Source organism: Callospermophilus lateralis, chromosome 3, assembly GCF_048772815.1.
Source record: "Callospermophilus lateralis isolate mCalLat2 chromosome 3, mCalLat2.hap1, whole genome shotgun sequence".
NCBI lineage: Eukaryota > Metazoa > Chordata > Mammalia > Rodentia > Sciuridae > Callospermophilus > Callospermophilus lateralis.
This window is the reverse complement of record NC_135307.1, coordinates 169,742,663-169,976,581: the sequence shown is the minus strand read 5'-3', so window position 1 is coordinate 169,976,581 and position 233,919 is coordinate 169,742,663. Positions and strand designations below refer to the sequence as shown.

The window sequence follows — 233,919 nt, the reverse complement described above, 5'->3', positions numbered from 1 at the left end:
AGGTTGCTGAGATTGTCCTTGAACTTGTGATCTTCCTGCCTCAGCCTTCCAAATCACTGGGATTACAGGCCTGGGCAACTACACCTGGTTGATTTATCTCTTTCTTTCTCTCTCACTCTCTCTTTCTTTCCTCCCTCTCCTTTTTCTTTCCTTCTTCTCTTTTTGTGATGTCAGGGATTGAACATAAGGTTTGTGCGTGTTAGGCAAATGCTCTTCCCAGTGATGGTTTGTGTGTGGTATGTAACTGGGGAGAGAACTCTGGGGTGTTCTACCATATCCTTTGAAGGTCATGAAGAATAAATTCCAGGGTGTTAGATATGAAAAATGACAACCCCCATAATACTGTGGCCTGGGAAGAGGGCATGAGGAAGAAGGCAACACATTGATAACATTGATCCTTTCCCAATACATTCTTTCCCAGTGACAAGACAAGCCCTGGGGAGGAGATATCCATCAAGCCTAGAATGACAGTCTCTAATAAATCCTTTCTAGATACTGATCGCTGTTCCCCGACCCTCCGTCTTGCCCAGTAAAAACAGATCTCAAATTCCTGGGTGCCCAAATCAAGTCACTTCTCAGTGTAACCTATAACAGACTCCCCCTTTGGCCAGTGACTTATTTTCCATTAGGAAAGTGGGTCTATCATAGACACGACTTTATTGCTGAAAAAAGGCTGTGCTGATCCATGAAGTTTGCACTCAGCTTGTTCCTTTTGGAGCTAACATTTTGGTTCCCTGATCAGGAAATGGGAGAAAGGTAATATTTTGTTCTTCCCCGTATCCCCAAAACCCATTCCCTCCCCCCACAAAGTTAACCATCTAATGAGGCCTTGAAAGTGACCACTGAACATCTGGCACTTCCATGGCTTTCTGAAAGTCAGGGGGACCTCCAAGCCATGGCTCATAGGAGCTACAGCTGAATCCCCAAACTGACTGTGTCCCCCCAACTCTGTAGAATGTAGGCCCTTCACGCCCTTTGTAGTCCACTTTAGCTAAGCAACTGCCAGCTTTTGTGCGGGAGAAATTTGGTGCTTGGGACAGAGGAGGGCTTAAGGCAGCTGGCCAGGGCCACTCTCTGGTGCTACACGAAGGTCTTATGTCTCAAATCTGGTCCTGACAGCCCTTAGGGGTACCAAATATCGACCACCTGCTAGATTTTTGTGGCTTTATGCCACAAGAACAATGCATGATTTGTATCAAATCCTTTATTGGCATTGAAGGTGTCCTGTTTCTACCTCCTCCCCTCCTCAATCTTCCCTTCCCTTACACACCCAGCAAACCTCAGGCATCAGAGATCTCTTTGCCATTTTGTTCCAGCATCCAACACCAGCTTTTAAATTCTCCAGAGAGGTAAGACTCAGTCCAGCTGGTCTCCAGCAGATAGGTACCCGCCCTTTAGCTAGCTAGGACCCGGGGGGTCCCCTACCAGTGAGATTGGTGTAAACATGTTTCCCCAGTCCCCAATGAGAGAAGTCCAGTCTGGTGACTGGCACACCTCTGACATAAGAGTTCAGAGGACACTTTGCTTTCAGTCGTCACTTCTGTCCAGCCTCTCCAAATATGGGAGTTATTCAGTCAGTTCCCAGAGACAACCTCTTGAGCTGTCTCTTTATCAATTTTATGACCCTCTACTCCCAAACTGACCTCAAAATTGAACACCTCATTAGACTCAGCACTCAGATTTGGCCACAGTACAAATTAGATTGCCGCAGTTTGGCTGGGCACAAATCACGAGCCACTGAAGCAGGAACAAACTTTATTTTTGAACTGCAAGAAAAAACCTCACACGCTACTGGGGAATTCTCCCGAATGCCACAAGGCTCGTCCAGGAACCCCCAGCCGGAAATATCTCTCCCGGAAATCCCTCCTCCTGCACTTCCCCAACCAATGAGAACTCTCAGGGAATCCCCGGAAATCCCCACGAGAACTCCAAAATAGTGCGAGAACTCAAAAGTAGTGGCAGAGGCGGATAGTAATGCCTCGCCTGTCAATCAGTACTGTTGGCAAAATGCCAGGGGCCATACAGACTCAGCCGTGGCTCTCAGCATCTCCCCCCTTCTGTTTAATTAAACAACAAGCAATGTGGCTTAGGGACCGTGACTGTTAGGTAGTCCAATTCAACATATGGTTCTTACCCGTCATCAGATGAACTGACCTCTAGGCGTCAGCCTCCTGTCTTAGGTTGGTACCACTGCAATTGGATCATACCCGTCACTGACTACCGGTCCAGCATACAGCCATACTTGTGGATAGGCCTTTGCACCAGTGGGGGGGTGAGGTTCTTTGCCTCACCTCTGTTGGCCCCCAAATTTGGCCTTGGTGCCAGTGGGGGGGTGAGGTTCTTTGCCTCACCTCTGTTGGCCCCCAAATTTTAGACCATCACTAGTAGAAGGGAGGAGGATGCAAAATGCCATGACACTAAGCCAATTGAGGGCTCCTTTGAAAAATTGTACCACCGGTGACACCATCAGCAAAAATACTCCAGCACTACCACAATTCGCTGCACCAACAGATAGTTCACAATGCATACAAGTGATACATAGTCCAGGCAAGTTCTGCAAGCAGTTCAAAGCAGAGGAATCTGTCAATATGTCCATTTCCTCCCAAAGTAAATCGACTCCTTGATTTAGCATTACTTGTTGAGTTATTATTCATTGATGCATCAGTTTATACAGTTTGTTGTGATAACTATCGAAGAAGCTGTAGTTTGGTTTTATCTTTGTCTTCACCGGCAAGGATGAAGATAGGAATTCTGGCAATGATGCTAAGAAAAAAATTATGTAACATTCCAACAGGCACTAAGAAAACAATTTTTTAAACAATTTACATTATCCTGAACAGAATTATTAAATATAATGAAAAGGAAAGGTGAAAGTAAACAAACAGATCTGTTAACCTCCTTATTTGTTCACATATTAAAACAATTTTCAACAGCTGTTTACCCAATCTAAATTAAACCATTAAAATCACGTGAATAAAAAAAATTTGGATCCATTTATTCATGAGTGCTCCTCATATATGATATATGGACATACCTACATACAGACATACAACACAAAACAGAAGTGTGCACACATAACATACAACACATAAGACAATAGTAAAGGCCTTGTAGCTTTACCTAGGTGAAATCTTCATTGCAATGTTTAAAAACTCCACAGTCAAAAAATAAAACTGATGAGAAAAACATTAACCTAGGTCTGTATGAGCTCAGAAATAAAATAGAACTTTATGATGTGGGAAAAGGCAAATAATAAAATAAATATTGAAAAAAGCATCCTGGTTAATCACTGTCACAGATGTAAGAATAGCCAAACTGGAGCTCTGGATATTAGCTGTTATGGATTTGAGTCAAATCACCTTTCTTTTTTTTTTTTTGGTCCGTATAATTCGCTTTGGTTAGTTTCTCTGGAATCCAAATCGGCTGTTGTTCTCCCTATGGAAACACACAAACAGAACCCCGACTCCAGACAATCACTGGGTCAGGACCTTAGTTAATCTCTCTGGAATCCAAATTGGCTGCTGTTCTCCCTGTGGAAATACACAAACAGACCTTCGATTCCAGACAATCACTTGGTCAGGACCTTTCCATTGTCCTGTTAGAATATCCTTCCAAAGTACCTTAGGCTTATGTACATTTTTTGGACACATATGCCTTTCCGCAGCACTAAGCCCTGATGAATCCAAATTTAAAAAGTTTAGAGTAAAAAGAGTTATTTTAAGTTTATCTTTGGGGATATATACCCCTTTCCAATTCCCTCTTTTTGCTTTAATAAGTATATTTTAATAGTTTGATGAGCTCTTTCAACTATGCCTTATACCTGAGGATTGTATGGGATTCCTGTTATATGAGTAATGCCAAATGATGAGCAAAATTGTTTAAAGGAGGTAGAAGTATAACCAGGACCATTATCTGTTTTAACTGTTTTGGAATGCCCACAGTGGCAAAATTTTGTAAGCAATGAGCTCTAACATTTTAGTTTTTTCTCCGGCATGAAGGGAGCCCATCAAAAATCCGGAAGAAGTATAAACTGTAACATGCAAATATTTTAATTTTCCAAATTCTGGCAAGTGTGTGACGTCCATCTGCCAAATATGGTTAGGTATCAGTCCTCTAGGATTGACTCCAAGATTAACTTGTGATAAAAAGGTCACACAATTTTGACATTGTTTTATTATTTGTCTAGCTTGTTCCTTAGTTATTTTAAAATGCTTTTGTGAAGTATTAGCATTGACATGGAACCTTTTATGAAAATGTGTAGCTTCTTCTAGTGTAGAGAAAATATGTATGTCAGGTGTAGTTTTATCTGCTAAATCACTGCCCAAACTAAGGGCTCCAGGCAATCCTGTATGTGCTCTGATATGTCCTATAAAGAATGGATATTTTCTGTCCCAGATTAGACTTTGTATAGCTGAAAACAAAGAGAAAACAGTAGAGGAAGGGGAAATCCTACCAGCATCTTCAAGGGATACTATAGCATTAACTATATACTGACTATCAGAAAATAAATTAAATACAGAATCTTTAAACATCACAAAAGCTTGTAAAACTGCATTAAGCTCTACCTTTTGAGCTGATTGTTTGGGTACTAAAAATGTTTGATCAGGGGTAACTACTGCTGCTGTACCATTATTTGACCCATCAATGAATATATTTGGAGCATTCATGATAGGGGTTTTTCTTGTCATTTTTGGAAAAACTACAGGATGCTTAGACCAAAAAGACAACAAAGGATTAGATGGTAAGTGATTATCAAATGAAACATTAGATTTACACATGATTATTGCCCAAGTATTTAACTCATTAGCTAACTCATCAATTTGATCCATAGTATATGGAGTAATAATTTTATTGGGAGAAATTTCAAACACTCCCTTTGCTGCTTTTATTCCTTTGAGTATTAATTGTCCTACAGCCTCAGGATACCTAGTAAGAATAGTGTTAGGAGAATAAGATAAATGTATCCATAATAATGGATCTTCTTGCCAAAATACTCCTGTAGGAATATTTTTTGTTGGTAGTACAATAAATAATAAAGGCAAACTTATATCAATTCTATCCAAATGCATATTATCCATATATGTTTCAATAATTTTTAATGCCTTTCTTGCTTCAGGCGTTAACATGCGGCATGAACTTGGATCTGATGGACCTTTTAGGATATCAAATAAAGGTCCCAACTCTCCTGTTGGTATGCCCAGATAAGGCCTTATCCAATTTATGTCTCCTAATAACTTTTGAAAGTCATTAAGTGATTTGAGTTGATCTACTCGTATTTGAATTTTTGGTGGATGGACCATGGTTGAGGATAATAGAACTCCTAAATAATTAATTGGAAAATTTAATTGTACTTTATCTATTGCTATCTCTAGATTATAATTTTTTAATAAATTTGTAAGTGTGGCATAACATTCTAGCAATGTGTTTTTATCTTTGTATGCTAACAATACATCATCCATATAGTGAAATATTTGTAGTTCAGGATTTTGATTTCTAAGTGGCTGGATTGCTTTGTTAACATAAATTTGACACATAGTTGGGCTGTTAGCCATCCCTTGAGGGAGTACTTTCCATTCATATCTCTGATCAGGACCTTCATGATTCAGTGCAGGGATAGTAAATGCAAAACGTGGACTATCCTCAGGATGAATTGGAATTGAAAAAAAAAACTATCTTTAATACCTATAACTAAAATGTACCAGGTTTTTGGCAAAGCAGACAATTGAGGAATCCCCAATTGAGCAGGTCCCATAATAACCATCTCATTATTAATGGCTCTTAAATCTTGCAATAATCTCCATTTACCAGATTTCTTTTTAATGACAAAAATGGGAGTATTATAGGGAGATATGGAAGGTTGTATATGTCCCTCTGCTAATTGTTGTTTGACCAGGTCATGGGCTGCTTGTATCTTTTCTTTAGTCAGGGGCCACTGAGGAACCCATACTGGTCTTTCTGATTTCCAAGTAATTTTTATTGCCTCAGTGACCCCTTCTGAAAACCCAGTCCGTGTCTATTTATTCCTTGATCTATATGAATTAGTGCTGCTATACCTTGTTCTCCTAATCGTTTTTCTTTCCTGAAACCTTGTCTAGCCCTAATAGTGGATGCACTTGGATTGATGTTATTTGTTAATGTCAAACCTAATTGATCTAGGACATCTCGTCCCCATAAATTTATAGGAAGATGATCCAATACATATGGCTGTATAGTTCCTTCACATCCTTCAGGATCTTTCCAATCTAATACCATTGCACTTCTATGGGGATTAGTTGCCACTCCTAGGCCTCGAAGTGTTTGAGTGGCTTGTTGTAATGGCCAATGTTTTGGCCTTTCTTGACAAGATATGATGCTAAGGTCTGCACCTGTATACAGTAGCCCATTAAATTCATGTCCTTGAATATTTAGTTTTAGCATTGGGCGAGAATCTAAATTCAAAGACAGCATAGCCCAATCTACACCTGTGGAGCCTAATCCCCTTGAACCTCTTTCTATACTACTACTGGAAAATTTAGCATGTAGGCTGGGTATTATTAGTAACTGTGCTATTCTATCTCCTGGTGAAATTACTGATATACCCTTTGGAGAACTAGCTATAATTTTTATTTCACCTTCATAATCGGGATCAATTACCCCGGGACTTATCATAAGTCCTTTTAGCGTAGAAGAACTGCGTCCTAACAATAAGCCTACTGTTCCTTGGGGAAGAGGTCCTTTTACTCCTGTGGGAATGATTTGAACTCCCATCTCTGGAGTTAGTACTGCTCTGGCAGAGGCGCAGATGTCCAACCCTGCGCTCCCTCTGGTTCATCTGATGAGAGATCTGATGGATAATGTGTCCTGGGCACTACCCTGATGGTGTTGCTGGGTTCCTCCATGGTGTTTCTGGGTTCCTCCAGTGCCCCGTACATTTGTGGTCGTGGGCCCCGGAGCATTGGGCCCCCCTGTCTGTTTTTTGGCAATGGAGCCCAATGCCTTTCTCCATGATATTGTGGGTAAACACCTGGTCCTTGTCCATTTTTTGATAACGGAGTACCCTCTATGGTGGTTAGAGAACGGCATTCATTAGCCCAATGTCTCCTGCTATGGCATCATGGGCAAATACCCGGTATTCTATTCCTTTGATACCTAGCTTTGTTAAACCCTCCTCCTATGGGGCAACTCCTTTTAAAATGTCCTGTTTGTTCACAATTGTAGCATGTTTTTGGCCTGGCATCTAAAGCCTGTTGTACTGCTGCCAAGACTTGTCCTTGTTCATTAATGTCTCTACATAATTTAACATATGTGTTTAAATCTTCATGTCTCCATGGTCTAATGACCTCTCTGCAGCAACGATTTGCTTGGACATAAGCCAGTTGTTTTATAAATGGCATTGCTTGTTCTGTATCCCCCAAAATTCTGGAAGCTGCTTGAATAAGCCTATCTACAAATTCAGCGTAAGGTTCATTAGTTCCTTGTATTACCTTTTTGATAATTGACCTTGTAAATCACCATGCCCCTGTAAAGTTTTCCATGCCCTAACCGCATCTACAGCAATTTGTGCGTATATACCAGGATCATATTCAATTTGTTGCCGTTGACCCTCATAAGGTTCTTTTCCTAACAACATATCTAGATTTCTTTGAGGGTAACCGGCTGCTGCATTTCGCCTAGCTGTCTCCCTGCAAAATTCCTCATTGGCAACCTTCCATAACAAATATTGTCCTCCATTTAGCACAGATTTACACATACTAGCCCAATCTGCTGGCGTCATGTCCAAGTTGGTAATGGATTAGACCATGCTTACAGTGAAGGGTGCTTGAGGACCATAGGTTGTTACAGCCTCCTTTAACTGCTTCACTGTTTTGAAATCTAAAGCACGGTGAATTCACTGCCTCCTGCCTGCTCAAGTACAGGGCATGCTAATCTTTGAGGTCCTGTCTCAGAATCCCATCTATCAACTATGGGGGTTGAGGGCCACTCAGCTATCTCCATAGGTGGAGCTGTTGGTTGAATTACGCCCTCTGGTGATAGAACAGTGTTAGTAGCAGCCTCCTGTTGTAGCTTTTTCCCTAATAGCTGTTTCTCCTCGAAGTTTTCTTCCTTTAAATTTTCTTCCTCTGTCTGACTAGCTTGAGAGACCTTCTCTTTTGCTTGATCTAAGATGTCTTTCTCCATGGTCTGAACCTCTAATAATTTACTTAACACTCTTTCAGTTTGTTTTTTACTAATTTCTAATCTGTTATAAAGATAACGCAACCCAATAAGATACCACAAAACAAAACCGAAACAGAATGAAACAAAAACGGAACAAAAAATCGTCGTATCAATTTTCCTATTTTCTTGACATGTGCATTTGTGGTCTATTTCTATCTCTTCCTCAGGGGCGAACAACTTCAAACCTTGAGCCAACCATTTTTCCCAGTCTGCCTGAGAAAATTCTAGGGATAGGCAGCTTGAAACAAACACAAAACAAATCAAAACAAGAACACATTGTTTTTAAAAATGGTCACCCATTCTCTCACCTTCCCTTAGGGGCAAGCAATTTCACTTACCCCGAAGCTTCAGACATTCCCCGTACGGGCTACCAAATGCCGCAGTCTGGCTGGGCATAAATCACGAGCCACTGAAGCAGGAACAAACTTTATTTTTGAACTGCAAGAAAAAAACTCACACAAGCTACTGTGATTTAAGCTAGCTGCCTGCAGAACTTAACTTGACTATGATTTACTTGGACTGTGAGTTAATCTATTGAGACACTGCTTTACCTGGACTGAGACAACAAACTGTAATCTACAACAAATTGTAACTCGGTATTTTTGCTAACGATGTCATTGCTGGTATAATTTTTCCAAGGGCTTCTTGCATGGAGCCATCAAGTGGCTTGGTATTGTGGCATTTTGTATCCTCCCCTTCTGCTTGTAGCAGATTGTTTATGGTGTTTGTGTAAAAACCACTATGGTCGTTATTTAAATTAAACAAAAGGGGGAAATGTTAGAGTCTGTAAACAAGTCTGGATGGCCCCTGGCAAAATGCCAGGGGCCATACAGACTCGGCCGTGGCTCTCAGCATCAGATAACCAGTGCCCATGGCTCAAGTACAAAACTCTTGATAAAGAAATTCTCCGGGCTTTGCAAAAATATTTAATACAGATTGGCAGGTGGTTTGAGGTTCCATACCTTCAACCTTTCTTTTTCCTTCACTCAGTTACCAAATATACCACCCTAGACTTTCATACTGCTGCTGATACTCTCTTTCTCCCTATGCAATTTATCAGTGGGTCTGCACCTGATACCCATAAAAAAACAGAGAAGGGTGCCAAGGCTTCCCAGAATCAATTTCTAGATCCTGCTTTTAAGACCTTTAACAATAGGGAAGATGAGGCCAAACAGGAGAAAGAAAACCATCTTAAAACTAAACATCAGCTCCTAGCCTCAGCCATCCATCGCCCTAAAAAAGTCATTGCTGCTCGCGGCCCCACCAGACCCTCTAATATACCTTTGGGCCCCATTTCTGATGTGGGTGGACTGGACCTTGAACAAAAATTTGTCGTAACCCAAGGCTCCTCACCAAGCCATGTCCCAAATGTGGGGCAATGGGGACACTGGAAGGTGGACTGTCCCCAGGAAAAAACACCTCTCCCCTCAGTGCAGCCAGCTTCCCAAGTCCCCTAATAATACATCTGAGGAGCCCTAGGTTATAGGGATTGGTGAATGGCCAAACAGCAGGAAAATATTCCCCTTCTGAAGAGATTTTAAGGGCTCAACTAGCTGGTAAATTTCTTCCTTAAATTAAAATAATTATCAAAATGTTAATTAGTATTCTCCATTCTGAGTGAGGTCCTAACATGACGTTATGTAAAAAGGAGGCTTATTTCAAGCCCCTACCCTCAGCTTACCTATGGAGCAAAAATTTAACCTGTTTGTCACTGAGAGAGAAAAATAACCTAACCAGCCCAACAGTGAGTGGCGTGTCTCAGTGGTGTGACCTAGCAGCCTCATCCTCAAAGGTATGGGAGATAGTGTTTCATAGTTTTCTGCATCCAAGCTGGCCTGATTACCAACCAGGGAAAAAAGGGTTAAAGAGCCCTGGCACTTGCACTGGAACATAAAAGGCAGGCTTCTTAGGAGGTAGGAGACCAATCGAGATTGAAGGGAAAAAATGTCATTTTAACTTCTCCCTGGCTGCGGCATAGGGAGAAAAATGATTTCAGGGTGCTCTCTCTCTCTCTCTTTCTCACTCTCTTTCTATCCCTCCCTCTCTCTCCCTCTCTCTCTCTTCTCGCTCTTTCATGATGCTTCTGAAACAATTAACAGCCTTGTCATTTTTCCCCCTAGGATTCTTGTTTTTTTTTTTTTTTTTAAATTCTCTATTTTTTTTTAGCCCATGATTTTGATCCAGCGCACCTAGGTTTATGTGTTTTTCTGACGGACCTATTTTATCCAACTATAAAGGTTTTATACACTCTGCTCTGTTCAGAGTTCAATTTGCAAAGGTTAGCTCTTGACCTAATAGGTTTTAAAAAGCTAAAGACCTTTGTTTCTTTGTTATGTTTCTACATGCACCTGTTTATTGGCCTGTCTACATGTGTTTGTGTATCAAAATAGTCATATAGATGAATGAGCTCATAAATTAAAGTTTCAAAAGTATGGATCCAAATACCTTTAATTCATGTGATTTAGAAGGTTCAATTTAAATTGGGTAAACAAATGAAAATAAAGGATATACTTAAAGTTATTAACTCACAGGTTTTTCTAGGTGATCAGACAACTAATAAAATATTAATATATAAATCCATTGTTTCTAGGATTTTTCTTCAACAACAAAGAGGTGAATGCTGTTTAATACATTCGTCTGACACCTTGGTTCTTAGAGTTAACAAATGAATTAGATTTGACGTATGTGGGATTAATCGTAAATGTATTTGTTAGAGACAGCTGATTAATTTGCAAAGTTAAGATGCTGTTAGGGGTTGGGGATATAGCTCAGTTGGTAGAGTGCTTACCTTGCATGCCCATGGCCCTGGGTTCAATCCCCAGCACACACACACACACACACACACACACACACACACACACAAAAGCGCTGTTAAATATAACATCAAGTACTCTTAACTTCTTGAATTTCATGGGTGATATACTTGAACATTGTTTGTGTTTTCATGAATTGTTAAACAAACAGATGTGATTCTATGTACAAAGGGTCCAAAAGTTTCAACTGTGTTTCAATTAGTGTCTGTAAATAATAATGTATTTGTTCTTATTAATATGGAGTAATTTGTCTAAATTCAGAAATTTTATAAGGGTTATTTCAGAATAAACAAAAATAGGGGTCAACAGATAGGAAAGAGAAATTCGAAGGTTCTAGGGATGGAAATATATTTAGTAGAAGGAAAAAAATGTTTCTGGATAAGAAAGTCTTTATGAAATAAGCAAATAAACAGAGTATCTAAGTAAATGATAAGAAGGTCTGTGTGAATAAAAGGCAAATTTCAACAAGTTTGTGTGTAACTAAGTTGGTTATATGTATGGAGAACAATCAATTAAAGCTCTTCAAGTATCTTCCCTAAGGTCAAATACTAATTTGCTGATATAAAACCAAGTGTAATCTACATGTTAAACTTACAGGATTTCTTAAAACATTAATTTACTCATAACATTGTGTCTGTTAAGTTTTATTCTTTAAAGCAACTAGTCTTAAAGGAATTAGGATCTATACAATACTGGTTACACAGGAACAACCATTATTTTTTAGTATTATAGTACATTACAGAGTCTCAATTTTCCTTTAAAAGCTAAACTTGGTTAATATAAAAACATCAATGCCGGGGCGGTAGTGCATGCCTGTGATCCCAGTGGCTCAGGAGGCTGAGGCAGAAGGATAAGCAGCTCAGTGAGACCCTGTCTCTAAATAAAAATATAAAAAGGGCTGGGGATGTGGCTCAGTGGTTGAGTGCCCTTGGGCTCAATCCCCAGTACAATAAATAAATAACTAAATAAAATAATAATAATAATAATAATAATAATAATAAAATGTCAGTTCAAGATTAAAAAAAACAAAACAAAACACCCACATCAGTATAGCATACTAAATGTGTTCATATCTTCAAGGTATACAAGTCTTTAAAGCAGGAGATTTAAAAGAACATTTTTATGAAGCTGCTGTTCTCCAAACTAAAGTTGTCTGCAATGGTAATTTTAGACTTAGAAGAATAGCAAATTTTATTGGGGATTTATTTATATCATTTAATGTTCTATAACTGAACCTAAATTTTATGTAATTTTTTTACACTGGGGTAGAAATGTGTGATTCTAACAGATAATGAGGACCTGATCAGTTTAAAGGTTAATATTGTAAAACAGGAAAGAATTTTGCCAATTTTCCACATAAAAGGAAAGTTAAAAGTTCTGTCAGCCTTTCTTTGATTCATGTTTTAAATGTTATGTTATATTATGTTAACTAACATTCATATAGACTGAGGAAACAATATATGCAAACTTTGTAAAATGATATTTAAGAAAGAATACAACAGATTCAGAACTAGAACACTTTACCTAAGATTTGTCAAAAGTCCCACCTTACCTGAGAAAAGGCTCTGCCTCTTACCTCACTACTTGTTAAAATGGTTAGACTTCAGCTCATTTAAAGTTATGTTCAAAGATTGATGTTTGCTATAAAGATTATTGTAATCTCAAACAGAGGATATAATGTATAACTCGGCCAAAATTCAAGATAGCTATTACACAAACTAAATATGTTTTTCCTCTTGTTAATTTTATTTTTTATTTTTCTTTTAAACTCTATAGCTGTTGCCTGTTAATGTTTTGCAGAGGTACTGCTGCAAGAATACACAACCTGGGTTAATTTGAGATAATAAGCCAACACCTACAGGACAGATAGGATATAAAGCTAACTTCCAGTACTAATAAGAACCCCAATTAAATAAAAGGGGTAAATGACTGTAAGGTTATAGACATTGAAATTAAAGCCCAGTACTCTTACTCTAAGACTGGTGAGATTGGCTTGCTGGATATTTATGACCAAGGCTAAAAGATTAAGGATGTCACGAGGGGACAAAATTGTATGCAGTCGAGGGGAGAAATAAACAATGTCCATGCGCTTCTGCCCCTTTCAATGCTTTATTCACTCAAATTACCCAACACAATTTAACTCTATAGGTTCTTAATCAAGAAAACAACAATCCTTAATGCTAGGCACTGCAATAGAAATTATCAGTTCACAGTAAATAATTCTAGATTAATTCTAAGCACTGCAAAACACACTTAATCCTGACAGGCTAACGACAGACATTCCCTCTGCATCCTAAGTTCAAAGTCTCAAGCCTTAGGCTTCACGTCCAGCAGATGCACACTCACTCAGACTGCGGTGATGAGGTCGGGAACCAAGGCAGGCTTCTCCTGGCAGGGAGTGGACGACCGGTTGAGGAGGGGGTCGTAGGGAGGAGTTGCTGCTCTCACCGAGGTCCAGAAGAGGCCATAGAGTTTGAGAGCGGTGAGGAACATGCAGAGGCTCAGGAAGGATGACAAGAGAAGGGATGTCAGGTCCTCCTCAGGCTCTCCAGCTCCAGCTCGAGTGCATCCTTGTTTCGGCTGCTGAATCCCTGTTCATTTGCTCTATCATTTATACTAAAATTTGGGGCTTTTGACCCCCCTTTCAATCCTTAACAGCTACCACTGGATTTCTCAGTGACATTTACCCTGGGGTCAGAAACATCTGGTCTGGGGGTCTCCATCCTTATCTTCTCGCCTTTCCCTCTTATCAGGTGAGGACAGCCTGCCAGGGGCTTCACTCTGTTTATCAGGGTGAGGGGAAGTGACTTGTTTGAGGCCATACTGGAGGGCTCTGTTGGATGTGCCTGGTGAGACTGCAGGTTTCAAACTGGAATTTTAAAAATGGAGTTGCTTAGGCTCAGGCCTAAGGCCATCCTAACAAAGGATAAAACTAAAGATCCAAGAAAACCAATATTTGGCTCTTGCCCTGAGTCAGCCTGAATCCTGGGAATGAGAGAGAACTTCTATAAGGGTTTTGCAACTCTGGTCCACATGACCTCCTGATCAGGGAGATTAATGAGCCCACTAGAGAATGGAAAGCCAATCAGTGCACATGCTGCAAAGAGGAGGATCATTGGTGACAGTATAATGCCAGATTTGTGGGACGCCAATAGATCTCCAGGAGCCGAATCCGATGCAATCACACAAGGATCTTTATTGCAAGCTCGAGCCTGGACTCACAACTGTTTCCGACGCAGCAGTCCCAGGGAGTGAGTCCTGGTCCTTTGTTCAGTGAGATTTTATAGGTTTTGGGGGGATACTCTATGCGTCCACAACATCACACAGCAAATCATTCCACACTGTGGAAAAGTCAAACAACAACTCTTAACATTGATTAGCACATTCACTGGCGGGAACAAGTTGGGTAGGGGTGATTGGTTAGTACAAGAGGGGGATTCGTTTGAACTGATTGGTTTAAGCCACGAGGGGTGTATGTGCTAAACTACATGGTTTCCCAACATATTATCAACCACCATAAACTACTGGGGGGGTCATCTGGCATCCCAGGGATTTTCCCTGTCTCATGCTGATTGGTGGTTGCTAGGGGGTTGCTATGGGTCCTCACCTAGCCTAACTGAGTCAGGGACACCTGGTGCCGCAGATCTCTCCTGTTATTTGTAGACAAACAACTCAGCAGGGTGGGTATGGGCTTAGGAGTGCTCTGTGGGTTTTTCCAGGGACAAGGGTCATGCCCCCTTCCTTGGACAGGCTTTGCTCTGAGGTAGAGGCTGGTTTCTCAAAAACGGAGTCACATCAGTCTCTCAAAGGGAAGCCATCTCATCAAGGAGACCCTAATCCATCCTAGCAAGCAGATGACACTAAAAGACTAAGAAGCTGCTCTCAAGTTCCCCAAGAGTGACCCCTGAGGGAACTTAGCTGACTCTTAACAACACATAGAACGAGGTCAATTTGACCAGCTTGATCTTAAACACCTAGCAAAAACGGTTATAACCAAAGTATAGCTATACTTGGGCATTTAAAAGAAAAACAATAGTTCTTTTGAGCAGAACTTTAAGATGTACACTTGTGTCAGTTCCACAGCCCTGATGCCCCCCAAATTCTGAGTTTTTCCTTTGCCAGCCTCATACTTATCCCTACCTACCAAAATTAAATTGGCCTCTGTACCTTGATTTTCCTTACTCTTCAAACTAACATTTTATCCTACGACCAAAGCCTACTTATTCCAATAACAGCACACACCAGACATAGGAAAGCCCCCAAATTATTTCCTTACTCATAGAGCAAAAACACCCACCAGGATTGGCACAGGAGCAGAGGGATTAGGAACCTCTATTCACTATAAAAATAGTTAGCATAGATTATTGCAGATATCCAACAGGTCACCAATTTGGTACTGACTTTAAAAAATCAGTTGGACTCCCTGGCACCTGTTGTTCTGCAAAACCAGTCAGGAAAGAATGCTACTTCTATGTAAACTAGTAAGGAATAGTAAGAGACAAGGTTAAATGGCTCCAGGACCACCTGGAATATGACAAATAAGTCTGACTCAGCAGCCTTTTCGAATCTGGGATGGTGATTCTCAATATAATAAGATTAAAAATGTTACCCATCTTAATATTTCCTTTCATAAGGAATTCTATCTCACAGCATGTATATTAAATCTCTGTTTTATTATTTGGGCCCATTCAAATACAATATAATGCCTCACACACAATACATATATATATATTTAAATGTAAAAACTATATGTTGCAGCATAGTGTCAATCGAATCATATGGCAGAGCCCAAAACAAACTGTTATGATTCTCAAAAGGCTGGTAGAGGCTGGGCAAGGTGGCTCACATCTGTAATCCCCACAGCTCCAAAGGCTGAGGCAGGAGGATAGTGAATTCAAAGCCAGCCTCAGCAAAAGTAAGGCACTAAGCAACTCAGTGAGATGCTGTCTCTCTATAAAATACAAATAGGGCTGGAGATGTGGCTTAGTGGCCGAGTGCCCTGATTTCAATCCCCAGTACAAAAAAAAAAAAAAAAAGTCATTATAATATTACCCATTTTTGGGTTACTAGAATTCCATATAATGACACTGAGATTCAATCAAAGTGTATATGCATTACCTAATGGGACTTGATCCTTCTCATAATGCTTCTTTGGGTGTGTTAAAACTACAATCTCAGGTTCTGGCCAAGGTTAATGCTAAAACACCTTCTTTTGATAATGAAGAGATCTGGGGCAGTTTAGCTAAAGGAATTTCTTCCCTTAACCCTTTTAAACACTTTTGTACACATATAGCTGGGTTACTAGCTATAACTATATTGTTAATTGTATCTCTGTTTTTATTTTGCATAATCTGTCAAGAAGAATGGAGACTAGATTAAACCATCAGGAAAATATGGCTCGAAAGTTCTCATGCTTACTATGCTCCAAAGGAACCAGATCCCTGAAATCATGGGAAGAGCCTAAATCTGATTGAGTGTTAATTAAGAATAATAGGGTCCCCAGCTATATTACACGCCAAAATCATTTTCATAACACTAACAAATTAGTTAATCTTAACTTTTCTCACTAAAATTATTCTCCTAAAGCTAGTAAGCTGGTCTTTATTTTATATGCTACAATTGTTTCCCTAACCTAGCAAACCAGTTAATCTCCACGTACAGTTATAATATCTTTTCTACTCGCTATTTTTAGTTTTACAGTTTCTTAATAAAGTTACCAACTCAGCCACAACTGCCAGGAAACCTCTCCAAGCATCTCTTCTCCCACTGCTCATGCTTGATCTTCTGAGGCCACATAAAGAGAATTGACATCTCTCACGACAGCATCAAAACTTCTCCCACATATGCCCCTCTGTATCTCCCCAACATTCACTTTTAGGGCTCTGAAAGGAAGCCCCCCACCACTACATCATCCCCTCTCAGCAAGAATTAGCCAAAGATCAATCTCTCCATTCCAATTCATTTTTCCCTTTCAGAGTCTGGAATGTTAGACATGGAAAAGGACAAATCCCCAAATAGTGTGGCCTGGGAAGAGGGCATGAGGAAGAAGGCAACACATTGATAACATTGATTCTTTCCCAATATAGTCTTTCTCAGTGATAAGACAAGCCCTGGGGAGGAGATATCCATCAAGCCTAGAATGACAGTTTCTAATAAATCCTTTCTAGATACTGAATGCTGACCCCAGGCCCTCCATCTTGCCCAGTAAAAACATATCTCAAGTTTCCGGGTGCCCAAATTGACACGCTCATTAATCAAGTCACCTCTCAGTGTAACCTATATAAACAGACTCCCCTTTTGGCCAGTGGCTCATTTTCCATCAGGAAAGTGGGTCCATCATAGGCATGACTTCATTGCTGAATAAAGGCTGTGCTGATCCGTGAAGTTTGCACCTGGCTCGTTCCTTTTGTGCTAACACAGGACACTTTCCCTATGTACAGCTGTTCCCCCACCCACCTTCCTGCTACGTGTGTGTATAGAGATATCTTTGGCAAATTTAGAAGCCCAGGACTGAGCTGGAAGGAAGACAGGAATAGAAAATGGGGAGAACACAAAAAGAACTCACACCTGACCCCCACTTGGCTGAACTGGGTGTCCCCAGTACAATAGGCTCCAGGGAACTTCCCTACCTGGCCTCCTCTCCACCCTAAATGAGCGCACCAAAAGAAACTGACTAACCCATCCTGCTTATGCTAAACCCTATATGACTCAGATTATTATTGTAGCCCATCCCCATTTTTCTCTTCTGAAAATATGCCCCTTTGCTGCTTAATAAAAAGCATCGCTGATCTGTTGAGGTCTGTCCCTATTTCAGTTATTTTTGCTTTCCAGCAACATCCTCAGCCCTTATTTATTTATATTTTCATTTCATTTAGAGATAGGGTCTCACTAAATTGCCCAGGCTAGCCTTGAACTTTCTATCCTTCTGCCTCAGCCTCCTGGGTTATTAGGATTACAGGCATGCATGACAGTGCCTGGCAGTGATGTTTTTATTAAAAAACAAAACACTTGCAGAACCTGGTAGTGCACACCTGTAATCCTAATGGCTGAGGCTGAGGCAGAGGCAGGAGGATCACAAGTTTGAAGCCAGCCTCAGCAACTTAGGGAGGCCCCAATCAACTTAGCAAGACCCTGTCTCAAAATAAAAAATAAAAAAGGGCTGGCAATGTAGCTCAGTGGTTAGGTGCCCCTGGGTTCAATCTCTGGGGCTCCAAGAAAACCAAACAACAAAACACTCCACAACAGAGACCGAAAGGAGCGGGAGAGGTGAGAGTAAAGTGAGGACAGAAAAGTTGAGGTAGGGGAGGGAAAGTGAAGAATGGGGAAACCCTGAGTTTTAGTCCTACATGGGCAGCCAGCCCCCTCATCCCTCATCCTCTGGGATGGGCAACCCATGAGACTGGACCAGGTGATGATGTCAAATCCTTCCTCCTCCAGAGTTTAACCATCAGACCTTGGGTGTCCTTGACTAGAGGTGAAAACAAGCTGTAACAGCTCCCTCAGACCATCTCCGTCTTTCTCATCCCCAGGTGCCATTACCACACTATCTGAATGGCTGATTTCCTAAGCAATCAGATGCAGCTTCTACTTAATCAGTACGATTGTATTCAGCATAAGAAAAAAGAAAAATCCTTTCATTACCATGTGCAGCTGGAAATTGCCTTCTTGCAGGAGGTCTATCCAAAGGAATTGAGGAACAGAGAAACTGGAAATTGCTGAAAGAATTACTTAATTTTCCCCCCCTGCCTGCTGTCTTCATGATGTCTTCAGAATTGTGAGCCCAAGGACAATTCCTGTGCAGTAATTCTGCTGGTGTTACCTCTAGAACTTAGAATGCTTTAGCTCTTTCTTCATGAACCCAGTTGTGAGGGTCTATACTAACCAACTGCCTGCGTATAATGAGGCTGCTGCAATAAATGAAAACACAACTTCCAACCTAGGGGGCTGTTGGGACCTCTTCCAAGTTTCCCTCTGCCTTCCTTCTGGGGTGGGGGTGGGGCCATCTACCCAGAGAAGTTCTCAGCTCTCAGAAGGTGTGGCAGGCTGTCACCTTCTGGGCTGTCTCAGCGGATTCCTTCCTTGCTACTTAGCCCAGGGGGTTTGGTTTTCCCATCCCTTCAAATTTTCACCTTGTAATTGAGTTTCTTTTAAAACAATTGGTTTTAATCACACAGGCAATTCATACATGTAAAAAAAAAAAAATTTGAACGGTAGAGACATAGGCCAGAGTTTGTACCTAAACAACATTCTCTGGGGATGTTGTTAAAATAGAAGTTCTGATTCACTGAGTTTAGGGTGGAGCCTGATTTCTAAGAGACTTTTCTTGGGAGGGTACCGGAGATTGAACTCAGAGCACTCAACCACTAAGCCACATCCCCAGCCCTTTTTTAAAAAAACATTTATTCTCAAGTTTTAGGTGGATACAGCATCTTTATTTTACATTTATGTGGTGCTGAGGATCGAACCCAGTGCCTTGTGCGTGCTAGGTGAGCGCTCTACCACTGAGTCACAATCCCAGGCCCCGCCAGCCCTTTTCAATATTTTATTTAGAGACAGGGTCTCACTGAGTTGCTTAGCACCTCGCTGTTGCTGAGGCTGGCTTTGAACGCTGTGACCCTCCTACCTCAGCCTTCTGAGCTGCTGAGATTATAGGTGTGCACCACCATACCCGGCTCTGAGGGATCTTTTCTAAGGATAAAGAACAGTGATTGAAAACACTCTTCACTTGCTTATAAGCCTGTTTTCTTTTTCTTTCTTTCTTTCTTTTTATAACCTTTTATTTTATTTTTTTTATATGGTGTTGAGGATTGAACCTAGAGCCTCACGTATGCCAGGTGAGCGCTTTACCATTGAGCCACAACCCCAGCCCCAAGCCTGTTTTCTTTTTGATGGACACCATTCCTTGCCTTTCTTCAGATACTTCTGTGCCATTTTATGGCCCTGACCTAACCTCATCCTTGGCTTAGGGATAGAGGCTCTGTCATAGTGGGATTCAAGGCCTCTAGCCTCCTGGGATAGCTGCTTGTAGCATTCCATAAAGTACTGTTGCCCCGCTGAACAGGTCTTTGTTGAACTGAATTTAGTTTATATAACAACCTGAATGATTTGGTCACTCTTTCAGGTGGTTGAGGACTTTTTGGTTGTGAATTTTTTTCACCATGTGCAGGATGACCCTGTTGAAATGGTGAAGAGGGCAAAGTTAGAGCTAGAATGCCACAAGATGCTATTTAAAACTACTGGTCAACTGACTTCATCAGTTGGCATTATATGAATTGATTGATCAGCACCTTCTCACGGTCTTATGACAACATACATAACAGCCTGTATGAAGGTCGTATTTGTCAGCTTTCTGTCATTAAAATGAACTATCTTAGGCAATTAATTTAAAAAGAAAAATGGTTTATTTTGGCTCATGGTTCTGTAGGTTCCACCAAGGTTGAGTGGCTCCCATTACTTTGGGTCTCTGATAAGGCAGCCATCATGGCAGGAACCAAACTACAGATGTTCAGACAAAACCACTCACTCATGAAGCAGAAAGCAAAGACAGAAAGAGATGGGGGTTCCAAAACTCTCTTCAGGGGCAAACGTCCAAGGACCTATATATAGAACTCCTATGAGGCTCCATCTCCTAAAGGTTCACAGCACCTCCCAACAGTGCCAGTCTGGGGAACAAGCCTTTAACACATGGGCCTTTGGGAAATGGTCAACCAAACCACAGCAGAGGTATAATCTGTTAACCATATGCTGTATGAGAAATTATGTCAAAATTTAATAGCTTTAAAAATATACACTAGCCATTTGTGGTGGCACACACTTGTAATCTCAGAGACTTGGGAGGCTGAGAGGCAGGGGGATCTCAAATTCAATACAGCCTCAGCCTTAGTGAGCCCGTCTTAAAACAAAACAACAACAAAAAGATCTGGAATATACCACAGAGGTAAAGTGCCCCTAGGTTCCATCACCAGTACTGCAAAAACAAAAGCAAAACCCCACATTTTGTTTCTCACAGTTTCTGTGGGTTAAGATTCCAGGTGTTGCCAGGCGTTGTGGTGTATGCTTGGAATCCCAGCAGCTTGGGAAGCTGAGGTAGGAGGATCACAAGTTCAAAGTTAGCTTCAGCAACTTAGTGAGGTCCTAAGCAACTTGGTGAGATCCTGTCTCAAAATAAAAAGGGCTGAGGATGTGACTCAGTGGTTAAGTGCCCTTAGTTTTAATCCCTGGTACAAAAAAAAAAAAAAAAAAAAAAGAAAGAAAGAAAGAAAAAGAAAAAAAAATCTAGGTATAGGTTAGCTGTCCTGTAGCCTAGCTCAGGGTTTCTCTAGCTCTCCTTGACTCATCACCTTACACCAGATGGTACCACATGGATGGGAGCCTGTCAGAGAGGAAGAGATCACATGGCAAGACAGGAATTTGGGGTGGGGGACAATGTTGCTACCTCCCACTTGGCCCATCTGTTAAAAGTCGCAGTACCACCACCTTGGGGAAGCTTCTAACACATGAATCCTCTGGGAAGAACCACATTCAAACCATAGCAGTTACCTTTAGAAAAAGAAGGAGAGAGGAAATAGTGGAAGTTTCCAGGACGGAAGCCAGACTTCTCTGAACAAATCTTATTTATATAGAGAGTTTACATTGGAACCATATAACTATTTTACATAATTATGTAACTAAATTAAAATTTAAAATCCCCCCAAAATTGAATCAAAATGGAAAACAAAAAAGACTAATTATATATTGAGTTGATGACTGACCTACATAAAGAGGAATTATTTCAAATGACTTTAAAACAGGACGATTTTGGTTTCTCATTCCTACTGCAATATTTTCTAAGTACAAAAAGAACTGCAAAGAACTTGGTGAGATCTTATCTCAAAATAAAATGAAAAAGGGCTGGGGCTGTAGCTCAGTGGTAGAGCATTTGCCTAGCATGTATGAGGCCCTAGGTTCAAACTCCAAAATTGCAAAAAACAAAAGTATCTTCTAGTTCTAGCTTCCAAAAGAACCAGAAACAATTAATGACCCGATAGCAATATGCACTCCTAAGTGTCCAAATTGTAACCTTTAAATGCCATTTCCCACTGAGAGGGACCATTACACTTTGAAGAAATGGCTGATTCAAGGTCTAGGTGGACTGGGTGAGATGACTCATGCCTGTAATTCCAGCAGCTTGGGAGGCTGAGGCAGATGGATCACAAGTTCAAAGCCAGCTTCAGCAACAGCAAGGTCCTAAGCAACTCAGTGAGACTCTGTCTCTAAATATAATACAAAATAGGGCTGGAGATGTGGCTCAATGGTTGAGTGCCCCTGAGTTCCGTTCCTGGTACAAAAAAAAAAAAAAAAAAAGATCTGGGTAGGGAATTTTCCTCTTTCTTTTTTTCTTTCTTTTTTATTTTTTTGTACTGGGGATTGAACCCATGGGTGCTTTATCATTGAGCTACATCTCTATCCCTTTTTAGTTTTTTTTTTTTTTTTTTTTTTTGCACTGTGGACTGATTCCAGGAATATACAACCACTGAGCCACATCCTTTTTTTTTTTTTTTTTTTTCAATTGTTAGACAGGGTCTTGCTAGATTGCTTAGGGCCTAAATTTCTTTGGCTAACCTTGTATGTGCAATCCTTCTGCCTCAGCCTCCTGAGTTTCTGGGATTACAGATTTATGTCACTGTGCCTAGTTGGATGGGGAATTGACAGAGTTGTCATATTAGAAAACAAAGAGGCTATTGAAGATGCAATAGTCGTGATTACCTGACTCAGATATTAATCTTCTGGTTTTTTTTTTTTTTTTAGAGAGAGAGAGAGAATTTTTTTTAATATTTATTTTTTTAGTTTTCGGTGGACACAACATCTTTATTTGTATGTGGTGCTAAGGACCACAGGCCGAACGCATGCCAGGCGAGCGCACTACCACTTGAGCCACATCCCCAGCCCCCAGAAATTAATCTAAAGGGCTTCTATTGACCGAACATGGGACAATTTGAACATAAAATATATTAGTTAGGTGTTGTGGTGTGTACCTATAAGTTCCTTGGGAGGCTGAGGAAGGATGGTTTGAGGCCGGTGGTTAAGCACCCCTGGGTTCCATCTCCAGTACCAAAAAAAAAAACAGAATAAAGGCAGGATGGGCACAGTGACATATGCCTATAATTCTAGATACTCTGGGGCTGAGGCAGGAGGATTGCAAAGTTGAGGCCAGCCTGGGCAGATTAGTGAGACCCTGTCACAAAAGATCAAAGTGGGTGGGGATGTGGCTCAGTGGCAGAGTGCTTGCCTAGTATGTGCCAGGCCCAGCGTTCAATTCCTAGGACTGCCAAAAATTAAAAATAAAATTAAAAAGTAGACTCGTACACATACTTTATACCATCTTTATTTTATTCATGGTATCTATTTACTGGAAACAAACCAAATATCTACCAGGTGCTGAATGAATAAAGGAAATAAGATATTTCCATATAATGTAGTATTATCCATCAAGAAAAAAAATACTGATATAGTAACAACATGGATGAACTCAAAAGCATTATGCTGAAAAAGACAGACACCAAGAGTACATGCTGATTGACTGCATTTACATTAGTCCTCAGAAAAGACAGATAAAAGCAGTAGAGATAGAGATTGAATCAGTGGTTGTCTGGGAGTAGGAGTGGGGAATAACTAGGAAGGGACATAAGTGAAACTTGGGGCGTGCTGAAAAAGTTTTTGATTGTGGTTTTATTTATTTAAATTCATCCACTGTGCATTTAAATGGATGCATTTTATTACATGTTAAATTATACCTCTCTAAAATTAATTAAAATGTAATTGGAAGGCTAAGGATGTAAGTTTGTGTTATGTGTGAGGCCCTGGGATCAAAGAGAGACAAAAGTGCAATTGGAATAGAGGGAAAGGAAATTATAAATAAATAAATAAATGGCCAGCGCTATCATGGTAGCACATGCCTATAATCCCAGTGAGTTGGGAGGCCAAGGCAGGAGGATCATAAATTAGAGGCCAGACCCAGCAATTTAGCAAGCCCTAAGGAACTCAGCAAGATCCTGTTTCAAAATAAAAACTAAAATGGGTTCCGTCCGGATGTGGCTCAGGTTTTAGCACTCCTGGGTTCAATTCCCGGTACAAAAATAAAATAAAATAAATGGAGGGTGGCTGGGGTGGGTAAGTGGCACTAAGGGAGGTGGTGAGGGGATCTTCTGAGGGAGAAGCAGAGTTCTAGCCAAGATAAGGGCCAAAAAAGAGGAGGGTGAAGATGCATCAGCTGGAGTGGGAGTGGGGAAGGAGTTCTCCAGGCTGGAGGGAGAGCAGATATGAAGGCTTCAAGGCAGCAAAGAGCCAAGGAAAATTGCTTTTGCTGTGATAATTATTTGAATGAAGACTAAACTAGAGATGTTTGGCCTACTTAACATAACAAAACATCTTTGAAGAATTTGAGTAGCATTCTTCAAAACTTAATGACTTATAATGAAGCAACCTCATCTACACAGGTCCCATGATGTCCTCCTGATGACACTTTGAAAGTCAGTGTACAAGGGTACGAGAGTAATATAAACAATATTTCATAAGTATGATTAATTTATCACTGTCATTAATGGAGATTGAGATTCTTTCACTGACTCTGACCAGGGAAAAGGTTCTGAGAGGGCAGCATCATAGAGAAACTTCTGTAGTGGGTCCATCTGCTCAAATAACATAGACAATTCTTCTTTTGTGAGTTTTAGCCTCTTTAGCTGCCTCACATTTGAGGATCCTTGAGCTCTGAGCCCTTATGGTAGAAAAACTATAATTCAGGTTTTTGGATCATGGAAAAAGGACAGGATAAGTGGCCTTGATAATGAAGGCTTGTCCTCCATCATGATTATTTTAAGAGTTGGTTCCAAGTAACGGAAGGCAGTGTAAGCTAAATTAAGAAAAGGGGGAAGACTTAAGAAATTTATTTTAACATTACAGGGAAGACCCACGGAACCTGATGTGAATGTATTCAGGCCAGGGAAGATAGAAACGGGTGGAATGGGGAAAGCTGGCCAAGGAGTCTACTTCTGTGTTTTGTTCTCCATCTGTTCATTTTTGAGTTTCCCTGCAGACCAGATCTCTTGGCTTCTTTGCTTGCATGGGGGATGTGGCATCATGCTTTGAGGGGTGATCTCTGCTCCAAGGTGATGGCAGGATAAGGTACAAAGATGGCTGCTGGGGTCCAATCTGTGATGTGTAGAGGTGGAGGATTTCTTGGAGAATAGAGAATAGCTGGTAGCTGGGCAGATATGGAAGACTGTCCACCACAATGTTGGGTTGTTAGGGGATCGTGAAGCTGCTATTGTCACTGCAATCATTAGCTACCATATTCTCTGTGTGCATGTGTGCATTCATACATGGGCACACACTTAAGTGTGTGGGTGAATCTGTGCTTACTCTGTGAAAGTCCCTTTTGGGGATGTGAAAATGCAAATTCATATTCTAATAGCTTTCATAATCTAGTTGAGTCTATAAAAAGTACACTAAGACTTTTAAGTCAAGGAAGTACGTGAGAAATGCCATAAAGGGTGACATAATATAGGCTTTGGAGTGTAGATTAGTGGTAGAGTGCTTGCCTAGCAGGCATGAAACCCTGGGTTTTATCCCCAGCACTGGGGAAAAACAAATAAGGCTGACCTAATATAAAAGGTCATAGCAAATGTGGGTAACTGGTGAAGATTTTAAGGAAGAGGTATCACTTTGTTGTGCCGTGGAAGCTGGGCTGGATTTTGATAAGTAGAAGGAATTTGGTAAGTGGAAAGGAATTTCATGTAGAGACAAAGGATGATCTGGTTTAGAGTTGGGTCAGAGTAGAGCTTATCTGGAGAACCTGAGACTTGTTTTGTTAGAACATGTTATGCAAGCATCCGGGAAGTAATAGGGAAAAGTGGGAAGATGTCAAAAGTGGGGTTCTTTGGATGTTAAGTTGTTTGAACTTTACTTTGTAGAAGAACCATCAAAATATTTTCAACAAAAATAGGATTATAAGCAGAACAATCTTTAATCACACAAATTTGGGAGTTTGGGGAGGAGAGAAAAGGCAACCTTTTAGGAGGCAAAGAAAATAAATTACTGATTAGAGCCTTTTCTCTAGGATGGCCACTATACATATGTGACTATTAAACACTTGTAATATGACCAATGCCACATGTTGAACTAATATTTTGGATATGCCCAATTAAGTAAAATATAATATTAAAAATAATTTGTGGGCTGGGGATGTGGCTCAAGCGGTAGCGCGCTCGCCTGGCATGCGTGCGGCCTGGGTTCGATCCTCAGCACCACATACAAACAAAGATGTTGTGTCTGCCGAAAACTAAAAAATAAATATTAAAAAATTCTCTAAAAAAAAATTTGTTCCTTCTTGCCTTTTTAAGCATGGCACAGAAATGTTTTAAGTTACACATATGGTTTACATTATATTTCCTCTTGAACAGTGCTGGATTCAAGCGAATGAGAGGAAGAATCAAGTTACAGCAATGGAAAGAAAGGGCAGTACCTTTAAGAGAAGTACAGAAGCTTAGAAAGTGGGGAAGTAGAGCAGTTTAAGAAAAATCAAGACAAACTTGTTTTCAAGGGACAGATGCTTCTATGAATAGGTTTATTTGGGAGTGAAAATAATCCCAGTTATCGAGTTTTTCACAATAGAAAGAAGCATTGCCTTTAATATAACTGGCAAGTGATATTATTCTCAGAGAGGAATGGCTTAAAGTGTGTTCTGAGGAATCAGAAGTTCTGTGAAAAATAGTTCTGTAGTTAATTACTTTTGGGAATCACCCACATGACCTCCACACCCCAGCCTCTTCTTAAAGATTTATCATGCTTTCATTCAGCATGTTAAAAACATTAAGAGGTTGCACTTAAATTTTCTTGTATTTTGCAAACTTACTTGAACACAGATTCCTTCTCTAAGTACTATTAAAGGATGAGACCATTACAGTTGTCAAAGAGTTAATAGTATCCCATCAGGAATATTTATCAAACATAAGATAGGCCTCGAATGTGAAAAACAATGAAAAATAGTCAACCCTTTTCTTCTTTTTTTTCCCTGGGTGCCAAGGATGGAATCCAGGGCCTCATGCATGCCAGGCAAGTGCTGCTCTGTCACTGAATTGTGTCTTCAGTTCCTGTTCAATCCTTTTAATATTTGGAAAGGGATTGGATCTTCCATATCTAGAAAATTCAAGTTGTTCTAAAATTGTATTTCATCTTGAATTTTCTTTCTCTATTTGCTTGAGACTGGTTTTGCGAAAGCAGTCAATGCTTTTACATTGCTTGTGATGAGCTGAGGTGGGACCACCAAAATGCCACGTTCTAGTTAGTGTATGTGTGTGTTTGATGGATAGTGCACATCTGTCCTAGTGACTTGGGAAGCTGAGGCAATAGAATCATAAGTCTGAGGCCAGACTGGCCAATTTAGCAAGACCCTAACTTGGAATTAAAAATAAAAAGGCCTGGGGGTATAGTCAGTGATAAAGTGCCCCTGGGCTCAATCCATAGTACTACCAAAAAAACAACCTGCCCCGCATCTCTATTCTCTTTGATAGAGGAATCTGGGCCAGCATCCAAGTCTTGGAATAGCATCTAGGGGCTTAAGAACTTCAGGTTTTTCATTTCTTTGAATGGGTGAGAGAGGGAGATGCACGCATACTTTTACGCTGTAGAATAAAGAACCTGGGATTAAAAGAGATCTGATCTACACTATGTCCCTAGCATCACTAAAAAAAAAAGTAAAAAAAAAAAAAAAAACTTGGTCTAGAAACCTCTGTGGCCTCTTGCAATGATATCTTAATTTTTATTCTCCAGTGATGCTCTACTTTAGCTGAAATGCCAACTCAGGGTCTATCTCCTGGCTCTTAGAGAGTAGAAATAAAGAGATGAGGATGCCAATCACTGGGTGCTACAAGACTGTGGAGTCCAAGATGTTGCCCTGGGTCCTCTCCCTTGTGATATTCACATCCTTGTAATACTAACCCATAGTGATTAGAACTTATCTGTGTGATAGGATAAACAATGGAGTCTGAGTTCCCAGCTAGGTCATAAAAGACACTGCAACTTCTATCTTGTTTTCTCATGGATCACTAGGTCTGGGAGAAGCCAGTTGCTACACTGTGAGTATACTCAAGCAACCCTTTGGAGACTCAACTGGTGAGCTGAGACTTCCTGCCAACGGCCAGTACCACTTTATCAGCAGGATGACAACTAGGCAGGATCCTCCAGTCCATTACATCTTCAAATGACTGCAACCGCTTAGAAGCTCCTGAGCCAGACCTCCCAGTTAAGACAGTCCTGATTTCCTCTCAGAAACTGAGATAATACATAAATATTTATTACTGCCTCAGTTGAAGTTTGGGGGTTATTTTTACCCAGCAATAGGCAACTACGACAGATGAATGATTTGTACGATGTTTCATTATAGAAATGGTTCTAGATTTGCAAGGCCTTCCTTTAGCATAAGGTGAGTTCCTCTGAAGTACTATGCTTACCATGTCCATTTGCTGTTTACTCTGCAGTATACACCAGAAAAATGGCTTCTCCTGGACTTAGAAGAGTGATAAAGAACTTAATAATGCTATCTAAAAAATTTTAAAAACCTATTATAATAACCATGGAAAAGTGAAACTTCTTAATTGATATTTTCATTGTGAAGTAAAGTTGAAAAAATAGAATAAATAAAAAGGAGACAAAAGGAAGGACAAGAAAATATAATTTTAATGTGAAGTTCTGCAGAACTTTCCACGCCTGTCACTTCCCACATTAGTTCCTCCAGGCTTATTACTCTCAAATTTCTGGGAAATCTATAAATCTTTGGAGTTACTTTAAATTCATCCAGTTATGAAAATTACTTGTGCACTGTTAATTACACCATGTAATAAACAGATTAAGCAAAGAAGTAGGGTATTTTAGGAAATTTATAATCTAGGGTACTTTCCAATGTTATCTACTGACCAAATAATGAAGACCACGTCAGCCTAAGGATCCTGAGATTGACAAGAGTACCATAAACCTTTAAAAGCAGAGCCTGAGAACCCCCCAAAATGTCTCTCAGTCTCAAAATGGTCTGCATTTTTCCTTAAATGTGCATTTCTTGTTCTCCAAAATAAACTTCTGTGCCTTTAACTGACACATCCTTAAATTAATTTCTGCTATCTTTGTCAAGAAGCTCACTTGTCCTGAGTTGAGATTCCCTTCTCCCAGGAATCCTTGGATCTCCTTCTGTGATGATTTCACTTTTTTGGGGGGTGGTGGTGGTAGTGTACTGGAAATCAAAACCAGGAGCACTTTACCACTGAGTTATACCCCCAATCACTTTTGTTTCTTTTCTTTTCAATTTTTTTAAAAAAATTTTTAGTTGTTGATGGACCTTTATTTTATTCATTTATTTATATGTGGTGCTGAGAATCGAATCCAGTGCCTCACACTTGTGAGGCAAGCGCTCTATCAGTGAGCCACAATCCCAGACCTTTAAAATTTTTTGAGATAGTCTTGTTAAGTTGCCCACTCTGGCCTCAAACTTGCAATCTTCCTGCCTCAGCCTCCTGAGTAGCTGGGACTACATGCATGCACCACTGTGCCTGGCAACAATTTCTTTTTTCTTTTTTGTGGTACCAGGGATTAAACTCGGGGGGAACTTAACCACTGAGCCACATCCCCAGCCCTTTTTATTTTTAAATTTTGAGACAAGGTCTCACTAAGTTGCTTAGGAACTTGCACTTGCAATCTTCCTGCTTACAGCTTCCCAAATTGCTGGTATTACAGGTGGGCACCATCATACTTGGCCAACAATTTCACTTTTCAAAAATAAAAATCTAAGCTTACTCATGGAGTTGTTTACCTTACTTTGCTCCAAGGCAAATATTCAATTACTCTTTTCAAAAATAAATAATTTAAGTATAACATGTATACAGAAAAGTGCACAAATCATAAGTTAACATCTTGATGAAATATTACAAAGTGAACACACTTATGTAACCACCAGCCATCAAGGAAACATCATCACCAGCCTCCTGGTCCCTTTCATTACTTCGTTCCTTCTTTCCCTAAAGTAACCATCATCCTCACCTCTCACATCCTCTACTAATTTTGAACTTAATTAATTTATTGTAGTGCTGGGGATCCAATCCAGAGCCTTGAGCACTTGAACATGCTTAGCAGGTGCTCTAACACTAAGCTATATGTATCCCCAGCATCTGAACTTAATATCTGAACCATACAGCAGTGTGTGTGTGTGTGTGTGTGTGTGTGTGTGTGTGTGTGTGTACAAAATATACATATTTTATTTTTTGATACTGGGGACTGAACCCAGAGGTGCTTTACCACTGAGCTACATCTCCAGCCCTTTTTATTTTTTATTTGGAGATAGGGTCTCACTAAATTGCTTAGGGCCTAAGTTGCTGAGGCAGGCCTTGCACTTTTGATTCTTCTGCCTCAGTCTTGAGTTGTTGGGATTACAGGCATACACTACCTCGGTTGACTCAGTATGTATTATTTAGTTTTGGTTTATTTTGCTCAATTTATTTGCATTTCTGATTTAGGATTAGAAACAAGCTATCTTGTTGCTATTGGTATATGCTTCATCTTTTTAGATAAATTTTAATAATTGCCAGATTGTCAGCAAGTTCACAAATACACTACAATAGGTGAAGACTAATACACATATTTAAGAGGAGAAAAAGTCAGTATTTATTGGAATTTCACTGAATCTGTTCCTTCTATTGGTATGCAAAAGGCAGACAGTAGCTGAACTTCTCAGGAGTCTAGGGTATCATTTTTTTCCCTCCCTGTGCTGGGGATGGAACCAAAGGGCTTCCTCTCTGCCAGGCAAGCACTGTACCACTGAGTTACATCCCCAGACCTCTGTCATTTTGAAAGCTGTGTATTTTAGATAATATGCCTCATCATTCACATCTTTCTGTTGGAATAAAGTGAGATGTGAAGGCACTTGGTGACTGCAAAAACACTACACAGATTCCTGGCACTGTTTTGATGTTGGATTGCCTCTTGGTAGCCAAGAGATGATGAAGATGATTCTTTGGTTCTTCAGGATGATCTATGAGAATTCACAAACTTAGATGGAAGTTCCCTCAAGTCAAGGAAGACCATATTTTGGGGGCAGGGGTAGGAGGCAGAGAGAGATGCGATGTTGGGCACTAATATGTAGAAGAATAGCTACAGGTGTTTTTGATTCTAGGAGGTTCATCTGGAGTGGGTTCTGAAGGAGCTGGAATTTCAAATTAGGAAACAGGGTTTCCAATCATTCCAATGGGGAGAGGTGCTCTGGAATGATCATGGGAATTCTATTACAGGAAACTTAATCTTCTTGTTCAGCCTGCTACTACCAGTCATGATAGGAGACGTGAAAAAAGAAAGGCTATGGCCCTTCAGTAGATGAATGGATACAAAAAATGTGCCATACATACGCAATGGAATAATACTTAATAATAAAAAATAATAAAATTATGGCATTTGCAGGTAAATGGAGTTGGAGAAGATAATGCTAGATGAAGTTAGCCAATCCCAAAGAAACAAATGCCGAATGTTTTCTTTGATATAAGGAGGCTGATTCATAGTGGGGTAGGGAGGGGAGCACGGGAGGAATAGACAAACTCTAAATAGGGCAGAGGGGTGGGAGGGGAAGGGAGGGGGCATGGGGATAGAAATGATGGTGGAATGTGTTGGACATCATTATCCAAAGTACATGTATGAAGACACAAATGGTGTGAATATACTTTGTATACATCTAGAGATAGGAAAATCTTGCGCTGTATATGTGTAATATGAATTGGTGTTTTTAAAAATATATATTTATTTTAGTTGTAAATTGATCTTTACTTTATATGTGCGTTGAGACTCAAACCCAGGGCCTCACACATGCTAGGCAAGTGCTCTACCACTGAGCCACCACCCCAACCCCTGTAATATGAATTGTAATGCATTCCGCTGTCATAATTTTTTAAAAAAATAATAATAATAAAAAGAAGGACTATGGCCCAAGGGTCATTATAGAGTCTTCGGGTAGGCACTTATTGGATAATTAGCAAGCAATATAAGATCACAGACCACTTAAACTTGACGGGGTTGAGGAAGTACCTTGGGGATATAGGGCTTAGGCAGCCTTAGGTGGAAGGAATGCCTGGAAGGGCTTTTGGTATACAAAAGATACTGGGGTCTCTGGGCTGTAACCATTTTTGCTCTTTAACAGAAAAATGAAGACGACTAAAGTGGGGGAAAAATCCAAGTTCCAAGGCGGCCGCCAAATCCTTCTATGTCCCCCATTACACCACAGCGAAGTGGCTCTGGGTCTCCTTCAAAAAGCCAACCCAACTTCCTGGCTCCCACACACCCTCCTTCACCACAGGAGGATGGTGAAGGATTTATATCCCTCCTCCTTCCTCCAGTTGCCATGGAGACCAACCCCAGTCCTTTCATTCCTTCTGGTACCCGGAACATCTCTCCAGCATAGACGGAATAGGAGAGGGGCTTAGATGATACAAGCTAGGGGAGGGAGTCTAAGTGCAAAATAATGCGGAGGGGCTGGAGGCCTCGAGGGTAGCTGCGGAACCAGACCCAGGGACAAAGGCTTATGTCCGTCGCGGTTCAAGCCCTTGCATCTGCCAACGACTGGAGGCCAGTCGCTGAGGGGGCTCTACTGGGCTGGAGGATGGCAGGACGGCACGAGACAGGAGGGAGCACAAGGAGCAGCGAGACGGGACACGAGGGCGTCCCGGGAGAGTTCCGGAGGCCGGGGCACCGATCTGCCCCGGGGTGGGGGAGACTGGGTAGGGAGGAAGGAGTTCGGCCCCTCCACCCACGCGCCCATTGGGCAGCGCCGCCATCACTCCCCTCTCCGCGACACCGCCTCCTCTTCCGCGGAGCCCAGATACTCCTCTCCTCCGCCACCTTTTGCCCCGCCCCGTCCTGGGAGACTCTCATTGGACGGGGGCGCGGTCGATCCGACTTGAGTCAGAGATTCGATTGGACAAGAGGCCCTTGGGCCGCCCCTAGCCTACTTGGATTGGCTTGATGTGCCTTGGCGCAACGGAAGAGGCGGCCGGCCCAGGGTGCGCCTCTGCTCAGGCTGGACTGCCGCGGAGGAGGCAGGAGGATTCCGGCGCTGGGGGGCTGGCTCGGGCGGCAGCGGTGGCTGCTGCGGATGGGAGCGGGCCGGCTCGGCGCGCCCATGGAGCGCCACGGCAGGGCCGCCGCCACCTCAGCCTCATCGGCTGGGGAGCCGGCGCCCGGGGGCCCCGAAGGGCGGCGGCGGGAACCACTGCGGCGCCGGGCGAGCAGCGCGTCGGCGCCTGCTGTCGGCGCCTCGGCGGACGGTGTGAGGCGGGATCGGCCCAACTCCTACAGCGACCCTGCCTCGGTCCCCCGCCCGCGCATCGAAAGCCTCCGGAAAAAGCGGCCGCGTAAGTGCCCCACGGGGCGCCCTGCGGCTCGCCCAGCCCCCTTCGTTCCCGGCTGCCGTTTTTCCCGCGCGTGGACAGTGCCCCCGCACGGTGGTCCCACGTTGGTGCGTGGCCTGATGCTGGGCTAGAGGGCTCGAGTTTCCCTATCGCGGAGCCTTCAGAATTGGGGCCCCCGTCGGGCCCTCGCGGCCATTGGTCTGCGCTTCCCCCTTGTTGCAGTGCCAGGACCCTTCCTCCCTCTCCTTAGCTCCTCGGGCGTTCTTTTCCAGAGAGTCACATGATTTGGTCCTCTAGAAGGCTTCTTTTGATTTGATTCATTTTCATCGCCTTTCTCCCCTCCCCCAAAATCTTTTGACTCCTCGGTGTCTGTCTTCCGTGGATTTCCAGAGAGCTGCTTTCCGAGACGTTGAATCCTTTTTATCTTGCCATTTCGAGCTTAGCGGAAAATGATTAACCGCCCCTGAGTCGCTCCCAGCCTAAAAGTGGATTCCCTGTTTCTTGCACCTTTAAGGTTTGGCTGCTTTTCTTCCCTTGAGAATTCAGGTCATCTCACACCCAGATATCTCTTGTTTTCCTTCCATCTATTTGCAGGTAGTCACGATTCAGGGCTGTAGCATTTTGGGCCTTACAGGTTTTAGTTTTGAAGGGAAGACTACATCTTCCTGAATTTTGCCTTGGGAGTTGCATTTGCTTTTTCCAGAGAACGTGTTTCTCCGTTTTATAACCAGGTTTCTTTTTCTGCATTTTCTTTTCATTCCTCCCTTTACAGGTCTTCATTTCAAGACTGCTGTCTCACAGCCATTGCTACTGTTGAAAGTATCAGTTGCCCTGATACTGTAATATGAGCTTTACATTGTAGTGGGGTAGATTTGCTGATGGTGGTGGTTGCTAAATTCCTATTTGAGGAAATCGACTTGCTTAAATGCAGATTGTGAGAATGAGGTTAAGTGGCAGGAAGTGGGTGAACTCTGTGTTAATCTCAACCACTCAGTTTGCTTTTTCTTTTATCATTTGTGATTTGGGTGATTAAATGTAGCTCTGTTTTGCTATAGAAGGTTTGGGAATTTTCAGTTCTTTCGTCCTTTCCCGTCTTCTTGCAAAAGATTTGGAAAAAAGTCTCAACTGATTCCGGTATCAGAGTTAGTTATCTAGTTTTTGTTTTGTTTGAGAAGCACCTGATTTTAAATAGTGCAAACCATTAGTTCCTTCATGTGTTTTTCTTCTACATTTCTTTTCTTTTCTTCTTCTTCTTTTTTTCTTTTGGGTACCGGGGATTGAACTCAGGGGCACTCAACCACTGAGCCACATCCCCAGCCCTATTTTGTATTTTATTTAGAGACAGAGTCTCAGAGTTGCTTAGTGCCTAGTGCTTGCTGAGGCTGGCTTTGAATTCTCCATCCTCCTGCCTCAGCCTGCCAAGCTGCTGGGATTACAGGCATGTGCCACCATGCCCAGGTTCCTTCATGATTTTGTATTATATGGTTGAAGATGTGTGTGTAAATTTCAGAGATTCAGCAAGTAAGAAACACAGCTATATAGAGAGCCGTTTGTGATCATTAACCACAAGGATCATAAGTGTTGTATTTTGGATGTTTGCATGGGTCAGTACTTTTCTAAGGTCTTTAATAACTCATTAGTCCTCAAAGCTCTGAGGTAAGTAGGTAGTATTCCATTCATTTTACAGATGAGAAAATGGTCATGTTTGCCCCAAGTTGATTGGTTAGTGTGTGGTGGGATAGAACTGTAAACTCAGGCCCAGAGTGTTGGTGCATACTAGTAATCCCATCTACTCTGAGGCTAAAGCAGGAGGATCCAAAATTCAAGGCCAATCTAGGCAACTTAGTGAGACCTACTCTCAAAATAAAACTTTAAAAAAGGGTTGAACATGTTGCTCAGTGTTAGAATGCTTGTTTAGCATGCTCAAGGCCCTGGTTTCAATCCTCAGAACTGGGAGTGTGAAAAGGAAAAGAAAACAAAGGAAATGTAAACTCAGGAATTCTAGCTTCATTGCTTCTGCTTCTAACCACTGTGTTTTACTGAATTGTTGATGTTCATTTAGTTGTATCTTGATTGCTCTAAGACCAAACACAAGCGTGATCTTTTGAGCTCAAGGCTCTTACTTGTACTATGGAAGTACTTTCAAGTATTGAGCATAAAAATAACCAGAGTTAAGAATGCACATTTCCTGGGCTCAATTCTTTATCTTTAGAATCAGAATCTGGGGAGAGGGATTGGAAAAACTGCTATTCAAGTCCAGGCCACTCTAAGATTCCTCTGGAAAACTGGTTTAGGCAGGGGGCAGCAGGGGGCAGCAGGGGCTGGGGGGGGTGGGCATTTTAAAGTGGCTTTGAAACTTAAAGAACTAAGAAGATAAATAGTCATGTTATAGGATTTATGTTTTGATTTGGTGTCCGATATTCATTGTGTTCACCTTCATTGCTTTCTCTGACAAATTATGAAGTCATCTTTCAGATAATGAGACTTGAAAAAGAGATAAACAATATATTATTTTTCCTTTGATTTGCACTTCTTATATTATCCTGGGGTTCACCTGTTAGATGGAGAGGCAGTTCATTGCTGCTGAATCCTTCAAGAATGTACTTTAGTTTTAAATTTGAAAATTCCATGAAGATGAAATCTTTTGTCTTTATTGGTACATTTGGCTGTGGAAAGGTGCCACCTTTTGGTTGGGGTTGGAAAATCTTGTTCTGATGTTCTTATGTTACTTGTCTAAGAGCACAGAGTCTAGTTATTATTTGAAATTAGAAGGAAACTAGTTTGTCTTAGAATTTTCATGGCCCTAGTTAGTCAAGTTCTGCTACCACATGTCCCTAGAGCAGTATGGTTCCCAGATTACTGGTCCTTCTTTTAGACTTTCTGCATCAGAATAATTAGGGATGAGGCTAGGCATGTGTCTATGTTCTTGAAAAGTTTTGCGTTTATTGGGGTGTATGTCTTAGGACTGAGAAAAATATCTAATGAAGATGGATTAAAAATAATGGAAACATGGGCTGGGAATGTGGCTCATTTGGTATAACACTGACTTAGCATTCATGAGGTGCTGGGTTTAATTCCCAGCACTGCAAAACGAAACAAGCCAACAACAACAACAAAAAACCATGGAAATAAGATAATAGTGATCATTATAGCTACCATTTTCCAGGTGCTTGTTTTGATATTTTATAAACATCTCACTTTGGTCTTATATACCCTGTGAGGTAGGGTTTTTTTTTTTTTTTTTTTTTTTTAATTCTAGATTAATTTTTTTTTTTTTTTTAATTCTAGATGAGGAAAAGGCTCAGTGAAATTGTCCCTTTGTCTAAGGCCAGGCCTTATTGAGTTATTGATGAAGGTTTTTTTTTCAGTGTTCGGGATGGAACTCAGGGCCATGAACTTACTATATAACTGCTCTACTACTGAGCATTGTACCAGCCTAGGGCTGGTTTTGATTCTAGGTGTCTGATTTTAGACCAAGAATGTTCTTGATCCCCATTTTGGGACTGGGGGAAAGAATATATGATGTAATCCAGAGCTGTGGTTGTAAGATGTTTTAAAAATTGTCTCCAACCCACCCCAATCCCCATTTCATGCAGAAGGGTCTAAAATAATTTAAAAAAATTTATCATACATACAATAAAATGCAATCTTGATAAACATGAAAACATACATTTTTATCAAGGGCCTCAGATGTGCAGCAGATGGGCAGTAGGTGTGGGAATCCTGGGATCATAGTACTCCAAAGCAGCGTTGGGGACTAGCCAGTTCTTTGATGTTAACTCCAAAGTATGCTATAGTGAACCAGGGAGATCTTTGGGACTTGCTGATTTTGGAATCATGCCAATCATGAGAAATCCTTAACCCTTATTAGTCTAGAAGGTAAGGTATACAGTTTTTGTTTGTAGCTTGATAATACTAACCTGCAAAAAGGGTTATTTTCCCTGTCTTTTTTTTTTAATATTTATTTTTTGGTGTAGATGGACACAACACAATGCATTTTATTTTTATGTGGTGTTGAGGATCGAACCCGGGTCCCGCCTGTGCTAGGTGAGTGCTCTACCGCTGAGCCACAATCCCAGCCCTATTTTCCTTGTCTCTTGAGGGAGCATAAGTGTTGGCAGAATAGAGCTGCTCTTGAGTCCATTGAGACCCTCCCCAAACCCCCTTTATCAAGCTCACCATTTCACCTGCAGTGAATTCACCTAAGGAATTAGGACGGGCTGCCCACTAGGAGCTCAGGAACAAAATGGTTGATTTCCTATAGCTTTGTATCCCGTTATTGAGAAACAGAATGGGAGAGGATGTTTTTTAACTTAATGTTTTATCACTTTTTTTTTTTTTTTTTTCCATTGCTTGGAGTGGAAGCCAAGGCTTGCTCATGCTAGGAAAGCACTTTACCACTGAACTACATCCTCAACCCCTGTTTTAAGCATCACCTTTAAATCAGAATGAAACCCCCAAAGTAAATATGGCCCCTCACCTTGGATGTATAACATATATATAAAGTATTAAGCAAGGCCTAAAAAATAATCCAGTTATGCAGCTGTGTAAAATGGCACAGTGTGTTATTTTAGGGGTTATAGGTATGAAACATGTTTTTGAATAATATGGTTATTCAGTGTTGCTATCCCTGCCTCTATTTTTCTGGGAACATTAAGGCAAGAAGAGATAGATGCTATTAAAAATATTTTACTTAAATACTTTTTCCAAAGGAGAGAGGGAACACAGATAATTCACTATATGTTGTTGGAGAGAACTTTATCAGGTAGTGAAAAGAACGGCTATTTCTATTGGTCACTTAAAAGAGCAATGAGGTTTGTTAGACTTAAGTTAGAATAAACTGAGTACTTTGCAGGTTCAGAACTTGGAGTACCTTTGTCTTTAGGAACTGTTGTTTCTCAGTTTATTTCAATAAAACATATCCATAATATGAAAAGTCCCTTTTTAAAATTATGGCTTAAAGTTTGCTTTCTAAAAGTGAAAACCACTCTCAGTTTTTCAGTAGTCTTTTTTTTTAGTTGTAGATGGACAAAATACTTTTATTTTATTTTTTTTGTGCTGGGGATTGAACTCAGGGGGCCTTGTGCATGCAAGGCAAGCACTCTGCCAACTGAGCTATATCTCCAGCCCTTATTTAATATATTTTTTTATGTGGTGCTTAGGATTGAACCCAGTGCCTCATATGTGCAAGGCAAGTGTTCCACCACTGAGTTACAACCCCAACCCTTTCAATGGTCTTAGTTAATATTTGTGTGTTTACATTTCCTGAATGTAGAATTTATGATTGGGCATACTGATTTTAATGATGTAGTGTTTTGTAGGCATCCAGTCTTTGAGTTTAAAGCTATTTTGGGAAAAGAATAATAATTATTAAAGTGTTTTTTAATATTAGGCCAAAATCTTTTTTTAATATTGATTTTATTTTTTAAAAACATGACAGTGGAATGCATTACAATTCTTTTTTTTAAAAAATATTTATTTTTTAAGTGTAGATGGACAGAACACAATGCCTTTATTTTTATGTGGTGCTGAGGATCGAACCTGGGTCCCGCCCATACTAGGCGAGCACTCTACCATTGAGCCACAATCCCAGCCCACATTACAATTCTTATTACACATAGAGCACAATTTTTCATATCTCTGTTTGTATATAAAGTATGTTCATAACAATTCATGTCTTCATACATGTACTTTGGATAGTGATATCTATCACATTCCACCATCATTGCTAACCCCCTGCCCGCTCCCTTCCCCTCCCACGCCAGGCCAAGATTTTAACTGACTAGACTAGCCTACGGATTTGAGATTGCAGTGTCTTAACCACATATGGTAAAGGTGTAATTCCTAATGTTAGAAAATTGAGCACTCCCTTGCTCCACCTGGTACTGGGGATTCACACATGCTAGGAAGGCAATCTACTAACTCAACTGTATTGTATCCCCAACCCTTTTTTAAAATTTTTTATTTTGAGAAGAGGTCTTGCTAAGTTACCCAGGCTGACCTTGAACTTGGGATCATCCTGTCTCAGCTTCCTTAGTAGCTGGAATTACAGGTGTGTGCCTGGCCAGTATACCATTTAAATAGTGATAATATACTTCTAGTGTTAGATTTATTTATTAATATTTTATATTTTTTTGCTATGCTATTGTGTATTTACTTTTTTCATGTCATTTTGTTTTGCTTATGTATAATAGCAAAATGAAAAGCTATTGGTGTTTGTATCTGAATACCTTTAAACATTTTTGTTGTTGTTCTATTGGTTTTAATTAGTTTTCTTAGATTTATACTTTCGGAATATTGAGATAATCATGTTTTTTTTTTCCTTCAACTTATTAATACAGAAAGCCTCAGTAATTGGACTTTCTAATGTGAAAACCATCCTTTCATTCCTGAGAAGATTCTTTGCTGATCATGATGGTCTTATTCTTTATTTTACAGCTGGATTCCATTTAATAATTTAGTGTTTTTATATTTGGGTTCCCAGATGCCTTTGTTTTTTTGGTACCAGGAATTGAATCCAGGGGCTCTTAACCACTGAGCCACATTCCAACCCTTTTTATTTTTTGTTTTGAGATAAGGTCTCACTAATTTGCTTAGGGCCTCGCTAAATTGCTGAGGCTGGCTTTGAAGTTGTATTCCTCCTGTCTTAGCTTCCTCAGCTGCTAGGATTATAGATGCGCCAGACACTGGCCTCTCCTATAGTTTCAGTGTGAGATTATGCTGGAATGATAGAGAAACTTTGTCTGGAAACCAGTAGGGTCTGAAATTTTTATTCCCCTGGTGATAGATCTTTGACATCGTTAGAAACGTTTTTTAGTGCGTTTGATTGCCATGTTTTTAAGTCTTATTCTGAACTATTTGATGTTTTTTTCTTCCCACCAACTGATCCATGTTAGTGTACACTTTAAACTAACTGATTGCTATTGGCCTAAGATTTCTGAGCATGTACTTTTTCTTTTCTTTTTTAAAGAAAAGCCATATCTTCTTTTTCTTGGGTGTAGTTACCAGACTCTTGTCTGTTAGTGATGTTTTCAAAGCTTTGTTTTATTTTATTTTCAGTATGGGGATTGAACCCAGAAGCACTGTAACGCTGCCTTACATCTCCATCCCCCTTTTTTTTAATATATATATTTTTTAGTTGTAGGTGGACAAGTACCTTTATTTTGTTTATTGATTTTTATGTGATGCTGAGGATCAAACCCAGGGCTCCACAGGTGCTTCGCGAGCGCTCTACCGCTGAGCCACAACCTCAGCCCTCAAAGCTTTATTTTATTGATCAGCAGTACTGTAACTGTACACAATGATGTTTTTTTGTTTTTATTTACATAGTTTATCTTTAACATCTGCTCTTTTTTTAAAGTAGCTTTCAAATTGTGCATGTTTCCTTTAAACTGATACATAAAAATTGTACAGACTCATGTGGTTCTCTGTGATGTTTCCATACATGTATATACTGTATAATGTTCAAATCAAGGTAAATATCTTTCTCTTCAGATTATTTTTATTTCTTTATGGTGAAAACATTCAAGATCCTTTAGGGCTGGGGGAGTAGTAGCTTGGTGGTAAAATGCGTTGGGTTCAACCACCAGCATTTCCCATCCCCACCAAATACAGCACACTATTATTATTTACATCTAGTTGGAAAAGTTATGTCCCTTTTTTCTTCTTCTGGCATTACCTCTACATTTTTAGATTTTGAAGGGGGGTACTGGGGATTGAACTCAGGCCACTGAACCACATCCCCAGCCCTGTTTTGTTTTTATTTAGTTGCTTGGTGCTTAAAAATTGCTGAGGCTGGGTTTGAACTCTCGGTCCTCCTATCTCATCCTCCCTAGCTGCTGGAAATACAGGCCTGTGCCACTGTGCCCGGCTATTATACAATTTTTTAAAAAATATTTATTTTTTTTAGTTATAGGTGGACATAATATTTTATATTTATGTGGTGCTGAGGATTGAACCCAGTATCTCACGCATGCGAGGCGAGCGCTCTACTTCTGAGCCACAACCCCAGCCCCTACCTATATGTTTTTAACACATTTAAAGTTACTTCTCTTTCTTGTCTAGAATTAATCAGAATCTTTATGTTTTCTTCCTTTTTCCAACAAGGCAGAAATGCTGCTTGCTTTCACTTCCTACTCCTTTTTCTTCCTCTTTGACTTCCTATGTTGAAACCATGTAAGTATTTTAGTTCCAGATTGCTTGTTTTTCTAAAAGTCAGCTTGTGCTGGTTTCTCTGCTTATAGCCCATGGATGAAAAGTTTCTTAGAGCTCTTGGATGTTTTAAAATTACGTTGATATGCATATACTAATTATTGCAGAGGAAATCTTGGAGCAGTAAAAGTTGAGCTCTTTTGTGTGTGAAGATTTCTTTGCATTCCACTTGAAAGCTGGTTTAGCTAGATAAAAAGTTTCCAAATCCTTTTCCTAATAATTTTGAAGCAGGTACTCCATTGTCTTCCACTAGTGCTCCATTGTCTTCTAGATCTGTGTTGCTGTTGAAAAGTCTGTTTACTTTTATGAAATTTATGTATCTTTGCAGGGATTCAGTTTTTTCCTTAGGATTTCCTGAAATTTCAGTAGGATGTGTCTAGGTCTTCCTTTTTCACTAGTTATATATAACACTTGGTGTTTTGACCTGATGATTCATGTCCTCTCTTTTCCCTAGAAAATTTCTGGAACTTGTATAATAGAGGTATTGAACTTTATGGTTCTATATTCTGTGTATCTACTTTACCTTCATACCTGAGAGGCAGTCTAGAAGAATTTGTTTTGTTTTCCATTTTTTTCCTGCCCATTTTGTTGGTGAGAATGTCTATTAAGCTTTATTTTGGCAATAGTTTCTTTTATAAAAATGTGTTTTTTTAAGTATAATTTACATAGAGTAAGCTGCAGCCATTTAAAGTATACAGTTTCACCCATTTTGACACAAATATTTACCTAGGTCTTGCTAGGCATAGTGGCACATGCCTGTAATCTCAGTGCCTTGGGAGACTGAGGCAGGAGAATCTCAAGTTCAAAGTCAGCCTCAACAACTTAGCAAGACTCTGTCTCTTAATAAATAACAAAGGGTGGGGGGTGCTGGGGATGTGGCATAATGCCTCTGGGTTCAATCCCTGGTGTACAAGAAAAACCAAATTACCTAGGTATATAGACATACAACCTCCATACTCCCAACAATCACAATTTGGGTTGCCATGGAAAGTGTTTTTCTGCTTTTGTGCAATTTAGTTCCTTCTGTCTAGCCTGTGATCTGCTTTTTCTCAGATGCAGAAGTGATTGGTTTGCATTTTCATATAAGTAGAATTATAAAGTAGGTAGCCTTTTGTGCAAGACTGCTTTCACTCAACCTGTTTTTGAGATTCATGAATGTTAAGTGTGTAATAGTTTATTTTTTTGCGGGGGGGCATTTGAAATCATTTTCCTTTATAACTTGGAAATTAACATGGGTATACTTTATTTAAATTTCGCCAATTTTACTCAAGTTCTTTTGTGTATTTAGTTTTATATAATTTTTTTTAAATACCAGTGTTACAAGTTTTATCTTTTTTTTAATATTTATTTTTTAGCTGGACACAATATCTTTATTTTATTTTTATGTGATGCTGAGGATCGAACCCAGGGCCTTGCACGTGCTAGGTGAGCGCTCTACACCGAGCCACAACCCCAGCCCATAGTTTTATATAATTTTTATAATATGTTAATGCTTGCAACTACACTAATTAGCAGTCATTTTTAAATTTTTCATTTTTCTTTGGTAGCTTATTCTTCATGGATGAGATCTCATTTTATGCCTGAGGACATTTAAGATTCTCCTGATTGTTCTTGCAGTTCTTCAGATACCAAGTTTATCATATTTGTGGCATTTATTTCCCTTTGGTGACTCTAGCTTGTACAGTGGTCATCCCTGGTTTGAGTTTTGTTCTTCTGTCAGTGGATGCGGTTTCTATTTACGGATCTGTCAGGGTGGACTATAGAGGAGAGATGGATGTATGTGTGGCCAGATGTGGGGACTCCCCATTATTTGTGGCTAACAGTAGCTACCCAGATGTTATCTTGATTATGGGACTACAGTGCCACTGAAGAGTTTGTCTATGCAGGGGTGGAGTGGGGAGTATTGAAAGCGGGGAAGTGGGCCTGTCTATTTGCATGAAATGTATTTCCCTATATCGCTTGATCCTGCTTCCATTCCATGGCAGCAATCCTTGTTGGCAGCCTCAGTGGATCTTCCACCCTTGTATCCTCTCCCATCTTTGTAGCTGCTCTCAGTTTTAATAGCATTCCTCTTGGGAGGGTTGTGGACTGATATTACCTAGTTCTAGTAATATCACTTTTTTCTTTTTCTTTTTTTGGTACCAGGGATTGAACCAGGGGTACTTGACCACTAAGCTACATCCCCAGCCCTTTTTATTTCTTATTTTGAGACAGGGTCTCACTAAATTGCTGAGTCTGGCTTTGAACTCACTATCTTCCTGCCTCAGTCTTCTTGGCTGCTGGGATTACAGGCGTGCACCACCACGCCCAGTGTAATATCACTTCTTGGATTCCAGAATTATTTTAGAAAAGGATATATCAGTAAATTGATATTTTAGCCATTTCTAGGAATTAGGGTGGGAGAGGAAGGCATGTATATCTGCAGTACATTTTGATCCAACTTCCTGAAGTCTTTTTTTTTCTTTTCTTTTTGTTGGAGAGGATTTTGAGGAGACTGATGTTAACTTAAAGTCTATTGAAATCTTTTATTTTTAGGACATCATATTTTGAGAGAAATTAATCGTTGGAGCTTATTTGTTAGGTAGGGTAGGGAATTTCCTGTATCTTTAGTTTTAGTACTAAACCAGAGTTTTGAGTTCTCAATATTTCTTGTTTAAGCCAGTTGGAGGCATGAAGATTTTCATTCTCCATCTTTGTTTTTCAGATATGAGCTTATTGTAGTCATTTTTTGGTGGGGGAGCATTGGGGATTGAACCCAGGGGCACTTAACCCTGAGTCACAGCCCCAGACTTTTTTATTTTTTATTTTGAGATAGAATCTTGTAAGTTGATTAGGACCTCCCTAAGTAGCTGAGGCTGGCCTTGAACTTGTGACCCTCCTGCCTCAGCCTCCTGAGTCACTGGGATTACAGGTGTGTACCAGCACACTTGTTTTTTTTTTTTTTTTTGGTACCAGGTATTGAATTCAGGGGCACTCGACCACTTGGTCACATTCCCAGCCCTGTTTTATATTTTATTTAGAGACAGGGTCTCACTGAATTGCTTAGCACCTCATAGTTGCTGAGGCTGGCTTTGAACTTGCGATCCTCCTGCCTTAGCCTCCTAAGTCGCTGGGATTACAGCCACTTGGCTTATTTTTAAAAAAATATTTTATAGTACAGTTTGGACTTGTCTGTATAGGAAGGTTAGGTTGGCTCAATACTTTGATATTTTTCTTTTTGATCTTTGTCCTAGCTTTTTCCAAATCAGAGGCAGTCACATTTCTTTACCCCCTTTTGTATAGATTAATATCCCTTGGGGACCAGAGGGTGTGAAATAAGTTGCCAGCTGTAAACTCAGGTTTTTAGAAAAGCTGTTCTGACTTTTTTTTTCTTCCCTAGTTTTTCCATGGTTTGGCTTGGATATTGGTGGAACCCTGGTCAAGCTGGTTTATTTTGAACCCAAAGACATCACTGCTGAAGAAGAAGAGGAAGAAGTGGAGAGTCTTAAAAGCATTCGGAAGTATTTGACCTCCAATGTGGCTTATGGGTCCACTGGTATTAGGGACGTGCACCTGGAGCTGAAGGACCTGACTCTGTGTGGACGCAAAGGCAATCTGCACTTTATACGCTTTCCCACTCATGACATGCCTGCTTTTATTCAAATGGGCAGAGATAAAAACTTCTCGAGTCTCCACACTGTCTTTTGTGCCACTGGAGGTGGAGCATACAAATTTGAGCAGGATTTTCTCACAGTATGCATTTTTTAGCTTATATACAATTTATGGTAATTTGATTGTTAAAAATAATGCCAATTGCAAGTGGTAAAATTATTTCCATTTCTAATGGAACTTGAATTTTCTTTAGTGCAATGAAGAATAAATATAAATTAGTAATAGGAGTTAGCTATCTAGAGATAGCTGTGTTGATGAGAATCAGGACCTCTAAAAGCATTGCATTTTGTCATTCCTCTCCATGAATACTTATTGAGTCTGGGATAAACAGAAGAACAGTGAGCTTGAATAATAAGACTTAAAAAACCCTGTCATAAAATTGTTTCCAGACTCATCTATCACATGATTCTTCTGCCTTTCTATGTGCTCTGTGTTCACTGAGTCTGTCCACCACATCTGTCCCTGAGGGCAAAGGTCACCCAACACTTGATTTTGCCTTTTTTCTGTGAACAGCGAGCAAGGCCTTGAGCCTAGGTCTTTTGAGGATGGATGTCAGGATAGGTGTAAGAATTTACTAGTGAATGGCTAAGACCCTAACCTTCAGGGTTCAATACAGATTTAAAATGTCTCTAGTGACCATGTTTTTCATGCCACCTAATGAGAATATTAAACCAAAGGAGATTCTGCCTTTGTTTTATTCTACACATCTTTCTTTTTCCCTTGTATATCATTATTATATGGTTTGTGACCTTGTCCTCTTTCTTTGTTCTCTGTGTCCTGACTTTTTCCCTGTAACTGGCCGGAGTCGTCATAGTATGAAATTGACTTGAATTATTTAACAGGGTTTTATATTCTTTGTTTGGATTTTTCTTGGTTGCTGTTTTTCAGTGGTTTCTTTTTCCTCCTGTGAGTACAGGAGAGGTAGCCATAGAGAGGCTTATGTCCTTTGTGGAGGTCTTCTAGTGGGCTTTGGACTATAAACGAGAGGAGAAAACCTCTCTGTTTCTAGGATTCAACAGAGTTCTTTGCAACATACTTGAAAACTATTCAGGCTGTTAGAGGATCATGTTGCGTGATTATCCAAGGAGAGGATTCAAAGTGGATTTTATGCCTTAGGAATTGGCTCTTGGGAATTCTCTTTTGTATGCACCAGTGCTGTACTTTAAAACTATATGAAACAAATGCCTGTTAAATTGTGTATTAGGAGTGATTAATATTATAAAGAGAGAATTTTTTAAAATCTGAGTTTCTTTTTTAATGTGAATCATATTTTCTTATTTTATATTTAGTTTGCTTCTTGGCACTAAATTCATATTCTGAATAACTTGGAATAGTTAAATTACCTGTGAATTCAGTCATTGAATATGTCACTTGGGCTGAGATTCATTAGAAGTAATATCACAGCAGGATATCTAAGGATAAAATGAGAAATTGATTTGACATACACTATCAGAAAACGACTTGGGTTCTAATAGGCCACTGGTGTCAGATGATTTGGTTTAGGAGTGAAAATACTGGCACTTAGAGATGCAGGGAAGTCAACTTTGAATTCATCTTGACATGGGGGAGTGACTAGATGAAATGACAGTGATGAACACTTAAAGGGTTTTGGATTTGGTCCCAGGAGTAGCTTAATATTCTTAATTAATTAAATTAAGGATTCATCCAATGCTGTCCATTAACTCTTTTCATAACCCACAGTGGCTGTGAATAAATTGAATGTAAATGTAATCAAATGGGATTTGGATTAAAGAGGGAGAATTTGATGGGCTAAACTTGGTTATAAACAGAATCAGGTACTTCAGGGAGTTAAGCCTTGTAAACATCCAGGTGGTTCAGAAGTTCATAGACATGGCAGTCTGTATCAGCTCTCTTAAGTACTGTGAAAAGTTTATATATCTTAAATTTTTCTGTGCATAACTGTGTATGACACATGTGCGTGTAAACATGGTTTTAAAAAAAAAAAGTCAAATTGGGCTATATTTTATAAAATGGTTTCCAATTTGCTTTTTGACTGACAGCATGTCTTGTGATTCTTTCCATTTTAATACATATAGATCTTTATTCTTAATTGATATGCCAATTCCATAATGTTGAATACTTTCTTTATTAATTACTTACAAGGAATTAAGTTAAAAAAATGATTTCAATTTTGATATGGCTAACCCGACCTTCCCTAGAGCTATAATCAGTTTAAATAGGGAGTAATTTTCTAATTGGATACTTGAAGCCCTTTGGCTTTAGGTTAAATAGTAAGGTATGGCTTCTTTTGATACTGCTCCATAGACTTGAATCTGGTCTTTTGGAAAGCTGATGTCAGAGTCTTTATGGCTCCTGCAGTTGTCACCAGGTACTCTCTAATAGAGCTGTGGCTTAATTTGTGCACCTGCCTCATTGTCCCTGTGAATATAGATCTTGTTTTCTCCTTGACAAGTTGATGAGCATTCACTTAAGATTTTTGGCGCACTTCTTCAGCTGCTGCAGTAGTTTGTATGTAGAGTATATTTGGGTCTATGGGAGCAGGCGTCTATCTTGGCAGGCCATCCCTGTGTGTTGTCCCTAAATCTGTTCTGTAATGCTCTATATCAAATAATACATATCTGTGGGTGTATTTTTATGGTGTGTCTAACGTAGAGGGGATGTCTTTTTAAACAGAAGTTTTTATTTCTATTGGTTTGTTAAAAAGTCTGAATACAGTCTTATTTTATTACAGATAAGTGATCTTCAGCTTTGCAAACTGGATGAACTAGACTGCTTAATCAAAGGAATTTTATATATTGACTCAGTTGGTTTCAATGGACGGTCACAATGCTATTACTTTGAAAATCCTGCTGATTCTGAAAAATGTCAGAAGTTACCATTTGAGTTGAAAAACCCATATCCTCTGCTTCTGGTGAACATTGGCTCAGGGGTTAGCATTTTAGCAGTGTATTCCAAAGATAATTACAAGAGGGTCACAGGAACAAGGTAAGTCTTTTATAGAGAAGTCATTGTTTATTCTTAGTATCATATTAGGTTAACTGAGTTTTCAGGTATTATATGTAACTGTACCTGCAAGAACTGGTTAAAATTATGTACCTTTAATGTCTTGCTGAGGATTTTATTACTACAGTTTAATAAAATGTTGCATCAATAGACTCATTGATCAAGTTCATGGTCCTGGCCCTCAGTTGGTTTATGATGCACTTATACAAAGTAGATAAAATTACTAGGTAGCATTTTAGAAGGGAAAGTCCTGTAGATTTTGTGTGATAATTTAAAAAAATATATACATATTTATTAGTTGTAGATGGACACAATACCTGTATTTTATTTATTTTTATGTGGTGCTCAGTATGGAATCTAGTGTCTCACACATGCCAGGCAAGCACTGTACCACTGAGCAACAGCTCCAGTCTGAAATCTGTAGATTTTATTTTATTTTTTTTTTTTGAAATCTGTAGATTTTATACATCTGTACAAATACACATATTTACACATTCATGCACACATGTGATCAGAAGAAGGTAGTCTGAAAAGGGAGGAATAGGTGGAAGAAAAGAGTGAATATGTTTTGGTTTAAGAATCAGGTCACTTGAAAAACAAGGATCTGGGATTAGGATAATTTTGCGGGGGGTAACTGAGGATTGAATCCAGAGGCACTTTACCACTGAGCCACAATTTTTATTTTGAGACAGGGTCTTGCTAAGTTGCTTAGGGCCTCATTGAGTTTCTGAGGCTGACTTTGGTTTTGGGATTCTCCTGCCTTAGACTCTGGGATTAGAGTCACTAATAGGCATGTACTACCATGCCCAGCTAAATAAACATTTTTTTTTTTTTTTTAAACAAGAGTGAGCAAAATAATGAGAGGAGGCTGTGTGTGGTGGCACACATACCTGTAATCCCAGTGGGTTAGGAGGCTGAGGCAGGAGGATCATGGGTTCAAAGACAGCCTCAGAAATTTAGTGAGGCCTTAAGCAACTTGGAGAGACCCTGTCTCTAAATAAAATATTAAAAAGGGCTGAGTATGTGGCTCACATCTAGGGTTCAATCCCAGGTACAAAAACAAACAAACAAAAAATGTTGGAGAAAACAGATTAGTGGAGTCTGATGGGGTGCCAATGAGCCAGGGTGATTAAAGTGCTTGAATGAGAATAACTTCAGTGAATATGGGAAGAGGGAAAGTGAGACAGTGCCAGTGTGACTGGTCCCAGGTATGGGGCTAAACTGTAACTGAGGCTCTTTATACCTACTAGCACCCTGACTGCTCTCAGAACTTGGGAAGTGGGAGGGGCTGGAATTGTGGCTCAGTGACTGAGCGCTTGCCTCGTACATGTGACGCCCTGGATTTGAACCTCAGTACCACATGAAAATAAAATTAGAAAAAAAAAAAAGCCCTCATTAAAAAAAAAAAAGAGAACTTGGGAAGGGAGGCGGGCCCTATGTTTTACTGCTTGATTGTCTGATGAATGTGTCCATCCAAGGTGTCTATGAAGCAGACTTTTTCATATCACAGGCTTGTTTCTTACTGATGGCATCTGCAGGATTGTATTGGGGCAAGAGTGAATTGACGTGAATAGACGTGAACACTTTTAGGGGTCATAATTTTTACTCATCTATTCCTATTTTTTAAAAATATTGTACTTTATTGCTTGTTTTTAATTACAGTCTTGGAGGAGGAACTTTTTTTGGTCTCTGCTGTCTTCTTACTGGCTGTACCACTTTTGAAGAAGCTCTTGAAATGGCATCTCGTGGAGATAGCACCAAAGTGGATAAACTAGTGCGAGACATTTATGGAGGAGATTATGAGAGGTTTGGATTGCCAGGCTGGGCTGTAGCTTCGAGGTAAGGGAGCCTGTGTATTTTAAGTAGTATAGGAATATGATATTAAGTACCTGACATATGTTTTCTTTTAAGCAGCTTTATTGAAATATAATTTATATACTGTGAAATTACCTGGTTAAAGTGTGTAACTTAGTGGTTTCTAGTATATTTCCAGAACTGTGCAGCCATCACCATGATCCAATTTTGGAACATTTTCATCTCCTGGAAAAAAGGCTTATATTTATTGGCTGCCACTCCCTGTTTCCCCACCTCCAGCCCTGCCTAATTAATCTACTTTTTTTTTTTAACATTTATTTTTTAGTTATAGGTGGACACAAGATCTTTATTTTATTTTTATATGGTACTGAAGATCAAACCCAGTGCCTCACACATGCTAAGCATGTATTGTACCTCTTGAGCCACAACCCCAGCCTTTAATCTACTTTTTGACTCTGGATTTGGCCTCTCCTGCATAGTTCCTATTATATCATACATGTGCTGTTTTATGACAGCTTCTTTCACTGAGCATAATGTTTTCAAAGTTCATTTTTACTTTATCATGAATGTTTATTCCTTTTTGTTGCTGAATAATATTCCATTATATGCATATACCACATTTTACTCATTTATCAGTTGATAAACATTTGGGTTGTTTTCCACCTTTTGGCTGTTTTTTTTTTTCTTAATATTTATTTTTTAGTTGTAGTTGGGACACAATACCTTTATTTTATTTATTTTTATGTGGTGCTGAGGATTGAACCCAGCGCCTTGTACATGCTAGGTGAGCACTCTACCGCTGAGTCACAACCCCACCCCTTTTTGGCTATTTTTATGAATGATGCTGAATTTGGTGTACTTGTCTTTGTGTGGATACTTTTTAATTCTCTTAGGTGCATCTTTTTAATTAGGTGCATATCTAGGAGTGGAGCTTCTAGGCCACGTGGTAACTATGTTTAATCTTTTGAAGAAGTACTAGACTGTTTTCTAAAGTGTCTGCATTGTCTTACAACCTGAGTTTTTAAAGAGTGTTAAGTTTTTTCATGTCCTTCAGCCTGTTTATCTCTTTGGTCTTAGCTGTCTTAATAGGCATGAAGTGATTTTTTTTTTTTTTTCTTTTTAAACTGGGAATTCAGCACTTTACTGCTGAGCTACATCCCCAGTCCTTTTTATTTTTTATTTTGAGACAGGTCTCATTGACTTTGCTTAGGGCCTCACTGAGTTACTGAGGCTGGCCTTGAACTTAAACTTGTCCTGCCTTGAATTTACAGTTGTCCTGCCTCAGCCTCCTGTATCACTGGGATTACAGGTGTGCATTACTGTGACCACACGAAGTGATAGTTCATTGTGGGTTTTATTTGCATTTCCCTAATGGCTAGTGATGAACAGTTTCACATGTGCTTATTGGCCCTATGTCTGTTATCTTAACACCTATGTCTGTGTTCAAATCGTACCAATTTTTTCTTGTGGGGTACAGTTGCACAAGTCTGTAATTCCAGCAGCTCAAAAGGCTGAGGCAGGAGGATCACAAGTTCAAAACCAGCCTCAGCAAAAGTAAGGTGCTAAGCAACTCAGTGAGACCCTGTCTGTAAATAAAATACAAAATAGCGCTGCAGATGTGTTCAATTCCTGGTACCAAAAAAAAAAATTTTTTTTCTATTGTTTTTATCTTAATATTGAATTACAAGAATTGTTTATATGTTGAATACAAGCTCCTTATTAGAGATTCAGTTTGCAAATATTTTCTCTCCTTTTATTTTATCTTTTCATTTCTTTGATGGTGTTCTTTGCAGTATAGTTTCAAATTTTGGCAAAGTCCATCTTTGTTTTCTCTCTCATCTCTTGTGCTTTTAGTGTCATAGATAAGAATTCATTGTCTAAGATCGTGAAGGTTTACTTCTCTATTTTCAGTTCATATATTTAGGTCTGTTACCAACTTTGAATTAATTTTTATATATGGTGAGAAGTAAAGGTCCAAATGCCTTTTCTTCTTTATTGTGTTGCTATCTCGTTGTCCCAGCACCTTTTGTTGTAAAGAGTGTTCTTTCCCTATTGAATGTCTTTGGTCCCTTTGTCCAAAATCAATTAACCAGTAATTACATTGTAAAGGATTCCTGATCCAGTCCCAAAAGGAAAAAAAAAAAAAAAAGTGAGAGAGAAAAAAAAGAAAATCAATTGACCATAGATGTTTAGGTTTATTTCTGGACTCTTAGTTCTTTGTCACTAATCTGTCTGTCCTTAAGCCAGTATCACACTGCCTTGGTTACTGTAGCTTTGTATTAAGTTTTGAAATTAGGAAATCCAAGTCTTCTAACTTGTTCTTTTTTGGATATTTTAGGTTTCTTGAATTTCTATATGAATTTTAGGATCAATTAGGCAATATCTGCAAAGAAGAAAACTGAGATTTTGATAAGGATTGAGTTGAATGTATTGACTAGTTTACAGAGAATTACCATCTTAACACTGTAAGGTCTTCTGGTCCAAAAAGATGGAATATTGTTCCATTTATTTAGGTCTTTGCTTTTTGTTTCAACAGTGTTTTATAGATTTCAGTGTAAAAGCATTTACTTTTTTTTTTTTTTTTTGGTACCAGGGATTGAACCCTAGGGCGCTTAACCACTGAGCTGCACCCCCACCCCTTTTTTATATTTTGTTTTAAGAGTCAGGATCTTGCTGAATTGCATAAGGCCTTGCTAAGTTGATGAATCTGGCCTTGAATCTGCAGTTCTCCTTTCTCAGCCTCCCAAGCTTCTGGGATTACAGGCGTGTGCCACCGCGTCTGGCTACCATTATACTTTCCTTAAATGTTCCCTGAGTGCTTTATTCTCTTTGTTATTATATATGGAATTGTTTTGAGATTGTGTAGCAATTCAATTGTATATTTAGGCACATGGATTTTAATAGAAGAAACACTCATTTATACATGTTGTTCACTAATTTTAGGCACTTAGTGCCATAGATTTTGTTTTGTTTGCAGCATTTGCTCATTGGTCCTGACTTTCTTTTTCTGATTGCCTAGGTTTTTGTTATGGTCAAGCAGCAATTCTTATGGTCAAGAAATTAACTTGACACTCTTAAGTAGCTCACTTTAGACTCAGCTGACCCCCTGCACTTTGCTTTGCTCTGATAAAGTAGTTTACTAAATGTAAATGTGAGCATCTGAGTAGAACAGCTATGTGTTTGGGATGGATTGCTGATAGAACTGTCTGTGATGGCAGAAAGGGTGCTGCCTTCCGTGGGACTATCTGGGTATCAAAGCTGGGTGTTGGTAGACACCACAGGGAAAGCTGCCTATTTATTTAGAATGCTTGTGGGCTCTATTGAAGCTGAGTTCTCTGAGCAGATGCTTAGGTGCTTCATCATTTGTGAGATAAGAAGTTGGAAGACGTGAACAGTATTGCCCTAAAGAACCGTTTTATCTTAGTAAAGTAAAATTGAAGTTCCATTGGGCTGTGTTGCCTTTGGTTTAGCAATGGGATATTTTTTTCCCATCACAGCTTTGGAAACATGATGAGCAAGGAGAAGCGAGAGGCTGTCAGTAAGGAGGACCTCGCCAGAGCAACTTTGATCACCATCACCAACAACATTGGCTCCATAGCAAGAATGTGTGCCCTTAATGAAGTAAGGGGACATGGGTTTTTTATGTTGCTCTAAGGAAAATACTGAACTTCCTAAGTGGCCCCACCTTGACGTTAAGCTTTTTTCTTCTTAGAACATTGCCTACATATAGTTGTGGTGGACTTTTGTTTCAGTGCACAGTTAAGATTTCTTCTAATACAGGTTAATCTTCACTGATTTATTTTTTCTTCGTACTGAAGATAACACTGCTACTGTCTAGGTAAAATGACCTCTTTTGAGGAGAAAGTAGAGGGAATTAGGAAGATAGCTAGTGTTGAGATGATGGGGAGTGGGGAGGTGTGCAGTGATGGGTAATGATGCTGAATCAAGACTCCATGCTCATTGGGAGCAGTAGAGGCTCAGGACAGGAATCCACAGAAGTCACTGAAGCTGGGAGAAGACTGAGCAGGCAGAGGAATGTCACCCTGGCTCCCCTCTACTTCAGCAGAGCTGTGTCTTTGTGCTTTCAGCTTCTTTACAGTGCTGCCTTGTAGCATTCAGGTCAAGCAGCATTGTACAGGGCTATGAAAGAACCAAGAATGGGCTGCCCTTGGGGAAAGAGAACTTAGGATCTAGTTGGTGCAGCTTGATGTCCCTATTTATACATTTTGTGTAAAGTTATTCTTTAGATAATACAGTCATGCAGCTTAAAAGGAAACCTCAGAAGACAGAAGGATTTTTCTCATTTTTAAATAAAAAAAAATTTGGATGGGATCAAATAATTAAATTTCTTCATTTTAATATAACACTTTTTTCTTTATTGCATGTTCCCTTTCCTGTGCTTATGTATTTTAAGGTAGCTAGCATACATACCATTTCATACATTTTACTTAAGTATTATACATTTCTTGGTTGCATATTTGATTGGGTTCATCTGTGTCATGGATTATTCACATAACTTTGGCATTTCACATGCTGGATATTTGGTTGCTTGCCAGTGATAACTCTTCAGTAAGCAGTTTTAAGTGTGAAACTACTCTTTGGCTCAGTTTTATTCTTGATATGGGACTTACTCAGGAGTGAGACTTCAGGTCTTAAGAGTATGACCATCTTATGAATCTTGGTGCATATTGCTGTGATACTTTACACACACTGTGCCTCTTTAGATCATCTTTAGCAATGAATTAATGGATCCATTATACTGCAGTTTTACTAATGTTGGGGGTAGAATTTCAGGTAGTTTTTTTTTTGTTAATAGTTCTATAATTTTGCTTTCTTTGATCATTAGTGAAGATGAATTTTTCCAACTTGCATATCTTGTGTGATCTGCCTATTTGTGTCGCTTTGCTCTTTTTGAATTGGGTTATAGTTTTTAATTGTGTAACAAATTTACTTAAAATTAGTTGTCATTTGTCATATTTAATACGAATGTCTTTCCTAATCTGATTTCTTCTTCTGTGACATTTTTGGGTATGCTTTTGCAGTGGGTCCAGAGTTGTTTGGGAATCAAAATTTCAGAAGTCTTGGACCAAATGGAATAAATTTGATCATCAGTCAAGTTGCTGCATGATCCTCTGTTGGGGTAACTTTTATGAGAAAACAGAAATTAAGATGCAAACTAATTGTCTTTTTTTGATGTGCTCAGAACATTAACCAGGTGGTATTTGTTGGAAATTTCTTGAGAATTAATACGATCGCCATGCGGCTTTTGGCATATGCTTTGGATTATTGGTCCAAGGGACAGTTGAAAGCACTTTTTTCAGAACATGAGGTAAGTAGATTTGTTTCTGGTGAGGTGTCGTATATACAAAAGTGCACAGTTGTAGTGGAACTTGAAGAATAGGTGAACTGGGTTGCAGTATTTCTTTCTTTCTTTCTTTTTTTTTTTTTGTAATTGTATGAGGTGGAGTTTAACTTTGTAATGTTTGAAAGCTTTTTTAAAAAATCTGATATATAGTACAAAGTAGATTTTTGGCTATTTTAATTGTAAGTTTAAGCAATTTTAAAGAAAATAATTTTTTTGTTGTTGTTGTCATGGTGCTGGGGATCAAACTCAGAGCCTGCACATGCTAGGCAAGTGCTGAGCTATCCTGTATTCTTTTTAAAACAATCTTTATTTTTTTCTCATTGCACTGACTCTGAAAACGCAGTTCTGGGTTTTTACTTTTTTCATTTTTTTGATGTCAGTTATTATGTATTGATATAAAATTCATGTACTATTTAACATGTATATTCTAAAAATGAATGGATCAGTGAAAAAACATTCTAGACTAGAACCACATTATTGTAAGAACAGGCTAGAAATGACAAAGTGGAGAGGAATCATTAAATTGTTCAACCTGATATCCTATGTTGGAAAGTGCCCTTTTTTACTGTTTTGGAAAAAATGGGACCAAAGCTGTAGAAGGGTTTCTCTCTTTTCTCTGTTTGGTTGTTGGGCAGTTGAACTATTAAGTGTTGTTGGAGTTCAGGTAGTACTACCATGAACATTTTTCAGAATTGTATGTGGGTATTTATTTTAAGTGTTTACATGGATTGACAGAAATCAAAGTAGGATTTGAGATGCTGTAAGTAAAGGTTATTTTTTTCCTTTAAAGTTGTTCCAAGTTTTTCTTTTTAAATTGTTCAAGTTCATAGTTAAAATCCCAACTACACAGAGTCCCCATATCAAAAAGCATTATCAAAGCCCAAAGTCATCTGATTTTTTTATATTAGTAAATCAATACAGAATTTGGCCATAAGTCTCATATAGTTCATAAGTTTTGTGCATTTTGCTTTTATTATCCTTGACCTGTTTTGTTTTATTTTGTTAGAATAAAAATAAACTTTATTTATGTTACATAATAGTATAAATTTCCTCCTGTATTATTTTTACATCTTTTTGAAATTTTCCTAGGTAGAACTTAAGAGATTAGTTTCTTAGCCTTTTTTAAACTTACACCCTCATATCATAATAATAGTTGAGTATCTCTAGTTATGAAATTTGAAATCTGAAACTGTTTTTGCACAGGGGATTTGAACCCAGAGGTGCTGTATTACTGAACTGCATCTCCACCCCATATATATATATAGCCAATGGATCTTTATTTTATTTATTTATATATGGTGCTGAAAATCGAACCAAATGCCTCACATGTGCTCTACCACTGAGCTACAACCTCAGCCCATCTCTGCTTCTTTTTTATTTTGAGATAGGGTCTTGCTAAATTGCCCAGGCTGGTCTCAAACTTCAGTTCTCCTACCTCAGCTTCCCAAGTAGCTGGAATTACAGGTGTGTGCCATCACACCTGGCTGAAATAAGAAACTTTTTGAATGCCGATGAGCATTTTTGGATTTTAGATTTTTGAATTAAGCATGCTCCAACTGGTAAAGTCTGTGAATATTTTAGACCACTTCTAGGCCCAAGCATTTTGAGTAGGGGATGTGTAACCTGTAATTATAAATCTTTTTTTTTTTTTTGTATCAGGGATTGAACCAAGGGCACTTAACCCACTGAGCCACATCCTCAGACTCCCCGTTTAGAGATAGGGTTTCCTTAAGTTGCTGAGGCTGGCTTTGAACTTGCGATTCTCCTACCTCAGTCTCCTGAGGTGCTGGGATTATAGGCATGTGCCACTGCACCCAGCTGTAGTTAGAAATCTTTTTAAACCCTCATGTGTCTACAGTTTGTCATCTTTCCTGCCTGCTGACATCATTTTTCCCTCTGGTTAGCATTATTGCAGTGTTTGTCCCCGTGTTCTCCATTTGTGGTCAGGACTCTTACTCTAGTATTGATCACTACCCTTGTGGAATTTTGATCTTGAAGTGTTCTCCTGCCCCACCACAACAGAGCAGTTGGTTTAACAGTTTTAAAGCTGTGTGTGCATTCTTCTCAAGCCTTCCTTCTCTCATCCTTTACCATTGTCATCCCAGCACTTCTTGGTCTACAACAGCCTGTCTTTACTTTATAGTAGCTTCTGGGTCTTCTGTGGTTAACTCTTATTTTTTTTTTAATTGTAAAATAAAGCACAGACACTGGAAGCTACATACAGCAACATGTGCTGTTGGTATGAGATGACACCTGTGTCTGTTCTCTGGCAGGGTTCCCAAGCATTGCTGTCTCTTGGCTGTGTCACCTTTATAATTCTGGCCTTCTAGTAACACAAATGGATGTGACTGCCTTTTTGAAAAACTAAGAAATAGAGTGATAGGGCAGGCTTCAGCCTTGCTGCTGTTTCATCACATTTCTTGAGCTAGCTCGTGTGTGTGTGTGTGTGTGTGTGTGTGTGTGTGTGTGTGTGTTTTAATTTTTTTATTTGTTCTTTTTAGATGTATATGTGAGCTAGTTTTTCTTGAAAGACTAAACCTCACTATTAAAGATATTTTAGACATTTTTAATATCTTTGAAATTCACAGTCACATTGTTCAGGATCTTCCCACATTCCTTTTTCAGTTATTTCTTTTTTAAAGTTCTTCAATACTTGATCTCATGCTCTTAGAGACCTTGATGGATTCTGTAACATTGTGGGTTTCCTGTCTGATTCCTGCTGGCATTCTTGTCAGTGTGGATTTTGTACCACTTTCTTTAATGTTTTATATCCTTTATGTTTGGATTTAGGGTTCTTTTTCAGCTGCTGCTTCTCAGTCCTCCCTCATTGCTGTCTACTCCTGTGCTTCCTGCTCTGGTCTAATGGATCCAGTGACTGCTGGGCACAGCTGCTCCTTTGGCATCCTGTAGGAAACCTACCTGCCTTGTTCTCCACATCTCATGCTCCTGTGTTCCCATTCTCAGGGTTGGTGTTCTCAGACTTTCCCTGCTGCCCTCATCCCCTCCTTTAGACGCACCTTGAATTTGTTCTACTTCCTCCTCATCCTTCCACCTCCAGCCAGGCAGGCCCTCAGCTGTGACACATCCTATCATCTTCATTCATTACTTGTCTGAAAATGTGCCAGGCCTCAGCTGGTTCTCACCTCTTTTTTCAGGACAATCCAGGTATCATCTTTTACCAGAATAACTGAGCTGCTGTTGGCCCCACCACTGCTCCTGGAATACCCACCGTGGGTTTGATTTTTCTTTTTTTGGGGTGGTGGTGTTAGTGGTGATGTTTAGGGATTCAACTCAGAGGTGCGTTACCATTCTACATCCCCAGCCCTTTTTATTTTTTGTTTTGAGACAGGGTCTCTATGTTGCTGAGGCTGGTCTCGAACTTGCGATCCTCTTGCCTCAACCTCCTGAGTCACTAGGATTACCACTGCTCCTGGCTGGGCTGGTGTTGTTACACAGTAGTCTGACGTGTGTGGGGTGTCTTGTACCTCCACCCCCTCCCTGGCTAGGGAGCTCCTCAGGCCTTTCCTGTTCCCAGGCTGGCCTTGGGCCTGCTGCTAGTGCTCAGGAGTTTAGGGTGATGTTGATTTTAATACTAATAATCGTATTTGCGGTAGTTGAAATAAATCAAAGGAAAATTGCTCTTATTTTTGCTGTATTGTTTTTCAGGGTTATTTTGGAGCTGTTGGAGCACTCCTGGAGCTGTTGAAGATTCCCTGATTGTTACCTGGGAGGGCGTCCTGGAAATTTCGACAATGGGATCTGTGGACTTTTGTATTTTAAAAGACTTACTCAGTTTTATGATCGTGTACTACCCGAATCAAAGCGAGAAATGATGTGTATTTTTCTAAGTCATCAAGATAAATCCTTAAAAAATTCAGTGTAAACTAGCAACCAGTAAGGAAAAAAGCATTAAAAAACAAGTGGACCATGTTCAGGCAGTGTGAGGATTGCTGTGTTTAAGTTGCCTTTCAGGGTAGCGCTGTTACACCTGTGGTGTTTTTGTAAATCTCAGCATAACTCACTGCAGACGCCTTGGAAGAGCTGTCCTGCGTTGAGCTGGCTGTGATTGTGCATCCTGTTTTGACTTGCTATATGCAAGACAGGCTGCTGTGTGTGATAATCTAATCACTGTTTTCTCAGTATGGCTTTAGAGATCACCGGTGCATTACTCTGGTTTGCATTTAGCCTGTGTGTGTACATATTGAAAAATAGTTTAAGCTTCTAAAAACTTAAATGGGTGGGTTAATTCTGTTCCTGAAACTGAAAAAGCAACTTTTAGAAGGGCAACTCTGTGTTACTTCTCTAAATCATGGGAAGATCTGTATGGAAGGAGAAAACTGCTGGCAGAATTCCCTAGGGTAGGGGGCATAATGACCTGACCAAAGTGGGTGAGCTAGTGGAAAAAGCAGAGGCTGGCATTGTGACACCAAAGAGCCCCTGGAATTGATGGCTCTTCAAGGGGCCATGTAGAGAGTATCCTTTCAGGCTGAGTAGCAGATGAGGAATTGAGGTGTCTGCTGATTAACTACGGGAGCCTCTGATGCTTGGGGGTTTCAGACTACTTGAGTGTCTTGCTAAGGGCTGGACCTTTTCTTTCTGCTGTGCAGAATAATTTAAGAAACCTTCCCCTTGGAGACAGTGCAGCTTTTATATCTAATGTGCCAAGTGATGTGGGAATCACAGTTGAAGGCAAGGAAAGGCCTGGTATAAAGCGGCCTTGTAACCAGAAGGAAGGTCTTAAGACCCTCCCTGTTCTGTGATCTCCACATGTAGCTCAGTTTCTTTCTGGGGTGGAAGGGAGGGATGAGTAGGGCGTAAGATTGGGTGTGGGCTGTGTGATGGCAGCAGAGGGGCGGCTCATGCAGGGCGTCCCATAGCTTTTTCCCTGAGGGACACGTGCCTTTATGCATGTGCCTTGACACTAGTGTGGGTCCAGCTGGGCTGGGGCCTCCTGCAGCAGAGTAAGAGGAATGCTGCTGGGATGGCAGTTCACCCTATTGCAGCTGCTCATCTCTAGGTCTTCCACTCTCAGTTGTCTGCTTGTTGGCTGCACTTTCTCCTTGTTACCAAAAACACCACCACCATCTACCCACTTGTACTGGGACTGGAGTCGGGATTTCTCAGCTTCTGGGCTCTTGGCTTTCCTGCTTCGCTGGGCAGATTATTCCTGTGAACTTCCATCTCATGGATCTCATGAGGTTATGACAGTGTTCCACATGGGCAGCCTCCTCGGCCCTGGCTATACCTACAGTATAACATAGAAGGAAATTGAAGCCCAGAAGAGCAAATATACCCAAGGTCACACAGCTGGTAATGGGCAGAACTGGAATCAAGCCCAGATCTGTCTGGATCCAGAGTATGAGCTGTGAATGTCTCGCTGGCCTTACTTCAACTCACTGCTCCTCTCTTGAGAAGCTGTTTTCTTCACTTTTTACCTTGTGTTCAGCCCACTCTGTCATTCCATGGGAGTGTTTTTGATAGGCTACCAGTGAGCCTAAAGTTACAAATCTAATGGATGTTTTAGGATCTTCCCTACATCAGCTCTTAGCAGGCTCCTCTTGCTTCTCTGCCTCATGGATTATTTCCGTCTTTGCCAGCTTGTTCTCTGATGACAGATGGTGTCAGTCCTCAGACACAATCCTGGATCTCCTCAAGCCATCTCTACAATCCTGGATCTCCTCAAGGCAGCACCCCACCCAGACCTGACCCTTAAACTCAAGCCCTGGACACTATTTCCTTTCCACCTGTGGACTTCCACACTATCCCTGCAGATGTGCATATCCTCATCCAAGTTTACTGCTGTCTCACCACCTCCAGCCCATAAGGTGCACTCTGGGTGGTCACCATGGCCAACATCCTGTCTGCTTTCCACCTGGTGGCCTGAGTGTCTCACCTTATCCTAACGCCAGAAGAAGCAGTATGTGGGCTATGGCTATGGTGCAGAGAAAAATATATGGCCTGAACTGATAGGAGGAGGATAGCTGGTAAGGGGTAGGAGGTGGCAGGGTGTAGGGAGATAAGGGCGTAAGGGCACCTATGCTTGATTTTGGACTGTCAGATAGGCAGCTGAGTTTTTAGGTCAGATACAGAGCTGGGTAATGCATATGCAGATGGGAAAAGCAAGGGGATTTTGTGAATTCCAAGGGCATAAGAAAAATAATAGTAATGAAATGGGCAGTGAAGGAATAAGAGACAAAACAAGCTATTCATAGGGGCCTGTGGCTCAGACTGAGGGCAGGTCTTCAGGCACCTGGTGGAGAATGGATGAGGCTGTCAGAACAACTTGGCCTCAGAACAAGTTTTCCTGAAGCCACCAGACTGAAGCTGATGTCCTGGTGAGGAGAGTAGCACTGGCCTAGAGGACTTTGGACCAAGACTTTTTCTCTTCAAGACAATACTTTAAGGTCTGGGATATATAGCAAGAGGGTTGGTTTGGGGGTGAGTCCTTAGGGTCATGTGGGCTGAACGTGGAAAAAGCTAAGTCCTGCTACTTCAGGCCACCCTGAGTTCACAGTTGGGAGATTGTCAACATGTGCCTGTACAATTGAGGCCAGGGTCGTTGGTAAGGCCTGGATTTCCATTGTAATCTCCATTTGAAGCCTAGCATTCTCACCACTACCGCCTGTTACAGAAGTGGACAGGCCAGAGGCATCAGCACCTACCCCCTCTGCTTGAGCAGAACCTTTCCCTTTGTATTTTCAAGTCTTACTACCCAGGCAACTACTAGATGAAAGGCACACACTCGAACACTAAGTATTTTCAAAACCTGCTTTTTATTTACATGTGTTTCAGTCAATTACATGCATGTTTTGTTTTTAAACAAGTGATTAGCAAAAAATGCATTAAAATTTTAAAATAGCAATTAAATATACAAAAATATACCTTACAAAAAACTGCGGATGTTTAAAAATATTCTGCTGCAGAATTCTTAGTGTACAAACACGTCTATGAAAACTGAGGTTCAGCATTTCATAAACCTTATTTTTGAGGGAGTTATACAATATCTAGTGAATAAGCCCCAAAGGGCTAAACTGCAAGACTAAAGTGCCCCCCTTCCCGACAATGATCTGTCAAGAGACCTAGAGACAAGTTACCAGCAGCGTTCTCTTGGAAGACCAGGCTGTCACCAGGAGGGACTTATTAATGCTGGGCACTCTACCCCATCCACCGAGCTGTGCAAGGGAGGGAGGAATGTGGACGGAGACTAATGGTACACAGCAGGCCTCAAACACAGACCTGCCAGGCTGGAACTGGCCTAGGGTGCTGGGAAACTTTGTCAAAGCACAAACAGAAGTCTCTTGACGTTGGTGGGGCCCACATTCTAGGTTACACCATGTCTATAAAGCAGCACGGGTGGTCTCCCTGACCCTGTGGCCACAGGAATGAGGACTAGATTGGAAAGCCAGAAGTGTAGATGCTTCATTTAAAAGTGGAATTAAGTGTTTTGCATCTTGCAACATTTTGGGCTCTAAAGCTGAACGGGAATTACTGAACAATTTCCTCTCAATTGGAAGCACAGTCCATGGCACATGGGATCTTGTTCACCTTACTAAAAGAGCTATGATCTGGTGTTTTCCAGTTATCACATGCAGTTTTCAGAATTTACATTGAGTTTAGGTATCTCCATCTCTGTTACTTAAGGAATTCCTAACAGGGAAAGACACAACCAAAGCCAGATATTCCACAAGTACCTGAAGGGTGGAGTTTACCACAAAATTTCTAATCAAAGTTCAGGTTAGAGTGGGCCTAGTTGCACTTTAACACAGTGATGCTGCTTGGGGCAGTAGGCAGACAGATACCATCAAGGCTGATGAGAGGCACTGGGTGGCTGTTGGTGAGTGAGGCACAAGTCCTCCCCCAGGGCTGCCTGGAGGAAGCAGCTTCAACTTTCATCTCCTTAAAGGGCAAAAATGAAAAAAGATCATGGTAATTTCTTATGCCAAATGGAAAAGTGGTTGGGTGAGGGGAAAATTCTCTAGGAAATATTTGCCTCTGAGTACATGAAGATGAAAGAAAAGGAAGCCAATCTGGAACTTGCTTATGGACATTCAGGCGTAGCAGCCAGCTGACTGGTAGAGGCTCTAGAGACATCTGCACTACAGATAAACCTTTAGTTTCTATTCAAACTCCTTCCTCTGAGACACTGGCACTCTTAAGAAACAATGGCAGTTACAGGCAGACAACACTAAACAAACCAGATGGGGTTGGGGCACACTGCACATACAGCTTGGGGCTGGGGAGCTGGTCTTGCTTGAGCCTGCTCTGATCTCACACAACAGGAAGACCATCTGAAAACTAGTGCTCTTGAATTAGCTGGACCGTTGGCTTAAGGGAAGGATTGCAGGTGCCGATTCACATAAGAAACTATATAGTTCCAGTATGTAAACATCAAATAAAAAACACCTTATTCAAAAGGAATGTAATGCAAAAATATCCCCCAGTTCTGGGTTCACCTTTTAAGAGATTCTGACTAATCAAATGGCTCTTCCCACACGAACAGGAATGTCCCTTTAATAAGCCTGTGTGTTATAACATGAGCAAAAAAACTCCAATTACCCATACATTTGCACATGTGGAATGTGTATGCATGAATAATCTCTGGAAAGCTATGCAAGGAACAAAAACCAGTGGGTGCTCATGTGCTGAGGAACTGGGTTTGATGGGGTCAGGAGTGCAAGGAAGACAATTTTTAACTGTTTTGTGGGATTACCTATTTAAAAAGTTAAATCTAGAAAGGAAGACAGCACTGAACAACCAAGTTGGGGTGCAGTGCAGTGGGGGAAATGACAGATGAATGTGACCAAGGAAGATCAGGAGAGGAAAGAGACAGGTGAGTCCTAGCCCCAGGTAAAGCCCCTGCAGCTTAGGAAGCTCTTGAGCCTGCATGACTCAGATATTATGTGGATGAGCAGCCCCCTGTCCCTAGGCCTGCTGCTCACCAGGCTCTGGACACTGGCTAATCTTCCCAAGAGGTGGCAAGGACATTGTTATTGCAGTCCCCAGGTGGTGAATGAAGAAATGAGGCTTTGAGACAAGCCTGCAGAATGGCACAAGGCAAGTGAATGGGAAGGGGGTGACTTAAATCACTTCAAGTGCCTCTGCCTGGAGCTCTGGGATACCTCCCGGTGCATCTCCTAATACCCAGGAAGCCTCTCAGAAAATGATTTCTATAGTAGTTCATAGTAGCTTAAAGTGGGACCTAACAATGGAGATGAGATGTGGAGTCTTTTAGAGACACGGCCCAATGTCATCTCTGATGGAGCCAAGGAGTTTGGCACAAGGGAAAAGGATCTTGATTTATTAAGAACTAGGTAGCTGGCAATAGTGGGAGGTCCTCTGTATTCTTTAGCCCAGACCTCCAGAAGCACTTGTTCCCATTTGGCCAGTTCTGTCTTGTCCTGCTCCTTGGCCAGAAAAGTACAGGTTGCAAGGACTTTATCTGCCAGTGATGGGCCTAACTAAATCATACTTGGCAAAGAAAAGCACCAGATGTCAACTTCTAGGGTCTTATGCTGATCCAACTAGGAACTGGGCTGGGTCTGTTACCTGCTTCTAACATCAGCTGAATTCAGTTGGCCTCTAGCAATAACTAGATAATGGTTTAGCCACAGAAGGGCTGAGTTATGTTCCACTAACCCATAGCACCCAAGTGACATACAATCTTTGAGCTGCTTAAGACACTGACAAATCATACCAGCTAGTGGTCCAAGAGTAGATCAGATTCCCCACATATCTACACCTGGTCGGGGACCCAGGTGTAGGGACTATATGGCTAAGAGTTGCCATAACTACTGTTAGTGATGCAGCAGGATGCCACCAAGCCAAGAGATCACTAAGAGCAGAGGAATACTCTTGTTGACAGTTCAGCTTCCAGCTCAATGCTAGCAGAAGGAATTCCTTTTAAGAAGCACTTTGCATTCACAAGTGCTGAGATGGTGAAGTTAGTGGCACTTCATATCCAAGATGAGGCCCAGTGCAGAGTACAGAGCATTCTTGTCCTTTCCTCTAAAGGCCCTGACTATTTGGAGTCTGCACCTTAGCCTGCCTAGAGCTCTTATTCAGTGAGATGAGATGATTTTGTCTTGGCACAAATCCAGGGCCTTCATGAGACTATCTCCTTAGTACTAATGCATAAGGACAGAAAAGGTGGCAACTGAAAGTCTAGAGTCCTAGGAAAGTTGTAAGTGGCAATGATTTGCACTGTAGGTCAGAAGGGGAAAAATTTCTTTCCTATTGGAGCCCCTTAAAAAAAGAGGCAGCAACATCTGTCCCAAGGTCATGCCATGGAAACTGGTGGATGCTGGCCATTAATGAGGCTGGGCTAGCAGCAAGCCCACTTAACACTGGTCACTGAAAACATTTCACCGAAAACTGGGTGTTGCAGCATTCAACTCTATCATGCTACGAACAGAACACAAAAGGAGGGTGAAAGTCGCAGTGTATAAAGAGTTCTCAAGAGGGCCAAACAGGCTAAGGCGTTCATTTAAAAATAGTCACACTTCTCTTGCCCTGTTTAGGCAGCAGTCCAGTTGGCATGCAAATAGGTCACACATAGGAAATGGCCAATTCTGACCAACTGCATTTGTAATTTTCCAAACTGGATTCTGCCCAGCACTTTTCTAAGCAAATGGGAATTTTCTTCCTCATCTGACCCAAGCCACCTGAGCCAAGGTCAGGTTCCCTCTTATGATCGTAGAGGCTGGATTCCAGAAAAAAATTCCTGGAGACATGCCATGAGTACAGCGGCAATGCCTTCTCCATCCTCTCCATGTCACGCAGACTGTATTCCAGTGAAAAACTCTACTCACACCTGTGGGACAGAGTGGAGTAAAGCAGTTGATGATGTGTTGCGGCACCTCCTATGATGGGATGGGAGGGGGAGAGCAGGCTGTGGAAAAGAACGTTCTGTCTCATCCACTGCTACTTTACATGGCTAGTTTACACAGTATTCACAGATCCTAATAGACTGAGTAATTTCTAGAAAAGCTGGACAGAAAGAGCCAAAGAGTAGCATGCATCTCTCTCCTATGAAGACACTTTCAGTTGGTGATCACAAGTTCAAATACTGAGGCACACACTAAGGGTAGCCAGCCCTATAGGGGCTTCCTGAAACTATTTACAATTCTGCATGGATCACCGGCTTCAGGATTCAGAATTACGGAGGGAACTTACTTGGGGTAGACTTTAAAAAGTCAATGACAGGCATTTTTTTTTTTTTTTTTTCTTAAGTGGAAACAGCACAAGAGAGGGGAAAGAATAGAGGGAGGAAAGAACAGGAGAGGCAAAGGGGTCAGTATCCTCTTCATTCAGCTGGGCCAGGAGGACTGGCCTTTGTCAGTTGCTCCTCTTTAGGGCCATCTGAAGGGCTCACAGCAGCTTCACCTGCGCCAGTTGGCCAAGGCCAGCAGCTACATTGGCACCATACTGTGCTTATAGGGATGTAGGCAGAACCTTGGGGCCCCCTGGGTTACACAGGGACAGTGTGGACACAGGCTCTAGCCCCTGCTGAGGCTCCTGACAGGCCTAACTGGTGAATGGGAGGAGGAAATGACTTCTGACCAGGCCTTTCCAAGCACATCTAATATTTTCAGCTTAGATGATTTGATAGCAAGTATTGGTAGCAAGTGAACTTGGGACAGATATGGTGAGGGGCACTTCTGCCCTTGGGTTCCAAGATGGCCTTATCAAAAGAACATAACTGAAAAGCTGTGGGCACTGCCTCACCAACCACTGGCAGCTACCTGTGTTTTGGCTGGTTGTAACCACTGGTTTTACTCAGTTCCCAGCTGCCAGGAGGGTTTGTGGTCTGCACAGGAGCTCATCTGTCCACAGGGTAGGGGCATGGCTTTAAAGACGATCCCTCAGTTCCCTTATCTTACACCTGTTTATCTTCCCTTCTGCTTGATAAAGATTCACCTCAACACGGAGATAGAGTGTAATGGAGTTAGCAAGAGACCCTCATGAAGTTTCTGGAATCAAACCTGTAGACTCATCCACTCCTCTTCTCTTGGCCATGGGGTAGTGTCAGAGTGCTTTGGTTGTCACAAGACCCAGATGCCTAGATTGCCAGCCTGGCTGACTCAAGAGTTCTTCGTGAGGAAAAAGAAGTGGCAGCTAATGCCCCAGGTAGAGAGCAGCCAAGACAAAGACTGCTTGTGTTCCTCCTGGCTCCACACAGATCTCATATTCAACAACAGTCTGATCCTTGCAGTGAGCTATACAATGTTCTCTGCCCCAGGCAGGGGTCCCTGGGGGGGCCCATGGTCCTGCTTATTATGCAGTTGGGCCAGCTGCAGAACTGGCATGTTGCACAGTGGACACACTTTCCGAACTTCCAGCCACTTAATAAGGCACCTGCAGAATGAAACAAAGTGAGGGGAGGGAGATGTTAGTCTCATACTAATAGCAGCTCCTGCCGTCATCTCACTGTTGCCAAGGATAGTGAACATGTCTGCCACCTAGAACCCAAGTGTGAGGAGTCTGGTATATGGTCTCAAGGAGCTCCACTATAGGTGGAGAAGACATTTCACTCTCTGAAGGAATCAGACCCTCCTGTTTTCCAAAAGGTGGTATTAGGAAGCCAGTTGTGTGTTATACCCTCAGTTTACCCTCCACAACTTCTTTTTTTAGTGAGGGTACCAGGGATTGAACTCTGTGGTACTCAACCACGGAGGCATATTCCCCAGCCCTATTTTGTATTTCATTTAGAGATGAGGTCTCACTGAATTGCTTAGTGCCTCACTTTTGCTGAGGCTGGCTTTGAACTTGTGATCCTCCTGATTCAGCCTCCTGAGAGGCTGGAATTACAGGTATGTGCCACCACGCCCGGCTACCCAGGACTTCTTAAAGAGCAAAGTACACTGAGGAGGGAAATAGGAAGCAGGAAAATAAAGTTTTCTAGTAGAAATACAAAACACATAAAATTACAAGAGAAGGGAGATATTAATGTCTGTGGTAAGGAGGAGATGACCCCACACTACCATTTATATACAGACTTTATTTATTTTGATTTAAAGTAACTATGGTTTTGATTAAAATACATTTTTAGGAGATGGAAACTATTGTTGGAAAGTTCCATCTAAATAGTTATTTATAATCTGGGTTCCAGAGAGGTGTAGGCTTGGCTGACTCTCTGCCTGAGCCCTGTCGTGGTAGTTACATTCCACCCCCCACACCCTCCTAAATGTCACGAATACACACACCTGCCTCATAGGGTGCTGTCAACTTCCTGCATTACAGACCAACTGAGAAGCCATCAAGCTTGTCTGGCATTGCCACATAGCCCACACTGAGTTAGTTGATATGCCTCAAGGTCAACTCCCATTAAATAATTCCATGCCAATACTCACTTTCTGTGGAAGGCATGCTTACATGGACAAATCCCTAACTCGTCCCGAGGCTTGAAGTCTTCTAGACATACTGCACAGAGCTGAAAGACAAAGTCACAAATGAGACCAAGTGTCTGGTAGGTACTCACTCAAGCCACAGAGCAGAGCTCAGGCTCCCCAGGGCCAGCCATTTGAAGAAATTTATAGTGTCTCACAACTCTTTACAGGAAAGAAACCAACTGGAATGGTAAGGCCCTCTGAAGAAAATGCCCATGCTCTTCCTATTGCACATTTAAAGGTGGTAGGCAGATGGAGAGACAGAAAACAAGTAAAGGTTCCTTTATTCTGTGTATGAGAGAAGTGTGACAGGATTCCTCTCATACATGCAGGCTTTACCTTGTAACTTGCATGTGACCAGGGACTGACTTTCCCAGGGTATGCTCTGCCTGATCAGCAGCACGGTCCCAGCTCCCAAGTACTCACTGAAGGGCCTACTCACATCCTGGGCAACTCTTGCTTCAGTTTCTAAGGCACAAATTGCAGTAACATGCTATTTATAGTTCTTACAGCTGCCCATGTGGCACTGTCCTATCAGAGTCTGTCTTTGTCAAATTAAATGTTATTACAAGTTTCACTTACCAAGTTATGTACATGGGCCAGGATTGCTCTCTGACAGATGGAGTTTTCACTGCTTTCATACTTAGTGCCTTGGATATATGTATCATCACATATACCCATTTTACAGATGAGGAAACAAACGTAGCAATAATTATGTTGGGGAGAGGCCAGGCTTGGTGGAGTTGGGGAGCAGCTAGTCCTGGCTGGGGTCTCAGGTCTGTTACACTGATGTGTTGCTGAACCCCTTCTGTCTCCTGCTCAATAGCTGCATTCTTCTTTGCTTGTTTTCCTGTTCATCCCCAGGGATCCTGGCTGAGGCTATCACTATTTCCTGCCCTGACAGCAGACATGGTTTTGCTGTGATCAGCCTTTTAACCTGTAATATGTAACCCAGTCTTTCTAGGTTACGTGTGCCTATAGCCAGTGCTGTGAATGTCAGTCTTCCAATACCCCTGTTGTGGCAGTTACTGGGGCCTTTTGTGTACAGCAGACAGGATCTTCTCAGGAGGAGAATGGACAAGAGTACCCTGTAAGATTCAGCATGCCACCAAGACTGCAGGAAGGAAGAAGGCAGGATAGGTGTCTGGCCTGGGCTTGGACACCTACTAGCTTTGTGTTATTACAAGTTGTGGCCTCTGTCCTTTACCTGTAAAGTGAGGACATTACCTGTCCTGCTCCTCACTGAACTATATCAGGTTGGAAGGATATAGTAAGGCAGTCTATCAATACCAATTGTCTATTAATATTTAAAATTTGTGATGAGAGCATTACTTTCAAGTCCATTTTTGTTTTCTGGGGCAGGGTTATCTTTTTGGGCCTCAGTTTCTCATCTATAAAGGCAGAAAATGCCCCCACCTTCTAAACTGGGTAAGCAACCCTGTGGCCTTCAAGATGAAGCTTCCCTCAGCCTAACCTTCTGAAACAGGGTTAGAATTATCTTCTGGAAGTTCAGTACTAACTCTACTGAAGTATGTGAGACACATTGCTCATTTTTATAAATTCTAGGATCCAAATTTGTCACCTTTTCAAAATGGAGTTTGTTATGGTTTTTAATGTGCTATTATGTTCTACATAAACAAATTCTAAAATTATATTGGGATAGTGTTGTGGCTCAGTGGTAGAGCACTTGCCTTGCATGTGTGAGGCACTGGGTTCGATTCTCAGCACTATAATTAATAAATAAATTAAATAAAGTTCCATCGACAACGAAAAAAATTAAAAACACCCTCAAAAACAAACAAAAACTATAGATGCCTGAAAACAAACAAACAAACAACAACAAATATAACATATACACACAGAAGATAAATTCTGACATGGTAAGTGCTAAAAGTGACCAAAAATTAAAGGCAATAACAAAAAGATAAAAGCCTCAAACTGGACTTCCTGGAAGATCCCCCAGGGCCAGAGTCATTTAAACATTTTCCTTTATAGAGCATATTTTGCAAATGACCTTTACTTTCAATGACAGATTGTTTGTATCCAAAGTGATTTCCTATCACCTTTATAAATACTAAGCTATAATTCTCATATCATGATATTTACTCCTTTAAATAGGTATATAATTCCAGCAGGGTTTTTTGTTGTTGTTGTTATTGTTTTGGTACTACAGATTGAATTGAATCCAGGGGCACTACTGAGCTATATCTCCAGCCCTCTTTGTTTTTTATTTCAGATAGGGTCTTGCTAAATTGACAAGGCTGGCCTCAAACTTGTAATTCTCCTGCCTCAGCCTTCTGAGTCACTGGACTCAGGTATGTTCAGATGGGTACCACTGTGCCTGATCAAAGAACTCTTCCCTCTCTGCTCCTAGTACTGGGCATCAAACCCAGGGCCTTGTCCATGCTAGGTAAGTGCTCTACCACTGAGCTATATTCCCAGCTCCTAAAAGTTTTAAAACACATCCAGAGTTGTAACCCCAGTGATTCAGGAGGCTGATGCAGGAGAATCACAAGTTTGATGTCATCCTGGCCAACTTAATGAGAACCATTCTCAAAATAAAAAAATAGGGCTGGGATTGTGGCTCAATGGTAGAGCGCGTACCTAGCAGATACAAGGCCCTGGGTTTGATCCTCAGCACCACATAAAAATAAATAAAATTAAAGTATTGTGTCCGACTACAACTAAAAAAATAAATATTAAAAAAAAAATAGAAGAACTGGGGATGTAATTCAGTAGTAAAGCACCCTGAGTTCAATCTCCAGAACCAGGGAAAACAAAAAATAATATATTAACTCTCTGCCACTATTTAATTCCAGAACATCTGCCTCACCTCCCTTACCCCAAAACACCCATAGCCATAAGCAATCCCTTCCTATTTTCCCTTTTCATCAAATTCTGGCAACCAACCACTAATTCTGTCTTAACGGATTTCTCTATTCTAGACATTTTATGTAAATGGAAGCATAAATATGTGGTATTTTGCATTTGGTTTCTTTTTCTTGCTGTCTTTAAGGTTCATCCATACTGTAGTACTTCTTTTTTGGGGGGGTTACTGGGGCACTTAACAACTGAGTTATATCCCCAGCCCTTTTTTATGTTTTATTTAAATTTAGGGTCTCACTGAGTTGTTTAGGCCTCACTAAATTACTGAGGCTGGCTTTGAACTCATGATACTTCTGCCTCAGCCTCCCAAGCCACTTGGATCATAGGCCTACGCCACTGAGCCTGGCCTTCATTCATTTTCATAGTTAAATAATGTTCCCTTGTATAAATATACCACATTTTGTTTATCCATTCATTGGTTGGTGGCCACTTGAGTTGTTTTACATTTTGGCTATTGTGAATAATGCCACTGTATATATCAGTATTATTATCTATTTGATTGCCTGTTTTCAATTCTTTGGGGTATATATGAAGGGGTAGAGTTACTGGGTTATAGAGAGTAACTATTAATTTTCTGAGGAGCTATCAGACTGATTTCCAAAGTGACTGAATCATTTTACATTCCTACCAGGACTATATATGGGTTCCAATTTCTCCATTCATCACTAACATTTATTATTGTCTTTTTGATTATGGTTATCCTAGTGGGTGTAAAGTGGTCATTTCCCAAGTAACTAATGATAAATTATTTTTTGGCTATTTGTATTTCTTCCTTGGAGAAATGTCTATTCAAGTCCTTTTACCCATTTTTTAGCTGACTTATTTTTCTTTTTAGTTATGAGTTTTATATATTTTAGATATAAATCCCTTGTCAGATAATATCAACTTGTTTTGACAAAGGTGCAAAAACATTTCAATGGCAGAAGGATGGCCATTTCAATGAATAATGTTGGAGCAACTTCAAGTCCACAGACGTGAAAAGCACATACTACCTAAATTACAAGTAATGAGAAAAAAATTTAATAAACTGGAGTTAAAGACTTTTTATTTTGCAAAAAACCCTGTTAACAAAGTAGCAAAATATGAAGTCAATACCCATAAATCAAATACACTTCTATACATCAGCAATGAATCCTCTTTTTTTAAATTTTTTTTTTAAAGAGAGAGAAAGAGAGAGAGAGAGAGAGAGAGAGAGAGAGAGAGAGAGAATTTTTAATATTTCTTTTTTTTAGCTTTTGGCGGACACAACATCTTTGTTTGTATGTGGTGTTGAGGATCAAACCCAGAGCCCACACATACAAAGCAAGTGCTCTACCACTGAGCTACAACCCCAGCCCCAGGTTTTTTTTTTTTTTAACTGATATAGACTAGCTGATTCTATACTTTCCATGGAAGGGCAAAAGAACTAGACTAGTGCTATAACTTGGTTTGTCCCCACTAAAACTCATGTTGAGGCTTGGTCCTCAATGTAATGGTGTTGAGTAGCAGTGGGACCTTTAAGAAATGAGACCTAGCAGAAGTAATTAGGTCATGAAGGCACTTCTTTCATGAATGGTTTCATATTTCCTGAGAGACTGGATTATTCTTTTGAGACTGGATTAAGTTTAGCACCACTGAGCTAGAACCTCACAAGACTGGACTAGTTACTGTAACAAAGATTATGAAGCTGTTCAGGTTTCCCTCTGTCTCTCTCTTGCTATCTGACCTTTCTTCTGCATGTGCCTACTTCACTTTTGCTTTTCTACCACACATGGAGCAGCACATGGTCCTCACGAGAAGCAAAGCCAATGCCAGTGTCACGCTCTTGGACCTTCAGCACATGAATCCAAACTAACCTCCTTTCTTTATAAAGTACCCACCCTCAAGTATTTTGTTATAGCAACAGAAACTAGACTAAGACATCTAACTAAAGCAGTTTTGGAAGAGAATAAAGTTAGAGGAACCATACTACTTGATTTAAATTTTTTTTAAGTTATTGATAGACCTTTATTTTTTATTTATTTATATGTGGTGCTGAGAATCAAACCCAGTGCCTCACACATTCCAGGTTAAGTGTGCTTCTACCACTGAGCCCCAGCCCCCGCCCCCATACTACTTGATTTTAAGACTTAATATAAAACTACTCTAATCAAGTCAATGTGGTACTAATGAAGGAATAGGCACATAAATTAAGGAAACAGAAGAGAGAATATAGAAATAGAGCCACAAGAATATGGCCATTTATTTTTTGACAAAGGTACAAAAGAAAATGATGAAAGCAACTTCTCACCATAACTAGAATTTTTTTTTTTTTTTTATCACAGGTAAAAATTGAAGACAAAGGTACAAAAGAAATTTAATGATGAAAGCAACTTCTTACCATAACTAAATACAAATGGCCAGATTCAGCAAAATAAATTGATTAGGAACAGTCGGGGGCACTAATTCTAATATGTAATGAGGCAGCAATTTCCTTTTTTTGGTATTATTAGGTATTGAACCCAGGGCCCCCCACATGCTAGGCAAGCACTCTATTGCTGAGCTCATCCATAGACCCTTTTAAAAAAACTTGTGAGTCAGGATCTTGCTAAGTTGTTGAGGCTGGCTTCGAACTTGTGATCCTTCTGCCTTAGCCTACTGAGTAGCTGGGATTATAAGTACATGTATCATGCCAGCAATATAATACATTTATTCAGGATTAACTTTCTAAAAGTAATCGGTCAAATCAATACTAAAGACTTCTGTTCCCGACAAACCTGGTTTTTCAACTTGTTAATGTATGTCAGAATTAAAATTTCATTTATGGTTATCAAAAAGATCTCAAAGCAGGGCATGATGGTGCACGCCTATAATCCCAGGGCTCGAGAGGCCGAGTCAGGAAGATCACAAGTTCAAAGCCAGCCTTAGCAATGGCAAGGCTCTAAGCAACTCAGACCTTGCCTCCAATAAAATACAAAAAGAAAAAAATCTTAATTAGAAAAGAGATCACCTTCTATTATTTTATGCTAATTTTGGCCACATGTTAAAATTAACCTTTGGAAAGTTAAATATCCAGCAGTAATTGATGCTTAAATTTAATCCAAAACTATAAGTAAACTGCTGTTAAACAGGAATGTATTCAATTCGTTGATAAAAAATATGTAAAATGACCAAAGGAGCATCAGATCATTTCAAAGTGTTTAACAACAATTTAAATAATAATTATTATTCTTCAAATAACTTCACAAATTAACTCTCTTTGAGAGACTGACAATGTAGCTTCACCACAGGCAACACAGGAATAACATTAAAATTAACAGAATTTTTATAGACTATGTGTCTTAATGTCTAGAACAGGATACACACACAAAAGTTTATATTTAAATTACCAGTGAGCACTTGTGAGTCAACCCTGCAACTTAACACTCAGACAATGCCCAGGATTTTTACTGCTACCTTTGTGCCTTTCCCCATTCCATCCTTCTGCCTCACTTTCTCACACACCTATCCCTATTAGAAAATCTATACTGTGTGTGTGTGTGTGTGTGTGTGTGTGTGTGTGTGCGCCATTAGTAGGAAGATAATACTGAGAACATTTTCAAGAGTGGAATTAGTACAAATTCACCTCAATTAGAAAAACTGATTTATATCTATCTCCTTTTATATAGTATTGACAGTAAGCAGCATTCCCTGTTGCTATGAAATCTTACATTGGCACCATCCCTATTAAAAACAGTAAATATGGGGCTGGGGATGTGGCTCAAGTGGTAGCGTGCTCGCCTGGCATGCGTGCGGCCCGGGTTCGATTCTCAGCACCACATACAAACAAAGATGTTGTGTCCGCCGACAACTAAAAAATAAATATTAAAAAAATTCTCTCTCTCTCTCTTCCTCTCTCACTCTCTCTAAAAAAAAAAAACAGTAAATATGTTACTCTCTTTAAGGCCTCACACAATTTATCTTTATATGACTTCACCCTCAAATGGTCTATTAAGCAAATCAAAACAAGCCTAAGTTTTTCAGCTTCTGAAAATAAAGTTATTTAAGCATACTATAGCATATCACTTCTATTAGAAAATAGTTTAAGAAAATATTAAAATGTTTATAAAGCAACTTACCTCATGTAAATTCAATTCTTTTACTTTCTCTTTTAATATAACCTGTAAGAACAAAAAATTATTTTGTGCTTATTTAAATTTGTAACTTAAAACATTTTTCATTCCACTTAGAAATATTTATATTTATATATATGTATGTGTATATATGTGTGTGTGTGTACATACACACAAATAAAATTTCCTTCATAATTCAGTATTGAAGATAATCTCTTACAATTTGAGATACAACATTTTAACAACATTCTTTTAACTTGAGCTCAATATACTATATAATATAAATATATTTAAATATATTCAGTATATTTTAAAGATTAAATTTACCATGTGTCTTATGACCCAATTAGTTCTATCAATTTCATGTATAAATGATCACCAAGGCCAATTTTACTTTCTAGTTAGCCTATATACAAACATGCTTAGGTTGTCAAGATTATGACAAAACTGAGACAAAAGATTCACTTAAAACTAAAATATTCAACTCTGAATCTCATATGAAAACTATGGGGAAGAATGTGGGATTAACCAAGACATCAGTGTGCACATCTAGGGAACAAGCCAATAAATTCAGATACATGAAATAGAGCTGGGGCCGTGGCTCAGTGGTAGAGCACCTGCCTCATATGTGTGGGGCACTGGGTTCGATCCTCAGCACCATGTAAAAACAAAGATAATGTGCCCGTCTACAACTAAAAAAAATTTTAAAAAAGGACATATGAATAAAAAATGGATAGAAAGATATACACTCCTAAAATGATGACACAGTCCTGTTAACATCAGTGTCAATAAGGTTAATGACCCAAACAAGCTGAAGCTGCTTCCCCTCCCTGCCTATATTTAAACTCATATAAACACATACTAAAATTCTAAGGACAACAAAAATTTTATGCTTAGAGCCAAAAGAGAATTAAGGAAAATCTAGGCCCACTGTTTGGTGTCAGTGGAAAATGTTAAAGAATGACACAAGGAAGAAAAAACTACTTTTATTTGGATTTCAAGAAAAGTTGAGTTATTAAAGCAAAAACCAGTGAGGAACTATAGAAGGGTTAACAGCTATGATCCAAGTTTGTGGGCTTCTAATGCAAGACCTGAACTAACATTTAAAGTACAAAAGGGAATGATGAGACCACTGTACCATAGCTGGTCATCTCTGAGGAACTGCTATGTCTTTAAATGTAGAAGGAGTAAGTTCATTTAGCAAAATGACAGAAATGCTAAAATGAAAATATGTAAATCCAGTCTTAGTTTAAAATATGAGTGAAAATAATCTTAGTTCTTAGTTTTTAGGAAAAAAACATGATCAAAATCAATTTGGAGGCTGGGGTTATATAAATCAATTTGAACGCTTGCCTTGCACATGTGAGGCACTGGGTTCAATTCTCAGCACCACATAAAAACAAATAAATAAAATAAAAATAAAGATATTGTGGCTTTCTACAACTGAAAAAAACATTAAAAAGAGTAGATGTTTATAAATCTTAATTAATTAATTAATATATTGAATTAAATTTCTTACCTGTTTGTATGCATAAAATTCTTTGTGGGCTTGATGTCTTAACCTAAAAGAAATGAGCAATGAGTTACTGAGATTTCTATTAATTGAAAAAAATTTTAAAATTGATTTTAGTATTAATTTATATAATTTATGGTTTAAAATACAGTCTTTATCCTAGAATTCACCTAAATGACATCTCTTTTGCCAGGTTAGGAGAAAGTGAATCATGAAATGTTACCCAAATATAAGTTCTATTGATATTTCATTAAGACAAAATCTTAATACAATAAATATTTTAATGAAGATGACAGTTCTTTTTATATTTGCAAATATCTATTTTTCAATAATATTTGCTATATCACATTTTTCATAAATAAAAATTTAAGTATAACATACATATAATAAGGTATAAAATCTTGGCAGGCGTGGTGGCACATTCCTGGAATATCAGTGACTCAGGGGGCTGAGGCAGGAAGATTGGGAGCTCAAGACAAGCCTCAGCAACTTAGTGAGGCTTGCAACTTAGCAAGACCCTGTCTCAGAATAAAAAATAAAAAAGGACTGGGGATGTGGCTCAGTGGTTAAGTACCCCTGGGTTCAATCCCCATTACCTAAATAAATAAATAAATAAAAAGTATAAGACCTTAATTATATAGCTCAAAAATTTAAAAATGTATATTCCAGTATAATTATTATCCATATGAAGATAATAGGACATTTATAGTATCCTTGAAGCCTCGGAAATGATTCCTCTCAATCAGTACCTACTCCCCAGAGTTACCCCCATCTTGACTTCTGGTTACTGTAGATTATATCTGTTTTTTGGACTTCACATAAGTGGATCATTTGGCATATATTCTTTTGTGTTTGGCTTTCAGTCTACAATCCTTTTTGAGAGTCATCCATGTTATATTCTGTTCTTTTGACTGACATGGTATTCCACTGTGTGCATATAATACAATTTATCCATTCTGTTGTTGAATAAAGCAGCTTCACAAATTCTTCTACTTGTCTTTTAGTGAACATACAGATTCATTTCTGATGAGGATATAATTAGAAATAGAATTGCTATGTCCACAGTGCTTGTACCAATTTCTACTCCTATAGGTAGTTTCTGAGAGTTCTAGTTCCACATCTTTGCCATTATTTAATGGGCTCAGTTTTAAAAAATTGAAAATTTAAATGTAGTCCAATTCATTATCTTTTCTCCAATTATTGTTAGTTTTTTTTTGTATCTAGTTAACAAAATCTCTTTGTAGCTCAAGATTAGGAAAATATCTAAATCATAACAGTGCTCCTATACAATACTAAATAAAAGTGATAGTCAAGGGCCTATCAATATTGTCACTATTAAGTATGATGTTTTATTAGGTATTTTGTAGACAGCTTTGATTGAATTGTAAAAACACTCCCTTCTATTCTAGTTTGCTTATTTTAAAAACATTATGTGTAAGTATTACATTTTATAAAATATTATTTTTCTTCCTTTTTTTTTACTATTAATGTGGTTATTATATTGCTTTTTTGGGGGCAGTACCGGGGATTGAACCTAGGGCCCTATGCACGCAAGACTAGCACTCTACCATTGAATTTTATCCCCCAAACTACACTTTTTGATTTCTGAATATTAAAACAACCTTCATTCATGGAACAAATCCTATTTGGTTATAATGCATTACTCTTTTTTTGCACATATATGATTCACTAATATTTTGTTCATGAGAAAGAATGGTCTATAATTCCCTTTCTTGTCATATACCATCAGACTGTGGAAAGAAAATTATGCTGGCCTCATTATACGTGCTGAGACGCATTTCCTCTACTTCTGTTCTTTGGAAATATTGTATAAAAGCAGTATTTTTGCCTAAAATGCTTCAACATAACGAATTCACTGATGAAATTACTTGGCTTGTAAGTTTTTTATGGGAATGCATTAATAACCATTCAATATTCATTACATATAAATTATTCATATTTTCTATTACTTTTGTCAGTTTTTCTTTTAAAAATGTTATTTTTATTCACATTACAATTAACTATCTTCTAGTGTACAAATCAATGATAATTTAATCACAACGTTGGTGCAACCAACAGTTGTGTCTAATGTTAAAAGTTTTCAGCACCCTCCAATAAAACACCTGACACCCATTAGGTAATCATGCTTTCCTTCCCCCTTCCCCATCTCCTGGCAATCTCTAATCCCTCCTCCTATGGATTTTCATATCATGGATATATTCTGGAAAAGAACTCAAACAACATGCAACCTTTTGTGGTTGGCTTTTCAGTGAGCATAATGTTTTCATGTACATCCTAGTTGCAGTATATGTCAGTACTTCATTTATGTCCGAATAATATTCCACTACATGTACATACTATAATTTGTTTATGTTGATAGACATTTGGTTGATTATCCATTTTGGCTATTATGGATAATGCTGTTAGAAATATTCTTCTACAAAGCTGGGTGTGGTGGGGCACTCTTTTGGTACTTATGAGTTGGGAGAGAAGCAGGAGGAGTGCAAGTTTGAGGCCAGCCTCAGCAACTTGGTGAGACCCAGTCTCAAAATAAAAAATAGAAATAGCTAGGGATGTGGCTCAGTGGTTAAGCTCCCCTGGGTTCAATTCCTGGTACCAAAATCAAAACCAAAAAAAAAAAAAAAAAGTCCCGTACAAGTTTCTGTGTGGACATATCTCTTCATTTGTCTTAGGTATCCGCCAAGGAATGAAAATACTAGGTAATATGAAAATACTAGGTAATATGATAAATCTATTTAATATTTGAAGGAACTGACAAACTTTTTCCCACAGCAGCGTCACTGTTTTATTCCCCATCAGCTCTTTGATTTCTTTGTTAATGTTCTTTAGTACACAAATGTTTTTATTAATAATAATTATTATTATCTTTTAGGAGATATCTTATTATGTTTCCCAGGCTAGTCTTAAACTCCTGAGCTTAAGTAACCCTCTGTCTAAGCCTCCCCAATTACTGGGCCTCACCTTTTAAAATATTTTACAACTGCATTTTTTTTTTTCCTTTGGTTGCTTGTGCTTTTTGTACCAATCCACTGCCAATCTGAAGTCATGAATATTTACCCCATGTTTAAGACTTTTTATAGTTTTAGTTCTTAATATTTAGGTCGCTGATCCATTTTGAGTAATTTTTTAAATTATTGTGTGAAGCAGGGGTTCAACTTTAGTCTTCTGCATGTGAATATGCAGCTGTCTCAGCACAACTGGTTTAAAAAAACAATTCTTTACCCACTGAATGATTCTGGCATTCTTATTTTAGATGTTTAGGTTTATTTATTATAGACTCTCAATTCTATTCTTTTGGTTTATGTTTCTTTCTTTCTTTCTGTTTTTTTTTGGTACCTAGGATTGAACCCAGGGGTGCTTAATCACTGAGCTACACCCTCAGCCCATTTCAAATATTTTATTAGAGACAGATCTCACTGAGTTGTTAAATGCCACACTAAGTTGCTGAAACTGGCTTTTAACTTGCAATCCTCCTGCCTCAATCTCCAAAGATGCTGGGTTTACAGGTGTGTGCCACTGAGACAGCTAAATTTCTAACTTTAGGCCAAAGATGACAATGTATCGATTACTGTACATTTGCAGTAAGTTTTAAAAACAGGATAGGTAATTCCTTGTATTTTGTTTTCTTTTTCAATATTATTTTGACTATTTGGAACCCCTTATAGTTCTAAATGAATTTGAGGAATAATCTTTCCATTTCTGGAAAAAAGAAAAAAGTCATTGTAATTTTGATAGGAATTGCATTGAATCAACAGCTTGGAAGAATACTATGATCTCAGCAATATTGTCTTTAAATCCATGAACCTGGGATGTCTTTCCATTTATTTAGTCTTCTTTAATTTCTTTCAGCAATGCTTTTAGTTTTCGGTATACAAGATTTTCACCTCTTGGGCTGGTGATGTGGCTCAAGTGGTAGCGTGCTCGCCTGGCATGCGCGGGGCGCTGGGTTTGATCCTCAGCACCACATAAAAATAAAATAAAGATGTTGTGTTCACCGAAAACTAAAAAATAAAAATTAAAAAATTCTCTCTCTCTTTATAAAAAAAAAAAAGATTTTCACCTCTTTATTCCCAGGAATTTTATTATTTTGGATATTATAAATAGAATTGTTTCTTTAGTTTTTTTTGATAATGTTATTCAAATTATCTATATGCTTACTAGTTTTTGTCTGCTTCTTTACTAAAAAATGTGTACAGTGCATTTTCATATAAAGAAAAGAGATAAATTCTATTAGAATTCATTAAAATGAGGCTTGATTTGTAATTTCCTTTTTGCTTAACTGAATCTTTCCATTGCATCTGAATATTTTCCCAAAGTAGAACTTGTTACTTCCACTCATAAGAGGGATCAATTATGTTCCAATTTCTTCAATCTGTGGCTCAAACTCTATCTATTCTAGGAAATTCTCAAATTAACTCCCCTTATTGATTACTCCTTTAAATCCCACTAATTATTAATATTTTAGATTATAGTTCTTCATTTTGCATTACTAAATAAATATCTTAAAAATATGTAAGAGAACATGATTAACAATGCTGAACAGTGCTGGAGAAAATGACAAAACCATGTAGCTTATGGCCACTAAGACTAGTCTCAGCCTGCCACTCCACATTGTTCTCTAATCTAATATGTTCATGGTTAGAATCCTAAGCTTCCATGCAGTGGTTGATTCAAACCCTTGCCACACTTTTAAGTTTAACAGTACCACATTCTCTCCATCATTTTCTTTTCTTTTCCCTTTCTTCTTTTTCTTTTTTTGCAGTACTAGGGATTGAATCCAGGGGTACCCAACCACTGAACTACATCCCCAGCCTTTTAATTTTTTATCTTGAGACAGGGTCTAAGTTGCTGAGAGGCTGGTCTTGAACTCGCAATTGCTTGCCTTAGCCTCCAGAATATCTGGGATTACAGACATGCACCACCTCCCTATCATTTTCAACTGTAATTTTTTATTTCACAGGAAATAAAGGAAGACTGCCACATATGCAAACTCTCTCATTCCCAGACTTACTGACTTACATGAGCAATTATTCTCTACAGGTATTCTGTTTAGGACTATATCACTGTATTCCTTAGGTTTGTCTCTTTGAACATACATGATTATTCTTTCTCCACAAATTAGCTGGTTTCAAATCCTCCACAATTAGCTGGTTTCTATCTTTAAAAACAAAAAATAGGGGCTGGGGTTATGGCTCAGTGGTAGAGTGCTCACCTAGCATGCACTAGGCATTGGGCTTGATCCTCAGTACCACATAAATGTAAAATAAAGATGTGTCCACCTAAAACTTAAGAATGAATATATATAAATAAACAGGTTAGTTGGTGGTGTATGCCTGCCTGTAATCCCAGTGACTCAGGAGGTTGAGGTAGGAGGATTGTGAGCTCAAGACCAGCATGAACCAGTATAATGAATTGGACATAACTTTCCTATGTTCATATATGAATATATGATCAGTGTAATTCCATATCATGTACAACCACAGGAATGGGAAGTTATACTTTATGTATGTATGATATATCAAAATATTTTCTACTGTCATGTGTAACTAAAAAGAACAAAAAATTTTAAAAAATAACAATTTTTTTTAAAAACGGCAAATCTTTAAAAAGAAAAAGACCTGCATGGTCAATTTAGTGAGATCCTGTTTCAAAATAAAAATGGGCTGGGCATCCAATCCTCAGTAACACACACACATATACAAACAAAAAACAAACATCAAAATACTTCCTTGATTTTACAGCCTCTGCCCCTCCCCTAAACCTAATAGTTCTTCAGCCAAATTTCTTCAAAGAGATTATATGTCTTGTATCCATTTTCACTCACTAGTCAGGTTTTGCCACATTATAGCTTGCCTTCCTTTATTCCCCTATCCTGAGCTTTTCTAAAAGAGTATGGATACAAACCTAACTGTTCAAGGTGATGGGAAATTTTCAAATCTTACTGGACCTCCCTGGGAGCAGCTGACACAACTGACTCAATCCATTGAAATCATACTTGTGGGGCGCCTCTTTCATGATTTTCCTCTTATCTGCAGCTACGCCTTCCCAGTCTTCAGCTCCAAAAAGCTGTTTCCCCAATATTTTTTAGTTGTAGACAGACACAATACCTTTATTTTATTTATTTATTTTTATGTGGTGCTGAGGATTGAACTCAGTGCCTCACAAGTGTCAGGCAAGCACTCTACCACTGAGCCACAACTCTAGGCCTCCAAAAAGTTCTTTGAAGAATATCATATAAAATTTTATATAGTCTCAGTCTTGGTTTTGAAAATTAGACACTATTAAAAAACTTTAAAAGTAAAAATGCTTAAATAATTATGAGTCAATCAACATGAATCTTTACTGGCCAAATCTATTACCCTTTCAACTGCAGTGTTACCTTTTGTCAATTGTCTCTACATGTACTATTGGTAATGTAGAATATGTAGTGGTTTTTGCGGATAACCAATCATCTGACTACTCAACTAGCTGGACAACAACTGGGAGTTTAAAATCTTCTTGAGGGACACAAGGAGCTTTTTTAAAGGCATGGGTCTTGTCTTGGACACTGCTGATCCCTAATGACTTTAGCTAACAATGATGCAACACTTTCAAAAAACAATTTGAAATCCCTGTGAAAATATATATATATTTTTTTGAAAACAGACAATGATGTAAGTATAGTTGGACCAGGTGCTCATATGGAGGACAAATTAATAAAGACAATTTTCTCCTATAAGAGACTTAACAGTAAATAGGACTGAAGACTGCATAAAGGTGTATTACTGATTAGTAACTCAGAGAAGATTAAAACAATAAGCATATTAACTTTTAGAAAATGTGCCATTATCACATTTAATTTTAAATATTTTAAAATCTGAGGGTAGGACTGGGGTTGTGGCTCAGTGATAGAGAGCTTGCTTAGCATGTGTGAGGTACAGGGTTTAATCCCCAGCACCCCATTAAAAAAAATTAAATAAAAAAATAAAGGTATTGTGTCCATCTACAGCTTACATATATATATGTATGTGTGTGTGTGTGTGTTATATATAAATATATAAAAATATGTGTATATATTCATATATATGAATATTCATATATAACATATATATGAATATATACACATATAAAAAAAATCTTAGGGTAGAAACTTGATTGCTTAACATATTCTGAAGTAACATAAAATTAAAATTACCTAATCAAGTAGCAACAGAAGAGTAAACTAAGGATGAAGACAAATATAGCAGTGCCAAAAACCACAATATATATGTTGAGAGGCAGATTCTGGAATCCAATATTAGGCATCCTGAAGTTGTAATGTGGGAAATCTGAGCTCATGGATAAACTGTAGGGGAAGAAAAGAATGGAAAAGAATTAGGTATAAAGACTAAGAACCAAGATGTATAGAGGCAAAAGTTTTCTAATGCTTGACTTCATTTGAAACAAGTATGACAGACAGACATTCATTCATTGTATCACATATTTACTACATGCTTACTTACCTGGCATTATTCTAGAGAATAGAGATCCTGTGAAAAAGCTCTGCAAGCTGCATTCATTCATTAAGATATTTCACTGAAATAATGCCAATAATCAATAAACACAAAAATGTTCAACCTCAAAGAAGTGCAAAAAGGAAAAAAAAAATCTTGAGAATTTTCAAACTTTAACCTTTGACTTAATAATTCAACTCTTAAATTCCTAATATTTATAATAGTAAAAGTATTAAATAGTAATTATTATAGTAATTAAATAGTATTAAATAGTAATTAAATAGTAATAGTGAAAGTATTAAAAACTCAGACCAAAAGCAGTGGCTTCAGTGACTCAGAACAGAAGGCTAAGGCCAAGAGGATTGAAAGTTTGAGGCCAGCCTCAGCAATTTGGCAGTACCCTAAGCAACTTAATAAGATCCTGTCTGAAAATACAAAATAAAAAGGACTGGGGATGTAGCTCAGTGGTAAAATGCTCCTGGGTTCAATCCCCATTACCAAACAAACAAACCCCAAAACCACAAATAACCACCCAAACAAAACAATATCTGACTTAGATATCTTACAAAGAGATGATTAAGCAATTACATCATATGTTATTACTTTATGGAGTCATTAAAGCTGATGTTTTTAGTTAATTTTAATTCAAGAGAAATAAAAATATGTGGGAAAAATGAAACAAAGGTTGCACATAAAATATGAAACCCATTTTGCAAATACAAGTGTGTGTGTGTGTTTGTGTGTGTGTGTGTGTGTGTGTGTATATATATATATAATATATATATTATGAGTCAATCAACATGAATCTTTACTGGCCAAATCTATTACCCTCTCAACTGCAGTGTTACCTTTTGTCAATTGAGAGAGAGAGAGAGAGAGAGAGAGAGAAAGCCTGAAAGGCAACATATCAAAATACTAACAGTGGCTTAGAATTTTATTCTCTTTTTTTTAAACATCTTTTATCAAGTCAGGCTCTGTACTAATAATTTTACTGGCACTATTTTATTTAATCATCACGTCAAACTTTTCTGGTGGGTACCACAATTATTCCCTGTTTTATACATGAGGAAACTAAAGCTGAGAGTGTTTTGGTCACACAGTCTGGTCAATTATGTAGAGGAGCTTGGGTCCCTCCAACTCCAAAGCCAGTGCTCTCAATCAATTTGCTCTACTACCTTTCTTGTATTACTTTTATAACAAGAAAAGAGCCAATGTTTTTAAAACATTAAAAGGGGACTATTTCTGTAGATTTGCTTGGTAATACTTAATGATCACTACCAAAGTTAAAATTTTATAAATGGAACCTGACTCCTCATTTAGGTGATGAGCTATAGTGATAAAATGACTTATCACACCTTCTCACTAGAACTTCCCTTGTCGTTGATTCCTCGCAGAATAAAAAAACTCCTGCCAAGCCTGCTTATTAAGACAAAAGATGGATAACTGAATTATAACTATGACTATTACCAAAATCAGAACAAAAAAACCTTACCAAGAAAATAAAACTACTTTTATTTATGCATAGAAAATTTAAAATTTTATACACATTTAGTGTTCTTGTTAGTTCTCAGAATTATGTCATATTTACACTGTTGACACCATTGAGATGGTGACTGGCTGTTTTTGAAATGTAAGTCTTATCATTACTTAAAATTTCCAGTCTCTAATATATTTTTTCCCCCTGCCAAAGGCTAGAAAGAGGTTTATTTAGGAAAGTAGATATACATTCAAAGGAGAATATGGGCAATCTCAAGAGAGATGCCTTTGGAGTAAAGCAAGGAATATGTATTTTAGGTAGAATGCAGGCTTTCTTTCTTTACTCCAGAAAGAGAGACAGTAACCTGTTGATATGGTTTGTTAATACTTACAAAGGGTTAGTACTAGGAGCTGAACTAGAGGTGGAGCTAAGGTGGAATTACATGATTTTGTGTTATTTCTCTTGTGACGGTGTATTGCCTCATTTTATAAGGTGCCCCATAATTTTGTGCTAGTTTTTCTTGTGCTTGTGCATTTCCCTTATTTTACAAGGAAGGCCAAGGGTAATGCTGCTTAGAAATTAGAATTGTTCCAGTGTGCTTTCTGCATTTCAATTGCTCATGAGTGTTTCCTTTGAGACCTCTTTTTATCCCAAATTTCTATCTTGCCCTACATCCTACCCAAGGCTTTGATCCCTTATTCTTAAGGGGTGCAGAAGGGGAAAAGTTCAGCTTTTATATCTACTTTAGGCTGATATGAGATGTTGTCCTAACCTACCCAGGAACATAAAGTCTCTTCCTGCCTCATCTAATGGGACAAATAGAGATGGGTCTTAGTTGGAATATATAGGAATCCTTGTCTTGTCATGCTTTTAATATGAATTGTTGTAATCTGGAAAATACAACTTTATTAGGAGGCTAAAAGGCAAGGGCTGATCAGTAAGAGAAGAAGTACAATTACCAGAGGTCCTAATAGTGATAACAGTTAGATGGGGCTAATTAAGTAAGCTTTAATAGTTTTATTTGCTTATACATTTCAAGATATGGATGTTTTTTTAAAAGCACAGTCTGTCAGATCAGACTTAACTAAGCACAAACTTATACTTTAGCAAAGCCTCTTTTTTTGTAGCCATAGATGGACAGAATGCCTTCGTTTATTTTTATGTGGAGCTAAGGATCGAACCCAGTGCCTCACACGTTAGGCAAGTGCTCTGCAACTGAGCTACAGCCTCAGTCCTGCAGAGTCTCTTTTGATAGTTATCAGACACTCATGTGTAAGCACCCTTTCTCTATAAACTTTACTCACTTCTGGTAGGGCTGATGCAAATGCACATTAAGTTACATTTAAAAGGACTAAAGCATTTTTCTTTAAATGCCCATACTGCTCTTTGCTTATACTTTCCTGCCAGGTGTTTAAGACCAAGTTGGTCAAAAATTGACCTTGTTCTTATTTACTATTATGGTCTTACTGACTACACATGACTTCCCTTGGAAGCATCAGGGATACTTTCCCTCTCCAATAACCCTCCTCTTTGCAAAATGTACAATGGTTGGTTTTCAGTTCTCTAGGGTCCTCAGGATACCTAAGTGGGAGGTTGAGTGACTAATCAGAGTCGCAGGGCCCTTAGAGGGGTCCTGTCATTCCTGGGTCCTGGTGGACTATTTGGAGGCCGAGCCAAAATACTGGCTTTTTTCCTTAGCTTTTTTACTTCCTTGGCTTTAGTCTCTGAGTTTTGGACTTTAAACATTCAGCAGGCCAGTCCCACCAGTCTTGAATTGAGAGTAATGGGTTTTAACATTAATGTCTATATTTTTACAGTTACCCCTTTAATTTAATTGGGATCAACACTAGTATTGGGAGTCAGCATTATCTATTATCTGTCTTGTGGGTGATATCTTATTATCTTAAATTAACTCAGGTTGTTTAGTTAGAAGTAGTATTTCTGCAAAACACTAACAGGCAATGTTTACAAGGAAATACAAAATGAAATTAACAAGACAAAAAACATACAGTTTGTATAATAGCTTTGAACCACAGAACATAATTTTTATAATAACATTAATTATAATAACATTAATTCATCTTTGTTATCTATTTAGCACCTATAAAAATCCATAAATTTATCAACTCAATCACATATGAAATCCTTCACAAATTTTGCTTTTTTAAAAAACTTTTACAATCTTTTATAATTTATTCAAACCTTTAGTTTTGCATCATATCCAGTCTCTAATATCTTGAGCCAATAAATCAACAGCTGCAAAGAGTAACTATATCACATAGAATTTCTTCTCCAAGAACTGCCAAATATAAATGATATTAATCAGTTTTAAATCTTTGTCCATTTTTGCTTAAAGTGAGTTTTTACTTAAAATACATATTTCCTTTTTCCTATGCTCAGATCTTCTTAGGAAGGGAAGATGTAGCTAAGGATCATTTTGCCAAATGTACACAGCACATATGCTGCAGAGTTATAAGAAAATTATAGCTGCACAAAACTTAGCTTTCAACTTTACATTGTGGACAAAGCCACACTTGATGACCCCTGCTATAGTCAAGACTTGGATGACTGTACTTTAATCCCTAAAAATGTCACTTCTAGACAAATAGGGTTTGGTAAAATACTTCTCATCTTAGGAAATAATCTGGGCTAGGTTAGCTAACAGAAAGGAAATAGGGCAACAAAGTGGTGTAGTTAAAAAAAGGGACTGTTTGTGTCAGTAAATCTGGATGCTTGTTTTCAGGATGTCGCGGGGTGAATGTCAGTACCTGTCCCAACTATATTTAAATTTTCACCTTTCAATAGGAAAATGCCTATCTTATTAACTTCAAATAATTCTTAGAAGGATAAAATAATAGAATTTGAAGAGTATAAAAATTCTAAGAGGGTTAGACATAGTGGCACACACCTGTAATCCCATACTTGGGAGGCTGAGGCAGGAGGACTTCAAGTTCAAAGTCAGCCTCAGCAACTTAGTGAGACTCTGTCTCAAAATAAAAAAATAAAAAGGGATGAGGATATAACTCAGTGATAAAGTACCCCCAGATTCAATCCTAGTACCAAAAACAAACAAAAACTCGCTAAGACGACAAAAATATTGAGGCTTTAAGATGTGTATGGTGTATGTGTGTATGGGCGCGCATGCATGCATGCATGTTTGAGGAAGGAAGTTACATGTGAAATACAAGGAATAAAGAAATCTCAATAAAGACCAAGCCTCTGGAAAAGATTCCATCAAACCAAGTGCCCTTTTATCAGGGAGTTCTTCCACATACACTACAAAGGTTTGTGTCAAGTGTCAAGTAGTCTACTAACCTGACCTCTAGAGGCAAGAACTGGAAACCAAACCAACAGAAGCCCTCTATTTAGACCAACTTGGGGTGAGCCCTATGCAGTGCTATGAGAATGATACCCTATAGGGGTCCTTGCACTGGATGGTACTATCAAGGAACTCTTGTAGAATTCTGAATGGAGATACAAACATATGAAACATTAGAGGTAGCGCTATCATCAAAGAGAAGAGATATGTGCCTCAGTGATCCTGGGGGCTAGATGGTATATGCTCACAAGTCCATACTACTCAGCATGGAAAGAACTACATATTCATCATTTGAGTAATAATAATGCTTTGCTATTGAGGTCTTATGATGCAAAAAGTTCTTTAGTAATTGCTCCTTGTGGGAGAGAAGAAGAGAAATGGAACTTGTAGAGAATGCACTGTTGTATCTTGGAATTTCTGACTTATTTACACGAAAATCACTTTTTTCCCAGTATAATTCATAGGTTCTGAAATTTGTTGCTTTAATTTCAAATCACCTAATTAATTTATAAAAACAAAACAAATAAATAAATAAATAAATAAGCAAAGGCAAGAAGATCTAAACATTTTATCAGCAATAGGACTTCTCAGCAAGAAGGTTTTAAGACAGACAGATTACATGAGATTTAGATTCGTATATAGACTGGAGTTTAAAACAATATACCACAGCTGCAGCATCCTTTCTCAAAGCATATTTGGTAGTCATAGTCTTCTTAGGTCAGTCAGTTTCTGTTCCCTGGACAATATTACATTACCAGAAGTTAGTATTCTACTTTTACTTTAAAAATGCTTAGAAAGGGAGCCACCAGTAATTAATAATGCTGTATTTTATAGTTTCCTGTTCACAAACCATAAAACTACATCTGTTTCTTATAAAATAAGAAGTGTCCAAGAAAAAAATTAGGAAAAACTACTTTAGACTTTCTTTATATATATATATATATATATATATATATATATATATATATATATATAAATAGATATAAGCCAGGCCCTGAGGTGCATACCTGTAAACCCAGCAACTTGGAAGGCTGAGGCAGGAATATCTATAGTTCAAGGACAGCCTCAGAAACTTAGTGAGAACTTGTCTCAAAATAAGAAATAAAAAGGGCTGGGGGTATGGCTCAGAGCATGCTGGGGTTCAATACACAGTACACAAAAAAAGTTAATAGATAATTTTAAAAAATGCATCCATGACTGGGTGTGATGATGCACACCTATAATTTCAGCTACTAAGGAACAAAAAATAAAAACAAAAATAAATTTTAAAACTAATCATCTTAAAATCAACAAACAAGTGGTGTTTAAGACATTCATAATGTTATGCAACCATTCGCTGTATAGGAGTTCAAAACATTTTCATCACTCCAAGCATAATAAAACTCTACCCAGGGCTGGAGTTGTGGCTCAGTGGTAGAGCACTTGCTTTTGCACATGTGAGGCACTGGGTTCGATCCTCAGCACCACATAAAAATGAATAAGCAAAATAAAGATATTGTGTCCATGTATAACTAAAAAATATTTTAAAAAACCAAACAAAAACAAACCTCTACCCATCAAGTAGTTACTTCTTATATACTCTCTCCCCCTGGCAATCACCAATCTGTTTTCTGATTCTATAGATTTAGCCACTATGGATATTTTGTATATATGGAATCCTAAGTTATAGGACTTTTGTATCTGGTTTCTTTCATTTACCATAATGTTTTTGAAATCTATCCACATTGTAGCATGCATTAATTAGCACTTTATCTTATTTTTATGGGTGAAATGACAGTATTTCATCAGCAGCTGATGAACATTTGTGGTCTTTCAACCTTTAATAGAAAATAGCCAATAAGAACAACAGAGAAAAACTAGAATGAAGGGCAAATAAATAAACAATAGCAAAAAATCCAGAGCCTCAGGAGCATGAGGACTAAAGTAAAAAATTTAACATTTATGTCATTGAATTTCTAGGAAAAGAGAAAATGGGCAGGGCTGACAAAATACTCAAAAGAAATGGCTAAAAAAATTCCCATATTTTGTACAAAGCTATAAATATACAGATTCAAGATACTGAGCAAACTCCAAATAGAATAAACCCAAATAGATCTACATTTAGGTACATCTTACTGAAACTTCTGAAAACTAAAGACAAAGAAAAAACCTGAAACCAGCAAGAGAGGGATGCATGTTAACATTAGAAAGAAAATGATTTGAAAGATAAGAGATTTTTCATGAGAAACAATGAAGGAAAGAAGGAAATTACATGGAACACTTGCCTAGCATGTGTGAAGCTCTTTCTGGATTCAACCCCCAGAACTGTAAAAAATTTAAAAAATAAAAATTAAAAAATAAGAAGAAAATTACATAATTTTTAAGTTTTGAAATAAAAGGGTCATCAACTCAGAATCTTACATTCAGCAAAAATATCCTTCAGGAAATCATAAATCATATAAAGGAAAACAAAGATTATTTGTTGTCAGAAGGCCTACTCTGAAGAATGACTAAATGAAGTTACTTAAATGAACTTATTTTAACAGAAAGGAAATGATAAAAAAAGGATCACTGGAACATCAAGTAGGAAGAAAAACAGCAAGCAAAAATATGGGTAAACACAATAAACTTTTTCAGTTTTCTAAATTCTGTTTGATGGTTGAAGGAAAAATATAGTTGTCTAAATTATTCTAAATGTATGAAGAGGAAATATTGAAGACATTAAAAATAAGACAGGGTAAAGAGATACAAAGGGAGGTAAGACTTTTAGTTTTCACTTAATTGGTAAAATGATGACACCAGAAGACTTCACATATAATAAAATACCTACAGCAATTACTGAAAATACTACACAAACAGATATACTCAAAACACTACAGGAAACTTCAAATGGACTTCAAACAACAATTCAAGTAACAGAGTAATAAGGTACAGAGAGAGCAAACAACACAAAAATCAAAATGACAGACCTAGACTGGCAGAATATGTGGGGTCCCAAGGAAGCTGAGGTAGCAGGCATAAAAATTCAAGGGTAGCCTGGGCAACTTACTGAGATCCTACCTCAACAAAACAAACAACAACAAAAACAAACTCCCCCCACCAACAGGCATAAACCCTAACTTATAAATAGCTACATTAGGTATAAATGGTTTGGGCTGGGGTTGTGGCTCAGTGGTAGTGTGCTTGCTTAGCGCACATGAAGCACTGGGTTTGATCCCTAGCACCACGTAAAAAAATTAAATGAATAAAATAAAGGTATAATTTTTTAAAAAAAATATAAATGGTTTAAATATGCCAATGAAAATGCAAAGATTGGCAGAATGGATTAAAATATGGCCCAACAATATACTGTCTACATGAAACTCACCTCAAAAATAATGATCTAGGTAGGCTGTCAAGAATAAAATACACAATGCAAGTATTAATCAACAGAGTAGGAGTGGCTAGATTAGACTTCAGAACAAATAAAATTATCAGAGACAGAAACATTACATAATGATAAAAGGTTGATGCACCAAGAAGACATAGCAATTATGAATGTGTGAGTACAACAACAGAGCTGCAAAACGTGTAAAGTAAAAACTAAGAATTGAAAGGAGAAATGGACAAATCCACTATTATGCTTGGAGGCTCAAAATCTTCTCTCAACAAAAGCTGGAACAACTAGATAGAAAACTAGCAAGAACAAAGAAAAATTCAACAACATAATTAGCCAATAAGATCTAATGAAAATTTATAGAACATTCCATTGAGCAAGAGCAAAATGCACAATCTTTTCAAGTACCCAAGAAAGTCCACAAGCTCAGCCATAAAATGGATCTCAATAAACTTTAAAAAACTGAAATCATACCAACTATGTTACTACACACATTAGAATAAAACTAGAAAAAAAGAAACCTAATAGGAGAAAATGCCCAAACACTTAGAAACTAATCAACACACTTTTAAATAATCCATGGGTCAAAAAGGTCTCAGGGTAATTAAAAAAAAAAAAAAAAAACTGAATTGATTGGAAATGAAATCAGAACATATCAAAATCTGTGGGACACTGGTAAAGCAATGCTGAGAGGGAAGTTCACAGCACTAAATGTATACATTAGAAGAGAGAAAAATATCTCAAATCAGTAATCTAAATGCTTACTTCAGAACCTAGAAAAAGAGTAAAAAAAAAAAAAAAAATCCAAGTCAAGCAGAAGGAAGTAAATAATAAGGAGGAGAAACTGGCAAAATTTGAACATGGCAACAATAGAGAAAAATCAGTGAAACAAAAAGCTGAGTTTTTTTTTTTTTTTTTTTTTTTTTGAAAAGATCAATGACAAACCTCTGGGAAGAATAACAAAGAAAAGAAAAAAGGGGTTGGGTATAGCACAGGGTTTGGGGTATAGATCAGTGGAAAAGTGCTTGTGTAGCATGCTAGAGCCCTCGGATTTGATCCCCAGCATGGGGGATAGAGAAAGGAGAGAACAGAGAAAACACACAAATTACCAGTATCAAAAATTAAGTAAAAGATGTTACCACAGACTCTGCAGACATCAAAAGGATAATAAAGATATGTACACATATACAGGCATAAATTTAGCAACATAAATAAAACACACAAATTCCTAAAAAAAACTATCACAACTAACCCAATAAAAAGATAATCTGAACAGCTCTACAACTATTAAAGAAATTTAACTCATCATTTAAAAAATTCTTAAGAAACAATGCTCCAGGTCCAGATATTTCACGACCAATTAGGGTTTATTCCAGGGATATAAGGTGGGCTTAATATTTTAAAATCAGTATAATCTACCACATTAAATAGCTAAAGAAGAAAAATCACAGGGTCGTATCAACTGATGCATAAAAAGCATTTCACAAAATTCAACATCCACTTATGATTAAAAATTTGCAGAAATTTAGAAATGGAAGGGAACTTTCTCAACTTGATGAAAAGCACCTATAAAACACTAACACATTTCAACCAGACAACAATAAAAACTGTAAATTATTCTTAATGGTGAAAGACTGAATACTTACCCCCCTAAGACCAGGAACAAGGCAGGATATCTGCTTTCACCACTCTTATTCAACATAGTGCTGGAAGTTCTAGCCAGTGCAATAAAGTAGAAAAGGGAATAAAAGGCATACACATCAGAAAGGAAGAAATTAAACTGCTCCTATTTGCCGACAACATCACTATCCACATAGAAACAAAAAAACCCAAGAACCTATAAAAACAAACAAAAAAATCCTAACAAACCTCCAGAACTAATAAGTGAGTCTAATAAGCTGCAAGATAAAAAAATAAAAATACAAAAATCAATTAACAATGAACATGTGAATACTGAAATTAAAAATACAATGAATTTATACAATTGTTAAAAAAATAAAATAAAAGGACTATATCCAATAAGATATATATGGAACTTCAATGCTGAAAACAATAAAATTTTGATTAAATAAATCAATTAAGATCTAAATAAATGCAGAGGCAAACTGTGTTCATGCATTTGAAGAGTAAAACTATTTTCTCCAAATTGATAAACAGATTTAACATAATTCTGTTTATCAATTTGGATAAACAAAATTCCAGTAAGAAAGACAGGTAAAGAACTAAAATAGCTAAAACAAGTTTTAAAAAGCAATAAGGGAGAAGATTCAGTCTACTCAATTTAATGACAATATAATAATTAAGACTGTGTAAGGATAATATAATAGTATTATATATAATTAATATAATAATATAATAGTATTATAATATAATTAAGACTGGCAAAAGGACAGACACATAGATGAATGGAACAGAACAGAGAATCTAGAAACAGATTATATATTTATGCCTAAATAAATATTGAGAAATGTGGAAAAATAATTCAATGGATAGTCTTTCCAACAACTGGTGTTGAAGCAACAGGACATCCATAGGCAAAATACTGAACCTTGATCATAATCTCACACACACAAAGTAACTCCCCAAGTGGACCATTGTCTTACATACAAAATGTAAAATTATCATACAGTTAGCAAAAAACAGAAAGAAATATTTGAGATCTAGGATTGGGGAAAGCGATCTGATAGCGAAAATGTGTCCATAAAAGGAAAAGAATGATATCATTTTAAAAAAACAAGCTCTTCCTTATGAAAGTCCTTGTTAAAAGGATACCAAAAGAAATAAGATTTTCATAGTGGTGGAGTAGAGGAGGTGGCTTTCCTGGCTGTTCTGTGGAGTGAAACCAAGAAAGCAGACAGGCAGCTTGTCAGTAAGGTGGGTGAACCAAAACTTGGGGGTACTTTACTGGAATTTAAAACTGGACATTCATAGCAGACCAGGAACTTAGGAGGTTGGATATAATAAAATAAGCAAGAATTCCCCGGTGGTATAGCCAGTGCCACAGTTGGGCTGGGATTACCAGCCAGAGCGGTCCCTCCAAGAGCAAAGTGGAGGGATAAGGGAATTAAAGGAACTCATGATATGGGAGGCCAGAGGAGTGTCAGGGTATGGAGCATTTAGACATCAAGGACATTGCCTGGCAAACTTGAAAGACATGCTGTACAATATGCGTGTGCATGGGGGAAAGAAGCCACCATCTCTCCAGGTAGCATTTGGGGGACAAAGGAAGGAACCATTTTGCAGCCGTTTTGTGGGGGCCAGCAGCTGAAGGGGCCAATTCCTGGCAAACCTGAGTTGGCCTGAAATACAGGCCTAGTGAACACACACTGCATGACATAGAGTGTGCTTAAGTGACCAGGAGAAAATCAAATGTGGAGAGAGGTTTCCACAGGAGACAATGGGTAGTGGAAATCCCCTGGCTCTACCCCTCCCCCTCCAATCCAACACTAGCAGGGCTGGCTGAGATGCCTCTGGCTTGGAACCTGGAAGGGCGGGGGGGGGGTGGGAGAGAAGTTCCATACATATCTGCCACAGTCCGGCTGCAGCAAAATAATGTGACGAACAACTTGTGTAGACTGATATAGCAGGAGTGGAAGCCGTTTATTGTAGGACCAGAGCGATATTTATACATTCCACACAGCCTATCTTAATTAGCATAAACTAGATACAGCAGTCAACCAATGAAGAATCTCCAAACTTAATGGCTCACTTTTGTTACTTCACAAACCACTCCCTCTGGCATTTTGCCAGGCGCCATCCTGATTTGTTTACAGACTCTAACATTTCTCTGGCAAAATGCCAGGCGCCATCCTGACTTGTTTACACACTCTAACACATATCTTATTATTTGGAGAGTGAACCCCAGACCAGGAAACCTGGAGTCCAAAGGTGATGTAGGACTAAGAATTGGCAATCCCACCAACAGAGCAGAATCCAAGGAAGATCCCTGGAGTAGTCTTCCAGTGTGGACCAGCAAGTACTGGGTGCTGGAGGTGCACTGATTTAAAATCTCTAGACCAACTGGCATTCTGCGAAGAGCCTGGAGCCTACCTTAGCCTAAAGTTTGCTTCCAGGAATTTGGCCTATGGGATTACCTCACTCCAGTATTCAGAGGGTGGAGCCTCAAGTTCCAGATGACCCCACCTAAAACTGCTGAGAAGCTGAGAATATTATGAAGTGTCCAACGGAAAGAATTTTTAACTTTTCATCAAGATCTTTTAAATTCTTTTTCTCTGTTTAATTGTGATCTTAATGATACATGGACATTTATACATATTCATATTTTCCCCCTCATTTCTAGTATTTTTGAAGTCAGTTTTTTATGGATTAGTGTTTTGTGAACTAGAGGGATTAATTAGTATTTAGTTGTGTTTTATATTCTTTAATTTTTATTTTTAATTAAAAATTTTTTACTTTATTTTTTCTCTTATTTATTGCCCTTGATTCTCTTTTCCTCTGCTAACAGCCAATCTCTATTGTTCTTTCTTTCACTCTTCCTTTAATTTTTTACTTCTTCTTTCCTCCTCCCTCATAACCATCACATCCTATATCACTTCTGTTCTCTCCCTGTCCATTTGAAACTATAAACCCTTTTGCAAACTTGCTGTTTTTATTGTAGGCAATAACTGATCATATCATTTCTGTTTATTGTGATAATTAACATTGTAGACATCATAATAGGAATTATTTGGCTTAATGCTGTATATTGTTGATGTTATTTGTCTCCCTGTAAACAGTGAGACTGGAAACCTTCAGAAACACTATAAGTCTACAGGGTAGAAACTCTACTGCCTCAGATCCATACTATTAGATGGGGAGACACACAAACAACATAAAAAAAACAAGTGAACAAAGTGCCCGAAACAAACCAAGATACTCTAATAACAGAATCCATCGACATTACAGTAGTAGAAATGTCAGAGAAGTCGTTTAGAAAGGACATAGTTAAACTGATCTGTGAAGTAAAGAATGCTATAAGAAATGAAATCAGAAAATACAGGAAGTGAAAAATCACTTCAGTAAAGAGGCAGAAAAAAACCAAGCAGAAATTCTCAAAATGAAGAAAACAATAAACCAAGTTAAAAGTTCAATGAAAAGTATCACCAACAGATTAGACTACTTGGAAGACAGAACATCAGGCAATGAAGACAAAATATATAATTTTGAAAATGGAGTTGATCACAGAGAGATGTTAAGAAACCATGAGCAGAAATTCAAGACTATGGGATAACATGAAAAGACCAAATTTAAGATTTTTGTCAGGATAGATGAAGACATGGAGATACAAACCAAAAAAATGCACAATCTTCTCAATGAGTACTATCAGAAAATTTCTCACACCAAAAGAATGAAATGGAAAATCAAATATAGTAAGAGGCTTGCAGGACCCCAAATGTACAAAATTACAACAGACCCAAACCAAGGCACATTATAACGAAAATGACTAACATACAGAATAAGGATAGAATTTTAAAGGCTATAAGAGAAAAATATCAGATTATGTATAGGGGGAAAGCAATTTGAATCTCAGCTAATTTCTCAACCCAGACCCTCAAAGGTAGGAGGTCCTGGAATAACTTATACATGAAACTCTGAAAGAATATGGATGCCAACCAAGAATCCTATGCCCAGCATAGTTTCAGATTTGAAGATGAAATAAAAATCTTCCATGATAAACAAAAGTTAAAAGAATCTGCAACTAGAAAGCCTTCACTATAGAACATTCAACAAGATATTCCATGAAGATGAAACAGAAATTAAAAAAAAAAAAAGTGAAAGCCAGCAAAGGGAGAAACTACACTAAAGGACTAGTAAATGAAAGAAGAAACTAATTCAAATTAAAAACTAGAAATAAACCCAAATGATGGGGAATCCAAATCATTTCTCAATAAAACCCTTGAGCATTAATGGCCTAAACTCATCAACTCAAAGACAAGGCTGGCAGACTGGATTGAAAAACAAGGCCCAACAATACTATCTCCAAGACATTCACCTCATAGGCAAAAAGACATCCACAGACTAAAGATGAAAGGATGGGAAAAAACAAATTTACATGGAGTACGTAAACAGCAGGGGTTTCTATCCTCATATCAGATAAAGTGGACTTTAAGCCAAGTTAACCAGAAGGGACAAAGAAGGCCATTTCATATTGCTTAAGGAAATTATACAATATTATTATTATTATTATTATTGACATAACAATTGTAAACATGCCTCAAATAATGGAGCATCTACATTCATCAAACAAACCCTTCTCAATTTCAAAAATCAAATAGCCCACAGCACAATAACACTGGGTGACTTTTACATGCCTCTGTCACCACTGGATAGTTCCTCCAAACAAAACTAAAGAAGCTATAGAAGTAAACAGTACTTTGATAAAACATTCAGTACTTAAAGTATTTGCATCAGAAAGAAGCTAGAATAACAATCAAATTATTTTCAAATTATGTAGTAGGAAGGAAAAATAAGAGTAGGAGCAGAAATATATGATTTATATTTCACATAATAATAAAATTATTATCAATGGAAAGGGAGCTATAAATTATAAAAATACAATCAATAATTTGACTTAACAGACATATATAGAATATTTCATACATCAATGACTGAATACATTTTCTTCTCAGCAGCACATGGATCCTTCTCTAATACAGACCATGCTAGATAAACTATCACATATGTTAGCATACAATTTTGTAATATTACCTTAATATATTTTTAGCATCTGTTGGGTTGGGGATATAGCCCAGCTGGTAGAGTACTTGCCTTGCATGCACAAAGGCCCTGGGTTCAATCCCCAGTACCAAAAACCAAAAAAACAAAAAAACAAAACAAAAATAAAAACACCCTAAAAAACATATTTTTAGCATCTGTATGGTTATTTTGATAGCTTCCTTTCCATTGATAATAATTTTTGTGTTACTGTTTTCATGATTAGACTTGATTTTTATCAAATTTTTAGTGTATTATTTCTTCTCTATTTCATATATTTCTGCTGCTACTCTTATTTTTCCTTCCCACTACATAATTTGAAAATAATTTGATTGATATTCTAGCTTTTTTCTGATACAAGTACTTTAAGTTATGAATGTTCTAAGTACTGTTTCATCCAAGAGATCCTGATATTTTAAGCTTTTATTATCACTTAGTTCAAAGCAGTTTTTATTTTACTTTTCTTGGGCTTTCTTCCTTGACCTGAGATATTTATAAGTGTGCCATTTAATTTTGAAATATTTGACAAGTGGGGATGGGGTTCTATATATCTTAATGTGACTGATTTCTAATATAATAAATCATCTAGGAAAATATACACAAAATAAATAGATAGAAAAAAAGAAAGGAAACTGGGTGGTGGTAGTGAGAATCTTTTGTACTGTTCAATTTATATGTTAGCATGAAACTGTCCAAATGAATTGCATTATTTTAAAAAGGAAGAGAAAATAAAACCAAAAAAGGATAAAAAGAAGCTAAGTTTGAAAATAACTTACCTGACAAAGAACTAATATCTATACTTAAAACTCAACATTTAAAAACAAAACAAAACAATTATGGGTTAAACTGTGTCCTAAAAAAAAAAAAGGTGAAGTTACTACTTTAGATTGTGACCTTGTTTCAAAGCAGGATTGTTGTAGATGTAATTAACAAACTGAAATCATACAGAGTAAAGGTAAATCCTTAATTTAATATGACTTGTGTCCTTGGAAGAATAGACACAAAGAAACAGACATGAGAGGAGAATGCTATTTAACTGAAGAATGCAAAGCAGCAATCAGCACAGAACACTGAAGGTTACTGGCCATCATCAATCTAGGAGAGAGAAAATACTCTCTCAGAGCCCTCAGAAGGACCCAACTCTGCCAACATCTTAATTTCAGACTTCTATACCCCAGCACTGTGAGATAATAAATTTTTACTGTTTTAAGCTGCCTAATTTGTGATTATTTGTCATGGTGGAGCTAAGAACTACCGAACAATTCAATTAGGAAATGTGCAAAAAAGACATTTCACCAAAGTGGGCATACATATGATAAATAAGTACCTGAAAATAAGTTTGAAATCAAGATAGGGATTTACTAACCAGGGTTCCAAAAAAAAAAAAAAAAAAGAAAAGAAAAGGCTAGGGATGTGATTTAGTTTAAGTGTCTGTGGGTTCAAACCCTGGAACAAAAAAAAAGGTTAAATTGTACTAAAAATTTCATTTTTGAAAAGGTATACTACTAAATAAAATTTCTATAAGGTATAATTTCAAATATTATGCTAAAATGCAATGCATCTCATTTGCAGCTCTAATGCAATGAGATAATATTACTTTGTCACCATCACTAAGGAAAAAGAAGCAAAGACAAGTGGATATTTAAGAAAGATAAAAAAGATAAAAAGAGAAAGGGGTGAGTCAAAAGTTAGGAAATAATAAAAGTATAAAACAAAGAATAGAAACAAGGTAAAAATCACTCATGATGAAAATAAAATAAATGATTTACGTTTCCTTATTAAGAAAGACTCTAATATTACACACAAATAATATTTAGCTAAAAGCTAGTTTTATTTTTTTGTCTTTATTTATTTTTATTTTTTCTTATATATGTCAGCAAAATGCATTACAATTCTTTTTTTTTAATTTTTATTGTTGGTTGTTCAAAACATTACATATTTCTTGACATATCATATTTCACACTTTGATTCAAGTGGGTTATGAACTTCCATTTTTACCCCGTATACAGATTGCAGAATCACATCGGTTACACATCCACTGATTTACATATTGCCATACTACAGTCTGTTGTATTCTGCTGCCTTTCCTATCCTCTACTATCCCCCCTTCCCTCCCCTCCCCTCCCCTCCCATCTTCTCTCTCTACCCCATCTACTGTAATTAATTTCTCCCCCTTGTTTTTTTTTTTTCCCTTTCCCCTCACTTCCTCTTATATGTAATTTTGTATAACCATGAGGGTCTCCTTCCATTTCCATGCAATTTCCCTTCTCCCTCCCTTTCCCTCCCACCTCTCGTCCCTGTTTAATGTTAATCTTCTTCTCATGCTCTTCGTCCCTACTCAGTTCTTAGTTACTCTCCTTATATCAAAGAAGACATTGGGCATTTGTTTCTTAGGGATTGGCTAGCTTCACTTAGCATAATCTGCTCTAATGCCATCCATTTCCCTGCAAATTCTATGATTTTGTCATTTTTTAATGCAGAGTAATACTCCATTGTGTATAAATGCCACATTTTTTTTATCCATTCATCTATTGAAGGGCATCTAGGTTGGTTCCACAGTCTTGCTATTGTGAATTGTGCTGCTATGAACATCGATGTAGCAGTGTCCCTGTAGTATGCTCTTTTTAGGTCTTTAGGGAATAGACCGAGAAGGGGAATAGCTGGGTCAAATGGTGGTTCCATTCCCAGCTTTCCAAGAAATCTCCATACTGCTTTCCAAATTGGCCACACCAATTTGCAGTCCCACCAGCAATGTACAAGTGTACCCTTTTCCCCACATCCTCGCCAGCACTTGTTGTTTGACTTCATAATGTCTGCCAATCTTACTGGACTGAGATGGTATCTTACGGTGGTTTTGATTTGCATTTCTCTGACTGCTAGAGATGGTGAGCATTTTTTCATGTACTTGTTGATTGATTGTATGTCCTCCTCTGAGAAGTGTCTGTTCAGGTCCATGGCCCATTTGTTGATTGGGTTATTTGTTTTCTTATTGTTTAATTTTTTGAGTTCTTTGTATACTCTGGATATTAGGGCTCTATCTGAAGTGTGAGGAGTAAAGATTTGTTCCCAGGATGTAGGCTCCCTATTTACCTCTCTTATTATTTCTTGTGCTGAGAAAAAACTTTTTAGTTTGAGTAAGTCCCATTTGTTGATTCTAGTTATTAACTCTTGTGCTATGGGTGTCCTATTGAGGAATTTGGAGCCCGACCCCACAGTATGTAGATCGTAGCCAACTTTTTCTTCTATCAGACGCCGTGTCTCTGATTTGATATCAAGCTCCTTGATCCATTTTGAGTTAACTTTTGTGCATGGCAAGAGAAAGGGATTCAGTTTCATTTTGTTGCATATGGATTTCCAGTTTTCCCAGCACCATTTGTTGAAGATGCTATCCTTCCTCCATTGCATGCTTTTAGCCCCTTTATCAAATATAAGATAGTTGTAATTTTGTGGATTGGTTTCTATGTCCTCTATTCTGTACCACTGGTCCACCTGCCTGTTTTGGTACCAGTACCATGCTGTTTTTGTTACTATTGCTCTGTAGTATAGTTTCAAGTCTGGTATCGCTATACCGCCTGATTCACACTTCCTGCTTAGAGTTGTTTTTGCTATTCTGGGTCTTTTATTTTTCCATATGAATTTCATGATTGCTTTATCTATTTCTACAAGAAATGCCGTTGGGATTTTGATTGGCATTGCATTAAACCTACAGAGAACTTTTGGTAGTATCGCCATTTTGATGATGTAAAGGCTAGTTTTAATAAAACATTTTAAATGACTTAGAAAATTTTAAATGGGAATGTTAAAAAAAAAGAGAGCAAAATATGGCAGGCAAATATTACAGAGAGAAAGTAGGAGTGCCAATTTTAAAAAAAGTAGAAGTGAAAACAAAAAATTATATGGAACAATGATATTTATAGTAATAAAGATATCAATCTTCAAATAGAAAGAAAGGATATAAATACCATTCAACAAATAATAAATATACACATAGAGCTTTGTATCTTTACAGAAAGGCAGTTCCTTTTCAAATGAATATAGAACTTTTTTTTTTCTTTTAAAGATAAACTGTTTATTATTCTATAAAGAACATTCCAAAGAATGAAAACTGTATAGGCTACATTCTGAGACCACAATGAAATAAAATTAAATCATCAACAACAACAAACACACAGCAACAAAAAAACTACTTGGATTAACTACTTGGATTCAAAAAAATAATCTTTAAATGACTTTGGTTTCAGTCAAAAAAAAAAAAATCAAAGCAAATCACAGACCACTTAGAAATTAAATCACATTGTAGGGAAAAATCCTTGTACTGAGAGACTAATGCATAGCTTTTAATTCTGCATTAAGTCTAAAAATAATGAAACAAATGAATAGGACTGGGGCTGTAGCTCAATGGTAGAGTGCTTGCCTCACATGTGTGAGGCACTGGGTTCGATCCTCAGTCAGCACCACATAAAAAAATAATAATAAATGAATAAATAAATAGACAAATGTTCCAGCATTGAGTATTATCATTTTTTAATTTAGTCATCTGACAGATGTATATGTAGTGATATCTCATTGTGGTTTTAATTTGCATTTCCCTAATGACTAATGATTTCAAACATATTTTCATGTGTTTATTTACCATATGTATACCCACTTTGGTGAAATATCTTTTGTGTCCATCTACAACTAAAAAAATATTAAAAAATAAAAGAAAAGAAAAAAAAATGAAGAATTCAAATTTAGAAGATAGAAAAAAAACAAAGTAAACAAAATAGAAGAAGGAATTAATAAGGTCAAAATAAAAATAGATGAAAAAAATTAAGGAGCATCGAAATCAACCAATCAATCAACCAGAATATTAATGAGAAAAAGATAAAAACTATTGTTATACTGATATTTTAATTAAAATCTTTTAAAAAATTTAAGTATTAATTTTAAAACCTAGATTAAATAAAACTTATAGGAATATAATTATCCAAACTGTCTCAAGAAGAAACCATGATAACAGAGAAATATCTTCATGCAATAGCCCTAGACCTTGAGGCAATGGAGGTGGAATTCAGTAAATGTGCATAGAGAATTCCTCTGCTATGAAAACTGATCCATAGTGTAGAGGGAAAAATGTTGAAAAAGGTAAGTACAATCCTGAAACCAAAACAAAAACCAAAACTATACACTGAAGTTTATAAATTCAAGGCCTATGACTGAATCTAGCCTACAAATAAATTTAATTTGGCCTATAAAATTTTAAAGAACTAAGACAATGGTTTAAATTTGTGAGATTTAACATAAAATTAGCAATTTCCAGCTTCACAATGAAAAAAAGCCAAAAGATCTGATAACCCTGGGCATTCTTGCATGGCAAAAACTGCTTGGAGCTAAGTGGCCTTTTACCAGGCTGCCATGTTGTTGCACAATTTGGGATAGGTGAGTGGCATTCCTGAAGTCTACAGTGTGGGAATGCCCCTGGGCCTATGTCAACAGGTTCCCGATCATTTCTTAACTTTGAACCAAATGTAGGCTGCCATTTATTGTTCCATTATTTTTGCCATTATTTTTCTCAAAGTAGATAAATACTTCTAACTCTATCTAAATAATAAAAGAAATTGAGTGCTGCATGACTTTATTTTCAAATTCTTGCTTGGTCCCCTGTTAGCACTGAGTTTTGTCTGTGTTTTATGGTTTCTTTCTCTGTTTTTCCTGTACCAGTTTATTAAAAACAACCACTTACATATTTTTAATATCTAAATGGTTTTACATGTTAGGCATGAAACAAAAAAGACCAAAGTTTTCCCAAATCACCATTTGTTCCAGTAATGACATTTATGAAATCCTTTCTCCACTGTCTTAAAATTCTACCTTTTTTCAGAGTTCTTACACATGCCTGGTTCTGTTTCTCAAATTTGGAGACTTTTTTTTTAATACTTATTTTTTAGCTTTAGGTGGACACAATATTTTACTTTTTTGTGGTGCTGAGGATCAAACCCAGTACCTTACACATGCCAGGCAAGTGCGCTACTACTTGAGCCATATCCCCCAGCCCTGAAATTTGGAGACTTTTCCCCTGTTCCTGTCTATTATGACCCACATCAGCATCCTATGCTTTGTTTTAATATAATTCAGCCTATCAATAATCCATGATAGGGTAACATTTCTGATAGTCTTCCTTTTTAATATTTTCAAGCATATTCTTATATAGTCTTTTTTCAATAAGCAAGTTTAAAAATACCCTGCTGGGAAACTGATTGAAAACACATTAAATTAATAGCTTATCTAACTAGGGAGAATAGGTCTTGCTATAGCCTGAATGTTTGTCCCCTCACCTCAAATTCATGTTGAAATATAATTGTCACTGTAATAGTTCTTCTCTCATGAATGGATGAATATAATTATCAATGGAATTGGTTCCTTTTATAAAAGGATAGGTTCTGCTCCCCTTTGCTTCTCTTTCACCCTCTTTCTGTCCTACCACCATGGTATGATGCAGCAAGAAGGCCTTTGCCTTAATCTTGGACTTCTAGCCTCCAGAATTGTGAGACAAATTTCTGTTGATTTAAAATCACTTAGTCTATAATATTCTATTAGAACAGCACAAAATGGACTAAAATAGGTCATTATATCTGGGCATATGATATATCTTTTCATTTATTCTAATCTTATTCCTTTCAATAAACTTGTATAGCTTATTCATACAGGTCTTATACTTTATTTATTCATAGTTATTACATATAGGAGTGGTTTTTTTTTTCCATTATATTTTCTAAATTGGTTCTCCTGGCATATAGAAAAGCTACATTTTTTGCATGTTCATTTTGCAGCCTAACCTTGAAAAAATTTTAGATGCAGTTAATTGCCTGCCGTTTAAATAAATATTAGTAAAGCACCCACAGAACATTTAGTATTTTTTTAATGTTTTGTTTTCATTGTAGTTGGATACAATACCTTTATTTTATTTTTATGTGGTGCTGAGGATGAAACCCAGCACCCTGCACGTGCTAGGTGTGCACTCTACCACTGAGCCACAACTCCAGCCCAAACGCTTAGTATTGAGCAGTCAATATTCCAGAAAAAACCGGTTGTAACCCATGTCAAGGCAATTGAACATGACATTCTATATGATCTTTATACTTACATATTACCTAAAATAATTATAAAAACTATATACCACCAAATAAATTTTTTGTTTGGGGGTACCTGTTTTCTAGCTCATCTTTCTGATAACAAGCAAGCAAGTAGCCTCTCAAGACCCTGCCCAATAGGGAACATGAAGGCACACTATGCTTTAGGAGATGCAATCTTTTCATTTTCTAGCTTAACCAAAGGTAATATCAGTAACAAATTATAAATAAGAAGCTGGACATGGTGCCTTACACCTGTAATCCCAGCTACTCAAGAGGCAGGAAGATTCCAAGTTCAAGGTCAGCCTGGGCAATTTAGGGAGACTGTATCTTAAAGTAAAATTGAGTTGGAAATGTAGCTCAATGATAGACCAGTTTCAAAGCCCAGTACCCCCCACACACACACTAATAATAGTAATAATAATAATAATAACAAGAAGAAGAAGAAGAAGAAGAAGAAGAAAATAAGAAAACCAGGATACATCTCTGTTCTTTTAACCAACTACTATAGAAACCAACTCAGAAGAGACCATTCTGTCAGACCTGTTGCTAATGTTCAGCAATGAGCCACAGTGTAGTCTCCCTCCAGCTATAACACGACCATCTGAGCTGGGTGAATTAGCTCTGGGTCTGTATTAATGGTCAGGAATAGATGTAAAGCTTTTGTAGCTCAGACCATAGCAAACTGCTCTCCACCACATCAGAGGCCAATAAAATTACAAACATGGATTACTAGATAGATGGGGGTAGATTTCAGTAGTAATGAGTATAGAAATTTACTTTAAATATGTGTAAACCCTGGAGGATTTCCAAGAAATTGATAATATAAGCAGCTTTTGATGAGGAAACAAGGAAGCTAGGAAGGTTTCATTGTCTATATTCTTTTGTATCATTTGAATTTTGAATGATATTACTATCATTTCAGAATATGTTTTAAAGTAAAAAAAAACAGTGATATATGTAACCAATATTTGTCCACATATTCTTACAATAGAGACAAGGATATTAAAGAACTTAAACGAAAGTCTGTGCATAGGAAAGTAAAGGATACAATTAAACACACACTTTCTGCCACATCCATTGTGCACCCACCAGTGAATGTCAAATAGGTCCTCCAGAAAGTATCCTTATGACAGGAAAGAAATACTTTTTAAAACTACTTACATCCCTCTACTTAAATTCTAAATTCATAAAAATTATATACTGATTTTATTCTGTTTGTCCCATGTGATTTACCTAAGAGAAAGAGTGTGAAAATTTGAGGCCCAGTATCTCCAACAGATATCCTGCACTAGGAGGTATTGCTCCTGGGTACCTAAGCTGATGCTCCTGGATGACACTAGTGCTGCACTTCCTTCTAAGAACTCCAGTCTTTCTATGAATTATATTTCAAAGATGTCCCTCTGCATTTCAGTCGTTTGTAATCTCTTCTGGTACTTGGTTATTAGAAAAAGATTTTTTAGGGTTCTATCAGAGAAAAGAGTTTCAGAGTTGTAAAATCTTTTGTCTTCAAAAGGCAGAGAGCTAGACAAGATAATTTGCTGGTATTCTTTAAATATTTCCCTAAGTGTATCTTCATCTCTGTTGAGTTTAAAGTTTAAAGTCATTTTTATCTTTTATTCTCCAGAATGTAGTTCTTTTTCTTTTCAGTCAGTTCTAAGAAACTGATAACTAGGTATCTGTATTCTGTTTTTAAGGGTTCTATTTTTCTCTGTAGTAACTTATGTAATATTTTCTTTCTCAATGCTTCCTCCTATTTGTATCCCCTTCCCATTATTTAGAGGAGAGTTGGAAGTAAAAAAAACTACATCTATTGGAATAGTTATAACCTATTTTTCTATCCCAGCTGTACTTTAATCTGCATATTTCCATTTAGTCTCATTTCACTGACCATCCCATTATTTTGATTCCATTTTAAAATTAAAGAATGTCATAAATTAGCTCATTTTATTTTTTATTTCAAGACAGGGCCTTTAAGTTGCCAAGGCTAGCCTCAAACTTGTGATGCTCCTGCCTCAGTCTCCCTAGTAGCTGAGATTACAGATGTTTGACCCTTGCCCAGCTTAACCAGTTCCTTTTAATAGTCTTTGTGTCTTTCAGCCTCCCCCATGCCCATTACTGACAATTCCGATCCCTCTGCAACTTGGGTCTGCTTCTTCTGCTACCACTGTTTTGAGTTTATGCCTAGTTTTTCTCTTCATTGACATTGCCAAAGTTTTAAAATCAAGCCTGAGGTACTATCTATATTTACCATAATTGAAGTGTGTTTCTTAAACTTTTTGTTTATTTTAGAAATTTGTCATTTTGATATGTTTATTTTTACTCTACCATGTTCCCAGTATTTATTCTCTAGGTCAGTTCATAAAGACCTTTTTTCCATTCTTATGATTAAGTTTCTATTTTCAATTTTTTAAAAATCCCATCAGATCATTCTGAGACTACATTTGGTGAAAGGGATTCAAGTTTGATGTCTCGTATTCCCTGCTAACCTCTATATCCAAGGAACACAGTCCACTAAAATTTTATAAATAATCTGTTTATCAGCTTTTAATTACTGACTTTTGTTTCACAGTTTTAAGATTAACTGAGGGCAGAATTCTTTTTTTTTTTTTTTTTGGTTCTACTAGGGATTAAACCCAGAAGCATTCTAACTCTGAATTATATCCCCAGCTCCCCCGACCACACACACACTTTTTATATTATTTTGTGACAGGTTCCTACTAAATTGTCTGGGATGGCCTGGAACTTGCAATCATCCTGCCTCAGCTTCCTGAGTAGCTGGGATTACAGGCATGTGCCAATGCGCCTGGTACTACGGGCAGAATTCATTTATGAGCATGCATTGGGGGCAGGGGAAGAAAACAGTAATGTTGAGACAGGAGAAGGATGAAATGGATGACAAGTTATGAAGGAGGAAAATACTTTCCAGTTGAACTTTTACAGTCATAATTACATAAAGGCAATGAGAAGAAATGGGTAGCAAAAAGCAGTTCCCATTTCACCATGAAATAAACTCTAGGTGTAATATAATACCTGTTTAATTTCAGGAAAAAAGCTGATTTTGTTCTGCAACATGTTTTTTTACAACAAAGTAAACCAAAACACAATAGGTGAGCAATGCCTGTAATGCTGGCAACTCAGGAGGCTGAGGCAGGAGGACTGGAAGTTCACCTTGGGCGAAAGCAATGTAGTCGGTGGTCTAGGGACTGAGAACTCTGAAACCATGAGCCCCAAATAAATTGTACCTCCTCTAAGTTATTCTTGTCAGGTATTCTGGTCACAGGGAGAAAAAGCCAACTAAAACACCAAAGAAGTTTCATTTATTCTCGATAATACTATTATTTAGTGAGTTGAAAAATGCATTTCTTGAGGGCAATAGAGATTTTACTTGTTATTTTACCAATTCTTTATTATTATTATTATTATTATTATTATTATTATTATTATTATTTCTCCTTATTCAATTTTTCTTTAAATCTAAAATTGTCTCAAAATTTAAAATAAATATTTTATTCCAAATTATTTAAGAATTACGATTGGCCCTTTTGATTCTTTAAGGCAACAAAAATGACCTAGGGCACATCAGCATGCTAACTGCCTGCACACAGGAACCTGTGGCAGGAATTGTTTCACTGGTGCATTTATTCTAACCCAGTTGGTTAGGTTCAAGCTTACTAAAATGAAAAACAACAGGATCTCACAGGAGCCCATGAGAAGAGTAAGAGATCTGGTTTTAGATGTAGGTTTTAGTTCCTTTCACCACTAATACTTTCAGTTTGGACAGCTAATTTGGCTTTTCTCAGACTATTGGAAAGTATAGTACCAATCCCATGGTGACTATAAAGAGTAATATGAACTAGGTATGTGAATCGTAGTGTTTAACTGTAAAGCACTATGCAAAATGTTCTTTTTGATTACAATTCTATAGAATTGCTTGGAAAAAGATTCTCTAGTTTCATGGATTGTATGTTAAGCTGCTCCTCTTCTATAATTTTTCCTACATTAATTGTATTACTGTACTGAGGGAAGTTGAAATCCACAGATGACATGACTATGTTTCTGATATTTTTAATCTTTTATTATTAACAATCAGTTGGGACCTAAGCAGTAGACAAACCCATAGAATTCAGCTGAATACTATAATCTACTTATTATAGAGATTTTACTTGAACATTATTTTATTTAAGCCAACATCTAGTCCTTTTGCTTTGAAAATTATGACATTAGGAAGAGAATTTAAAATATGAGAGCCTCAAATCTGTTAGTTTTCCTAAAATTTCAAACCAAAGCCATTAGTACAATCATGGAAGTATTTTCAGGAGAGCCCTATAAGGATACAATATGCCAAATTTACCAGTTATCAGAGACTAAATAACCTTATACTTTGTTTTCAAAAGTAAATTATCCGGGATGGGGTTGTGGCTCAGTAGTACAGCGCTTGCCTGGGATGCGTGGGGTACCAGGTTTGGTCCCCAGCTCTTGTAATCTGTGACAAAGACTGTCTTTTTTCTTTCTTTTTTTTTTTTTTTGAACTGGGGATTGAACTCAGAGGCACTTTACCACTGAGGCACATTCCTTAGCCCTTTTTATTTTGAAATAGTGTCTTGCTAACTTGCCAAGGTTGGCCTCAAATTTATATTCCTCCTGCCTCAACCTCTCAAATTGCTGAGGTTACAGGTATGAGCCATCGTGCCTGGCTGAGAACTGAATATTTTAAATTAAATTTAGTCAAGGTTCATTTTATTCTGAAAATGCCGGACTGAAGTTATGGCTCAGTGGCAGAGTGCTCACGTAGCATGTATGAGGCCCTAGGTTCGATCCTCAGCACCACATAAAAATAAATAAATAAAATAAAGGTATTAAAAAAAAGTTTAAAAATGTCATGGTACTTCTGGAAACAGCATTGAATGTGGAAGATCTGACTCGGGAATTGCTGGTCTATGTGATGATCAAGGAAATATCCTGAAACAATGAGCCAGAGCTATCCTAAAGATATAGAAAAAAGAATCATTTTTTTAAATAAGAACTGAATGTGATAATCTGAATAGGTCAGTGATACTTAAGATACCTATCCATAATAAATCAACAGTCAATTCCTGGACAAGCACAGGGCACCAGACAGATATCAATATAATTCTGATTTTTTTTTTTTTTTTTTTGGTGGGGGATGTGGGGTGGAATTGAACCAAGAGGCACTGAGCCACATCCCCAGCCCTTTTTTATATTTTATTTTGACACAGGGTCTCACTAAGTTGTTTAGGGTCTCACTAAATTGCTTTGAACTTACAATCCTCCTGCCCCAGCCTCCTGGGCTGCTGGGATTACACCACCATGCCCAGCTATAATTGTTTAATGGTGCAGTTATGAAGGATTTATTTATTTAGTTTTTAAATGAAAAAACTTGAGTTTGTCTAGTCTTCAAAGAAAAATAACAAAATTCAAGTACACAAAGGTTATTAGAAGGCACTAAATTTTCTCCACATGTGGACTCCCTTTTCTAACTGGTAACAAAAAAGTTGCCCAGCTGTGAGTGACCCTAATTCAAACTTGGGAGTTTACAGTCTTTAAACCTCATTCAGGCTACTCTTGAGAGAAATGGCAAGATGGTCATTTGTAAACTGCAATAAGAGCTCTTATTCTTGAGGGATTTGGGTTGAGCATATTAATTCCAGAACTTTACTGGTAAATTCCTTTTTTTTTTTTTGGCGGTGGTGCTGGGAATCAAACTCAGGAATTCATTCATACTTGCTATGCACATGCTCTACCACTGAGCTACGATCTACCAGTGAAGTCTTAGTTACCAGAAAAGGTACTGGTTTTTCAGAATTCCAACAAAAGTTTAGAATGCCTGAAGAGGAAAGATTACAAGCCATAAACTGTATATACTAAAAGTGGAATAAAGAGTTTTTGTAAAATAAGCACTTTTAGAATGGTAAAAACATTTTCATACAAATGAAAAATTGAAGAGTCTTTAAAATGACAGAAAATGTCACTCATGCTTTAGAAATTCATCAGCAGGAAAGGAGAGAGTAAACCAGAGAAAGCCTAAGGCAGAGGTATTAATCCTGCAGGCTCCAGTTTAGCCATTCCCCCAACTTGTACCATAGGCAAGTTTCAATTTCCTATCTGAAAAACCAGGATAGTTGTGACACCACCCCCCCCAGGGGTGTGCCTGACAAATGAGTGCTCGTCACTGCCATCAAAGTCTTCTTTGGTTTTCTGGTATAAGGTTGGTATTGGGGTTAGTGTCTGAATTTTCCTGAGTCAGGAACCACTGGAGGCTGAACTATATCTTTCTGGGCTTCAGGTGAACTCCTTTCTGAAGTGACTGGGGTGGAATATGGAATTTTGGGAACTAGGTATCGGTTTAGTTCCATTTCTTTAAAAATGTCAGATGGTTAATCTGTATAAATTAAAAGCTTATCAGTTCTTGGATCTTAATTTTGTAGAAGGAAAGAAAATTCTATGGCCATAAAACAGCATCTACCAAGCTCATGACTAACTCAGTAATCCTCACATAATTATGAATCCAGAAAAATATGCAGGCTGCTTTTTATGTATTTTGACACTGATGATAATTACCTGAAATTTCCAAAACTATAGCTCTAGGCACTGCCTGAAGATCCCTTGTTTGGCTGGGTAGTCTGTTCTCACTTGTAATCCCAACTACTCTGGAGGATGAAGCAGGAGGATATCAAGTTTGAGGCCAGCCTGGGCAATTGAGTGAGACTATCTCAAAAATAAAATTTAAAAAGGTCTGGGGATGCAGCTCAGTGATAAGAATGCACCTGGGTTCAATCCTCAGTACAATTAAAAAACTAAAAACCCCAAATCCCCTCCTTTGTCTACTAGACTCTCCTTGTTTGAAAAAAAAAAAAAAAAAAAAGTCCTTAAGATGGGCTGGGGTTGTGGCTCAGTGGTAGAGTGCTTGCCTAGCATGTGCAAGGCCCTGGGTTCAATCCTTAGCACCACATAAGAATAAATAAGTAAGAAAAAGGTATTTAAAAAATCCTTAAGATGATTTTAGGAGGATGGAATAACTGTGTTAATGGGACAGGTGAAATATATTACTTCAATATTTTGGGAAGTGAGTGGTTCTGCTGATTTTTACTTCGAAAAATTCTGAAAAGGTCATATCATTCTGGAACAGTGAATATAAAGAGCCAAGATTTGCAATATCATAAGCCCTGGAAGTTTTCTTTCCTTTATGAAAACATTTTACAAGACCACTACTATTATCATCATGCAAAGCACTATTATCTTGATTTTACAGATGCACACATTAGAATGTATGGACATTCCCCACTACAAAATAAGGAATGAGATGGGAGCTCAGGCCAGACTTAAGCCTTACAGGGTGTATGTTCCAGGTAAGATCACTGTATATTTGGGTCAGATCTATTCCTTGCTTCCTCAGGGGCTACTTGGCTCTGTGGAAAAATTCACACTAACTCAACTCACAAGAGCTTGGCTTCTAAACTATACTCAACTCTAGCATTTAAACAAGGAAATATCTCTTTTGGATAATCCTCTTGTGCTAATCCGATTACAGAAAAGATAATGACATATTCTTTTTTTGTTATTTTAATTTTTTCAATTTATTTATTTATTTTTTAGTTTTAGGTGGACACAATATCTTTATTTTACATTTACGTGGTGCTGAGGATTGAACCCAGTACCTCAAGCATGGTAGGCGAGCGCTCTACCACTGATCCACAATCCCAGCCCAAGAGAATAACATATTGTTAAGAAATGTTTCTACTGTCAGCCTTTTTCTTCTAAAAGGACATTTCCATTTAGGTTGTAATATCAACTACTAGAAACAGAACCCTTCTTTCTTTAGAGGAAGAGATATATAATGGCAAATGCCCCTTGGGTTTCCCCATTGTTTATTGTTAATGAGATTATGGCAGAGATTGACGGTGGGCTCTCTTAACCATTCCCCAGTACCTGTTCTTCTTTCTTCACTGAAATTAAAACTTTTTAGTTAAGCATACAGCTACAATTCCCACAGTTTCCTTGCAGCTGTGCATGTCAGTATGTTTTAGTTCTAGCCAATGTGACAGATGTATATGAAAGTTTCTGGGAATCATGTTAACAGAGCATTCACAGGTGCATTCTACCTTCTGCTTCATTCCTTTCTAGATCCTGTTCCCAGTAATATGGATGCCACCATCCTGCTGAATAAGAATGAGATTTACATCCAACTGCAGCGGGGGTACGGTAAGAGAGAAATGAAGATAAGAAGTATAAGGTCCCTTACGGCATTAAACTCCATATCAGGCTTGTGCCAACTTTACATGAATAAGAGATATTTTTAATCTTGTTTTAAGCCATTTGCTGTTTTGGGTTTTCTGTTAACAGCTGAAACCATCTCATACAGTGTCGGGAGCCATTCTCACACGTGACTGGGTGACTCCCGGTTAGGGTCTGAGGCGCTCTGGCTGTGTCGGAGCTTTCCCGGCCCTCTCCTGATGAGAGAACCTGTCTGTGTGGGGGTGTAACTGACCACCGACCCCGGAGGCCCAATCACTGACCCTGACCTTGGAGTGCAGCACCCCCCTTCAACCTTCATTGGATGGAATTATCCCCTGAATTTCTTGCTCCCCAATAAAAGGCTACTCCCTGGCGTGCTCGCTCTCTCTCTCCTGCTAGCCCTGAGTAATCCTTGCTGCCCTGCCGGGCGGTTAGAGGAGGGAACCAGAGAGGGGAGCCGTCTCGGACCTGGTCATAGAAAAAGGTAACTGAGTCTGTGTGTTTATTTCGATCTCTGCTAGCTAACTTTTATGCCAAGAACCTCATTAATGAAACCATTGCGCTGGCCGCATGGGTAGAATACAGTGATGTTCTAATATTTTAATATTCTAACATTTTGAATATTGATATCATAATGTTTTAAATTGTTTTGTATTCACAGACCATTCAGAACATCAGACCACAAATCCTAATTATTGTTCAGAAAAACATGATTTTTACCGAGATTTATACTACTGGCTTTCTGTCATGGCACCAACATTAGATAACTCATTAGAACAGGAAATTTAACATTACCAGGTAAACTTTTTTCTAGGAATCAAATCCAGGGGCTCTCTACCAATGAGCCACATCCCCAGCTTTTTATTTTGAGATGGGTTTAAATTGCTCAGGCTGACCTTAAATTTGGCAATCTTCTTGCCTCAGCCTCCTGCTTAGCCGGGATTACAAGCATGCACTACTACAACTGGCTACTACAACATACTCTTGAGATGATATAGAAGTAGTCTAGGATCACTAGCAATGCTTTTTCTTACCAATTAATTTCACAGAAACACAGTTAAAAACCTTTAGCACCGGTCTGGGGACATGACTCAGTGATGGAATGCTTGCCTGGCATGGTTGAGACCCTGGATTGGATTCCTGGCACTAATTAAGTATCACAGTTCAACCATCATCCCACTTTGCAGAAGAAACTAAGGCACAGTGGCTGGATTTTCAAAATGACAGTCTGACTTATTTTTCTTTTTTAACTATATCCACAAATTTGGGAGGAATGGGCTCTGAGGATTGTATTTCTATGTATCCTGTCTCCAACATCTCATTTATACTAAGGATAGATAACTCTTATCTGAAATGTTTGGGACCAAAAAGGTACTGACTTTCAGATTTTTTCCCCCTAGATTTTAGAATACTTGTATACACATAATGAGAAATATTGGTGATGGGACCCAAGTCCAAACATGAAAGTCATTATGTTTCAGGTATACACATCATGAATCTAATTTTACATAATATTTTTACAACGCTTGTGTTTTGATTATAACCTGTCATATGAGGTTGGGTATAGAATTATCCAACTGTCGTGTCAGTGCTCAAAAATTTTTAGATTTTGGAACATTTCAGATTTCAGGTTTTTGGGCTAGGGATGCTTAATCTGTAATATACAGTAATTGGTTATCCCAAAATAAAATACCTAGCATTTAGCTCATAAAGTTACATAATAACTAAAACTACTGCATGTAATCCTAGCATTATATAACAATGTCTGAGTTATATAGAACAGTCAACAGAAAAATCAGTTACAAGAGGAAAATAGCAAATAAAAATGACAGTGGTGCAATAGTTTGGGTTACAATAGTCCCATAGAGTTATACAGTATTAGTCTCTGTTATTGAAAGATGTACTAATAATCATGGCATTATTCATGCACACAGAAGCAGCTAAACAGAATGATGGGACATGAATCTTCCACATTCTGTACTAGAACACCATTCTTTGGTCTGCAGCTACAGCAACTGCAGCTTTTAGAGAGCTTTTCTCATCATTTGTGACTGATAATGAGCCACGGACACAAGTCAATTTTCTTTATTACAAAAAAGTCACTTCATCTCCTTCCTATCCTACAGATAGGTCAACAAGCCTGTCAGGTTAATATAACAAAAAGATAACAATGATAAACCTTGAAACATCATGCTAAGTGAAAGAAGTCAGTGAGAAAGAGACACATATTGTATAATTCCACTTATATAAAATGCTCAGAATAGGCCAATCAATAGAGACAGAAAGAAGTGTGGGGAGAGTGGGGAGTGATGACTTAAGAAATGAGTCATTTCTTCTTTTTATTTTATTTACTTATTTATTGATTGGTATTGAGGCCTGAACTCAGGGGTGCTTTACCACAGGAGTTATATCCCCAGTCCTTTTTATTTTGAGACAGGGTCTGGCTAAATTGTTGAGAATGGCCTCGAATTTATAATCCTCCTGCCTCGGCCTCCCAAATTGCTGGGATTACAGGCATATGCCATGGTTCCCAGTTCTTGAAATATGATAATGATCATGTACAACCACAAGAATGGGAAGTTATACTCCATGTACATATGTCAAAATACATTCTAATGTCATGTGTAACTAAAAAGAACAAACAATAAATTTTTTAAAATAAAATAATTAAAAAAAATAAAGTGAAAATATTCTAAAATTGTGGTAACATGCTCAATTCTGCGAATATATTAAATTCTAATTAATTTTACACTTAAGTGAACATACTATATGGAATGTAAATTACATCTCAATACAACTGTTCAAAAGTGGGGGGAAGAACTGACTTAAAACAACTATCAAAATTTTATATATACACATGTATGTCTATATGTGTGTGTGTGTGTGTGTGTGTGTGTGTACACATACATATATATCTCCTTAAAGTTAAGAAAGTAAATGCAAGGGCTGGGGTTATAGCTCAGCAGTAGAGCTTTGCCTTACACATGTGAGGCACTGGGTTAGATCCTCAGCACCACATAAAAAAATAAATAAATAAAATAAAGATATTGTGTCCATCTTAAAAAAATCTTTAAAAAAATAAAGTAAGTAAATTCAGTTAAGGAGCAACAATTTTTCACATCATCTGATAACCACTGGAATGAAACCTCTGATCCAGCATAGCTCAGTAACTAGGCTTAGCCTGGCACCATAACTGGCCTTATATTTATGAAAAGAAGACGACTGAGATTTTCTTGTATACTTCTCTCATGGTCCCATCCTTTGTATACAGTAACAATAACATTAGGAAATCAGTTTATTAAAGAAGCTGAACTACCACAACAACTTGAAAGTATTCAATGCAATTACCCCATCTGAGAATGGCTGAGATTTCAATGTAATTACCCCATCTGAGAATGGCTGACGAAGTTGAGAGATTTTAGTAGGCAAAGGCTACACAGTAAACAAATAGGGTCAGAACTTGCTTAAACTCCATATGCTTTTCCCTACATCATTCTACTTTTTTGCCTTTGTGAAAATAAATCTGGAATTTACCATGTAAAAGAAAATATGCTTAGGTTTTTAAGAGAGTTGGAAGTTAGCCTGAATAAAATCTAAATGCAGGCTCCACTGATTTTACTGCATTTGTAGAAAGTTATCTTAGTCAGAAGAGTACTGAAATTCCTTTGAGAATTCAATTTTCTTCACCTTAATAGGAAATTTTAAGTCAGATAATACCAAAAATGCCAATAAAAAAATCAAAATAACAACCTCAAATCTAATAAATGCAGAATTAAACCATAACAATTTCATTTAATAAAATAAATGAAAGTAGTGGAGTTAATTCATCAAGCACTTTTTATCAAAAAATTTTCATCTCTATAAGTTCATTCTGAACAATACATGATGGCATATAAGAGATTATAAATAAATGAATTGTGAATAATGGTAGGGTAATAAATCCAAGCAGAATTTGATTAAATAACTGAAATATTCTTAAAAAGAAAAAACTACTCTTTTTTTTTTTTTTTTCTGGTAGAAATGTACAAGCTTTGCAGCCTCCAAAGAGCAGGCTACTAACTTTTGTGGTTTATCAGTTTCTAGCTTTATTATCCCATCCCCTCCCCTCCTCCTTGTTACAAACAAGCAAAGAGGACAAAGGATGAAAAACGGTATCCAAGCACAGTGGGCTTTCTGGCTGCTTTAAGGGAGGGCTAGGAAGCAACAGCATTGGAACAATTTCCTAGAAAGGTTATTAACAAAAAGGAAGTACATCTTCCTCATCCCATAGATGAACTCAACCCTTCTGCTCAGCACCTAGCACCTTGTACACAACTAGGTTTTCCATATCTGTGCTTAATTCCCCAAATAGAAAATGTAATTTTTGCGCTAAAACCATTTTAGAGCTCAGATGAGGAATAATCAGTTTTCATATTTAACTCAGCCAATTAAAACAATTATTCTGATTTTGTTTATGATCTTGTTTGTTTATTTTTTGTGGTGCTAGAGATAGAATCCAGGGCCTTGAGCATGCTAAGCAAGTACTTCACCATTGAGCTACATCCCTTTCTAATGGCATTCTTTATTTTTCAGAAGACAGTATTATTATTTTTAAATAAACAATATATTCATAGCAAGTGTTTGCCTATGGAGAAATCACACTAAGCATATACTTTTAATAGCCTTCTCAAATAATATAATTAGAGGTTGTCTAGCGATGGTTATCAAGCTAAGAATATTGATCTGTTTAATTGTCATTTGATATCAAGGTTACATTTTCCAGAACACAAGGGTTCAGAAAATGCATTAAAAGTCTTAAGGTGAAATGCAGCAGGACAAACAAGTAAGGCTTTCTTTGCTCAGCATTTTTTATTCAGAAAAAAAGAAAAAAAAGTGAATACATGAAGTTAAACAAAAGGTATTGTGAGAATTGGTGATCAAGAAACTCTCTCTCAGAAAGAAAAATTTCAATAAAAAGAACAACATTCAGTGAAGAATTCCTTCAGCCTTTAAAATATTTAAGCATTAATTCTGTAATACACAATTATAATTTCTTTATTCACAATTTCCCCCAAACACTGTCAATGCTTTAGGGATATACACACACACCAGTAATTGATTGATAGAAAGTACATAAGAGACCACATTAAAAAGGCACAGCATGTCCTATGTTTTTCATTTCTGTGATTTGTACCCCAGGGATCTGAGTCAAGCTCCTTTTACATGAAAGATAAATTAAAGATAATTAATTAATTGGGGGAAAGAAACAACTAAAGAGAAACTTCAGATTAGACTGTATTCAAACTAGGCCCCACCCAATAGTATGAGTCCCAGGGTAATCAAGCATTTGGAATCACTAGGCAATATTTCTGAGAAATAATAAAAATTAGGCAATGAAGTTCTTTATTATTAAAAAAATCTCTTAAATTCAATCAAGGGTAGGGGCAGAGGTAGGATAAGTAGAGGAGCAGAGTTCATTTTGTAACCCAATAGCTTTAGATCAAAAGTTTAACTAAGAATAATATCTTGCTTAAGAAGCGTAGAGTCTAGGGGCTGGGGTTGTGGCTCAGTGGTAGAGTACCCACCTAGCATGGGTGAGGAACTAGGTTTGATCCTCAGCACCATATAAAATAAATAAATAAAAATAAAGGCATTGTGTCTACCTACAACTAAAAAACATTTAAAAAAAGAAGCAAACAGTCTAGAAAAAGATACTTGAATATGATCATCATTATTTCATCTTGATAAAATAAATTTTAAAACAACATCTTTTATAGTAATTATTTCTTTATAAATTTTTCTTTATTCCAAGACTCAGGACTATTTAGAAACTTAGTGATATTTATACCCCAAAAGAGATTCTATTATGACAAATGAAAGGATTAGATATTCAGCTGCATTAAAGGAAGAAGGCTGGGCCAAATCAACTTTGGAAATCCCCTGACTTTTTAATCCTAATCTAATTCTCTTTCCTCTCCACTGCTTGATTCAAGTTATGAAAGGCTTTCAAGTATCTCCACCTTTAACTTCCAGAGGTACTGGAGTACATACCTCAACTATAACAGAAAAACAATCATTCACATATTGCTATAGAACTAAAAATTTTTAAATGTCTCATTAAAACAAGATTAAATCCTCCATTCAATGAACTCAATTCCACTTATTCTGATTAAAACTTGTTATCTTTTATCAATGATACAATAATATAAAGTTTTATGGTAGCCTCTCATATGAACTGCATTTCAGGGTAACCCCAAATACCTCTGTTGAAGTAAAGGTTTTCTTTACAGAATTCTTCTAATAAATGTGGAAGAAACAACAGAAGAAGAAAAATCATTTAGGATTTTTAAAATTTTTTTTTAATTGTAAATTATCTTTTACTTTATTTATTTATTTATATGCAGTGCTGAGGATCAAACCCAGGGCCTCACTCATGCCAGGCAAGTGCTCTACCACTAGGCCACAACTCCAGCCCTCATTTTGGATTTTGGATAAGATACCTATATGATGTTACCATCAATGGGGTTTCTTTTCACAACACTAGAAGTGGGGTAGCCAGACACAACAGGCCTCTAGATGTGATGCAATTTAAGCACTAGGTAAGCATTCTTGTCAAAAATAGACAAACAAATTTAAATTTGACTTTAATCAAGATTCTAGAGTTAACTTCCATTTATAGGAAATATAAGGAATGGAGCAAAAACCACCACCATGATGAAGCAAGTGGACAAAACACAAATGTGAGAAAGTTCACAGGGTAACTGACCCATTTCCTGCAATGAGTCCATAACACAAAACAAAACAAAAAGAGGAGGAGGAATTGCCCTAGACCAAAACAGGCACAAGAGACAAAATGACCAATGTTATCTGTAGACTCTGGATCCCACAAATCTCTAAAAATAGATTCTTAAGTCAATCAGGCAAAGCTAAATCAGGTCTAGCTATGAGATGATACCAAAAATTAATTGCTAATTTTATTAGGTATGAAAATGGCATTTTGGTTTTATAAGGAAATGTCCTTATTTTTTAGATATGTGTATAGAAGTTTGGTAGGGTAAATATCTGGAATTTGCTTTAAAATACCCCAGCAAGGAAAGATGAAAGAGAAATGGATAAATGAAACAAATACGGCAAACTTTGTTAACTGTTGAATCTGAATGATTAGCATATGAGGATATTTAGCACTACTCTCTAATTTTGAGTGTATACAAATTTTCATAATAAAAAAGAATTTCAGTAGCAGAGAAATCTAAAAAACAGTACAGGTAAATCTATTGAGTAATATTAATCTCAGATAACAAAGGGATCAGTGAAAATTGTTACATATTGGCTAATTATGTAGAAATGGAATGAGTTACATGGAAAATATATGAATTTTCTTCTTGTATAATGGCCAGTTATACAAAATAAACATTGTTTTACTCCTGAAGTAGGTTGTTTCACTGAAAAACAAGAAAAACAACCGTAAAGAACAAGCAGTTTTACAGAATATACTAAAACAAACAAACAAACAAAAAACCTTTTAGGAATGCAGCTGTGTATCTCTTCTCTCAGAACTGGTCATGCTTTTATATACAAAGTTCTAAATAGGTGGTGGAGCAAACTGAAATAGAGAAAACGGAGAAACAGAAAACAGATGTCATAGCTGCATTCTGAACTGAATGCTGTGCATTTTTCTTTTTGTGTGATCATTTTATTACTTTTTTTTTTTTTTTTTTTTTTTTTTTTGAGTACCAGGGATTGAACTCAGGGGCACTCGGCCACTGAGCCATAGCCTACTCCTATTTTGTATTTTATTAGAGACAGGGTTTCACGGAGTTGCTTAGCACCTCCCTAAATCACTGAGGCTGCCTCCGCCTCCGGAGCCGCTAGGATTACAGGCTTGCGCCGCCAGGCCCAGCCTTGATTACTTTTCTAAGAACCCATGGCCTCCTTCATATCCCTCCTGAAATAGTATCTGAACTTTTATTATGCAACATTCACAATGTATTCCACAGATAGTGTTGACTAAGGTTCTCTGAAGCTCAATTTTAAAATCTTTCAAGTAGTAATTCAAAGTAAACCAAAAAGAAAATCAATAGATTTCTTGAAACATTTCCAAAGCATAAAACATTTCATTCCTAATAAAGCAGTGTTCCCCTTAATCTTTTTAGGAGTTATGAACCCTTCTGAAAATCTTCCTATAGAAAAAAACTATATATATTTTTCAAAGGGCTTTATAATAGTTCTGAAGGCACCTGTAAGAAACTCCTCTAATATGTTCTCATAGGTAGATAACTCTAAACTAAATACAAATTCATCAACCCAATACTACAGCCCTTCCATGAACTGGCTGAGGCTTTTCAACCTCTTTTTCCATTATTTCTCTAAATCCTACACTTTAGTCAAATGCATTAGTTATGGCTGCACAAAGATGCCTTCCTATCTTTATTTTTGATACTTTTACAACCTGCACTCCCCAACTATCTGATAAAAATCTGTCCATTCCCAGCTGCTTGGGAGGCTAAGGCAAGAGTGCAAAGCCAGCTTCAGCTAAGCACTAAGCAACTCAGTGAGACCCTGTCTCTAAATAAAATACCAATAGGGCTGGGGATGTGGCTCAGTGGTTGAGTTCAATCCCCAGTACCAAAATAAATAAATAAATAAATCTGTCCATCTTTCATGATTTGTTTCAAGGAATACTACCATGAAATCTGCCTTAATTCCCCAAATCTTCCTTTGAACTTCAGTTTTTTGTCCTTCTATATTTCTAATACCTTTGCCTATTTTGTATCTTAAATCTACTGAATACTTGTCTAATATATGATTCTGTGTGACACAGCAGTGAAATAGAAAATTAGCACCAATAAAGTTCTTACCTCCTTTAGTGGGTTGACTGGTGCCTCCCAAAAAGATATGTCCATATCTTAATTCCAGAAACCCATGAATATGACTTTATTTGGACAAAGAGTTTTTGCAGACATAATTAAAAATCTGGAGATGAGATCTTTTTGGATTATTTGGGTAGACAATAAATCCAATGGCAGAAAGTGACTTTATAAGAGAGAAATAAGAGAAAGCCACATGAAGACACTGAAAGAACCTGGAATAAGTAAGGAAACATTTTCTCTTAGAATCTTTGAAGGGAGTGTCGCAGGTAGCCTTGCTGACATTTTGATTTATGATTTCTAGATTCCAGAATTCTGAGAAAATAAATTTCTGTTGTTATAAACCACTAACTTAGTGATAATCTGTTATGGCAACCCTAGGAAACTCATACACCCCCTCTGACCCATTCTAATTCTAAAAAATAATTTTTATTTCCTTTTTTATTTTCTGCAGTAGTTCTGCAAGAATATTAGAAGAGATAAAAACATGTAGATGTCCCCTAAATCTGTCCTTATTTCCAACTATTCTAAAAGTCATCAAATGTGACAGGTGATGGGCATTGGAGGATAAAGGCCTGGCTTCTAAATCTGGCCCTTGACCTGTGAACCTGAACAGAATTACTTTTTTCATCTTTAGTTTTATCATGCATAATGTTTTGAGGATTGTTGTAAGGAGTAAATAAGAAACACATGTAAAACTACAGGCATGAAATGTTTTCAGTACAGATTAACTAATGTGAAAGATGATTTCTCAGTATAATATATTACCCAATTAATATACTGCTTTGTGATTTTTAAAATAATCTTAGTCACTTCCACAAGATGTCCTTCTAGCCTGTTTTCAGAGATAATCAACAAGTTTGAGTAAAAAAAAAAAATTAGTTATAGCAATACATAAGATTTCTAACACATTTCGGAGAGTTTGGTAATTTCTTTTATGCTAAAGAAAAAGAATGACAGCCTACAGTTCTGATTTCCCTACCCACCCATTTCCCACAAACTACATTAACTCATAACTTGATGTTTCATTATCTGCCAAATTTTTATTCAGATCAAGATCAAAAGAGTATTTGGATATGATGCCTAGATTCTATTGTAAGTTTATACTACAGGGCATAATTTTAAATGTTCAGATGTGGGAGGGAATCAGAGATACAGATAGTCCATAAATTTTTTGTTTGCCTAGATAAACTCAACAAGTAAAGGTAATGCAACACCATTCAATCTCCAAATTTGTAAGAAAAAAAAGTTTTGTTTTGGGTTTTTTTTTTTTTTTTTTTTTTGGTACCAGTGATTGAACCTAGGGGTGCTCCCCACTGAGTTATATCCCCAGCCCATTTCATGGTTTTATTTTGAGACAAGGTCTTGCTGAAACTGGCATTAAACTTGCCATCTTCCTGCCCCTGCCTCCCCAGACACTGGGATAAGAGGCATGCACAACATAAAGCATAGTGATAGACTGTAGTGAAATCATTAATTTTGAGGCTAGACAATATCATCATAAAGATGCTCACATTACCTGCAGTGCCTCATTGGCATTTCTTTTATTCTCAAACCACTGAAATTAAGTTTGCTAAAAAAAGTGAGGAACTGTATCTGATACAAGAGCCTGCCTAAGAAAATATGAAGAGCAGATAAAATGAGATAGATTTTTTTTAATATTTATTTTTTAGTTGGACACAATATCTTTATTTATTTATTTTTATGTGGTGCTGAGGATCAAACCCAGGGCCTCGCAAGTGCTAGGTAAGCACTCTACCACCGAGCCACAACTCTGGCCCCAAAATGAGATAGATTTTAAGAAAATATACAAAATTAGCTTTTTATTGAAACCTATACTTTATATAGGAGCAAGCATTATGATATGAGGAAAAATTTTACTTCCTAATGACCAAAACTTTAGGAGATGACGATGACCATAAAAAGAACAGGCAAACCTCCCTTTAAGAAAAGTTAATCAGGAACTTTGAAAGCATGTAAACTGGTAGTTACTTAGAATATAAAAACATTTACCTTTATTTGTAAGCAACTTTATTATACTTAACATTGAATCCATAAAAATTCAAGCTGCATTAAACTTTTCCAAAGCAATTAATAACATGAGGTTCAATTGTAATGCTATCTAAGAAGTAGCTAGCTTCCTTTCCCTTGCTACTGCAGACTGGCTCCAGCCCTTGGAGCAAGCACCATGGAGGCCTAATACAACTCTTCTGGTGCCAGACTATCCTTAGGGCATATGGAGGGCACAGGCTGTCTTTCCCAAGAGTGGCCAACCAAAAGTAAAGCCATTGGCCAGCTATTCATGTGCCAGCTGGCATGGAACAAAGTGTCTGGTTCCTACCTCCAGCACAGAAGAGACTTAGCCAGCTGGCTTTCAAAGGACTGCGCTAGTTGGAGTGCTCACAACTTCTTTCAAACCATCTGGCATTCTTTTAAGAACCCTCAATTTACCCAACACTATACTTTGAGGACTGAAATGCTCAAATTATTTGAAGAGTCCCTACTACCTATCTAAAGAAGAAAAGAAAGAGGCACGGTAATTGCTAAATTACTTCCAGAAACAATTTCTAAAACTAAAAATTATTCTCAATTTTAGCTTATATATTATCTCTTAAAACATTCCCATGATTATTAAGCAAACTTCCAGAATAAAAATCAAGACAAAAAACTAGGTAATAAGATAAAGCAAACATTTTAACATGCATAAAAGCATCCCATAAGACTGACAGGACCTAGTTCTACTCTGAATTTTTATAGCCTGTCTGTATTTTTCATGTGACTCAAAGAAGACTATATTGTATTGCTACCTATATTTATCTTCCCAGCTAGCTAGTATCTGAAAATATCAGTGTCTTATAGTTACTTTAAAAAAAATCTGTTTGATGACATATTGGGTGTTTTGAAAGTTTTAATAAATAGGGCCGGGGCTGTGGCTCAGTGGTACAGCACTTGCCTCACACGCGTGAGGCACTGGGTTTGAGCCTCGGCACCACATACAAAAAATAAATAAATAAAATAAAGATATTGTGCCCATCTACAATGAAACAAAATATTTAAAAAAGAAAGTTTAAGTAAATATGAAATAAGAAGAGTTAATGTGGAATAACATGAAGAAGGCACTTCATCTCTGAGCAAGGCAAATAAATCAAACAAGATATGACTTGAAATAAAAAGTATTTTATCAAATGATCAAAATGATTTATCAAATGACCCAAACTGCTGGTAAGTGCTACAAGGTGCTCATTTGTCAATTGTAGATCATTGTATCCAACACAGGATAATCTGCAGCAGAGGCAAGGAATCAGGAAAAAAAAAAAAACATAAAACCAAAAAATAGCTGAGTCATATTCATAGCCAATATATGTTAGGAGACACAAGCATTCTGAACAAAAATATTAAAGAGTCTGGGTCATAACCAAATGTTATAAATTGAAGGAGGCTGCAATAATAATTGTTTTTCACTAAGTTCACTGCCATTCCAAGTATTGAATTTGTCATTTCACATGTTATCTCCTTTAACTCACAGAATAAGTACATGCAGTGGATATCATCATTATTTCCATCTTAGAGATGGAGAAACAGACGTTAACCTGCCCATAGTTACTTGTTAAAAAGTAAGAGCTGAATTCAACTCCAAGTAATCTGATGTTGGAATACTGGCAGAAAACTGCCAATACTAAACTATACATAGGAAAGAATTAAATGGAACCTAGGGAAAAATGCAATCATGATGTAGTACTTGTATAGTACTTACAATTTTTTCCAACTCTAAGTGCAGCAAAAAGCGGAAAATAAAAAACAAATGAAAATGTATTTTCTTATTAGAAAATTTCAAAAAGCAAGAGCTATTTTACTAGTTTAAAAATGTCAATTATACCTTTTTGCCCATATATTGAATAGGTACTTCTGCTAGCAGCTGTTCTAGGGAACATAATAGTAAACAGGACAGATGAGGTCCTTGCCTTCCTGGAGCTGACATTCCAGGGGCATAGGTGACAAAAAGATCAGTAAACAATAGATTTCAAAATGTGACAGGTACTATAAATGAGGTAGGAAGGAAATGTGCACATCTCATGTGAGACTTCAATTATGCAGGTAAACAGGAGGTGATTGATGGAAGGCGGGGAAAGTTATAATTTGTTGTTTTTAAAGATGAGCAACATGGGAGCATGTGGGTATGCTGACATGAATAGATCCCTGGAGAGTTGATGATGCATGGCTCAAATGTAGGAGTCAGGAATTATGAGGGGGTATGAGGTAAAGAAGGAAATGAGGAGGAAGAGTATGAGATCGTACACATGTATGCAGATAACTTTGGAAAATATAATCTACTCTACAAGCCAGATGAAAGAAAAAGAGCTATACCAAGATATATCAGGAAATGTTAGGAATGCCACAAATAAACTGATGACCCTAAAATCTTCTAGAATGGGAAAAAGGGATTAGGGATTAGAATGCTATTGAATTTCTCAATAGCAACACTGGAAATTTACAATGGAACAATGCCTTCAAAGAGGGATATTAATTTTCAATCTACATTTCACCAGTGAACTAGACCCACATCAAATGTGAGGGTAAGATGAAGACATTTCCAGATATGCAAATTCTAAATTCAGGAAGGAATTTCAGATTTTCTAAGTGCCCTTTCTCAGGAAGCTACTAAGGAATGAGGAAGACACAGGATCCAAGAAATAGGAGATCCTACACAGGGGAATGGCAAAGGGAATTCCCAAGATGATGACAAAGGGAAGTCCTAGGATGATGGCTATGCACTCTGAGAGCAAAACAATACAAACTGGAGTAGGAAAGGGAGGGCTCCAGCAGGACCAACCCCCAGGAAAATGAAGTGAAACCTCGAGGTTACCTTTAAAAATACTGAAAAATAATCAGTTTTGTCATAGTTGGAGGAAGAATTCGTGACTGATACAAACACAACTAAGCAAATGAAAAACAAGATGTAATAATAGTACTCTACATGGTTCATCTGTGAATAATAGGCATAGTCATAGTCATAAAAATACTAAATACTGATGTAACTGGGAACCGTGAAGTACCAGTAAGGATGAAGGACAGTTACATGGAATAGCTAAATCTTCAATTTCCAAAATAGAAGTCCATTTTTTCCCCCAAAGGTTAAATAAAACAAGAAACAGTAGTATGAAAATTAAAAACAAAATAAGAAATACCAAAAGTAACTGCTAAGAGTTGGAAGATTTTGAACCACATGAAATTGATGATTTTTAAGTAATTTCCCAGTCTAAAAAAAAAAAAAAGATTTTATCTGCTGCAAGCTAATATGTTACAATAAAATTACTGCTAATTTTAAAATAAAAATAATTATTAATAAAGGATACTTAATAGAACAACATTTTACTTTCGTTAGCAGACATTGTTGGGAGGATTATGGATCCCAGTTTTGGAAAACAAAAAGTCACTGGGTGGGCTGGGGCTGTAGCTCTGTGGTGGAGTGCTTGCCTCCAAATGAGGCACAAGGTTCGATCCTCAGCACCATATAAAAATAATAAATAAAAAAATAAAGATATTGTGCCCATCTGCAACTAAAAATATTTTTTAAAAAGTCACCATGTATACAACTACACCATGCCTAATATAATAATATTAGTATTCTAATAAATGTAAATAATATACTTACTACTAAAACATTTATCATAATTTAGTCTACTTCAATGTTTTAGAAGTCACTGCAGAATTTTTCTTCAATTACCATACTTACAGAAACATTAGACTCTAGGTTAGTAAAGATTTTGATTAACAGAATGCTGAATAATAAGGTCAGGCTGTATTAGGAGTCCTTTGTTGTGCTTGCTACAGCAGTACATATACTAAAACTGTGAATGATAAAGAGATTAGCATGAGCTCTGCACAAGGATGACATGCAAATTCAGGAATGGTTCCTTTGTTGATGTCAAAAATGGCTAAGTCACTCTTGCAAAATTAAAGTTCTATGAAATTGCAGTACAATACAAGACTATTACAGTGATAATCCAGTTATACTGTTTATCTAAAACTTCCCTTTATGGTTTATTTTAAAAGTACTTCTAAAAAATGTCTTATGCAGGCAATTTATAAATGTATTGGGGTTGCTTCAATATTGGTGACATAGTTTTTAAGTTAATTTACCCAAGCTAAATTCATTGATATTTAAATTTTATTTAAATAGAACATCATAAAACCGAAACTTCTTTAACTAAAAAAGTCAACTTTTAATAATTTTAGCTCTTACAAAAAAAGAATTTGAACTTGGTAGCATAAGATAAGCATTTTACCAAGAATTACAGAGCTTGAACCAACCAGAGGAAAATTTCTCCTTCAATTTAAAAAGCAAAGGTTTTAAACAGAGGGAATATAAATAAACAGATGTTGTGAAGGTTAACATTTCATTTTGCATCCCAAACTACTAGGAACTAAAATACATATGATTCAAAAATAAATAATCTTAGGGCTGGTATTGTGGCTCACTGGTAGAGCACTTGCTTAGCATGTGTGAGACACTGGGTTCCATTCTCAGCACCGCATATAAATAAAACAAATGACCATTGACAACTAAAAAAATACTTTGCCAGGCATGGTGATGCATGCCTGTAATTCTAGCAGCTGGGGAGGCTGGGGCAGGAGGTTCAAAGCCAGTTCAAAGCCAGCCTCAGCAAAAGCAAGGCTCTAAGCAATTTAGTGAGACCCTGTCTCTAAATAAAATACAAAATAGGGCTGGGGATGTGGCTCAGTGGTTGAGTCCTCCTGAGTTCAATCCCTGGTACCCCCCAAATAAATAAATAATCTTAGAACATTGAACATACCCAACTATTCATGCCATCCAATATAAATTCCTCTTAATTTTTTTTGGGGGGGGAGTACCAGGGATTGAACCCAGGGGTGCTTAACCATTGAGTCACATCCCTCGTTCTCCCTTTTATAAATTTTTTTTTAAATTTTGAGACAAGGCCTCACTAAGTTGCTAAGGTGGTATCAAATTTGCATTCTCCTGCCTCAGCCTCCTGAGCCCCTGGGTTTATAGGCTGTGCCACTATACCTAGCTCCTAATTTTCTTTCTTTTTTTTTTTTTTTTTTACCTCCCCTATTTTGAATTAAAATGTCATAATAAAAAACATTTTGAAAGTGTGTTTTTGTAACTGAATTTACCATCACTCTGCAAAATTAGAAGGGTGGAAAAGAAACTGAAAATCATCCAACAAAACAAGTATCTTCTAAGATTTAAATAATTTTTTAAAAAAATAGCAAAGAATAGATGGTGGTATCACAATGGCCTCCTTTTAATTGGTCTACATTAACTATAACTCCTCATAACTTCACCAAGACAACAAAATCAGATAGGCAGTCCTATCCAGCCAATATCTATGGGAACCTGCAGTGCTTCTTCCCCAACACCCCCTCTCTGGGGAAGAGGATAATGAAAAAAGGTGTTCTGTTTTCCAATAGTCCTGTAAGAGGAGCCATTGAGCTGGGCTGCACAACCAGACAACAGAATACAAGAAAATTCAGATCAAAGGAAGGGTGCATGCCAGGGTAATATGCAATAAAAATCTTTGCCAAAGTATTAGGAATTTAAAAAAAAAAAAGCAAGGAGGTGGAAAGAACCTGCTGGACCACCTTCTTAACACAGGGAGTCAGGAACGAAATCTGCCTATACTGGGGATTCCAGAAAACAGTGTCCTAGATATACTGGAGTATTCCTACAGACTTGTTCTCAAGTATAAAGACATTATCAATGAACTATAGCCAGATGAGTTGTCCGATGAGTTGGAGTATTCCCACGAACAGATATATTGCCATTAACTAACCCCCACAAAGCAAAGTATTCTAAATTTACAGCTAGAAGAAAATAAACATGCATAATTTCAATTAACGAAAACCACCGGTTTTACAATAAGAAACCAAAAAACTGCTGTTTGAAAATAATACCGCAGAACTGGGTAAAGGTGTGAAGTTACTTTTTTTTCCCTTCAATCCCCCTTCCCCCCTTATGTCCTTTTTGATGATCTGATTCTCTCATTTCATGGGTGTCTCTCTCTCACAAACACCCCAGCAGGTCTCCGGAAACAAAGGAGGCTCCTCAAATCTCTGGCCTGTGGGAGCACACCTCCCCCCATGATGAGGCCACCATATGACTTCCATAATGAGTAAGCCAAGGAGAGAGGTCTCAACGCAGACCACTGCCATGCACACAGTGACAACCAGGCACGAGCCAAGCACCACAAAGAAGGCGGAGGAGAGGATCGGGACCAGGAAAACACTGCCACGCCGCGCCCCCCACGGAGCGTCCACATCGCCAGCACCTAGGCAGCCGTCCTCGACATCCTCCTCGTCGCCTCCCTGCTCATTCCCGCCGCCTCCCACGCTCGGGGACCCGACGCCAGGGCTCTGGACGGCAGGGCACGAGGGGGGCCACGAACCTGCCCTGGGTGACCTCCGGGTGACAGCCCCACGCCGCCCTTTGTGCAGGATTCACCGCTCCCTGGCCCCGGTCCCGGGCCACGCCGAACCCTTCTACGCGTTTCTCCCCGGCCTGAGGCAAATGTCTCAGCCCTCTGCCCCTCGCCCAGCCCGCCAAGGCGCCCCAGAGTGTGTAGGGAAGGCTGACGCGGGCCCGCGGTCTCCTCAGCATCCCGGACCCGCCCCGTCCCTCAAGACCCAGCCCGGGGGCGGCGGTCACGGCGTCCCGGTCCTCGCTCGCTCACTTACTCGGGCGCGCCGGCTACTGCGGCGGCGGGCGTGCGGGACCGTCAGCGCCCGGCAGAGGGCTGCGGGATGCGGGCGGCAAGAGTCCGACCGGAGCAGCGAGGCTGAGGTGGCGACTGCAGACTGCGCTCGGCGGCCCCCGGTGAGGGGCGGGCCCGACGGGGGAGGGGCGCTCGCCGCGCCTCTCATTCATGTAGCGGGGGCGGGGTGAGGGACCCGGATGCCCGGGCAGTCCCCGCCTACCTCGCTGAGGGCCCTCGGCTTCAGCGTCGACAGTGCGCAAGCGCGCGGTTCCTTGACCAGGCCTGGCCCCGCCCTGCCGGCTGGCGTGGTCTAACCGCGAAACTGCGGGGGTTTATCCTGTCTTGCTAGAGAGTTTAGAATTTTGCTAGCGCTGGGAGCAATTTTAGACAGTGAAAGGTTGGAACACCATCTCTTTCGCCTAGGAGTCCTTGGGGACACAGGGATGTGCATGAAATGGGGTACCCTTAGTTTGATGGGGAGAACTGCACACCATTGCCCCCTCCATCTGTCTTTGCAGGACATTGTGATGGATGACACCTGGACTTTGCCCAGATAGTGGAGAGAAGTGTGTGCAAGAAACAGTGCGTGTCTTTAATTATGTCTTACCTATTGCTCTCAACCCCCAACTTCCATTCTAAAGGACAGGCAAGAAATTGACCTGTTTTGGTGGGGGCTCAGCCTTTCTTGTAATACCAAGACCAAGTGTCTAATGCAGCTCCAAGGATCTCATGTCTTTAGCAGGCAGTGTGTTCTTGTTCCCGGTGCCTTTACTTTGCCGCTCCTGCCGCTGGGAGCAAACAACAGGCCTCAAAACCTCTTCTGAAGCTTCTCAGTAGTGTGGGCACTGCAGCTCAGGACTTGCAAAAATGATTGCCCCTTTTCCTCAATCCCTATGTCCCTCTCTAAAGTTCTCCTTCCTTTCCCAACCCTCCCGGACCCCTCATATAGACCACAAATAGCTTAGTAGCTTAACTTTAGGAAGCAAAATGTCATCATGGAAAATGCCTGCAGTCCTGTTCCTCCTGCTTTGGCAAACTATAAGCCTTCAAAACAAGGGGAAGTCAAGAGGAAACATCAGTGAACATCTCAAGAAGTAGCCTTCTACTCACTGATCACAGTACCCCAAGGTGAGAGATGAGTACAGGCATGTGCTGGGGAAAGAGAGTAGCTCTTCCATCGGAGTTGCCTGTCGTGGGGTTTTGGACCCATATCTTCTCTGCCAATCAAGCCAGGACGCTGGGGCAAGGCTACCTACCTTGCTCTCAGTCACAGCAGTTACCAGGAGGGGGTTTTCAACTCAGTTTTCCTGATATTGATATTTGTCATTGTCTAAATCGGGTCTTCTCACCTGTCTCCTGAGTTGCTGCAGGCACCTCAATCCATTCCCATGCAAATCTAGTCTCATGATATGCAAATTTGCCTTTTTCTCATTTCCTGCTCCATCCAGCTCCTTAAACCTTATTTTCCAGCCATTTCCAGAATACCATCATGGTGTTTCAACATCAGTGGCTTCATTTCCTGTTGATTTCTTTACAAGGAAAGCAACACTCATCTTGCTTTTTCCTCTAAAAATCCGCAGAAGATTTTTAGGACAGTGGAAATAACTTGTATGATAGTATAATGGTGAATATAAGTCTTTATACCTTTGAGCAAACCTGTAGAATATATAGCACCAAGAGTAATTCGGCGGCTAATGTAAACTATGGACTTTGGGTAATAATCAGTTGTAACAAATGTACCAGTCTGATGGAGGATGTTGATAACTGGGGAGGAGGTTATGCATGTGTGGGGAGTATAGGGAAGTTCCTGCATCTTCCTCTCATTTTGCTGTGGACCTAAAACTGTTCTTTAAAAATTAAATATTAAGAATTCACTTTTTGGGAAGGTCTCCTTACTCCCTTCACCCATTGACATCCTTTCCTTTGAAATCCCCACCTGTGTCATTTACCCTTCTCTCTGGGCACCAGGCATACTTTGAGGTCCCGCTTATTTGCATATTTTGGCTCCCTCCAGAATATGAGTCCTTCAACATCAAGAGCAGTGGTTCCTTAGAACCAAGCATGTGACTGGTGCACAGTGGACATGCAATAGTTATTGGTGGAGGCAATGTTCCCTGGCAGCCCAGGGAGGTTTCAAGTAGGAGAGAAATGCTGAGTTCCTTTTCTTCTCCCTTCTTATGGCTTCCCTCCCTAGGCCTATGTTTGGAAACCTGTTTTCTTTGTTTATAAAGCTTGGCTAGTAATTGCTAGTCCAAACAGGCTACAGGGTAGAGGTTGGAGTGGCTCCAGCTTCATGACTTTTGTCCTTAGGAAAATTAGGTGTTAGAGAGAAAGAGAAAATTGCTTAGCAATGCACAAGGGTCAACTCACTGCTCTCCCCACTCCCAACCACTACCATTTCTCTAGACAAAATACATGTGATGGAGGAGTACAGGGGCATCAAGAGAGGTCTGGGCCGTTCTTTCTCTAGAGAGTTTAGGTGGGTTTCCAGGCATTCAGAATTTGAAAGAGTGACTTTCTCAGCTAACATGTTCCCCTTTCCACATGAAAGGCAGGGGAAGGGTAGAAAAGACTTCACAGTTTAGTTCTTCAGAAGATGGCTCTATGTGTCTATCTATCTCCTTTGTATGGTTTGAATATGTCCCCCAGATTTTGTGTGTTGGAAACTTAGTCACTAATGCAATAGTGGGACCTTTAAGAGGTGATTAGGTGAATGGATTAATGCCATTATTGTGGGAGTGAGCTCCTAATAAAAGGATGAATTTGGTCCCCTTCCCTTCTCTCTCTCTCTCTCTCCTATGTGTACTGTCTTGCCGTTCTGCTTTCCACCATGGTCACTGCAGCAAGAGGGCCCTCACCAGATGCCAGCTCATTGATCTTGGACTTCCCAGCCTATAGAACTGTAAGAAATAAATCTCTATTCTCTGTAAATTATCCCGTCTTAGGTATTCTGTTATACAGCACAAAAAGGACTCAAAGGGTTGGGGTTGTAACTCAGTAGTAGAGTGCTTGCCTAGTACGTGTGAGGCACTGGGTTCAATCCTCAGCACCATATAAAAATAAATAAACACAATAAAGGTACTGTGTCTGTTTTCAACTAAAAAAAAAAAAAAAAAGAACTCAGACACTCCACACTTCCTTCTCCTGACCTCTCCCATCTCCTTCCTATGTTATACTTTCTTTATAGTAATTATATAACAATACAATAAATAATTATTAATAAAAATTGTTATTAGTGATCCTGGGAATTGAACACAGGGGTGCTTAACCATTGAGCCACACCTCCAACCCTTTTTAAATATTTTATTTAGAGACAGGGTTTTGCTAAGTTGCATAGGGCCTCACTAGGTTGCTGAGGCTGGCTTTGAGCTCCTGATTCTCCTTCCTCAACCTCCTAAACTGCTGGGATTATAGGTGAATTTGCCACCCAGCAAATTCTTCTTTTTTTGGGGGGGGTGGGTACTGGGGATTGAACTCAGGGGCACTCGACCACTAAGCCACATCCCCAGTCCTATTTTGTATTTTATTTAGAGACAGGGTCTCACTGAGTTGCTTAGCGCCTTGCTGTTGCTGAGGCTGGCTTTGAACTTGCGGTTTCCAGCCATTGGAATTATGGGTGTGCACCACCAAGCCCAGCAATTTCTTCATTTTAAGACAGGGTCTTACTAAGTTTGGGAGGCTAGCCTTGAACTTACAATCTTTCTGTCTTCACCTCCCAAGTAGCTGGTATTACAGACACATGCCACTGTGCTCAGTCATTATGTCTCTTTTAAGGTATTTCCTCACCCCCAACTCATCTCAGAGAACTGTGCCCTTATCCATATGGTCAGAAGTCCTACAAGACTCCTGAAAAAAGAAATGATGTCTAATTTTAAATCAAATATCTGTGACTAATTTTAGAATAGTAACTTTCTGTATAGTAACTACAGTGGGAGCAGGAGCTGGATTTAGTCATCTTTGGATTTTGCACTTAATGCATGTTTGTCAAAGACTATCTGACTAGTGAAGGAAAAATCAGTCTTTCAAATAGAAGCTAGAAATCAAAGATTGTCTAGAACCCAACTCCTCTTCCCTACCTGGTAGGGAAGGTAGGTCCTGGGGTGGGGGGCCTGTCTTATCTGTTGGGTGGTGAACACCATCTCAGAAAAAATATCCCTCCTCTGATCAATCACTTGAGTGTTTAATTAGCCAGAGTTCTGATTGGCGCTTTCAAGGGTTGACCATACAATACTTTGACCCCTTGCACTGGCCAGGAGAGGAGTCCCACCATTCTATCAGAGCAGGAGGTGTCCTCCTGTATTTCCTGAGTTCCTTCATTCCAGGAATAATTCCTTCATCCCTCCTTATGTGGACCTCTTGCTGGGATGTGACCTTGCCTTTGTGTGTGTGTGTGTGTGCGCACCTGTGCGTTGGGGTAGGGGTTGCTTCTCAATGTGTGTGCATGACCATGAAGCAGTGAGAAAGGGGAGAAGGAAAAGTATCTGTATGTGTGTGGCATCTTTGGGCATGGCTGTGTGTCTATCCTCAGGCCAGTGAAGAGGCTGGGACCCAGGGATTCTATTTCCCCAGCCACCAACAAGCTATCTTACCTTTCTGGTACATATACAGGCCCAATCACCCAAACAGAGTTCCCAAAATACAAGTATGTGCAGGATTCTGTGTGGGAGCTTCCTAGCTGGAACCAGACCCAGATACAGAAGAGCAATGGCATGATTTCCCAGAGATGGTACAACCTACTCAGATTCACTTTCAGACTGGAGAATGTTTGTCTTAGTGTGGATTCTCTCAAGAGTAGACCCTTAGGTGCAGGGATTTGGATGTAGGCAATTTATTTAGGAGGTGATCCTAGAAAATAGGAGTGAAAAAGTAGAGAGAAGAAGATATGGAAGGGAAAGAAACCAATAATACTAAGTTGAATTGATGGGCAAGTTACTGCCCAGTTGCCCATAATTGAGACTTAATCCTATCAGGAACCAAGGAAACAACTTTCTGAAATAGCTCTCAGCATTGTTCTCCTGGATAAGGAGTGGACTGGGAGTATTTATCCACTGACTTCAATCTTCCCATTACTTATAGAAGACCATCAGGGAACTTTCCAGTTCCATCTGTGGAATCAAGCATGCTGTCCGACTCAGCTTCTCCAGCTATGGGTTATACATCTCCTAACTGGAACTGTTGCCATCACCATTAGAATGCCACCGTCACCACAATTTCTGCCCCAACTGTGCCACTGCCTTTCTCTCTCCTAAGTTTTTTAGGTCTGAGCTTGAAAGGGAAAGAAGCAAAATGAGATACTTAACCCACAACTCATTTCAACCTATCTAATCTACCCAAGTAGCTTTCAACCACCATCCTCTCATCTCAAAGCAAGGACAGGGAAGAGAGATAAGACAAGAAAACACAGACAGGCTTTCTAGAATGTTCTCCAGCTGCTGCAGCATCCCCTTTAGGCAGGCTTCCCTAGTTATCTTGGCTTTCTGCCTTTCAACCTTCATGATTGTGTTAGTCAGATTTTTATTTCTGTGACCAAAGTACCGACAATAACAACTTAGTGAAAGAAAAATTTACTTGGGCTCATGGTTTCAGAGATTTAGTCCATGAATGGCTGTTTCCATTGCTCTGGGCTGGAGGTAAAGGATGTGACAGAGGAAAGCTGCTCAGTTCATGGTAGCTTAGAAGCAGAGAGAGCAGAGGAACTAGGGGAATAAGATAAAATTCCCAATGATATGCTTCTGGAGACCCACCTCCTCTAGTCATACCCCACCTTCCTACAGCTCTCACCCAATAATTATTAAATTATTAATCCATCAAATGGATTCATCCACTGATTAGGTTATAGCACTCATAATCTAATCAATTCCCCTCTGGACATTCCTGCATTAATGAAGGTGCTTTAGGGGGATAACTCATATTAAAGCCACAATGATCATAATCAGGAGTCAGATCTTTATGTTCTCAGAGATGGGCTTAGGCAGTAACTAAGTAAAGAAATTTAGTCTTGCTGGAGCAGGATCCACCAGTGGGGGCAGAACTCCCATTCCAGGCCTTTAGCTCCATTACTTGGCATTTCTCACTTGCCTGTCAGTCATCTGAGGGATTCATTGTGAGGGTAACACTGGGAGGACATGTCTTCCAAATAACACTGAAGGTTTTCCCCTAGGATAAGATGGTGAATTGAGTCTACACGTCTACTTTTGCTTCTCCAGAATCCCACTAAAACTACTATAAGGGAATTTAAAAAAGAAAGATACAGATTCTTGAGGACAAAAGAAATAGAAGAGACAATAGCAAAACAATTTTGGAAGCTAGAAAACAGAGGGGTGTATGGTAATTGACTTAGAAGTTCCAAGAAAGCTGAAACCCAGGGAAAGCTAAGAATGGCCCTATTTTCATGGCAAAATTAAAATTAAAAAAAAAAAAAAAAAAGGAATTGGCAGTCTTAGGTTCTTCTAGAACAGCAAGCCAAAATCAGGAGAACTGGGTGAAAGGTAATTGGAAAGTAGTCTTAGTTCATGTTTCCTACTCTCCAAGCTGCAGGCCTTCCCTCACCAGGCAGAGGACTGTAGATTTAGTCTCTAGAGAGGGTAAAACAGGGCCCCTGGACTGGAAGCACAGAGATAACTGAGGACAAAGTTACTGTGTGGAAAACAGAGGTATTAAGTGACTATTTCCTCACTGCATACTGGGCTTCTCAACTTCCTCTCTGCTTACTTCCCAAATCACTAGCAGTTCCCCTTTACCTCTCTTCTCTAGAAACCAGTCAAGAAGAAAAGAACGAAGGATGTTGGTGTTAGAGATTCCAATAAACAACTAATCTTGTCTTCCCTTCAGTGAATCTCTGCTTTGATAAGTTGGACCCCTGCTCCCAAGGCTTTTCAATAAGTTTTCAGGCCTTTACTGTTAATCAAGTGTAGAGAGCTAAATATATCTTAGGTTCCCTAGAAACAGGCTGTGATGGGGATTTGGGTACATACAGTTTACTGTTGGTGGGCTCTCAGAAGATGCTCCCAATCCTCTCCCAGAAGTACCAGGGAAAGGAGATCAAAGAAGTGATTTTGGCTGGAGTCCCGCCTCAGTCTGATTCCGCAGTGAGTGGAAATTACACCACAGAGTTGATCTTACTTTGGAACAAGAGGGTTTGTTTATTGTACACACATATTAATTAATCATTGGCTTCCAGGGAGGGGACCACAAACACTAAAACAAGGCAGTTACTGAAAGAGGACAATTCTTTACAAGGCAACTCTGACCCATTAACAACCAGTCACACAGCAGCAGCTGGGGTATGGACAGGATACCAATAACATCTAGTATAAATCACCAGATTACCAGATATCTGAGGAAAACTACTAACATTAAAGAGAAGAAATAATGATCAAAATAAAGATGCAATGGTCCCAACGTTATTTAAGGAAGACTGTTCTTTCCCTAATGAATTAGCCTAATAATTTGTCAAAAATAAATTGAAGAGAGGTGTGGAGTTTATTTCTACACTTGTAATTATCTTCTCCTAAAACAAATGAACGAACAAACAAACATGCAAACTATTGATCAAAATAAACAAACAAACAAAAATAATTTGAAAGACATCATGACTTATTCTTAAGGATAAGAGATGATAATATATCCATGAAATATGAATATGATGTTATTTTAAGAGAGGAAATAGGGTTGGGGATATAGCTCAATGGGAGAGCACTTACCTATCATTTGTGGAGCCTTTTGTTTTGATTCTCAGTGAAAGAAAAGAAAAAGGATGGGAAATTAAAAGAAGCTTTAAAATAAATAAGTACACAGTAGCAGAAGTGAAAAATTCCACAGAATATTTGGGGAAGAAGTCTGTGATATCTTACAGAAAATAAACCCAAAAGATAAAAAATGAAAAATGGGGGGCTGGGGATGTGGCTCAAGCGGTAGCACGCTCGCCTGGAATGCGTGCGGCCTGGGTTCGATCCTCAGCACCACATACAAAACAAAGATGTTGTGTTATATTTTTTATAACTAAAAAATAAATATTAAAATTCTCTCTCTCTCTCTACCTCTCTCTCTCTTTAAAAAAAAAATGAAAAATGGGAAAGAAAAGATGAGGACTGTAGGAGGAATAGTCTGAAAGTTTTAATATCTGAATAATACATATTCCAAAAGGGTGGGGAGATAAAATTATCAATGAGATTATTTAAGAAAATTTTCTTAAGCTGGGAAATGTAAATTGCCAGAAATCCATATGCAACAAAATGAAATTGAATCCCTATCTCTCACCATGCACAAAAGTTAACTCAAAATGGTTTAAGGATCTAGATATCAAACCAGACACTCTGCGTCTAATAGAAGAAAAAGTAGGCCCTAATCTCCATCATGTGGGGTTAGGCCCTAAGTTCCTTAATAAGACGCCTATAGCACAAGAATTAAAACCAAGAATTAACAAATGGGACGAATTCAAACTAAAAAGTTTTTTCTCAGCAAGAGAAATAATATGTGAAGTGAATAGGGAGCCTACATCCTGGGAACAAATTTTTACCCCTCACACATCAGATAGAGCCCTAATCTCTAGGATATACAAAGAATTTAAAAAGTTAAACAACAAAAAAAACAAATAACCCAATCAACAAATGGACCAAGGATCTGAAAAGACACTTCTCAGAAGAGGATATATAATCAATCAACAAATACACGAAAAAATGCTCACCATTGCTAGCAATCAAAAAAATGCAAATTAAAACTACTTTAAGATACCATCTCACTCCAATAAGAATGGCAGCCATTATGAAGTCAAACAACAAGTGCTGGCGAGGATGGGGCGGGGAGGGTGAGAGGGTTGGGGGTGGTGGTGAAGGTACACTCATACATTGCTGGTGGGGCTGCAAATTAGTGCAGCCAATTTTTGGAAAGCAGTGTGGAGATTCCTTGGAAAACTGGGAATGGAACCACCATTTGACCCAGCTATTCCTCTTCTCCGACTATACTCAAAAAGACCTAAAAATGGCATACTATAGGGACACAGCAACATCAATGCTTATAGCAGCACAATTCACAATAGCTAAACTGTGGAGCCAACCTAGATGCCCTTCAATGGATGAATGGATAAAAAAAATGTGGCATTTATTCACAATGGAATATTACTCAGCACTAAAAAAAATAAGATCATGGCATTTGCAGGGAAATGGATGGCATTAGAGCAGATTATGCTAAGTGAAGTTAGCCAGCCAATCCCCCCCAAAAAATGCTGAATGTCTTCTCTGATATAAGGGAGGTAACTCAAAAAGGGGTAGGGAGGAAGAGCATGAGAAGAAAATTACCTCTAGATAGGGAAGAGAGGTGGGAGGGAAAGGAAGGGAGAATGGGAATTTCATGGAAGAGGGAAGGAGACCCCCTTCGTTATACAGAATACAGATATGAAGATGTGAGGGGAAAAAAAAAGAAGAAGAAGTGAGTCACATTAGATTGGGTAGAGAGAAGTGGTGGGAGGGGAGGGGAGGGGAAGTGGGGAATGGAAGGACAGCTGAATAAAATAGACATTATTATTGCTGTGGGTATATACGTGACTGCATGACCAATGTAATTCTGCAACGTGTACACTCAGAAAAATGAGAAATTATGTCCTATCTGATTCAAAGGTATGATATGTCAAGATCATTGTACTGTCATGTGTAACTAATTAAAACAAATTTAAAAATGTTCAGATAATAGCAACTTAAAAAAAGGGCCTAGTTCAATGGGTAAGGGTTGACCCAGCCAAGGTATATATATATAATTGTGAAATTTCAGAACCCTAGGGACAAAGAGAAGATTCTACAAGCTTCAACATACCAAATCCCATGAATCAGAATGGTCTCAGACTGCTTTTCATTGGAACTATTCCAGCAATCGTGGTACTATCTTCAAAATTCTGAAGGACAATTGTTTCCAGTCTAGAATTTTATACCTAGCCAAACACAAGAAATGAGTATAACAAAGATAATTTCAGATATGAACAATTGCATGTTTCCTTCACTAGGAAGCAACTGAAAGAGGTGCTCTAACAAACCAAGAGAGTAAGCCAAGGAGGAAGACAGAGAAAACAGGAAATTGGAGAAACCAACAAAGGGAATAAGTATAGGGAATTCCCATGAGGCTGACATAGGGTGAACATAGGACGATTGGAACAGAGAGATTCAAGAGACAAATATGATATAGACTGTCATCAACAAGATGACCACTATCCTTATGCCATCTTCATAACCAATTTTTGTTAGAGGCACAGATTTTTGGGATAAATTGGCTAAAAGATAGAAACCCTAGTTATTGTTGGAAAGAGAACCTGCCTAATATGATTGAGGTTTGGCTTCCAGTTCTGGCTGTGTCTTCTGGCTATAGGACTCTGGCAAGTAATTTTCCTGGGACTTAGAATCATCCTCTGTAAAAGTTCAGGTGGATTAAGGGAATTCCTTGTGTCTTCAAGTCTATCTATACCACCATAAAACTTATTCTTTGTAGTATATACAGTCCAGAGGGATTTGTAAAAATACATAGAATCACATACAGAACATTTTCCTCACCCCAAAATTTACTTTCATACTGTCCCTTTGTCATCAACCCTTGGGGCTCCCCTAATTCCTGGAAACCACTGTCTCTCCATCCTTGTTATTTTTTCTTTTCTAGATTTTCATACAAATGAAATCATATGATATGAAGCCTTTTGGGTCTTTCTTCTTTGATTTAACACAGTGCATTTTGTTTAACATACAAACCAACCATTAGCACTGATCTTTTCAGTTCTTCTCCAAATGAGATGCTGAGGCAAGAATTCCAATACAAGTAGTTAATGTGGGAGATGATCCCAAGAAGCACCAGTTAGCAGAGTGAAGGGAAAGAAAGAAGTTCATACACTGTGTTAGTGTGTTTCCCATCACTGTGGGAAACAAGCTTAGTCCCCTAGGGGCTCTGGGATCCAGTACAGTACACTCACCTCAAAGCCATCTAGCCCAAGGGATGAAGAAGCTGGAGTATTTATCTGCCGATTGCTTGTTCATCAGTGGTTGAAGACTGTTTCTTGGGGCCTTAACTCTCCAGCATTTCCCGCTTGCCCTGTTCCTGTGGCACATTCCTGTGGCCAGAGATAAAAGGCTCTAGGCAAAAATATACAGGTGTTCATAGTAAGCAGTTTTCTGTATGCAGACGTGAATGCCAAGGACTGTCTGTGAGGTACTGACAACATCAGTACATCAGTACTTTCTGCCCTCCAGTGAGCGAGTGAAACCCTCATATACCACAAAGCAGCTATAGGGAAGAATCCTGGGAGCTTCTTAGAGAGGGGCCTGAGAAGGAGCTGAGACAGTGAACCCAGAGCTTCATTGGAAGAATTCTAAGAGTGGAGACTTTTTGCTTTTGGGATAGGCAGGCCTCTGAAAGGAAAGAATCCCCTGTTCAAGGGAGGATGAATACACAAGAAAACAGGGCTATTTTCCCCTTGCTGAATCCATTCTGTGTCGCTTAACTTCTCCTCTGGTAGAGTCAATCCCTCAGTGTGAACAGTGGCCTTTTTGTTTTGTTTTAATCTAGATAAGCTTGTATTACTTGAAGAACCCCTCTTTTAGCAAATTATTAGTGCAATGGATGTGCATTTCAGCAGAAAAATACCAATGTGCAAGAAATACCTTTTAATTTTCACAACTTAAATTGAATTCAGTTTCTATTGTAAGCCCCATGCGCAGTTGGTTTTACCTTAATCTCAGGCAGTTGGGGGTATTTTCACAAGTTTCTGAGCAGCTTCCAAGAATCTAAAAAATTGGTAGATGGCCTCTGGTTTGCATCTGCAGTGGCCTCGTCAGTGTTGTGTGTAATGTGTTTTTTCTATCTTGTCTTTGTGTGATCAGTTCACACAAGTCCTTGCTGGCCCAACCCTTATCCTTGATTGCAAGATTCCTGGGGACCTGCTATCTCTCAGTCATCTCCTGTGTCCCTCTTGATGCACAGTGTCTTCTGAGTTTCTGTGATGGCCCTAAGGGATGTGGATTATCCAAAGTATTTCACATTTGGGGGGCTTATTCTCAAATGTGAACAACTCATTTGATTACTTGCAGACTTTGTGGATGTTGGAAGCCCTGGCAAAGCCAGCTCAACCTGCCACATGTACTACCTAATCTTCTCTACTGGAGGATCTTATTGCCACCCTGAGCTCTACCCAGCTTGAACCTATATGATTTTCATCCAGGAAAGAAAGCAATGTGCAGAACTCCTTTCTTTTTCTTCCTTCCTTCCTTCCTTCCTTCCTTCCTTCCTTCCTTCCTTCCTTTTTCTTTTAAAATACCTTTATGTATTTATTTTTATGTGGTCTGAGGATTGAACTCAGCGCCTCGTACATGCTAGGCAAGTGCTCTACCCTGGGTTCAATCCTTAGCACACACACATGCAAATGTGTTTAGTTTCTAATACTTAGGTATTTTAAATGTTACCTTTCCTTTCTTATTTCTAGTTTGATCCTGTAATGATCAAAGAAAATACTTTGCATGTATAATTTCAACTATTATAAATCAGTTAAGGTTTGTTTTATGGACCATGTTTCATGTCCTGGTCCATTTATCTTGAAAAATATTTTATAGGTTTTTGAAAGAGATGCATGTTCTGCTACTATTGAGTGCAGTGTTTTTTATGTACCAATTCTATCTTGATAATTGATGGGTGTTGTTCAGTTCTTATATATCCTTGTGGATTTTTAAAAAATTAGAGCATTATAGTTATACATAGTAGTTGGGTTCCTCCCAACAAAATCATACATGCATGGAATTTGGTTTTAGTTCATAATCCCTTGTTTTCTCTCCTATCCTCTCTGCACACCCCCCATCTTCCTTTCTCAACTCTATTAGGCTTACTTTCACTCATCTATTTATTTATTATTGATTGGTTCTTTTTACTGATACATAAAAGGTGAGATTTTCTGTGGTATATTTATATATGCATGTAACATGATTTTTTCTTTTCTTTTGGTACTACGGATTGAACTCAGGGACACTGGACCATGGAGTCACATCCCCAGCCCTATTTTGTATTTTATTAGAGACATGGTCTCACAGAGTTGCTTAGCGCCTCGCTTTTGCCGAGACTGGCTTTGAGCTTGTGATCTGCCTGCCTCAGTCGCCCCAGCCACTGGGATTACAGGTGTGCGCCACCGCGCCCGGCCATATAACATGATTTTTAAGAATTCATTCCACATTTTCTCCCCTTTTCTGTTCCTCCACTCTGCCTTTCAATCCCCTTCTTCTACAATACTGATCTTTCCTATATCATTATGATATCCTATCCTTCCCTCCTAATTTTCTTTATTTTGCTCTAGCTTCCACATATGAAAGAAAACATTTGACTTTTGACTTCATGAATCTGACTTATTTAACTTAGCATGATATTCTCCAGTTACACCCATTTACCAGCAAATGCCATAATTTCATTCTTCTTTTTAACTGAGTAGAACTTCATTGTGTACATGTACCAGTTTCTTAATCCATTCATCTAATAATGGGCATCTAGATTGATTTTATAATTTAGCTATTGTGAATTGTGCTGCTATAAATATTGAGGTGGCTGTATCACTCTGGTATGCTGATTTCAGTTCTTCTTGGAAAATACCAAGGATAGGAGGGCCCAGAACCTAGGTATGAATGACAGCAAATGTAAGATCAAAACAACTTGAACTCTTGTAAAATTGCAATCCACCTAAGTCTAAATCAAGGCTAAATAATGAACAAGTGCAGAAAAGAGATATTAATGTATAAGTTATATGAATATTATATATTTTCAAATTTATCCATGCAGTGACAGCATACACAATGACACGTACATACCCACATATACACAAAATCAAGTTTAATGAGAAAAAAGTAAAGAATAATACAATACAATGAAATGATGTTAGAAACAATTGAAAAAAAGTTAAAATTTAAAAAGAATTAAAAATGAGAATATACAGGAAAAAGAAATAAGAAAAAGGAAACAAAAGAAGAAGGGGGAAAAAACTTAATGAGAGAGAAAAGGCTTGTTTCCCATGAAGTGATCAAATCTGTTGGCAGGTATGGATTTTCTTTTCTTTTCTTTCTTTCTTTTTCTTTTTCTTTCTTTTTTTTTTTTTTTTTTGTGGTGGTGCTGGGGATTGAACCCAGGGCTTTAGGAGGCAAGCACTCTACCAACTAAGTGATAATTCTTTTATATTTATTTTTGGCTCTGTATTTTTGGCCACTGTCTTCTTGTTCCTCATGTTGAAGCTCTCAGCTTCCCATCTTCCAGTACTGGGTGGGATAGTCTAGGGAGTGCTGATGAATTGTGTAATCTTGTTGTGGGATGATGTAGAGTTCTAGATTGGAGTTTCTAGTTACTGGGGTTCAGACTTTGGTGGATTTTGGAACTCCATGGGAAGGTATTTGAGATTTGGTCCATACCCACTATGGGTGTGGAGTTGCCAATCTCTGCTGGACTACTGAATCTCTGGGGCTTCTGGTAAAATCCGCTTTTAGGGCATAGAGACTAACTCCTCACAGGTTTCACCTTCGATGGATGTGAGGTATGTTCCCTGGAGTGCAGATGCACTTGTGTGGCTGCAGTGAGCATCTTTGTGATAGCTCTTATGGGGTCCTAGCATTTATGGGAGTTTTGTCCATGGGGATCCAGAGGTTGAATGGTTCAGGTAAATTTTTCTTCATAACTATTTCAGTCTCTCTGGTTCAGGCACCCTCTAGGAATTTTTTTGCAGGCTGCTGGTAACTTCCTTTATGAATTTCCAATCCCCTGTCTCTGTTGGCAGCTGTGCAAGCTGTGTGGGAATAGTTTTCAGCATCCAGAAACATTTTCCTCAACTACTATGGTGTTCCATGCTGATGGCGTGTGGAGGATTTTCCATCCTCAGAATGCTTTTGTCTCAGTGGAATGCTTTGGGTTCATTTTCACAGAGACATTTCCACCACCAACCCTGTATCCGTTAAAATCAGCCTTCCTCTGTAAACCATAGGTTTTCCCAAGTCATTTTTTCTTTATTTAAAAAATTTCTTGATCTGCAGACATGTGTCTCTTCTCTATGCTCCTTGTTCCACTCTGCTGCCGCTACTGGCATTATTTCTTTCCCTTTCTTCCTCTCTCCCTCCCTCCTTCCTTTCTTTTCTTTTTTTTTTTTTTTTCAAGATTACACAATAATTTATTGAGATCCCTCCCTCCCTGGCCTTGCTCAATGAGACTCATAAGGTAGCTGTAACTATTTTCTTCATACTTTGAGAACAAAGATGGTAGATTTATCTTCTCATATAGTGCCCTCACCTGGGCCACCTTCTTGGTGTCCTTCTGCCCCTAATTCTCCTGCAAGATCTGGCACTGTTCTGGAGTGGCCCATTGCAGACACTGAACCACCATCCAGTTGCACTTGTTGTCCTAGATGTCATTTCCAACCTTTCTTGTCACACCGGAGTCGCCAAAGAGGTCAAGGTAATCATCCTGAATCTGAAAGAACTCTCCCATCTCAAGCAGGATCTTCTTGGCGTTGGCATGTTCCTTCTCCCCATCAATGCCTGCCATGTACATGGCAGCAGTGCTAGGCAGGCAGAAATAGTGCAAAGTCCTCTTTACTTGACAATGGATTTGTACTTCTTTTCAGTGAATCTTCCAAGATCCGCATTATCCTGGGGGTCTGGGATGAGTTCCCGGATCTGCCCGATCTCAGTTTGATAGGAACTCTGCAGGAAGAGCTCAATCAAATTCAAATAGCAGGACTGTTCCCGGCAGTAGAACGTCAGCAGGTGGTAGACACATGCTTCTGGAAGCAGAGTATCATTGATAACATCCAAACCCATACCTGGCTTCTGATACCAGCTCTCCCTGCCAGATAAGGGATGAATCCATGATGCCATCTGACACCAGGAAGAGAGCTAGCAGCAGTTCCACACACCAGCCCACTGTCAGGGTCCTCTGGAGACTCTCAGCATCCTGTTTTCTTGGATCCACCAGCTCCCAGATCCCTCCATCACTGTCAAACCCTGGTTGTATTTGCCTTCAATGGCATTATATTCCAGGACCACCTTGAGTTGAGCAATAGCATCTCCTGTCTTTCAGTGCCCATCTCATCCTCAGCCAGCACCTTGACCATCTGCGAGAAATGCTGGATGAAATCCTGCTTTTCTTGGGCATACACATCTGATTTCTGTTCTCTGTTCATTCTGAGAGAGGAGCAAAGTGCTCTGTTCCTGGATGCCGGTTCTTGCTTGATCTCTAAAGTATTATTTCTATTATTTCTTATATTCAAATATACTGACTTTCTGAAGCTCTATGATTTTTTTTTTTTACAGTTCAGTGTTAAGTTTCAGTGAGGTTCCTTAGTTACTTACCTCACTGAGGAGCAGCCTTCCTGCTCTGTAAGTCTGGTGCCGAGGAACTGGGATGGGCTTCCTTTCTCTAATCCACCATCTTCTCTCCTTGTTGATTTTTAAAAATGTTTCATCCTTTTCTGAGAATGGAACTGAAATATCCACTTATAATTGTGGATTTTTCTATTTCCCTTTCAGTTCTGCCAGTTTTTGCATCAGATATTTTGAGGGTTTTTTTCTTTTTTTCTTTTTTTTTTTCGTATGTACACAGAACCCTCATACTTTCCTGGCATATAGTTCCCTTTTTAAAGACAGGGTCTCACTAAGTTGCCCAGGCTGACTCCAAACTGGTGATCCTCCTACCTCAGTATCACAAGTAGCTGGGATTACAGCATGTGCCACTACATCCGGCTTATGGGGCCTTTTATCTTTATGTAATTTTTCTCTTTGTTGCTGGTAATTTTCTTTGCTCTAAAATCTTACTTTATCTGAGAGTAAAGCAGCCATTTCTGCTTTATTTTATTTAGTTTTCACTTAATATATCTTTTACACTCTTTTATTTTTAACACACATCATTATACTTAGAATGAGTTTTTTATTAACAACATATTGTTGGGTAATATTTTTAATTCACTATAATGATCTTCATGGTTTGACTGGTATTTGTAATCTATTTACATTTAATATAATGATTGATATGTTAGGAATTGAGTCTGCCACTTTCCCCCTATTTGTTCTTTCTTTTCTTTTTCCTGTCTTCCTGTGGATTATTTGAACATTTTAAAAGAATTCCAATGATTTATTTATACTGTTTTTGAACATAGGTCTTTGTATAACTTTTATTGTGTTTGCTTTAGTTATTGCCCCCCCCACACACATTCTTATTGTCAGTCTATTGGCATAAATACTTTACAGTTTAAATGAAGTATAGAAAACTTACCTGCTTCTAGGTTCTTTTGTTGTTCCTCATTTATCATTTTCTTAAATGTTTTCTCTTTATACACTGAGAGCCACATTAGAAAGAGTTTTTGTTTCAACCATAAACAAACTTAAGAAAAAAAAATCTCTTGAATCTACCCATATTTTTGATCTTTTGTTCTTTGTTCTTTCCTGATGTTTTAAGATTTCCTTTATCATTTCCTTGCTCTTTAGTAGACTTTCCTTAGACATTGTTTTAGAGTAGGGTTTCTGGCAACAAATTCTCTCTAGTCTGAGAATGTCCCAATTTCCCCTTCATTCCCGAAGGGTATTTTAACTGAGCATAGAATTCTGGGTTGAAAATTCTTTTTCTTTTTGCACTTAAAAAAAATGTCATGCTATTTCCTCTGGTCATTGGAGATGTTTATGGGAAATCTGCTTCCATTCTAATAGTTTTCCCCTTTAGGTAATGCATCATTTCTCTCTGCTTTAAAGAAAAAAAAATTGTCTCTAGTTTTCAGAAGCTTAATTGTGATATGTCTTGGTGTTCACTACTCTGGATTTAGTACGTTCAGAGATTGTTCAGCTTCTTGAATGTACAATTTTATGTTTTTTTTTTTTTGTTGTTGTTGTTACCAAAAAAAACAAAAAAACAAAACAAAACAAAAAACCATTATTTCTTCAAATACTGTTCAGGTCCATACTCTTTCCCCTCTCCTACTAGAACTCACATGATATAAATGTTAGATCTTTTAGTCTCACAGACCCCTCATGTCTGTCCTTTCTTCCTTTCTTTTTTCCTTCCTTCTCTCTCTCTCTCTCTCTCCCCCTTTCTTCTACACACAATACATCTTTTTTTTTTTTTGTCACCACATCTCCTCTGACTCTTTTGCTTCCCTCTTTCCTTTCTATAGGGACCTGCTATAGTTTGGATAAGTGGCTCCAAAGGTCCCTGTGTTAAAGGTTGGGTATCCAGCCTGTGGTGTTATTGGGAGGTGGTGAAACTTAAAAGGGTGGAGGGAAGTTAGTAGGAGGAAGTTAGGTTACTAGGATGTTCCCTTGAAGGGGATTTTGAACCTCTTCCTGTTTCTTTCTTTGCTTTCTGGATACCATGAGGTGAACAGGCCTCCTCTGCCACATACTCCCCATGATGTACTGTGTCACTATAGGCCCAAAGCCACAGGGCCAAGTGGCCATGGATGGCAACCTCCAAAACCATGAGCCAAAATAAACCTTTCCTCTTTGTAAGTTGATTATTCAGACATTTTGTGACAGTGACAGCAGAACCCTGTGATTACATTGGACCAACCTGTAAAACACAAGACAATCTCCCCTTTTCAAGGTTCTTAATCACAACACATCTCAAATTCCTTTATGCCATGTAAGGTAGTATATCCACAGGCTCTGGAGACTAAGATGCAGACATCTCAAGGAGTCATAATTTTGCTTGCCACAATGCCCATGGTCAAAGATTCAGAATGAAAGGGGTTCTGAGTTAACAACACCTTTACAGAGGAAATCAGTGCTGGGAAAGACAGGTGTGGTGGCATAAGAGACTAGAATATAAAATGGAGAAATACACAGAGGAAGAAATATACATATTTGTGTGTGTGTGTGTGCGTGCATGTATATGTGTGCGTGTGTGTGTGTGTGTGTGTGTGTGTGTGTCTGTCTGAGAGAAAGGAGGTGGAGGAAGTGGGATGAGGATAACAGAAACAGCCTGGAAGAAACACAAGGAATAGTAAGAAGGGTGGGTCTACTTTTAAATAAGTGGCCCCATAGGTGGGGCTGCAGAGTTTCAGGGAAAGGGTGAACCACAGATTTCACAAAGAAGAGTTTTAAAGGCTGCCAAAATGCACCAAAGTAAAAAAGAGAGGAAGAGTATGTGACCCAGAACTCCAGGAAGACCAGCAGGTGGATGATGTCTGTTGGGTGGTATAAAGATTGCCCGCTCTGTAAGCAGAGAGGGGAAAAGAAACAGAAACTAAGTTTGTTATGGGAAACAGGGCTGTGGTTTCATACTTGACAATGAGTGTTAAATATAGGGTTTGATAACAAGTTGAGGAAGAATTATAGAGAGCTTCCATGGAGTCTTTTGTCTCCTGTTGAAAATCTGGGTGTACCAAACGATGTTCTCCAATTAATTCATTCAATAAATATTGAGCTGCTATCGTGTGCTGGACAGTGTTCTCTGCACTGGAGATACAAACAATGATCAAAGTGAGTAAGCAGAATCAGGAAAGTAGGTGTGATTGAAATACAAAGACAAAGATTTGAGGAGCCAGTGGGTGAGTGGGTGATGGAAGCATAACAGGCTTTTCTTATTAGGGCATGACGTGGGGGTTTGCAAGATCCTTGTTGTGTGCTGAGAGAGGCTTGCTCAGCTCCTTCCCTCTAACACACCTACCCCGGGGAGAAGCTTTGAGTCTTATATTCCCCACTCTCCTCTTCCTTGGATCCCTTCTCTCTTCCTTCCTTTCCCCTCTTCCTCTCTCTGTGTCCTTCTTTGCCCTGGAGCTTAGGAGAACCAGGGCTAAGGGGATAGGGATTTTGGCTTCTTTCTCTTGCATCCATATTTTCTTCCTACCCTTTGAACCCAATTCAAAATAACTAAGATGAATGGTGGCCTGGGATCATGCAAGGCCAGGAGGCTGTCATGGCCAAGGGCAATTCTCCAGCTAGGGGACCACATAGCAGCTGGGCCAGGGATATACAAGCCAATAAGAGGGTCTGTGTGAGGCACTAACACTATGCACCATAACAGAGATGTGGACCCGCAGATAATCTCATACCAGGCTGGTGATCTCACACCCTGATGCAAATTGATATAACACTTGGGAAAGCAATTTCATAATATCTTGTAGGGTAGAAGACATGCATGTCCTATGACCCAGCAATTCTACTTCCAGTCACATACTCTAAAGAGACTTTGATGTACATGAGGAGACAAGTACAAAAATGTTTGTTGCAGCATAGTTTGAAATGGCAAAAACTGGAAATAAATGAAATGTCCAATTTATAGAAAGCAGGATGCATTCATCTAATGCAATACAACAGACAAAAAAAGCAAAGGATATCATCAGAGGGAACTCTAAAAACATAATGTAGAGTGAAAAAAGATCCTACAAAAGGATATGTATAATATTGCCATTTATATAAAGTTTAAAAATATGCAAAATATGTGTTTATATATGTAGTCAGAATTTATATATTTATATTATTGTATATTTATATGTGACACACACACAAACACATTCTTGAGAATGCTAATTCTCAACGTGAAGTCAATGTAGAGTTGTGGGAAATCTAGCAAGATTGCTTGGATTGGCATCCTAGTTCCATCTCTTACTAGTTACATAAATTTGGAAATGTTACTTAACCTCTGAAAGCCTCAGTTTCCTCACGTGTAAGATGGGAAATGATAATTGTATCATTCAGCAATTGCTGCCTTAATGCTTTATAACAAACAACCCTTAAGCTCAGTGACCTTCAACCATAAACCCTGATTTTTCATTCACAAGTCCATGGGTTGACTGCAGTTCTGTGGACTGGTTTCCAGGTTTGAGGTTAGGCTTAGGTCTGGTCTACATGTTTCTTTTTTCTTTTCTTTTTCTTTTTTATTTTTTAAATATCTTTTAGTTGTAGTTGGACACAATACCTTTTTATTGTGTGGTGCTGAGGATCAACCCAGCACTTCACACGTTCTAGGCAAGCACTTTACTGCTGAGCCACAACCCCAGCCCCAGGTCTACGTGTTTCTATCAGCAACTATTCAATGTGTACCGTTTTCATGGCAGAAGTCATGTGCATGAGTGGCAAGCAAAACACACACTGCTTTCTTAAGCCTTGAGCTCAGCACTGTCACCTTGCTTCCACCCACATTCCATTGGCCAAGGCAGGTCACAAGGCTGAAGCCAGAGGGGTAGAGGGAAGGGTACCACACCCATGGTGAACCAAGACAAGGGCAGCAGGGAAGAACTTAGCAAAAAAGAGAACATTAGTGCTGATCTCCCAGAGCTGTCTGGAGGTCTAAAGGAGTTAAAGGCCTTAGGGCAGAGCCCTTTACATAGTGGAGATTAAATTCTTTTTTTTTTTTTTTTTTTTTTTAAGAGAGAGAGAGAGAGAATTTTTTAATATTTATTTTTTAGCTTTCGGTGGACACAACATCTTTATTTTATTTTTGTGTGGTGTTGAGGATCGAACCCAGCGCCCCGCACATGCCAGGCAAGCACGTTACTGCTTGAGCCACATCCCCAGCCCCAAATTCTTATTGTTTAAGAGAATGTTGAAATCTAAAAGAAAGAGAGGATTTAATTTGTCTGTTAAATTTCCTTTTTTTTTTTTTTTAAGGAAAACATAAACAAAAAGAAAGTGAGGGAAACTATTTGTTTTTAGGAGATGGCTTTTGAGATGGGTAGGAATTGGCTAGTTCCAGAGGGAGAGTAGGAAGGACAGACATGAAGTCTTGGAAGTAGATAAGATTATTGTGGGAGACTGGCTGGGGAGGCAGTTCAGTGTAGGGTATGATGCCAGACCCCAAGTTCCATCCCCAGCACCATTACCCCTGCAGAGGGGAGGAGGAGGGGAGTGCTCAGGAAACACCAGGAAGCAGAGACTGTGTGATCTCATTTCTCTGTCCCTAGCACTATGCCTGACACAGAATAAATGCTTTTTTTAAAATATATATATTTTTAGTTGTAGATGGAAACATCCTCCTTCCTTCCTTCCTTTCTTAGTGGTGCTAAGGATTGAACCCAGTGCCTCACACGTAGTAGGTGAATGAGCACTCTACCGCTAAGCCACAAGCCCAGCCCAGGACAAATGCTTTTAAGAGGACTAGGGAGGGAAGGAAGAAAGAAGCAGCGAGAGAGACCCATCAGAGGGAATCGGAAAAACAGGAAGCCCTCACCTGAAAATCCCAGGAGGGCATTAAGGGGGATGGATAGTTGTGCTGTCCCACTCTGGATGGGTTCCCCAGGTCAAAGGGAATAGACTTTCTATTTCATTTGGTGGGTTTTGTCTCAGCCCCAGTTTCTGAGCAGTGGGTGCTGGATGGCCCTGTCCCTCAGGTCCATTGCTATTTCAACATCTCCTTCTCTTTGTTTCTCCTTTGATTGTTTCTGCCTCCCTTCCAAGCCTTCTCTCCAGCCTCCAGGGTCTCCAGTGCATGGTGGAATATGCAGAAGCCAAGACAGGAAAGAGGCCTAGGGCAGTGGAGGCTCTCTGGGTTCAGAAAGGGCAGAGGATGGAGCCCTTTATTGGTGCTTCCTGCCTTAGCTTGAAAAACTCCACTGAGCCTCGGTGGAGGGCAGGCAGCCAAAGACTAGGGGAAGGTAGACTCATTGCTTTATAAATTATGTAGTTATTAGGGCGGGAGTTTCACATGTGGCTTTTTGCATAATCAGGTTATCGGGTAGTTGGCCCATTAGAGGGCTCGTAAAGTCTGGCTGCTGTGACTCACAGCATGAAACCTAAGGTGAGCCAAAAGGAATGGAGCTCCCAGGAGAAACCCGCAGCCACTTGCCTATGTGATATCAGGTGGGGATAATCTTTGGAGCCCAAGTGTCACAAAAATCTCAGGGCTTTAGAATCAGTCTGTTTGTGATCAAGACTCAGCCCCAGCATTTGCCAGCTATGTGACTTTGGGCAAGTTTCTAAACCTCCCTGAGCTTTCATTTCCACCTGAGTTCAGTGGTAGTGGTTTAGGAGGATTTTTCTGGAGCAGCTGGCTGTTGGGCAGACCTCCTAGAAGGGCAGTACAGGGGTGTGGGCACCAATTTTTGGAATCTGATCCTCAGATTTCCCTCTGACGTTTAGTGGTTGGCACTCTGGCAAACTCTGGACTGTAGCTACTAAATCGGCTGTATTCCTTTCTTCAGCTTGCCATAGCAAAGAACCACACTTGGGGTGGCCATGGACAACAGAAATGTATCCTTTTGCAGTCTGGAAGCTGGAAGTTAGAAGTCGAGGTGTTGGCAGGGCCACACTCCCTCCAAGGCTCTAGGAGAGACCATTCCCTGCCTTTGTCTGAGTTTCTAGAGTCTCTGGCATCATTGGTGGCCCTTGGCATGCAGCTGGCTGTATCACCCCACTCTGCGGCCATCATTACACAGATCCTCCCTGTGTGTCTCTGTTTTCATATGGACCTTTCTTCTGAGTGTGTCTGCATCTAGATTTCCCCTCTTATGGTCATCGGCCATATTGGATTAGGGCTTGTCCCACTCTACTGACTGTTAACTTGATTACAAAGATCCCATTTCCAAATAAGATCAGGTTTGTGGGTACAGGGATTAAAGCTTTCTTTATCTTTTGGGGAGCCACAATTCAACCCATAATACCATTACCTGTAACTCAGTGATTCCACTCTTAGGCATATAACCTACAGAAAAAAGTTATTTAGTCTCCCAAAAGGCATGTACTAGAATGTTCCAAGCAACTTTATTTATTTATTTTTAAGAGGATTCAGCTGTGGATATTCCTTCCTCAGGCATTCTCTCTCTCTCTCTCTCTCTCTCTCTCTCTCTCTCTCTCTCTTTCTTCTTTGATACTAGGAATCGAATCCAAGGCTGTTGTACCACTGAACCACATCTCCATCCCTTTTTATTCTTTATTTTGAGACAGGTTTTCTCTAAGTTGCTTAGGGTCTTGCTTAGTTACTGAGGCTGCCCTTGAACTTTCGATCCTCCTGCCGCAGTCTCCTGAGCTCCTGAATGGCTGGGATAATAGGTGTGGGCCACTGTTTCTGGCCCAACTTTATTTTTTTTTATTTATTTTTTTTTTAATTTTTTTTATTGGTTATTCAAAACATTACAAAGATTGCAGAATCACATCGGTTCCAACTTTAATTTTAATAGTTCCAAATTGGACACAACTCAAAGGCCCATCAACAGAATCAATATACAAATTGTAGTATATTCACACAGGGAAAACTACTCAGCAATAATAAGACAAACTGAGGACAGAAGCAACAACATGAATGAAACAGTACGCATTATACAATTCTATTTGTATGAAATTTAAAAAGAGGCAAAGTTAAGCTGATAGATATCAGAATAGTTAGGAAGGTATTGAATGGGAAGGGGCGTGAGAAAATCTGTGTGTGGGAGTGTTTTGGGTATTTTGGTGTTCTGGTGTTCTGTATCTTAAAAGGGATTCAGGTTGCATATGCATCTTTTTACATAAATATAATTTCATCAAGTTGTACACTTGAACTCTGTAAATTATACCACAAATTTTTTTTTTAATCAGAAAAATAAGAAACTCAGTCCTTGGCATGCCCAGTGACTAGTAACTTCCAGGGCTTGCCTCTCACTTGTTTAAGTCATAGGAGCTTGATGTGTAAACTGGAAGGCTTGATCTGTAAACTAAATGAGTTCTAATGAGGACTCTAATGAGCCAGGATCAGTACCTACATAGCCTGGACAGTGCTAGACACAAACTGTCCAGTGAGGTCCTCAAGATGCTTCCTCCTGAAGTGCTACCAGTTGACTGTGCTCCCTCCTTGGACAGGTGGGCTCTAATTTCATTCCAGTGCCCTGTCTCCTTGTGAAAATGACTGAGCACCCTGTGATCTAGTTACCTCATCTCTAAAATGGGTGTACTCACCCTCACTCCCAGGGTGGTTCTGAGAAGTACTTCACAAGAGACTGTATCCAAAGTTGGAAACATATTAACTATTCAGGTAACTAGATCACAGGGTTAATGTTATTTCCGCTTCTTTTGTGTAGACGAGCTGTAATACTGACTCGGACATTTTTTTCTTTTACACCATCATGTCATGCTTTGTTATCATCTTTTGGGGGCCTGAGCCTTCTGCCAGTTGCAGATGATAAGACACTCCTAAGAACTTCCTCTTTTGTGTGTTAGGTCTCCCTAGATAATGACTTGTATCTGCAAAGGGGCTTTAGAAACTCCGGGGCTGCTCACAGCCTAACAATATATTCTCCACCAGGCAGCTATTGCCCTGGGTCCAACTTTAAATGTGTCCTCCTGTGGGATCACCCCTGGCTCCTGTTTAAAATTTTTCCTGAGACTGGGGATGGGACACAGTAATATGTTTATCAGTTTTGATGGTGGCTAGAAAGGTTGTGAGTCATTGTGGTAGGAAGAAAGCAGAGAGCCTTACAGAGTTTGAGATGACAGAGGGGGAATATTTGTGGTCTTAATGTCCCCTTCGTCTCCTTGTGCTGGGCTGTTGGCATCCTGGTGAGATCATCAAAATTGGGAATAAGCAGTGAGCTCTAGGAACAGCTGCCCCTTTTGGGTCTCCTTCCCTCTGTCCCAGGGAATCACTCCCCCAACACACGTTCCTGACACCTTAGGCTAGTCAGGGCAAGGGTATGAAGAATCTGGAGGCAGGGCTGATAAGGACAGGTGGGGTGTGCTTGGGGAGTGAGGTGAAATCCTGAAGGGGCTGCTTGGGAAGCTGTCTCAGTGAATGACAGGCAGGCTGGGAGAGGAGCCTTAAGAAGAAGTGGGGATGGGCTGGTTGTAGCTCAGTGGTGGAGTGCTTGCCTAGCATGAATGAGTCCTTGGGTTTGATTCTCAGCACCACGTGGAAACAAATAAATAAAATAAAAGTTAAATTCTTAAAAAAAAAAGAAGAAGAAGAAGTCGGGATTTGGAGCGTTCTACAAGCGTGTTTGGGGGTACATAGGAACATACATGTGTTTGTATCATTGGAGCCCTAGGTTACCCACCTTCTGCTTCCCCTTTTTCTGTACCAGTCAAGAGTTCTTTGCAGAAACAGAAGCAATAGAACTACTATGTAACAACATAGCAATAAGTTCAGAGGCTCACTACATGGAAAAACCAAGGTCCAAGAGATCAGTGTTGTGGGGAAAAAAAGGCTTTATTCAGTGGCCAAAGAATGCAGAAGAGGGAGCCTTTCTCACAAATCAGCTTCTCAACTCCAGGGCATTGAAGGGATGCAATTACAGGAAAGCAATAATGTGGGAGTGGGTAAGCTCATAAAAGGGAGGCACATTCATGTCTTTTCTGGGAATACGCAGAGATCCTCCAGAAACTTGTGTGCTATCTCTTGTCATTTCTTTCATGGTCTGGTGTTTTCTTTTAGTGTGGCTGATAAGTGTTTTTAGCTTAAAGGTGGGAGAGGGGGTGGGAGGGAGATCAGGCAAATCTAGGTCAAGTTAGCACTATGTTATCGTTTTGCACAAAACAAATCTCAAATGATCAACATGTCTACATGCAGAGCTGAGGAGCATCTGACCCAAAGATTAAGGCAATAGAGGAGACAGACCCAATATGAAGGCAGAGATGCCAAGCCTTTCATCCCATTCCAGTTACCCATCAGACATCTACAGGCCCAAGTGAAGAGTCAGTATTTTCAGCAAAAGTGGCCTTCAGGTCTCTGAAGAGTAACCTAGGCAACCATTAGCATCTTAACTCACACAACAGAGGTGGTATCTACAGCAAAGCTAGCAGGAGACTAACAATGTATTTCCCAGCTGTGAGCCCTCCACAGTCAGTGGTAAAACAGAAAAGTCAACGGAGAGAAAGTGAAGCCAGAGAGTTTATTTAAGTTTTTCCTCAATAACATAATTATATGCATCTCCCTCTCTCCCTCTCCCCTAACTCATTCACTGCCCCCCTCCCCCTCTTGGCTCCCAATTAATTATGGAGACTGGTAAGTCCAAAAATCAGCAGGGTAGGCTGGCAGGCTAGAGACTCAGGGAAGAGCCCATGTTGCTGTTCTCATCTGAAAGCCATCTGCTAGCAGAACTCCTCCTGCTTGAGGTCAGCCTCATTCTATTCAGGCCTTAAAGTGATTGGTGGGCCTCATGCCTCCATCATTAGGGAGGGACATCTATTTTGTTCAAAGCCTACAGATTTAAATATTAATCTCACTTAAAAATACCCTCATAGAAACATCCAGAGTAATAGTTGACCAAATATCTGTGCACTGTTGTCCAGTCAAATTGACACATAAAATTAACTTCTTTACTGAAATGACTTCACAAAGCAATAAGAATGGTAGTCCCCAGTTAATGAGGCTCTACCTTGTGTTGGGGTCATTGTGCTGCAATGACCTGTTTCAGGTGAACCATCCTGATGCACCTGTATGGTAGGTGTCTTGCTCATCTGACAGAGGAGTCAACTGAAGTGTGGTGTTAGTACCCCACCCGAATCCCTTTTCCCAGACAATGTACCTCCTTCACTAGATGCTACCAGTGCTCCAGCCACAGCTTTTATGTCTGAGACCATCCGTGGAGGATTCCCTCAGTGATGGGACTGCATTTGTCCATAACCTAGGAACTTACACTTCCTTCTCCCATCCTCAGTCCTCCATTCTTCAGGGGTAGACAAGGACTGGCTGACACAGGTACACAGGAACCTGGCCTGCTTACCTCCAAGGAACTACAACTCGGACTATTCACAACTACAACTACAACTTATCTCCAAGGAACTACAACTGGGACTATTCCTTCCTACCCTGCTTTCTTTCTTGCCTGTTTCCTAAGATCCTTTCCTGGATAAATCACGCACCCACGATTCTGCATCTCAGGCTCTGAGTCTAGGAAGTGGGACTCAGGACACCTGCTAGTGAGGAATTGAAACTCAGGCCTAGATGACTTCAGTCAGCCCACTGAACACTGTATATCTAAAGCTGGGTGGAAGGTCAACAGGAGTGGACACCTTCTTGGGGGAGGGGGTTCTTGCTGAGGACAGGCCAAGAGTCCTAGCCCTCAGAAAGCTCTCTGTGGGTTTGTCACTTCCTCCTTCCCTGCTGCCTCAGTCCACAAAACAGAGCACCTGTAACATGCTCAGAGACTCTGCTGGAAACCTCTTCCCTGGGTAGGGAGTGGGGAAATTGGGGGCTACACTTGTGGGTGGGAAAGACTGTGGGTCCCACCCCCAGGCTTCTCAGAGTGGGAAGTCACCACCCTCAGGAACAGGGCCCAGATGTGCAGCAATGGGAATGTATCTGAAGTGAAGTCTTGAACTGCTCCTGGAACAGTATAGGAGACAAACCCTGGGTGAGCAGGCCAGCTAGCCTAGTGAGTGGGCTCCAGCCTCGGCTGTGGTCCACAGACCCCATTTGCAGCCCCTGCCTGTGGGAGCTGAGTCACCATCCTGGAAGGCCTCTGCTGGGTTTTTCCATAACTTGGAGGTTTGGAAGCTCCCCAATCACATCTGCTCTAGTTAAAATTTTGCCTCTGGTATTCCCAGGCGACCTGCAGCCCTCTCTTAGAGACAGCTGCTCAATGACAGCAAGTAAGTAGGAGCGAGTGGCCCAGGTGGAGGTGAGACAGTCTGGACCAGAGATGGTGGGGCCTGGGCCTGGCAGAGGAATTACTTGGGGTGTCTGTGGGGTGGGGATTGGAGAAGATAGCTAAGTATGTAAGGCATGGGTTGGCAGAAGGCTTCTTTTAACTAAAAGAGATGTGGGGCTATTCTCTTTGATTAAAGCCCTTTTCTACTGCTTTCTCTAGGAAGGACATAGGATGGGAGCTTTGGTGTCAGATAGATCTGATTAAAAACCTCTGTTCTATCCCTATAAATTCTGTGATGCTGGGAAATTCACTTACTAGCTCAAAGCCTTGGTTTCCTCATTCATAAAATGGGTAGCCATGCTCACTTCACAAATTTGCTGTTTGGGTTGGAGCAAGTCAGATAGATGAAGGAAGTATCTCAGCCAGAGCCAGAGAGAGCCTTGGTGGAACAGGAATGCCAAGGAAAAATCCATCCAGCTTTGCTGTAAAGGAACTCATTTACTTCTAGAGCTATGGTGACAAATATAAGGCTAATGCTCACCCCAAAAAAACCTTCCAATATGGGAGGCTGACGTCACTAATTATATTCATAGACCCTGAATGGAGCACCCAGTTATCTTCTATTAATTAATTAGAGATAGACCTTATGTGTCATCCCTGCCCTTCAGTCAAGAGTCCTTGGTAGCCATATGGAGGAATTCATAGGTATGCGAGGGAGAATTTACAGGAAAGTAAATTTGCCTTTTATGTGTCTTCTGGCTTGAATACCTTGGGGATGGAGATGATTTCTGCATGGGCAGCTGAAATATCTATTACTTTCAGGTAGCTTAAGCCATAAAGCAGAGGTCAGGCTTAGTGTCGGCCTTTCAGGCGACCACTAGCTTGAAGGGTTGGCCTCACCAAAGGTAGGCTCTTGGACTATTGCCTTCAGTAGATCCTGGGACAAAGGTTTGTGAAGAGATCCCAGGACCTCTAGTAGGAAAGTAAGGAAGTGAGACCAGGGAGAGAAATCAGAGAGGGAGCTGGGAAAACTGAATTAGTCAGCTTTGTTTACTATAACAAATCATTTACCTGTGATAAATTGACTTTAAAAGAGGTAAGGTTTATTTGGACTCACAGTTTTAGAAGTTTCAGGCCATGGTCAGTTGGCCCCATTACTTTGGCCCTGTGGTGAGGAGCACATCAAAGTGGGAGTACGTGGTGGAACAACATGCTCACCTCAGGGAAGCTGGAATGTAAAGAAAGAAGACACCCGCATCCCACATTCCCTTTAAGAGCACTCTTCAGTTACCTGAAGACCTTTCACTGGCCCCACCTCTTAAAGATTCTACCACCTTCTGATAGCACTAAACTGAGGTCCAAGACTTTAACACAAGGGCCTTTAGGGGCATTTTAGATCTAAATTCTAGCAGATACTTATGACATAACCCATCAGCCATTAGTTGAGGGCAACTGGGGATAGGTAGTTAACACCTGGTTACAGATGAATAGAATGGACTCAACTGGCCAAATAAAACTTTGGGGCAAAAAAAAAAAAAAAAAAAAAAAAAAAATCACAGGTCCTGGTAGTTGGAAGAGGTAAGAGCCAAGAGCAGTATCTGCTGCATGTGTGGTCCTAAATGCTGAGGATCTCAAGTGAATCTGCTCACTGAAAATCAGAGACACCTTTCTTAGTGTGGAGTTCTTTTTAAAATACTGGTAGCCTCACTCTATCCTGATCTGCCCCACCTGTACGGGCACAGGACTTATAGTCCCCACCAGGTATGCCTGCTACCACCACCTTCTCTACAACCACAGAAGACAATGCCAAGTGATCACAAAACTCCCTCAGACAATGCCTTATAATCCCTCTCAAGAGAGTGAATGCTCTATGTTGCACCAGTAACAATAAGAAGAATAATCCCAGAATAATATTGGAGAAGAACATAGTAGATGCTAAGTAAATGAAAGCTGTTCATATCATCATTATTGCTGTTTAGAGATGAAATCTGTTGCTAAACCTACCCTGACTCTAGGACAGAGAGGATTTCTCAGGTTCTTTTTCTCCTAGCGGTGAGCAGAAGGAAAAATTGTGAAGACCTGGAAGAAGTTGGGGTAATTGAGAGGGGGCTGGTTTTGGAGCCTAGAGTCTTTCCCCAAGGGAGGCCTGGCTGATGTGAATCAGGGATCAGTGAGAGGTTGGTGCCCAGGAGAAACTGGTAAGAGAAGAAGAGGTAAGAGATGATAAAATCTTGCTCCTCAACATCAGTAGGTGGGTTCTACTCACCCAAAAGGGCATGCTCAGCCTCATGCTCCTTCTCCTCATCTTACAGTTCCTCCCAATGAGAAGTGGAGTCTGTTTCCCTACCCTAGAATCTGATTTGGACAGCTGACTTGCTTTGGCTGATGGAAGGTGATGTTTGTTCTGAGCCTAGATCTCAAGAGGCACTGCTTGCTTCGGCTTGGTCTCTTGAATGTTGCTATGATCAGGTGAACAAAGTTCAGACTAATCCTTGGGAGGATGAGAGACCACTTGGAACAGAGACAAGCTTCTCAGCTCAGGCTGTATTAGATAAACTGTGAGCTGCTGCCCAAACATGTCAGAGAGCCCAGTCAAGACCCACTAGGACTCAGCCCAGCTGACAGTAGACACATGTGTGATCCCAGACGATACTACAAGAACTACCCAACTGACCTAGACACATGAACAATAGTAAATGCTTATTATTTTAAAGGCATAAGCTAACTGATACACCCAAATTCCAGGGTCAAATCTCCTTCCTTCACCCTAGCTGGACATTGGGTCTGCTCCAACACACAAAAGGCAATTTCCAGCCTGATCAAAGCTACAAAATCCTCCCTTGTGGTCACATTAACTCATGTTTTGGCTTCCTCTCTTCAGTGGGGTTGTCCTGGCACTCTCTTGTCTTTTTCCTGCATTCCTCTTTGAGGGAGCTAATACGTGTGTGTGCATGCATGCACACCCCTCTGCCATGACCTCTAAAGTGTATCTCACATCTTAAGGTCACTCTTCTTTGGCTGAAGAAGCCCTGAGGCCCAGTCTGTGCTTTGTATCCAGGAGATATTCCTAAGGCAGGATACTGGGGCCTCATTCCCTAAAAGTTGCTCCTAAAGCTCTGACTAAGTTGTGAGGTTCCAGCGCTGTGGATTTGGTTCAGTCCCATGAACTGCTTCACCTTGACCTTGAATCCAGCAGGAATGGAGAGCCCCAGCCCCCACCCACAGAGCTACAACTAGTATCCCTGGCTGGGCCAGTGGGCCCTGGACCTGCCTTCCACAGCTCTCCCTGTCTTTACAGGGCCACTCCCTGTCCAATGGCTCTCCTGCATGACCTGAGCTGGTCATGGGACCAGCTCCCTCTGACTGTCCAGAACTTGACAAACCAGAGTGACCCAAATCTTTCTGACGCTTAGCTCTGAACTCTTCCAATACAGCACTTACCAGCCAGGGTGTTTGTTCACAAACCACAGAAACTGACTGAGTGGCCTAAGCCGAAGAAGGAGTTATTAGATGATTACAGGGTGGTTTATGGGATTGATCAGAAGACTGGCCACACGAGGAGTGTGGCTAGGCACTGCTGCTGCTGCTGGCACCGCTGTTTTCTGTCTGTGATCACATTCTCAACTGTCCCTGCTTTTCTGTGGCTCTTACCTTAGCTTCAGAGCTCTGGGAGGCAAGAAAAGGAGGAAGCTGGGCTTGGTTCTGGGCTGTACCCTTGTCTCTGGAGAAAACAATCCATAATCTTAGGCTTCTCCAAATAAAAGGAGGGTTCCCAGATGTGTCAGGCTGCCCAAAATATAAATAAATAAATAAAAGGTGATAAAAGCTAACTGATACACCCAAATTCCAGGGTCAAATCTCCTTCCTTCACCTAGCTGGACACTGGGTCCTCCCCAACACACAAGAGGCAACTTCCAGCTTGATGAAAGCTTCTACAAAATCCTCCCTTGTGGTCACAGTCAACTCATGTTTTGGCTTCCTCTTGACAGCACTCCATTTTTTTTTTTTTTTTTACCATCAGTTATGAGGAGCTGGGTGTTTCAAGTAGAGCTCACTTCCAACAGTCATTTTTTTTTCATTGTCTTATTTTTTTAAAGAAAGAAATTGAAGTTTAATTTTCACACAATAAAATGCATACATCAGATTCAGTTTAGTGAATTTTTTCTTACTCATTTGTGTAATCTCTAACCAGATAAAAATAGGAACAATTACCATCACCTCAGAAAGTCCCTTTATGTACCGGCCCCATCACCCACCAATCCATCCCCTTTTCCAAATGAAATGACTCTCCCCATCTTAGTTTTGCCTGTTTTTAAACTTCATATTAAACAAACCATACAGTTTATACGCTTTGTTTCTTAGTACAATGCCTATGAGATTCATCCAGAATGCTGCATACATAAGTAGTTCATTCCTTTTTCTTTTTTTTTAAAGAGAGAGTGAGAGAGGGAGAGAGAGAGAGAGAGAGAGAGAGAGAGAGAGAGAGAGAGAGAGAGAATTTTAATATTTATTTATTTATTTTTTTAGTTATCGGCGGACACAACATCTTTGTTTGTATGTGGTGCTGAGGATCGAACCCGGGCCGCACACACGCCAGGCAAGCGCGCTACCGCTTGAGCCACATCCCCAGCCCTCATTCCTTTTTCTTGTTGAGTAGTGTTTCATGGTACAAATGGACCATAATTCGTTTATCCATTGCCTCATTGATGTATATTTGAGTTGTCTCTCATTTTAGATTCTTATGAATAAAGTTATGAACATTTGTGTCTGTCTTTCTGTAGCCAAGCATCACTTTTACCCAGGATTATCCTGCCCCCTGAAAAATGTCTCTCCCTGTAACTAGCAAGACAGATGAACTATCCTGTGAAGCTACCATTCATATCCCAAACTGCACCCACATTCATACCACTAAACTGCTTTTTCTGTAGTCTTTTCCACTTTACCATGTTTCTGGACTAATCGTTCAGTATAGAAACTTTGACTATGGTATCCTTCACCCAAGTCATCAGCAACCCCACCTTGTGTGTCTTCAAAGTACCTAACCACTATCACCTTCATTATCCAATCTGGGCCACAACCACTGTACTTGGATGAGTGCCGTTTTCATTCTCCCCAACTTCTCCCTTAGTTTCTCTCTCTCCCAGGTGATTAGTCCCTTAGTTTCTCAACCCCCCAGGTGATTCCCAAAACAGCAGCCTCTTGAGAGGCTGAGCCCATGTTCATCTTCTGCTTGAAAACTTCCAATGACTCCCACCCAGTCTAAGCAAAATCCATAGTTCTAACAACATCTAAAAATCCCTATGTGATCTCTATCTTGCTACTCCTTGCCCATCATTCCTCCTTCCCTTTCTCTCCCAGGCTATAGCACTGGCTATTACCCTAAATGTAATGCTCTCTCCCTAAATATCAGCATGGCTTCCTCCTTTACATTTCTTTAGGCCTATTGACTTTATCAGCTCTATTTGTCTCTAGGGTATTGCTACCATCTGACACAGTCTATTTACAGGTTAGACAACCTGTTTGCCATCTGTCTCTCCCATCAGTGTGTCAGCTCCATGAGCACACTGACTTTGCTTAGCTGGGACTTGTGTCCCCAATGCCCAGAACAGCATGGGTCATATCATAAGTGCTCAGAAAAGACAGAGGGGACTATAGCACACACAAAAGGAGAATCGAGTCTCATGGTTTCCAGATTTGGTTCACTAGTTGGGCAATGGATTCATTAATTGACTTCTAAGAACATCCTTTGAGATCTCTCTGCCCCCTCAGAAATTTAGATGACTTTGCTCCAATTCCCCAGAAGACCCCAGTCTCACACCCTCTGTGGGGGCCAGGGCAGCCTTGAGGGTTGAAATGACTTTGGGAAATGAAGTCCAGCTAATCTGGGAGGATAATAAGGGTTTGGGTAGGAAGAGGACACAGGACAGCGTGCAGAGATAGTCTCTGGACAGAACCGTTCCTCCTGGGGGTCACTATCACCACTGGTTCTTGTGCTGACCAGGCTAGGCTTTGGGGAGAGAGGTCTCAGTGCTGCCCATCTCTGCTTGTTCTCCCAATATCCATCATCATCCCCAGTCTTGACTTGGGTTATTTTCAGTCATTTTTTTCCCCCTAGCAGTGAAGCAAACCATGGAGGGAAACTAAATCCCTCTTAAAGCAAGTTTACAGTCTCTCAGGACTGATGAGGCAGCCCTGCCTAAACAAGTCCCTGGACTGATAAAGCTAAAAGTGACCTGCCAAACAGAGATGTATGATCTCTGTCAGGGTGTTCCAGGACTCAGTAGGTCCCTCTCCATCTTCAGACGTGGGCTTGACCACACCAGGCCATTCCAAGTCTATGACATATCATGACAGGTTTGGAAGGCTGCCAGAGGAGCCTCCTAACCTCATTGGCTTGTCCCCATTATAGTTGTCCAGCTTCTATCTTTGTCCTAAATGTATTTTGCAGGGAGAATCTTTCTTAAGTATAAACTGTGGCTCAAAAGATTTTGCTTCCTGGGGCAGTGGGCAGATGGAGAAACTGCCATGCTTGTTCAGTGCTTGAATTGGATGGGGCAGATTATTTGGGATGGTCTTGGAGAAACCATAACAGGAGTCATGGAGATGGTGAAAACTAGGACGTCTGTGGTAAGTAGGATGACAGGTAGGCAGGCAGGTGCCTGTAGGGCACTCTACCTTGGCTGCATACTCTACCCTGCCTGGGCTATCTGGACTCCCCTGAGCCCCAGAGTCCCTTTTCTTTCAGAGACAACTCATAGAGCTTTCTCCAAAACCTTTCTGAACCTTTTCCAGAAACCCATCTCTGTCCCTCAAAAGAGGGTCCTGGGGACAAGCTGCCCAGGGATTTGGTTTCCCAGGGCTTTTGTCCCAGGCTACCTGGGACTAGACTGGGCTGGGTCTAGTTAAGCACACCCTTCTTTCCCCATGACCTTATTCAAGTCATGACACACTTTGGCCATCTATAAATCCAATAATTCTTTTCAGAATAATGCTCTGAAATGCACAACGTAAAGTACACTGGAAAACAAAGGAAACCAATTATGCTGAAATGCAGATATCAACATATTTTTAAATATGATATAGTATCCCAGCTACTTGGGAGGCTGAGGCTGAAGGATTGTGAGTTTGAATCCATCTTGGGCAACATAGTGAGACAGTGTTTTTTTTTTTTTAAAGCAATATAGTAATATACATGTTTAATACATTAAAGAAGAAAATTTGTCAGTGACTGTGATACCTGTCATAATTTCATATATGATATTTTAGGGTATCAGTAATAATATGGAAATGTCTGTGATTTTTTTTGGTGGCAAATTTGCAGGTACTGATACTACCATGGTCTGTTGCCTATATTTAAAATGCAAAAAAAAAAAAAAAAAGCTATATTTTAGTTAGAGGCTGGTGAAAATAATGGCATAATTTTTTTCCCCTCCCAGGTTTACTGAGTTCAGGATAAAAACTTTGATTTGGACATTCTCTCATCTTCATTACCTTTTGGGGTTAAATTAGAGACATCATCAGGGTGGGGGAGGAAGCAGGCCCTGATGTTTCATTTTCAAAATATATTTATTTTAAATTTAACAGAAAGACACTGTTTTTTTTTTTTTGTTTTTTGTTTTTTTTTAATTCGGGCAATATAGTAAAAAGGAACTCTCATTTATGCCCCAAATCTCTTCCCTCTCCAGAAAGAAGGCCTATTATCTTTGTGATGTACACATTCTTAAACTTACAAAAGTAGTACCTGAATTTGCCTTGAGAAAAATAGATTTTAAATTACAATAATTAAATTTGATATTTAAAATTAAATTTTAAATTGATTATAAAAGGAAATATCACAACAGACACTACAGAAATACAGAAGATAATTAGAAATTATTTTGAAAACTTGTACTCTAATAAAGTAGAGAATATTAATGGCATTAACAAATTTCTAGAGGCATATGAGTTGCCCAAATTGAATTAGAATGATATACACAATTTAAACAGATCAATTTCAAGCAAGAAAATAGAAGAAGCCATCAGAAGCCTACCAACCAAGAAAAGCCCAGGACCAGATAGATATTCAGTTGAATTCTACAAGACCTAAAAAGAAGAACTAATACCTATACTCTAGAAATTATTTCATGAAATAGAAAAAGAGGGAGCACTTCCAAACTCATTCTACGAGGCCAATATCACCCTGATTCCAAAACCAAGCAAAGATACATCAAAGAAAGAAAACTTCAGACCAATATCGCTAACAAACATAGATGCAAAAATTCTCAGTAAACTTCTGGCAAATCGAATACAAACACGTATCAAAAAAGATAGTGCACCATGATCAAGTAGGGTTCATCCCAGGATGCAAGCTTGGTTCAACATACAGAAATCAATAAGTGTAATTCATCACATCAATAGACTTAAAGATAAGAATCATATGATCATCTCAATAGATGCAGAAAAAGCATTTGACAAAATATAGCACTACTTCATGTTCAAAACACTAGAAAAATTAGGGATAATAGGAACATATCTCCACATCATAAAGGCTATCTATGCTAAGCCCCAGGCCAACATCATTCTAAATGGAGAAAAATGGAAGGCATTCCCTCTAAAAACTGGAACAAGACAGGGATGCCCTCTTTCATCACTTTTATTTAACATAGTTCTTGAAACACTGGCCAGAGCAATTAGACAGATGAAAGAAATTAAAGGGATATGGATAGGAAAAAGAAGAACTCAAATTAGCACTATTTGCTGATAATGTGATTCTATACCTAGAAGACCCAAAAAAATTCCACCAGAAAACTTCTAGAACAGTACATTAATTCAGCAAAGTAGCAGGATACAAAATCAACACCCATAAACCAAAGGCATTTCTGTATATTAGTGACAAATTCTCAGAAAGGGAAATGAGGAAAACTATCCCGTTTACAATAGCCTCAAAAAAAAAAAAAAAAAACAAAAAAAAAGATTGGGAATAAGCCTAACAAAAGAGGTGAAAGACTCTACAACAAAAGCTACAGAATGTTAAAGAAAGAAATTAAAGAAGACCTTAGAAAATGGAAAGATCTCCCTTATTTTTGGATAGGCAGAATTAATATCATCAAAATGACCATACTACATGCTACCAAAAGCATACATATTTATACACATATTTAATGCAATTCCAAACAAAATCCCAAAGACATTCCTCATTAAAATAGAAAAAGCAGTCATGAATTTCATCTGGAAAAATAAGAGACCCAGACCAGTTAAAGCAATCCTTAGCAAGAAGAGTGAAGCAGGTGGCATCACTATACCAGAACTTAAACTATACTACAGAGCAATAGTAACAAAAACAGCATGGTATTGGCACCAAAATAGACTGGTAGACTAATGGTACAGAATAAAGGACACAGAGACTAACACACATAATTACAGTGACCTTATATTAGACAAAGGCACTAAAACATACATTGGAGAAAAGACAGTCTCTTCAACAAATGGTGCTGGAAAAATGGAAATCCATATGCAACAAAATTAAATTAAAGCTCTATCTCTCACATGTGCAAAACTCAACTCAAAATATATTAAAGACATAGGAAGTAAACCAGAGATATTACGCCCATTAGAAGAAAAAGTAGGCCTAAGTCTCTGCCATGTCGGATTAGGCCCCAACTTCCTTAATAAGACTCTTATAGCACAAAAATTAAAACCAAGAATCAATAAATGGTATGGATTCAAACTAAAAAGCTTCTTAGAAAAAGAAACAATCAGTGAGGTGAATAGAGAGCCTACATCTTGGGAGCAAATTTTACCCCTCTTATTTCAGACAGAGCATTAATCTGTAGGGTATACAAAGAACTCAAAAAGCTAAACACCAACAAAAACAAGTAGCCCAATCAATAAATGGGCCAAGGAGCTGAACAGACACCTCTCAGAAGATGATATACAATCAATCAACAAATATATGAAAAAAATGTTCAACATCTCTAGCAATTAGAGAAATGCAAATCAAAACTATTCTAAGGTTTCATCTCACTCCAGTCAGAATGGCAACACTTAATAACACAAACAACAATAAGTGTTGGCGAGGATGTGGGGGAAAAGGCACACTCATACATTGCTGGTGGGACTGCAAATTGGTGCAGTCAATATGGAAAGCAGTATGGAGATTCCTTGGAAAACTGGGAATGGAACCACCATTTGGCCCAGCCATTCCACTCCTAGGTCTATACCCAAAGGACTTAAAAACAGCTTACTACAGGGACACAGCCACATCAATGTTGATAGCAGCTCAATTCATAATAGCTATACTGTGGAACCAACCTAGATGCCCTTCAGTAGATAAATGGATAAAGAAAATGCGGTATATAAACACAATAAAAGAGAATAAAATCATGGCATTTGCAAGTAAATGGATGGAGTTGGAGAATATAATGCTAAGTGAAATTAGCCAATACCAAAAAAACAAATGCCGAATGTTTTCTCTCATATAAGGTGACTGATTCATAGTGGAGTTGGGAGGGGGAGCATGGGAGGATTAGACAAACTCTAGATAGGGCAAAGGGGTAGGAGGGAAAGGTAAGGGGCTTGAGGGTAAAAAGATGGTGGAATGAGATGGATATCATAACCCTAAGAACAGGTATGAAGACACAAATGGTGTGAATATACTTTATACACAACCAAATATATGAAAAATTGTGCTCCATATGTGTAATATGAATTGTAAGGCATTCTGCTGTCATGTATAACAAATTAGAATTAAAAAAAAGGTCAGAATTAATATATAGTAAAATGCAAATGATTGATGAACTATAGCTTAAAGAATCATTTCCTAACTCCATTTTCCATCTCTGAATGTTTTAATGAAAATTAAAATCTGCAATGGTATATAATTTTTAAAAATTACAATAATTAAATTTAATATTTAAAATTAAATTTTAAATAAAAATTCATAAGTAAAATTTTTAAATTTAAAATTGAAATTAAATTTAAAATTGCATTTAAATTACTTTTTAAATGTAAAAATAAAGTCTTTAGGGCTGGAGTTGTGGCTCAGTGGCAGAGTATCTGCCTAACATTCATGAGGCACTGGGTTTGATTCTCAGCACCGCATATAAATAAACAAATAAATAAAAAGCTTTTTGACAACTAAAAAATATTTTAAAAATTAAATCTTTAAATAAAATTATGTCAATTCAATTGCTAAATATTATTAAGTATGAAAATTAAATATTGGATTATAAATTAAATATTTTTAAACTTAAAGAAGTGTTGAGAGCCACAGCCGAAGGGGCCCCAGCAAACTTCCAGCTGCCAGCTGATGATTGGTTCACAGCGGCCCCAGCAACTTCTAGCTGCCAACTGATTGACTCCTCTGCGGTGATGCTCATTGGGCTGTTTCCCTGCCCTTTCAGACCATGGAGCTGCTCATTGGGGGACTTTTTGGCTCCGCCCACAAGACCCAGCCAATCGGCCTCAAGAGCAGGAGGAACGGGGGAGGTGGAGAGGCTTGTGGGAAGCCGGTGGTGGCAGTTGGGCTCTGAAGGTGTTTCCTGAGGAGCTGTTTTGTTTGGCGTGTGTGGTTCTAAAAATAAAGTTCGTTTCTTTTGACAAGTGGCTCCTGAATTGTGCCCAGCCAGACTGTGGCAAAAAAGGTTTTTTAAAATTTATATATGACAGAAGGATGCATTACAATTCTTATTATACATATAGAGCACAATTTTTCGTATCTCTGGTTGTATACACAGTATATTCACACCAATTCGTGTCTCCATACATATACTTTGGATAATAATGATCATCATATTCCACCATCATTAATAACCCCATGTCCCCTCCCTTCCCCTCCAACCCTCTGCCCTATCTAGAATTTGTCTATTCCTCTCATGCTTCCTCTTCCTATCCCATTATGAATCAGCCTCCTTAAGGAAGGTTTTTAAGGCTTTTACATATAGAGCATATAGCAATACTTAGTTTTTTAATTTTTAAAAATTTTGTATTTGTTTTAATTAATTATACATGATAATAGAATGCATTTATGCACTTTGATATATCATACATAGATGGGTTATAATTTCTCATTTTTCTGAGAGTATATGTTATAGAAACATATTAGTCACAAAGTCATATATATGCATAAAGTAATAATAATGTCTGTTTCATTTTACTATCCTTCCTCTCTCCATATCCCCTCCTCTCCCTTCATGCCCCCTCTACCTAATCTAAGGTAACTCTATTCTTCCCTAGTGCCCCCCACCTTATTGTAAATTAGCATCTGCATATTAAAAAAAACAGTCAGCCTTTGTTTTGGGGGGCTTGGCTTATTTTGCTTAGCATGATATTCTCCAACTCCATTCATTTACCTGCAAATTCCATAATTTCATTCTTCTTTAAAACTGAGTAATATTCCATTGAATATATATACCATATTTTCTTTAGCCTTTTATCTATTGAAGGACACCAAGGTTGGTTCCATAGGTTATTGTGAATTGAACTGCTATAAACATTGATGTGTCTGCACCATTGTAGTATGCTGATTTTAAGCTCTTTGGGTATAAACCAAGGAGTGGGATATCTGGGTCAAATGGTGATTCTATTCCAAGTTTTCTGAGGAATCTTCATGTTGCTTTTCATAGTGGTTGTACCATTTTGAAATACTTTGTTGTCTTATACCAAATGAAAATAGGATATAGTATAAGACTATGTATACATAGTACTTCAGACTATGTGTGTTTACTACCTCTCATCTACTGGGACTGGCTCTTTTCTCTTAACAGTGTGTGGTGAAAATCCTCCCATATCAGTATATATGGATTTTCCTCCTCCTGAAGAGGGAAATATTACTTTATAGCTTTTTAAGAGTGTTACTTAATTACTTGTCTCTAAGAATGTTGCTTAAACACTCATTTAAATTGTAACATTTTCATGCTAGGTCTTGTTTTATATCTCTTAGAGATGTAAGCTTACAGTTATCTTGAGTTACTGCTGTCTGTGGTGAGGCCACTTCATGATATCACTCACAGGTGTTTCACTGCCTTTGTTCTGCATCCGTGAATGGCTTATCACCAGAATTCTTGTGCATGGTCTTTGGTCACGTAGGCCAAGAATCCAGACCTACCAATGTTGTAATGGTTAAGAAGTGATGTCAAATTTCCTATAAAAGGCTCCATGTAAGCTAAGCTCAGGGCCCAGAACTTCAGAGCACGAGCTCATCTTAATCTGCTATGTAATAAACCAAGGGTTCTCCGACCTTCCAAGTGATGCTTGGTCTCTTGCTGAATGAGATTTCCACAACTTGCCCACCTCCTTAATCTTTTTAGAGTTGCTTAGTATTCAATAGCCATATATTTGTTTATGTAACCATTCTCTTAATCAAGAGATTTTTTTAGATTATTTTTCAGGTTTTCGGTATTTTAGGCCATCTTACTGCAAACACTTTGTTTATACTTAATGGATCATATATAACTAGATGCACAGGGCTGGTCAAAGAGGGTGCACATATTGAATATTAACAGAAGTCAGCCAACCCTGACATGCCTGGGATATTAGTGGGGAATCAGTTCCCAAACCAGAAATTAGGCCATCAATTTCTCTCTTCCCCACTCTGCTTGCCCAATCTATCAGCAAGCCTCCTGAATATTGTCAGTATTGTCTCCCTTCCTCCAAATCCATTACCACCACCTTTGTTCCAACATGCATTACCTTTTTCTTTTCTTTTCTTTGGCACCAGGGATTGAACCAAGGGGTACTTAACTACTGAGTCATATACCCAGCCCTTTTTATGTTTTATTTGGAGAAAGGTTCTCCCTAGGTTGCTTAGGGCATTCCTAAATTGCTGAAGCTGGCTTTGAATTTGTGATCCTCCTGCCTCAGCCTCCTGAGTTGCTGGGATTACAGGCCTGCACCACCACACCTGGATATTCTCTCTCTCTCTCTCTTTTTCTTTGTCTCTCTCTTTCTGGAAGTTGTGGATGGACAGCATGCCTTTATTCCATTGCTTCATTATGTGGTGCTAAAGATCAACCCAGTGCCTCATACATGCTAGGCAAGTGCTCTGCCACTGAGCTACAGCCCCAGCCCCTCTTTTTCTCTTTTTAAGGTTGTATTTTTAATAGGAAAAGATGGCAAGCAACCCAATGACTTGTGAATGGAAGAATAAGTGAATAGCATACATTGCCTCTTGCTCCTGCCTAGGTGAAGATGTGAGCTCCCATTCCCAGCCTCATCCCTATCTTCATCACTGTATCTCTTGCATGGTCCATATTAGTCTGTAGTCAGAATTACCTTTCTCAATTCCAAATCAAATACCATCCTCCCCATATGAAGCTCCAGCTTCCCATTACTAATAGGATAATTCCCAAGGCCAGGTGAGGTGGTGCACATCTGTTATCCTAGAAGCTTGATAGGCTGAGGCAGGAGCACATTGAGTTCATAGACAACCTCAGCAATTTGGTGAGGTCCTAAGCAACTCAGTGAGACCTTGTCTCTAAATAAAATCTAAAAAAGGGCTGGGGAAGTGTTTCAGTGGTAAAGTCTCTCTGGGTTCAAGCTTGGTTAAAAAAAAAAAAAAAAGATAATCCCTAAGCTCTTACATTTGGCCTATTCTCATAACTCCACTCTGCCATACTCCCTGGCATCATTCCTCTTGGGCATCTCCTAGGTACACTGGTTCCCTGAGATGCTGACAGGACCCCTAATCTATCAGGCTATTTGCAACCCAGGTCTTACTGGTTTCTCTCTTGCCACTTCCCTTCTCTCTGTTCTCCTCCCAGCTAGTGAATGGGAGGACTTTGGGGCCTCATCTTATAGTCACCCACTCAGGGAAGTCTTTTCTTTTCCCCAAAGGAGGAATGACTATTTTCCTCTGAGCTCCTGCTGATGTTCTTGGGGGCAGGGGATATCTAAAAAAACGTAAAATTCTCTAGATTGTTCATTAGCATCTCTGGGGTTGAGGATGTCATGGGTTTGAAAATCTGCATTAATTTCCACATCTTCCAGGAGATTCTTCCACATAAAATTAAAGAATACTGCTCCACCACAGAGCCTGGCATCTTCTCTCTCCAGGTTCTGATCACTCTATCTAGCCCTTGCTCCATGGCTAGCTGTTTTTCCAGCTTCTGATTCAGAGTTGTATACAATGGCTTGTTCAAAGTTAACTTGTGCTAAGTAGGGGATGAGGATGTGCAAATACACCAACATTGGGCGGTAGTCATTTGAAGCTTGAAATATCAACCCAGCATTGCATAAATGTGAAATAGTGGAAATGTGAAGATTAGCAACAGCCTCAGTATATGCTAATAAGGGAATGACTGAACTATAGCTTATTCATTCTCTAAAATACTATCTGCAGTCGAAGGAAAGACATTACAAGATAAACTGGCAAATGAAAAAAGTCCTTTGCAGAACACACTTCTAGCATATGAACATATGATGATAATGCATATTGTAAGTGCATAGAAAAAGTGGTTGCCTCTGGGCAGGAACTGAAGAAAGAGACAGCTAGAAGGCTGTAACCTGATCTGTAATTTTTTTTAATGAAAAATGCATTCTAGCCTAACTTGGTAAATTAAACATTAAATACATATTTTTACACTTATTTTTACCCTATGTGTTCAGGTCTTCAAAGCAGTGTTGGGAGAGGCATTGGTCAATCAATCAATACTAAATATGTATTTGTTACTTGATCAGACAAATTAGGTTTGCTCTCTTACAAGATGTGTGACTTTTTTTCTTTTCAGTCATGTGACTACACTTCATTGATGACTTTTGTAAGCCAAGTGACCTAGGTTGGATGTAAGTTCTTACCTTTTCTGTTGGTTTCAATTTAAAAAAAAAAAAAAGCCAAGATGTGTGATCTTGTACAAATGATTAAACTTCTCTGAACTTTGATTCCTTGCTGTTTCAACCTGGGTCACCCCCTTAAGCAGAACCTGAGACAAAGTCTTGTTAATTGGTAATCTTTGGTAATTAGCAACTGCCCCAGTATATGCACTTACAATTTGGGGGAATGTGATCTCAGGGAACAGAGGGAGAGAAAAAAAAGGCATTGAAATGGGAGGAGGAGAGCCCATACGAGACGTATCCCCAAGTTGGTCAATTCTGTGGGTGTCTGGGGCTTGATGCCATCATGACCTTCCAAGGAACCTTTTGAAATGTCTTAGAACTGTCTGTTGAGAGACAAAAGGGAGAAGCATTTATCCATTGGCTCTTATCCCCTATCAATCAGGGAGATGCCTCACACTCTGAGTTTCTTGTATTTTTGAGCTGCTTGTGCTTGAGGGTCACACACATCCCCTGGGGCCTCCCACTCAGCTATATTGGAGAAATCTCAGGTCAGGTTGAAACTTGCTCAGAATAGTTCAACTCAGCACTGCCTGGAGGAAGAGTTTCAGCCAAGAGTTTTTGAGTTTGTGTCCAAAAAGTATCATATACATTCATCTTTCAAATAAGGAGAGGGATCTGCTTCATAGGGACACTACAAGGACTGGACTGAGTGTCACATGTAGATGAGTTACCCAGGCCTGGGGTCCCCCAACCAAGGAGTGAAAATGATAGGAAACACTCTCATGGGTGGCTTAAGGGGAAGGTAGATCCAGAGTCAGTGATTAAAGGAAGGACATGATTTTGAGAGATGAAGAAAGGAGAGTAGAATGATATTCGAGTGGGAGCAGAGAATAGACTGCCCCTACCCGAGAAAGACTTTCATAATCAAAGACTTTGAAGATGGAAAGAGCAAGAACTATCAGGGGACGCTGTGAAGACCATGCTTTGGGAAATTTCAGGAAAGGAACTTAATGTGGACAGTTTGTATAGCTGGAATGTAGAGTTTGGCCTGGAAAGCCCCTGAGATCCGGTGGGCAGAGGACAGAGGTGTATCAGTTTGCTTTTGGTGTGTAACAAACTATTCCAAAAATTAGTGACTTCAAACCACAGTTCTTTATTATTTCTCACTGACCTATTTTTCTGGTCTGGGCTGGCTTAGCCGAACATATTAGTTAGTTCCTTCACCCATCTGTGGTCAGCTGATGGGTGGTGGGGACAGCTGATTCAGGATGGCTTCTTCTCATTGGTTTACATTTGTCTTGTTGTTGCCTGAGCCCCTGGGGGTACCTGTTACCACATGGTTTTTCATTCTCCAGAGGGTTCTCCAGGGCTTGCTCACATGGCGACTACATAGAAAAGAGGAAAATCACATGGCCTCTTGAAGCGTAGGTTCAGATTTGGCACATGTCCCTTCTGGGATATCCCATCAGTCAAGCCAAGCCACGAGGCCAGCCCAGATGGATGGGGCAGGGCAACAGAGGAGATACAAAGTCACATTGTTAAGGATGTGGATATAGGAAGGGGAATAACTGGGGCCTGTTGCAATTTGTCTGTCACAAGGGTTTGAAAGCAGTTGGTTAAATAGGAGAAGAGCCCAGGGACTGGAGGGCTGGTTAGGAAGTAATTATCATAGTGATCAGGAAGAGAAGAATAGGATTTGTCCAGAATCCAAGATGGGGTACGCCTAGGGTGGTACAAGATCCAGGGGATGGGGAGGAAACAGGTCTCCAAATTTGGGGCCTGGTGAGCTAGGCAAGCATTAAGGATGTCAGCAGGTGGTTATTGGGAAAAAGGACTGTCTTATGGCGTCTCCAACTGGGAGGGCCTGAGGCCTGGGGAGATAGCTGCTCAGGAGAGCATTTGAGCCCTGAGGCCTCTGCAGCTACAGGCTAAGAGATCTTGTCAAGCCCTGTAACATTTCCTGGGCTTGGGGTAGGAATTTTAACCTTGTAGGATTGTCAGAGAGCAGATGAGGCTCTCTACAGGGGAAGCTTCTTGCAAACTCTTTTGGGCTGTACACTTATTCATGGTTTTATAATGTGGTTTTGTTTTTAATTTAAGAGACATTAGCCACACAGAGGAGGGACTTTGGAGGGAGTAGGAAGGGAGAAAAGGAGTCCTTGGGGTTCTTTTTAGGGGAAGGCTGCTGTCAGGAGTGGGGTATGTGTAGAAGGATCCAGAAGGAGAGAGGGGGGTGGATTTCAGCCTAAACAGAGTCCTTTCAGCTTAGGGTGGGGGAAAGCTCAGGGAAGCTACAGTGTGGGGTATTCAGATGAGGCTGGCTCTGTCCTCACTCAGACATTGGGGTCAGAGAAATAAGCTGGAGTCAGTGGGCAGAGTGGGTTGGGGGGAAGTTAGTCTCCCTGCTTGGTCCTCTGGCTGCAAACTCTTGGGTGGTCTGGACTGACGTCAGCAAGGCTGTCTCTCTTTCCCACTGCTCTGAAAAGTCCAGCAGCATCACTGCTTCCAGATGTGGACTCCAGATGTGGCCTGGAGTATTTCCAGAAGGATCAAGGATACAGAGGCAGCAGCCAAGCTCCTGGCTTTTCTTCACCCCTCCTTCTCTGATGGGATCTGCCCAATGGCTGCCCCTCCCCTGACTTCTCTTCTACCACTAGGTCAGTGTACCACATACTTAGAGGTCCTGGTGGATGGATAAATAAATATCAATTCCGGATAACCTTGAGCCAGACAGATGCATCTTTATTCATGTTGGAAATAGTTTATATCTGGGGGAGTGGAGAACTCTCAAATGTTTCCGTTCTGAGCAGTCCCAGTGGTTCCAGGAGGAGGAAGTGAGCTGTCTCCTCAGCTGGGGACCCGCCAGGGCACTGGGCTCACAGCCAGCTGAGGCCTGGGAGGAGCTGCTAAAAGTCTCCCCTTAATGGGAACAGCCTGGGCCCTAGTGTCTCACACATATAGAGCCCCTGTTGGGGGTGGAGTGGTGGGTTGTGGGAAGGCAACTGTTTTATTAGCTACAGACCAAGGAAACCAGGTGGGATTACTGAGCTGGAGTTCTTTGATGCCTGACCCAGTGAGTCTCAAGCTGCATCTGACTTAGTACATCTCAGGTGGGGCCTAGGATTCTGTGCTTCTAACTAGTTCTTAGGTGATGCTGATGCTGCTGGTCTGTGGGTCACACCTTAAATAGATGTGGCATCTAAAACATGTCTATACTTGTCTACATTTTTATGTGTGTATACATTCCTGTATTTTTTTAAGCTTTTCCTTTTCTTTTTTGGATTATTTATTTATTTATTTTTTGCAGTGTTTTGGATCAAACCCAGGGCCTCATGCATACTAGGCAAACACTCTATCATTGAGCTATACTCCCAGACCTTATTTTTAATTCAAACGATGTCAAGGAAGAGAGGCCACACTGCACATGCTCCTTCTTTTTATGATTCATTCTTGGACCCTGCAGCTGCCATATGTTGATATCTCCCAAAGAACTAGGCTGCCATTTATACACTCATTTTTAAGGAAAGAGTAATGGTGACCAAGAAGGAATTCCATATGCCTAAGCATTGGGAGCTTGCAAGTAAGAACAGGCCCAACATTCATGTCATGAAGGTCATGCAGTCTCTCAAGTCTCAAGGCTACGTGAAAGAACAGTTTGCCTATGACATTTCTATTGGCAGCTTATCAGTGAAGGTCTTCAATATCCCTAGGGTTTCTCATTAGAGAGTAAGAAATCTCCAAGACTCAAAGAGGGGAAGCCAAGAGAAACTTATAGATGGAGAGCTGTGTGCCCTGGTGCCCACAAGAAAGCTGAGCCTGAGCTGGGTCAGCAACTGGATTCCAGTTTAGAGGTGGCTTTGTCATGGGTGAGGTCTGCCACCAGAGTAAATGGAGGGGGTTATATTGTGTTGAATAAATTTGTAGTCAGAAACATAACAAAATGCAAAAGGTACCAAAGAGAAGACAGTGAAAAGTCTGTTCCCAGCAATCCAGCAGTTCTTTCCCATAGTCAGTCAATGTTGAAGGGTTTTGTGTATAGGTGTTTTTCTGTTTCTTGCTTTTTTTTTACTTTATAACATATCTTGGAGATTGTTTTAGTTGTTTCTTTCTTTTTTACCTTTTTTGTTGCTTTCAATTATTTATTTATTTCTTATCTTTAAATTTTTTTTATTTGTTCTAATGAGTTATACATGACAGTAGAATGCATTTTGACACATCATACATAAATGGAGTATAACTTTTCATTCTTCTGGTTGTACATAATGTAGAGTTATACAGGTCAAATAATAATGTATACACATAGGATAATATCTTTTTTACCTTATTTTTTAAGAGAAAGTGGCTTGCTATGTTGCCCAAGCTGGTTGTGAATTGCTGGGTTCTAGTGATGCTCCTGCTTAGTCTCCTAAGTAGCTGGAACTATAGGCACACATCACTATGGCCACTAATCTTTCTTTCTAAAAGTTGCAGTTTTATTAGAAGACATAACTCACTGGGAAAATTCCTTGTAGATGAATATTTGATTGTGCCAATTCTTTTACTCTTGAGCAGTGAATACCTTAGCAGTCTGTTCTTTACCCATGAGTGAGTTTGTCAGAAAAATAAACACCTACAAGTGGAAATTCAGGGTCAAAAAGTGCATGTGCATTTATAATTTTGATGTGCATTTATAATTTATAATTTTGGGGGGAGGTACTGGAGATTGAACTCAGGTGCACTCAACCACTGAGCCATATCTCCAGCCCTATTTTGAATTTTATTTAGAGATAGGGTCTCACTGAGTTGCTTAGTGCCTCACTGTTGCTGAGGTTGTCTTTGAACTTGTAATCCTCCTGCCTCAGCCTCCTGAGCCTCTGGGATCACTGGTATGCCCCACCATGCCTGGCTATAATTTATAATTTTGATGTGCACTTAAAAATGCATGTGCATTTATAATTTTGATGAATAATGTCTAATCAACATTTCCAAAGAGATTTTGCTAACAGTGTCAGAAAGAGTTAATTGTCCTACTCTCTCAACATTGCATGTTAACAAACTTGTTGATCTTTGCCAATCTGATATGTGAAATATGGTAACTGCTGTTTCTGAAACTCTCTCGACCTTCAGCTTTTACTGTTTTCTTCAACTATTTGTTAGAGATTCATTGCATTCACCTTCTCTGGGCCACACAACTTATCAGGTGCTGGGACTCCTATGGACCAATATGCTAATGGCCCTTGAGCTTTTCTCTAGTAAGAAAAGTCAATGATTAATGAGTCAATCACAGGTATTGGGTAGGATGAATCCTATGATAAGGAAGTGACTCCCTGAGACTGAAGGCAAACTTCATTGTGTACACGCATCAGCCGAGACCTTGTCAAAATGCAGATTCTGATTCAACGAGTCTGGGTGGAGCATGAAGCTCTGCATCTAACAAGCTTCCAGGTGAAATGTGCTGCTGATCCTGGTACTACATTTTGAAGCACAGGGGCCTACCTAGAACGAGGGATGGCAAACTTTTTTTCTGAAAAGGACCAGAGGTTTTGAGGACAAAATGTGGGTCTCTATTGCTGCTATTCAACTTTGTCTTTGACAGCAGCCAGAGATGATACATGTAAGTGAATGGTTGTGACTATGTTCCAATAAAACTTCATTTACAAAGCACCTGGATTTAGTTGTGGTTGACTCTTGGATTCAAACACCTTAGACATTTAATCACTCACTGAAGTGATGAGTGAAAGGGTGCTATTTGAGTAGTAACAGGGGACTGAACTAATCCTGGGGTCAGTAAAAGCTTGGAAGAATTGTGTATTAGTCAGAGTCCTACCAGGAAAACAAAACCCAGTGTTTAAATAGAGGTAATTACATGCAGGGAATGGTTACCCAGGTAATGGATGAGCTGAGAAGTCCATCAGGGTTAACACAGAGATTAGCAAGAGCGAAAAGCTGTTGCTGCCCTATGGAAAGACGATGTTAGGAACTCAGGTCACCCAGTAGAGCTGGAATTATGGTGGTTCAACCTACTGAGATCTTGGAGCTACAGACAAGACCCAAATGCAATCAAAGACCCTGGGAAGAAATACCCTGCAATCTCCCTTCTTCCTGCCCTTTCATCTTCCACCCAGTGGTCAAAGCCACCTGTGGTTCAATCTATTATATAAGAGCCTGCAGGGCCAGTCCCTGTCATATGAAGCAGAGCAGAAGGAGTCAAGCATGATCTAAGGCTAACAGGCCTAGACCTAGGTAAAGGGACATCTAAACTGAGTCCCGATGAGCAAGTGAAGCTAGAGAGTTTATTTAGGTTTTTCCTGAAGACTCTAGGCAGGAGATGACAAGAACCTAACTGGTGGAGAGAAGGGGATGAGTTTGAGATGTAGAATAGAAAGGACATAGAATAGCTGGTTGGAACAGAAGGTCTAAGCCTGATCTGTAGGGATTTGCAAACTGACACATTGTATATTCTTCTGATGAGCTGGGAACACTGTTCCCCTTGCCTGCTGAACCAGAGGGAAGTTCTGTCATTTTGGATAATGGAATCCCTCATCCTCACTTTCCCCTTCCTTGTCCCCACTTTAGACAGAATGGATGGAGAAACAGGTTGCAACACTCTCAATAAGTGAGGAGTCAGGACGCCCAGCTGTTTGTGACTCATTTATTATTCATTCTAGAATATGGATACCTGGTATGTCCTGTCCTAAGGCCTTGGCTTCTGTTCCTGGACAATAAGGGAAGTCCCACCAACATCCTCTTACACATTCCTGTGGGGTTTGGGCCCAGAATAGAAATGAGCGTTGGCAAATTCCTTACATAGTCCTGGGCTTGGACACCAGCCTTTAGCCTCTGCCATTGTCTTGATCACAGGCTACTTGTGTCATAGGCAGGGCTAGGATGGTGTCCCCAAACAAAGAGATGAGGCTTTGAGTGCAAGTCATTTAGCAAGATGGAGGAGGGAACTCTGGACACCAGAGTAGAACGTGGGCCTTAGAGTTCTTCTGCCTCAGGAGCAAGGGAGCTGAGATGAGATGAAGGACTTAACACTTCTGAAGGGTGTTAATTCCTTGGCACTTCCAGTCTGCTGTGTGGCTTTCAGTGTAGTTCAGGAAAGAAAGTTTTCAGGCATGGACTTGCAGACTCATAGATGGAAGGCAGCCAGAGCTCCCTGAAGTGATAAGACCTGAAGGAGACGGGCAGGGCACCTATGGAATCTGCTCTAGATCATTCTCATCTCCATTTGACATGGGGAAACTGAGAAGGAAAGTGACAGTCCCCAATCATTTGGAGGGTTTGTGATGAATTGGGGGAGCTGAAGCTCATAGCCTTGAGTGTCTCCTATTAGTTTTCAGCATGCTGTTGGGGCTCCTGGCCCTTGGTGTCTCATAGGCTGACTCCAAGTGCCCCCACTGCCTGCCTGCTGCATCCTCTCTCCTGACTACTCTCTACTTGCTGCATCTACTCAGAGTCCAACAGGTGGGGAAGGGGAAGCCTGAAGGACATGCACCTGTGGCAAGGCCAAGTGCCAATGTGGGGCTCACTGAGCCTGGGAGAAGTGTTTGTAGAAGACCAAGTGGGACTGGAAGCCAGGAGGGGCAACTGGTCAAGTTGGGGGAGGGTTTGCTGAGCAGTAGTGGAGACAATGAGACAGAGGCAGTGTGGAGGACCCTCAGGAGGACTGCAAGTGGGCTGAGCAGATCAGCCTGCCCTTTGTCCTGGTTACATGGGACCTGGAGCCAGGAAGCAGACATCCCAGGCCTCAACACTAAAGCCTCTGTGTGATCAGCATTAGGTATAAGCCAACTCAAGTGTTTGTTCACTTAGGGTTATGGGGTTGGGGGCTCAGTATGTCTCAGCCATTATGCCAACTATATTTGGGGACATGTGTTGGAATCTATTAGACTATTGGCCATTAGATCCTATAGGTAGAATAGTACAGAAAGCCCCTAGTCTGGGATGGGGGTATGTGTGGGGGGAGTCAGGGGGAGACACTCCCAAATCCAGCTGTGGTTTTCCTTCCCTGATCAAGAAGGCTTGGAAATTCAGCATGGAATGGGTGTGACCAGAAACTCCACTTGAGTAGCCCATTAGAAGTTCAGTGTTGAAGGGTGGACACCAAAGGCTGCAGGTTCCAACCCTTGCTTTCTCTCACTTCATTCCAACTATGGCAGTTGCATTAGTCCCCTCCCATGCCCTTGTCCTTTGCAATGTGACTTTGCCATCACTCCCATCAGGAGGTGGAATCTATTCCCTGCCCATTGAATCCAGGCTAGTGTATTAGTCAGCGATCTCCAGAGAAACAGAACCAACAGGATGTGTAGACATATATACAAGGATTTATTTTAAGGAATTGGCTCAAACAACTGTGAAGAATTGGTAAGCCCCAAATTTACAGAATAGGCTGGCTGAAGCCCTAAGGAAGAGTTGGAGATTCAGTCCACAGGAAAACTCCCCCTTGAGGTAGGAGAGATCCATCTTTATTCTACCTATTGCTATCTTAGAATTCTGCCAGCTACCATGTGTACAGTCTTGGGCTACCCTCTGGAGGATGAGTGACTATGTGGAATAGGGACCAGATGTGCCAGTTGATTCCAGATCCCAGTCAACCTGTCAACTGACTGCATTTTTGTGAAGGAGTCTAGCCAGATAAATTGCTCAGCCCAGACTGCTAACCTCCAGAACTGAGATATAAATAAATTGTTGTTGTTGTAGGCCAGCATATTTTAGAAAGGTTTGTTACACAGCAAAAGCTCTCTGATATACAGTCCAACTTCTACAGTGTCCCAGGACAGAGTCTTCTATAATGCTTATCATCAGCTAAGGGACACAGAAATAGAGAGAGGTGATTTCAGGTTCTAATAAGGCTCTGTGCATATCTATACCAGTTGACAGAGTGTGCATAGACTCACTTCTATCTTGAAATTTAAATATAACTTTGCCCAAGTACCACTTTGGCCTGGCAAGCTTCCACAATGATATGCCAGAGCAGAGTGGGAGGTAGGAGGCTGATGGTGGCAACCAGGAAGGATGCATGCTGGGGACTGAGGGAAGACAAGGGATGGGTCCTGGAGGCTGCCTCTGTGGCCCTGGGGGAGTTTCAGAGACAATGGCAGGATGGAGGATAAGAGGCAGCAAAACTGGATTGAGTCTTACCCAGTTGCCACCAGGCCTGTGTCCTGGGCAAATCACCTCACCATTCAGAACCTTGGTTTCTCTAAGAACAGAGTTATGATTTGTGGGGACTGAGAAAATGTCATTTGGGAGCCTCCTTCAAGCAGAAGAATAACTATGATTATAAATTGGTGGGACTTTGGAAGGGGATTATGCAAGTGAGCTTAAGCTTCATTGTAGTAAATTGTAGTGACTTCATGTAGTAAATTGCTTCTTCGACAGGAAAAAACTGTTGAATTAATAGTACTGATGGAACAAGGCTTTTTGAAAGTCAAAGATATGCCCATACATGGTGGGGTCCCATGGGTGGGGTCCCATGGGTGGGGTCCCAAAGGAAGGCAGCTTTTCATAGGGCAAAGGATTCCTGTGGTGGCTAGTGGGTGGGCTCCTGGAGAGAGATGAAGGGGAGTAAGGAGGGATGGATAGAGAAGGGTAGAAGGGTGTTCAGATTCCCTCCTGATCCCACAACTGCTCTTGAATCTTACAGAGAGAGACTATAGGCAGAAACAGGAGCAGATTTCATGAGATCTCCATAAAGTTCTTAAGCTGAAGCAAAGTTGTGACAGGTCTCTGGACACAAAGTTGGGAGGAAGGATAGGGTTTCTTTCCTGGAGTAAGAAGCTGAGATGGGGATCCTAGAACAAGTGATTTATTGAGGAAGTGCTCTTGGAAGAGCATAAAGGGAGGGAATGAAGCAGGCCAGGATAGGGCAAGATGCTCAGCAGGGATGTGGTCTCACCTGGGCTCTAACTTCAGTGTGATCTCAAGGGAAACTCTGGGGTACAAATGGATCACAGAGCTGTTCCCACTGTACCTCTGTATTAATCAGTTCTTGGGAGAGCTTGAAGTATAATCTCCCAGGGGTCACCCATCAGCTGAAGGCAAGTCTCAGGAGAAAGGGGCTGCATTTCAGCAGCAGATGGATGCACTAGCCCAGTGGAGGGAATCTGGGTGGGACACCCACAGAATCTACTACAAGGGTCCTTCCCCAATTTCAGCAGGAGACCCAAATATAGTGTGGCCTAGTGTTTTAGTCAGATTTTTTTGCTGCTGTGATAAAAGGACGGGACCAGAACAACTGTAAAGTAGGAAAGGTTTATTTAGGGCCTCACGGTTTCAGAGGTCTCAGTTCCTAGACAGCAGGCTCCTTCCTCAGGGATTGATGTGAGGCAGGACATCTTGGCAGAAGAGTGTAGCAGAGGGAAGCAGCTCATATGATGATCAGAAAGCAGAGAGAGTGAGACTCCACTTGCCAGATACAAAATATACCCCAAACCACACCCCCAATGTCCACCTCCTCCAGCCACACCCTACCAGTCTTCAGTTACCACTCAATTAAACCTATCAGGGATTAATTAACGGATTGGTTTAAGGCTCTTGCAACCTAATCATTCCCCCTCTGAACCTTCTTGCATTGTCTCACATGTGAGTTTTGGGGGACACCTCACATTCAAACCATAACATTCTGCCCATGGCCCCCCAAAGCTCACATTCATCGGACAATGCAAAATTTATTTAGTCCATTCCCAAGAGTCACCATAGTTTCAACAATTCCAAGATTACTCAAAGTTCAAGTTCAAAGTCTTCTCTGAGGCCCAAGGCAATCTCGCATTGTGAGCTCCTGTAAAATTAAAAGCAATTTATAGGTATCCAATATATAAAATAGGGGCATAGAAAGAAGGGATGGGACCAAAGGACCAAAGCAAGACTCAAATCCAGCTAAGCAAACAAGTCCTATAGTTCTGTGCCCGGCATCTCATCATGATGTCCTCTCCAAAAGCTTGTGTAGTTCTGTCCCCGTGGCCTTGTTTGTTGCCCCGCCCCAAGTGGCTATTCTGTTGGCTTGTCTCTGCTTGATTCCTATAGCGTTCCTAGGATGATGTCCACATTACTTGCATTTCTTAATCTTGAGGGTCTCCACTGCAGCACTCCTCCTCACATCTCCACACTGTGCTCACCAGGGCTGCCCACAGGGATTCTGACCCTGGGGCATTTTGCCTGTCTTCCCAGGTCTTCCTTTGAAATCTAGGAGGAAGTCTCCATGACTCCCTAGCTCCAGTATCCTGCAATACTGCACATCTAGCACATAGTGGTTGATACCAAGGTCTGCTGCCATCTCAAGCAGCAGCCAAACCTCCAGGAACCCTGGCTGCAGCAGCCTCTGAGTGCCTGGGTATCTGAGCATGTTGAAAAAACTTCCTAGTGCAAGAGAGTGCCCCACTGGTCTCCTCTCCAGAGAATTTTCACTTTTTTTCCTTTGAGCTTGAGGTGAGCGTGGTCTTGAGATACCCTCAAGCCATCTTTCTTGTTATCTCTAGGCAAAGTCTTTAGCATTTCTTCAGTGGTGGTAATATCTTTAACAACTGCAACTTCCTTAGCCCTAGTTTTGCTCTGGCCTTTCAAGTCCACGTTTTCCAAATCTTTCTGCTCCTGATTATTACAATCAATTTGGCTAAGAGCTGCCAACAATATCAATGCCACCGCCTGAGTGCTATGCTGCCTAGAAATTTCTTCTGCCAGATTAATAAGTCCACTGCTTTTAAAATCAGCCTCACAGAAAGTCTCAGGACATGGGCAAAATGCAGACAACTTCTTAGCCAGATTATAACAGGAATGTCTTCCAGCCCAATTATCAATAGTGTCCTCCTTTTCCTGTAAACCCTCTTGAGTCCTGTCTTCACTGTCCACAGTCCTATTGGCATTTTGGTCATGTACAAATTATAACATCTAGGATTGGCAACTTCAGGGGGATGAATGGATGAAATTTAGGAGGGACCACATGCTGGTGTTCAGGATAGTTTAGCAGGGGCCATGGTGAGGTGCTGCCCCCATGTGGCTTCTAAGTACTTGTCTTTCTAGAAAGGGACTTGGGCTAAGCTCATCTGAGATACCCTAGGTACTTCCAGAAATAACTGGGAAAAAACAAGGGGCTTGGGAGTACCTGTAGCCCAGAGATACAGGCAAAAAGCCTATATAGTGTCTTTTTCCTGTTAGTGCAAACTCATCTGTGAACATGGACTGGTGGGTCCTTCAGGAACTCTGGACACGTATGGGAAAAGGCTTTGCCAACTCTGAAGTGCAGAATGATTTCCGAGGCCATTTATATGAGCAGTTAGGAGGTATTTCCCCGAACTGTGGAAGGATCAAAAACTCACTCCAGTTTGGCCATGGCCTAGTGGTTGATCCGTGGAGTCAAGAGAGAATGGCAGCTGGGTGAAACCAGGGTCCTGTACCTTATACCCATACCCTATTGTCAAAGACAGTTATTTGCCTTTGGTGAGGTGAATCTTAGAACAAAACAACTGGAACTTGCCAATGGTATAGGTAGGAGTATAAAATGGTATAACCGCTTTGGAAAACTCTTTGGCAACATTTTATAAACATGCTTATCAGCTATGATCCAGCTATTGTAGACCTGGGTGTTTACCCAAGAGAAATGAAAGCATATCACATTAATCTTCTACTGCTGTGTAACAAATTACCACCAAATTAGCAACTTAAAACAACAAAAAATATTTCTTATCCTCACAGTTTCTGTGGTTCAGAAATATAGGAGCCGCTCAGCTGGGTGATCCTCTTGGATGTCTTTTGTAAAACTGCAGTGAGCTGGTCCACATGAAGGTTTGATGGGGCTCGGTCTATTTCCATGGTGGCTCCCTCACACATGGGCAAGAAAGTGCTGATTGGATGGATAGATGCTTCAGTTCTTCACCAAGAGGATGTCCCTAAAGGGCTGCTTGACATGACAAGTGGCTTCTTCCAGAGCAAGTGATCCGAGAGCAATGCAGAAGTTGCAAAGATTTTTGTGAAACAGGCTTAGAAGCCTCACATCTCTGTAATATCCTACTGATTACACAGACCTGCTGTATCCAGTATTGGATATACCAGGTCATGAATACTAGGAGGGAAGGATCGTGGTGACCATGTGGGAGGCTGATGACCAGAGGGATAATGCAGCCATGCCTCCTCCATCCTGCCACACGTGCACCTTTGGAAACTTGCCATTCTGATGCATTGAATTGTTAGTCTCTCTGGAAGAGCCCTGTGGGAGTTTTGGTTCCAGAGAAGGTCTAATAGCACCAGTAGCAGCTGAAGGCTATCATGCTCAGCAAGAGGCTGTACAGAGGAGCAAATGCCAGGCTGGAGTGCATTTAAACTTGCTCCAGGTGCCAGCTATGGTGCTCACTGTGGTTTGGTGCAGATTAATTAGACCAAAATGGGAGGAAATCTCCTGCTAATGAGATCACTAAAGAAACTGCTTTGTCTTCATTTTTATATGCTCTGAAACAAGGGCCCAAGACCCTTAAGGCTGCCTCTCAGCTTCTGTGTCAAAGTTGAGTGGATGCAGAAGTGCTATGATGAAAAGGCATCTCCAGATTGAGGGTTTGCCTTTTTTTTTTTAATCCTGAAATCTACCTGGCAGGGAAGTGAGCATGTGATCGATCTCCTCTGTGCCGTGAAGCTGGGGCAATGTCAGTTCCAAATTGTGGCCCTATAAGGACCTTTATTATCTGGTCATATGCTTTGTAAATAGGTCACTCCGACTGAGCTGGCAGAGAATTTTGATTGCTGGATCTTTGGCTGAGTGCATAGGCCAACAGATCCTAATTCTTCTACGCCAGTTCCACCAGTTCAGCTTCTAGTCTGGGAGCATTGTGTGGTGGGGGTATGTCTGTCCCCTCTCCATCTTTATGTTCTGTGCTAGGAGATGGAGGCAGGAAAGCAAGACATATACTTAATTCTCAAAGTCAGCCTCACAAATGAATTTTGGATCCTCAATAAATGGATTTTGAATCAATGCAGAAATTTAGGGGCTGCTTTTATTATTATTTTTATCACTATATCCCACGTTTCTTTGGGACATAGATGAAGAGAAGCACTAGCACTTTAAAGAGAAAGCCAGGTTTGCACAGCAATGCAAATTGCATGCAAATGAATCTGCAAAAGTGAACTTGGGACTCAGAGGCAGAGGATTTGGATGAACTCAAGAGTTTTCATGCCAGTTTGCCCAATCCTGAATCATGGTTCCCTGCTGGAAGTGAGAAGAGAAACTACAGCTCTAGAATTTCTATAAAGGAGGGCTAGGAGCGGGGTGAAAACTCACTAGATAGGTAGGAAGCTGTGGAGAGTCACCAAGCTGACCTGGAAACTGTACACTTGATATTGATTGTGTATTTATTAGAAGATGGCGTTGATTCTCAGTTTTCTATCTACAATACATTAATGTGACAGCAGGAATCAATTTAACAACCTCCTTACAATTCTTTGCCTCTTTCTGATTTGGTTATTTGCTTTGGAATTTTGTAAACCACTTGTTATGGTTCAGATATGAAGTGGCCCCCAAAGTTCATGTGTGAGACAAAGAATGTTCAGAGGTGAAAGATTAGATCAAGAGAGTTGTAACCTAATCAGTGGATTGATCTTTACCTCTGCTCGGATAAGAAAGGTGTAGCTCTGAGAATGGGTGTCACCTGATAGGGTTGAGTTGCACCCATTCCCAGAGCTACACTTGTGATCCTACCCATCTACGTTTATTGGATAGAATGGTCCATGGATTAGGTCCCCCATTAATAAAACCCGGGTTCGAGATAGGCTCCCTCTCTATCTCTCTTTTTTTTTTTTTTTAAAGAGAGAGAGAGAAAGAGAGAGAGAGAGAGAGAGAGAGAGAGAGAGAGAGAGAATTTTTTAAAATATTTATTTCTTTTTAGTTTTCAGCGGACACAACATCTTTGTTTGCATGTAATGCTGAGGATTGAACCTGGGCCACACACATGCCAGGCTACCGCTTGAGCCACATCCTGGCTCCCTCTCTTTCTTGCCTGCCTTGCCTACTTGGTGGGAGGTGGGTCATAGGGGCCATCACTGAATCCAAAGAAAAAGGTATTTCTCTGTCTGTGTGTCCTTATTTCATGTCAGCCCAGTTCTCCTGGAGTGACCCTGACTGGTTTAGTTGTGTGTCACGGCATTGATCCTGTCATATGGATTAACTGGGTGGTAACTCTAGGCAGGTAGGAGTGGCTGAAAGAAGTAGATCACTGGTGGTGTCCCTTTGGGGTTTATTTATTTTTTTCCCTAGGGAGCAGAGCTCTCTCTGCTGGGATAGCTGCAGATTCAAGAAACCCTGTGTCTCCTAAAAGACTTTCCTAGGTATCTTCAAAGGACCTGAACCTGAACAGCTCTGAGATGGAGCTCCAAAATCCAGTTCTCTTCAGTATCCCCATCATTATGAAAAGGATGACCCTATCCAAGGTCACCTCCTGAAGTTACCTGCCACACCCATGCAATCTATTTCTAAGGTTTGAGTCCTCCATCTCAAAGTTCTTGACTGTTTTAGTGGCTCTTAAATGGTTTTCTGGAACTCTCTTTTCCTACCTACCACTACTCTATACCCTAACTCTTCCAGTCTTCATACAGAAGTCATGATTATTCATGTTCCCATTCTGAGCAATAACCTAGCTGTGTGACACCGGGAACGTGGCTGCCTCTTCCTGTGTCTTAGTTCTTTGTTGATCACAGGAGAACCTGCTGTAGAGATTTATCAAGGTCTGGCACAGGTTAATTTCTGTGGTGTCATGAGCCCTTGGGGCTAGCTGTGTTCTGGATAGAGAGAAAGAATGATGGGGTAGGGGACCCCATCTGTCCTTCTCCTTGTGGGATTCTTCAACTTCTAGATTTTATATATTTTTTTCTCCTATTGAGGATTGAACCCAGGGTTCAATGTGTTCTGCCAATGAACTACATTCCAGTTGTTTTTATATTTTATTTTGAGACAAGTTCTCTCTAAGTTGCCAAGGCTGGCCTTGAACTTGCAATCCTTCTTTCTGCCTCAACTTCCTAAATTGCTAGGATTACAGATGTGCACCACCATGCCTGGCTCATATAAGGATTTAAAAAAAGCTTTTTATTTGGAAGTTATTAGAGATTTACAGAGTGTTGCAAAGGTAATATGGAGAGATCCCATTTCCCTCTCACCCAGTTTCTTTCAGTGGTTACATCTTATGTAATTATAACCATTACAAGCATCTTTCCATTTGCTTATTTGCTATTCTATATCTTCATTAATGAAATGTCTTTTCCCATTTTCTAATTGGATTATGATATAGCACAGTGTCAAAACTGGAAACTGACATTGATACAATGTGTGTGTACATGGTTCTGTTATTTTATCATTTACATAAGCTTGTGTAACTACCACCCCTTTTAAGATACCCTTGTCACATTCACCTCTCTCCCTGCCATCCCTAACCCCTGGCAACCACTAATGTGTTCTCTACATTTTTTTTTTTTTCATTTTGAGAATGTATCTCCCTGAAGGCTCATGATGTTGAGCATCTTTCTATGTGCTTATTTGCCATCATATATCCTTGTTGATGAAATGTCTCTTCAGGTCTTTTTCCCATTTTCTAATTTGATTATGATTATGATTATTTTATTTTATTTTATTGTGGTGCTGGGTATTGAACCAAAGGCCTCACACATGCTGGATAGAGCAATTGCAAATGGTATTGTATTTTAAATTTTGTTTCTCATGTGTTCCATTGCTAGTGTATAAAAATAAAATTAATTTTGAACTAGGCGTTGTGGCACATGCCTGGAAAACTAGCTATTCAGGAAGTTGAGGCAATAAGATCACTTTAGTCTACAAATCTGAGATCAGCCTGAGCAACCTAGTGGGAACCTCATCTCAAAAAAAAAAAAAAAAAAAAAAAAAAAAAAATATATATATATATATATATATATATATATATATATATATACACACACTCACAAATTTTTTTTTATTTGTTGATCTTGTATCTTTCAATCTTGCTGAACTCACTTAGTAGTTTTATATTTATTTATTTATTTTTTGGTAGATTACTTGAGATTTTCTACACAGACAATCATGTGATCTGCAAAGAGAGAGCAGTTTTATTCTCTCCTTTCAAATCTGTATGTTTCATTTCCTTTTCTTGACCTTTTGTGCTGGCCAGTTTTTCCAGTACTATGTTGAATGGCCATGGTAAGAAGGGACATCTTTGCCCTGTTTTCTGATCTTGGCAGAAAAGCATCATCATGAAGCTGACTTGGGAATTAGCATGCATACCTTCCAGGTGGAACCTTTCCTGCCTTGGCAATGGAGGAAGCATGGAGATGGAGCCTCCCTTTGCAGGATTCCTGAGTGCAGAAGCCACAAAACAAAGAAACCACAATCCTGCACCTCACCCCACTTACCCAGCTGACATGCAATGGTCATACAACATGAGCAAGAAATAAATCTTTGTTGCTTTGATCACCTGGTGTGTGTGTGTGTGTGTGTGTGTGTGTGTGTGTGTGAGTGAGATGGGATGCATTATCTTTCACCACTAAATATGATGTTAACTATAGGCTTTTCATAGATGTGCTGTATAAAATTGAGTAAATTCTCCTTTGTTCTTGATTTTTTAAGAGTTTTTATCATGAACGAATAAAAAAACCAGTTTTTAGTTGTAGATGGATTGTAGATGGACCCAATACCTTTATTTTATTTAGTTTTTATATGGTGCTGAGGATCAAACCTAGTGCCTTGCACATTCTAGGCAAGTGCTCTACCACTGAGCCCCAACCCTAGCCCTCATGAATGAATTTTGAGTTTTGTCAAGGATGCTTTCTGTGTAAATTGATATGATTTTTCGATTTTTGTATACTGAACCAGCCTTTCATTTCTGAAATAAACCCACTGGATCATTATATATGGGTACACACATGGAGTCATACGTTGCTTAACGACAGGGATACGTTCTGAGAAAGGTGTTGTTAGGTAATTTCATCCTTGTGCAAACATAATAGCATGTACTCACATAAACTAAGATGGTCACGATGTCACTAGGCAATATAATCTTATAGGATCACTATTGTTTATGTAGTCTGTTGTTGATTGAAATGTTGTTATGCAGTGTATAACTGTATGTGAGTATATATGAACTCTATTTGTTAATATTGCTAGTATTTTCTTAAAGATATTTTTATTTATATTCATAAAGGATATTGGTCTATAGTTTTTTATTTTTTTTTTCTTTCCTTTTTGGTACAGGGGATTAAACCCAGAGACTCTTTATCACTAAGCCACATGCCCAGCCCTTTTTATTTATTTATTTTGAGATATATTCTCACTAAGTTGCTGAAACTGGCCTCCAATTTGAGATCCTCTTTTTTTGATTGAACTCAGGGGCACAGAGCCCTATTTTGTATTTTATTTAGAGACAGGGTCTCACTGAGTTGCTTAGTGCCTCGTTTTTACTGACGCTGGCTTTGAACTCATGATCCTCCTGCCTCAGCCTCCCGAGTTGCTGGATTACAGGCATGTGTCACTTCACCTGGCTTGGGATCTTCTTGATAATGTTGGGTACAGTGTTCCATAAATGTCAACTGGATTCTGTCATTTGATGGTATTATGGAAATCTTCTATATCCTTCTTTCATTTCTGTCTAGATGTTCTATCAATTGTTGAGAGAGAGATGTTGAAGTCTCCAACTTTAATGGTACATTTGTCAGTTTCTTCTTTCAACTTGATCAATTTTTGCTTCACATATTTTACAGCTTGTTGTTTTGTGCACACATATTTAGAATTGCTATGTCTTCTTGGGTTGACCATTTTATCATTTATGTTCTTTTTAATTTTTATTTTTTACTTACAGGTAATATATGTCATTTATTTCTGCTTTCAATATTTTTTCTTTAAATATTGTTGATTTGGATTTGTTGATTTAATCCTGTTTGAGGTCACTCAACTTCTTGAACCTGTAGGTTCACATCTTTTGCCAGGTTTGGGAAATTTTCAGCCATTATTTCTTCAAATACTTTTTGAGATGTGCCCTCTTCTCCAGCTGGAATTTCGTGATACAAATGTTAGATCTTTTGTTAAGAGTCCCACAGAACAGGCTCTGTTCTTTTTTGTTTGTTTGTTTTTGTCTATTTTCTCTGTCATTCAGGTTAGACAACATAATTGCTTTCTTTTCTTTTTTAAAAAAAATTTTTTTAGTTGTCAGTGTACCTTTATTTTTTATTTATAATTGGTGCTGAGAATTTAACCCAGTGCCTCACACATGCTAGGCAAGTGCTCTATCACTGAGCTACAACCCAGCCCCAAATTGCTTTATTTTCAAGCTTACCAATTCCTTATTCTGTCTTGTCTGTTCTGCTGTTCAGCACATCTTTTGAGTTTAAAAATTATAGATACTTGGGAGCTGGAGTTGTGACTCAGGTAGAGCATTTGCCTGGCACGTGTTGGGCACTGGGTTTGATTCTCAGCACCGCATATAAATAAATGAAAAAAATAAAGGTCCATCAATAACATATATATATATAAATTTAGATACTATATTTTTGGCCTTAAATTTTCTACTTGGTTCTATTTCTTTGCTGATACCAAGACATTCTGTGTCCCAGCCCCAGAGACTTTTTTTTTTTTTTCTTTTTTGGTACTGGGGATTGAATTTAGGGATGCTTAACCCCTGGCCACATCCCCAGACCATTTTATATTTTATTTAGAGGCAGATCTTGCTCATTTACTTAGAGCCTTGCTAAATTGCTGAGGCTGGCTTTGAACTTGCTGTCCTCCTGCCTCAGCCTCCCAAGCAGCTGGGATTATAGGTGTGCACCATCATGCCCAGCTCTCCCCAGACTTTTTATTGGTTTGTTTGTTTATTTATTTATTGTTTCAAGTGTTTGCAATTGCTCATTGAAGCATTCTTATGATGTCTGTTTAGTAGTTCTTTTTTTAAAAAATATATTTTTTTTAGTTGTTGATAGACCTTTATTTTATTTATTTATATGCGGTGCTGAGAATCAAACCCAGTGCTTTACACATGCCAGGCAAGTGCGGTACTGCTGAGCCCCAGTCCCGGGTCTGTTTTGTAATTCTTGCCAGATAATTCTAATGTTGGTGTCTCCTTGGCGTTGGCATCTATGGATCATCTTTCCTCAAGTCGAGCTTTCTCTAGTTCTTGGTTTGATAAATCATTTTCAATTTGGGGTAAAAATGGGAGTTCATAACCCACTTGAATCTAATGTATAAAATATGATATGTCAAGAGCTTTGTAATGTTTTGAACAACCAAAAAAAAATCATTTTCAGTGAAAACCTGAACATGTTGGCATTCTGGTTGCTATGAGAACTTAGAGCTTGTGTTTTCTTTTGTCCCTAGGGGCACAATACCACTGAGGGGGTTGAAACCCAGGGGCACAATACCACTAGCTACACACACCTTCAGCCCTTTTTTATTTGTTCTTTTGAGCCAGGGTCTTGACCAGGCTGGACTCAACTTGTGAATCCTCCTGTCTCAGCCTCCTGGGTCGCTGGAATTTCTGGAGTGTACCACTGTGCCCAGAGACCTTGGAGCTTTTATAAACTTTCTGTTTTAGCAGAACTCATGTGACATGTTGCAGCTCAGGAAGGGGTTGCTTCCTTTTTTTCTTTGCCAGGTGGAGTGAAGTTCAGGTTCCTCATTCTGCTTTTGCTGAGGCTCCAGGATGGGGAGGAGCTTCTCAGTACTGGTGGGCAGTGGATACAAATTCAGGCTCCCTGCTGGCCTCCACTGATACTATGGTTGGGAAGGGCAGGGGTTAATCCACATATGACTGCCACTGACACAATGGGAGAGAGGGGTAGCTTTGTTACCACTGGGTAGTGGAGAAAGTCCTGAATGTCCACTAAGCCTCCCCTGAGACTAACCAGCCCAGTTGGGAAGGAGAGGGGCAGAAGTTCCTCATGTGGACTCCTGCTGACACCTCTGGGAAGGAGGGATCTCATTGCTGCCTGCTGAGATCAAAGTCCTGGCTTCCCTCTGTTTTTTTCTAATACCAGCCTGGCCAGGAGAGGAGAGGCTAGGTTGCCTCATTATAGCCTGGTGAAAGTAGAAGTCTAGGATCTGCACTTGGCCTTTGATAATGTGGGTGAGGGTAGGGCCACACTTTTATTTATTTATTCATTCATTCATTCTGTGGTATTTGGCTTGACTCACACAATTATTGTTAAAAGTTTCCCCATCTTGCTAAACTGTCCATCTTGGTCATTTGGCAAAGAAGAGAGGAGACTTTTCTTGGGGTTTATTGTTGTTTCTGGGTTCTCCTGCACCCTGTCCAGGATATATGAAGCAAACAGGTAAACCCAGAGAATTCATTGTTGTGTCATTTCCTGATCCTAAAGCCCCTAGTTGATTTGCCTTCTCTCCACTTTCAGATGTTTGTTTTACATGCGGCATCTAGGATTCTTAGCTGTATTTTTGCTAGGAGTTGAACTCTCATCCATTGATTTAATCATGTCATGGATGCCTTTAGCTCTATATACAGCAGATGTCTTAGTCCTTCATGGGGACCGGGCACTGGGCTGAGGCCAAAGAGGAGGCACAGATTGACCCTGCCCTCTGGAGCTCACAGCTTTGCCAGGGACACATGGCCTTGCCTCAGGTAAGCTCTGATAGTGAAGGACAGGATGCTATAAAGGGAGAGATTACTCTGGAAAGCTTGATTGGGGGAGAGCTTCCAGGGAATTGAGAATAGAGCTTGGACTCACTTGGCAGGTTTCAGAGAGGAAGAGCAGGAAGTAGCAGTGCTAGGAGTAGAGGTCCCCAGGAGCAGTGGGGACGGCAGGAGGCAGCTGCGAGAGCTGGCCTGGTTGGAACCTAGGACAAAGTGAGCGAGCTTTGAGGGTGCATTTTGGCTCCAGATCCCATGCAGAGAGTCTTGATAGGTTCTTCCTCAGAAGAGAAATCTGGAGGCTGGTGTTAAAGCAAGCATCAACAATGGTATAGCATATGGGGTGTGGTGATGCACACTTGTAGTCGCAGGTACTTGGAAAGCAGAGGCAGGATATAAAGTTTGAGGCCAGTTTGGGCAAAACAGCAATACCTGGTCTCAAAAAAAAAAAAAAAAAAAAAGTGCAGGGATATATATCAGTGGTGGACCACCCCTGATTCAATCCAGTACTTCCCCCACTCAAAAAAAAAAAAAAAAAAAAAAAAAAATCAGCACACACACACACACACACACACAGAGCAATGGAATAGGAATCATGTGGGTGAGTGATCATGGTGGTTTGGCCAGTACAGTGACCATGGGATGGAGAAGAAGGGTACAGAATCCACAGAATCCAGAGGAATGTAGGAGGCAGAATTGATGGGTACCTGGATAGATGTCGGGGAGAGGGAAGGATTGGATAAGACATCAGGATTTCCAGCTATGATGTCAGGGGAAGGATGGGGCCATTAACAGAGAAAAGTGAGGGAAGAGAACCAACCTCTGGAAGAAGATGAGATTTTGAGCATGAGTACTAGGGAATCCCCTCCAGATATAATGCATTAAGGTGTAGGGGCAAATTTTCTCTGACCCTTGCAATTTCTCATCAAATAGGCAATGGATTGCTGCTAAACAAAAGCACTTTGGACAAACAACAGCACATTGCAATTTTCAAACAATAATGGGCTATACTCAACTTTTGAGAGAATTAGAAGACATGTTCTGAAAAACTGAGGTTTCTCCTAGACCCAGGTCTCTTCTGTCTTTTTTATTGCTTTCTCTTGGTCTGATGGTCAGAGGAGGACCTAATGCTCAGACTGCAAGGCAGAGCTTCTTTACCTGTCTGAAGCCGTGGGAGGCCCAAATAATTCAGAGCCACCCAAATAATTCTAGCCAATCAGGGGTCACTGTGGATGGTGTGATGGTACCTTCTTTTCAGAGAATTGAAACCCTAAGAGAGTAGGAGTCTTTTTCTAATGTGTTATGGGAAGGATCTCAAATGTCTAATAGGACACCTGATATATAATGGGTGTTTGGTAAATATTAGTTTGAATAAATGAAGGTCTGCTGTGGGTTGGGGGATGGTCTGAGACCAGGGTTAGGGGAATACTTAGATCAGGTTATTAGATAATAGGCTCCTACGTTTAGTACTGAGACCTGGTTGAGTTAAATAAAGGTCTGCCTACTGGGGCAAAGTAGGCAGGGCATTGGTACCCTTCCCAACCTGGGGACCCCTTTTATGGCTAGACAGCAGCACTTGACTGAGATGTTTTTAAAGCAAGGTCTCAGTCACCTGGAGTCTGGCTTGCTTTCCCTGAAAGGGACAACTATGCAGGTGCTTGACCATAGGCTCACAGCTGTCCTCTGGTGGCCAGCTTCAACCTCTGCAGCTCATGGATGGCATCTGCCTAACCTCAGGTCACCAATGCACATCCCATCACAGGATTGCTCTGTTTCCTGAACCCCAGATGGGGAGGGGGCAGGCATGAAGGCTCACAAGTTCTCTCCACATTGCCTTTGCCCTTCTTTCTGCTGTGTCTTCATCAGAGAAGATCTTGAGGGAGGGCCTGGGCTGTGTCTCTCTCTAGCATCCATGAAGACAGATCCCTAGCCTCCTTCTCTCCAAGGCCATTTCTGTCTGTGCAGAATAGATTCCAAAAGCATCATGTCATGAAACAACTTCCCTTGGACCTCCTTGGTCTGAACTCACTCTCGCCTACTTCACCCCGCATGCTCTGCCAGCCTGTGGACCCTCTCGGGGGAAGTCCCACCAGCTTTCCACCTAAATGTGTGTTTATCTGACTGTCACAGGGTCTATGCCTGCAGTTCTGCAGTTTCTGGCAGGTTCTTTAAGATGGGAGGAATCCCTTACACTCCCCCTCCCCCTCTGCACCCTATCTTCAAGGTATTGTATTCCACCCCAAGCTCTTGGACAGAATCTCTCAGGGCCACCATAACTGGTGTCAGTCTCAACCCCTGGGCAGCTATCATAGTCAGAGAGGGCACAGGCTCTGGCCACAGGAGCCCATATTTCAGGTCAGTGATTGGGATACCTCCCTGAACAGTCTGATATGGTCTGATAGGTAGCCCATGACAAGCCCATGGACAGCTGGGGTGGATGGGGTGAGGTGGGGGCGGGCAGATCATTCCTGTCATTTCAGGCAGGAAGAGCATTCCCAGGTAACTGGGCAGCAGGGTCAAGTCTTCCTGCTTCTGCCCATGAAGAGAAGGTACATGTGCTTGTTCTGTGTCCCCTTCTCAGTCCCTAGGAAAGAAGACCCGGGACAGGCTCTTCTCAGCTCCTGGGAAAGGCTTCCTCCCCTTTCTCCTCCTCTGGCCCTTCCTTCCCTCTCATGTCCCCACATGACATATGGCATGTTTTGCAGAGCAACAGACCCTTGTTTTGGCTGGCCCTGAGAAAGAGTGGTTTTTAGCAGAAAGAAGGCCTGACCAAAGCAAATCCCAAAGACCAGGAATAGGGACTAATGCTGGGTCCAAGACTTTCGGATAAAATCAGACTTCTGAATCATAGGCCTCAGGATAGGGAAGTCCAATATGTGGGCAGAGGATAATAGCAGGAAGCCCACACAGCCAAGCACCCTTCAAAATCTAGAAGGCAGTAGGTTCATTTGGGATGGTTATATATCTATATTTATCCACATACATGTCTATCTCTCTCTGTCTCTGTGTATTGGTTAATTCTTACTGCATAACAAACTACCCTCAAATCCAATTAAGCACTTATCTTTTCTCACAAGTCTATGCTTTTGCAATCAGATGCTGGGTTGTTGGGCTGCCTGGGGTAGAAATCACTCAGCAGGCTAATCCAGCCTTATTCACAGTGATTGCAGGAATTCAGGAAAGCAAGTGAAAATATTCAAAGCCCCATGCGTTCTTGACTTGGAATTAACATACTGTCACTTTTGCCACACTCTTTTGACCAAACAAGTTTCTAAACAAAGTCTTGCTTGAAAGCATTTTGCAGAAGACACTGCTTCTTGATATAAGGTGCTACAAAATCACATCACAAAGCGGGGGAGGGGAACAGCCTTGCAACCTAACCCAATATATTTTTTTTTTTAAAGAGAGAGAGAGAGAGAGAGAGAGAGAGAGAGAGAGAGAGAATTATTAATTAATATTTTTTTTTTAGTTTTTGGCGGACACAACATCTTTGTTTGTATGTGGTGCTGAGGATCGAACCCGGGCCCCACACATGCCAGCGGAGCATGCTACAGCTTGAGCCACATCCCCAGCCCCTAACACAATATTTATTTGCAAAAGACAGAAACCCTGTGCTTTGCTGATATCTCGCTTCCCTGGAGGACTTAATCTGGAACCTTTGTGCCTCCTGTAAACAAAGACACTGCTTCTACTTCTCAAACATCCATTACATCACCAGATCAAGATTCCCCACTGCCACCACCTAGTTCAAGGAGCCCTACAGGATTTGTTAAACTGGCCTACTCAGATTTAGGCAGCTGCTCTCCAGTCTCTGGATCACATAGGAGCCAGCAGGACCTCTTCAAAGCAAATAAGATCATATCATCTTCTCCTGTCCCAACCCTTTGAAGACTCCACATTAGTTCATGGTTGCAAGAAGCATAAACTGCTCTGACTATGGAAAAATAAAAACTATTAGAAATACTCACAGGATGATTAGAAAGGCAGGCCCAGAAATCACATGGGCACTAAGGGTAACAGGGTTAAAACTGTGCTGCTGGAGCTTCTATGGGGTACACTGTGGTCACCACCACCTCCTATGCTGCTCCTGACTTCCAGATGCTGCTGCCGCCATTGGCAGGATAAACATTCCATTGTTTCTGCTTCCTTGTATCACTGGATGCAGATTCAAAGACCTGGGTGGAAGCAACTGATAGGCTAAGACCAAATAATTTGCAAATGGAGGTGGGAAAAACAAAAAAAACAAAACAAAACCTCATTTAATTTCTCTGCTGACTCAGTGGGAGAGTCCCAGAAATCTCTAGGAAGAAGAAAATGCTGATCATCCAGTTGTTCTGAACCTTTGCTGTACTTATCAGGCTCCCAAAGCCACCAGCAGCTGGGTGGGGATCTTAACTGGTATTTTGCATTTCTATTGCAGTAAGCTTTATTTTAGTTAAAAGTCACAAACCCCTTTTAGTTTAAGTGATAAGGTGGTGAGAATGAGACCTTTGCTTATTGCCAAGTCATAAAGAGGAGAAAGTCAGTCTGGGAGAAAAAGAAATCCATCAAAAGTGAAGAGCATGACCAAATCCCTCTGTCGTCAGGCAGAAAAATAGGAGAGGAGGCAAATGATAGGCAAGAGATTCCCCTGGGCCTGGACAGGAGGTGTGAGCCAGAGAATCCCAATTGCAGGAGCCTCACAAACAGTCCCAACCACTAGGATAACCGTTTTCCGTGCCCAGGTCTGTACAAAGACATGCATTCTCAGTTCTCATCCAGGGAAGAACAGGAAAGAGGCTGGAGTGGACAGCAGTAAATAATATAGGTCTGAAGTGGACTATTGGTGGCTTGCCCAGATCTCTTACAGCACAGTGCCCCATCTGCAGCTGTTGTGCCGGTCGGATCACAGCTGTGTGTCTTCTTCTCCAAAGAATTACCCTTAGCCCAAAGGGAGCTTTCGTGTCTGGTGGATAAGCGCCTACCCGACAGCACGCAGCCAAAGGCAGCCTTCCAGGTAAGCCCCAGGTGAGGTGCATGGTATCTTAGGTGTAGCGGTCCGATGTCCCAGCGGGGTCATGCTGAGGCTAGACTCCCGCTGAAACTACACCTTTGCTTAGCAATCGGGGTGCCAGAGGCCTTGCCCACCATGGAGATGAGGGCGGGGCGGGGGGAGCAGCTGACACATTCCCAAGACCTCACCTTCCGTTGGGACACTCGCCCAAGCCAAGCTCCTCTCCGCACGGTGTTCTGCTTTCTGCAGGCGTTTGGGAACCAGAACAGGCAACTCGGCAGGGTCATTGACTTTCTTCAGCCCCCTTGTGGATCTGCTGAGAACGTCGGTGATTCCCGATGGCTTTTCCCCCAGTTCTACTTGCTTCTCAAAAAGTGGCACACTGGGACTCAGGAAAGGAGGGAGAAGGGGCCACAGTGATCCCTCGTAGCTGGCAAAATTGAAGGTACTTTTTCCAAGCAAAGGGTTTGATGGGCTGCATGGAGGAACGGGTGTTATTTCACCTTAAAAAACTTGGCGTCCTTGAGGGCCAGGCACGGAGACTGTGTGGGGGCTAGTTGATTCTGGAAGTAATTTCTGTGACCTTGGGTCAGGTACCACCTCTTAGTCAAGAGGAGAGAATCAGACCAGCCCCTATAATTTAGAGGTAAGGGGCATACTTAGAGCGTCATTCTACAGATTCCAGAGAGTGCTGGGTGTATCAAGCTATCCTGATCTTGCTCCCTATTGGATTTTCACCATATTATTATTTTAACCACTTAACTTTTATTTGATTATCATTTTTCACTCTTGTATGTACTGCTTCTCCTCCTATGGGTCTTCCTGCTTCATTGCACCTAGAACTCTCTTATCCAGCACCATTTGGCCATGATATTGAAAAACCTTCAAAAATTTCCCACTGCACTTAAAAGTCCAAACTGTATTTCCATGCCCCACCCCCGCCCACCAACCCTGCATGTTCTGGCTCCTGCCTGTTTCTCCAGCCTCGACACTTACCTATCTTCCTTGCTCTCTGTTCTCATACCTTCTTTTGGCTCCTTGACCAGCCAGACTCTTATGCCGCAGAGTGTCCTACCTTTCTGGCCTTCTGTTCAGAACACCTTTTTCTTGTGTAATTATCATTTCATAGAAGGGTCTAGCCACGACTGACCCATTTTCCCTGTATTTCCTTCATATCAATGAGCACAATCCTAAATTCTTGTTTATATATTAATTCCCCTCTCCTTTAGAATATGTTTTCCCTTGCTGCTACAGTTTAAATCTGAAAAGTTCCCCAAAGGCTCATGTTAAAGCCTTGATCTTCAGTTCAATGTTGCTATTGGGAGTGGTAGAACTTTTAGGAGAGGGAGCCTAGTGCAAGGAAGTTAGGTCATTGGCAGCTGCCCTTGAACCTGGTGTTGAACTCCCTGGCTCCTTCCTGTTTCTCTTTTTTCTTCCTGCCACCAGGAGGTGAACAGGCATCCTTTGCTTCATATTCCTGCCCTAATGTACTGTGCCACTATAGTCCCAGACAATGAGGTCAACTAACTATGGACCAAAACCTCTGAGATTATAAGCCAAAACAAACCTTTCCTCCTTTTAAGATGATTTATCTCAGGCATTTGTTACGCTAACACTTTTTTTTTTTTTTTTTTTTTTTTTTTAGGTGTAGATGGACACAACATAATGCCTTTATTTTTATGTGGTGCTGAGGATCGAACCCGGGTCCCGCCCATGATAAGTGAGTGCTCTACCGCCGGGCCACAATCCCAGCCCCCAACTAACACATTTGCTAAAGGAGCATTATAATGCCTAAACTATGACTTATCACTCTTCTAACTTGCAGGTATCAATTAAGAATATGTTCAGCTGCAAGTACCAAACACATTTAATAAATAATAGACTTAACAAGTAAAGTTTTCTTTTTCCCACCACAGAAGAAATTCAAAGTAATTGCTGGTATTTTTTTCATGATCTATCAATATAATTTCTTTCTATTTCTATACTTCTGCTCCATTATCCTTGGCATGTTAATGTCTCTCCCTACATTTATTACCTCATGGACACAAAATAGATTGTTGGTTGGGTTTAGTTCCTTGCTGTTACAGAACTGAGGCCTTGGTTTTCTTACTGGTTGTAATTTTTTTTTTTTTTTTTTTTTTTGTGGTGCTGAGGATCAAACCCAGGGCTTTGTTCATGTGAGGCAAGCACTCTACCAACTGAGCTATATTCCCAGCCCACTGGCTATAAATTAAGACCACTCTCAGCTTCTGGAAGCTGCTGCATTTCTTGGCTTGTGGTTCCCTGTCTTCATCTCGGAAGCTAGTGATGGTAAGTGGAGTGCTTTCTAGTTCCTTCTCCCTGATGCAGTTGGGAAAGGTTCTTTGCTTTTAAGGACTCCTTTGATTAGATTGGGCTTACCTGGAGAATCCACAATAATCTCTCTATTTCAAAATCCTTAGCCTTATTTACATCTGTAAAGACCCTTTTGTCACATAAGGTAATATAGTCACAGGTTCCAGGGATTAGGGATTAGACATCTTTGGGAGGCGTTCTTCTGCCTGCCCTACTCAACATCCCCAAATGTAGTATCAATTCTATGTGTAATTCATATAACAATTGTTAACGGGATACTTCACTTTCTTTCTTTTATTTGTTTATTTTTGGCACTGAGGGATTGAACCCAGGGGAGCTTAACCACTGAGCAACATCCCCAGCCCTTTTTATTTTATTTTATTTTATTTTTTAATTTTGAGACAGGGTCTCACTGAAGTTGCTTAGAGCCTCACTAAATTGCAGAGGCTGACTCTGAACTTGAAATCCTCCCTCCTCAGCCTTCTAAGCCACTGGGTTAGAAGGTTTGTGGCACTTGCCTGCTACAGTTAATAGTCTTAAGTGTGGTATTGGCATTGGGGTGATGTAGGAGAATGTTGAGATCATTAGGAGATGGGTTTTGTTGTGATCATCTCACAGATGTAGAATAGATCTTCCCATCCACCCCAAAATTGGTTTGAATGTTGAGACCAATGGTATAGTCACACATTAAGAAAGTAAGAAAAGCTTCGTTACTCATATAATAAGAGGTGTACTAGAGAGAATATTGCCCCAAATTGCCTGAGTCAGCAGGGAGAGGGCACTGGCTTGTCTTTTGTTGTGAGTGTGAGACTCGGGTGAGGGTTCCTGGCCATGGGTTGGGACTTGCATGAATTGAACTTTCTGCCAGCACCTGGACTTTTTATTGATTTGCCCAGGTGTAGGGTACAATGCAAAAGGAAAGGGTGGGGCTTGACAGCTGTCAGGATCCAAACATCAAAAGTAAAGTCAGGCGTGGTGGCTCACACCTGTAATCCCAGTGGCTTGGGAGGCTGAGGCAGGAGATCATTAGTTCAAAGCCAACCTCAGCAATTTAGTGAGGCCCTAAGCAACTCGTCTGTTTCTAAATAAAATACAAGAAAGGGCTGGGGATCGTGCCCCAGGTTCAATCCTGGTACAAAAAGAAAAAAATGAAAAGAAAAAAAGTGAAGTCATATTCTTTATTACTTTTCATTCCTGATGTTTGAAACTGCAATGTGCCATGTTTCATCCTGCTGAATTTGAACTTGTTTAAGTAAGCCTTTATGATGTTCTATGAGGCCTGCCCTCCAAGACCAATAAGGGAGTGGAAAGTTCCACCGAAGGTCTTGCTCAAGAGCTGAGTATTCATTGTCAAAATTGAAAAACGTTTGTGCATTAAAGGACACAGAAGAATGTGAAAACACAGCCCACAGAATGAAAGATCTTGCAACTTGGATCTCTGATAAGGAACTTGTATCTAGAATATATAAAGAACTTTTAAAGTTCAATAATAAAAAGATACATAGCCTAATTAAAGTGGATATTATTCATAGAGTGAAAAGACAACCCACAGAATGGTAGAAAATCCCAGTAAATCATCTATCTGATAAAGGCTTAATATCCAAATACTTAAAGAACACCTGCAACCCAGCATCAAAAAATAAACAACCCAATTAAGGGGCAAAGGACTTCAATAGATGATTTTTCAGAGCAGACATCTGCTTTGACAAATGGCCAAAAATCACATGAGAAGTTGCTCAACAGCATTAATCATTAGGGAAATGCAAATCAGGAGCACAATGAGATAATATTCCACACCCACTAGGATGGCTATAAAACAGCAACAACAACAACAAAAAAGGAAAATAGCAAATGTTGGTGAAGATGTAAAGTCGGAATCCTGTGGTTGCTGGTGGGAATGTCAAATGGTGTGCAGCCAGTGTGGAAAATAATTTGTTAGTTACAATTAGCATATGACCCACAAGTTCATTCCTAAGAATACATGGAAAAGAATGAAAAATGGGGACTTATGGGATTAAAAACAGGGACTTAAACATTGTATGTCAATGTTCATATCATCATTAATCTTAATAGCCAACAAATCAAAATAACTAAAGTGTCCATCAACAGATAAATGAATAACAATGTGGTATTCATATGGAATATTATTCAGCCCTAAAATAGAATGAAATTCTGATACAAGTTACAACATGAATGAATCTTGAGAACCTGAAGTAAAATAGGCTGGACACCAAAGGACTATATTGTTTGATTTTGTTTATATCACCAGAGGAGGGAGAAATGGGGATATTACTTTAAGTAGTACAGTTTCTGTTTGGGGGGATCAAAAACTTTTGGAAATACTGGTGATGGTTGTTCAACGTTGTGAATATACCTAATGCCACTGAAGTATATCTATAAAAATGGTCAACATGGTAAATTTTATGTTACTAAATTTGGCCATAATTAAAAATATTAAAAAGGGACAAGGTATTTAGATAGACATTTCAGCAAAGAAGATATATCAATTACGCACATGGAAAATTGTTCAACCTCATTTACTCATTAGGGAAATGGAAATTAAAACCACAGTGAGATACTACTTTACATCAACTAGAATGGCTATAATAAAGAGGACAGTAACAAGCATTGGTAAAGATGTACTAAAATTGGAGTCCTCACACATTGCTGGGAGAGGGTCCTATAGTGCAGTCACTTTGGATGGCAATCTGTCAGTGCCTCAAATGGCTAACATAGTGTTACCCCATGACTCCACGATTCCACCTCTGGGAATACAGGGCTAATGATCAGGGGAGTTCCTTTTTGCAGCAATGAAATCTTCTAAAATTGGTGGTGGTGAGGGTTACATAGATCTATAAATATACTAAAAGCCACTGGCTTATACATATTAAATGGGGAATTACACAATGTGTAAATTATAACTTAATAAAGCTCTTTTAATTATATTTATTTATTTATGTTTTGTTCCAGGGATTGAACCTAGGGTCGCTTAACCACTGAACCACATCCCCAGCTCTCTCTCTCTCTCTCTCTCTCTCTTTTTTTTTTTTTTTTTTTTTTGTATTTTATTTAGAGACTGGATCTTGCTGAGTTGCTTTGGGCCCTACTAATTTGCTGAGGCTGGCTTTGAACTCACCATCTTTCTACCTGAGTCTCCCAAGACACTGGACCCAAGTTCTTTTTAAATATGCCAAGTATTGTGTGTCCTGAGAAGTGAAATGAAGGTCTGTAACTGTCAGTGATGTCCGGAACTTCACAAGGGTTAAGAAGAATCTCGATGAGGCTTTGTAAACTTGTAGTTTTGGTATGTGCAGGAACATGTGTGACCTTGATGTGTATATGTGTTTCTGTGAGGCAAGAGATCCCCGGAGTTCTTCACTCCAAAAGACGTTGACCTCAAAGAAGGAATTTTTATTGCTGTCATTGGTGAGGCCAGGTAGCCAGACCGTTGGCATTGTTTCCAGTGTCTGTAAAAGTATGTAAATGGGGCCAGGTGTTGGCCCGGGCATTCAGTGCTACCATGACTATGGGGTTTATGCCAACCCATGGGTCTTATCTCTTATCAAGGATGTTCCAGTTAAGGAATGAGAAACTACAGCTTTCTGTTCACCTCCATCTTGTGTGATGGTGTCTGTAAGGTGTATGTTGTTTTGCTGGTTACTCAGTTGATCCCCAAGTGTTCTCTGGTAACTAGGGGGTGACCTGTTATAGCACCATGGCATGTGGCAAGGGACTGAGGGCAGGGGAGGCCACTTCCTTCTGCAAATAGGATTCACCAGAGGGCCCAGATCTGGATCCCTCTTGCAGGTGCCATTCCTGTTGTATCAAGGAGGCCTCAGTGGCTGTGCCAAGATTTGGGGTCACTGCTTCTGTGACTGAAGGCGTAATGGGAAACTGGGAAGCTCAGGAATTGTGACAGCCTGTGTCTCCAGGAAAGCCCAGCATGTACCCAGCAGTGGGTCATGGAGAAACTTGGGTGTGATGAAGATCTTGCCTGTAAAGATCATGTATGATAGCAGGGCTTTTGACATACTCTCTAAGGAAGTAGGTGAAGGTGAATTGTCATCTCTCTGATGGAGGAGGCAAACTGACTAAGAAGCTTTTGAGATATTTGCTGAACAGAACATAGTAGACTAATCTCTAATACAAACATATGTTCTACTTGCTGCCTGGACTGAATAATTTCAATAATATTGGATATAGGGGACTGAATGGACGGGACCACAGCATTAGGATTGTGCTCATTCACTGTGAGGCTCCATTCACTCTTTCCAAGTTTTTGAATACGCTATTAAATGAAAAAAACAGTATGGGTAATTACCCTTCCTCTAGATAAATCTCTTTCTTTGGTGTTGGGAATTGAACCTGGGGCCTCTCGCGTGCTCCACCTTTGAGCTCCATCCCCTCTATAAATGAATCTTGACTAATGGGTTTCATTTCTTGATGGCCCTGTTTTAATATATATTTGGTATATAACTATTTTAAAGAGAAGGGAAGAGGAAGGTCCGTGGGAATACGTCTAATCAAGCCAATTGCTAAACATCAAAGATTTAATTTAATATTCCCTGGCTCTGAGAGTCCATGCCCACTATGGATATTTAGGGCAGTGTGTGCTACGAGATCAGGGAATTTAGCCAGGCAATGGTTCTGATGGTTAAGGTGAGGCATAGCTGATTTTCCATTTTATGCCTAAGATTTTAAGGAGTACCTTGTTTTAATTTATTGGATTAAGACATTTTAGCACCAATTACAGTTACTTCAAAATCTATGTTGTAGAGGTACAAAAAACAATCCATACTATTTAAATTTATTTTTAGTTGTTGATGGACCTTTATTTCATTTATTTGTTTTTATATGTGGTGCTGAGAGTCAAATCCAGTGCCTCACACATGCTAGGCAAGCGCTCTACACTGAGTCATAGATAGTCCCAGCCCCTAATCCACACTCTTTAATATTTTTGTTGTAGAAATTCTTTCAGCAAGATTTGGATTTCCACTTGGATCATCCCCAATTGTGGATCTCTGTCTTTTGTTTTCTTCTCCTATGCCCAGGTATTTGGGAGTGGTGTGTGTGGGAGTGTTATTGACTATGTCCTGGGCAAGGTCCCCTTTATTTTTCACATATTTATGTTTCATTCTGCAGAAAGTCTCAAATCAGTATGGTCAGGGTGAGGAGTTATGTTCACTGATAATTATCACCTTGCTAAAAGTAATAGCTCAGCCTAAGCAGGGGGCAGAGGAGCTCTGTAGTGTTGAAACCAGAGTTTTGAGATGAGACTTGTTTCTCTGCTTTTGCTAGCAGGTGGGGTCTGCAAGAGGTTGAGAAGTGCTGCAGCTCTTATTGATGCGCCATGCAGCAGACTCCAGCAGCTGACCATCAATTTATTTTTCTTTCTGGGTTCTTGTCTCCTGAATTGAAGGAATGAAATCCACAGACCAGGGTGAGTAAGTTTAAGAGTAGGATTTATTAAATAATAATAATCAGGAACAGAACTCTTTGTAGTACGAGTGGGCACCCTATAGTTTTTCCTCCCCCTGAGCGTGCTCATCTAGGGGTTTATATAGCACTTGGATCACTGCTATTGGTCCAAACTTATGCTAATTAGGCTTTGGGAAAGTACTAACACTATTGGCCAATTCTTGAGTCCCAAATTCCATTCAGGTAGGACCCACTTCCATTTTCTCCTTGCAGGTCAGGAAGCAGGAGGTTGAGGTCGTTGGATGGTCTGTGCTCACAAGTTCTGGGCTGCAGCACTGCGTAGGGCGGGCTTCTGCAGCAGGCATCAGTACTGTGCCAAGCCTGGCCGTTGAAGGGGGACTGGTTGGTGCGTGTTGGCTTGAATTGCCTCAGGTCTTCCACACCTGCTTGGTGGGCTCCGTGTGGCCACAGGCTGTGCTTGCTGTCCCTGCTCCAACCCATCGTTGCACGGCTCCACTGCTCCACCACTGTGCTGCGCTTCTCTGCAGGGACCAGTGGGCTGTCTGCTTGGCTTGGCAGCTGGGAAGCGGTATCAGTGTGTTGGTAAGTTGTTATTCAGTTGATCCCAGAGTTTTTGTTAGCCCAGTTAACAGTGATCAAAAAGGGTCATGATGCCCTCTGACCTCTGAAGAGGGGCAAGGATAAAGCATTCAGTTACTTCTCATAGAGATCTAGGCAGTGGGTTGCCATGGGTTTCTGTCCTGTAACCTTGAGGATCAGGATCTTTGCTGTGACGAGGCACAGGTGGCAACAGCATCATCTGGCACTTTGTGAGCCATCTGCTTTTAGGAGACTGGACCTCAGCATGTGGGGACTACTCTTCCTTTACCTGAATGACCACTGTGGGGCTTGGGTATTGCACAGGTGTCAGGAGTTCCCCTGGATGCTCTATAGATTAGGGACCAGCACCTGGTTGAGACACACAAGAAAGGTCAGGTGGTAAGAGTTGTTCCCTGAGCCCAGCATCCGACATAGCTTATGCTGGAATTGAAACACATGGTTCAGTGAGACACGCAGCTAGCACCAGTCTGAGATACACTTCCCAAAGGCTGCATGAAGGAAGACTCCAATCCTGTGCTTCCGTCTCTAAATTCCAATCATTGAGGGTAAGACTTACTCTTTGTTCGGAGCCTAGTGACTGTGGCTCAAAACAAGAACATTGCTTGGAGCCAGGCTCCTTGGGTAACGAATGAACACATTATTTAGCCTCTGTGTGCTTTAGTTTTTTTATCTGTAAAATGAGGGTATATTAATTTGCTAGGGCTACCAAACCAAAATACCACAAATTGGGTTGATTGAACAACAAAAATTTATTTTCTTATTATTGTGGAAAATTAAAAGTCTGACAATGAGTTGTTCACAGGACTGGGTTGTCTGAGGTCTTTCTGGCTTGTAGCTGGCCACTCTCTTCCTTTCTGCAACTTCATGTGGTCTTCCCTCTGAACATGTCTGTGTCCTTATTTCCTCTTTTAAAAAATCAATTGTATTTGGAGCCACTCTAACAAACTCATTTTAACTAAATGATGTTTTCAAAGACCCTGTCTCTGAAAGCAGTCACATTCTGAGTTACTGGGGTTAGGATTTCAACATATGAATTCTGGGGATGGGTGGGAGATGGACACACACCTTAGCCCCTAGCAGGAGGATGATACTGCAATTTCTTCTTTCACAAACTTATGATGAGAAATAATTAAGTCATGCAAAATGCTCATGTCAGTGATAGAAAATTTTTCTATTATTAAAGATGTAGAAGTGTCATGAAAATGAGGCAGCTGTTTTATAGATTCTCAAAGCTCTGGCTTCCTCTGGAAGTCGGCTCCTTTGAGTCCTAACAGTTCTCAGATCCCACGCTCTCCAAACCCCCTTTCCCACTGCCCCCCACCCCTCACACCTGTCCTGCCACTTGTTTCAGGCATCTCACGTCTGAGTCTCAGCTCTCAAAGACCAGGGTCCTCTGGAATTCTCTTATCCCCACAGGCCCCTGACTGGGTGGCCCCCTGAAAGCCTGTGGTTCTCATAGTGTGGTCACCAGGCCAGGTAATGTGGCGCACCTCTATAATCCCAGTAACTTTGGAGACTGAGGCAAGAGAATCACAAGTTCAAGGCCAGTTTCAGCAGCTTAATGAGGTGCTAAGCATTTATGAGACCCTGTCTCAAAAAATGAAAAGGGCTGGGAATGGGGCTCAGTGGTTAAGCACCCCTGGGTTCAACCCCTGGTACAAAAAAAAAAATTACAGTCACCTGGGAACTTGTTAGAAAGGTGTATTCTCAGTCCCACCCCAGACCTACCAAGACAGAAGCACTCAACTTGCAGGTGATTCTAATGCACACTCAAATTTGGGAATGGTTGAGGAAATGAGCAGGTCCTTAGCGAAGGAATCGATTATGCAAAACTACCACTTGGGGGCAGCATAGGCTGATTAGAAGCACTCCCTAAAGGCAAAAGACTCCCTCTACCCTTTTGTTACCAGTCTGCAAATAGCCTAAGCCACCCCTGGGAGCCTTGAACCCCATCAGTGTCCCTGGTCCAGAACTCTTCAGTGTCTCCCTAAGGGCTGAGAGGCCCTGCATCTGCTGAGCGGTGTCTCCTGCCAGCTGTGTTGCACACCCCCATTCTCTGTCACTTCACTGGCATCAGACTGACCTGGGTTCAAATTTCAGTCCTGCCTTTTACCATGGTGGGGGTGGTTTGAGCAAGACACATTATCCTGAGCCTTGGTTTCCACATCCAGAAAATGGGAGTAATTAACCATGAGGAAAATTGGAGATTTTGTTATAAAGAGACTTTAGCTTGGAGCCTGGCGAAGAGTAGGCGCCTGGTATGCTTCCCCTTGTCACTGCCAAGCTCAGTTCACCGTCAAGGAGCATAGACCCACCTCCATGCCAGGTGAACCCACCCACTCATCATGACTTGGCAGCTGCTGAAGCATGCATGGCTTGCCTGGCTTCTGGCACTCACTCTGGGACCAGAGCCATACAACTCTGCAAAGGGAGGTAATAACAGTGCCCGCCTCATGGCACTGCTGGGAAGGCCTTGTTAGTGCCCTCAGATTTTTACTGTTGGGGTGGCCCAGAACTTGCCATCTCTGTGACCCATCTATCAACAAGGAGTGACCATCTCAGAAATATTGGGAAGTGAAGAAGGACACTGGACACCCCAGGGGGTCTGGCTTATATGGTGGCTCCCTCCTCTACTACTCCTGACCTCTGTGGGGCCCTCAGGTTGGCTCCTGCTTACCCCTTTTCGACACCCCAGACACCTGAACTTGTATACAGGATGTAAGAAGACAATGGGTACCCAGCACCTTGACAGGGCAGCTAGTTCTTCAGAGGCTTTCAGAGTCTGAACAATCTTGGGCTGGGAACCTAGAGGCGACAGAATCCCTTAACCTGCAGCCTGCAGGACCAGAAGATCTTGTACTTTCCTAGGAGTGTGGGCAAAGGGCACACTCTGCCTTCTGTGGGTTGATTTACCCTTGATCTTCATATTTTGCATGGGGCTGATCCTGTCCTGGATGCAGTAGGCATTCATCAATGTGATTTGATGTAAAGAACTCCAAAACAGCACCCTCCCCAACCTGAATATCTGCCCTACTGGATTGCATTGCTGTGTGTGCCTGAAACTTCAGAGTTAAGCATTGTCCTCTTCCAGTTGCTCTTTAAAAGTGAGCAAATTTTTGCAGTCAGGATCTGCTACATAATTTGTAGAGCCCTGTGCAAAGTGAAATGCAAGGTTTCTTGTTCAATGTTAAGAATTTGAAGATAGTAACAGTGGAACATTAAACCAAGTGTGGGGGCCCCGAGTTGCTGCACCGGTTGCACACTTACAAAGCCGGCTCTGCCTGCCCTGTTGCCTCAGCTCTTGGTGTGATTGAGTTTGTCTCTTGGGTCTTTGCACCAATGAGGAGCCTAGGAAGCTGCTCAAGAAAGACCAAAAACACAAGGACAAAATTTGCCTCTTCACTCAACTAGATCTGTGCAACCCAGAATTCTCGGTCCAGCTGACCTTTCTCACTGGGCTTCTTTTTGGAGTCTCCTGAATATTCCTCTGGGCATTCTAGGTCCCTGGAGCCATGGAAGTTTCTTGGGCTTTTTCTGCCTCTGACCTGGTTAACACAGGCAGGTGGCCCTTCTTAATTAGCCTCTGTGGCTGTGTTTTCCAGGCCTGCTCAGGCTGTACTTGGGAAGTGGGCTTGATTTCCTGGGGCCTTTTCTCTTTCCTGGACACCACAGGGCCTTTCGATCTGGGTCCCAGCTGCCCTGCGAGTGCTCCCCAGGCACTTTCTACGTGCCCAGGGCTGTTCTTTCTACATCCACTCTTGGATCTTCTCTGCTTGAGAAAGTGCCCCCAGAAGGCTAAGCTATGTGACTGCCCCAGTGGGTTCCCTACACTCTGGCTTCTGGCTGGAGAAAGCAATGGGAGCAGAGACTGGAAACCAAAGGGAGTGGGAGAGAGATGGGGCTCCCTTTCACCCACTGGGGATTGAACACAGAGGCGCTTTACCCCCCGCCCCGCTGCATCCCCAGCTATTTGTTATTTTCAGATGGGGATCTCACAAAGTTGCTGAGGCTGGCCTCAAATACCTGGTCCTCCTGCTTCAAGGCATCCGAGTCACTGAGATTATAGGCACCAGCCCAACACGCAGAGAGGTGGGGCAAGATCTCTCATAGTAAACACTGCCCCTGGCTGTGTCCATGTCCCAGGTTCCAGCTTCTTTCCAGGCAGCTCTCTCCTTACAGCTTTCTCTGCCTCTGGGTTCTAACTTTTCCTGCTAACAGCTCCCTCCCCTTGGCTGCCAGACCAGGGTTGTCACAGAATCCAGCTGCCATCGTGATTATGCAGCCTAGGCAGTGGCTCAGGGCCCCCCACTTGGCTCAATGTTCTGTGCTCCAATGCAGGGTGCTCAATCACATCCCCAGGTTTTTTCATTTTTTTATTTTGAGATAGGGTCTTATAAGTTGCTCAGGACCTTGCTAAATTGCTTAGGCTAGCCTTGAACTTGCAAATCCTCCTGCCTCGGCCTCCCAAGTTGTTGGGATTTCAGGCGTGCGCCAACACACCAAGCCACCTTCAAATTCTTAATAATTTTAAAATAAGAAACCCTGCACTGTCATCTCACAGAGCTTTACAAATTTTGTAGCAGTTCCCAACTGCAATTTGCTAACTTTTTCAAAGATTAACTGGCAGAGGGCAATGCTTTATGCTGAGGTTACCCTGAGGTTTCAGGCGCAAACATTATGAGAATCTGACAGGGGAGATGTTTAGGCTGCCGGTGGGGAAGGTGTTTGGGAGGCCCCTTACATCCAATCCCTTTATTAAACTCTACCAGAAATATGCTGAATCTGTATCTGTTTCTTTCTGGGTCCCTGATGTAAGGATCTTTGCTCTCTGTTGAGCCCTGATCCCTAGGAATGGCCAGTTCAGGGGCCATACAGGAACTCAGGCCAGGGCCCACTCCCTGGCTCCTTGAAGAGCACCCACAGGAGCACTAGACCCTTATCCTCAGCTAATTTGTACTATGTATAAGTCGTATCTTTTTTTCTCCTTTGGTTTCAGGGCCTGATAGAAGCAAGATGGTCTTATCAACTGGAGTGCTATCCCAGACAGGTTCTCTTTGACCAGGTGACTAGGTAACTAGACAAGTAAATAATTAGACAGCAAGGCAACCAGATAGACAATAAAAAAACTAGGTAATCAGATAGTCAGACCTTCAGGCAGTGTTCTCTGTGGGGGGATGTCTGCTCTTTTGGGGGATTCCATTTCTACTCCCCCTTTTTCAGTAGTGATTTTCCCATGGGGAGTCTCTGCTCCCACCCTCTCAGCTTCCTGCTCAGGGGAGGCACCTAGGACCTAGACCTAAGCTAGTCAGTCAGTCAAGTTTAACTAAAGCTCTTCTTGGGACTTGAGTAACCAGAATGAGGTTCTGCCTTGCTAGACCTTCAGAGAGCTCTGAAGCTGGTGAGGTCTGGAGCTTCTGCCACCCTTTTAAATTCAGGACAGGTGCCGAACTGGAAGAAGGTAAGACTGAGATATAGACAGCTATTGCTTGATCCCCGATCAAGCCATTCCTGAAGCCAGTATCCTGGAGACAGTTGTATGAAGAAATGACTTTCCTTTTTGCATAAGCCAGTTTATGTAGTGTTCATTCCTTTTAGAAGAAAGAGTCAGGACTCAGAGGAGAGCCACTGCAACTTTGTTCCAGTTGCCTGCTGTTGGGTGTGAGAGGCTTCTCCCTGCTTGTAAAAGTCTTCCTGGAATACCACCCAGAGGATGCTGGGGCTCAAACCTCAGTCTGCTTTTAATGAGTTGGGTCAATGGACACATCCTTCAGCTCACAGGGCGGTGGGCTTCTCAAGGTTAGCTGTGGAGAGACCTAGAGCCCTGCTTTGCCAATGAATGGGACTGAGTGTTCACACCATTTCCTTGGGGCATTTAGGGCAGGGACAGGGTTGCTCAAAGCTGGCTCTCAGCTCTAAGGACTTGTTGCTCCAGGGAGAGGAGCCAGGGCTCTCCTGCTGCCCTCTTCGTCAGCAATCCCTGTTCCCAGCCAGGGTCTGAGCCCAGTGCTGAAGAGTCTGAGATGTCTTCTCCACTCCTGACCTCTCCTTCCTTCACCTCTGCCTGAAAGCAGTGTGCAGTGGGCAGCCGAGCACATGACAAAACAAGGGTTTTATCAGGAAATTCCATCTGCACTCCTAACTCAGCCTTTAACTCCTAACTGCCTGTCTCAACTGCTTAGCCCTAGGGTTCTCAACATTGGACTCCAGAACCCTGGCAGCAGCATCACTTGGAAACTGGTTAGAAACCCACACTCTTGGGCCCTGCCCAATCAGAAACTCGGCCTGGGCCTAAAAGCAACGTGTCTTGTAAGGGGAATTCAATTCCCATTCACATGTCAGAACCATGGCTTGGAGCTGTTACTAGCACAAAAGGTACCCAGAGAGGATTACCTGGAGCTATCTACATCCCCTTTAGCAGCAGGTGTACATTTCCCCAGCTGCTGTGGAGGAGTGTTGGCTGCTTAGCTTCCAGTTGTCCCTTCTCCCTGTGCCTAATCACTATGCCCACAAATGGACAACTATCCCCTTGGGCCCCAGTCAATGACTGATGAACATGGGGGTTTATAAGGTCCAGGTGGGAAAATGGTGTGGATTACTTTCTAGAGCCTGTCTACAAATGAGGCCCATTCTAGATTTCAGTTGCTCTAATAGCCCAGAGCTGTTGTTAGTACAACAGGTGTGAATTACTGCACAACACTCTGGTGCAAAAAATAAACAGTCACTTGGCTTGGTTTTGCAAAATTAAAATAAACCTGGCCCTAAAGCTCTGCCTGCCAGGTTGGCAGATGTCTGTGCTTGGTTATCATTCTCTGCAGGCTGATTGGAAAGTCAGTGTCTCCTACATCCAGGAGGCTGGGGAGGCCCCTGCTTTGCAGGCCCTGGTGGCCACCAGCTGTGATTGGACCATTTTCCTCTTGGGCTCAAAGAATCAGCTCCTCTGCCCTTAGCTCAGACCTTATTGGGACCCATTTCACAGGGTGCCTAGGAAATACAAAAAAAATTTATCAACTCCTCTTCTTCTCCTCACTGTTCTTCCTGAGGGGGGAAGAGGGAAAAAAATGGGTGCTTTTTGTCCCAATAGGAAAAAAAGAAAAGAAAGAAAGGCAAGACACGAATTCCTTTCCCCAATTAATTTTTTAAAAATATTTTTTAGTTGCCAATGGATTTTTAACTTTGTTTATTTATATGTGGTGCTGAGGATTGAACCCAGGGCCTCACACATGTTAGGCAAGCACTCTACCACTGAGCCACAGCCCCAATGCCCGCCTCCCCAATTAATTTTTTGATGGGTAAGTGTAACAGAGCAAATGGCAAGTGTGTCTGTATCTGTATGTCCGTGTGTGTGTGTGTGTGTGTCTGTATTTTGGTGTTGGGGTGTGTTTGCATGTTTGTGTGTGTGCATATGAATGTGTTTGTGTGCATGTGTAGGCACGTTTCACATTCATATAGAGGTATATTTGTGTGTGTGTGTGTGTGTGTGTGTACAGGTATGTCTGAACATTGGTTTGGATTTCCTTATAGAGAGATTGTCGCCAGGCCAGAACCCCAGAGGATGCCAGTCTCTCCTTCAGTCCCAGGCCTCACAAGTGATTGACACAATGTCCACTGCTGCCCCTGTGGAGCCCACTGGGAACACAGAGGGTGATTCTGGTCAGGACAGTGGGATGACCTGTTTGAGCTCTAGCCACCTGCCTGTGGCATTTTAGGGTTCTGGGATTCTGTAAGAACCTGTATGGCCCTAAACACCCGGAAGAGACTGAAGGGAGACCTAGTTAAATGAAAATTAAAAAGACCAGATGGAAATACAATAAAACATTCATAAAATTAATTTTTTTCCCTGGGAGCTGTGATGATGGGTGGTCTCTATTTATGACTTTTTGTTTATTTGCATTTTTGAAATGTACTATCATGAACAAGAAGCATGTGTGCCATGATTGAAAATGAAACCATAAGAATACTTATCAGGCCATGCACAATGGCGCACTCCTATAGTGCCAGCGGCTTGGGAGGCTGAGGCAGGAGGATCACAAGTTCAAAGTCAGCCTCAGCAATGGCAAGAATTGCACTCAGAATTGCACTAAGCAATTCAGTGAGACCCTGTCTCTAAATAAAATATACTACATAGGGCTGGGGATGTGGCTGAGTGGTTCAGTGTCCCTGAGTTCAATCCCCAGGACCAAAAAAAAAAAAAAAGAATACTTATTAGCACTCCCATATCTGGCCCTCGAGTACCCGCTTCTTCTCCTAATCTGTCAACAAAGGAAAGCTTTTACTTCTTCAACTTTCTGCTATGATAATTCCTGGCACAAGAAAAGTGGAAAGGATAGTATGGATTCCACCTGATCAACAGACACCATGCCTCACCACCTAAGTTCAAAATTGGACTTTTTTTCACATTTTATTTTATGTGTATTAAAATAGATACTTTTTCCTGAAACATTTAAAAGTAAATCTCAGATACCAAGATATTCTACCTCTAAATTACTTTCAAATACATCTTTTAAGAAAAAGGAAAGTCTCCTTGTAACCACAATGGCATTTCACACCTAAGATACTTTATTTTACCTAATATCCAGGCAATATTCAATTTCCACACTTGTCCTAAGAATATCTTTTGTAGCTGTCTATTTTTTGAACCAAGATCCAATCAAAGGCTAAACTTGGTATTGTTTTTCGTTTCTCTGTCTTTGGTAGTAGAGATAGAACTCAGGGGCACTTTACCCCTAAGCTCTATCCCTAGCCCTTTTAATTTTTTATTTTGAGACAGGGTCTCACTAATTACTTTGGGCCTCAGTACATTGCTGAGGCTGGCCTTGAACTTGCAATCCTCCTGCCTCAGTCTCCTGAGTTGCTGGAATTACAGGTGTGTACCTTTGTGCTTGGTTGTTGTGTCTCTTTAATCTCTTTTAGTCTGAAATATCCACATACAACCTTTTTTCCCCCTGACGACTTTAACTTTGTGAAGAATCTAGGCTATTTCTTGTGGAATGTTGTATAATCTGGATTAATCTGTTTCCTTGTGAGATTGTTTATTTGTCTTTCTCATCTCTGAATTTTCGGTAACTTAGAAATTATCTTCAAAGATATGGTTACTCTGAAACTTTCTCCATTTTTATGTATTGATTAGATTGAACATTTTGGGTACAAATATATGGTAGGAGGCCCAGAGCATCTGGTTATTCTGTAATGAAGATTATGATCTCTCAGTTGAAATGTGTTTCCCTCTTTGCAACTAATAAATGGGATTTTATTTTGTCATCTTGTAAATATTTCATTTATACCAACTTTTCTCCTAATATTTTTCACATCTATATATGGTTCTGGCCTGAATCAATCATTGGGGATTGAAATAATGGGGATTCTTGATTGGGTATGTATAAGGAGTGGAGTATAAGGCTCTGGGTTTCATCTCCAGCACAGAAAAAATAAAATAAAAAATAATGATTTGGAGATGTCTATATGGGCCTTTGAATTGTTATTTTTCAGTGCAATGCAATCAGTTATAATCATTTTTAGTTTTGATGTTCAAAATACCCCAAATTTGGCCAATAGGAGTGCTCTCATGCTGGGTCACATGTATTTTTGACATGGATTGAATCCAGGGGTGCTCCACCTCTGATCTACACCCCAGACCATTTTTTTTTTTTTTTTTAATTTTGAGACAGGGTCTTGCTAACTTGCCCAGGATAGCCTTCAGTTTGTGATCCTCCTGCCTCAGCCTTCTCAGGAAGTAGGATTACAGGTGTGCACCATCCTGGTTCATATCTGTATTCCTATGTTTATCTTATTTACCTTTTATTTTTACAATGGGAAATACATTGTACATACCATTTGCACTTGAAATTTTTCTTACGTCCTGGAAGTCATTCCACATCATATATCATCTGTATTCTTTTGTACAACTGTGTAGATGTATCAGAGATTATTCAGCCAGTACTCTGTAGATGGACATATAGGTTATTTCCCATCATTTGCTGTTACAAATAATTCTTCAATGAAATTCTTTGTTGTTTTGTTTTTGTGGTGGTGTAACTTTAGGGTAGATTCCAAGAACTGGGGTTTCTGGGTCAAAAGCCTATGTACCTTCATCAGACAGCTCTTTTTAAACCTTGATCTGATCCTGTGATAGTGACTTCCTGTGGTCAGGATTATGACCTTAGACTCTCAGCCTCCCTTATCCTGACCTTGGCTCTAAGCAGTGTTCTTTACTGAGTGAGCATTCAGAGTCAACTTTCTCTACGAAGGCCATTTCCCTGCATGGGGTTTCTCTGAATTGCTTCATTTGTCCAGATCTTCCGCTGATGAATGGTCTATTGCTAACTCTACCTTTTCCATGAACGCTTCTCTGAAATTATGAAATAATGTCCTGTTCTGTTATTTAAGTCTTCATTCAGCATTTCCTGGGTAGAGTGACTCAGAGACCAAGACCCAGTCAGTCCTGCTCTCTAGGAGCCAATAGTGTAGTGGGTGCTTTGGGAGGCACCAGGAGTTGGTGCTGGTAGAAGCAGAGGAGGGGCATCTCCTAGAGATTGGGGTGGTTAGGAAAAAGTATTTTAGAGCTGCAGATGATATCTGGACTGAAACCTGAAGGATGCTATGGGAGGCGCAGAACAAGGGCAGATCACGGTTGGTGGAAGATGTCTTGGGGAACCAGATTTTCAATGTTAAAAAAATTTCTCTTCCCACATATTCAAAAAAATTGTTTGAATGGAGTACTGAATGGAAAATAGATTGCAAAAGGGCATGGGGATTATGTAGGAACTATTACAGCCTCCAGAAGCTAATTGAAGTCCAAACTTAAGTAGATGGATATGAGGATTACAAGGGAGGCACATCTACAGGGTCTGGTTATTTACTAGACATGGTTGAATGAGCTGGGGGATCCGTCAACACTTTATAAAACATCCAAGTTTTTAGTTTGGGTATCTGGATTAATACTAGTTCCTTCACTGAATCAGATAATAAAAAAAAAAGAAATTGGATTTTACAGGTGGGTGGGAGAAATGGGCTTCCTTTTACTGAAGTAAGTTTGAAGTACCTGGGGTTCATTCAAGTGGAGACTTGTAAGAGGGAGTTTATATGAGAGGTCAGAGGACTCATCTAGACTGAAGATGGTAGATTTATGATTGATTAGCATATGATGGCAAGAGAAGCCCCTTCTAGAAGAAATTTCGGCTTGAGAGAAGTCAACCAAGCGCCTAAACTCAGAGGAACCATCACATTTATTAGTTTCCTGGAAGAAAGAGACCCAGAAGAAGCATCCAGAGAGGTGAGAGGAAAGCCAGGGAGCTGGTGCCAAAGAAACTGAGAACACTTCTAAGGAAGGAGGAAGTGGCCGGCGAGTCAAATGATCCCTCAGGAGGATGTACAAAGGTCCACAGAGGACGGAATCATTAAAGAACAGTTTCAGTGAAGCGAGGGGGACAGAAACAAGATTCCAAGAGCTTGGGTGATAAGCAGAGCACAAGGCTTGGAGATACCCATCAGAGGTTGCTCTATAAGAAGTAGGAAGGAGTTGAGAAGGAGGGATGGAAGGAGGGAGGAAGGAAGAGCCCTTTGAAGTGGGTCTGCCATTTTCTAATTTTCCATTGTCCCTCAGTATCCAGCTAGGGAGGAGGAAGGCTTCGATGGGACCTAGGGGTGGAGGAGGAATGTGGCAACTGCCAAATAAACACACCATCCAGGGAAGGCAGCCAAAGCTCGGCCCAGAATATCTGAACCGGAACTCATCTTCCTTCTGCAGCAGGAAGTGGAGTTGGGAGCTGAGTTAACTGTGGAATTTCCGAGGTTGGAGGATGTTCGTGGCGAAACTTTTTATTTATTTATTTTTTCATTGATGAAAAAAGAGCTGGAATTAAGTGATCCCCTCCAAGTATTCCCTCCCACAAAGGAAATGCTTAATTTAGCCTTATGTTCACAGTTAAAAAAAAAAAAAGTCTCTCTGAGGTTTGAAGGTTTCTTCTGGGTTGTTTGTCACCCTCTAACATGGCAGGATGTTAAATTCAGACTCTTTGTGTCTTGGTTTCAGCTGAGAGCCTCAGAGATTTGGTGGTCCCATTCTAACCTCACTACCAAGAGGAAGTCCTTGTAGACCACTGTGGGGAATGTGGAAAGAGGTTTTGAAAACCAGCTCTGGAAATCTTAGATGGCCCCACCCGCTGGTCCATAAAATTTGCTGGTGAGTCTAAAAGAGAGTTGAAAATCAAGCTGGGCATGGTGTTGCACGCCTTTATCCCAGCAACTTGGGAGGCTGAGGATCGCAAGTTCGAGGCCAGCCTCAGCAACTTAGGCCCTGAGCAATTTAGTGAGACTAAGGCCCAAGGACTTAGTTTAGCAGTAAAACTCCCCTGATTTAAATCTCCCAGTATAAAAAAAAAATTAGAGAGAATTTCTTTAGAGGCATTTGTGTTATGAGTCTATCATAGACTCCTGGGATGAGTTAGACGTCCCCCGTCACTTAGGACAAAATGAGAGGTGCTTCCATGATACCACATACAGAAAAACTCTTATTCTGTCCCCAAGGGAGATGATCCTAAGTCCTATCAGATGCTAGCTCAAAGCCTAGGGTTTATGGATGATGTGTGACTTTTTGCATGAGGGCTAGATAAACTTCTCTGTGTTCAATGGCCTATAAAAGAAGTCAAGTTATCTGGTTTGCACTACATACCAGGATGTGTGAAAATACAATGCTGGGGTGAAAATAAGATAACTACAACCAAAGCACCTCATTTGACCAATGGGAGAGTAGGAAGCCTGCAGAGTGGTGGGTGGTCCACAGCTATGGTCAAGGCCATGGATGGGCAGTATTCATGAAACTCTGAGGATGGACTGAATTCTTTGGTCTCCCTCTTGGTCCTGCTCATTTCTTTGACCTGGTGGCACTGTCACTTAGAGGTTTAATTCTTCTCAATTTAAAGTGGGCTTTGAAATGCGTGCTCTTCCTGGGTTCTGTGTGGCTTTCAGCCTGGCACAGGTTTGGAGGACAAGGATCACCTTACAGGTTGCATACAGGCTTAGAATGTCTTTAGTAACCCAGCCTCTTCAAACCCTTAGAAGGCTTCAGGGGTATTTATTCACATGGTTTGATGTTTAATCTCACCCAAAGACAATCTTTTTTAATTTTAATTTTTTTTTCTTTACCATTTGAAAACGTATAACATTCCCTTGTGTTCTCTATACTGCAACAGTCTCCTTTTTCAGCTTACCGATGGCTCCTTGAGGGTATATGAAGTAACTGACTTGGATGTGAAGGCAACAGCTGTATTCTCCCTCCCTCCCTCTCTTCCTTCCTTCCTTCTTTTTTGTACCAGGTATTGATCCCAGGGTGCTTAACCACTGAGCTACATCCATAGCCATTTCCACCCTCCATTTTGAGACAGGGTCTTGCTAAATTGCTGAGGCTAGCCTCGAACTTTTGATCTTACGGTCTCAGCCCCCCAAGCTGCTGGGATTACAAGTGTGAGCCATTGTGCCTGCAACAGCTGGATTCTGAGCTTCAGGTGCTGACTGCACCCCTCTTATAAGTCTTGACTGGACCTTGGGGTCTCATCTTTTGCTTCGGATGTCTTTTTCAAGTCATATCTTAGAGACACCCAGGTACTTGAAATGATGGCCACTGTAGTGGACTGTTAGAAAGGTTACTAAATAATATCCCATCTTTTCCACTTTCTTTTATTTTATAGCAATAGAAGTTTTTGCTGGGAGTTTAATTGCCCATCTCTGACCTTTCTTTCCAGCTTCCCCTCTGGCTAGTTGTGGCCCTATATACTGGTCAATGGGCTATTAGTGGAAGTGATGTGTACAGTTCCTTGGTTGTTTTCTTAAAAAGAGGTTGGTTTACCAGTATTCATTCTAGTTTAGCCTTCATTTCTACAATGATTTATTTCAAATTATTTTTTGAATACTATCTCTTGATTTCTAAATTTTCCTTTTCTGGTTTATATTGTTATTTCAGAGCTTACATAAATTTCCTAATGTCTTTTAGCTCATTTTGTTAGAGTAGGTGATGTTTTAAAGTCTGGTTTGTGGACATGGCTTTCGGGCTTGTGTTCATTGTCATCGTGATGTTATTTTCCCCCTTATTCTCTTTTTTCCTTACAGTAACTTTGTATAGTATCTGGCCTTGATTATTTGCTCTGACTTATCTCTTTGTCAAGTTAGTTTTCTTGAACTTTTAGAAGGAAACTGGCCAGATGAGGTAAATAGAGGATACTGGGGGTCCTTGCCTTATTCCAGAATTTGAAGGGTAAACATTTAATGTTTATCTACTAAGCTTTATTTTCTGGCACTGGGAATTGAACCCAGGGCCTTGTACATGCTAGGCAAGTGCTCTATCACTGAGCTACATCCCTAACTCTTTTTATTTTATTTTGAGACAGGATCTTATTAAGTTGCCCAAGTTGGCCTTAAACTTGTGATCTTCCTGCATCAGCATCCGAGTAGCTGAGTTACAAGTGTGGGCCACCTCATGTAGTTTCAGGATTTTTTTTTTAGGTATGGTGGTTATCTTTCCCCAGGTTTAGGAAATTCCATTCTGTTTCTAGATACTTAAGAATTTTTATCCTTAATAGGCATGAATTTAAACAAGTTTTCTTTATTTGATTATCTTGTATATTTAAATGCTTTAAAAATGTGTATATATAGTATATTTTAATGGTGAACCATTTCTGAATTCTAATTACGGTATGATGTATTATTGCTTTGAATACATTACTGGATACAGTATTTTGTTTTGAATGTTATGTTTATAATTGATGTTGGTCTGAAAATTTTCTTTCTCATTTTATTCTTGTTTGGTTTGAGGATCAAGGTTTTTCAAGCCTCATTATTGAATTGGGGCATATTAATTTCTTATTTTCTGGAATGGTTTGTATGAGATTAAAATGAACTATACCATGAGTGCTTTGAAGATACTGCCTATAAAACCATCAGAACTTGCTATGCACAGTGGTGGATGCCCGTGATCCCAGCTACTTGGGATGCTGAGCTCAGGGTCAGCCTGAGGAACCTTGTGAGACCCTGTCTCAAAATCAAAATGAAAAATAAAAAGAGTGCTATGGATGTAGCTTAGCAGTAAAGCATCCTGAGTTCAATTCCCAGAACAGGAAAAACAAACAAACAAAACCCATCAGGTTTTTTTTTTTTTTTTTAGTGGTGGGGTGGGGAGGGAGGTACTGGGGATTGAACCCTGGGATACTGAGCTACATCCCATTTTTAAAAAATTTTAAAATTTGAGTCAGGATCTTACTAAATTGCTGAGAGTCTTGCTAAGTTGCTGAGGCGGGCCTTGAACTCAGGATCCTCTTGCCTCAGCTTTCATAGTCCTGAGATTACAGGTGTGCACTATCATACCTGTTAGAATTTATTTTTTTAATGAGTAGATTTTAAAATTCCTGAATAAATTTTTCAAATGGTTATACAATTATTTGGCTTTTCTTTTTCTTGAGTCATTTTTGATAGATGTATTATTCTAAAAATTATCTTGATGAAATTTTCTAGATAAAACATCTAAGTTTTAAGTTCAGTGGCAACATGTCATTCATAGTTTATAGTTGCTTATAGTTTAAATTTCTGGGTTTTTCTATCATTATGCAACTGTTTCATTTTTAATATTGTTAGTTTGTGCCTTTTTTGTTTTATATTTTATATGTATTTAATTTCTAAATCTGCCTTCTTTGGATTTATTATATAATTGGTTCTCTCATGTCTAATATTGGCTACTTTGCTCAATAATTTTCAACCTTTTGTATTTATGATGCTTATTTCTTGCTATTGGTTGCCGATTGCCCCCATGGTTTATTATGTGGTAATTTTTTGTAAATATTATGTATGTACTGGAGAAGAATGATTTTTTTTTTTTTTTTTTTTGGCTTGGAACATTTGTCTTTTAGGTCAAGGTTACTACCCTGATTGTTCAAATCACCTATATTTCTCCTCAGGCCAAATACTTGGTTGTTGTTGAGTTAAATTCCCAGCACCATTCCCTCCAAGGCCTCTCTCCCTTTTCCTAGCTGATAAATTTTCCTGCCTACCAAGACCTGGATCAGATGAACACATGCGACCTTTCTCTCCTCCATCTCAAATTTCTACTCCTTATCCATCTGAGAGTACAAGCTGACCTCTGAGCACCTCAGGGTGTGTGCATTTTCTTATAGAAAATAATTGTAAATATTTTTTTTAAAGTATAATAAGCTCACCAAAAGAATAGTGACTTGGTATAATGACAAGACACTGGTATCCCTGGACATTTCGGGGCTATTTGATGACTAACCATTTAAGACTAAGTGGGAAAAGCTACTCTGGAAGACTACATGATGATGATTCCAACTATAGAATATTCTGGAAAAGGCAAAACTAGAGAAAGTAAAAAGAACCAGTGGCTGCACAGGGTTTGGGAGGAGGAAGAGATGAATAGCTGGAGCATAGAATACTTTCGGGGCAGTAAGACTATTATTCTGGATGATACTATAATTGTGGATATATGACATTTTACATTTGTCAGAACCCATAATGTGAACAACATCAGGATGAATTCTAATGTAGACTATGGGCTATCGTTAATAATGCATCCATATGGGCCCCAATGAGTACCACAATTAGGCAAAATATTAAAAATAGGAAAGATTAGGATATTCAATTTTTCTGTATAATCCAAAGCTGCTCAAAAAATATTCATTTTAAAAAAGTGATACAGAAGAGTTTAACATTGTTGTTGTTGTTGTTCAAGAGATTGAAGCCAGGGGCGCTTAGCCTCAGAGCGACATCCCCAATCCTTTTATTTTTTTAATTTTGAGACAGGGTCTCACTAAGTTGCTGAGGGTGGCCTCAAATTTACAATCCTCCTGCCTCAGCCTTCAGACTATTCAGGATGTGGTTAGATCAAGATAGTGTAGATTGAGCAGATGCCATGCTGGAGTCATGAGGCTAGAGAGAGTGCAGGGAAGGGAAGGTAACTGGGACCAAGATGAGCCTCCTCATTCAGAGGAGAAGTTTTCAGGGAGGCAGGAGAGAAACCAGGAGACCAAACACACCAAGAGCAGAAAGCCTCCGCAGTAGGAGGCAGTGGTCAAGTGTAGCGAAGGCTCCCAAAAGACTGAGAGGTGAGGACCACTGGATTTGACAACCTGATAGTTGCCAGAGTTCCAGCAGAGTGCTCTGGGGGTGAGCCTAAACTATCTCAATATCTTACAAGTTCTCCACGTGATCTTCCCACAGGTGAAAAACATTGAATTAGGGGAACAGAGACCAGGACATTTGGATGATCTGCAAGTCTAGGAGAGAATGGCTGCCACTCTAGCAGAAGTTCCTAGTGCTACCAGCTCTGGGAATTCTTTCTCTCTTAACTTGTAATAGATCTACAAACCAATTCTGGAATTTACCAAGTATGGAGTGCTATTTATAAGAACTCTAAATCTAAGAAGGGGGTATTTTGCAAAGTAAATAACATTTCCAAATGTATTTATTTGTATATGTTTTGAGTCTGAATCTCAATATTGAGTTTCATAAATCTCTATCCTCACTCATCCACAGGAAGACCTCTGGACTCTCCTCTCTCTCAGCAGGTCTCCTCTTCCGGCGTTGTCACAAGGACCTTCTTGAGGCCTTTTTCATCTTTCCACACAGTGGGATTCTGGCTTTTAGTTCTGTTGGGAAATAGGAATGAACTAGCCATTCTATGTGTGGGGTTGTTTGCTTCTCAGCTAAAATAAAGACAAGAATGAGTCAGCCTGTTCTAACCTCTGGGATCTCCCAGTCCTCCCAGTGACTCAGAGGATGGTCTGTTAATTGATAACTGCTCCTCCCAGGAAGTTGGTAGCCCCAGCCTCCCCCTACCGGTCACCAGCCCTGATGTGCTCCCATCAGCGAAGATAAGGGGAGGTAAATCAAGGAAGATCGGCTAAAAGTGGTCCAGCAAAGAGGATGGGAGTCAAAAGATTCAAGAGGCTAAATTGGTTTCTCATTTGTTGGTGGCCTCAATTAGACCAACAAAGGGCTCTGTGTCCCTACATGAAAATGGAGAAATCATAAAAACTACAGAGAGATTCAGAAGGCATCCAAAAGGATGAAGTTAATTCTCTCTGGAATAAGTCTGGATAGAGACACATTTTGGAACTTTTCTGTGCAAAAGGAAGAATGCTCTGGGGGATGGTTTTATCTTTGAGGATTGTTAGGATAAGCTGTGGTCTGAGCAAGGTTTGGTGGAAGGTAGAAGAAGATGGAGAGACCTCCATGAGATAAGGGGCAGGTTCAGAATCCAGGGCTGGGGCAGGAGGTCACATGTAAGGAGGGCTGGCCAGTAGCAGGGGCTGGAGTGACCAGTGAAAGGCAGGGGAGGTTGACAAGTAGGGACACCTGGGGGGTTACCTTTGGGGACATCGAGCACTTGGAGGAAACCCAGCATTCCACGACCTTGGTTTTGGCACCTGTGAGTTGTGGGCTGTGGTTTTCTTCTGTCTACTTCATGGCCTCTCTGCCTCATTCTCTGTGTTCTTGTTTATTCATTCCCTCCCCCTTTTCTCTCTTGCTCCTTCTCTTCTCCATCAGGAAGCAGTGAAGATAGCCCTTGCGTGGGTTGAGTGCTTCCTGTTTAGATGGTATGTGGCATCTGCTTCTGGAGCAGCCATCAGCCCATCCTGTTTACTTATTTCTGACACAGAAGGTTGTGGTCAGAAAACCTGTCCACCATGGCTCCTGTGGGGGGAAGGCAGGGATCAGGACACTGACACACATGGGCATACACACTCCTGCCATGGCCAGGTCTGTCTGGCTCACCAGAGCCAAGGAGGTCCAGGGTTCTCCATGTTTCCATGTCTGGGACATTCTTCAGGGCCAAGTTTGCCTCTTGTGGTGCTGACATCAGTGGCCCAGCATGGCTCAGGGGTCAGAAAAAAATGTCCTGAGTTAAGTTGGTTCACAGTGTGCAGCTCTTTGAAGGGTGGGGGACATCTCTGAATCTAGAAGGGGTGTGCCTAGAGGGAGCAACTGGTCCAGTGCTCCTATTTTGCACTGGGGAGGAAGGCAAGGGACTTAAGGAATCAGTATCTTTTCCACATTCTCTCTCTGCTCTGCTTCCCCTGTTTGAGTCTCTCCTTAATTCGTGTGATTTGCGACATACTCCTTGTTTGCTTTTTCTTGGTTTTCTGTGCAGTGGCTACTGTCCAGGGTTGGGCTGCAGGTGAATGAAGTTTTCTGAATTGGTGATATGGATGAGGTAGAAGCAGGTGTGTGGGAGAACAGATGCGGGTAGTGATGGACATTTAAATAGAGCCATAGGGAGACCTAAGGCAAAAAAGATGGTGTTCTGTTTTCAAGGTGTTCTTAAACTCTGAGATAAGGACCTGAACATAACAAAAAGTGTCAAATAAAAAACTGGGATATGAGCAAACCCACATAAATAGAAAGTCTAGTTACAGGGCCACTGATGTTCTGATGAAGTTCTTGGAATTCCCTAGGCCAGCTGGAGATTTCCAGGCACCTGATCTCCTGGCCTGATTGCATACCAAGTACGAAGATGAAATGCCAGATACCTCTGGTTTCTTCTAGGCAGGAGAATCTGTTCCATGCCTCTCTCCTGGTTCCCTTGGTGGGAGAGCAAAACATATACCCAAACCTGCTGCAATGGTTGGTGTGATTTTGCAAGGAGTGTTATTTTTGAGACAGCAAAATAACAATAAATAAATAAATAAATAAATAAATAAATAAATAAATTTATTTTAAAAAAGGGTTGGGGATGTGACTCAGTGGTAAAGTGCCCCTGGGTTCAATCCCTAGTACACCACTTCCAAACAAAAGTATTCCTGGGGGCTCCTGCTTTGTGGTAGGTTATCTGCAAAGATGGTATAAAGGATTCCTTCTAAGTTTGTGTGCATTTTTGTTATGGGGTGCATTGTTCTTCCCCTGAAAACATAGTGGTGTAGTAATCCCCCATACCTCAGAGTCTGATTATACTTGGAAATAGCATTTTTTACAGAGGGGATTAAGTTAAAATGAAGTCATAGGGTGAGCCTTAATTCAATGTGACTGGTTTCCTTATAAGAAGAGGAAACTTGAGAGCTAGAGACATGGAGAATATCACGTGAAGATGACAGCAGAGACCAGGGTAATGCTGAGGAAGACCATAGATTGCTAGAAATCCCTCAGAAGCTAGGAGACAGGTGTGGAACAGATTCCTTTTCCTAGAAGGCACCAACCCTACCAACACCTTGATCTTGGACTTCTGCCCTCCAGAACTGTAGTAAGTTTCTGTTGTTTAGGCCATCAAATCTGTGGTATGAGGTCCTTAGGAAATATGCAGCTCCACTTTTTTCTATCAATAGGTGGACTTGATTTACCCTCCTTTTGAATCTGGGCTGGGCTTTTGACTTTCTTTAGCCATAGAACATGGTCAAAATCATGATTTGGCAGATCTGGGCCTAGGTCTTAAGATGCTTGGTAGATTCCTTTGTCATCTTCCGGGAAACCAAACTGCCATGTTGTAAGGAAGTCTGAAGGCTGGGCCATCCTGCTTGAGAGGTCCTATGGAGAAAGAAGTCACTTTAATTCCAACCCCAGACAAATTTCCATCGAATGTCCCTAATCAACATCATTTATAGCACAACTGTCCAGCTGGGTCTGGTCAACCCAAAGAATTGTGAGAAATAAGTAGCAAAAGGCAACTGAAACATGCATTTCATTTATTGGCAAGTGGTTTAGCACCTCTGCCACTATTGCCACTAAAGTCAGATACCTCCATTTTCTCTCTTTTTAGCCTCCTTCTGGTGGTTTCTGGGTGGTGCCTGGTTCCTTATGTTGCTCATTTCCACATGCAAATTTTCGACGATGCATATCATTGGCAGGGCTTGGATGTTGCCAGCATTATTAGAAGACTGGAAAAAAGAGTTTCTGACTTGGAGTACAGGTGGGAAGAAGGATTCATGAAATGGAAAGTTCCCCAAACACAGAAGAATGTTCAAAAAGTATTGGTACCCATGAAACATAATGAAGGTCTTCAACAATAGGCAATACATTTTGGAGGGAATTTCCAGTGTGTGCTTGGTATATAGCTCTGGGTCCATTCACCATCTAATGGTAAACAATACCCTGAAATCTCTCTCAGTTCCAGTCCACATGGTTTAGATGGGATTGGCTTTAGTATGGGTATGCCATTCAGTCTGAAAGTCACAACCTCAGTGATTGGTTTGTAGATGGTACATGAACCAATCAGAGCCAACTTGGTATAATTTGGCTTTTTGCCAAGAGAAATGAGGACTTGGGCTGTGAGAATCACAGCTAATTTACAGCTATAAGAAGCAGAAATGGAGAGATGGGGAAGAGAATATCAAGTCTTGATAATTTTTGAGTCTCTGGGTCCCTGAATCAGTCATTCTATTGGAATTTTCCATTATATGAGCACATAAATTTCCTGTTTGCTTATACCAAATTAATTCGTTTCCTATCATTCACAATCCATCCAATCCATATTAATAATCTTATTTAATGTAATAACTCTTTGGAATAGGTGCCATTTATTAAACTTTCAGGTGGGCTACAATGGAGGCAGAATTCAAACCCCGGAATCTAACCCTGAAAATTCACTCACCAAAGTTTATTCTGGCTGGGTATGGTGGTGCACTCCCAGCAGATCGGAAGGAGGAAACAGAGTATCATGAGTTCAAAGCCAGCCTCAGCAACTTAGTGAGGCCCTAAGCAACTCAGCAAGACCCCATCTCTAAAGAAAATAAAAAAAAAAGGGCTGGGATGTGACTCAGTGGTTAAGTGCCCCTGGGTTCAATCCCCAGTACCATAAAAAAACAAACAAAAACTCTGTTTATTCTGCTCTCCCTGGTGACAGGGAAGAATTCATGGTGGAGGGGGATGTTTAACCTGACATGTAACTCCAAAGGGGTATAGGAGTTTGTGGGGAGTGGTGGGGAGAAGGAGCTTCCAGGTGAAGGGAACAGCTATAAGGAGCAGAAATGGAGAGATGGGGAAGGCCTTTCTGCTGAGAAGAAACCTCATCTGAAATTGAGTTACCCCTGATATGAAGCCTGTCCCCAAGTGGTTCCCTCTTGCAGGGGAACATCAAACCTCATTTCTGCAGGGCCACCCTCCTGGCTTCAAGCATTCTGATCTGTACTCTGCCCTTGGGCTTGTTCCTTGGTATGTTCCCCCAAGAC

General features: G+C 40.0%; 2 protein-coding genes, 1 non-coding gene and 2 pseudogenes across 6 annotated transcripts; 3 read left to right on the top strand and 2 right to left on the bottom strand.

The window, feature by feature from the left end:
* Positions 1-33,074: 33,074 nt before the first annotated feature.
* On the top strand, positions 33,075-59,375 carry Pank2 (pantothenate kinase 2). Of its 4 annotated transcripts, XM_076851574.2 has the most exons (8): positions 33,093-33,421; positions 45,009-45,361; positions 47,994-48,247; positions 49,928-50,104; positions 53,578-53,701; positions 55,284-55,409; positions 58,601-58,675; positions 59,112-59,375. In XM_076851574.2, exons 1-7 carry the CDS (start codon positions 33,163-33,165, stop codon positions 58,634-58,636), a joined length of 1,329 nt encoding a protein of 442 aa, XP_076707689.1. In that variant the 5' UTR covers positions 33,093-33,162; the 3' UTR covers positions 58,637-58,675; positions 59,112-59,375. The 4 variants fall into 4 exon arrangements, with proteins under 4 accessions (XP_076707692.1, XP_076707689.1, XP_076707690.1 ...); XM_076851577.2 differs by lacking the exon at positions 58,601-58,675 and having other exon boundaries at positions 33,075-33,421; XM_076851575.2 differs by lacking the exon at positions 55,284-55,409.
* Positions 59,376-62,217: 2,842 nt separating this feature from the next.
* Positions 62,218-132,726, bottom strand: Rnf24 (ring finger protein 24). Its single transcript, XM_076851578.2, has 6 exons — positions 132,590-132,726; positions 84,495-84,644; positions 77,306-77,348; positions 75,793-75,834; positions 68,795-68,874; positions 62,218-67,799 (listed from the first exon to the last, which is right to left on the bottom strand). The coding sequence occupies exons 2-6, from the start codon at positions 84,635-84,637 to the stop codon at positions 67,661-67,663; spliced, it is 447 nt and encodes a 148-aa protein (XP_076707693.1). The 5' UTR covers positions 84,638-84,644; positions 132,590-132,726; the 3' UTR covers positions 62,218-67,660.
* Positions 129,691-129,795, top strand: LOC143396039 (U6 spliceosomal RNA). The gene has a single exon (XR_013090930.1). It is a non-coding gene; the product is annotated as a U6 spliceosomal RNA (small nuclear RNA).
* Positions 132,727-143,646: 10,920 nt separating the features above from the next.
* On the bottom strand, positions 143,647-148,780 carry LOC143394862 (farnesyl pyrophosphate synthase pseudogene; annotated as a pseudogene).
* A 31,527-nt stretch (positions 148,781-180,307) lies between these two features.
* LOC143394860 (small ribosomal subunit protein eS10 pseudogene) lies at positions 180,308-180,712 on the top strand (annotated as a pseudogene).
* Positions 180,713-233,919: the final 53,207 nt, after the last annotated feature.

Bases quoted from the DNA above. Each gene is read 5' to 3' on its own strand.
- Pank2 (XM_076851577.2), top strand. From the start codon at position 33,163: ATGGGAGCGGGCCGGCTCGGCGCGCCCATGGAGCGCCACGGCAGGGCC. The intron at 45,362-47,993 runs GTATGCATTTTT...ATTTTATTACAG, and splicing joins TTGAGCAGGATTTTCTCACA to ATAAGTGATCTTCAGCTTTG. The intron at 55,410-59,111 runs GTAAGTAGATTT...ATTGTTTTTCAG, and splicing joins CACTTTTTTCAGAACATGAG to GGTTATTTTGGAGCTGTTGG.
- Rnf24 (XM_076851578.2), bottom strand. From the start codon at position 84,637: ATGAGCTCAGATTTCCCACATTACAACTTCAGGATGCCTAATATTGGA. The intron at 77,349-84,494 runs GTAATTTTAATT...CATTTCTTTTAG, and splicing joins TTCTGTTGCTACTTGATTAG to GTTAAGACATCAAGCCCACA. The intron at 68,875-75,792 runs GTAAGTTGCTTT...TTTGTCTTTCAG, and splicing joins AAGAATTGAATTTACATGAG to CTCTGTGCAGTATGTCTAGA.